The sequence below is a fragment of the Cervus elaphus genome, chromosome 15 (assembly GCF_910594005.1).
Source record: "Cervus elaphus chromosome 15, mCerEla1.1, whole genome shotgun sequence".
Lineage (NCBI taxonomy): Eukaryota > Metazoa > Chordata > Mammalia > Artiodactyla > Cervidae > Cervus > Cervus elaphus.
Genome location: NC_057829.1, coordinates 52,746,570 through 53,034,927, shown reverse-complemented (window position 1 = coordinate 53,034,927; position 288,358 = coordinate 52,746,570). Strand labels below are relative to the sequence as shown.

General features: G+C 38.0%; 4 protein-coding genes, 1 long non-coding RNA gene and 2 pseudogenes across 14 annotated transcripts; 3 read left to right on the top strand and 4 right to left on the bottom strand.

Annotated features, from left to right (window-relative positions):
* Positions 1–5,240: 5,240 nt before the first annotated feature.
* Positions 5,241–104,769, bottom strand: PTEN (phosphatase and tensin homolog). Of its 2 annotated transcripts, XM_043926807.1 has the most exons (9): positions 104,023–104,327; positions 75,740–75,824; positions 41,627–41,671; positions 35,735–35,778; positions 33,788–34,026; positions 18,839–18,980; positions 13,518–13,684; positions 10,950–11,174; positions 5,241–8,722 (listed from the first exon to the last, which is right to left on the bottom strand). In XM_043926807.1, the coding sequence occupies exons 1-9, from the start codon at positions 104,099–104,101 to the stop codon at positions 8,537–8,539; spliced, it is 1,212 nt and encodes a 403-aa protein (XP_043782742.1). In that variant the 5' UTR covers positions 104,102–104,327; the 3' UTR covers positions 5,241–8,536. The 2 variants fall into 2 exon arrangements, with proteins under 2 accessions (XP_043782742.1, XP_043782743.1); XM_043926808.1 differs by lacking the exon at positions 5,241–8,722 and having other exon boundaries at positions 11,115–12,565; positions 104,023–104,769.
* Positions 104,770–105,606: 837 nt separating this feature from the next.
* On the top strand, positions 105,607–106,849 carry KLLN (killin, p53 regulated DNA replication inhibitor). The gene is made up of 3 exons (XM_043924762.1): positions 105,607–105,700; positions 105,898–106,094; positions 106,174–106,849. The coding sequence occupies exons 1-3, from the start codon at positions 105,607–105,609 to the stop codon at positions 106,711–106,713; spliced, it is 831 nt and encodes a 276-aa protein (XP_043780697.1). The 3' UTR covers positions 106,714–106,849.
* Positions 106,850–149,603: 42,754 nt separating this feature from the next.
* On the bottom strand, positions 149,604–150,738 carry LOC122709061. Its single transcript, XR_006345402.1, has 2 exons — positions 150,617–150,738; positions 149,604–150,134 (listed from the first exon to the last, which is right to left on the bottom strand). It is a non-coding gene; the product is annotated as an uncharacterized LOC122709061 (long non-coding RNA).
* An 11-nt stretch (positions 150,739–150,749) lies between these two features.
* Positions 150,750–190,129, top strand: ATAD1 (ATPase family AAA domain containing 1). 2 transcript variants are annotated; one of them, XM_043926132.1, is made up of 10 exons: positions 150,750–150,860; positions 153,955–154,129; positions 164,777–164,875; positions 166,731–166,851; positions 168,713–168,913; positions 172,696–172,802; positions 178,378–178,467; positions 181,283–181,333; positions 186,664–186,797; positions 188,460–190,129. In XM_043926132.1, exons 2-10 carry the CDS (start codon positions 153,968–153,970, stop codon positions 188,578–188,580), a joined length of 1,086 nt encoding a protein of 361 aa, XP_043782067.1. In that variant the 5' UTR covers positions 150,750–150,860; positions 153,955–153,967; the 3' UTR covers positions 188,581–190,129. The 2 variants fall into 2 exon arrangements, with proteins under 2 accessions (XP_043782067.1, XP_043782065.1); XM_043926130.1 differs by lacking the exon at positions 150,750–150,860 and adding an exon at positions 150,878–151,336.
* Positions 157,682–158,501, bottom strand: LOC122709060 (annotated as a pseudogene).
* Positions 190,130–197,530: 7,401 nt separating the features above from the next.
* On the bottom strand, positions 197,531–281,830 carry PAPSS2 (3'-phosphoadenosine 5'-phosphosulfate synthase 2). 8 transcript variants are annotated; one of them, XR_006345240.1, is made up of 13 exons: positions 281,657–281,830; positions 232,546–232,663; positions 228,493–228,728; positions 227,370–227,508; positions 226,726–226,844; positions 226,486–226,599; positions 224,394–224,505; positions 217,214–217,419; positions 203,768–203,903; positions 201,647–201,915; positions 200,008–200,237; positions 199,116–199,379; positions 197,531–199,085 (listed from the first exon to the last, which is right to left on the bottom strand). XR_006345240.1 is itself a non-coding variant. In XM_043924968.1 (12 exons), the coding sequence occupies exons 1-12, from the start codon at positions 281,681–281,683 to the stop codon at positions 199,238–199,240; spliced, it is 1,848 nt and encodes a 615-aa protein (XP_043780903.1). In that variant the 5' UTR covers positions 281,684–281,830; the 3' UTR covers positions 197,531–199,237. The 8 variants fall into 8 exon arrangements, 2 of the variants coding, with proteins under 2 accessions (XP_043780903.1, XP_043780904.1); XR_006345241.1 differs by having other exon boundaries at positions 197,531–199,071; positions 199,121–199,379; XR_006345242.1 differs by having other exon boundaries at positions 197,531–199,082; positions 199,125–199,379.
* LOC122709776 lies at positions 210,046–210,163 on the top strand (annotated as a pseudogene).
* Positions 281,831–288,358: the final 6,528 nt, after the last annotated feature.

Sequence of the window (288,358 nt, the reverse complement as noted above, 5' to 3'; positions counted from 1 at the left end):
GGTCACTAGCAAATACCAGTTAAACAATGTCCTGATAAATAGTTGCAAATTTCTATTGTATCAACTCAATTTAATTATACTATTTCCCTTTGATCACAAAGTTAAACTTCTTGTTTCTGGAATGGAGTAAGAGAAGAGTGTGTGTGTGTGGTGGGGGGGGGGTCCCTCTTTGTGAAAAGACATTTCTTTCACTATTATACAGTCCACAGGCTTTTGCTCATGAGTTAAGAATATAAAGCACTAGGCCATAAATTTCACTTTTTTGTCTTGAGTAACTCAAAATTTACAACTTGTTTCCTATCAATAAATCGTAAGTGACATTTCCTTTCAGCTTTACAGAAGTGTTTAAGGCCATAACAGAACTTTAACGTCTGCTGAAAAATGGTATCAAATATTGCCAAAATACAAACACACATTTAGTAAGACTCCAAGAAATTTAAAAATGAACGCAACTCTGAGAACGAAAAGAAACAGATTATTTATACAGATTTTGCCAAACCAATTTAGAAAATAATATACCTTAGAACATTGTACCTATTTTGAGTGGAAGCCTTAAAAATTCTCCCTATAGATATACCAATGTGAGCACCTGCATCCTCAGTAATGTCCCACTCTTCATGACCCCATGGACTGTAGCCCATTCACGTCCCTCTGTCCATGGGATTTTCCAGGCAAGAATACTGGAGTAGGTTGCCATTTGCTTCTCCAGGGGATCTTCCCGACCCAGGGATCGAACCCATGTCTCTTATGTCTCCTGCATTGCAGGTGAATTTTTTACTGCTTGGGCCAAGGCTCAGATATACCAACAGTAATCCTAAAAACTCAAGCATCAATATAGTTGTAAAAGGCGAGCACAAAATTTTATACAGGATAATGAGTGCATCTCGCTAATTAAAAGGATGAAAATTAGTAATTACTGTTTCAGGGGAGGCCTGTCTGGATTTACCCTATTCAACAGTGCAATCTCTGCTTCTGTGTACTTGGCTCTTCCTTACCCTGTGCACATTCCCCACTCCACTCCCCCCACAGCATTTATTAACTTATAAATGGTATGGTGATCATTCATTATCTATTGATAGTATCCCTTACTAAAATGTAAGATCTATGGACAGGGATCTATTGTTCACTCATTTGTATCCCACATATCTATTTCAGTACCTGATACATATCGAGTACTCGCTCAATAACAACTGAGTGACTTACAATTTAGTTTCTTTATTGCATCATGTTGTTTTGTAGCTTTCTGCTTTGCATTTTTTTTTTTCCAGTTTGCTTTATTCTTAACTCCCTCTTTGCTCAAGAAAGCGTTCCCCATTTTGTTGTTTTTCAGCCGCTGAGTCGTACCCGACTCTTTGCAACCCCATGGACTGCAGCACGCAAGGCTCTCACGTCCCTCACTGTCTCCCAGTTTGCTCAAATTCACGTCCATGAAGTTGGTGATGCTATCTAACCATCTCATCCTCTGCTGCCTGCTTCTCCTTTTGACTTCAGTCTTTCCCAGCATCAGGGTCTTGTCCTTCCAAAGCGTAAGTTAGAATGCAATTAATGATGCAATGTAACAAATTGTCCCCAAATCTCAGTGTAAGCTGATGTTTACTTCTTGCTCATGCTAATACCTAACACATTCAATACAGGGGGAGAATTTGAAGAAGTCTTGCTCCATACAGTCACTCAACAGCCAGGCTGACAGAGTTGCACCATCTGGAACACATCATGTCCTCGGTCACTGTAAGAGAAGCCTAAGGATTGTACAAGGGATTGTATTTTCACTGCTTTTCCTTGGAAGTGTCGTACCACTTTACACTGCTAACTCACTGGAATAAATTAGTCAGAACGGCCCCTTCTAACTTAACGGGGATGGAAATTTAGAGGAGCATATGGAAGGTGTGGTAATCATCACGGAGTCACATATCAATATTATAATTCTGTTAATAAAACCTATTTTCTCTATTAGAATAGAAACTCCTCAGGGCCAGAGGATGTTGGTTGGATCTCTAATATAATCCAAACATCTACGGACTTGACAAACACTTGTTGAATAAAAAGTTTAAAACCAAGTATTAAAAATAATTAACCTTTTTAATTTTTTAAAGAAAACAAATACTGTCCATAAGAAAGCATTTCTGTTTTTATGTCCATCAGTAGCCAAATGGAAGTTTGATATAAACATTGCCAACATACCAACTTTGGATAAATGCACAACTTAGAAAATAATTCAATAATGCACATATCAAGATACTACCAACAAATTCATTAATATCCAAGATTCATTACTGAATGTCAAAGTCAACCAAGGTCAAGATTATTTTCATTGTGATGAACTGTAAAATTCCAGTGAGAACTGGTTGCCTGAATCAAACTATTTAATCTCTACAACTGGAATCTAGCACTCTCAAACATGTAGTTCACCCAGCCACCCAGACCTCACTACACACATACACACACTCTCACACTCTCTTCTAAAAACTGCCCATTAGGGCATTATAATGGAAAAAGAAAATAGAAACTGAAAAAGCATTTGTAAACATGGGATATCACTTAGACAACAGAGTAGGCAGAAAAATCCTAAAAGTGTACATGAAAGCCAATAAATGATAAGCTACAGAAAGCCACATTTAACCATTTTAAGAATTTCACAACAGTAAACAGATTTGACAAACTCAAACACTAGAGCCATGACTATGAGCTTCGCTCCACTTCAGCACAAACAAAATCTCTAACCATTTTAAGAACAGATGAGAATCCACATGCAACAAAAGAGATATAAATATTATTTTTAATTAAAAAAATGAAAAATATAAATCCTTGTTAAACATTTCATTTAAAAATATGCAGCTTTATTTTAAAATGTGGTAATGCTAAAAAATGGCAGTTGACTTCATATATGTAAAAATGTTGGTAAAATATCAATACATTGGTTTATAAGTTATGTATTGCCCTCCAGCTAAATTTTTTTCACCAAAATTCTTAACTGTCAAGAAAAGTTTTATGTCCTAAGCCCACCATTATTAAACATGGTTAAGTTCCAGAGCTAAATGCGAACCATTCAAGAAATAGGTTTTCATGTGATAGAAGTCTCATGGGCACAGATATGGAGACAGCTAAGTGATAAACCAGCAGTAACTTTCTTTTTCGCAGGTGTTTAATTCACTCTAAATTGAGCAACTGTTTGGGAATTATAAAAAGTGAAAAGCTCATCCTTCTTTTCCAACTTGTAAGGGAAATAGAAAGGTGATGATGAAATTAACTACTAATAGTGTTTCATACATTCTGTTTAACACATAATTCCAAAATGCAAATGTTTGAAATAGTTTTTGAAGAGAAATATCTAAAATCTTAAGCCTGTCTATTCTAAATAAATGTAACTGTCTTATTTACCTAGACATGTATTATTCTGATGCCAACAATATTTAAACATCTATGATTGACCCACTGAATTGGAAAGGGCTCTCCAGTACACACATCATCTGCATCTGCAGCACTAGAAAGAATCCAATCAATGTCCATTTTCTGATGTAATTTAACATTCTACAAATCCATAAGAGAAATACTAAGCTTAAAGGCTTTGAGAGTATGCACAGTACAAATTTCACTACTTAAAGAAAATATATACATGAATATACAAGAAAAAAAACATGATTGTATAGTCACTAAAGTATTAATAATGGCTGTTTCTAGGTGGTGGGATTATAAGCGGAGATTTTTTTACGGGAAACTGTTCTCAACACAGCTAACTTAAAAACCAAGGGGTATTACCAACCAATGAAACTACTGTCCTTTACTGACTTCACATTACAAACTTTTAAAGCTACCAACATATGTATTTGTCAGAGTGGCTACATATATTCTGAGACACTTGGAAGATCTCTTAAAAGATGGAAAAATAGCAAGATCATAAAAGAATATATTTACTCTAAAATTAAAAACCATTGATAATCATTAGGTTTCCTACAGATACATCATTCCATAGGAAAATCAGTCTCTTTCATCTCATCTTTAGAAGTTTTTAAGTGTTTTTCTCTATTACCTTTTTTGCTAGTTTACGTATTTATACCAGTTTGGACTGAATATTTACACTATTTCCATTCACAAACATTCCTCTCTGAACTAGTAACAGCACTGCTAATCAAAACTTACACTCAAGCCATTTAAGACTAAGTTTTAGATCTGTGGCTAATTATCTGGCAAGAATAAAAGAATAAGAAAAGTTTCACATTAGCAGCAAATTAACTAATTTAAGGGTCTTGATTTGTTGTGAGCCTTTGGAAGCCTGCATATTAAACACCGGTGAGTTTTAAATTTTCAATGGAAATGGTGATGGCATTCACTTAACCAAGCTAGCTCAAATTAAGGGTAGTGAGAACATGCAAGTAAAAAAAAAAACAAACAGTAAATTCCTATTTTTCAGACATCACCAAGATCATCTTATAAATCAGAATGATTTTAGACTCCCAGTATGGTTTTCATCCATATTTAAGATATCTAAAAAGAAAATGTGTGCACACACACACACTTTTCACACTTCATATTCACTTTTTTTAAAAGAGAAAATGTAAACTTGAAATAACATTAAATTCTGTTACATAAATGATCTGCTTTCTTTTTAAAACATTTGTATAAGCTACACTTTTACTTATTACCTTACTATGCTTTGTCAAAAGGATATGCCTTACTTAGTCTTTGAGCTCTTAAAAATATGAGAAATAATAAGATTAAGTTCAGGAACATAAAGTCTTTAGACTATTGTGGAATATCAATTTTTAAAGAGCGTAAGTCACAATGAACAGATGAAGCTTCCCATGTTGATGGAGTATTACAGAATCAAAGAATGGAAAAGCCACAAAGTTGAAATCTGAGATATCAAATCCATTCTGGGCAATTATCTTCAGACACCCCACTTAGTAAAATATATATATAGATATATGCATGATTTTTCAAAAATCGTGAACATTTTGGGATTAGCATCTTATTTAACATGTGCAATTTAAATTGTGCTTGAAACAATTTACTATTAGACTAAGATCCTAAAAAAGATCCTAAATGCCTCTCAAACATGAGTAGATTGGTACTCTACTCCCAGACTGATAAGGTCCCCAGTAGGCTTTGAAGGACAGCAGGGGGTTAAAAAAAAACCTTACAAAAAAACGTATTAATCACATTTGGCTGCCCATCATTAAAATGTCAATGAACCTAAGCCATTTAAATGACAAATATTCTCATTTAATAAAACACCCACACAGTGACAAGAATGAGACTTTAATCAGCTTTAAGTGGAGTTTATAACACTAGGAGATAAAGGGCTGTTAACAAACACAATAACAAGTGGACATCTGGTTGGAGGAGGCATGTCTTGCACACACGGCATTTTGTGTATCCTCAGTGCATAGCGTTTACACAGAGCCACTGCTGCACGGCACGAGAGTATCTGAAGAGGCTGAGCCGGAGTAAGGCTGCTGAACAGACTCAAGTTTCTTGGTATATATAGTCTACATGGAAACAGATTGAACTTCTCAACTGGCAGGGTAGAAGGCAACTCTGCCCAACGCTGCAGTTAAAGCCCCCGCTTTAGCGCACAGTTCCACCCCTTCCATCTGCATGCATGACACGTTAACAGTATTTAAAGGTAAACGAGGCACTTTGTGGCAACCACAGCCATCGTTATGAACATATTGCACAAATTTTCTAGAACTAAATAGTAACTTGTACCCTACTTTTATTTTTTAAAGCTGAAACATTTGATGCTGCCGGTAAACTCCACTCAAGTTTATAACCTGTGCCACAGTGAAGAATGGTGATGCTATTTACTCAACTACCCTTTAATAATTATGGCAGAAAAATGTTCAAGAGGAGCTACAGAGGACTTGGGATGGTACAGGGCCCAATTGTAAGCTTTCTTAAAAGTGATGCCTTCAAGTAACTTCAAACAAGTAAGCGGCTGCACATCCAAAAAGTCTAAGAAAACATTCCAGAAACTCAAAGAGATTTACCTACAGAATGCATTTCAGGCTAATCATGAATACTGTCATAAATAAAGTTTTAATTAGGACTCGAAAACCTTTCAGTCATAGCAATTCTTGTCAAATTCTATGGGCATGGTAACTGAAATAAAGGAGAGTAGTATGTATAATATATATTTATATATATATATATAATATATATAATGCCATTTTTCCATTTCCAATGACTACACCATAAAATGTAAGCAAGGCTTCTCAAAAACATTGAAACATTCAAAATCAAAACCCTCATTCAGACCTTCACATTCCAAAGGAAAAATAATAACAGTGCAAAAGCCCATTATAATGTCATTATTTATGACCTGGCCCTCCATGTTACATATTGGAACAATACAAGTTATGCTTTAATATACTGTGCCCAAAACTGTAACAAATAACAGTATTAATAACTATCTTCAAAACACAAATAGTTGATTTTCATTTTAGTCAACAGTTTTCAGCTTTTATGAAAGACAAGGTGAGATAAATTTCAATGATGAGAGCTGAGGAATAGGTGTCTCTAACTTTACCAATTTAACTTATGAGCAGTCAATCAATTCTCTACATATCAATGTTGAAATATAAATGTGTAAATACTAACCACTTTGTTAAAAAATTTTAAAACCTTATTTTTTGAATGAAACTGACGAGGTATGGAAAACATGTCAAGATTATTTACTAAAGAATATTTTAGATGAAGTTCTGCCTAATCTATTTACCATCAAACTCTATAAATGCTGCTCTAGTAGGTCCTATGCAATCTGTATTTGTAAATTAACTAGGTCAGACCACAGCTAGTGAACAATTTCAGCACCAATAAGTTATTGAAAATGAGATTTTACACCATTAAGAAATAAATTGGCTGGATAGTCAAACGTTTCAAGGTCAAGATGTAATTTGAAAGATATCAAATTTCTGGGAAAAAAATTATTTTTACTCATATCTTCACATTAACTTTACAATAGTAGTTGTACTCTGCTTAAAATCATATGCAGTCTGGGCATATCAAATATATGATATTTAAGAAGTGAAATTGAAGCCCTAATCCTAACTCTAGCACTATGAAGAAATGATTCAACACTGCACATTTAAAAAAATCTATTCTTTCAATAGCAAATTGATAAAAGCATTATGTGGGACAATTTCTACTGAAAAAGTAAATGACTTATTATTTGTGCAGTGTTGAAAATTTACTGCAACTCTAATTTCCTTTTTAACACAAATAACATCCTTTTAAATATAAACATTATATGTATTCAATATTCAAGTAAAATTCCCTAACAGTTAATGACATTTAAAAAATGTGCAAAACTGCAAAACTCATTGTAATAGAATGTGTAAGGTCAAAAGGGTGGAACGGCTGACATCTATTGGATTGAATAAGTGCATCATAAATCTTTAAAGAAAAAAAACCGCTTACTGTAGAATCTCAAATTGAAATTTCCTGTGCAGCATTACAAAATATTGTATATTTAATGAGAAAAAAGAAGCTTGTAGGCAGCACATGAAGCATCCACAGCAGGTATATGATTGAAAACTAATAACATAAGTTGTTGACTGATGTAGGTACTAATAGCATCTGACTTTTAGCACTGGCCTTGATTACACAGGAGATGGAGCAGTCATTACAACTGAGAAAACATATTTAATAAATCATTGTCGATTTTTATAATGTTTCAAGCCCATTCTTTGTTGATAGCCTCCACATTTGTATGGTTAAGTCATTGTTGCTGTGTTTCTTATCTCTGACCACGTTACTTTTATATCCCTTCATTTGTGGACTCTTAAGATGTTGTGGAAGGTTCATTCCTGTACCCCAATACAGATTCACTCCCTCTAGCTGCCTTTTCTAGCACCAATATGCTTAAAAAAAATAAAATGCACAAATAACAAGCAGTGACAGCGGCCAATTCCTCAAATGTCCAGATTAATAACTGCAGCATGCTAAAGAAAGGTGCGTGTAAATAGCTGGAGATGGTATATGGTCCAGAATCCAGCACACAACAAATGCCTTTCTGAGCATTCCCTCCATTCCCCTAACCTGAATACATGCATTAGAATGTAGCAAAACCTTTTAGAAACTCCTCTTAGCCAACTGCAAACTTATCTGTTGCCACAAGTGCAAAGGGGTAGGATGTGAACCTGTGTATCACAAAGCTCTTTAGCCACTTCAGTTGGTGACAGAACACAAAATGAGAAATTCCTACGTATACACATCAGTCTGTCTCCACTTTTTATAAAACTGGAATAAAATGGGAAAGTGCCATCTTTATTCATCCTAATTGAATTTTAAATGTCCTTTTGACACAAAAAGGTATATACATGACACTACACAATCTTTTTTCAACTGGACAACAAGTGTCAAAACCCTGTGGATGTATAGGGTAAAACAAGATTGGTCAGGAAAAGAGAATTGTTCCTATAACTGGTAATCTGACACAATGTCCTATTGCCATTAAAAAAAAAAAAAAAAAAGGTCCATTTTCAGTTTATTCAAGTTTGTTTTCATGGTGTTTTATCCCTCTTGATAAAAAAAAAAATCAGACTTTTGTAATTTGTGTATGCTGATCTTCATCAAAAGGTTCATTCTCTGGATCAGAGTCAGTGGTGTCAGAATATCTATAATGATCAGGTTCATTGTCACTAACATCTGGTGTTACAGAAGTTGAACTGCTAGCCTCTGGATTTGATGACTCCTCTACTGTTTTTGTGAAGTACAGCTTCACCTAGAGAAAGAAGAGAAAGTGTAAATGAAAAACCCATAAATCTGACCACTCTTAAAGATACATATCTTTATCAGATTCATTTTCAAGTATTATGACATATATAATCCTTAAAAAGCCTTTTAAATGACCTTATCTTCTTAAGATTTCCTACATTTTCTTTCTTGGTGTACACTGAAAAGAAACTGGGATGTTAACATACTATGTGTTTTTTTAAATAAGCATAAACTATAGGCATTAATGAAATAATTCTACAAAAGAAATGTACTGATTTCAATAGTCCACATAATATATTTTCAATCACAGCAACTCACAAAGAGTTGCGTTTCAAAAGAATGTTTCACTTACACTTACAGCCTGTCTGAAATTCAACGTATTTTCTAATACAGATAATATTAACAATGATTTCTAGGATTCCATTCGCCCTAAAAACTTCACTGAAAGGAAGTAATAAAAAAGTTAATATCATCCAGTGCTCTTAAATAGTGAACCAACGACCTTTACAAGCAGAGCTGAAATAACTGTCAAAACAACTCTACAAGATAGGTCTTTCTGTTTTAAAAGAGAAAGCTATAGTTCAGAAAGGCTAGGACACTTGCTAAAGGCTACATATCTAGTAGGCAGTGGATGTGGGATTTAAATTAGATATGACATCAAATTCTTTGATCTGTCTATTATATCTACAGCCCTGCCCACATGATCCAAGAGTCATTATCGATTCTTCTTTTTCTTACATTCAATATCCACTCCATCAATAAAGCCTTTTAGTTCTACCTTCAACTAGTATCCTAGCTTTTATTTTTGACCCCCTCTAGCTTTTATTTTAAAGGAGAGGACAGGGTAAACTTTTAAAGGCAAAAATCACATTACATCTTTCCTATGGAGAACACAGTCAATGTATTCACACTTGGACTGATGTGTTAGTCAAAATGATTTCTTATCTATTGCTCCTAAAATACACTAAGCTTACTCTTGTCTCAGGGCTTATACACCTGCTCTTTCCTCTTTTCCCAGATATTTTATAGCTCACTCATTTCACTTAGGCCTCTAATTAAAGTCAACTTCTTGGAGAGGCCTTCTCTAACCATCCCACTAGAAAATACACCAAGGCCACTCTCACTCCTATCTCTGCTTTATTTTTCCAAAGCACTTACCATTATATGGTATTATATGTGTTTACTGATAACTGCAATAGCTTTTATTTGTAATAACAAATATGAAACCTCTTCTAACATTAAAACAAAAAAATAAAATTAGAGGAAGTCACACTTTAAAAGCTAGTAACTGAGGAAAATGTAGACAGAGAAAAGAAAGTAAACAAACTTGCAAATTCTAAGATACTTCAAAACACTTTAAATGTAAGATCTAAAGGCACTTATTAGCTCCATTTTCACTGGAAACAGGCAGCCCCTCTTTATTTTTATTACTGCTAGCAATATCCTTAAACTTACAAGATATGATTAAGTTTACTACATGTTATAAAAATGGAATAAAGAGAGAATTTTTAAAAAGACAGGACGAGGGTGTGGTGAAAGGGAGAGAGAAAAATCAGGAACAATAAGAAATGAGAAGAAAAAAATGGCAAACCACCATTAGGGAATATTCACAAGTCAGATTTTTAACCTGATTTTAATTCTCATCTAGAAATATAAATAAAAGTACACAAACACATGTGGCATACAGATGAAAGTAAAATGAACCAAACAATTCCATAACAAGAGGAGGTAGGCAGAGTTTAAAAAAAGGAAGAGGAGGAGAGGATGATCAGAAAAGGCCTTTCAGAGTACATGAGATTGAAGCAAAGGTTAGGATGTAAGAAGGACAGCCATGTGAAGGGCAGGGAAAGGCTGAGGGGTGGAGAGCTACGGGGAGAAGGAAACGAATGGGAAAGACCTGAGGCAACTGAAGAACTGACAAGAGACCAGTCTGAGTGAACTGCAGGAAGAGAATGTGGCTAGACTAGATGTAGAAAGTAGTCCCATGCTAAATTATACAGTTCCCTGCAGGTCACATCAAAAAACCACAGATCTTTAAAAAGTATAAACAAGACTGATACAAACAAGTCATTCCTGGATTTCATTAGAAAGTTTTAGGTTACTGCTACATAAACAATGCTTATGAATATACTTAATTTAAAAATTAACCATGCAAGTCTTTCACCAGCTATATACCTAGAATAAAACAAACACACAGAGCCACTCACCAACTTCTCAATATGTTTTTAACTGACCTTAAAATTTGGAGAAAAGTATCGGTTGGCCTTGTCTTTATTTGCTTTGTCGAGATCATTTTTTGTTAAAGTGAGTACTAGATATTCTTTGTCATTATCTGCACGCTCTATACTGCAAATACTATCAATTTCTTGATCACATAGACTTCCATTTTCTACTTTTTCTGAGGTTTCCTCTGGTCCTGGTATGAAGAATGTGTTTACCCAAAAGTGAAACATTTTGTCCTTAAAAAAAAAAAAAAAAAGACATATTTGAATTTTTTTTTTTAAGACAATGTTAATTTATTCAACACTGTCCTAGGAAGTGAACAAATCATGCCATGTGCTATTTAATATTCTGAATAAAGGTAAACACAAAAACTAATACTGGGCAATCCATGGATTATCTATCTATAGCATCTAATTCCCATAGGAAGTTTCCTTTAATTCAAATCTAGACCAAAAATGTAATTCCACAAGTGCTAAAATAAACTTACTTTAATACCTTAAGTAAAATATCTTTTCTAGTCTAATGTTAGTCTTTTAAAGTGTTGAGTTTATATTATATACTAAAAAATTCAGAAATGGATTTAACTTCCTCTGTGTTTCAACAAGCTATTACAAAATTTACTTTAACAAAAGCTCTTGAAATATCAGTACAACTTTCCAATGAAGCACCAAAGGGTGTTACGAACTTCAACTTTTCGTTCTTACAAAATGCCCACTTAAAAAAAAAAAATCACTTCTTACTAATATGAGGTCTTGTAAATAAAAAAAAAAATCACATCAGAAATTCACTACTTCAAAACCTTTCTTGATCAACATAGAAACTGTTCTCTCTCTTAAATAGTGGAACTGGCCTGTAGACATCATTTGACAATTAATGATGTACAATCCTGTGACATTTTATCTGGTACCTTAAACTGCCATTTAAATCTTTTATTCTAATTTATCTTCAAGTTTATTTTCCTGGGAAGATGGTAAGAAACTTAAGGAACTTATGTCTTAAATGTTTTTGTATCTCACAGTACCTAGCCCAGCAGTTTTATGTGGTAGAAGTCTTTTAAAAATGTTTTATTAATTTCAATTATTTTAGCAAAGTTACTAAGTTAGTAACTATACACATACTTCACTTAAGAGTCAGAAGAAAATAAACTAGCAAAACTTAAAACTTCAAAAACTGTGGATTGTGCTAATGCACTGATTATACAAAACTGCTTTGTTTAAAACAGGCCAAACTCTTACAACATGCAAGGAAAATCACATAAAATGGAAATAAATGTAAGGTAACTCAAGATACACAAATTATTATAAATATTTAACTTAACCTTCAATTTTACATGTGTTAATGTAAATTGGAAGAATAAGAATTAGTGCACTCCTAAAAGTATCGAAAAAGTGATACAGGTGCTTATTTTTAAAAGCAAAATATAAAATTTTTATGCATGCTAGTCTTACAATGAATAAAAGAAAAAATTTACCTTAACTGCAAAACATTTATTAATACCACTTGGATTATTGAAAAATACATTTTCAAAGCTATGGAGATATACTTAACTTTTATTTATATAGTACACATAGGGTTTCTGGTGAAAAAAATCAGTTTTACATCTTGTGATTTTCCAGCTACTTGGATTCTGGATAAAGGAAAATATATTTCTTCTGATAAGCAAAACAGAAGTCAAAATTTTTGTAGTAAATGAAGCTTCCTTATTTTCTCTCAACAACAACAATAAAAAGTCAAAATTCAGGAAAATGAAATCAATCTGACTGTGGAGACTGTCTAAAGATTAGTGATCCACTACTACCTGGTATGTTTAGGAGGCAGTAACAATGCACACAGCTAATGTTTCTGCTCATTACTACCTGAATATTTTGCACCTTAGGCTCCCCTTAAATGTTCACACTTAGTATTTTAAACCAAGACAGTTTGTTTTAAAATGAGCTCCTATGTTCTCTAAACATAGCTCAGTGAGATGCAAACCTTAAACGTGTATATTTAAATACCACATTTTTTCATTCTTTATTACTTCCTCTTCATATTTATTCCTCGCCTAGCTAAAAATTGAAATACTCGGTAAATCTGAGGAAGCTAAATATAAAATGACCCAGTCTCAAGAAACATTAACCAAAATGGGGGAAACAGATTTTATTTATACAAACAGACCAAAATTTTTTTTTCAACTTCATGACCCATGCTTACTTCTTGGTTTAATCAATCATCTCTTCTAAAAGGACTGTAACCGATTGAATGAGGTACATATGCAATCTTTAATACTTTTATAGAATTTATTTGCATAACCCAAGTTAAGAAAAATTCATCTCAAATTACAATGTCACATGGCCTTTTCCTTCTCCTAGGACTATTTACCACTATAATGGCTCAATGATGCCATAGTAAGCAAAGCACGTACAGATTTAGTAGGAAACTATTCATCATTTATTAGATGTCGGACACAAAACACATCTTTTAGTCTCTCCTTTCAGAATGATTTCTGCCCAACTAAATGCTTTACGCAAAAGATCTGAGGTTACTATTCAAGGTATGGCTATTTTGGATATTTTTCCCAACAAAAGTAAAGAGCAAACCTTTTTTAGCATCTTGTTCTGTTTGTGGAAGAACTCTACTTTGATGTCACCACACACAGGCAACGGCTGAGGGAACTCAAAGTACATGAACTTGTCTTCCCGTCGTGTGGGTCCTGAATTGGAGGAATATATCTTCACCTTTAGCTGGCAGACCACAAACTGAGGATCTGCATGGTCAAATACACACTAGTATCACTTCACAGGAAATGTCTTTAACTGTCAAAAGCTATTTTGATGATTAGTATTAGCAACAGACACAAAGTAGTAATTTTGCATCTTTAATGCCCCATCTAAAACAAATCAATGGATACAAAATAACAGCTAGATACATAGATAGAAATAAATCAGTGGAAATAAACTACAGCAAAACATAATCAATACCATCAATATGAGGTAATATTACTGATACTAAAGTCACTTCTATTCCATAAATAGTTAAGTACCAAGACTGAACTTGTAGCAGTATACAGTAACATAAAAACTTTAACATTACAATGTTAAAATCTAATATAAATGATTTTAAGAACTGCATAAAAATTAATTTTAAGAACTGCATAAGCAGGAACTTTTAAAACAGGTATTTGCTGCAGTATTTTAAAGTCTGTAACACAGAATAAAAACCACAAAATACCAATCCTTACACATTCACAAGAAGAAAATATAACCTATAACAAAGTTATAATACATTCCATAAACACAAGTTTCAATAATTATAAAAATATTAACCATATTTCATTTACCTATAATTCATATTTTATTTTTAAAGGTATATAAAGCCACCACCACAAGAAACAGGAGGAAAGAGATTTGAAGTGTCTGCAAAGAAATGCAACAGACAAGTACAAATTATAGCACAACCTCCCTCTCTTCAAAACACACTCCATTTTCATTAACAAGTATTTTGACTTTGGTCCATGTCTGTTTTAAAATAAGTGGTAAAAAAAAAAATAATAAAAATAAAATAATCTCAAAATATATTGTGTTTATATTAGCAATGCAACTAAAAGGCAGCTAAGTGTGAAAAGAAAGGCTTATGTGTTTTATTTTTTTAAATCTACTCATAAATACATTTATACTAATGACACTGATGACAGAACGTGGCTTCAAGTTATGAACATTAAGATCCTAGCAGTTAAGAAAGAAAGTAATTAAACTGAGGAGGGAAGAAGTAGGTTTTTGAAGTTTCAAAATATACCAAGATAATTAAGAAATAAAAACATAAGCTTGCATAAAGTGAATGAGAAATATATAAATATATAGACATAAAAGTTCTCAGGACCAAAAGACATCATCCTTAAATATGGGGGAAAAAATGTATCACATTCTTTATCAATGTGACCATAACTCTGGACAAGGCAAAAAGCTTATTCAAGCTAAATAAATTTGCCAGTATAATAAACACCTACTGGCTCATCTATACAATACTTAATGCAGTATCATCAATCACATAATAAATAGTAAGCCTGATAAAAAGCATGAGTGTTTACTGCAATATGGATTTGTGAGACACTGATGAGAAAAAGGAACTCTAAAAAGAGAAACTTTACATTAACAACCCATCAATAATTTTCACTTCCTTGACTAAAGATTCAAAGTACAAAAAGCAATTTTACAAGACTTAATTTGATACTGAAAATTTCACTGAGAAGTCCAGCTTGAAGAAGTGAACAAAGAAAGTATGATTTTAAAACTGTGATAAAAACCAATCAGGATGAAAATGCCTTGTAATCATATTAATTCAAACTCTACTAATTCAGAATCTGATCATCTTAATCTCAGGACTTTAAAAAGCAAATTAACTGTGAAATCTGAATTAACAGATTTTAATTAAACTACATCTAAAATGTGCACCTTCAAGAATTTTAGAATTATATAAATAAATAATGATTCAAAATTAGTGTTACTTAGATATTTCCTCAAAAAACTAAGCTAAGAAGTTTTAATAAGTGAAAAACATTCCCTCAAATCCCTAAAGAAGACAATTTTCTTTATAGTATGAATTTCACATTTTAGATAGATAAGACCAAACTTAACAGAAGTCCAACATTAGTATGGTTCTTTTGACTATGACACAACTGAGATATATATATATATGTATATATATATAGATATATATATACACACACACACATACATATATCTTTGATAGGATCAACTGTGCTCTAAAAAAACAGAAATGAAACAAAACTTAGAATTTTTTTTTGGATGTACATATATTGATATTTATGAGAGAAAAATCACAGTGATTATCTTTTATTAACCTTTTTAACCCTCTTAGATACACAGAAGATAGTAACTTTTTATTTAGAAATATTGACAATAATCAAATAAGAAAAAGGTTGTTAACCCACAACAACTTTGCAGAAAATACTTTATTTTCAAGTTTTGTTGTCTTCACCGATTCCTCTTCCTCGTCCTGAACCCAAATTATTACGAATCCTGTTTGTCACAGCCCTCACACTGTTTCCATCTGAGCCTTCCCATATTCTAGCCCCATACCAAATTTATATGAAAGACTTAACTACCATGTCTCGTTCCTGATGCTTCTCAAAATATCAGACATATCTTTCACGTAAATTCAAATCCATACTTTCAAGTACCAAGTGAATATGTTCATGTAAGCAGCTCACCTTTACCTGATTTAAAACATATGTTTAAAACCAAAATATCAACATTCATGTCTCCAAGTCTCAGATTCCCTTTTCGTTCTTCCCTTTTCTGTGACTTAGTCACCTGATCAGAGTAAAATATTTAGATATAAATGGCAGAAGAAAAACTAATCATCTGACTGCCCTAGCAAAGCATACCTGGCTTAAAGAAAGTCATGCAATGCAACTGTTTAATTTTCCACTGTTTTTTCTTCCCTCATGCAATCACTACTTTCTACAAAACTGTATCTAACTACAGCTTAAGCCTCTAGTATGATCACTAACATCATAGTATTTATCAAATCAAGTCTGATATCCCCACTCAGAGTCTTCTAACAGCCAGCCACACATTTCATTCCTATTCTATTCTCCGTCTCTCTATTTCTTGTCCAGCTCATTTCCTTCTGCTGTGCTTCAATTCAAGCTATTTCCTACTGCCTGTAATTTTCTTTGGTTTAAAGGCCAATCTAAATTGCATGCTTTCTCCAATGTTCAACAAAGAGCTGGACTTCCTTCATGAAACTATTTGACAACCCCCGCTAAACTTGATTTTTCTGAATATACTATTTGTAATTTACACGTACAACCACACATTTAGTAGTATATTACTTATACTACAGCTTTACTAGACAGTACTGAATCATAGTGTGTAAACAAAGAACTAGAAAATTAGTAAAGATTAAACAGATCTGAGTAGTAACTTGCAAAGTTTAAACATAATACTGAGAGATCCAATATACACAGACATACACACACATGGTTTAAAGGTGGAGCACAGCTGCAGAGAAGAAATGATAGATGTTTGCTAGGGAGATCAATATGAAAAAAAGAATTAGAGTAGATGAAATTACTGAACTAAATGTTTATTTCTATAATATTTTATATCTTGCCATCTGAATCTTACACTGAAATCTAACACTATAGGAAAAGCATGAGTTTTGTTTTTTCCTTTCCCTTCTCTGCTATAAATCTAAGTTCCTATGCCAATCACCTCTTGACAGCCTAGTACCTTGTACTAAGCAGTTTTTAAAATTGTACTGAGATGACAAAAACATCAATGAGGTCTCTTTGAAGTCTTCCACGTGCTGTTAATAGACCTTGTGGTCTTTCATAAATAAAGTTAACTTGCCCTAAGAATACAGGAAAGATCTAATGAAGGTGATCACACCTGACAAAAATAAACAACATAAAGAAATTAATTCCCTAGGTATAAATTAATTCAGGGTCAGAAAGCTTTTAAGTTACATAAATACTGTCAAGAAGAAAACTTTAAGCTAAAAAATAAAACCATCAACAAATTGCAAAGTATTACTGAAATACTGTTAGAGGTATTAGAAAAATAATACAGTTACATCTTATCTAGAAACTATAAAATTGTATTCTAAATAAATAAAACATAGTTCTTAAACATGAAATGGAACAGGAAATGGCAACCCACTCCAGTATTCTTGCCAGGAAAATCCCACAGACATGGCGGGCTACAGTCCATGGGGTCACAAAGAGTCAGACACAACTGAGCACACACATACACAAACATGAAAATACAACTAATCACTTCCAAGACAGAAACTAATACAAAAAACGGTAACAGAAAAAAGCAGCACACAGTCTGTTCTTCTACAGGGCTGCATTAATACTTCCACGTGTTCTCTCATGACCACCTGCTCAGGGTCAAGGTTTTAAGGTTACTATCAGTCTAACTTAAAAACTCCGGCAAAGAATAGGAGAGAAGCAGAAAAGGACCAGGAGGACTGAGGTAGGCTTACAGAGGTTAGGATGGGAGAGATAAATTAAAGGCAGACATCAATGACATGATCTTCGTTTAGCACTTTTCTAGGAAGTTTCAGATTTCAAAATATCCTCATACTATTGATAAAGACAAAGAGAGGTGAGGTAGATGATGTGCCCTTGGTTACATAGCTCATTAATGACAACTCTAGCACTGGGGGGAGACGGGGGGTCTCAGTCACTTAGGTCCAACTCTTTGTGACCCCACAGACTGCAGCCCACCAGGCTCCTCTGTCTATGGGGTTCACTGGGCAAGAATACTGGAAAGGGGTGCCATTTCCTCCTCCAAAGGAGTCACCCTGGAGGGCACCCAGGGATCAAACCCATGTCTCCAGTTCTGGTAGGTGAGCCGTTTGAGAAGTCTCTTTAGCACTGGAACTCAGATCTAAATCTAGGTTTTCTCTAGTACTCCACACTCAATCAATATACCTCAGCATGTTGCCATGTCTTAATAATTGTTTTCAACGTCCTCATCACCATTTCTATTAATATCTGGTCTTCCTAGGATACTGAGGAATTGGTTCCTACCCTAACATCACTGAAGTGGTGAATCTCAATGCTACTCATACTGAATCACTGACAGGACAGGCTTTCAGTCACCAAGTCAGAATACAGGCTGCATTTGGGTGCTGTGGCACAGAACACTTCTTTCATAAATATAATGTGGCTTCCAAGACTTTCACACCCAGTGGTCTCGGCTTCCTCAGTGTGTGCCAGTGTGTGCCGAACCGCGGAGTTAAGTGATCAGTTTGGACACCTCAGAAACATACAAACTTGCACAAAGTTTAAATGTGGTAAATTTCTTTCTAGATTTTTTTATAAACTTCTACATATGTTAAGAAAAGTGTTACAGTAAATGAAAGGATGAGAATTTAGAGTACTTACTGCAAGTTCCGCCACTGAACATTGGAATAGTTTCAAACATCATCTTGTGAAACAACAGTGCCACTGGTCTATAATCCAGATGATTCTTTAACAGGTAGCTATAATAATACACATAGCGCCTCTGACTGGGAATAGTTACTCCCTGGTGAACAGACAAAAAATGACAAAAAGGCAAAGTCAAAAGAAAAGTTTCATTGTATCCACTGAAGAACATATATACATTAGAAATCTGACCTTAAATGATCTAACATTTAAATCTAGCTCGGTAATAGAGTAAATCAAAGCAAGGAAATATAATAACTCTTCTCCCTTAAAATGCAATCAAAACACTCCCATCTATTCAATGATCACAACAATCTTTGAACCATGAACCCAATAAGCAAAGGCCAGTGCATATCCAAAATAACTGTCAAAAGCCTTCACACATAGGGTTCCGCACAAGGATTTATAGAACAAAATTCCTCACAAACCTGGATACTTATTTTCTAGGCAAAAGCCTATCGGAATCAGCAAACTAAAGGCATACTGCCTTTATGAGACAGAAATAGCAGCAGCAAAAAAGATGTTGGCTTTAGACACCAACAAAAACAAGAGTATGTAGCTGACACAAATGTATGCTATAATCTGATAACAAAGGTACTTAAAGGTGTCCCTGAGCTACTATGTTACCTTGGAAATACATAACGTTTTAGAAAAGTTAAGTATGTTCTTGTTGTTCAATTGTGAAGTCATGTCTGACTCTTTGAGATCCCGTGAAATGAAGCATGCCAGGCTTCTCTATCTTTCACTATCTCCTGGAGCTTGTTCAAACTCATGTCCACTGAGTTGGTGAGGCCATCTAACCATCTCATCCTCTGTCGTCCCCTTCTCTTGCCCTCAATCTTTCCCAGCATCAGGGTCTTTTCCAATGAGTTAGCTCTTCACATCAGGTGGCCAAAGTATTGGAGCTTCAGCTTTAGCATCTGTCCTTCTAATAAATATTCAGGGTTGATTTCCTTTAGGATTGACTGGTTTGATCTCCTTGCTGTCCAAGGAACTCTCAAATATACAAATGCTAAAAATATATACAATTCATGTGGTGTTTAAATGGAGACCCTGACTTACCTCAAGAAAAAAAAATCTAATGTGTGCAGCAATGCATTCACTAATGGGCTCAATAAATGAGGTATTAGGGAACTTACTGAAGGTTTCTTTTCCTGTTACACAATATGACTTCAGGGAAATTTAAACATTCAGCCTAGAATTTGCAGTATTTCTCTTATAGATGTCGTATCAGCATCTAAATTGCCCAATGTATTAAAACCTCTGGACTTTTATGCTTTCCTTCCCTAATGAATAGTAGAAAGTACATTTATATAAGTTTAAAGATACGTATGTTGAATGGCAGGTATACAGGTATTCATTTCAGTACTTTTATAAAGGTTAGTATTATTTTATTACAATTAAAAAAATACATAAAGTACCAAATAATGGAAAAAGATCTAAGATTATGGGTATAGTACAAAGATCATTCAATCAGGAGACTTGGATGTGAATGCTGATAGTCAAAACACAAATTCTATTTCTTCAGGAAAATGAAGACAATAATACTACCTTCACAAGATTCTCATGGGGATTAAATACTAAATGAAGTTAACACAAAACCATGCTAAAACAACAAAATATTATAGAAATCCAAATCAGTGATTTTAGAAATTCTACCAAATATTTGAGGTATAATTTTTGGAACTGCAGTATTTTTAGTTCTACATATTTTCTTAAACAAACAGAATGAAAGCTGTGTTATTTTAAGAGTTGCTACAAATACCAATGTAAAAACTATCATTAAATTTTAAAAACTGTTAAGCTTAAAATTATTCTCTATATCACATTACTTAATGCCACTTAACCCTGACCCCCAAAAAAACCCTTTTCATGTTCATCAAGGTAAAACATAGAATTGCAAAGCAGGTTTGGGGAAACAGTACACAGAAGATGGATGGGGGGGATCTTTTTTGAACCATGTATATTTATAAAATCTAGTCTAAAAATTAAAATCAAATTAAAATTAAAAAATTAAATCAATGGAAACCTTTAAGACAACCAAGTTGTCAAGTTATTTATTGGGGTTTAGTGGAATGAAAGATGATCTTTTTTCTCCTTATCTTCATTCTTGGTATAAGTGTGCATGAAATAACTAGAAGATTTTCAAAGTTTTAATTTTATTCAAGTAGCAAGTGATTGGTAGTTTATCTGTAATACAGGTTTTAGAAAGCCAGTTAATCCTTAACAAAAAGGCAAATGCATAGAGAAAAAATGCTATGAATCTAATAGCTGCTAGCAATGAATGAGTAATTAATGTGTAATTACAAGAATCAAAATTATTGACACAATTCAAAGAAAAATGCTGGAAAATGTAATTTTAAATGTATTATTTTACTATCAAATTATGTATAATTAGTCTTCTGTATCTTAACTTTGCAATCCTTATCTGTTAGCTCACCAGCATCTCAAATTCAATGTGCCCAAATTAACAGATATTTAAAACTTGTGGAGAAATCAAAAGCTTTACAGATACAGACAAGCAAATGCTAAAAGAGTTCAGCACCACCAAATCAATTTTAGTTTTGTTAGATCTCTATATTTGATAATAAATAAACTCTAGCTTTGTTTAAAAAAAAAAAAAAAAAAAAAGGTTGGAAGGTCCAAATGTGTACTATAAGCCCTTGAAATGTCCTCACTCTATTCTTGTCTCTCACGGCTGTGTGATGCACCTAACTAAAATGTAAATAACAATACAATGAATCACAATGTAATCTAGGATTTGAAATAAAACGAGCAAAACTTCCACACTAAGTTGACAATGTGATTTATAACACTTTAAACATCATATATCCTGAATGCATACACTGAAAACAATGATTCATGTGCATGTTTTACCTACAGCATCTTGAATATTAAGATTAAATTTAAATATATATATCTTTTAAAAAATCTAAGAAATGAACTTACTGATCTTCAAAAATTCTACATATATGAAAAGAGGGCTGACCTTTAAAAGTTCTTGAAGATTAAAAATTACATATTCAAATTTTTCCATTTTTCATTAAATTAAGACTAATAAAAATCAATTCTATTCTTGAATTATTTTTTAAGCTAAACTGGTCTATAACTACATCCCCAAAATATAGTTCTCTCTACCACTAAAATAGTCTCCTAGAAAATTACTTATATTCTTAACTTTTCTTCCTCAAGTAAAACATTAAAACCACTTTAATTTTAGCTAAACTTAGCATTCTACAGGTTGACTTAGGATCACATTCCTGGCCATCATCTCAAAAGGCAGCCACTGCTTCAATTCCCTTTTATTCACAGGCCAGGAGGATGTTTAGTGTTTCTCCCACTATTCCTTCTAGCTTACATTTCTACTGTCTTTACTTAGCCTCACCTATCCAAATCTGAATCACTCAATAACTCTTTCCCCTGGTATACACTTATTAACACCTGACTACAATGTTTTCAGCATTTTGTTTATCCACCTCTCTTTCTGTCCAGTTCCAAACATCACCATCAAAGAACTAAGTTCTCATTTTACTGGGAACCCTGAGGTAACCCAATGTGAGCACCCTCAGAATTATTTTCTCTCACCTTAAAATCTTTTTAGTGCTGATATTTTATAAAAGTGTCTCTTCATGTTCACACTGGTTCCATTTTTGCAAGTGTTCTATGAATTATCGCCTCTCTGGCATCGGCCTTTATTCTCTCCACCTGTCCATCCTAATAGAAAGCTCAGATAACTCATCCTTTATCCAAAATAAGCAAACAACTCTAAGACCAAAAACATATACTCTTCCAAAATCTTGTATCCCTCTCAAACTTGCATCTTGTCTCTCTTCAAACTCTTGAAGAGAAGTCTCCTTAACTCCTGGAAATCTGTCAGCATAAGGCTGATTTCTTAAAGGTTTTTAGTTCTAATGGTCATTAATTGTCATTTTCTACTGTTTTCCTATCATTGTGGCTCATTTTTTGGCTGCCATTTTGAAAACTCCCTGCTTCTTTCACAGGATACACTCTGTAAAGGTTTTCTCTGATCTTTATTGGCTATCTCTTCTCTTCTTGTCCCCCCAAAATCGATCTCAGCTATCCCCTCTTTATATCAATCCTATCTACTTCAGTCTCAGTCTCAGTTCAGTCGCTCAGTCGTGTCTATTTGCGACCCCATGAACCGCAGCACGCCAGGCCTCCCTGTCCATCACCAACTCCCAGAGTTCACCCAAACCATTGAGTTGGTGATGCCATCCAACCATCTCATCCTCTGTCATCCCCTTCTCTTGCCCTCAATCTTTCCCAGCATCAGGGTCTTTTCCAATGAGTCTGCTCCTCACATCAGGTGGCCAAAAGACTGGAGTTTTCAGCTTCAACATCAGTCCTTCCAATGAACACCCAGGACTGATCTCCTTTAGGATGGACTGGTTGGATCTCCTTGCAGTCCAAAGGACTCTCAAGAGTCTTCTCCAACATCACAGTTCAAAAGCATCAATTCTTCAGCGTTCAGTTTTCTTTACAGTCCAACTCTCACATCCATACATGACTACTGGAAAAAACCATAGCCTTAACTAGACGTAGACAGACTTTTGTTGACAAAGTAATGTCTCTGCTTTTTAATATGCTGTTTAGGTTGGTCATAACTTTCCTTCCAAGGAGTAAGCGTCTTTTAATTTCATGGCTGCAATCACCATCTGCAGTGCTTTTGGAGCCCAGAAAAATAAAGTCAGCCACTGTTTCCACTGTTTCCCCATCTACTTCAGTAGTTTAATTATAAACCTTACACATTAACTCCAAAAACTGTGTCTCTCAATATGATTTCACTCCTCACTTCCAGTCCAGAATTCACATGGCTGGACATTTCAAGCTGGAAATCTCACAAGCGTGTAAAAAACAACAATATATCAGAGGTGAAGCTTTCATAGTCTTGCCATGGACCAGCCTCTGTTAATTACTCAACTTACTATTTTCTCCAGCATCTGAGGGCCAAATCTCTTCTAATACCATCACTATCATAGAGCAAAGGAAACACACTTTTAATTTGACAAAAATATAAGATTAATCACATAAACAATTAATTCAAAATGTTAAATGGCTTCCCAGTGTCTCCCCAAATAAGAACAAATTTATCAAACACTATAATTCTTCATGTTTGTTGTTTAGTTACTACGTTGTGTCCGACTCTTCCACAATCCCAGGCTCCTCTGTCCATGGGATTTCCCAGGCAAGGATACTGGAGTGGGTTGCCATTTCCTTGTCCAGGGAATCTTCCTAACCCAGGAATCAAACCTGCGTCTCCTGCTTGGCAGGCAGATTCTTTACCACTGAGCCACCAGGGAAGCCCATAATTTTTTAACAAACATAAAAATACAGTTCAAATTCATTTTCTACTCTTATGTCTCACAACTCCCTTCCACATACTCTTACTTTTGGCCAAACTATTTAACCTCCCCTGTATTATGCTTTCTGGTTTTAACAATGTTATCCTTATCACACTGAGGTAGGAGGGCAATGTGAGCAGTCCTCTGGGAAGTTACATCCCTTCCAATACCTGGACCAATTTAAATAACATAATTATTTGATGCTTCAAGTTATAATAGCAGGCTGAAATACAAATCTGGTACCTACTTCTTAAAGACTCCTACACATTTTCACTCTTAAGAGGGTCTATTCAGACTTTGCATTTCACCTTGAAACATTTATGATAACATGCTTATTAATAAAGCTGTGGTACATATACACAATGGAATATTACTCAGCTATTAAAAAGAACACATTTGAGTCAGCTCTGATGATGTGGATGAAACCAGAGCCTATTATACAGAGGAAGTCAGAAAGAAAAACACGAATACAGTATATTAACGCATCTATATGGAATTTAGAAAGATGGTAATGACGACCCTATAGGCAAGACAGTGAAAGAGACACAGATATAAAGAACAGACTTTTTGGACTCTGTGGGAGAAGGCAAGGGTGGGATGATTTGTGAGAATAGCACTGAAACATGTATATTACCATATGTGAAACAGATGACCAGTGCAAGTTCAAAGCATGAAACAGGGCACTCAAAGCCGGTGCACTGCGACAATCCAGAGGGATGGGATGGGAAGGGAGGTGGGAGGGGGGTTTGGGATGGGGGACACATGTACACCTGTGGCTGACTCATGTCAATGTATGGCAAAAACCACCACAATACTGTAAAGTAATTAGCCTCCAATTAAAATAAATTTTAAAAAACTGTCCATTTTCCACTGACATTTTCAAATTCATTAGCATAGATCTGAATATAATTTTTAATATCACTTTCACACTGTAGTTCTATCTCCTTTCTCAAACCTGTGATTTTTCTGTTTTCTCTTTTCTTTTTCCTTTGATTGGCTTCCAAAAAGATGTATTGATTTTAATGGCATTTTTTAACAATCAGTGTTTGGATTTATTAGTTCAAATGGCTTACTGTTTGCTAACTCATAAATTTACATTTTCATCTTTATTAATCTATCTCTCTCCAATTTGCTATTATCTTAATAACACCTAATATGAATTTCTATTTCCTCAATGACCCAAAATTATTTAAGTGTTTTTAAGTTTCCAAAATAGAACTGCCATATGACCCAGCAATCCCACTGCTGGGCATACACACTGAGGAAACCAGATCTGAAAGAGACACGTGTGCCCCAATGTTCATTGCAGCACTGTTTATAATAGCCAGGACATGGAAGCAACCTAGATGCCCATCAGCAGACGAATGGATAAGGAAGCTGTGGTACATATACACCATGGAATATTACTCAGCCATTAAAAAGAATTCATTTGAATCAGTTCTAATGAGATGGATGAAACTGGAGCCCATTATACACAGTGAAGTAAGCCAGAAAGATAAAGACCAATACAGTATACTAACGCATATATATGGAATTTAAAAAGATGGTAATGATAACCCTATATGCAAAACAGAAAAAGAGACACAGGTGTACAGAACAGACTTTTAGACTCTGTGGGAGAAGGTGAGGGAGGGATGTTCAGAAAGAACAGCATTGAAACAAGTATACTATCAAGGGTGAAACAGATCACCAGCCCAGGTTGGATGCATGAGACGGGTGCTCAGGGCTGGTGCACTGGGAAGACCCAGAGGGATGGGATGGGGAGGGAGGTGGGAGGGGGGATCGGGATGGGGAACACACGTAAATCCATGGCTGATTCATGTCAATGTATGGCAAAAACCACTACAATACTGTAAAGTAATTAGCCTCCAATGAATAAAAATAAATGGAAAAAAATAAAAAATAAAAAAAAGAGTTTTTAAGTTTCCAAATAGTTGATTGAGTTTGATTAAACATTTTAACAAATTTTCTCATTCTACTGAATTATAACAAAGGGATGGGGCTTATATATTTCTACTTGGAGGTGAGATTTTTATGGCTGGCCTAATGAATTATTAGTACTGATAACTTTTTTTAATGAGAAAACAAATATATTTTATGGGATTTTATTATATTATTCAAGGAATCTACATATCTTCTTATTTTGTATTTTCCTGATCTTCAAGTGAGGGCTTCCTAGGTTGCTCAGTGGTAAAGAATCTGCTTGCCAATGCAGGAGACACGGGTTTGATCCCTGGGTCCAGAAGATCCCCTAGAGGAGGAAACAGCAATGGCACTCCAGTATTCTTACCTGGAGTACCCCATGGATAGAGGAGCCTGGTGGGCTGCAGTACCCGGGGTTACAAAGACTCGGACATGACTGAGGAAAGGAGCACACACGTACGATCTTCAAGTACGTTAAGAAGATTTCTACTGGCACTGCTATCAATTTTTCTAATTTCTTACAGTTTTCGCTTAATATATTGTGATGTTATGTTTAACACTCCATCATTGCTAAGTCTGCATTGTGGAGTGTGCTCTGTGTTAATATAAAATGGTATTCTTGGTCCAGTTTTACCCATTTTGCTGTGCATCAACCCTCTTATATCATCTTCTTCAAGATGAATTTACAATCTAGATTCCTCAGTTTAAAAGGTAATTTTCTTCCTCAGTAAACTACTCACTAGCACATCTAAACTCAGAAACAATGTAAATGTTTTAACATGACACTGTTTGCTTAAAAATTTGGAAACCCATGTTTCAGAGTGATCACAGTAAGATTATTACAGGAAAGTAATTCAAAAAAGGGAGAAATATGGCTCTTAAGAATGGTGATTATTACAATGACATCATATAATAGTGTATGTTCAGATGCTCAGTTGTGTCCGACTCTGTGCAACCCCAAGGACACAAGTTATTGTATATTAAGCTACATATATCCCTAAAACTACAACCACTTTACAAGATAGATCTCTTCTATTTTAAGGATAAGAAAACAGTCCTAATGTACATAATCACTTTTGTTTTTGTTTTGTTCAAAAACAAGATCTGAACCTAAGTAAGAGTCTAATTTTTTTCACTCCTATGTCCTGGGTTTTCTAACAGAATGCATACTAGCTATGCAAACTGAAAGACATCACAACCTCTCAGAGCTCTTGTTTTTCCCACTGACAAAAAAACTTCCAAAGTTTAGAGTATTACTGTGCTTCAGTTCTATGAAACTAATTATAAACAGTGTGCTGAACAGTGGTACATTAACCACAGAATCCTTGAGAATAATATGAAACAGAAAACTGCTATTTTTTTCTTTGTGTAGCTCCAGGTTTATATGCTGTCTACTTTGGCAACTGCAATGGGAAGAGAGCAACATTGCTCTCTGTGTAGCATCCTCTCCCCTTTGGGATGCTCTCTCTCTCTTTCCCTGTGACATGGGGGGAGAAAGACGTGGGGCCTAGTCTTCAGCTTTGGATATATGCCCCAAGCCTCTGGCCAGAATGTCTGGTTAAGGATAGATACATACCCGAATTCAGGTAAACTAGAACCTAATCTAGAAATTTTTGCTTGAATTGTAGCTCTCGTCCCACTGCAGTTGCTAAAGTAGACAGCACATTAACCTGGAGCTACTACCTTGCCATTACTTGTGAAGAGTCTGCCTAAAATAAATGTATAGAAAGATGAAAAAAGAGAGTTGAGAGACAGATTTCTGACATATGTTAAACATCTAGATCCAGGTCAGAGTTTCTAGGTTTATAAAAGCCAATAAATGTCTCCTTATGTTTAAGCTATTTTGAGTTGGGTTTCTGTGACTTGAAACTGAAAAGGTTCTAATATATTAAAATACACTTCTTTTTTCCTTTTTAAAAATTTCTATTTTTACTTTGGCTTTGGGGATTAAAATAATAAAACTAACTTGGATAGGAGAACATAGTACAGTAGAAAGAATATTGGATTTGAGGTTAAGAGATATGGTTTTCAGTTATTACATAGACTAAATGACCAGGGGAAAATGATCTTTGCAAATCTGTTTTACCATTTATATTAAATGGGTTCTGAATTACATAATTGCTAAGATTCTTCACGGCTCAGTGGTAAAGAAACCACCTGCCAACGCATGAGACAAGGGTTTGATCCCTGGTCAGCAAGATCCTCTGGAGGAGGAAATGGCAACCCACTCCAGTATTCTTGCCTGGGAAATCCCATAGACAGAGGAGCCTGGGGGTTTCTGGTCCATGAGGTTACAAAAGAGTCAGACATGACTTAGTGACTAAACAACAAAAGATTCTTCAAGGTATAATAATTTTACAACTTTATGCATATATAGATTGGATAACAGGTTTAAATACCATGTATTAGTGAAACACAGTTTAGCCCAGGAGAATTACTGTGTTATAAAAAATAAAAACCTTACAGTCAGAGCTTTATTAAGCCAAAAAAGAGGATAATTATAGCTTACTTTGCTTGAAATGAAAAGATGAGACATTTTCATTAGGTTACCATATGGGGAAACTTAATAAATAAGACTAGAAAAAAATAACCTGATTATACTAGCACACAAATTCATTCCTCAGAGAAACTAGAAAATTTCCTCTTCTTGGGGTCACTCAGAATAAAGTATCTATTACTTCTAGAAGATAGAAGTCTTCATTAAAGATAAGCTAATGAATTCATGTAGAGAGATAACAACACACAAGAACTTTAATAAAACTGCTTTGAAAACAAACCTTCTCCAAAAGAAAATCAAAACCTCAAAATTTTTTCCTAAAAGTTAAAGAAAGTAAGTATTAATGCATACTTAATCTGCCACCACTCTAGAAGGGAGAAGACAAAAGAAAGAGAGGAGTAGCAGAGGTTTTGGTATGTTTGTCATGGAACAGAAGTTTATCTCTCTGAATTCAGAAATGTGGGGCATCTTTCCAAAATATACACTTACCAGTATTGGTAGGGCATTTTAATTCAATTCATAGTTGGTAATAAATATGGTTATCTATTTTAATTCTGAAATGTAAGTACAAATGCAAATAGGGTAAGGCATAGACTAGACGGGAAGCAATCCTAGAAGCTTTATTTGAGTGGGAACCATCAACACCTCATTTTAGACTTTTTGCCATGTGCTCATAAGGTAAAGACCAAATATGCAAAGAAATGATTCCTAGAAAAGTAATAACATGGTTGCTTTCTTATAAATTACTGAATAAAAGAGTCTTCCCTCAAGTAGTTATCCTACTTTCTCTTACTTTTTTTAAGTAACAGGTGATCAGTTGTACTTCGACTTCTCTGCAACAATCAAACCCTCAAGTATTATTTGGGTATTACTAACTGCATACTTTATGGTAAAGAGGCACCCACCACTCTGCCATCTAATTTGTACCAAGTATACCAAGAAAAATGGCAAGACTGCACTAGATTAATCTGAGGAGAGTCTCTGCAAAGTCTATAAATCTTAAAACAAAAACAGGACAACTAGCTCCTCTTTCTTCAAATCAACGGGGAGGAGTTGGGAGGAGCAGCATGGAAGAGAGGGTAGGGAAGATGGAGGGGAAGGGGAAGAGGAGGAGAAGAAATATTTTGCTCCTATAAAAATGTCACAAGGACATAACTTTCTTCAGTATCTTAGTGTTTCTCTGTAGTTAAAATTGGGCTTCCCTGACAGCTCAAGACGGTTAAGGATACAAGCAAAAGAACATTAAAGACAGTTCTAATAAAATTAATCCTACACAAACTGCAAAACTGATAAAATACATATATCTTCTATAATTGTGGTTCACAATTTCAAAAATTCAAATTCATAGACTCAACCTAAAATACTGCTAAGAGGATAAATCTCTTAGCAGATGTTTCAAGAATAAAACCACTTTGGATAATTAATTATATTTATTATAAGATACTTATTTCTCTGGAAAAAAATTCCACAGTTATATAACATCAGCTTTAATATGCTCCACTAAGTTTTCTTATGATAAGAGAAAGTTTATTTTTCTAAGCTCTCTTATTTTTATTTTCCACTAAGTTTTCTTATGATAAAAGACACATTTTTAAAAGTTAAAAATATATTATTATATATATTATTATTTCTAACCATTAGATGAGGTCATACTTGTAGATTGCAACAGAAAAAGTAAGACTGTTGTAGTACCTCTATCAAACAATTTTTCCCATTCCAAAAAAAACCTGAAAAGTATGAAGCAGGTCATGAAAGGACTGGAGATGCCACTTCTCTTCAGCATATGATGTCTCAGCTTAGCCAGCTACTAGTTTTCATCAAATACATGCATAGTGACACAAACAATAACTCCTGATTTGGAGTCCTTTTTGGAAACTTCAGAGGACATTGACATTTTCAAAACGGTGAAGTTTCTTGGCCCAGAAAAAGGCTTCTGAAGCAATCTCATTATTCTGTAGACAGAGAGTACACCTTAATGCCTAGCAAAACATATGGTTTTACAGCTCTGGTAAAATCAGAAGCTCTACCTGTCACTGTGACTCCATCCTGTGTTCACCAGAATGCATTGATGTGTAAGACTCTACCATTAATCCCAAGAGAAAGCTTATCTACTGTTGTGAAAGTATCCTACTGCTTCACAAAAGCCAAGTTTTGAATCACAGACTGTGCAAGAGGATTTGTCACAAAAAAAATCTACTGTTGAGAGAGTTGCCAAATTCAGGAAAGTCAGGACTTTAAATAAAGGATTCTTAAGAGGTTTTTATCAAGAAGTGGTAGCATCTATGCAATTCTTTGCTACACATTAAATAAGTTCACTGGCTTTAGGAAGACAAATACTATAGCTAGACTTTTACCTGCATAATACACAAATTCATTAACACAGTTTAACTCTCCAATATTGAAACAAAACTGTGGAGTCATAATCCTTTCCTTCCTAACAGATGCAGGATCTTGCCAAAAATGATCTCAATAACTAGATGGCAAAGAAAATGACGCAACATGAATTTATCTGAAGAGTTTTAGAGAATTCTTATTTGCTAACACAAGCCTACCTAAAAAAAAAAAAAGATTCCAGTTTACTCTTTCATTCTTTCATGAGATAGGGTTCTGAGCATTTGTTTTCACCAAGAACAAAGTCAAAGCTAACTGGATATCAAAAATGACATAAAAATTGCCAAGTCAAAGACAATGGCATAGTTTCAATGTGTTATTTAAAGACTAAATAGTAGGACTCTTTCACGAAATTTACTACTGAGCAGAAAACCAAAGTTTAATTTTGCTTAATCTGTACCACTCGGATTTATTCATTACTCTCAAGCAGTGGCCACTGATTCTGGCATAAAAAAGTGAAACATAATTCGGGAATATTTAGGTTTTTTTTTTTTTTTTTCATAATTTTAAAAAGGTATATAATGTAAATAGTTTAAAAGTCCCTAACTTAAAGCTAGTTCTATGAAGCACAAGCTGGAATAAAGATTGCCGGGAAAAATATCAATAACCTGATAGGCAGATGACACCACCCTTATGGCAGAAAGTGAAGAAGAACTGAAGAGCCTCTTGATGAAAGTGAAAGAGGAGAGTGAAGAAGTTGGCTTAAAGCTCAACATTCATAAAACTAAGATCATGGCACCTGATCCCATCACTTCATGGCAAATAGATGGGGAAACAGTGACTGACTTTATTTTTTGGGCTCCAAAATCACTGCAGATGGTGACTGCAGCCATGAAATCAAAAGACGCTTGCTCCTTGGAAGAAAAGCTATGACCAACCTAGATAGCATATTAAAAAGCAGAGACATTACTTTGTCAACAAAAGTCCATCTAGTCAAGGTCATGGTTTTTCCAGTAGTCATGTATGGATGTGAGAGTTGGACTATAAAGAAAGCTGAGCGCTGAAGAATTGATGCTTTTGAACTGTGGTGTTGGAGAAGACTCTTGAGAGTCCCTTGGACAGCAAGGAGATCAGTCCTGGGTGTTCACTGGAAGGACTGATGTTGAAGCTAAACTCCAATCCTTTAGCCACCTGGTGCGAAGAGCTGACTCACTGGAAAAGACCCTAATGCTGGGAAAGATTGAGGGTAGGAGAAGAAGGGGACGACAGAGAGATGGCTGGATGGCATCACCGACCCAATGGACATGAGTTTGGGTAAACTCCAGGAGATGGAGATAGACAGGGAAGCCTCGAATGCTGCGATCCACCGGTTTGCGAAGAGTCAGACACGACTGAGTGACTGAACTGACCTGAAAGCTAGTTCTGGCTTCACATTACAAGTTTTCTATTTTTAAATTCTTTTTACCTTCTTTCTTTTCAAAGACCGAAATGTGTGGTGTTCATCAACCCTGTTTTAAATTTCTACCACTGCTTCGGTGACTGTACTTTAATTTGACCCATCTCTCTAGCTTTTCTTCTCCTTCAGTCTCTTTCCCTTGTGCTGTCCTACACTTACTCACTTAAGTACAGAAAAATTTACCTTCTATACTTTCAATCAGTAAAAGCAGCTGTTCCCCTCTACATGAAGAAAGAATGAACCAAAATAAACATCTCAGGTCCTCTGCTCTGGAATTCATTTTAGTGCTATCATTCCACGGTACACGCAGTATACAGAAATGTACAGCAAGTTATTATAATCAATATTCACCAAATCATGCATTAACAGTAAGATTCAATTTTGCAAACTATCATCAATAAACCATGCTTTGGTATCTTTAAATATAATTCAAAAAAGTAACAACAAATAAAACAAGTGAGGAAGAAGTAAAGGAACAAAATCAATGCAACTATCCAGCTGAAAATGATAGGTTATGACCACCTATGTCTCTGTTTTGAAGTTAAATTAAAAAGGAACTAGTTTAAACTTGAAGAAAGCCCTCCTCATTGTAACAATTATTAAAACTATAATAAATTTTCACATAAAGTTCAGAGGTCTTCCTCAATAGAGCTCTCTTTTCCCTATCTATCTGAAGTAGTTTGGTTTTTTTCCTTTCTTGGAGACAGAAATGTACAAACTCCCTTTGAAAGAAATGTAAACATGTTTTGTCATACTTACTATCTAAAGAAATAAATTCCTTGAAAATCACTGTAAAAATTCTCCCAAGAGTTCGCTTTTTGCTTTCATATGTATTACACAAATTTGTCAATGATTTTTAGCAGCCTTTAGTTTTCTGAATAAGAACCTTTGACTAATCTTAATTATAATTTCACTTACAAATATTCAAATCAAAAAATAATCTTTATGTATTATAAAAGAAAAGATCACACTTTACTAAGTAATGGCATCCAAGTTATTATCCAAAAACATTGTATTTTCAAGCAGGTTTCAGAAATATAAATCTTACTTTTGATCAATGTGCTACTTTTTAAAATGCTTTGTAAAGATTTCATGAGACCAAACTTTGCAATCCTGTTAATAGGTAAGATCTGCTAGCATGATATGAAAATGCAGGCATGAACAGAAAAACTGAATGAATCTGCCATTTGCTCGTATGAAAGTTAAGGTATCATACTGACTTAAATGTTTAGAGGAAGGAAAATAAGGGTTACCAACTATCTTTGTAAAAATTTATTTTCCAATAAATTCTCAAATCTAAGAAGACAGAAGGAAAAAAAAAATCAAAGATAACTTACCTTTTTGTCTCTGGTCCTTACTTCCCCGTAGAAATCTAGGGCCTCTTGTGCCTTTAAAAATTTGCCCCGATGTAACAAATATGCACAAATCATTACACCAGTTCGTCCCTTTCCAGCTTTACAGTGAATCGCTGCAACATGATTGTCATCCTCACTTAGCCATTGGTCAAGATCTTCACAAAAGGGCTTGATAAGTTCTAACTGTGGTGGATTATGGTCTTCAAAGGGATACTGTGCAACTGTGATAAAAAAATGACCTCAGAATAAGAAAATAATTTCACTTGAATTGCTTATTACAAGTAGGTTAACTTTAGAAATGTTGCATATAAATAGTTTAAAAATATCCGAACCATAAAGAAAAAGAATTTATTGTCTGGTAATTTTCTAATTTTTGAACAGAAAATAATCTCTCATTAACTCAAATTTATCCATTAGAAAGGTAAGTCAAGTATTGTTTTCCTCACTTCATGATGGAGGCAATGGAGGAGCAACATATCAGAGGTCACAGCATAACAGAGGAAGAGGTAAACTCACAATGAAACATCACATAGCCTCTTATCAGGACTCGCAATACATTTTCTAGCAGAAGGAACTGTAATATCTATAACACTGCATTATCACAAAGTATGTATTCCAAAGAAAGTACATAACACTAATAAATCAGCAGTGCAAAAGACTGCATTTTATGCTTTAACAAAAAGGCCAAGCATGTGGTTTTAAAGATGGTCTTGAAAATGTAACTGTTGCATACACACAACTCTAAAGACATTTACAAAAGACACTAAAAAAAATTTTTTTTTATAATGTATACAACTGTAGCAAAGTTTATCAAGTAAAGTTTCAGGACTTTTCACATAAGTTATAAGAACTCAAAACTTCTCTGTTCCCCATAGTTGGGGTTGAGGTTTTAAAAAAATTTTTTCTTAGAAATAAGACTTTAAATACATCACTTAAATTTTATCTTATTGGTCTCTGCCTAGGTTCCACTCTATAAAAATCCTTACAACATTCAACTAATTATCCTCTGTGTCATTTATATATGTGAAAAGTATGTCTTTTATATCTTCAACCAAATCATTCATAATGTGACACAGATACACTCAATTAAGCCTTTGGTATGACAGAACAGCTCTTCAGACAGTGACTGCTACTACAGGGAGTCTCAGGACAGCTTTGATTTAGTCATCTGCCTAGCTGAGCCACCATTTATCTTCATTTCCCCAGTGGCATACAAAAATATCCAGGAAAACTTGTTAAATGTCTATCCAAAGGTGGATAAGGCTCGATTAAAACACTCTTTGACCAGTAAATAGCAAAAATCCACTAAAAATGAAACATTCTTAGTAATAAATCTACCCTAGCTCTCAGTTATTAGCACTTCTGAATTCTTAAACCAACTGTTTGAAAGTCTGTCCTAAATATTTAGGAAGGAACAATAGCAAATACATTAGCTTCTCAATGTTCCCGGTCTCTAGTCGTTCTAAGAGTGCCACAAACACAAATGAAAGTTTTTGTGGACTCTGAGATAAAATATGCTACACCTGGAGAAAAACTCACTTAAAGCAGTTCTTGCTCTCATCTATCAGGCTCCTTTTATCTACATTTCATTATACCCTTTTTCCACTGTGCAGGTCGTGTTCCATTATAGAATTAAGTCATTCTCCTTTCTCCCTGTAATCTCTTACTATTACGTCAAACGCCTCAAACCACAGATATAACCCTTTCTTTATTCTGTTAGTCTATAAATTTTTCCCAGTTTTCAGTTAATTCAGTTATAGTCTCCCTCATTTACATGACACTTGTTTCCAAAAACACAACAGCAAAATTAGTTTCAAATTTTCTAAGATCATCTTTAAGATAAATATGTCACTTAATACTTGAGATTATTCATTATTGGTATGACAGTAAAATTTAGACTGTTGGCTTCAAAAGTGTACCTATACTTACCTCTGCAATTAAATTTGGCGGTATCATAATGTCTTTCAGCACATCTAAAAGAAAAATTTTAATTTGATTTAAAATTATCCTGTGCACTTGAGGAAAAAAAGTATAACAGTAAAAAAATATTTTCTGAACCTTTATAATGTACCAGGCATTATGTTAAATATCTTAACTACTTCTTTTAATCCTAAGAATCCTATGAAGTAGGTACCATTCTTTAATCCACAGTTTACAATTAAGGAAATCTAGGTTTAAAATGCTAAGTGTACAATCAGAGCTTATACATTTGGTTACAAAACTTGTAATGTCACTAATATAAAACAGGGCAAATTCACCTGCATCCACACCTTCACCATTTCCTTTATGAATATTATACATGCTAAAGGACTTTTTTTTATTTCACATGTATGTGTAAATAACTAACTAGTTTCAATTTTATCTTTGCCTTATAGTTAAGCATACATAGTTTTCTCAAACTATTATAAAAGATGTATGTTAAAACAGTTAAAAAAAAAAAGTAGGGGCAAATTTAAAGCAAAGAATGAAAGTGAATGATGCTAATCTACTCCAACACAACATTTACTCAGTTATTTTAAACCTGATCTTTCCCTTGGTAGATAAGCCAAAGGTCATCTTTTTCAATAATCTCTCAGGTTGTAAATTTTAATTAAAGTCTGAGAGTAATGAAAAGGTAGTAAGTAAAATCAATAGAGAAAAACATTGACTTAGCATATTTACTGCATGCTAAAATTTGTCTTTTTACCAGTAGTCACACATTTGCTATCATGCACTGGCTGACTCATGATTAACAGGCCACACTTACAGGCTCAGAAAGGGATTCCATACATTAAAGTTTGTGGTCAGCAGCATCCTGGTAACTCCAACCACTAGTCAAACCAGGTTAGCACTTTAAAACAAATAAAGCCTTTTAAACCACCACTGCAAAATCCCCAAATAATCCTGCGGGGGTGTTATGTAATACAAAATATATATTTCCATGTTAATTTTCTTAAAAAACTGAAAAACTCTGAATGCTGAAACAAAACTAGTTCAAAGAGTTTCAAATAAGCAGTTATGGACCTGTGTTTTACATTTAAAAATCCTGAGGATATCTGTAAAGTTCTTTTATTTTAAACAGTTTTTAAAATGAAATCCACATGAAGAGAGGGAGTCCCCTGGCAATCACGTGGTTAGGATGGCGCTCTCACTGCCGAGAGCCCAGGTTCAACCCCTCGTCGGGGAACTAATATCCCACAAGCTTTGTGGTTGTGGCAAAAAAAAAAAAAAAAATACACATGAAAGTTGAAATAACTCTAAGCAAACTGCAATCCACTAATTTTTAACTGGTTAGATCTGAAACAAATCAGCTTTTATACTACCACTGAAAACCAAGTTTTCCCATTTTAGGATATTGTAATTCAGTATACTGAGTTTGCTAGAAAGAAAATTTATTTAATAATGATATGCATATATACACATCCTTGCTAAACAATTTCATATTCACTTATATTTTTTTAAAATGACATAAAGAAGAGAACTAACCATGAAAATAGTACCATTTTACACTGTCTTTGGTACAGATTAAAGAGGAGTATGGTCAATAGTGAACAATCCATGAAAAATGAAAGTCAGTGTTAGTTGCTCAGTTGTGTCTGACTCTGCGACCCCATGGACTGCAGCCTGCCAGGCTCCTTCATCCATGGAATCCTCCAGGCAAGAATACTAGAGTGGGTTGCCATTTCCTTCTCCAGGGGATCTTCCCGACCTAGGGATCAAACCCAGGTCTCCTACATTGTAGGCAAATCTTTACCATCTGAGCTACCAGCGAAGCCAAAGAGTCCATAATGGAATATTTTATAAGGAATCATGTAAAGATAGGGCTTAGGAGACAAGGGGAGCACTATATGCCAGGAAACAATTCTAAGAAACTGGTCTCATGACAGCAAAACAAAAATAAACATTTTGAATTTCATACAACTTCAGTTATCTATAAAATTCCCATACTTTTTCAGCAGCTCAAACACTATGACTACCTTCATACTTTGATTCTCAAGTAATATCGTTAACAGGAAAAAAACAGAGGGAAAGTGAAAACCATGAGCTACTAAATGTCTACTAGATGTGCATACCTTACAAACAAGATTCCATGTTTGCAAATTCATCCTCACAATCATATAATAGTTAATATTATCTCTTTTATATATAAGAATGCTAAGATTTAGAAGAGCATTACAAAACTTGCCCCAAACCACAATATATAAATGGAAGAGCCCAGCACTTCTGATTACAAAAGCTGAACTTTTCTCAGTACTGTTTCACACTTTCACATAAAACAAAGAATATAAAACAGTTTAGAAAACAATAACAAATTTTAGTCAAAGTCAGCATTCCTACAAGAGCATTATTTGGCATAACAGAACCAACAAACAGTGATAATGAAAACATGACAAAAAAAATTGCAAAAATCTCTACAAGTATGGATAGGGAGTATGTGAAAACATATACTGGGTCTGGTAGGGATAAAGTGATCTGGGGAGAAGTTAGTAGGGTAAAAAAGAAGACCCTCAATTAAAGCTTCTCTGATAACTGCACAAATACACACACACACTATTCCTTATCAATTTTTTGTGGTATTTTAGTGATAGGACAAGTTTTACAAAACAAACCAAAATTGAACATACATGAATGGGAAATGGGATTTGACCAAGACAAGTGTTAGGAAGATTTAACCCTTTATGCTTCCTTATAAATAGAACTCAAAAGACATCTTTTAAAAATCATCATCTCCTTTGGCTTTTACGAGATAAAAAAATGAAGATACACTGAAAGAGTTTTTATGAAGCAGCAGAAAATGAAGATAGGGATAAGATTAATAGGAGAAGTTTCCAGAGAAGTGAGACTTGCCACAGATTCAGCTAGGCATGTAGGTCTCTTCTTTACTTTCTTCAACAGAGCTATCCCTATCTTACAAAAGAAAACTTAATAGATAAAAATTAGTAACAGCTAAAGGTTTACCACAAAAAGATGGAGAGTTGTATGTTAAAGAGAATATATGATGAAATAGTCAACCTTTTAAAAATTAGTATCTGAGGAACATTTAACTTCCTCAAAGGCAAGAACTATATTATCTCTTTATACCCTATCTTACCCCTCCTCACCTTACCCGCCTCAGAAGATAGATTACAGAGGAACATACAAAGATGAAATACACACACTTGCACAAAATGAATTGATTAATGTACTAATTCACCAAGTATATCTGAATTTGGTTAACGATTTGAGTCTAATTCTGTCCTTTCTTAAAATAACCTTACTGAATGTCTAATAATATAGAAATATAAACAGACAGTCAATTATTAGAAAGTCCATGTTAAGAACTCATCTTCATCCACATATGTCATAGTTGCCATAAAAAAATTTAATATACTATTGAATACAGGTATGTTAAGTGCAAGTATTTTAAGATCTTTCCACTTACAAATGGTTTTAAAGACATATATCACATGTTATTAATATCCTAAAAATAAAAGAAACAAAATAGAAACATCTGCTACTTATCAGACCCACTTACCCAGAGCCAGAAATATAAACAGGGATAGGTAAAGAAGATTGAAAAATGATGTCAGAAATCAAAACATGCTATAACTTGGTAGTTCTAGAAACTTCTGAAGTAAAATTTGGGGAGGTTAAAACAAACAAACAAAAAAACCAGAAAGGGAATATTGGTATCAACAATGGATGGTCTGCTAACATATGTACCTGTGTGACCTTGTTCAACTCACTTAACTTCTCTAGGCCTCAGATTCCCCATCTGCAAAATGAGAAGGTTGAACTAAATGATCTCTTTCAGGTACTTTCCAATTCTATGATTCCATTAAATGGATGGGGGAATAAGGGAGTTAAAATATGTGCACCAAAAGCTACTCTCAACTAATAATGAGACAATTCATTAACTTGAGAGTCCAATGTTTGGATATACAAACAGGCAATCAAGTTTCCAGGCTAGATCCCAATGCCAACTTTAACCAAATAACACAAGTGACCCACAATACTGACAGTACAAACCTAAGTTCTAAATTCTGGAAGCAGGAAGCCACTGCATACAGGAATGAAAAGTATTTCCTTTCTTTTCTTTGGATATAATGTTAAACCCTTCCTTCTGGGGCTCTAGATGCTCAATCCTCAGAGTCTAAATCCAAAATGACTCATTTAGTGAACTCTAGCTTTTGACAGTTCATGACCTCTTTTTTTTTTTAAACTTAAATTCTAAATCCGTTTATTCAAAACCTACAAAACTCTGTGACTTATTTCCCTCCACATAAAAACCTCTGGCACCTGCAACAAAAGTTGTTGCAGAAGAGGTTAATCCAGAAAAGAGAAAGATATATGCACAGATCATTTGTAAACTGGGACCCACCTAAACTAAATTTCTACAGCACCTGTTACTTTCTTTCATTTTATTATTTTAATACCACTGCACCCTCCACACACCATAATCTGACCATAATGGACCAAATCTAGCATAATTACTGCCATATTCCTAGACAGTATTACACCAGCAAGCTTCTCACATGCCATTTTCTAGGCCTACAATACCATTTTCCCTCCTCCTAAGCCTGATCAACCTTCATGATTCTTTTCACCTCAGCTCAAGCATTCTGTTCTTTATGAAATCTTCCCCATAACAGGCAATCACTATTTTGACTGTTGTCCATATAGCTCTCTTCTATACAAGAGTACCTCTTCTGTAATACTTTGTCTACTTTTCACATTAGACTAATTACTTGAGGGCTGGAACAACATCTTATTCACCTCTGCACTAGCTAACGTTTTAGAATGTCCAACATGTAACAGGCACTCAGTAAATGTCTGCTTCTTTGTGGATCTGAGGAAATCATTTTACAACTAAGAGAAACAACACCCACGCCTATGTCACTCTCAGATCTTCTTAAGTCTTATCAGAGCACAAAGATCACTAAATTAAAGATAAAAAAGCAACATGCCATAAGCCAATAAGGCACAGAGATGCTTTAATTTTTTTGGTGAATATTTGAAAGCCCACTCTAGAAAAGAATATTCTTCTTACATCTGATAAACTCTACAGAAATTAAAATAGTGGAGAGTATATATAACTTGGTATTAAAATTTTTTCCAATGCACAATTTATACATATCACACAGGAAAAATAAAAGCCATGTAGAAACATACCACATTTTATATATCATTTTTAGAATTAGAAAATGGTCAATATTTAGGGAAGAAAAAATGGTCAAGGGCAAAAATGGTAAGATATTAATATTTTCCTCACATTTTTCTTTCCTTCTTTTCCTTCTTTTCCACATTTCTACTCACAAAAGTCAAAAGAAAAAAGGAAAAGTTAAAGATAAGGTCAGCTAGCTGAATCAAGAGGCAATCCTTACACCCCTGCCTCAAACAAGAAGAACCAGCCATTTTAACAATTTTAGGTAACTTATTTATCTTATATTACAGTTAGACAATATACTAATAACTTTTTCAGTCAATTGACCTAGAGACACAGAACAAAATTATATTAGAAGCATCCCTCCATAGAAGATGGCATTGACGCTTTAATAGAAGCTCTGTGTGAATTACACTTCCAGTTACCACATGGTTATGGGCGCAAAGACGGGCTAGATGCCAAGTCATTTAAAGCAGATCAAGCAACATGAATCTGTGCTGACACTGTTTTACCTCATCACTATACTTTCTAAATGACCTAACAATGCTCTCAATCAAGACTTCTTGAACTAATTGTAATAGGAATACAATTGTTAAATTTTATCTTTAACTCTACTTCACTCTAACAAGGAAACAACTTTCACTCAATAGTTATTTTAGAAGATATTTGCAAGCATACAAACAAGAAAACATACTTACAGATTGTATATCTTGTAATGGTTTTTATGCTTTGAATCCAAAAACCTTAAAACAAAACAAACAAACAAAAAGCCACCATTAACAAAAATGAGCTAACATTTGAAATTACATTAATACTATGAGAGAAACCAAAGACAGATTCTATTTTTGCTAATCTCAAATGTAATTTAAGAAAAATAAATAAACTCCAGTAAATATTCCCTCCATGGGTTTAAGCTAGTAAGCAGCTCCTTCTTATATAATTATTACATTACACAGATTTATACAATCTGAAGTAAAGCCATAGCTTTTCATAAAATGAATATTTTCATAATCTCTCTTTAGCCTAACATAATGAAGTTGTGTTAAGAAATAACTTCTTTAAAAAGCATTATTAGCATTTAGCTCAAGTTACCTAGCTTATTCATTTTCTTGAGTCACATGCAATCTAGTAATCTTAAAAATAATCCTGGTAATTCAGTCATCATTTCTTTCAAACTAAAAACATTTGATATTTGAAAGATGCAAGTAATAAGTACTAGTTTTGTACAGTGTATTAGACATTTTCACATACATATCCTTATTTGATGCTCACAAAGATCTGAGAGGTAGAGCTTATTCACATTTTACAGATGAAGGAAGCAGGTAAAAGAAATTATAGGACTTGACCGAGGTCATACAGCTACTATGTCAAAAACCAACACCAAAGACCTCACTCTCAACAACTAGTTATGAAACTAAATAACAATTACAGCCAACACTTTATATGCCAGGCACTATTTTAGATACTTTATGCATATAAACTTATCAAATCCTGTGAGGTAAGTAACAGAGGGATTAGAAATTTGTAAGGCTGAGGAAATAGAATAAATAGAAGAACAAATGGAAAACAGAAGAGACGACTTTAAAAGACCTAAAATCTAGGAGATGCAACATATGCATAGGTATCCCAGAGAAAAAAATCCATGAAATAATTCAAGAAAAAGACCACAAACTGAAGATCATGAATTTCCAAACTGAAACGGTATAATGAGTATTAAAAAAAAAAACAAAAAACTAAAACAGACCCAAATAAAGGCATACATATTTTAGCGAAGTTTCGGAATATTGAAGAGATAAACCTAAGATCCTAGAAACTGCCTCAATCAGGTTTCATTAAAAAAAAAATCTGGAATCAGAATAACTTCATTCTTTTAAATGGCAACACCAGCAGCTAGAAAACAATTAGACAAAACTTTCTGGCTTTACATTATTCCTAGTCTAGAATTCCATAGCTAGATACACTATAAAACAAGTGTGAATCTAATAAAGGCATTTTTAAATAAGCAAATGCTCAAATAATTTTGATTTCCACATATTCTCTTGCTCAGGAAATTATGAGAAAATTACAAGAAAATGTGTTCTACCAGGACAAGGGTGGGATACCTATGAAAAAAGATGACAAGTTCCAGAAACTGAAGAATTCAACTCATGAGAAGAAAACAAAAAACAGAGAATCCCTGAATGAATCGTGAAGGAACAACTCAAGTAGTCAGTCATACAACAAGCTCAGAGAACAACTAAGCCAGTTTAGGGACGATCAGAAGGTTCCTGAAGAAGATGAAATTGATATAACGCCAAATGTCCTCAAACATTTCCAGACATTTAAACTCAGGGGTAAGTTCAGGGACAAATTAAAGTTAAGAATGCAGAGACTAAATAAGAGAGAGCAAGAGGAGGAGAAAGGGAGGAAGAAGGGAAAACAAAATGTGTAGAAAAAAACAGCTATAATATACTATATCGTTTATGTTGAGCTCAGTCGCTCAGTCGTGTCCAACTCTTTGTGACTCCATGGACTGCAGCACACCAGGCTTCCCTGTCCATCACCAACTCCCAGAGTCCACCCAAACTCATGTCCATTGAGCCGGTGATGCCATCCAACCATCTCATCCGCTGTTCTCCCCTTCTCCTCCTGCCCTCAATCCCTCCCAGCATCAGGGTCTTTTCCAATGAGTCAGCTCCTCACATCAGGTGGCCAAAAGACTGGAGTTTCAGCTTCAACAACAGTCCTTCCAATGAACACCCAGGACTGATCTCCTTCAGGATGGACTGGCTGGATCTCGTTGCAGTCCAAGGGACTCTCAAGAGTCTTCTCCAACACCAGTTCAAAAGCATCAATTCTTCAGTGCTTAGCTTTCTTTATAGTCCAACTCTCACATCCATACATGACCACTGGAAAAACCGTGACCTTGACTAGATGGACTTTTGTTGACAAAGTAATGTCTCTGCTTTTTAATATGCTATCTAGGTTGGTCATAGCTTTTCTTCCAAGGAGCAAGCGTCTTTTAATTTCATGGCTACAGTCACCATCTGCAGTGATTTTGGAGCTCCAAAAAATAAAGTCAGTCACTGTTTCCCCATCTATTTGCCATGAAGTGATGGGACCAGATGCCATGATCTTAGTTTTTTGAATGTTGAGCTTTAAGCAACTTCTTCACTCTCCTCTTTCACTTTCATCAAGAGGCTCTTCAGTTCTTCTTCACTTTCTGCCATAAGGGTGGTGTCATCTGCATATCTGGGGTTACTGATACATTTCCCGGCAATCTTGATTCCAGCCTGTGCTTCACCTAGCCCAGCGTTTCTCATGATGTACTGTGCATATAAGTTAAACAAACAGGGTGACAATATACAGTCTTGACATACTCCTTTTCCTATTTGGAACCAGTCTGTTGTTCCATGTCCAGTTCTAACTGTTGCTTCCTGACCTGCATACAGATTTCTCAAGACGCAGGTCAGGTGGTATGATATTTCCATCTCTTTCAGAATTTTCCACAGTTTGTTGTGATCCACACAGTCAAACACTTTAATATAGTCAATAAAGCAGAAACAGATGCTTTCTGGAACTCTCTTGCTTTTTTAATCACCCAACGGATGTTGGTAATTTGGTCTCTGGTTCCTCTACCTTTTCTAAAACCATCTTGAACATCTGCAAGTTTACGGTTCACGTATTGCTAAAGCCTGGCTTGGAGAATTTTGAGCACTGCTTTGTTAGTGTGTGAGATAAATGCAATTGTGCAGTAGTTTGAGCATTTCTGGCATTGCCTTTCTTTGGGACTGGAATGAAAACTGACCTTTTCCAGTCCTGTGGCCACTGCTGTGTTTTCCAAATATGCTGGCATAATGACTGCAGCACTTTCACAGCATCATCTTTCAGGATTTGAAATAGCTCAACTGGAATTCCATCACCTCCACTAGCTTTGTTCATAGTGATGCTTCCCATGGCCCACTTGACTTCATATTCCAGGATGTCTGGCTCTAGGTGAGTGATCACACCATCTTGATTATCTGGGTCGTGAATATCTTTTTTGTACAGTTCTTCCGTGTATTCTGGCCACCTCTTCTTAATATCTTCTGCTTCTGTTGGGTCCTTACCATTTTTGTCCTTTATTGAGCCTATCTTTGCATGAAATATTCCCTTGGTATCTCTAATTTTCTTGAAGAGATCTCTAGTCTTTCCAATTTTATTGTTTTCCTCTATTTCTTTGCACTGATCACTGAGGAAGGCTTTCTTATCTCTCCTTGCTATTCTTTGGAACTCTGCATGCAAATGGGTTTAACTATAAATGACATTTATCTAGTTATGACATAAAAACTCAATATTGATAAAATCAAAATTACAATATAACTACTGGAAGTATAGGAGAATGAAGACATGTGGCTGGATTGGGGGGGGGGGGGGGGCGGGGGGAAGAAGAGTCCATAAACTTGAATGTGAAAAAATATGTTTCACAGTCAATCAAGCAGTACTTAAAACTTTATCACTAACTGATGTCACATTATGGTTTTTGAAGATAACAAAATATTATTTACAATCAACACTGCATAATTAACATTAGACCTGTCAATAGATTTAAATGTGTTAATAACTATTATTATATATTTTAAAATATTTTATAACCACTTACAATCAAAACTAATAGGCATATTTATAATCCTATGAATTTAATTTTATCAATTTAAATCATTCTAAGAAACAGTACATAAACTTCAACAGTCTGTCTACAAGATACATGGCATAAGATTATGAACCCTTGCCATGGGGCAGTGGTTGTTAATTAACCCTATAGATCTGATTCTAGTACTTCATATGTAAATATTTAAGGTATGTGTAACTTTTCCTAATTCTTTTTTTTAACCCACTACTTCAACCAACCCAGGAAGCACTGATTCTGCTATGAAGACTTCTACTGAACTATAAATAATATTACAAGAAAAAGTGGTATGTTACAGACCCTTTCACTCCTGTCTCTTTTACCCTGTTTATCTTCTATATTCCTGGACCTTTCTCAATTTGTACTTTTGGATTTTTCTTTAAAATGAGGCAAAATTTACATGTAGTGAAATACATAGATCTCAGGTATACAATTCTATGAATTCTGTAACAACAATTCCAATCAAAATATAGGACACTTTTTCCATCCCAGAAAATTCCCTCATGCCCATTTGCAGCAAAGCCCCACCAAGCTCTCAGGTAGCTACTACTATTACCATATATTAGTTTGGCCTTGTTCTTTAATTTCTTTTCAATGCAATCATGAAGTATGCATTTTTTTTAACTGACTGCCTTCACTTATTTTTTTTTTAAATTTATCCATGGTGTAACATGTATCACTAGTTCATTCTTTTTATTCCAATTATTATTCTGTTGTATGAATATACCATCACTGACCCATTCTTCTTTGATGGATATTTGGGATTTTACAGTTTGGGGTTATTATGAACAAAGTGCATAAACATTCTTGAGCAAGTCTTTTTTGGGGACATATGCGTTCACTCCCTTGAGTAAATAATAGCTAGGAGTAGAACTGCTAGGTCACAGAGTAGATAGGGGTGGGTGGATACTATCTCTGTGAGAAACTACTGAACACCCTCCCAGAGTGGCTGTTCTAGTCCACATCCTACCACATTTTACGAGTTTCAGTTGCTCCACAGTCTGACCAACATTTGGCACTGTCGGGCTTTTTTTAAATTCTAGTCCTTCATTTGTTTATTAGTCATTTTTATACTTTCTTTTGTGAAATGTCTAAGTTACTGGCTCATTTTATCCCCCAACTGGATTGTCTTTTTCATTACTGATCTAAAGGAATCTTTTATATATTCTGGGTATGAGTCCTTTGTCAGATATTTGCTGCCGATGTACAACTTGCCTTTCCATTTCCAATGTGCTTTGATAATCAACAACTTTAAATTTTTATAAAATTCAATATATCATATTTTTCTTTTGTTTAGAACCTTGTAGTTTCTCTGAGAAATCTTTCCATACACAAAAAACAGTTCATAAAGATATTCTCTATTTTTTGTTCTAGAAGCTTTATACATACTTTTAGTCTCTTCTCAGTTTCTATTTTAATTTGGTTGGAAATATAGATAATGCTAAGGACAATTAGAGTATCTAAAACATGGACAAATTATTTCAAGGACAGTGATCATAAAATTTAATAAACAACAACTCATTGCTACCTGCTGTATCTTCCACCATGGGTTGCTTATGAGAGAAAATGAATAAGCAAAAAACAGTCTACAAAATACAATTTTCTCTCAGAAAGCCTACAATGTAAATGTGAGCAGAGGAGGGGAGGGGAGGTATTATGGAGGGTTAACATTTCATTTTTAGTTCATTCTGAGTTTGGTAACTTTATGGTTTGAATCCAAATACATAAACCTACACTATATTAATAGGAATGTACACATCCCATTGCCCAGCTCCAGGGAATACTATTCAAATGCGGTAGTCCTGTGTACACTTAAACTGGAACCCAAAGGAGTGACAGGACACATACCAAAATGATCACAGTGGTTACCCTGGGTTTTCAGGGAAAGATGGGCACTTTCATGACATACTTTCAACACTTCTACAATTCTGTTGTTAAAACATAAGCACATACTACTTTCAAAAGAAAAAAGTTTTCTGTCCTAATGTATTTCCCCAAAAAAGTAAGAATTGATGAAGTTATATCACACTGTTTTACCTCCAAAGAGAGGGCTTCATGAAAGTCTGCTGCTGCTGCTGCTGCTAAGTCGCTTCAGTCATGTCTGACTCTGTGTGACCCCATAGACGGCAGCCCACCAGGTTGCCCCGTCCCTGGGATTCTCCAGGCAAGAACACTGGAGTGGGTTGCCATGAAAGTCTAGGTTCTTGAAACAGTATTTTTTAGAGTTTACATAAAATTATTATTTTTAAATACTGCTTTTGAAGTGCAAAAAACAAGAATCAAAGTTTTTTTTATATGACAACAGTCCTCTTTGAGAAATAATTAGTTTTAATGAGATTCATGCAATCCCTATTTATAAAGACTCGTGAGGTTTTTCTTAATTGTATTTTCATTCATACTGAGCCTGTTCTGAGGATATTAAAAAAAAAAATTTACTAGCACACACTTGGTGCCAAATCACAAATCTGACATCAGTGAGAAATGATGTCAGCAAAACAGAAATGATTCATTAAAATGCTGGTAATGTGTTATTCCTTTAAACCCCTCCTAGAGGTTCCAGCCATGAAAATCTTTTTCTTCAATTTCATCAACACACTTTTTATGTTACTTCAGCTAGTTACTACTTTGTTTATAATGTATATTCAAAGATAACTGTTATCCTTTGTTAATGTTCAAGGATTATTTATTATGGGCACAACTGCTAAGAATTTCTGCTTCCCATTCTTTTATTTTTCTACATTCCATTCAGGAAGGACAAAGGCTTACTGAATAGTCTCATTTGATTCCTTATAACACACACTTAAAAATAAAACCACTAAAAAAAAAAATAAATAAAAAAAATAAAACCACTTCACTTCTAAAAAAGAAAAGTATCTATAAGGGTAAACTTTCATTAAGTTAAATATTCCACAAAATAATAATGATTGAGCTAGTAAAATGAAAATAGATTGGCGATGGCAAATAGGTTCCAAACTGGTGGTGGCTTATTGAAGTGCAATGATAAGGCTATTAAAACAATATCCAGGTTGGAGACTGAGAAAGAATATGATGATTGATGATCAATGTCTGCCATTAGTGAGGGAGAGAGAATAAAATAAAAATGTTCACTCTGCCATCTCTAGAGGACATCAATACAAACTTAAGGGTTGTTGTTATTCAGTCACTAAGTTGTGTCCAACTCTGCGACCCCACAGAATGCAGCACGCCAGGCTTCCCTGTCTTTCACTATCAACTTAGAAAAAGAAAATTTGAAGATTATAAATTATTATACAGTAGGCAAAGTTACTGTAACCAGATAAAAGTTTATAATGAATAAGCCTTAAAAAGCTTTGTTCTAAAAATATTTTTTTACACTGGCATTCAATATAAAGGGGCCATCTCTTAAAATTTCTCTTACAGGAGCATGTATATACTTTTGATCATTATAGAGTACTGGTATAGGAGTTTTTCTCTTGTAAATAACTGCAAAATTGGGGAAAATATATGAGGAACTAAACAAAGGCAGCAGAGACCTATGATCTTCAAGGAAAAAGAAACCTTACCTGCCTCGTGCAAAACCTGAAGTTTACCCTTAGAGATACTTTTCTTTTTTAGAACTAAAGTGATTTTATTTTTAAGTGTGTGTTATAAGGAATCAAATGAGATTATTTATTCAGTAAGCCTTTGTCCTTCCTGAATGGAATGTAGAAAAATAAAAGAATGAGAAGCAGAAATTCTTAGCGGTTGTGCCCATAATAAATAACCCTTGAACATTAAAAAAGGATAACAATTATCTTTGAATATACATTATAAACAAACTAGTCAAGAAGCAACAGTTAGACTAGGACATGGAACAATGGACTGGTTCAAAATTGGGAAAGAAGTACATCAAGGTTGTGTATTGTCACACTGCTTATTTAACTTCTATGTAGAGTACATCATGCGAAATGCCAGGCTAGATGCAGGCACAAGCTGGAATCAAGATCGCCAGGAGAAATATCAATAACTTCAGATATGCAGATGATACCACCAATGGCAGAGAGTGAAGAGAAATTAAAGAGCTCTTGATGAAGTTGAAAGAGAAGAGTAAAAAACTCAACATTCAAAACACTAAGATCATGGCACCTGGTTCCATCACTTCATGGCAAATAGATGGGGCAAAAATGAAAACACTGACAGACTATTTTCTTGAGGATGGTGACTACAGCCGTGAAATTAAAAGATGCTTGCTCCTTGGAAGAAAAACTATGACCAAACTAGACAGCATATTAAAAATCAGAGACATTACTTTGCCAACAAAGATCCATATAGTCAAAGCTATGGTTTTTCCAGCAGTCATGCATGGATTTGAGAGTTGGACCATAAAGAAGGTTGAGTACCAAAGAATTGATGATTTTTAACTGCAGTGTTGCAGAAGACTCTTGAGAGTCCCTTGGACTTCAAGGAGATCAAATCAGTCAATCCCAAAGAAAATCAACCCTGAATATTCACTGGAAGGACTGATGCTGAAACTGAAGCTCCAATACTTTGGCTACCTGATGCAAAGAGCTGACTCACTGAAAAAGACCCAGATGCTGGGAAAGATGGAAGGCAGGAGAAGGGGACAACAGAGGATGAGATGGTCGGGATCGCATCACCGACTCAATGGACATGAGTTTGAGCAAGCAACAGGAGATGGTGAAGGACAGGGAAGCCTGGTGTCTTGCAGTCCATGGGGTCGCAAATGGTCAGATCAACTAAGCGACTGAACAACAACCCCAAGCCTGCCTTGTTTTCAGCTTGAAGACTTTTTTGACAGAGCAGAAGGAAATGGAACAAAGGTTTCACTGAGGTAAACAGACAGAAATGGAGTTCTGGATGGTAAAGCAGCTAGAGTTTGTGGAACAGAATAGCAAAAAAGGAGGATGGACAGACGGAGGGACTTCGAAGTCTGTGTGGAAATTAACCTCAGGGCCTTGGCATGGGTCAGGCTGCATATCTGCAGGTTCTGAAAGCATAATGGAGATAACATCAGATAAAGCACAGTACTGGGAGAAAGAGTTCTGTCCAGCCAGAATGGAGAGACCTCAGGTATTCAGCTGAGACCCTAGAAAGTCACACCTGAGGAATAAGGACCATGACATGAAGCAAAAGACGAAACTGGACCTTAACAAAGAAAACCAAGCCTGATAATTTAAGGAGATTAGACATTAATTTAAATGCCTGCCAAAATGAAACTCAGCACACTTAAAGTAACAATTCAGACTTCCTACAACATATCACCCAAAACATTCATCATACAATTAACACTTATTAGACATGCAAAGCAGGAAAATATGATCTATTACCAAGAAGGGAAAAAAAAGCAGTCAACAGAAACCAATTCCAAGATGAACCAGATGTTGGAATTAGCAGACATGGACTTTGAAGCAGCTATTGCAAAAATATACAAGAATGTAAAAGAAAGGGATTACAGCTTAAGTGAAAAGATGAAAAATCTTAGCAAAGACATGAGAGACTATAAAAGACAGAAATTCTAGGTCTCAAAAGTACAGTATCTGAAAAGAAAAATCTATTTGCATGGTCCTAAGGAAGACTGAGGACTGCAGAAGATGTGGGAGATTGAGTTTTCTAATGGGGAATGACATATTCCCCATTCCACATGCTCCTCATAAACATAACCTTAATAATGGTCTCTTTAAGTGGTGGAGTCTACAGTCCATCCCCCTTGAACTTGGGCACACTTCTGTGATTACCTCAACCAACTGAGTACTGGCAGAAGTGAGATAAAGCTATTTCTAACACTAGGTCATAAAAAATGCCATATACTTCTACCCTGGACTCTGGATCTTCACTTTCAAGAAGCTGCCATGTTATGAGGAAGTTCAAAATAGCCTACATGGAAAGGCCTAGTGGTTCTGACCAATAGCCCAATTAAAGACCCAGATAACAGACAGCCTATACCAGACACATGAGTGAAAACACAAGTAGATGATTCAGCCCTCAATCTGCCAAAACTCATCTCCTATCACTGAGTTATCCCAACTAAGGCCCCAAATATTCTGGAGCAGAAACAAGCCATGCCTTGTCGAGATTTCTGACTCACTTAATCTGTGAGCATAACATAAATAAATGTTCTATGCTATTTATGTTTAGAGATGGTTTGCTACACATAGATATCAGCTGGAAAATAAAGATATGAATTTGATAACACATAGTAGTTAATTATTTAACTGGGAGAACAGAAGAAAGAAATTGAAAAACAAAAATTTAAAGACATCATGGTTAAAAATTTCCCACCCATGGTATACAGAACACTAACTTAGAGACACTACAAGCTCAATAAACTCCAAATAAGACAAATATAAAAAGAACTAAACTATGCCTATCATAATCAAAACCACTGAAAACCAAAGGGAAAAAACAAAAGGAGTCAAGAAAAAGATACATTATGTATCTAGGAGAATACCACCATGAATAATGGCTGACTTCTCATCAGATCTAATGAAGCATTCAAAAACAAAAACAAAGTCATCACAGAAGTCTATATCTAGCAAAATGCCTTTCAAAAACAATCAACAAATACAGAGTATTTGCCACCAGCAAACTTGTTCCTAGGCTGAAGGGAACTAATTCCAGATGAAAACTTTGACTCTAAAGAAAGAAACAAAAAGCATAAAAAACAGTAAATACAGAAGTAAGTATAAAAGGCCATCTTTTTCTCTTGATTTCACTGAAAGATAACTGCTTAAAGCAAATAAAATAACATTGTATTCTGGGGTTTACTACATATGTAGACATAAAATATATGACAAAAATCATACAAAAGAAATGGAGGAAAATAGAATTTTACTGTTGTAGGGCTCTTATATTTTAATGCTTACAATAACAACTCTAAAAGAACTGTAACAAGCTGTGTTCTATAATCCAAGAACAAACTCTAAATATATACAGATACACACACATACACACATACAGCTAAAAAAATAGAAGAATTTAAATGGAATACTTTAAAATATTCTATTAACCCCAAAGAGGACAGAAAAAAAGGAATGAGGGAGAATGAGACTGAAATAGGAATGAATGAACAACTAAACACAAATAGGACGGTTAGACTAAATGAAAACATATTATTCATCATATTAAATATAAATGGACTAAACACTCCAATTAAGAAAGCCAGTACAAAATGACAAAGGCAAGTTCAAAATTAATAAGAAAAGTTCAAAATTACTAATACCTGCTATACAAGTTGGCACACTCTACAAGCAATGAATACACTATGCAATGTTCAAAACCGAAGAAGCCAGATTACATAAATCAAATGCAAAACTAAATCTAGATGTAACTAACTCTAGAGGTTCTATACATTAACACCACGGTACTGAATTCACTCCAACAGAGGAGAAAGACTCTAGGTAGCAAGATAAGCTTTTACTGACTCTTAGAAGGCATCAGAAAATCAGTTATTATTTTGGTGAAGTTACTGGTGGTCCAGAGTCTGATCTTCTATCTTTCAAAATTAGACTTGATCATGTCAACATATTGAGTAGTGTTATTCCCCCCCAGGAAATTAGAACCTATATCGTTTGACTGATGTATAATTATTGTAATGATCATAATGGCAATATGTTAATTTATTTAAAAATCCAATTGCCATAAGAAATAAATTATTCATTTAAGATCGTATCTCACCATAAGGAGATCTGAAAAGTGTAATCAGAATGTTGCTGAATAAGGGTGAACTCAAACAAGAGAAGTTAGTTAAATGAAGCAATTTTTAATAGACTAAGATATTCTGATGTTTCCATCTCCACAAAAGGAATGGTTTTGCCAAAAATATCTGAAGTTCATTGGCTAAGGCTTCCTTTCTCTTGGCAGTGTTTTTCCTATATTTCAATAGCCAACCAATCTTTCTTTACACTGGAAGACTTTATGTAGATGAAGTAAACATATTCCACTGGATTAATCTTAAGTCTTACTTTAAGTCCTAAGAGTCCTTCTGTTTCTTAAAGGTGAACTAGTATACTTCTGCTCTGTGCCAGTATTTATAGATTAGAGCATTCTATCAATTGCAAGTGCTTGGACAACTGATAAAATATCATCCAAAACATATTTCTTGAAAACTTGCAAAGCTGTAGATACACTGGTAACAAAACTCCAAGTATGAACAATCACAAGCATTAATAACAATTGCTTCCAGCAGCTTGACAGAAACCCAGCAAACCCATTTTTAAAAAGGTGTCCTATTCAGAAAACAGTCTAAGGACACTAGACAATTCTTACTAATCCAGGGTAGGCTAAAAAGAAAAATAATTACTTTATATGCTACATTTTTCCATAGGTTAGTAACTATTTGGTAACGATATTTAAGTCATCTGCTGTATCCACGTTGAATCACTATTTGCCCTTACAACCCTAACATACCTACAGCTGCTACTGCTACTACTGAAACGTGAAACTGGATTGCTATTTTTCTTTTTAACACATAAATCATATCATGCTTAATCCCATTAACAAAGGTAAACTTCACACACTCTACTAGGTTGGTGCAAATGTAACTGCTGTTTCAGACTGTGAATTTTAAATCATTATAACTAGGCCCAAGCACATCTTTATTAATCAAAATAGGAACCATTATAATAAACACATTTTTGTCAATGAGAAGTAAGTTTGTTTATTCCTGTAGCATAAAAATCCCTGCTTCAGGAGTCAACAAACTCTCGGAGAACATTTTCTGCCTCCTGCTGGTTGTGGGAAGTGTTTTGCCTGCAAAAAGTTGAGATGCTTGAAGAAATGGTAGTTGGCTGGTGAGAGGTCAGGTGAATATGGTAGATGAGGCAAAACTTTGTGGTACACAGTTCATTCAACTTTTGAAGTGCTGGTTGTCTGATGTGTGGTTGGGTGCTATTGTGGAGGAAAATCGGGCCCTTTCTGTTGACCAACGGCAGCTGCCGGCAATGCAGTATTCAGTGCATCTTACTGATTTGCTGAGCATACTTCTCAGATGAAATGGTTTCACATGGCTTCAGAAAGCTATAGTGGATCAGACTGGCAACAGACCACCAGTGACCATGACTTTTATTTGGTGGAAATCGGTCTTTGGAGAAGTGCTTTGGAGCTTCTTTTCAGTTCAACCACTGAGCTAGTTGTTGCTGCCTGTCATATAAAATCCACTTGTTACAGAAAAGCTATAACAAACCTAGACAGCAAATTAAAAAGCAGAGACATCACTTTACTAACAAAGGTCCATCTAGTCAAAGCTATGGTTTTTCCAGCAGTCATGTACAGATGTGAGAGCTGGACCATGGAAAAGGCTGAGCGCCAAAGAACTGGTGCTTTCGAGTTGTGGTGTTGGAGAAGACTCTTGAGAGTCCCTCAGACAGCAAGGAGACCAAACCAGTCAAATCTAAAGGAAATCAACCCTGAATATTCATTGGGAGGCTTGATGCTGAAGCTGAAGCTCCAATACTTTGGCCACCTGACACAAAGAGTTGACTCACTGTAAAAGACCCTGATGCTGGGAAAGATGGAAGGCAGGAGGAGAAGGGGACAACAGAGGATGAGCTATTTGGATGGTGTCACTGATTCAATGGACTTGAGTTTGAGCAAACTCCGAGACAGTGAAGGATAGGGAAGCCTGGCATGCTACAGTACATGGGGTCGCAGAGCGTCAGACACGACTTAATGACTCAGTTCAGTTCAGTCAATCGGTTGTGCCCGACTCCTTGCGACCCCATGAACCACAGCATGCCACGCCTCCCTGTCCATCACCAACTCCCGGAGTCCACCCAAACCCATGTCCATGGAGTCGGTGATGCCATCCAACCATCCCATCCTCTGTCATCCCCTTCTCTTCCTGCCCTCAGTCTTTCCCAGCAACAGGGTCTTTTCCAGTGAGTCAGCTCTTCACATCAGGTGGCCAAAGGATTGGAGTTTCAGCTTCAGCATCAGTCCTTCCAATGAACACCCAGAATGATCTCCTTTAGGATGGACTGGTTGGATCTCCTTGCAGTCCAAGGGACTCTCAAGAGTCTTCTCCAACACCACAGTTCAAAAGCATCAATTCGTCAGTGCTCAGCTTTCTTTATAGTCCAACTCTCACATCCATACATGACCAACGGAAAAACCACAGCCTTGACTAGACAGACCTTTGTTGACAAAGTAATGTCTCTGCTTTTTAAAATGCTATCTAGGTTGGTCATAACTTTCAAGGAGTAAGCATCCTTTAATTTCATGGCTGCAATCACATTCTGCAGTGATTTTGGAGCCCAGAAAAATAAAGTCAGCCACTGTTTCCCCATCTATTTACCATGAAGAGATGGAACCGAATGCCATGATCTTAGTTTTCTGAATGTTAAGCTTTAAGCCAACTTTTTCACTCTCCTCTTTTACTTTCATCAAGAGGCTCTTTAGTTCTTCACTTTCTGCCATAAGGGAGATGTCACCTGCATATCTGAGGTTATTAATATTTCTCCTGGCAATCTTGATTCCAGCCCAGCGTTTCTCATGATGTACTCTGCATATAAGTTAAATAAGCAGGGTAGGAGAGGGTGGGATGATGTGAGAGAACAGCATCAAAACATGTATATTATCAAGTGTGAAACAGATCGCCAGTCCAGGTTGGATGCATGAGACAAGTGCTCGGGGCTAGTGCACTGGGATGACCCAGAGGGATGGGATGGGGAAGGAGGTGGGAGGGGGATTCAAGATGGGGAACACATGTAAATCCATGGCTGATTCATGTCAATGTATGGCAAAAACCACTACAATATTGTAAAGGAATTAGCCTCCAACTAATAAAAATAATTGGGGGAAAAAAATATATATAAAGCAAAAAAAAAAAAAAAAAGCAGGGTGGCAACATACAGCCTTGACATACCCCTTTTCCTATTTGGAACCAGTCTGTTGTTCCATGTCTAGTTCTAACTGTTGCTTCCTGACCTGCATACAGGTTTCTCAAGAGGCAGGTCAGGTGGTATGATATTTCCATCTCTTTCAGAATTTTCCAGTTTATTGTGATCCGCACAGTCAAAGGCTTTGGCATAGTCAATAAAGCAGAAATAGATGTTTTTCTGGAACTCTCTTGCTTTTTCAATGATCCAAAGGATGTTGGCAATTTGATCTCTGGCTCCTCTGCCTTTTCTAAAACCATCTTGAACATCTGCAAGTTCACAGCTCACGTATTGCTGAAGCCTGGCTTGGAGAATTTTAAGCATCACTTTACTAGCATGTGAGATGAGTGCAATTGTTTGAGCATTTGTGCAGTAGTCTGAGCATTCTTTGGCATTGCCTTTCTTTGGGATTGGAATGAAAACTGACCTTTTCCAGTCCTGTGGCCACTGCTGAGTTTTCCAAATTTGCTGGCATACTGAGTGCAGCACTTTCACAGCATCATCTTTCAGGATTTGAAATAGCTCAACTGGAATTCCATCACCTCCACTAGCTTTGTTAGTAGTGACGCTTCCTAAGGCCCACCTGACGTCACATTCCAGGATGTCTGGCTCTAGGTGAGTGATCACACCATTGTGATTATCTGGGTCATGAAGATTTTTTTTGTACAGTTTTTCTGTGTATTCTGGCCACCTCTTCTTAATATCTTCTGCTTCTCTTAGGTCCCTACTATTTCTGTCCTTAATAAAGGAGCCTATCTTTGCATGAAATGTTCCCTTGATATCTCTAATTTTCTTGAAGTGATCTCTAGTCTTTATAATTTTATTGTTTTCCTCTATTTCTTTGCATTGTTCACTGAGGAAGGCTTTCTTATCTCTCCTTGCTGTTCTTCGGAACTCTGCATTCAAATGGGAATATCTTTCCTTTTCTCCTTTGCTTTTCGCTTCCCTTCTATTCACAGCTATTTGTAAGGCCTGCTCAGACAGCCATTTTGCTTTTTTGCATTTCTTTTTCTTGGGGATGGTCCTGATTCCTATCTCCTGTACAATGTCACAAACCTCCATCCATAGTTCATCCAGCACTCTATCAGATTTAGTCCCTTAAATCTATTTCTCACTTCCACTGTACGGTCACAGGGATTTGATTTAGGTCATACCTGAATGGTCTAGTGGTTTTCTCCACTTTCTTCAATTTCAGTCTGAATTTGGCAATAAGAAGCTCATGATGAGCCACAGTCAGCTCCCAGTCTTGTTTTTGCTGACTATATAGAGCTTCTCCATCTTTGGCTGCAAAGAATATGATCAATCTGATTTCGGTGTCGACCATCTGGTGATGTCCATGTGTAGAGTCTTTTCTTGTGTTGTTGGAAGAGGGTGTTTGCTATGACCAGTGTGTTCTCTTGGCAGAACTCTATTAGCCTTTGCCCTGCTTCCAAGGCCAAATTTGCCTGTTACTCCAGGTGTTTCTCGACTTCCTACTTTTGCATTTCAGTCCCCTATAATGAAAAGGACATCTTTTTTGGGTGTTAGTTCTAGAAGATCTTGTAGGTCTTCATAGAATTGTTCGACTTCAGCTTGTTCAGACTTAACAACTAAACTACAACAAGTAAGTCATTAGCAAGAAAACATAAAGCAAAAATGTGCATTAAAATGATGTATAACATAATTACATTTATTTAACAATGTATTTCTAATAATGGCAAAGTTCAACAATGTAAAACCACAAATACTTTTACACCAACCTTACGGTCCTTAACTATTTTCTCCTAGTCATCTTCAGGTTGCCACAATCAAAATTAGTTATATATCTGATAGATGAATGGATAAGGAAGCTGTGGTACATATACACCATGGAATATTACTCAGCCGTTAAAAAGAATTCATTTGAATCAGTCCTAATGAGATGGATGAAACTGGAGCCCATTATACAGAGTGAAGTAAGCCAGAAAGATAAAGAACATTACAGCATACTGACACATATATATGGAATTTAGAAAGATGGTAACGATAACCCTATATGCAAAACAGAAAAAGAGACACAGAAGTACAGAACAGACTTTTGAACTCTGTGGGAGAAGGTGAGGGTGGGATGTTTCAAAAGAACAGTATCTATACTATCTATGGTGAAACAGATCACCAGCCCAGGTGGGATGCATGAGACAAGTGCTCAGGCCTGGTGCACTGGGAAGACCCAGAGGAATCGGGTGGAGAGGGAGGTGGGAGGGGGGATCGGGATGGGGAATACGTGTAACTCTATGGCTGATTCATATCAATGTATGACAAAACCCACTGAAATGTTGTGAAGTAATTATCCTCCAACTAATAAAAATAAATAAAGAAAGAAAGAAAAGAAAAAAAAAATTAGTTATACATCTGATAAAAGAAAGTATCTTGTTGAAAATGTACTTTTTAACTCTTGCCTTCACAGTAGTACTTTCTCCTACATTCTATCAAGTTAAATAGAAAGGCAAAAATAAGTTTTATATTAAATTCAGGTGAAAAATAGTAATCTCCAGAACTAAAGGAAATCTATTCTATCTAAAGAGGTATAAGATTCGAAGGAAAAGAGGTTTCTGGGGCTTACCGGGTGGTTCAGACAGTAAAGAACCTGCCTGTGATGCAGGAGATCCAGGTTCAATCCCTGGGTCAGGAAGATCCCCTGGAGAAGGGAATGGCAACCCACTCCAGTATTGTTGCCTAGAGAATTCCATGGACAGAGGAGCCTGACAGGCTACAGTCCATGGGGTCACAAAGAGTTTTACGTGACTGAATGACTAACACCTTAGGGTTCTATCTATAACCCATTTTAAGTTAATTTTTGTGCACAGGCATACCTCAGAGGTGTTTTGAGTTCGGCTCCCTGGTGGCTCAGACGGTAAAGAATCTGCCTGGAATGCAGGGGACCCGGGTTCAATCCCTGGCTTAAGAAGATTCCCTGGGGAAGGGAACGGCAACCCACTCCAGTGTTCTTGCCTGGTGAAGTCCATGTACAGAGGAGCCTGGTAGGCTACAGTCCATGGGGTCGCAAGGAGTCGGACACAACTGTGCAACTAACAGACACACTAAACTATGGCAATAAAATGGCTATAGCAACAAAGCAAATCACATGAAATTTCTGGCTTCCCAGTGCATATAAAAGTTATGTTTACACTATACAATAGTCTATTAAGTGTGTTAGGGCATTATATGTCTAAAGAAATAATGTACATACCTTAACTTAAAAATACCTTATTGCTAGAAAATGCTAACCGTCACCTGACAATGAATAGCTGCCATAAACCTTCAATTTGTTTAAAAAAAAAATGCAGTATCTGTGAAGTGCAATAAAGTGAAGCACAATAAAATGAGGTATGCCTATGGTGTAAAAAGGTTCATTTTATTTTTATACTGACTTACAGTTGCTTCTGTAATGTTCTGTTAACAAGAGTATCCCTTCCCCAGTGAATTATCTCGGTACCTTTGTCAATAAACAATATGTTTGTTTTTCTGCAATCTCTATTCTGCTCTACTGATCTATAAACACATGAGCCAGCCATTCCACTCACAGATAGCCAACAGAAATGAAAACACACATCCACAAAAATCTTGTACGTGAATACTTACGGCAGGTTTGTTCATAATAGACCCAAACTGAAAATAAATGCCCACCACAGGTAAATGGATAAATTGTATCATATCTATAAAATGGAATATCACTTAGCAATAAAAAGAACCAAGTTACTAATAAAAGCAACAGTGATGAATTTCAAAAATACCACGCTAAAAGAAAGAAGCCAGACCCAAAAGGGTACATATTACATGACTGCTTTTATGTAAAATTCTAGAACAGGCAAAACTTATCTACAGAGATACACTTACAGACTGACTGCAGGGCAGCTCCAGAAGCAGGGCTGGGGACTGATTTCAGAGGGGCATTAAGAGATTTTTTTATGGTAATAGAAATGTTCTAAATCTTGATTGTGGTAATGTTTTTACATGGGTGTATATATGTTAAAACTCAGTGAACTGTACACTTAAAATAGGTAAATAAGAGAATCAATTTCATGCAAATAAGAGAATCAATTTCATGCAAATTATACCTTTAAAAAGTTGGTTTTTAAGAGTATATGATTATAATCATCAACTTGTAAAATGCAACTCACCTCAAAAAAATCTTCAATTTACTTTGATTAACAGCAGAAACAGCAACAGAAGGAGCACATCATATTCAGGAATTAGAACTTTTTAGAATGAAATGCAAAATGGCACCATCTACAATAGTACTGTCCAACAGAACTTTCCACAATGATGGAAATGTTCTATATCTGTACTATCCAACCCAGTAGACACTAGCCACATGTGGCTACTGAACACTTGAAATGTGACTGTTGCAAATGAAAATGAATGAGTAAATTTATTTTTAATTACTGTAAACTTAATAAATAGCTACATGTAGCTAGTGGCTATCATATTGGTTAGCACAACTCTAAAAGATGTTATCAGTGAAAAAAATCCAATGGAACATACTATGCGTGCTTCTTTAAAGTATATTCTTGGGATAGAGCATAAAATTGAAACAAGAACGATACATTAATAACTAGGGACTTCACAACTGTCAAAATACCTGCTGAAAACAATATTTTCAAGTACATGCAATTTTCTAACAAATTTTTGATATGCTTGATTTTCTTTTATCAGTAGACTAATAAAGAAGGGAACTATAATTTTTGATGTATTTCTAACCAAGAATGAGGAACAAGTTTGAGTGGAAATGCCAGGAAACAGGGAGAAAGTATTCATATAATTTTAGAATTCACGTCAGACAAGGAAGGAAATACTGGCATAGTTAGATATGATACAGATCAGTAAAACGGATTTCAAAAGCTTCATTTAAATAACAGGCTATGAATTCATAACTCAATATCTAAAAGGAAAGACCACAGAGAGGTTTTAAAAACTAAACTTCTGTATGAACAATTACAAATGACCCTAGTTTAAAAAAGACAAAAGAGGAAAAACAAAAATTATTTAAGGCCAATAAATACAGCTACAGAGAATTTACCCAGATTAGATTAAAAAAACATATATCTCCAGAAAAAAAGGGGGGAAATATTTACAGATGAATATAAAACAGTAGCATATATAAAAGAAAATAAAAATGGTAAAGACAAAAGAAAAGGCTTGGAGTGCAAAGCAATGTTTAAACCCAAAAGAACAATAAATAAGACAGAATTCCACAAGTTAGCTAGCTATATAATGCTAGAGGCAGAAAAAAAGCAGGAACTCCTAAATTTCCTTTTCACTTCTATTTTCTCTGTCCAAGAAAATATTGCTCTGAATCAATAACTCAAGAGTGATGAATGCATGATATTTTCCAGATTAAAAGTTTTATTTGCAATTTAAACAAGGCTATTTCTTAAAGAACATTTCTTAACAAATGGCTATGAACAAAAATCTTTTTATATTCCATGATTATACATATTAGTAAAGCAGAGAGCAATCAATAATTCAAGACAGAGATAAACCACCAAGCTTCTTATCACTGCTTTATCTGAATCTTATAAAATTCAAATGGCAAGAGTGGCATAGCATTATAAAAACTGTCTGAAAAAATAGTACCACTAATTTCCAAAGAGTTCATAAAAATCATTAATAATCACAGCAAGGTCAGCACACACAAACAAACCAAGGAAAAATATGTAAACCAATAAAGATCACCAAATTGCTTAAACTCACACAGAAATGCAATCAAAAATCACAACAAACTGCAAAAAGTTTTAAGCTTGGTAATATTTATTTCACCAAGACTGTGAAGACATCTTGAGGGGGAAGACGCATATATGTTGGTGAGAATATAAAATGATAGCTTTTTTGAGTTTAAACCATGGACTCACTGCAAAGAAATGTACCTTAAGGATATAAGTACTTGCAAAAGGACACCAAGACAAATGTGTGAAATTTCTGTTTAGAGCACTGTTTTCAATAGTAATAACTGGAAGCACCCTAAAATATGTATCTGAGTGAGCTATTTATTATGGTATGATCATACAATGGAAGACAGAGAATCAATTTCATCTCCACACCAATATGGAAAATTCCAAAGTATGTTAAATGCAAAAAGAATATGCAGTATGTTCTCATTTGTATTTCTTAAAGGGTGAGTATAACATGAAAACAATTTTTTAAAGAATATATGAAACTTTTAATTGTAGGTATCTTTGGGAAGAGAGTCTGAGAATGTGACGTGTAAAACAGGAGAAATTTGTAAGGGATATTTGCCATCTCTAGGCTGTTTACCAGTCAAAACTATTCCAATCTGGAGAGAATTTCAAGAAATAAACAAATACTCCCTTCCCCATCTTTCTCACATCACATGTGCAAGGTCTAAGATCAATTAGGTCCTCATGTTTTGGACACTGAATCCCAGGTAGTAAGAACAAGGTGCAGATGAGTCAAGGAATTATTCAGAGATCTCCAGCGGAGCTGAAAGTTTATGAACTCAGTCATCAATATTTAGTCATGGTGGCAGTACCTGGGACAGCAAATACCTAAGCAGCAATGTCCTCAGCTGGGGATGCTTTTCTTTATAACCTCTTGACTATGATCTGCTTCTCTTAGCTTCTGACAGTCTTCAAAGCCTGGTTCTCTGTGAGCTAATATTTTCTTTTAGAATTCTCTTCTAATTAAGTTAATAAGAGTTACTTTTTGTCATGTGCAATCAAGAACCCTGACTTCTTTTATTTTCCTATAGTTTTTTTTATAAGTGAGGGTTGGTGAAATCATACTTTTTTTGTGTGTTCCCTTTAATACGTGAACTTTACTGTAATTTCTTATCTAGCACTGTGGGCAACAGTGAGACAAGCAGGAGAATAAACAATCTATTTAAAAGAAAATATCACAGCATTTTTTTTCAAGGAGCAGGGTAAGTTCTCTCAAAGAACTTGAATATTACTTAGGGAAACATTCAGCATGACTGCCCCTCCCACTTCCTCCTCTCTCCTCCCAAGGATTTCATGCCCACAATTGGCTCACTGCCTTCTAAGTTTGATACAATGGCAAGGCGGAAAAAAGCAAGAAAACAGCACTTTCCAAAGGGAAATGGGAAAATTTAACTGTGGATACTTGGAAAGTTGAGACTGAGAACTTGAACGAGAGCACAGAGTAGTACTCTCAAAACTTAAAAATACTAGAATTCAAATCTTCTAATTTCTTACCTTATTTCAAATAATTTCAGATATATATAAAAATCTGAATTAGTTGTGAGAATAAACACTGTCTTATTAAGTCTTTACTTTCCTCATTCCATGCAATAGTCCTAAATAAGCTTCCAACATGCAAAAATGTTGTATTTTACTGGCATAATCTGTCTGGTGTAACTATTTTAGAACTCTGGAGTCTATTCAAAAGTTTGCAGTTTTCAGGAGAGAAGGCCTGGACAGTAAATCACAATTAATTTCAATTTCAACTCCTAGTGTGGTAGTAGTTAGCCACCCACCGTCCCCTCCCAGCAGGCAGCCACACATGTATTCCTAGAGCAGTCTGATGCAGCTTGTGGGAGTCCGTCCTCCAAATAATAGAGATCTGTGTCTTGATCCTTGACGGCTGCTTCTGATTATGATTATGAATGTGCAGACACAAGGAGGCTGCCATTGCTGCAATCCCCAACAACAGAGATGGCTTCCAGGGAATTTAAAGATCCATAGCCTATTTTCTTTTCCCTTTTCTTCTTCCAGGAGCCAGGCATTTAAGAAGTATGACACCCATGCTTAGGATGAATGTAAGTCTTTCTGTGTGAACATTAGTCTTCAACTTCTTTGGGTAAACAGCCAAAGGGGTGTACTGCTTGATTATAGAAATTAGGTGTAGCTTTGTAAGAAACCACAATCTTCCCAAAGTAGCTACATCATACTGTGTGCTGTGGATTTTTCATACACTGCCATACTGAATAGGAACAGAGTTTCTGTGTGCTACATGCTGGATAATTCTGCCTGTGTAACATTCTGGAAAAGCTGAAACTGTGGAGGCCATAAAAACATCAGTGGTTGCCAGAGGCTGGGGACAGAGATGGATGAACAGGCAAAACAGAGACCACTTTTAGGGCAGTGAAACTACTCGGTATGATGCTATAGTAACGGATGTGTACTTACATAATTTCCACAAATCCACAGGCTGCACAATACCAAGAGTGAGCCATAACATAAACTATAGACTCTGCATAATGATGAGTGAATGTTGGTTCATCAATTTAACAAATGTGCCACTCTGGTTGAGGACACTGATAGTGAGGAAGCTATGCACACAGAGTAGGGGGTATACAGGAAATCTCTGTACTTTCCGCTCAATACAGCTGTGAACATGGCTCTTAAGAAAAACCCACTCCACAGCTAATATGACATGCTAAGATAAAAGACCAAGTTTTTTCTTCTGAAGTAAATGACAAGGCAGGAGGCCTACTTTTGCCACTTCTATTCAAACAAAGTACTGAATTCAAACAAAGTATTGAATGTTCAAGCCAGAGTAATTAAGCAAGAAGGAAAAACGCATTCAAATCGGAAAGAAGTACAATTACTTGTTTTCAGATGACATGATCCTATACAAAGAAAATTCTTAAGATGCCACAAACACACATACAAAAAAAAACCTGTCAGAATAAATAAATTCAGCAAAGTAGCAGCATACAAAATTAACATGCAAAAATCAGATGCATTTATATACAATAATAAACAATCCATAAAGGGAAATTAAAAAAAAACAATGCTATTTATGATAGCATCAAAAAGGATAAAATACCTAGTAATTATCTTAACCAAGGAGGTGAAATACTTGTACATAGAAAGCTAAAAAATACTGCTAAAGAAAATCAAAGACCTAAATAAATAGAAAGATATCCCATATTCCTGGATTAGAAGACTTTGTATTATTAAGGTTTCAACATCATACTATGCAATTCCTATCAAAATTGCAACAACTTTTTGTATGAATAAAAACTTCCATCCTAAAACTCAGGGACTCTCACAGGACCCAAGTAGCCAAATTAACCTTGAAACAGAAGAGCAATGTTGTAGGACTCAATTCCCAATTTTAAAAGGTACTTTGTATAATGTTACAATTGGCAACTCCCTCCAGTATTCTTGCCTGGAGAAGTCCATGGACAGAGGAGCCTGGTGAGCTTACAGTCCATGGGGTTGCAGAAGAGTCGGACACAACTGAGCACACATGCAACAATGCATGGCACTGGCACAAAGACAGACATGTACCAATGGAATAGACTGGAGGGCTCAAAAATAAAACTTTGCATATACGGTCAATGTGCTAAAACCATTCATTCAATAGGGAGAGGAGAGTCTTTTCAACAAATGGTGATGGGAAAGGAAAGCTGGATATCCACTTGCCAAAACACTAAGTTGGACCTTTATCTTTTATCATATACAAAAAATAACTCAAAATGGATAAAAGACTACACCAAAGACACAAAACTATAAAACTCTTAAAGGGAAAGACAGGAAAAATTCATGACACTGAATTTAGCAATGATTTCTTGGATTCAACACCAAAGATACAGGCAACAAAAAAAAGGTAATAACTGCATCAAAATAAAACTTTTATGGATCAAAGAACAATATCAACATAGTAAGAAGGCAACCAATAGGATGGAAAGAAATATTTGCAAATCACATTATCCAGTAAATGATTAACACCCATCATATATAGAACTCAAAAACAAACAAACAAAAAATCCAATTCATAAACTAGCAAAGGGCTCAAAGAGACATATCTCCAAAGAAGATATACAAATGGTAACTAAGCACATGAAAAGATGCTCAGCATCGTTTATCATCAGAGAAATGCAAATCAAAACCACAATGGGATATCACTTTATACCCATTAGGACAGCTATTATCCAAAAAACCCCTAATGAAGAAACAAAATAAAAAACCCCGGAAAATATCAAGTGTTGGCAGTGAGGGTTTGGAGAAGTTGGAACACTTGTGCGTTGCTGGTAGGAATGTAAAATGATACAGCCACTGTTGAGAACAGTACAATAGCTCTGCAAAAAAAGCAAGCATAGAATGACCATTTGATCCAGCAATCCCACTTCTGAGTGTACACTTAAATTCAAACTACAGATTCAAACAGCTACTGGTACATCCATGTTCATATTAACATTATCTACAATAGTCAATAGGTGGAAGTAACCGAAGTGTCCATCAACAGATGAATAGATAAACAGAATGTGGTATATACATATAACAGAAAGACACATGCCACAACATGGGTGAAACGAAGTAAAATAAGCCACAAAAAGATAAATATTATATGTTTCCACTTATATAAGGTACCTAGAATGGTCAAATACATAGAAACAGAAAATATAACAGTGGTTCAGGGGCTGGAAGCAGGGGAAATGGGAAGTTACTATTTAAATAGTACAACATTTCAGTATGGATAAAATAGTTTTAGAGATGGACAGTGGTGATAATTATACAAGAATGTGAATATACTTAATGCTACTGAATTGGACAGTTAAAAAAAAGTTGAAATGATAAATTACCCTATATATATATAATATACCATAATAGAAAAAAAATACTCATCTCCCATCACTCTTCATCCTCAAACCCATGTTTTTTCCCCAACAGTAACTACCCTCCAGTATTAGAATTCCTTTTCCTGGTATTTAAGTCATCATTTCTATATAAGATAAACAACAGTGCTTCTTGTAGATTTATCAATTACCTACATATTTTCTGCCTTGGTTGAGAAGGCTAACAAAACCAGTAGTATTCCCAACACACGCTTCACTTCTCTTAATCGCCTTTAAATGGTAACATCACAACTTTGGGTTAAATCAACAGATGTTAAAATTGTTTCCTGTTTCTAATTCACCAAATTTCCTAAGAATCTTATGATATTTTCTCCCAGCTAATATTATTTCATTACCCACCTATACCGTCCTTCCCTGAAAGCCTTCCGTCCTACTGCTCTAATCAGAACTGGTTGCTCTTTATCTTTGTGGTATTGTTGTCACCCTGGGACTTGACTGTGGTTTCTGAGTTGGATTCTCCGTTGGATTCTCAGTTTGTCGAAGCCCTTTTCTTTTCTTTCATGGTTTCTCTCCCTGTTTTCCTAGGGCACATCATCTACTAATCGCCTAAGAGATGTTACAAGGAAAAATTTTTTTGTTCAATCCATTGAGTGTCTTTTTTTCCTACTCTTTCACTTGATTGATGGTTTGGCTGGATATAGAATTCCAGGTTGACTGCAGAACATCTGAAGTGCTGTTCCTCAATATTCTATCTTTAATTCTACTGCTGAGAAGTTAGATGCTACTGACATTCCTCAGTTCAGTTGAGTTCAGTCGCTCAGTCGTGTCCGACTCTTTGCGACCCCATGAACCACAGCACGCCAGGCCTCCCTGTCCATCACCAACTCCCAGAGTCCATTGAGTCGGTGATGCCATCCAACCATCCCATCCTCTGTCATCCCCTTCTCCTGCCCTCAATCTTTCCCAGCATCAGGGTCTTTTCCAACGAGTCAGCTCTTCGCATCAGGTGGCCAAAGTATTGGAGTTTCAGCTTCAACATCAGTCCTTCCAATGAACACCCAGGACTGATCTCCTTTAGGATGGACTGGTTGGATCTTCTTGCAGTCCAAGGGACTCTCAAGAGTCTTCTCCAACACCACAGTTCAAAAGCATTAATTCTTCTGTGCTCAGCTTTCTTCACAGTCCAACTCTCACATCCATACATGACCACTGGAAAAACCAGATTCCTAATCCTTTCTAAATGACCCTGAAAGCTTTTGAGAAATTCTCATTCTTCTTGGTTTTTTTTTTTTTTTAACTTCTTAATAATTTGCCTGGTGTTGACCTGTTTTCACTTACTGTGCTTGGCACTATGTAGGTCTTTTCAATCTAGAGACTCAAATCCTTGAGAAATGTTCTAGTATGATACCAGAAAAGACTTTCCTAGATGATTTCCCACACTGAGTGGGGACCAACACTGTTAGGCCAAACAAGGACATCAACAGGCTAAATGAGCCAGGAGTTTCCAGTGTTTGTCCTCTGATATAGAAGATTTTATGGTTATTAAGGAAATCAGCTTTGGAATCTGAAAGACCTGTCCTCAATCCTCAGCCTATTCTTACCAGCTGTGGCAATTGGGGAAGTTAGCTTCTTTTAAACCATCTAAGAAATGGAGATAGGTTTACTGTAGCAATTTAATATGAGAACACACGCAAACTGCTTATGCAACAGTAACACATATATATAAATAAATGCAAATAAATGTCACCTATTATTAACCTAACAGAAATTGGATTGGTACAGATAATTTAATCATTGTCAAATCCATCATGGCTCTGTGATTTGTAAAGAATAAAAACCAACAAAAGAAGTAAGAGTCGTCTCTGAGGACAGGGTTTTCTTCTGGGGCGATAAAATGTTTCAGAACTTGACAGAGGTGGTGGTCATAAAACATTGTGAAAAAAAAGAAAAAACATTGTGAAGACACTAAATGTCCCTGAACTGTACACTCTGAAGTGGGCGATTTCATGTTATGTGATTTGCATCTGAATAAAGAAAAAAAGGAAGCAAGAAACAGAGAGGCAATGAGGGAAGAAGTCAAAAGTTGTTGGAAAGGGAGAAGGGAATTGATATCCTCCTAAATTATTTTTGAAGCTTTCCTATAAATAATCTTTTTTAAACCTTTTTAAACTGAATAACCAATAATGGTAATGTTGAGAAAACAAATGTGTCCTTTTTTTTATTGAAAATCAACGTAAGGTTGATTGAGAGATCAGTACATGATTAAGAGAAGAATATTTGAAAAGTTTCTTCAGGAAGAAAATGTATAAAACAGGAAAAGGGAAGATGGACTTTTGAATCTGCAATATGGCTGCTTATACACAGGTGAAAAAGCTGATCTTTCCAATAAAAGAGGAGGAAGTAATTTATTTCCTAATGACAGAAAAGAGGAAAATATTGTTACATGCAACTTTTTTCATTTCAACATTTCCAAAATTGTGCTCCATGGAACACTGTTGAGAGAAATGTTATTTATTATACTACAAAGGAAAAGAAAGAGATAAAGGGGAAAGGAAGGAGGGGAAGAAAAGGGGAAAGGAAGGAGGGGAAGAGAAAGGGAAAGAAATGGGAAAAAAAAAAAAAGGAAAGGAACATGTTAGAATTTCATTTTGGGAGAATTACAATGCAGAATAGCACATTAAAGGTTCTGCAGTAAGAAAGCCAGTTCACCTCTATTACACTTACACTTCTATGATTTATTACATACAGAACAATTCTCAAACTATGTCTGCTAAACATATGAAGCATCACCAATTTGTTAAAGATTGCCTAGATTTATACAGGTAACATATAAATTATTAATAGATAACTTCACTATTAACCTGAGAAATAAAATTAATGTACATATCAAAGAATAATAAATCACCCAAATAAAACATTGTTTCATATTACCAACTGGTCAGAGCAAGAATTTTAGAGGCAAGAAAGAAAGGAGAGAGAAGGCAGTATTAAGATGAAAAGAAGAAAAAACGATCTGCGAAGAGCTAGTTTTTCAATTTCCGTTCTATGAAATGACCCTGTCTTGCCCTGTCAATTCTAACTCCTTATTAAAGAAAACACCTGCAGTAAAGATAGTAAAAAAATTTCAACTTGGTTCACTTTTCCTCCGCTCTTATTTTTTACATTAATTCCTGATCCCATGAGGTAACCTCAAAAGGAGAAGTTAAATATTTGAATACCTCAAGTATAAAATCTTACATTGCTGTAACGAATTATATCCATAAACAGTTAAAACTTTAAGCATGAAGGTATCTGGAATATGTGTTTTACTCAAAGCAATAGTGTACAGCAACAACAAAGTCTGAATTCTGCACAATATTTCTTGTTTGGGGGAAAATCATAGGAATCATAGGAGATACACGGGATTAAAGAAGAAAAGGTAATTTTAAATACTCTTTAGATATCCCAGTTTCTAAATCCCAAAGTTTACTGTTAACAGAAAAGATATAAGAAAATAAAGACATTTTTCACTGAGGTGTTACCATCTTTGAACCAAAAAAAAAACAAAAAACAAAAAAAATCACTACTGATTAGTACTAGTGTCTCCAACATCACGAGAAATGCTAGACTGGGTAAAGCACAAGCTGGAATCAAGATTGCTGGGAGAAATATCAATAAATTCAGGTATGCAGATAACACCACTCTTATGGCAGAAAGCAAAGAAGAACTAAAGAGCCTCTTAATGAAAGTGAAAGAGGAGTGAAAAAGCTGGCTTAAAACTCAACATTCAGAAAACTAAGATCATGGCATCTGGTCCCACCACTTCATGGCAAATAGATGGGGAAACAATGGAAACAGTGTCAGACTATTTTTTGGGGCTCCCAAATCACTGCAGATGGTGACTACTGCTATGAAATTAAAAAATTCTCCTTGGAAGAAAAGCTATGACCAATCTAGATAGCATATTAAAAAGCAGAGACATTACTTTGCCAACAAAGGTCCGTCCAGTCAAAGCTATGGTTCTTCCAGTAGTCATGTATGGATGTGAGAGTTGAATTATAAAGAAAGCTGAGCACTGAAGAATTGATGCTTTTGAACTGTGGTGTTGGAGAAGACTCTTGAGAGTCCCTTCAACTGCAAGGAAATCCAACCAGTCAATTCTAAAGGAAATCAGTCCTGGATATTCATTGGAAGGACTGATGCTGAAGCTGAGACTCCAATACGTTGGCCACCTGATACAAAGAACTGACTCATTTGAAAAGACCCTGATGCTGGAAAGATTGAAGGTGGGAGGAGAAGGAGGACAGAGGATAAGACAGTTGGATGGCATCACCAACTCAATGGACGTGAGTTTGAGTAAACTCCAGGAGTTGGTGAGGGACAGAGAGGCCTGGTGTGCTGAGGTCCGTGGGGTCGCAAAGAGTTGGACACAACTGAGTGACTGAACTGAAGTCCAATATCGTGCAAGTCATTCAAGGAAATCAATTATCTAAGTACCAGAGATGGTCATTTCCACGGAGAGGTTAATCCTAACACACAAACTACTTAAGAATTATTCATTTTCATTTTAGCTCATAGGAAAAGATACATCTTCCTTCATGGTCACTGTTCACCCTTTCTCATAAACTAAGGGGGGAGGGGTAAACTGATAACAGCAGAGCATTACTGGCCATTTATCCACTGATCAAAAAAAAAGAAAAAACAAAACAAGTACAGTATAGTTATTATCTTCAGTTGATGATTTTTCATTTTTATGTGCTGTAACCATTATTCACTAGGGTGACAAGACCAGTTGGTGACAAGATCAGTTGGCTAAAGTAACCACTGGATAAACCTTTTTTTAAGAGTGACATCTGAAAACGTCAAAAGCTAGATAAAATAAACTAGATACATTAAAGCAGACAGAATAAACCTCAACCGCTGTTCCTGATTACAAGCCAAATGTCTATGAATCTTAATTCAGAGGCATAACGGTAGAGGTTTCTGAAGTCAGAAGATGACAGATTTTCAAAATACTTCCCAGCACAGTATTTTCTTGATGGAGTTATTATAACTTAACGTTGTATAGGAAGCAGTGACTAAAACCATCCCAAATGAAAAGAAATGCAAGAAGGTTGTCTAAGGAGGTTTTACAAATAGCTCAGGAAAGAGGAGAAGTGAAAAGCAAGGTTGAAAGGTAAAGTTATATCCAACTGAACACAGAGTTTCATAGAATAGCAAAGAGAGATAAGGAGGCTTTCTTAAATGAACACTGCAAAGAAGTAGAGAAAAACAATAGAACGGGAAAGACCAGAGATTTCGTCAAGAAAATGAAAAGATCAAGGGAACATTTCAAAGAAAGATTGGTACAATAAAGGACAGAAATGGCAAGGACAACAGAAGCAGAAGAAATTAAAAAGCAGTGAAAAAGAAAAAAGAAGCGGTGGAAAGAATACACAGAAGAACTATACCAAAAATGTCTTACTGATATGGATAACCATGATGGTATGGACACTCACCCAGAGCCAGATACCCTGGAATGTGAAGTTAAGTGGGCCTAGGAAGCATTACTACAAACATATTCCAGCAGAACTATTTCAAATCCTGAAAGATGATGCTGTTAAAGTGCTGCACTAAATATGACAGCAAATTTGGAAAACTCAGCAGTGGCCCCAGGACTGGAAAAGAACAGTTTTCATTCCAATTCCAATCAAAGGCAATGCCAAAGAATGTTCAAACCATCATACAATTGTGCTCATTTCACATGCTAGTGAGGTTATTCTCAAAATCATTCAAGCTAGGCTTCAGTGGTATGTGAGCTAATAACTTTCAGATGTATAAGCTGTGTTTAGAAAAGGCAGAGGAACCAGAGATCAAATTGCCAACATTCACTGGATCATAGGAAAAGCAAGAGAATTCCAGAAAAACATATACTTCTGATTCATTGACTACATTAAAGCCTTTGGGTGTATCACAACAAATGGCGGAAAATTCTTATAGAGATGGGAATACCAGAACACCTTACCTGTCTCCTGACAGGTTTACCTGTTGTAAACAAGGTAAACCTGTTGTCAAGAAGCAACCATTAGAACCTTACATGGAACAATGGGCTGGTTCAAAATTGGGAAAGGAGTATGACAAGGCTGTATATTGTTAATTTAACTTATATGCAGAATATATCATGCAAAACGCTGGACTGGGTCAATCACAAACTAAAATCAAGATTGCGGGGAGAAATATTAACAACCTCAGATATGCAGATGATACCACCCTAATGGCTGAAAGCGAAGAGGAACTAAAGAGACTCTTGATAAGAGTGAAAGAGAAGAGTGAAAGAGCTGGCTTAAAACTCAACATTCAAAAAACTAAAAGATTATATGAAGATTTATAACTTCTCTATTAACTTTTTGTTTTAGAAATAATAAAGAAACTGGGGCGGGGGGGAGGGAACAACTAAGATCATGGCATCTAGCCCCATCACTTCATGGCAAATAGAAAGGGAAAATGTGGAAGCAGTGACAGATTTTACTTTCTTAGGCTCCAAAATCACTATGGAAGGCAGCCATGAAATTAAAAATGCTTGCTCCTTAGAAGGAAGGCTATGAGAAACCTAGACAGTGTATTCAAAAGCAAAGATCTCACTTTGCCGAGAAAGGTCTGTATAGTCAAAGCTATGGTTTATCCAGTAGTCATGTATGGATGTGAGAGTTGGACCATAAAGAAGGCTGAGTGCCAAAGAACTGATGCTTTTGAACTGTGGTGCTGAAGAAGACTCTTGAGAATCCCTTGGACTGCAAGGAGATCCAACCAGTCCATCCTAAAGGAGATCAAGCCTGAATATTCACTGTAAGTACTGACGCTGAAGCTGAAGCTCCAGTACTTGGCTACCTGAGGTGAAGAGCCGGCTCACTGGAAAAGACCCTGTTACTAGGAAAGATTGAAGGCAGCAGAAGTGGGCAGAGGATGAGATGGTTAAGTAGTATCACTGACTCAATGGACATGAATTAGAACAAACTCTGGGAGACGGTGAAGGACAGGGAAGTCTGGTATGTTGCAGTCCATGGGTCAAACACATTGTAGTGACAAAACAATACACCACCACCACCAAAGATCCGATGATCATGTGTAAATCATACATACAGAGCCAGAAACTGGACTTATCAGTAACCCGAAAGATATCAGTCAGCCTCAGTATTAATCCACAGTCAGAATAAACACATTCACATTCAGAAGAGAACAATGCAGAAATTAGCACATCAAATTAATTTACCACAAGGATACTCTTACAGTGACTGGAAAATGTATCTAGAGGAGAGCTCAAGAGTATTCATACTCTTTTTCTATATGAGTATCAATCTGACTTGTTTGAATTAGTAGTTGGTTGAATATAGAATTACAGTAATGTTAAGTAGATCAACTTTAGAAATGTTTCTTCTAGGCCATAAAGAGGCCTAATAAACACTCCTTCACCGAAGCAGCAAACATATTTCATGACAGCACTGCTCGTTTCCCAGATTCTCCATCTCTTGAGTCAAAATTTACTTCTCTTAATCTTTTTGCTATCAATCATTGTATTTCCGTAGATTGGTATTAACACTGACTAAGCCGCATCAAGCTGTTGCTCCCATTCTTCCATTGTGTCCTGTTCAACTACTAGAAGGCAAATTCATTTCTTAATCGCAAGCTCTTAAATCATTCCTGTGACAGCCTCATGTACCAACTACAAAGTAGTTTGGGAGTTTTTCTGTCAATACTGAAGTTTAATTCTGAACACAATATAAGCACTACAAAAACCCAACTGGATACAACTCAATACTGCAAAAATGTAAACATACTTTGGTTCAAAGCAAATTGCTAAAAACTAACTACTGAAAAAAACTATGGTTGGCTCATATAAGAGTATATAGATAGTTTTAAATACTAAGACAACTATTTAAAAAGAATTCTATATCTGCATAATGCTTTATAAAGTGCTTTCCTGCCCATTATAAAAATTTAGTTCTCATAACCACCACACATTTAAACTGGAAGTCTCCAAAAAGGATACTTTTGAAAGAGAGTACAAGGAATGATAGAAAATTTAAACTTTTAAAAGCCAATTACACCTCCTACTGACATTTTACAGTTTATTTATACACATATTTTTTGCTCTGAAATTAGAAAACATTGACTATTTACAAAGCAGACACAAATTCCTTCTCTCATAAAATATATTACGTACTCTTAGGTCATAAATGTATTTAAGGCTATTTAAATGAGCCTTGAGAAATATTACTCAGATATGAATGATAATTCCTTTTAAAAATGATGAAAAACTGAAAAGCAAACACCCAGGCTTTGGTGTCTAACAAATTCCTTTCCAGATCCCCTGTACTAAATACTTCTCCAGGTCCTTTGTACATTTATGCCTCATTATAAACTGTTCTATGTAAAATTACATCATTTATGTATACCCTAGCATAAATAAATTTAAGTGAATAAATCCACTCAAGGATTTTAAGGCTAATACCCAATTGTGAAATAAAAGACAAAAGTCATAGTGCAATGGAACCCAGATATTAAACTGATGAGGGGCATTTTACAGAGTCCATGAAATCATAACACATATACCTGATTATGCAAAAAGTCAGTTCTTATCTAATGAGTTTTATCCCACTGACGCCCAGTAGGTACATGAAGCAAAATAAACAAAGCAGTTATAGATCAACATAATAAAAATAAACTTAACATCAAAAAGTACATGTTTTTCTGTGGTTTAGAAATTTTCCTAAATGAAAATACAACATGAATATATACCAATATTTGAAACAGAAAATTAAAAAGTTCTTACCTTACTACATCATCAATATTGTTCCTGTATACGCCTTCAAGTCTTTCTGCAGGAAACCCCATAGCAATAATGTTTGGATAAATATCTGCGTGCTTAAGTTAAGGAAATATGCAACAGTGCAAACCACATGCACACATTTTAAAACATTACCTCACTGAAATATACAATGCAAACTGCATGTAAATGTTTTAAAACATTAGCTGATTATGAAAAGTTTTCCCCACTACAAACCATGTTAATAATAACACTGTCGTATGTATTTACTTATAAGCCATCATGTGTAATGAAGAAATACAGGTAAATACACTGACCCCAAAAAATATCAATAGCAACCCACTCCAGTATTCTGGCCTGGAAAATCCCATGGATGGAGGAGGCTGGTGGGCTACGGTCCATGGGGTCACAAAGAGTCGGACATGATTGAGCAACTAACACACAATCAATCATATGACAGTGATTTTTAAATTCTACTCAGTATGTTTAGAATGCATCTAAGATAAAAGGTAACTTTCATATTTACAATACTAAAATATCCAGACAAAATCCAAAAATCAAAATAAAAACGAAACAAGAAACAGCTGCACAATTTCTCATTTTTCAGAGAAAAGTAGATACAGTTAAGAGTTAGAAAATTAGATTTAAGAACAGGTTATTCCTCTAATCAGATACGTAAACTGGACAACTCACCTAGACTTCAATTTCCTATTCTACCTGGTGAGGAGGTTGAGAAAACCACAATGATGTATCTTAACCCTTGGTATTGATGATGATAATACTGAACTGAGGTAGAAATTTAATCTCATATCCAAACAAGGTAATCAATACTTAGCGTGGCCATTCTATTAACTTATATACAACAGCTGCATAAAACAAACTTGTATACTCAAGAAAAATTTATATAAAACTATAAAGCAGCACAGATTATCCACATATCTGAGTATTTTGCCCATCAAACTGGCTCTCATTTCTTGAGTGCCATCAAATCTCATGATTTTCTGACACAGATGTTTCAAACCAGCCAATCTTAACTGCTTTAAACCACTCAAGACTATCTCCAAAGCTATATGCTCACATATTGGACCCATTTATCTTCCAAATACAATACAAAATTCATCAAATCCAGTGCCTTTCTAGAGATCTTTTTAATTTCTGCTGGATTCACATTAGTGAGCTTATTTCAGTGTTATTTTCAATCCAAAATAACTACTTAAATTACTAAAACCTTTCATTTTGATACTGTAATTTAAGAAAAGATTACCTATTTACTATATGTTCTACATAATTATTAGTACTGCTTGGACAGATCTACAAAATATTTTAAAGAAAAAAAATGTGCATAACGGTATATAGTATGCTACCTTTGTATAAAGAAATACTTTATAAACTAATTTTTTACACATATATTTGCCTGAATTGGAATGCTCCAACACACATACAGATAATTGAGAGACTAATAAAAATGGTTGCTTCATAGAGAAGAGGAGGGCAAGGAGGCAAGCACACACTGAAACAAATCTGATTAAATATCAAATTGGTAACCAGGAGAAAGGATTTATTTCAAGGGTTATCTAGACACTGTAATTTTACTGTACTTCTGGGCAGGAAGTTTTCTAAGAAAAAAGAGCTACAAAGAAATTTTAAACTTTTCCAGTAATTTCTAATGACATCAGTATTAGTATCTTCAAACTTTTCCTTTAATATTATAGGAAAAATCAATGAAGTTATGTTAATAACTTGAAGGTTTGTAATTATTACTGTAAGAGAAAAGAGATAACATTATAAAATCAAGAAATCAAGTAATAACTGAAAATATTAGTATGAACTCATGCTTGCAGACATGTATGTTGTTTAGGTCTTTCCAAAGAAACAGCCTAAGAGTATGTCACCTGAGCAGCAGTAAACACCTCTAGAACCCTGATTTCATCTTTAATATCATACTACACTGCTGCCGCTGCTGCTAAGTCACGTCAGTCGTGTCCAACTCTGTGTGACCCCACAGACAGCAGCCCACCAGGCTCCCGTCCCTGGGACTCTCCAGGCAAGAATACCGGAGTGGGCTGCCATTTCCTTCTCTAGTGCATGAAAGCGAAAAGTGAAAGTGAAGTTGCTCAGTCATGTCGACTCTTCGTGACCCCATGGACTGTAGCCTACCAGGCTCCTCCGTCCACGGGACTTTCCAGGCAAGAGTACTGGAGTGGGGTGCCATTGCCTTCTCTGATCATACTACACTGCTGCTGCTGCTAAGTCACTTCAGTCGTGTCCGACTCTATGTGACCCCAAAGACGGCAGCCCACCAGGCTCCTCCGTCCATGGGATTTTCCAGGCAAGAGTACTGGAGTGGGGTGCCATTGCCTTCTCCTCATACTACACTAAAAGGTATCAACTCCTTGAAAAAACAGTTGATGTCAGATCTGGGGCAGGGAAGGTACAGGTAATATCTTTCTGTGCCAGAAAGCAAGGAAAGCATACATACATTAGTGGCCTATATCAAACATACATAGAAGCTAGCATGAAGAATGGCTAAATTCGTGACAAACTGATCATCAGAGAAAAAATGTAAGTGGTAGTAAATCAAAGAATCCTGAATAAAATGGAAATAAATCCCCGAGTCTATAAAGATACTCAATACAGAAAAAGTTATAACAAAACAAAAAATTATTTTCACTTTTAAGCTTTGGTAAGTGTCTACTGGAAGTTATTTTCTTTACTTTGAAATTGGTAAAGGGAGAGATAAAGAATTTCTCCTACTTTTCCTGTAGGAACTCTATTTCAGGGCAACTCAATAGCTCCATTTCATAAAGCAAACACAACAGAAAACAGCAGTTAATAAAAATTAAAATTTTAGAAAATCAATTAGAATCAGAAAAATCAAACTTTGAAAGCCCTAATAAAATTACTGACTTAGGCAAGGATCAACAAATGGTACTAAATCAATAGGTGAGTGGATAATAAGGAACTGAACTTTCTAACAGAGCCAAAGTAATACCACACAATATATCTTCTAATGTAAGAAAACACCACATAATGTATCTTCTAATGTAAGAAGACAAACATAATTGAATAACACACAGAAAAGACTGTCATCACCCAATTTCAGTGGTCAATCTCAGCATTACCAAGCAAGTTAAGTAGAGATCACATAACTTTCGATGTGATGCAATAGGAAGGACACAGCATCATCTATGAGAGCCAAATTATCTTCAATCTGAGAATCCATGAAGCACTTATATATAAATTTTAATTTACCAGATATGAGATAGAACAAGCTAAATGACATTATGTGTATAAACTGGACAATTCAGAAAGTCTGTAGGACATGACCCAGTATCTTTCAAATTATCTTTTTAAAAAAAATCCAAGTATGATTTCAAAGCTGAAGAGGGGAGAAATGGGTAGCTGTCCTTGATTTATAGAGACTTAGGGTTTTAAAAGCCAAGTTCACTGGTACAATCAACCCTGTTCTGGTTACTGTTTCAGACCAACCAGCCACTAAGGATATTTTTGAACCAACTAGAGAAATTCTAAATATGATCTAAGTATTGGCTGAGATGAAAATTTACAAAAATGGATAAGTAGACATTACTGACTGGGAAAAAAAAAAGGTTTCAAAAGAGAAAGTACAATGTGATACTATTTTAATAAAAGAAAACATATACACCATACCAGTATAATTAAAATATGTAGACAGAAAGATTACAAAGTACTAAAGTACTAAAAATTGAAGTACAAAGTACAAAGATTAAAGTACTAAAGGTAATAATATCTAAGTAGTAGGAATATAATTTTTCCTCATTTTTGCTTGTTTTAATATGATCACCTATACTGTTTGTATAACAGGTTTAAAAAAACTGTTTTATAATCTAATTATCTCCAAATCTATTTCCTAAGTGTCGTCACAAAATATTGTCTTACCCTGTATGACTTACAATCAGCTTTGTATGTAGCTTTTTAAAAAGCTGAATTTCTTTAATAAATAATAATAATAAAAGTATATAGGCCATGAATAATTTTTGTCACTTTAAGAATACATAAATTCACCCTCAACCTCAAAGGGTTCCATTAGGATCATCATTTTTAACATCACAAATATTAGCTATCATCTATTATTCTCACATAAGAAAACAGCCCCACCTAAAAATCTAATTCCTAATTACCAAAATGTTTTAGGTATCCACTCACCAAAAAAAAAAAAAAGGAAGGAGACAAGAGGCTCAAATCAAGCCTCAAGCACTACAACTCCTGAATATGAATAATCTTTATTTTTTAACTGTCTTATAGAATACAAACGTAAGAAAATGGAAATTAAGAGAAAAAAAATGAGGCAGCAGTAGGGAACCCAAAGCAGTGGCAACTACCACAAATCTGGAATTTCTAACTAAATAATTATAAATACATTTTACTGAAAAATATAAACTGAAATTATGCCAAGGTTTTCTGAGCAAAACAACAGAAATTTTTTATGTAAAAAAATTTTATTACTACTAACAAACTTACCTAACCATTAATTTCAGTGGGAATGCTAGTAAGATTCCAGCCTTACAGGAAAGCATATAAGTGGGAGAAGGGATAAATTAGGAATTTCAGATTTATACATACACACTACTATATACAAAATAGATAACCAACAAGGACCTACTGTACAGCACAGGGAGTCATATTCAGTATCTTGAATAACCTATAATGGAAAAGAACCTGAAAAAGAATACATATATGTACATACATACATAACTGAATTACTCTGCTGTACTCCTGAAACACTGTAAACCAATTGCATGTCAATAAATTTTTTTAAAAGCACAGAAATATAAAGCCCCTTGAAATGCAGTCATTTTAACAAAGACTAAATTTAGATTTATCCTTGTACTATGAATATTAACAAATAAAGTAAATAATGTTGCAAAGGGCTTGGTTAACTTACTTAAGAAAAATACTTGTCAGTAACTACACATGAATGGGGATACTCATCAGCTCCTCCTTTACTCAATTATCCAAACACGCACTCAACATTCACATACTGAACATTGTACACAGGAAACTGAGAACATAAGTCTAAGTAAGCAAAGACTACCGCACTCTAGGAGTTCCTATTCTATCAAGGAAGACAGACACACAAACCTACAACTACGCCAAAGTCCCCATTATATATACCTAAGATCAAGATGTTTTAAGAGCAAGAAAAAGGATTAATTCTGCAGAGGTAGAGAGAAAGTAGCTGATATGTTAGAAATTACAAAGTAGGTAGGTGATGTTAGAAATCCTCAAGAAATAAGTCATACATCAGAAAAAAAGAAGAAACAAAAGCAATTACAACATTCTAAACGGACAGTAGAACAGATACATGGAAATACTGGGTTGGCCAAAAAGTTCTTTTGAGTTTTTCCATAGGTGGTATGGAAAAACGTGAATGAACTTTTTGACCAACCCAACACGTAAAATATTCAGAAAAAGCGAGCAGTCCAGTACAGCTCACACACAAAGCTTTATGCAGAAGGTGGCAGGACTGACATTAGGTCTAGGTTTAAGGATGCTGTGACAGGAAGTTCAAGTCAATCAGACAGATAAGGAGTCAAAGGCCAGGATCAACATGGGAGTTTCTAGCAGAGCAACAACCCATGGCTCTGCAATCTCTTACTGAGCAACAATCCAATTCTTCCTTTAAACACAATTGAGGAATTTAGCCTTCTTAAACTTTCATTTTCCTCAGACTTACACCTTCCTTATTCATACAGTTTGAAATTTTACTCAACACTTTGGCATCCATCATAAATTAGATAAACAGAGACCATGTCCCAGACAGTATACCAAATACATTCTCATTTAATCCTAACAATCCTTTGCAGTAACATTACCACTTCACAGATGATGAAAGTGAAAGTCACTCAGTTGTGTCTGACTCTTTGCACCCCAAGTACTATACAGTCCATGGAATTCTCCAGGCCAGAACTTTCCCTTCTCCAGGGGATCTTCCCAACCCAGGAATCGAACCCAGATCTCCCGCATTGCAGGCAGATTCTTTACCAGCTGAGCCACAAAGGAAGCCCACAGATGATGAAACTGTGGATCAAAAAGAATGGTACCAAAGCCATCAGTAGTTAAGTTACAGTTCAAACTCATTATGTATGTAACTCCAAATGGAAGTAATTTACTAATCAAATATTAAAAAACTTCTAAAAAGACAACAGAAAAATCTACTGGTATTTCCAAAACTGATGTCAGCAACTAATGAGTCCTCAATTTTCAGGCAAACATTTCTCAAGCCAAGAATTGTATCAATAAATAAAATCTTTCTTACATACAACTTTTTGCTTTAAAATTTTTATGACATATTTTAAGATAATTTCAACCAAACAGGAATAACCGAGGGAGGAAATATTAGAATAGGCTTAACTTGCACTTACTGGATATTATTTTGAATAATAAGTAGAAGAGGCTAATAAAAGTACCCATCATATAGGGTTGTTTTAAGGATTAAATGATTTAATATATGAACAATGCCTAGAACATAATGATGTTTGTCATCAATTGAACACATGGTATAAAACTAGATCTTAAGAGCCCACTGTAACTGTTCAGCTGTTTTTCAATGACACTGACTTGCTGAATAACCTAAGCCTTCTAAAGAACATCAAAGCCGAACAGAAACTTTAACTCTTTCAAATCTTTAGCATATTGCTTTTTTATTTAACTTAAGAACATATGCAAAATGTAACTCCAAGGGGGGTGGGGCGGGAAACCTTTATTCCCCACAGCAGTGGCTGCTGCACATGAAATAAGGAGACAGGTAAGAAATGCATACATGGTCCTCTCCTGCCCAGGATGAACACCACCACAGTTACAGGAGATCCAATATACACTGGTAGTTCTTCCCCCCACTCCCCCTCCCTCAAGCAAACATGTTAAATTTGTTTTGTTTTGTTTTAATAGAGGTATAACTTAATACAACTAAATACACAGATCTTAAGTTGCTGGCTTATGAGTTCTGATAATTATACACAGTATATCGTATTTGAGTCAAGTGCTACAACAATCCTTCTCACATCACAGAATACTGTCCCAAAGAGAAAAACTTAATAATAATTAAGTTTTAAAATATAATAATTTTTAAAATACATCCACAGAAGTTGATTCAACCCATAACTGACCTATTATTCTTATAATGTGGCTATGATAAAAGCTAAACAATTTTTTATTGGCTGTTCTAAGCATCCAAGCCTAACTTAAAAAACTAAAAATATGTTCCAAGTTACCCCTGATTAACAAAACGTCTTTTAAAAAAAACTTGTGGGGGCTACCCTGGTGGCTCAGCGGTAAAGAATCCACTTGCCAATGCAGGAGACACAGGTTCGACCCCCGGTCCGGGAAGACCCCACATGCTGTACAGCAGCTAAGCCCGTGTGCCACAACTACTGAGCCTGTGCGCCCGAGAGACTGTGTCCCACAACAAGAGAAGCCACCGCCACGAGACGCTCCCACGGCAATGAAGACCCAGCACTGCCAAAAATAAATAATAACAAATTATAAAAAGCTTAAAAAAAAATGTGGGTTGAGATCTCATGAGTCTACCTTACCTCAGAAGTTTATTTGAGCCTAAGTTAATAGGGTTCATATGATAAATTTACCTTGAATTTTCAAATAGAGGATAACAACCAAATATAGCCCCCTAAGATATTTTGTTTTACTACTTTCCATTCTATTGCATATTTTATTAAAATGGTAAGGGAGGGAAAATAGGCCCCCTGAGCCTTATTTTATAACAATGTGTTCCTGACACAAAAGCTGAATCTTATTTTAAGCATAATTACTAACAGCAAAGCAGTTCTGAAAAGTTTCTCTGTAGCACTCCATATAGTATATATTAACAGAGATGCTTATCCCTTTACAACTTACAAACCGAAATGCAGTGTTAAACTACAAACCATTAACTATGTATTTTTCCTGCTATAATTATTTTTAGGAAAATTATTTCCATAAGTCACATAAAAGTTATTTTTAGAATTCTAGTTAGCTGAAAGGCGTGCAATATGAAGTTAGAAGCTATCCCATACATGGAACATGACAGGTCAAATAAAAGTGACATATAGACTTAGAGAGTATCAAAAAGTATCCAGAGCAAATCTGAAGTTGCCCCGCTCACAAAAGGAACATTGAGCTGAACTGGCAGCAGGAGTAAAGGAATCTTTTTAGTCAGACTAAAAAGAGAAGACAACAATCAAAAACAAGTTAGCAAATACCAGAACTTCACCATTTAATTTCATTTTCTAGGAATATCTGGAGCTTTTCTCGGCTTTCTGGGAGTGCTTTCAACTCACAGGCACTTAAGGCTCAGGTGAGAAGAAAAATTCAGCCATTGATTCATTAGTTACATCAGCTTCACATTCCTTTCAACAAATTTTAACAGGTTTAAATTTAACAAATACTTTCCAAATATGTCACAGTTATATCCACATTATCAACTTTTATAATCAAATTATGCTTTAAATACCAGCTATCCTCATAGACTTCTATGACTTTCTCATTTAATAAAAGATTTTTTATTTCTTACTAGATTTTTTTTTTTCCCTTAAAAAGTGTGTTAAATGTTTGGATCTGGTTTCTAAACTGATGATTCACACTGGGAGGAAGGCAGAAATAGAAGTTGCTTGAATTTCCCAGTTGACAAACTGTTAATTATTTATTATTTAAGAACATCTGCCCTAATACATGTCATATAATTGTCCCTCTACAAACCAAATTAATGCAGCCTAAAATTTTATTTTCTAAAGTGAAAAGGGCACAGAGGTACAAAAGCATGAACTACAGAAATAATGAGAAAGAATGCTCAAAAAGATGGGAATTTTAAGAATAAAGGAGAAATGAACAGGGACACTGGAAATATTTTCTAGGTGAAAGCCCCTGTTCTAAGTACTTAATGTATATACTGTTTTTTAATACAGAATACCAGAATTCTATCCTTAGTTTTGCAACTTTAAAGCCTAGACTTCAGGTTAAGTTACTGAATCTCTGAACCTCAAATACTGTTGTTTTTCTATAAAATAATAAGACTTGCTGCAATTTCTTCACTGGTTGTTTCAAAGATCAAATGAGATATGAGGAAATATCTTTAAATTATAAAACTGCAAAGGGGTCTACAGTTGTAAATAAGGGGCTATAATTATTTGAAGCTGCATAAGTTAGAAATGTCCTGGTTTTTTTTAGTTTAAATGTCTCATTACAAGGCAACTCAATACAGTGTCTTCATAAACAAATTATAAGAGGAATTTCAATATATTAACTTAAATTCACTTTAGCATAAATTTTAGGTTCCATTTAACACTTCTAAATTTTCTGCTAGTACTGCCAAACCAGAAAGCCAAATAACTGAGGAACTACTAAAGTTTTCTACTTCTCCAAGCAATTTAAACCTCTCAACTTTCTTTGATGTTTTTATACTATACCAACTCTTCTTGACAGAAAAGTTTACATAAATTTATATCTCACTTTGTAAATGAAAGCATCACATTCTTCAAAGGTAGTATTAAGAACTGCTAGTAATTCTTCCACTTAGAAGCAACTCTATAAGTTGGCTCACTTGGCAAGAAACTCACCAGCTGTAAGAGAGAGCTGTGAAGCTGCTGCACCTTTCTCTCTGGCAGTCCTGCTCTAACACCACCTTCTAAAAGCACAAAGCGAAGGAAAAAACTGTGCAAAGATCCTTGCAGTGGTGCTGCTTAGCAAATCATGATATTTAGCCTGATGAAATATTACCTGTACAGCTTTTAAAATAAGTACCCAATGACATAAAAAATGTTTATAAGAGAGATCACAGAACACTATGGAAACACTGATTCATAAGATCTAATTATGTTCACATGTACATTAACAGGGAAAGATAAATTCCAGTTGACAGATAAAACAGAAGTAACTTTTTTCTATTAAACCATTCAAATTTAAGAATAATTCTGAAAATATTTCAAGCCAGATACATTAAGATTCCACTGAGTTTTTAAAAAAAAAAATCTTTTTAAAGGAACAATGAAGGCACCATGAACTTTTAACTATTTAAATTTAAGCAAATAAGAACCACAGAAAAATATGTTCTCAAGTCACTGATGTGTGTATGCTTAGTGGCTCAGTCGTGTGTCCAAGTCTTTGAGATCCCATGAACTAATAACACAGAAAAATATCTTATCAAGTCACTGACAGTATGAGCAATACTCTTAAAATCCAAAGCATAATTTATTAGTGCATTGAGCTGAGGTGTTTAGTGTATTAGTACCCTCAACTAACTGAATCAGTTTTTCTCCAGAGTAGTTGTTAATTATGAAGTAATATATCCAACAACTGTTCAAGCCTGCATCTGTGAACCTCTAAAAATTTAAGTTGCTCAACTAGCTGGTTTTAACGAGTACACCGAACAATTACCTTCTTCCTAGGGCTCTGGATGAATACGATAAGACTGACTTCCTGTTTCAGAACTCTGCTGTTAAAATACACACACACACACACCCCTTCCCTACAGTGCTGCTCCCACTAAACAACATCTAAGACTGACTACTGATGACAAACAAATAATAACGCTCAAAGAGATTATCAGTTCAACAACATGCATTAGACACTGATCAATATTATAAGCTTGAACTAAGCCAAATACTAATTTTCTACCACAAAAGCTTAATAAAGCATATTAAGACTGTAAAAGTTTAAATTATTTCAATCCATTATTACACTAAAGTACATAAGAGGGTGTCTTTTATGCTCTAATATTCATACTCAATGTTAAGATTTATGCATTACTTCTGTAATATCATTCTATGATAAAAGCCATTCTTTTAGCCTTTATTTTAATAGAAGTAACTACCTAAAACATTAGTTTTGGCTACTCTATGGCTATGCAAAAAGATAAAAGGCCATTAATTTTTACAGAAAAAAAAAAGACATTCAAAGATGGCACAGGGTACCGAAGATGGCAAGGGATTTGTCAGTAGTATGACAATAAAAGCCTAGTAACATTCAGTGCCAATTCACTCAATATTAGCAAATTGCATTCTGGAAGAAAAAAAGATTCCAAGATTTGTAAGTGAATTGACCTTTTAGATACAATCATGAATAAATTTTCTAACATTCAAAACTACCACACACAAGCTAAGAAAAAAAAAGTTCTAATACAAATGTGTCTTCAACAAATGCATTTTCCTTCTCCTATTAATTCAGCCAAAACTGCAAAATTTTTAAATTTACTTCTAACAATCAAATCTACCTTTTAAAGAAAGTCATTAATTTGATCCATTTTAAAGGAGAAAAACTCCAAACAAGTGTGTACTTACTGCTTCATTTTATATTTGGCTTTAATATTATAAAATCTAATCTATTTCATAGCTTAAGTCAGAAAATCATTTAGAAATTACTTACTTTTTTCCTCAATCAGCAAAAATAGTGTTGCCTCAGTGCAGTATTTTAATCTGGGTAAGAACAATATGAACTAGAAATTCAGGCAGATTTTAAAATATGGAGGCAAACACACTGGCATTCGTTCCTCTACTGGTAAGAATCATGTTACTGACCTTATGGTAAGTGCCTTGTTCTAATACTGTATGATTCATATTCCCACTGGTGGTATTTTAACCATACCAATTTAAAACTGCTTGAATAAGTGTATTATCCAAAAGATCTTAAATTACATATTTGCTAAAATACTAGCAAAAATTCATCCTAAGATTTAATAAGATAGTTTTAGAATATACTAACAGCTACAAGAATAAGTCTACATACCTGGCTTTGAACTGTTATCACTCTTAATTCTAGACAGCATGTTCCATTTTAGTATGAACCCAATTATTGCAACTAGGGGAGGAGACACAATGACTGACCATGATTAATTATGAAATCTTCATATCCAAAGGAGAACACAGTAAAAAATCTTGGAAAATAATTAACCTGAAACATTAAAAAAAACTTAGTAACTTTTTCATCCAGTAAATAAACTTTTAAAAACACGTTTAACACAGAGAAAGACAAAAATACCAACAGTTAGATGGAAAGGAGAGAGATGAAGAGGGGAAAAGCTCTTATTAATACCTCACACCCTTTAAATACTATTAAGTAAACAGAACAGGTGAAGACTTTTAAACCTCGAGTATTTAGATAAAAAATCTCACCTACACATGCACCACACTCCAGGTAAGAGCTATAATTTACATATGTACTATCTATCCGTCCCCCCAAAAAAGGGCATCATTCTTTTCATGGACTAAATTTAATAATGAACAAATTCTATAAACTGATACTAGTAAAACAATTTACTTTAATCAGACATTAACTTTAAACTGGCAAGACATTTCTTACACAAACTAGAAGCCCCAGACACAAAGCTGCATTTGAGAACATAAATTCACAATCATATCTAAATATTACATCTGATCTTATTAATCACACTTGGCATGGCAGGTAATAAACTTCTCAGTAAAAAGCAATGTCAACATAATAAAGTAGATTAAAATTAATCAGATCCTATTAAGCCCAATATGCAATTTTAAAGATGTCTAAGAAATTCTAAGGGATGATAAGACATTAACAACTACTGCTGTGGTTGAAAATGTAACCCCAAGATTTTAAAGGAAACTCATTTACTAGCATACAGACAAGAAGTGAGCTACAGAAGAAAGCAAAGCACTTGAAAAATATTTAAGCAAATTTTTAAGAAATATTTATTCTATCCAATAACTGGTTGAGTTCTAGAATAATGAATTTCTATAAATCAACTCTTAGGAAAACTAAAGCTTAAAAACCTTATACAACCACAGTACCAAAATCCTGTATAACATAATATCTCAAGTTAAAACATTACGTTTCCACTTACATATCCAAACAATCTTAAGAAAATAAATGATGAAAGTCAGACTTTTAATATGTAATATTTAGTTCCCAACCACTATCTTCAAATTTTAGTAGAAAAGTATCAACACTGTCACAACCATTGTTTTATTTTTGCAAAAGCTTAAAATTTGATATTTCTTTTTAAAAATTGTAATTAATAGATGATTCCAAAAGGAGAAGTCTCAAAACCACTTACATCACTAGATTATCTTAACTTTTTCCTATATTTGTGTAACAGATGGCAAGCCTTACTTCTTGGACACTATACAATAATCACAATCTGTGTGACCTTTTCAGCACCAAAAGGAATCCAAATAGCCTTAATAACCAGTAACAGTATGGAGGTTCCTTAAAAAACTAAAAATAGAGTTACCATATGATCATTCAACCCCATTCCTGGTCACACATCTGGAGAAAAACAGGATCCAAAAGGATACATGCACCTCAAAGTTCACTGAAGCACTGTTTACGTTAGCCAAGACATGGAAGGAACCTAAATGTCCATCAACACAGGACTGGATAAAGAAGATGTGGCACATATACACAATGGAGTATTACTCAGCTGTTAAAAAGAATGAAATACTGCCATTTGCAGCAACATGGACGTACCGAGAAACTGTCACACTGAGGAAAGCCAGAAAAAGAGAAATCTCATATGCCATTCCTTATATTCAGAGTCTAAAAAGAAATGATACAAATGGATCTATTTATAAACCAGAATCTGTCTCACAGACTAAAGAGAACAAACTTATGGCTTAGGTGGGGCGGGAAAGCAAGGAAAAGGGACAGTAGTTAGGGAGTTTCAGATCACCATGTACACATCACTAAGTTTAAAATGAATAATCAACATGAACATATTCTATAGCACAGGAAACTCTGCTCAATGTTATGTGGCAGCCTGGAGGGGAGGGGAGTTTGGGGGAAAATGGATACATATATACCTATTGAGTCCCTCTGCTGCCACCTGCAACTATCACAATATTGTTAACTAGCTAAATTCCAATATAAAATAACAACTCTTAAAAATTTTAAAGAAAAAAAGAGGGTGAGGACTCAAATCAATAAAGCTAGACATGAAACAGAGAAATAACAACTGACACTGCAGAAATACAATGGATGTAAAGAGATTACTTCAAGCCCATATGCCAATAAAATGAACAACCTGGAAGAAATGAACAAATTCTTAGAAATGCATAACTTTCCAAGAACCAGGAAGAAACAGAAAATATTAACAGACCAATCAGAAGTAATGAAATTGAAACTGTGATTAAAAATCTTCCAAAGTCCAGGACCATATGGCTACACAAAAAATTCTATCAAACATTTAGAAAAGAGCTAATACCCATCCTTCTCAAACTCTTCCAAAAAACTGCAGAGGGAAAAACACTGTTGAACTCTTTCTATGAGGCCACCATCACCCTGATACCAAAACCAGACAAAGATAACAAAAAGAAAATTACAGGCCAACATCACTGATGAACATAGATGCAAAAATCCTCAATATTGGATTGGCCAAAAGGTTCCTTTGTGTGTCTCCATAAAACGATACAAAAAATCTGAACACTTTGGCCAACCCAATACTAGCAAACTGAATTCAGATCCACTTTAAAAGGATCATATACCATGATCAAGTGGAATTTATCTCAAGGATGCAAGGATTCTTCAATATATGCAAATCAATCAATGTGACATATCACATTAACAAATTTAATAATAAAAACCACATGGGGCAGTCGCTGGCAGTCCAGTGGTTAAGAACACACCTTGCAATGCAAAGGACACCAGTTTAATACCACATGCCATGGTGCAACCAAGCCTGTGCACCCAACGACTGAGCCCATGCTCCAGAGCCCATGAGCTGCAATTACTAAGCCCACACACTGCAATTTTGAAGACTACACACCTAGAGCCTGTGCTCCACAACCAGAGAAGCCACTGCAATGGGAAGCCCACACATAGCAACGAAGAGTAGCCCCCACTTGCTACAACTACAGTAAGCCCATGTGCAGCAATGAAGACCCATCACAGCAAAAAATTTTTTAAATATATTTTTAAAAAATGGTCATAGATGCAGAAAAACTTTTGACAAAATTCAACACCCATTTATGATAAAGAAAAAAAAAAAAGGCTCTCTAGAAAGTGGGCATAGATGGAACCTATCTTAACATATTAAAGGTCATACATGGCAAACCCAGAGCAAACATTATTTTCAATGGTGAAAAACTTAAAGCATTTCCTCTAAGATCAGAAACAAGACAAAGGTGCCCACTCTCATCACGATTACTCAACACAGTCTTGGAAGTCCAAGCCACAGCAATCAGAGAAGAAGAAGAAAATAAAGGAATTCAAATTGGAAAAGAAGTAAAACTGTCACTGTTTACAGATGACATAATACTATACTTACAAAATCCTAAAGAGTCTATCAGAAAACTATTAGAGCTCATCAATAAATTTAGTAAAGTTGTAGGATACTAAACACAGAGAAATCTCTTGCATTCCTATACAGTAACAATGAAAGATCAGAAAGAGAAATTAAGGAAACAATTCCATTTACCACTGTAACAGAAAAAGAAATAAAATCCAATCCTAAGGAGGCAAAAGACTGTACACAGAAAACTGTAAAATACTGATTAAAGAAATCAAAGACAACATAAACACATGGAGAGATATACCATGTTCTTGGACTGGAAGAATCAATATTGTGAAGATGACTATACTACTCAAAGCAATCTACATATTCAATGCAATCCCTATCAAATTACCAATAGCATTGTTCACAGAACTAGAATAGAAAATCTTACAATTTGTATGGAAACACAAAAGACCCTGAACAGACACAGCAATCTTGAGAAAGAAAAACAGAGCTGGAGGAATCAGGCTCCCTAACTTCAGACCATACTACAAAGCTACAGAAATCAACACAGTATGGCACTGGCACAAAAACAGAAATAAAGATTAATGCTATAGGACAGAAAGCCCAGAAATAAACCCATGCACCCATGGTCAATTAATCTATGACAAAAAAAAATGACGAGAATATACAACGAAGAAAAGACAGTCTCAATAGGTGATGCTGGGAAAACTAGATGGCTAAATGAAATTAGAATACTCTCAAACACCATACACAAAAGTAAACTCAAATGGATTAAAGATCAAAATGTAAGGCCAGGCACTACAGAACTCTTAAAGGAAAAAACAGGCAGAGCACTCTTTAACATAAATCACAACAAAATCTTTTTTGACCAACCCCCTAAAGTAATGAAAATAAAAACAAAAATAAACAAGTGGGACCTAATGAAACTTAAAAGCTTTTGCAAAGGAAATCATAATTAAGATGAAAAGACAGTCCTCAAAATGGGAGAAAATATTTGCAAACAAAGCAACTGACAACAGATTAGTCTCCAAAATATACAAACAGCTCATGCAGCTCAATATCAAAAAGATAAACAACCCAACAGAAAAATGGGAAGAAGGCCTAAACAGGAATTTTTCCAAAGACATACAGATGGCCAATAAACACACGAAAAGATGCTTAACACTGCTAATACAAATCAAAACTACAGTGAGGTATCACCTCACACTGGTCAGAAGAGCCAACATCAAAAATTCTACAAATAATAAATGCTGAAGAGGGTGTGGAGAAAAGGGAATCCTCCTACACTGTTGGTGGGAGTGTAAATTGGTACAGCCACTATGGAGAACAGTATGGAAGTTCCTTCAAAAACTAAAAATGAAACCACCATAATACACAGCAATCCCACTACTGGGCATATAACCTGAGAAAATAGTAATTCAAAAAGACACATATAGCCCAGTGTTCACTGCCACACTATTCACAATAACCAGGACATGGACGCGACCTGTATGTCCATCAACAGATGAACGGATAAAGAAGATATGATACATACAAACAAGGAAATATTACTCAGTCACAAAAAGGAATGAAATTGTGCCATTTGCAGATAAGTGGATGGACCCAGAGACTGTCATACAGAGTGAAGTAAGTCAGAAAAACACATACTGTACATTAATGCATATATGTGGAATTTATAAAAATGGTATAGATGAACTTATCTGCAAAGCACAAATAGACACAGAGGCAGAGAAAGAGGACAAACATAAGAATACCAAAGGGGAAGTGGAGGTGGGATGGATTGGGACACTGGGATTGGCATATATACACTACTATGTATAACACAGAGAACTAATGAGAACTGACTGTATAGCATAGCAGAGAATTCTACTCCGTGTGCCGTGGTGACCTAGACAGGAAGGAAGTCCAAGAAAACAGGGATACATGGATATGTGTGGCTGATTCACTTTAATGTACAGCAGAAACACAACACTGTACAGCAACTAGACACAACCCCCCCCAAAAAGGAACGGAAACAATTATATCTCATTTGGAAAATGTTACACTAACAAGTAATTTTGTTTAAAAAAAAGAAAGTCTGTTTCTTTTGCAATATTTTTGTTCTAACTACACGAATTAATAAATTTACTGAGAATTATCATTTATCTAATAAGGTTAGACTCATTTCCATGTTTTAGTAACTGATACTTAAAAATAAAATTTGATATAGACTATCACAAAAATTAATATTGATTATTAATGCAAATGCACAGCAAACCTGCATCAATTACTATCACCAATTACTATGACCAAGGCAACCAAGTAAATATAAATGGCTATCATTCAAAATATGCTCTAGAGCAGGGGCCCCTAACCTCAGGGATACAATGCCTGATGATCTGAGGTGGAACTGATGTAATAAATAACAGAAATAAACTGCACGATAAATGTAATGTGATTCAACCATCCCAAAATCATCTCCCCTATGCTGGTCCATACAAAAATTGTCTTCCATGGAATCAGTCCCTGGTGCTAAAAAGGTTGGGGACCACCACTCTAGGGAACAGTAACATCTCAACAAGTCAAACCCTTTCTAACTAAAGAAAGGAAAGCAACAGGGTTATAATAACTTTAACACAAAATGATGTGATAGTTTAATCAAATGACTTCTATATCCACTTTCAACACAACAGAAGTACTTACTCCTACCATAGCAAAAGAAAATTTGACAGATCAAAAGTAGCTAAATTCTATTTTGCCACACTTCAATATTATTAAAATATGCTTAAATTTTAAACATGCAATAGTTATCATATAGTAAGGGGGAAAAAGCTGCTAGACATCAAACTTCAGCTACTTTTGTGTAACAGATTATGATCTTGTGAATCAAAATAATGACAGCCTTTTCGAATACTTAGGTCATCTTAAATTCATAGTAAGGAAAATCAGAAAAGAACAGGAAAAAAAACTGGCCAAATACTAGAAAAATGTTTAATGTGTAACTACAGAGAAACAAATATTTCTGGTGACTCTGCCATTTAAAATAATTAACGAAATTATGAGGTGCTTTGGAAACTGTTAAAACACACACACACCTTTAAGTTCAAACATACACACACACCTTTCAGCTCAAACATACACACACCTTTAAGTTCAAACACATACACCTTTAAGTTCACTATGATGAATAATGTTTTAAAACAGAATGATATCAACAAAAACTAAAAGCTTACATGAAAACATGAAGTTTCAGAGAAGTAGAACAATGAGCACTTTTTTCAAAATTCTTTAAGCAGTTTTTATAAAATTTTCTTAAGAAAATGGAGCTTTTTATTCATATACTGAAATAAACACCATATTTATTCAATTAAATTATAGCAACAAGTGCTATTTTTCTTAAAATGTGAAGTTACCACATGATTAGCAGCGCTAGTTTTAAAATATTCATCAGTATCTCTAACTAGCTCCTATAATTTCCCAAAGAATCAAAACAGTCAAAACTTAAATCTCATAAGGATTTTTAAAAGAGACCTTGACATCTGCCTGTGCAAAGCTGAGAAGCAAAGCAAACTGTAATATCAAGCGAACAGAAAAAAATCATAGCAAACAATCAATTCCTAGAACACTTTCGTAATTATGTTTGTCCTAAAAACAAAACAAAACTCAGAATCCACTAAGCTACTCCCTTGGCATCTTTTCCTCTCTGGACTAAACTAAAACTCTGTCCCAATTTTTTCTAAAAACTTCACACATTAATGCAAGTTTTTAAATGTAGATAAGTAAAGCACTTATTCAATGGGCTGAGAGCAAATTTAGGGTCTCGGAAAGAATGTAACACATGCATCAGAGAACCTTAGATGGCCCTACTTTCTTCATCTGGAAAGAAACAAGACATTTTTATAACTTGTCAGAAATTTGCCATTTTACATCAGCATATTTAACTTCACCACATCTGACTATAACAAAAGCAGCTTTAGAATTAAAAAAGTGTAAGATTAAAGAATGCATTAAACACCACAAAACAAGTATCCTATAAGTAAAGTATCTCCTAATTATGTAACTAAAGGAAGCAAGCTAAGAACTACTTTTAAAACTACTGGCAATATAAAAATGGAAAAAAAAAAAGCTTTAATAAAGCATATCAATCCTGTTAAGAGATGTTTTTATGTAACATTCTTCTGAATACCTCATATAGTGCAATATACTTAAGTTGAAAACATCTTCAGCCTTTTCTGACAGAAGTTCAAAGCAGCACTTTCACAATCAGCCAAGTTAACACATGAGCCTTCTTCAAATAAACCCTTTTTTGTTACCAGGGAACTTTTGTGGAAAAAGTTCTTATAAAGAACACTAGCCTAGCAGCTGTCAAAAAATACAGATGCTAAAAGCTCTATCATTTATTAGCAATTTGACCTTCTTAAATACCACAACCTTAGGGCAAAGGTACTGACTTGTATAAAACATCATACTTACTATATACCAAACACTTAAACCTCTAAATCAGAGTTTCTCAACCTCAGCAGTGTTGGCAACTTGGGCTAGACTATTATTTGTTGCGGATGAGGCTATTCTGTTTTGTAGGATGTTTAGCAGCATTCCTTGACTCTATGCTGAGACAGATGCCAACAGCTTCCACCCTCTGCCCCTCCTCCCCAAGCTGTGACCACTAAAAATGTCTCTAGACATTGCCAAATACCAGACAAGGCAGGAGGGAATCAGCCCCAAGTTGGCAATCAATATTTTGAAAATATATTCTTCCAACAAACCTAAAAAAGCACACACAGGGGTTTTTACCACGTTAGAGATGTGAAAACCAAGGTTCACCAAGGTTAAGTACTTTGTCTTTTATTACATAACTGATAAATAGCTGAGCAAGGACTTAAGCTAGACTTTAAGTCTAGCTAACTCCCAAATCTATACTCCTTCCATTCCACTATGCTTTTGTAAAACTCATTGTGTCGTCTGCAAAAATTAGGATAACAATTGCCATCTGAGCTATTTAGGATTTACAAATAAAATGATATGTACATGTAAATTCTATTAAACTAAAGGAGATAACATATTAAGGATTTGGTTGACAGGAGATTCCCCTGATGCTGGGAAAGACTGAAAGCAGGAGAATGGGACAACAAAGGATGAGATGGTTGGGTGGCATCACCGACTCAATGGACATGAGTTTGAGTAAACTCTGGGAGCACAGAAAGGCCTGGCGTGCTGCAGTCCATGGGGTCACAAAGAGTCGGACACGACGAAGGAACTGAACTGAACTGAACTGACAGGAGATAATGTAATACAGTGGTTCACAAAGTGTGATCCCCAGGCTACCATCATCAGTACCGTCTGGGAACTTAATAAAATACAAATCCTCAGGCCCCAACTCAGATGTTAACGAATCTGAAACTCTGGAGGTGGGGCAAGTAATCTATGACTTAAGTCTTGCAAGTTTTTTACATGCCCATCTAAGTTTGAGAACCACTGATGTACATAATGGGAAAAATACTGCAGCAGGTGCCTAAAAACCGAGCACCCTCTTTGGACTCAATCTTCTGGTAGCCTTTAACAAGTTACTGGCGTTTTTTTTTGGAGCTACCATTTCTGTATAAAAAAATAAGGAAAGTAATGCTTGTACCATCTTTTAGGCTGCTCCTTTTAACTTGCAAAATCAAATGCATTAATAATTATTAAAGGCTTTGTTAATGAAAAATGCTAAACAAATATAAGACACAGGGTATATGCTAGCTAATTCCATTTCATTTTTCAAAAAAAATCCCTTCTGGCTTAAGTCCTCATTTCTTCATCTTTCATACTTTATAAATGAATAAGTGAAAATGTTAAATAAATTTTACAACAAAGCTAAGTTAAGCCTGGCAAAGTACTGTTTTCACATTACAAAAGAAAAGTCTACACATTTCACTTCAACTCTGATAGATTCAAAGTCACTGATAAATACATATTTAAAAAATAAACACCTAAAAAATATCAAGCTTGGTAACATTCCCCAAACTTCATTTTAAAAGTAGAATAAAGATTGCCATTCTATTTATTTAATCTCCAGTAAGTTCCAAGTAAATAGAACACTCAAACAGAAGTGTCTCACTAAATTCATGACAGCAAAAGAATTTAAATTGAAAAAAAAAAAAAAAAACCTGTATATATTTAAAACAAGGACTTGTTTGCAACTCAACATGTATGCTGTACTTATAAATCACTTTAAGAATATATCTGATTCGGGACTTCTCTGGTGGTCCAATAGTTAAGAATTCATCTTCCAAGGCAGGAGACAAAGGCTTAATTCCTGGCCAGGAAATTAAGGGCATACGTGCCGCAGGGCGACCAAGCCTGCGTGCCACGACGAGAGCCCACGTGCTCTAGAGCCTGGGCTCCACAGCAAGGGAAGCCCGTGGGCCACAACTGGAGAAAGCCTGATCACTGCAACAAAGACCCAGAACAGTCAAGGTTTTTTTTAAATTCAGGAAAAAAAACATATACATCTGATGTAAGGACTATATGCTCTAAATCACAACCCATTTCATAACACCTTAAATAACTACATCTTCCTTAAAAGATCAAAAATACTAAATACACAGAATTAGCAGAACGCAATTAACACTAGTTAATATTTAGCTTATTTAGTCATTAAATTATTAATGATTTGGTAATTTAGTTGATTAATTAGTAATTAATAGTAAAGAAGAGAGAACCTTATTATATTCAGCCTAAAAACCCACAAAAAGCAAAAGAAATAAAATTGAAAGCTATTCTGAAGGGCTTTAATAACACTAAATCAACTGTAAGTTTGGGGTAGTGATATAGAACAAAATTTAGGTGCATGTAACATAAAATAGAAGAAGAAAGTGAGGGAATTTAGGCAATTAAGTTTTCCTAGAAGCTGTCAAAATGCACAGTTCAATTCTGCAACCTAGACTTGGACCAAAAATACAGCTAGTTTATCCAACATATAACAGAACATGTAAAAACCATGTAATCAGACAGTTGCATACATAATTAAACAACACAATTCATTCTGTAATACAAGACAAATAAGAAAAAAACAAAAACCTCCCTAGAAATCAAGTGCTTCACTCCTGAGGGCACTGTGACACAGCAAGGAGACCAGAACAGGGAAAGGAAAAAAAACGACTGATCCCTATACACAAGAAACGGCCTTTAATAGGCAGGTCTCAGGCTTACTCCATCTTTCCCCATACCTGGTAAGAATAAATGAAGAAAAAAATCTTTTAGCTCTTTTTCCCATTTCTAGGGCCTAAAACTGGATCAAAAGTGAAAATGGGAAATATCACAAAGGTTTAACCTAAATAAAACTCCCATATTAATGCACTGCCAGATTATTTTAAGTGCAAATGATAACGTAATGAATGTAACTTGGCGTTCAAAGCTGCCTGACTCCTTCAAAAATCTGAACTTAAAAAGAAATACTACAGTACCTTCACTGATAGTTTATGTAACTGTTATATCATATAATAAATGTTCTGAGACAAAGATTACTCTGTGAATAAAATATATATTTTAGTTGACCTGTTTAACTCTAAAGAAAATTTAATATTTTAACAAATTTTCATTTTAATATTATAACAAAATTTTATTTTTCTACTTCATATAGAGGAAGTTTTCATCATATCTTAGTATTTAAACCAAATAGTCTTTGATTAGTATGATTAACGCTTCCACAGTATGAGGGAGCAGAGCTTCAAATTATTTGTGATGAAACAGCAAAATCACAGACATTTTTTACTCAGAGCTCCTAAAGGAATACCCCTATTTTAAAAAATACTCATAGCATGAACCAATTAATATGGCAATATATCCAAAACTGAGGAAATTCAGTTAAAATCACTGCTCCTCCCATACATGAAAAGACAAATAATTTCTCATACATGAATAACCTGGAACTATAATTTTTAAGAGCAGCAGTGTCCATTTAAATACTTACAAGGTGGCAAGTGCTATGTCATTACTTATCTCATTTATTCTTCAAAATAAACATTATATGGGTGGGTACCATTATCCCCATTTCACAGATAATATAGATTGAGAAAAGTTAAGCAACCTACACAAAGTCATCCAGCTACTAAATGTCAGAGTCAGGGTTCCAACACAGGCAGTACTGGTTCCAGAGCCTACACTTGCCACCTTAAAATCTAAAATGAAACAATGTACAATGTGCAGAAAAAACTCATACTCAATATTTGAATGTAATTTAAAACAGATTTAACCTTATTTAAAACTTATAAAACCATACCCACCAGGTGAACTCTTTTTTAAAGAGAAATTCAATTTTTAGAAATATTACTATAATTGCCTGACTTTGTCTTTATTTACATACATATAAGTATTCAAACACTTTTAAGTTAGATCCACTGTCCATAGCTGAAGTGATGACTACTATAATAACTAAGTGTGTAACAACTTAAAATATGACACATAGTCTTTTTTCCCACACTACATACAGGTTAAGAATAATTTTTTGCTGCAAGGTACTGCCATAGTATCCAAATCTGCCAAAAGGACCAACAGGTACACGCCTAATACCCTGAAGATGTCCACTCATCTCTGAATGCAAACTGTTGCAAATGAAGTGAATCTGCCTTAACCACATAGAACTAAATGAAGACTTTCCATACGAAATTAATTCACCCCTAAGTTATGTTTATTCTTCTTAAATCAGTATTTTTCCAACAGTATTTTTAATTCCACTGCAAATTTTAAAAGAACCAAATTGCTAATAGCTTTTCTGTAGCCAATGAAAAAATTCCAAAAATTAGGGAATAGTAGGTGGATAGTCAAATCCAATATACTAATTTCACCTTTCTTGACAAATGAAAGTATTTTACATTAGTAAGTGCATATATATAGTCTACAAACCAAAATATTCTGACCACCCAGCAAAATATGCATGTGGAAGTAAGACAGCCTATGTAAAAGAATTAAGGTCATCAGTTAAGGGTTGTTCAGACAAATAACATCGATATTTCTGATAGCAACTGTGTTAATTTTAGAGTTACCAATTAGAAAGCAATTGTAAAACTGAATATTTACTAAAATAATTTCTGACCCCAATCTCACAGTCTGATACATCTTAAGTCACTATCTTTAGAATAAATCCTAACACTTTTTCTTAGTGAAATCAGACCACAAAAGAATACTGACTTTACTTAAAATCCTGTTTATCTAACAGAAAAAGAGAGGAGAAAAGAGTGACAGTTCTATGAAATACAAATAGAACTTCGGAACAAACAGTATCTACAGAAAAAAAAAAGTATACCAAGTAAATTTCTTTCATTATCAACATTTTTCTGGAAGCTAACTTCTTATAATACAGCCAAGGCCTAACATTTCAAGTAAGTGAAAAACTGTCATAAACGTGCAAACTTATAAATTTCTTTTTACAAACTCCAATTTCACATACAATATTAATATAAAAATGTATCCTACGCTGCTGTCTTACTAGAAAAGTTGAGGTAAAAATTTAAAAATAGAATGTCTGAGAGTGATTTAATGTCGAAATTTTGTGAACTGATTTTCCCATAATAAATACTCTTACATTAAAAGTCACTGAAGTGATTACTTAAATGGCTTAAAAATTATTAAAAAGTATTAAGCTATCACCACATGAACAAATAGCAAATGGGGCAAATCTCGAAATGAGGACATCTGAAAATCAGACTTTCAAAAAGTATTTTGTGACATTAAGAGGTCTGTATTTTTTTTTCGTGGTTTATGGGAAAAAGCAGATACTATACTGTACCACACAAGAATTAAAATATCACCAGCTACCTTCAATGTTAAGATTCTAAAAGGTAATACATACAAATGCATCTTTCTCTACTATCTCTCTAAAACTATATTTAAAATAACGTGGTTACGTCTCATCATATTTTATATTTACTATTTCTTTAGTGTATCATAAGCAATGTTAAATCTGCACTGATGACTATACTATAGTGAAAACTTTTACAATGAACAGCAATAAATTCTTTTGCTTATATTTAGAACTACATAAACCGTAAATTTCTCCAATGTGCTTTATTCTTTAATACGCTTTATGAAAATGAAGTTTGTGGATCATCCTGTAACAATTAGGTGGCCCAGTCATTTTGCACAGGAAAGAAATACAACTTAACTGATACAAAAAGTGTAAAATAAAAACTGAGTAGAATTAAAAAAAAAATCTTCACTATACAGTCATTTCAGTAATCACTAATCTTAAAAGATAACAGCTAACTTCAACAGTCACTATACTCTCTATGAATTAAAGTTTCCCCTATGAAGGTTAATTATTTGAAAAGATGCAAACTTATCAAACAATTAAAATTCAATAGAAGCCTGAAGTGTCCATGAAATCTAAAACAATGAACTTTTTATAGTCTCGTGTTCAGTACTACTTTCCAGACTAATATTAAGGATAAGCCCCCACCAAAAAATGATTTTTAGAATAAATCAATTTTGCAAAAAAAAAACAAACCCATAGTCCTCAATTTTCCTTTAAGGAAGTCACTTCATTACTGACATTTATAAAAATACTCCAATCACTACTTTCATTAAAGAATTAACTTTGAGAAGGCTAACTGCTGAAACAGACACTACAACTTGCCAGGGAAAAAGCCGTCAATGGCCATTTTAATTTCCCCCCACCACTAAACCCAAAACACTGAAGTGAAACCAAGCAAGCCCAAGGGCCCTGGTGGATCAAAATTATTGGAAGTGCAACTACCAAAAAGAAAACCCTTTACTGACTTTCCTAACATGATTTTTTTTTCATATCAACATTTGGCTCAATAAAACCACAACTCTAGAAATTAAGTGTTATTAGTCATTTGATGCAATATATGATAATGCTTTCTATGCATACCATAACTAAAAGGACAGTTTTAGAGAAAGCTGTAATTCACATAAATTTCACACACAGAGGCACACACCTTGAAATCAAAGGAGAAATGGCTAATCACCGCACTGCTCACATATAAAAACCTGGTAGAATGATATTAGTCTCATAACTCTGATAATTTAAAATCAAATGGGTAAAGCAAAAATAGCATAAACATACTCTGAATACTAAAAGCAATCTGCCTAACAAACAGCATTCTAGAAAATTTTTTGAATGTGGGTTTACTTTAAAAAGTTAAACATTTAATTAATTTGATCCTATACATCTAGATGACTATCAAGTCATACCAATAGACTACTTCTGAAATAGGTTACAAATCAGAAAAACCAAGTTAAGTATTTTTCATGATTATCTTCTGGGCAAACAGGTCAAGTTCAGCTTTAGTACTTTTTCAATCAATGCAACTCCAAAATTTCCAAATATTCTTTTAAAATATTATTTTTAAACTTAACAGAAAACTTAAGTTGTGTGCGTGGTAAAGCTACTTCTTCAGTAACTTTTATCTTCACTTCATATCAAAACCTTGGGCAAAATCAACTGCAAATACTATGTATGTATGTGCAGATACATAATCCAAAGGAATAAAAACTCTTCATATATGCAACATTTTTCTTCAAAAGTATCTTCCCCACAGTTTTTAGCTAGAGATACAGACACCTGCTAAATAACCACTTTTTTGAGTATACTCTATTATAAACACCTACACAACTGCTTAAAGTATTGTCCACTGCTACAATTGACATCACCAAATTTTTTATCTTAATAGAAACCTTAATAAAATGCTTCAGTCACCTCAGACCAATAACTTAATCCTATTTTTCATGCCTTATACACTGGCCTACCAGTGACTCTCAATTCCTAACATATTTCCCATTCTGCTAAAAAAGAGGGCTCTATCCCCCTTCCTTGACCAAAATTTGTTCATTATACCTGAAACTGTGAAGATTCATGCCTTTCCAATAACCACTATCTTCTGAAATACAAAAGCCTAACTTTCAGACAACCAATTGTACCCCACTGAAATTCTTGGGTTTCTGTCTTATTCAACAAGCTGACTCAGTAAATTTAATACACCATATGAAAAAAGCAAACACACCTACAATCCAAAGATGGAGTAATCCACTCTTGCCAGCATTTCTGATTATCAGCTGGTAAATTATACTTGACGTTCTACACAAGTCAGAGTAAAATTAACGGATACCCAAAGGTGTCACAAGACCTGAAACCTAAATAAAGTTGAGTGTCAATTCAAGTATATACTTCAATCAATAATTAAATTTCAAGTGAAACTTAAGTTTAATCTCTGCAATCACCATTTGCTACACACAATACCCTTGAACCTACATAACATTATCATCTGAGATCAAAAACCACTCAATCTCCCTTCTATTAGGTGTCAGAAGAGCACTGAATCTACAATGCTACTGAACTGTAAATTTCAAGTCCTATCCTCCATCATCTCAAAGAGATTTTTTTTAAAAAAGCAAATTTAACAAAATCTAATAAGATTGTCTTTGAGAAGTATCATGGTACTATCGATTTCAAACTGCAAAACTTCTAAACGCGGTTCAAAGTTGTAATTAACTTAGTTTTAACGCATAAACCTACTGTTGCCTTCAAATGAGCACCATATATGCTGAAATGATTCTCTCTAAAGTTATGCAAATCAGTTCACAACTCACATTTTAAAAGAATCTATCAATGCAACCCAGGAAACTAAAAACAATCACTGCAAGATTCTGATGCAATAAGCTGTACGTGCAACACTAATTTTCCTTTTAATCTGATCTATACCCTTGATCTAGGGCCTAAAGCCAAGATTTAATCGAAATATGCTCAAGCTCAAAGCGTCTACTTTTCTGTTCATTTAGTAGACCGGATTACCGAGCTCACTAATCCACTAACAGTGTTCTGGATTCTGCGGACAATAGCCCTTAGAAAGAGACCCATCGGTGCCTTGACACTTGCAAACAGGCAAGAGTTTCGTCTAGCCGAACACACCCTAGGCTGAATGCATTCAAAAGAGACACAAAATATACATCTAGAAATCCGACCAGGGTTAAACGTTATAGTCACCCACACTATGGACATTTTTTCGCATCCGTCTATTCCCACGTTATCAGAGAGAGTGACAGAAAGGCAAAGGGGAGCAGCAGCCACAGAAATGGATACAGGTCAAGTCTAAGTCGAATCCATCCTCTTGATATCTCCTTTTGTTTCTGCTAACGATCTCTTTGATGATGGCTGTCATGTCTGGGAGCCTGTGGCTGAAGAAAAAGGAGGAGAGAGATGGCAGAAGCTGCTGGTGGCGGGGCTTCTTCTGCAGGATGGAAATGGCTCTGGACTTGGCGGTAGCTGATGCCCCTCGCTCTGCTGCCGCTTGGCTCTGGACCGCAGCCGGGTAATGGCTGCTGCGGCGGCTGCTGGATGGTTGCAGCGACTGGGCCTGCTTCTCCTCAGCAGCCAGGGGTCTGGCAGCGGCGGCAGCGGAATGGGGAGAAGAATAATCCTCGGAACGGCTGCCTCCTCCGGCGGCCTCCGGAGCCCGGGCCAGGGGGGGTGCGGCGGCGGCGGAGGGGAGGTTTAAAACCGGCCCGGGTCCCTGGATGTGCCGCCGCCGCCGCCGCCGTGTTGGAGGCAGTAGAAGGGGAGAGACCAACTCTCCGGCGTTCCCAGCCCTGGAAATGGTGACAGGCGACTCCGACCCCCTCCCCGGAGCTGCGGCCGCCGCCGCCGCCGCCGCCGCTTCTCCCCCCCGCTCCAGGAGCGGGAGGTGCCGCCGCCGCGCCTCAGCCGGCTCCCGCCCGAGCCCACGGCTTCCACCTTCCCTTTCAGGAGAAGCCGAGAAAGAGGCTGCACGGTTAGAAAAGACGAAGAGGGGGCGAGAAACGCCGCCGCTGCCGCCGCCGCCGGCCGGCCGGCTCCCCGAGGGCGCTGCCCCCGCGGCTGCTCACAGGCGCTGAGAGGGGCTCTGGGCTGCGGCCGCCGCCGTCTCTCATCTCCCTCGCCTGAGCCCGGCCTCGCCTCGCAGCGGCTCAACTCTCAAACTTCCATCATGGCTGCAGCTTCCGAGAGGAGAGATCTGAGCGCAGCCGCGTCCCGGCGCCCGAGCGCGTATCCTGCCGCAGTGCACAAAGAGTCCCGCCACATCACCGCCCGCCGGCCTGCCCGCCCCCTCCGCCGCCGCCGCCGCGCCGGGAGTCCGGGCGCCTCGGGAGCCCGAGGGGAGGAGGGAGGCGTACCCGACCACGCTAGGGGAGGGGTGGGGAGGGAAGGGCAGGGCAGAGGCTGTGAGGAGGCGGCAGAAGGTGCAGCTCCGGGTGCAAGCGCCGAGTCCCCAACCTGCAGGCGCACTGAGCATGCCCAGTATGACTGCTAGTGCTAGATCGGGCTTGTTGCGAGGCGCCCGCCTGTAACTGCACTTGCCGCGGCTTCTTCTGCAGCAGCGCAGGGTGGGGGTAACGAGCTGAGCCACGGCCGGTGCCCAGCCGGAGGCAGAGTAAACTATTGCGAAGGTGGGCAGGCGGGGGCGGGGAGCGAGGGGAGGGAAGGGGCGCGGTGAAGGTTGAAGCAGGTTTGTTCATCTGTGTCACTGACTTGAGTGTGAGGCTACCTGCGCACAGGTGGAAAAGACCAGGTGACCGCGCTGGTCAGTGTTCAAGGAAACGCAGGGACGGCTCGTGCAGCAAGGACACCCCTCCCCCCATCCCTAGACTTCCCCGGCACGGCCTGCAGCCTCCCTCTGCTTTTGCACCGATGTCGGATCATAAGCGTTCGCGGCGACTTGACTGCATGAGCCTTCGCCGAGAAATCCCACCTCTCCACCCACCCCCGCCCGTGTCCTCAAGGTGTCAGTCTTAGTACAAAGAACAACCCCCTATTGTGTCTCCAGTGTGTATCACCTCAACCGGCTCCCTTTCACCGCCCCACCTCCCGCTCCACCGGCTACTCGATTCATTTGTCCTAAAAATGAAAGCTCCTAGCAGAGCGCGCTGAGTGTGAGCACATTGCCCATGAATATCTAGATCCTCAAAGGCAACTGTCCAGGTGAGCTGAAAGCGGATCTCCGAAGATGGAATGCATCCTGCAGCCCCTGCATTCCCCCCGGAGAGCCGAGAATCTCTCTCCTCGGGGTTCCAGTTGGGTTCACCGCTTCCAATTCAAGCTCGATCCTTAGAAGCTGCTCGACCCGCCCCTTTTGGACCGCTGTGAAAACCTCGCTGGGTGAATCGCCCCGGAGCCAGGTTCCGCGCTCCCCCTAGCCGGGGAGTGCGCGCCGCAGACCCCGGTTGCAGCGCGGGAGGGCGAAGTACGTGATTGTAGGAAGCTGCAGCCCCTGTGAGTGGGCGGAGCCGAGGAGGGTTCAAAAGGAGGTGGAGGGATACGCGGGCCACAGTCGGAACTACTTTCAGGAGGAGGTCACGTGTACTTCTAGTTGGGGAACTTTCCAAATTCCCACTCCCATATGATAGCTGTAGAGGCAAGTGCTTCGCTTCCTTTGCCCGGAGTGCTCCCGCCTTGTACGGGCAGCGGGACCCCAGAGCCTCCCGCGTCTCGATGGAAGAACAGGCTCAGACGAGCCTCCCACTGGAGCGCTGTCGGGGCTGGCGCCGGAGGAGCTGGTTACACAAGCACCCACATCCAAGCACGTGCCCCCGCCTTCCCTCACCTTGGCTGCTGCCGCTGATTCTTACAGATCTCGGAGCGAGGGTTCCCAAGCTGGTCGCACCCTTTGCCCGCTACCCACAGAGCAAGCTAGAGGACCGAAACCTGGGACTCCGAGCTCTGGAATCACTAGCTCTGCCTTCCCAACCGTGGGAGAAGGGGCTAGATTTCAGGGGTCTGGCGCATCTTTCTCTCTAGCGCCCTGCCCCTTAGGGCGTAACTTTCCTGGTGCTGTACTTGCGGGGCAAAAGGGTATCTCCTGCAGCAACCCGCTGCGTGAATTCAACGTCGTTGCGACAAGCTTTCAGTCAATACTTTCGAGCTGATGAGCGCGCCCCACCTACTGTAGACTCAGCCAAGTGACTTATCTGGTCGGAGAACCTAGTCCATGGCCTTCTGCCCAGAACAAACTTGTCAAGTCTGCTTACAGTTCGGATTGGTTGACCTAAACCGCGAAAGAGCTGGTTCAGAAATGCTGAGAACTGGAGTGCATTTACCCCAACATCGATCAGCCTGTAAAGTGAGTTGTCCACTGTCTACTTGGAGAGAAAGAGGGCATCAATACCAACCTAGGAATTCTTTCTTTCCGCTGGGAAGCAAAACTCAAGAATTTGAGTCCAAAAGAATTTAAGTTGATACCTAGGTTGAGGCACTAGTCGTTTTTTCATATCTTGAGAATGGGATGAGTTTGCATGTGTATTGCAGTAATTGTGAATATGTGGCTAGGGAAGGTCTAAAGAGAATTTACTCAATGTATGAGAAAGAAAATGATACATGAGCACATCATAGTTGCAGACAGCCCCTGAAGACTAGAAACCTCAAGAGAGCTTGCTTAGACGCCACAGACCATTACCTAACTCCAGCACTACTAATTAAACCAGGGATACTTACACTGCTCTTAGGAGATCTCTGAGGCTTCGTGAAACTTCGAATTTACATGCAACATCCTTTTAAGATAGCACTACAGGAGTTAGCCACCTGCTGAATCTTCAGTGTTGATATTTACTGAAGCTTGGTTTTGTGCATAGTCCTGGTCAGCTTGGGGGAAGGAGGGGCCACAAGTGAAAAAAGAACAGGAGAAGGGCCTCCATTTGGTTTCCAAAGATGAAAGCCCTGTCCACACAGCCTAATGTAAGCCAGAGATTTGTCTATTTTATAAATAGAAATAAGCCCCTGATTTTTAGATGTTCCACTAGATTGCATGGCAAGATCCTGAGAGTGGCTTTCAATTGATTATCAACTATTGCTTGGTGAGGAAAGGGAAAATGAAGATAAAGTTAAATGAAGGCAAGTGATTGCAGAGGGGTACAGTGTCCCATGTTTGTTTTTCCAGTTTCTGATCTTGTCTCCAGAGTTCCGGTTATTAGCACTGCTCTTCCTTACCCCACTCCCCATGTGAAGATGAGTCTCACAGCGTCTGAGAAATCCTGAAATCCACTCCCTGGGAAGAATGTGGATTCAGTCCTACCCTGTTGGGTGTTAGGTCTGAGGAGAGAATCCTTTTCCTTGCTGTGGCACAGAGCTATTCTGGAGCAGACAGGGTGTACATCACCAGCACGAATGTGCTGGAATATGAGAATGGCCCACAAGTACTTCTATCTGCTGATAGAAGAAACTGGAAAATGAGTTTTGCTGCTACTCAGGTCCCTCTACTCATCTTCATGGTGAGTTAAAGGACCACCAATGTTGGCAGATATTTGACCAACCTGACGGCAATATCAGGTGGTTATTAGAAGCTGCTGAGTAAAAATTTCTTACCTTTCCCAGTATTAAGTGGGTTCCTGGAGGAAATCCTTTTTTTTTTTTTTTGGTTTGTTTTTCTTCACTCTGTCCTGCTACCCCCAGATATCTCCTTACCCAGGTGGTAGAGCTGAAACCTCTAAATAGCTGACCCTATCTAATATACAGAAAGTTGTTTTTTGTTTTTTTTTTTTCCAAGTTCAATTGCCAAGTATCTCTTTGGCTGTACAGGTATTACAATAGGTTGGTTTCTAAACACTTCAGTTCTCTACGTGACTGGATTCAGACTGCCCTGGGAGAAACAGAAGCTTGTAACAAAAGGAGAATTATTTGCTTCAGGGAAAGTAACCATATAGAATAATTAGTGAACATGATAAACTAGCTTTAATTATAGTTTTTAACAGTTGATTCCAAAACTGTATTGTTACTGCATCCAGAGAATATCTGAAGAAAGTTCTTTTCTTATTTTCTTTGATAAGTGAAATGACCAGCAACTTGATGGGGATGATATAAATAGTTGATGTGCTCTTTGTAGGTCCTGCTGCTAAAATGTCTTTTGTTGAACACTGATTGCTATAGTGCCTTTCTCATCTCCCACACACTGACCTTTCAAATAGAGATCTAAATCAATGGCTTTAATTTTTAAGCAATCTTCTCTATTTTTATCTACTTAACCACTATTTTCTAACTAATACAGACTAAAACATATAGAATAATTACAGATTTTCATTTAAACCATCCCATTCTTCCAACAGTCTGAAGACTTTCCCCTTATTTCATTTATCCTAATTACAAATATTCCTGTTGTTTTAAATAAAGATATTTTGCTTACCACATTTCTCCAGAAGGTATCCGTATGGATGATACAAGCAACCACATCCTAAAAGAGAATGCTCCATTATCTCTACAAGTTCTTCATGCCATAGTCTCCTGGATCTATTTTAGATGGCACTTGTGTCTCTTTCACATCTCAGTAGAGAGATGTGCTGTATGAAATTATCACTCTCGGAGAAATAAGGGTTGGGCTGGGTGCTTCTGGGAGAGCTATAGGGGAGACTGGGCACTCACTGTGTCCAAGTAGCATTTAGAAATTGTGACTTGGACTAGAGAGCGATAGAAAGGAAAGACCTAACATCACAAGACAGCTTTGATTGTTTTAGTCTCTTTATCTAACACCGGCTCTGGGACATTCCATTTTGGTGCCCTTAATACTAACACTAGCCCTATGGAACACATTTTTTGTCTTTCGGCTCTTTCAGTAATAGAAGAAGATAACTTCTATGTTACCAGTAGATATTTGGGCATTTACCAAGTGCTTCACAGAGTAGGCCTCATTTGTCTAGGTATAGGAGGGACACTGAGAAGGAGTCAAGTTTAACTATTACCTCATTCCTACAAAACGTTCCCTCAGAACAGCCTTCTGGCTTCTGAGGTATCACTTTTTCTGATAATAAAGTAACAGAAAACCTTTTTGAAAGAGAAAATGCATGGTTAAAACTCTATTTAAAGTATAGGGTCTTAACTCCATTCAGTCATATATATGATTCAGTCAACAAATATGTGGAAGTCTTTTCTGTTCCAGTACTAATCGTGTGAAGCTCTGTGGACACCACAATGACTATGGTATGTAGGGTCCAGCCTTTATGGGATTTAGTCTCCTTGAAAACTTGGCTTCTTTGTCTGACATTGTTGCAACCTCTTTACAGTCTAGGAGTAAAGTTAAAGCTGTAGAAAATACCCTAACATTTGATAACTGTTTCAACTATCTATTGCTGCATAACAAACCACCATAAATGTGGTGACTTAACAACCGCCATTTGTTTTCTCACAATTTTGCAATTTGGGAAGGTCATAGCCAGACAGTTTTTCAGCTCTCCCTTGATGTCAGCTGGGTCAGACATGTGGTTACATCCAGCTATGAGTCTGGCTAGAACTGGAATGTCTCTGACATTCCCCACACGTCTGGCACCTCAGCTGGAGCACCTAAAATGTTGGCGCCCGCCCCCCGCCCCCCACTTCTCTTCATGTGATTGCTCATCATTCTGAGGTCCAGCCCAAGCATCTCTGCACAGTGACTGAATCTCAAGCAGAAGAAAGCAGAGGCTTCAAGGCCTCTCAAAGCCATGGTTCAGAAGACCCAGAATATCACTTTCATTGTATTCTCTCGGCCAAAGTGAGTCACATGGCTAGCCCAGATCCAAGGGGAAAGGACTCTCCACTTCTTAATGGAAGGAGTGGCAGGGACAGTTGGAATTATGGGCAGTCATATTTGGAAACACTCTACCATAATCCATCCTTTGGCCCCAACAGTTCACACATACACGCCCACACACAGACATGCAAAAGACACTTCCTCCCCCCAGATTATCATTCTGTATAGCACTGGCTCTAAGGTCTATGATCTAGTAATAATACACCAGACCCAGATGGGAATGAGGCATTTCAGATGCTGCTCCTCTTCATCAGGAGATCCATGAACTAAAAAGACAAGTTATGATACACGACATACAGTGCTGAACCAGGGACAGGATAAGTGCAATAGACACGTCTGTTCAAAAGGGGGGAAACGGAAGGCACACAGCAGTCACCAACCTGTAGCAGTTCTGAAAGTCAGCCAGGTACTGTCATCCTGACTCTGAGGATCTAGTTCTCCACCAGGTCCTGGTTTTTCTCCCTGGAGTAGGTTCCTAATCCACTGACTTGGCTCCCTGCTCTAGGGTCTAGTTGACCTCTGAGTCAGTCTTCTTTTTTCATGAGAAACTGTCTGGCTTTACAGTTGAATAGCGCCCCCAGCCTGCTTCTTGCCCATAGAAAGTTGGAGACCAAGAGGCTCTTTTTCTTTTTTTTTTCCATTTTGAACTGTCTCCTACCTTTTTGGTCCAAGCTTCTGGTGCTTTTGCCAATGAAATTCTCTTTAAAACTGTGTGGGTTTTCTATGATTCTAATTGGAGTTCACTCCTTGACCACAAAGCAACATCTACAATTCTTTCAAAAACAAACCTCTCTATGTTGGGCCTTATCTAGGTGGCTGTGGTTGGACCTTAAGATTCTTAGAAGCCTTTTTTGTCTAGCTGTGAGGATCTTTCAAGCAGGTCTTACATTTTTTAGAGTTCTTAACAGAATTTTGATTAAATCTTTTCCTTGAGGTCATATTTTACAGGCAGTCCCTGAGGCCATTTCTTAATTGAGAACTTTTGCTGACTGTAAAGACTCTTCTAGGCCCTGTATAGTTCTTCTACATCTGCTTAAAAACTGAATAGTTCTTGTTTTTAAAAAAAAAACAACAACAACAAACAAACACATTTCTCTCTTGTGATATATCATATATCAGTAAAAGAAGGCAACTGACACTTTAAACATTCATATTGAAAATCTCCTTTGCCAGGTCTATAAGTTCATTAGGTACATTTTCTGTGTTTTACTGTGCACAAGTGCAAATGTTGCCAAACATTTTCCACTACATAACACCACTTAGCCAGCCTCTAATAGCGGTTTCCTCACTACTCTCATAGCCTCCATTGAAAGCTCTCAACAAGACATTAGCAAACAAATTCAACAATACATTAAAAGGATCATACACCATGATCAAGAAGGATTTATGCTAGGGATGCAAGGATGGTAAACATCTACAAATAAATTAACATGATATACCACATTAACAAAATGAAGGATAAAAATCATATAATCATCTCAATGCATGCAGTAAAAGCATTTGACAAAATTCAACATCCACTTATGTTTAAAAAAAAAACCACAAAGTTTGTAAAATGGGAACATACATCAACATAATAAAGGCCATGCATCATAAGCCCACAGCTAACCATACTTAACAGCAAAAAAACTGAAACCTTTTCTTCTAAGAGCAGGAAGTAGAAAAGGATGCTCACTTTCACCACTTTTATTCAACACAGTATTGGAAGTCCTAGCCAAAGCATTTATGCAAGCAAGAGAACTAGAAGGCATTCAAATTTAAAAGGAAGAATTAAACTGTCACTATTTGCAAATGACATAAGATTATACATAGAAAACCTAAAGATGCCACCAAAAAATAAATTCAGTAAAGTTGTAAGATATAAAATCAACATATGAAAATCAGTTGCATTTCTTACACTAAAAATGAACTATCAGAAAAAGAAATTAAGAAAACAATTCCACTTACAATTGCATTGAAAAGAATAAAACAATTAGGAAAAAATGTAATAAATAAAGAGGTAAAAGACCTGTACACTGAAAACTGTAAAACACTGATGAGAGAAATCAAAGAAGACACAAACAAAAGGAAAGATAATCTGTGTTCTTGGATTAGAAGAATTAATATTGTTTAAATGTCCATACTACCCAAAACAATCTACAGATTTGATGAAATTTCTATCAAAATCCCAAAGGCATTTTTCACAGAAATAGAACATATAATCCTAAAAATTGTATGGAACCACAAAAGACCCTAAGTAGTGAAGCAATCTGAGAAAGAAGAACAAAGCTAGAGTCATCATTTCAAGATACCTTACAAAGTTATAGTAATCAAAACAGTATGATCTTGGCATAAAAACATACACATAGACCAATGGAACAGGATATAGAGCCCACACACAACTATGCATATGTGGTCAATTAACTCACTACAAAAGAGGTAACAATACACAATGGGAAAAGGACAATCTCTTCAACAAATGTTGTTGGGAAAACTGGACAGTCACATGCAAAAAACTGAAACTAGACTACCATCCTACACCTACACAAAAATTAACTTGAAATGAATTAAAGACTTGTAAAACCTAAAACAATAAAAATCCTAGAATAAAATGTAGATGGTAAGCTCCTTGACATTGGTCTTGGCAATTTCTTTGCATCTGACTCCAAAAGCAAAGGCAACAGGAGCAAAACTGAACAAGCAGGACTATGTCAAACTAAAAAGGAAAGAACAGCAAAGGAAGTCATCAACACAATGAAGAGTCAACCTACTGAATGGGAGAAAATATTTGGAAATCATATATCTGATAGAAGATTAATATAAAAATATTATATATAAAGAATTTATACAACTCAATAGCAAAAAAAAATATTCCATTTAAAAAAATGGGTAGAACATTTTTCCAAAGAAGACATACAGATGGCAACAGGCACATGAAAAGATGCTCAGTGTCATTAACCACGCTGAGCAAAGCCAAAGCCAAAGAAAGCCAAAACACTAATTTGAAAGGATATATGCACCCCTAGGTACACTTCAGTATTACTTCAAAGTCAAGATATGCAAACAATCTAAATGTTTGTTGGTAAATGAATGGATAAAGATGGTGTGATATAGGTATTTAAATACACATACACACACACAGTGGAATACTATTCAGCCATAAAAAGAATGAAATTTTACCATTGGCAGCAACAGGAATGGATGGACCTTGAGGGCATTATGTTAAGTGAAGTAAGTCAGATAGAGAAAGACAAACACTGTATGACTCACTTATATGTAGAATCTAAAAAGGAAAACAGACAAACAAATAAGCTAATATATACGGAGAACAGATTAACAGATTGGTAGTTACTGGAGGGAAGGGAAGAAGTCAGGTGGGTAAAATAGATGAAGAGGTTAAAAGGTACAAACTTTCAGCTATAAAATAAATAAATCCTGGGGATATAATGTGACTATATGGTGACTATAGTTAATAATACAGTACTGCATATTTGAAAGTTGCTAAGAGAATAATCTTACATGGCAATTATTTTCTAAGAGAGTCTAGGCCCAGAACTGTAGTGGCATCATTTTTGCCTCTTTCCATTGACCAAAGCAACTAACAGGCCCATCAAGATTCAAGAGAGGGAAAAAAGACTCCACCTCCTCGTAGCAAGCTTGTAGAGAGATGGAAGAATTATTGATGGTCATCTACCACCATATGCCTCACTCTCTTCCTTATAAATGAGTCTTCAAAACAGACAATTTTCCATGGTCAATTCTGCCTAGAATCTTACCATTTAAGAATCACCACCATCAGCTGACAATTTGATTAGCAACTGAATGTTTTCAGTTTGTTAGCTATTTTGTTTCTTAACCATGTAATCTTTTCATTTGCTCACTCATCTATTTCACATGCATAAATCTACTCTAGGATCAATATACTTCACAAAAGCATTTATTAAAATTCAGTAAAATAAAACAAAAGGGATAATACATGTATACATATATATTTACATAAATACATCGAAAATATTGATATACGGAAGAATAAACCAGAGAGAAGACAACAGTTATTTCTGAGGTTAGGATGGGGAGGGAGGGCTTCAGAGGGAAAGGAGCTTCTTTTTTCACATATTGCTTTTTGCATAGTTTGAAGGTTCTTTACAGCGATCATGTATCATTCTGAAAAAAGTTATTTCATCAAATAGAATTAAGACTAAAATTCCTATCATCAAAAGACTATCAAATAAACCAAGGTAAAGAGCTCAACTCTAATTTCATTTTTAAATAAATGAGCTCACAAAGGAATTTCCAGCATTTAAGCCTACAGGTCTGTTTGATGGCTGCTGCACAACAGAAATACACGAGAATACCTGCTATAAATGCTGTCTAGTGGGAGACGCTGTATAATAGACAGGTGTGTCTTACTCCGAGTACCCTCTCTCCCTAGATCAACCATCTCTACAAGATCCACTCTTCAGTCTTTGTACTGTCTAATGACCTGTTGCCCAAAGAAGGTATGCTCCGGAAATAATCATCTGATGCCACAGCATTGCCACCATTCAAAGCAGTGGCAGACCATGATCCAAGGAATCTCAAAGATCCCTTAGTTCACCAATCCCACTTTACAGATGAAGAAACGGAAGCCCAGGGAGTTCATATGCCCAGATTACATAGCAGCTCAATGAAGGATCCTGGGTTGGAGTTTGGGGAATTTCTTGATATCCTATTAGTGAATAATAAAGATGGGAAGAAAACCTCACTTTTAGAGACTTAAACAAGTTACTTAGAAATTTCACTGGAGAAGGCTTTGAATGGTATTTTCAAGCTCAGACAAGGGGAGAATGAGGGCAGCAAGAAGACTAATCAGAAACAGTAAATAGAGTTTGGAATAAAGAAAGATGGTGACTGATGCTCACTCTCTGCCCTAAAGTATCCTGAAATTTGACCATGAGAATTAGAACCTTAAAGATCAGACATGAAAACATGAACTGTTGCACGTTACAACTTTGTTTTCCTCCTCAGTTCCTAAGATCATTGGCTAAATATCTTCCAAACAAGGACGGAAATGAGGAAACTGTTATAAGCAGATTGAGAAAAAGAAAGGGGACCATGCTCTTTTGAAAGGAAGGAAACACCAAAAGCTTCCGGTAACAGAGGGAAACACTGCCACCTGCTGAAGAGTTGAAGTCAATGAAAATCGTGCCAGACATGGTTAGAGGCCACATCTCCTATAGGGTTCAAAAATTAATTAATCAATCTATTTGCAGTCTGAGCTGGTCAGTGCCGAGAGAAAGTTTAGTTTTGGATTTCATCAGGCCAATCTGTGGTAGAGAAAGGTCAGTTTGTCTCTAGTGTGAGGACGGTAGAGGACTGCATTCCTGCTTCCCTTTCTTTATTGAACTCTTATGCTCTGAATTTTTTCTTAAAACCTAAGTCTCAAAATAGTTAAACAGGGATTCCTGGTTGGCTCAGTGATGAAGAATCTGCCTGTCAGTGCAGGAGACACAGGTTTGATCCCCAGTCTGGGAAGATCCCACATGCCATGGAGCAGCTAATCCCGTGAGCCACAACTACCGAGCCTGTGCTTTGGAGCCTGGGAACCACAACTATTGAGCTCCTGTGCTGCAACTACTAAAGCCTGCACGCCCGAGAGCCTGTGCTCTGCAACAAGAGAGACCACCTCAATGAGAAGCCCGCACACGGCAACTATGGCAACAGCTCCCGCTCATGGAAACTCGAGAAAAAAATGCAAAGCAATGAAGACCCAGCACAGCCAAAAAATATATAAGTAATTTTTTAAAGATAATAAATATACTTGGTTGAGACAAGATAAAAGTGATCTGTGAGTAAAAAACAATACAAAGAAGTTTATTCATATAACACACGTATAAGGCTAAAAATCCTCAGTGGCTCAACACAACCCTTCCTGAGACTTTTTTTTTTCTTTTTACTCTTCCTTTTCTATTCATATACAAATATACACACAAAGGACAACTGCAAGAGAGGGCAGGGAGAAAGTTGCTTATCCTTTGTATAAAGACTCAGTCTTTCTCTTTGCTGTGGTCTTAATGTGTCTTCTCTAAATTTTTACATTGAAACCCAACCCCATGGTGAGGGTATTAGGAGGCAGGGCCTTTGGGAGGTGATGAGATCACAAAAGCAGAGCCCTCTTGAATGGGATTAGTGCCCTTAGAAAAGAGGTCCGACAGCTCCCTTCCCCTCTGCTGCGCCAGGTGAGGTTACGTCCTAAAGACAGCATTTATGAAGCAGGCCCTTGCTAGACACAGACCTGATCATGTGGGCACTCTGATCTTGGACATTCAGCGTCCAAAACTAAGAAACGAATTTCTGTTGTTTCTATGGCATTTTGCTATAGCAGCCTGAACAGACTCTTTCCACCACCCTTCCATTCTCTCCTCCTGCCCTCTTTCTTGCCATTCTCTTTCTTCCTAGCCCATTCCCCCCACCCCAACTTCCATGTTCCAAGATTCTCTTTATTAATGTACAAGAAACTGATATAGCTAGGAGACCAAATGGGAAGGTGACATTTGCAGGACTGCCAAGTGACACAGCTCCAAGACCCCCAATCCACACTGTATGTGATGCTATTATTTCATGCTTTTTGGTTTTCCAACCACATGAAAGTAGAATTTTAGTTTATATTTAATTTTTTAAGACCTAACCTTAGTGGTTCAATGTTAGGTCACTGCTTAATTCCATTGTTTCATTAAATGATAAAGCAAAGCACTTCTGGATCTTATCCAGTTATAGTTTTTTTTTTTAATTAACAATTTCTTAGGATTAATAAAATAAGTTCTAAAGATATTCACTGTGATTTAGATTTTTTTTTTTTATCTTGCAGAACTTCAGAAAGAATACCACAGAAAAGTCTAATGTTGTCAGACCTAACCTAGCTGGAAAATATTCTCTTTCCTAAATACAAAGATGATCAATTCTCTTTTTGTGAATTTTTGCTAATTAATTGTACTTGAATGTATTGCATTTTTTAAAGGATGTGCAGGTTTTAAATTTCATGAAACTCTAGAGGAAAAGGAGGTCTGTAAGCAAAGGTCATGGTACTTATAAGTTAATTTGGGAATATTTCAAATCCTTAACATAAATTTCATGAAGTTGAGAAACTGAGAGAAAGTTAACGGATAGAAACAGTCTACGTTCTGAGAAAAACAAAACTCCAATTTACTTAGCTCTAAGCCCTAGGTCTTATCTGAAATTTTCCTGGACATGTATCTTTGTGTTGGATGTCTCCCAAGGTGCACAACCAGGCCATTGGCTGCTAGAGCCCAAGAGACCACCTTTTTCCCGTATACCTGAGAAGCAAATAGAAAGGAACCCTTAACTGAGATATGTATTATTATTAATGTGTTCCTGTGGACTTGTTGATTATAAAATATTTTATTACAGTCTTTATAATGATTTTTACAATAACTTGTAACTGTAAAATAAGACTGTCTGCATTTCATATTCTGTTTATTTTATAATTTTGAGACATTTGTCCTATTAACTGGTGAACTTTTTATTATGAATAGAACTTAGCACAGTAAGTCTTCTCAGTCTTTAAAGTAGAATTAAACTGGTTCCTGCCTGAGAATGGCCATTATTCTATTTTTGAAATGTATAGTCATTTTCACCTATATCTAGGAATTTGTAAACCAGAAAAATTTTGCCCAAAGAGTAAGCTACTTTGGTAGTATAATTGCCTTGGTAGTTTACTTGTGCTGGGTTTGCTATTTGGAAGCTAGATCAAGCAATCCCAACTTCTTGTTCTCCCAAAATGCACAAAATATTTCTAATAACCTTCTCTACTAGATCTCTCTATTTTGCAGTAAACAAAGGGTAAGAGGAGTCTTAGAAACATTTCTGCTTCAGGGCACAGAATATATAACTACAGTGCTTTCTTTGTACACATCCTTATTAACAAAGACTAAGGATGCCCTTTAAAGAAAGAAAATCATGAATAAAAATACTTCCAGAGGTAGTCACAAAGCAAATTATAGAAATAAAGTGTCTCATAGAACCCTGGTTACTATACTTTGGTCACCAGTTATTTAAAAAAATTGACCATGGGATTTTCCCCAAATTAGAATAGTATGACTCATACGTAGGGAACTTTGGAGGGACTTCTCTCAAGTCCTTAAGAGGCACAGCAATGTCCTCAGTGCTGTGGGTTTGGTGAAAGTCATACAGCGTAGAAGACTTCAACAGTAGTCATTTCACTTCTGGGTATAATCCAGACAAACTGGAGAACTGAGACACTCAGATAGTTTTAAGATCAATTCCAGATCTTTAACTTTTATTTATGGGCTTCCCTTGTAGCTCAGCTGGTAAAGAATCCGCCTGCAATGCAGGAGACCCTGGTTCGATTCCTGGGTCGGGAAGATCCCCTGGAGAAGAGATAGTCTACCCACTCCAGTATTCTTGGGCTTCTCTGGTGGCTCAGCTGGTAAAGAATCCTGCTGCAATGTGGGAGATCTGGGTTGGGAAGATTCCCCTGGAAAACGGAACAGCTACCCACTCCAGTATTCTGGCCTGGAGAATCCCAGGTGGTTTTAAGGAGCTCAATTCCAGATCTTTAACTTTTATATATACTTCCTCCTAAATCTGATCTACCTGAGAACCAGTGTAGTCAAGCAGCCTTGTGGTTCCCAGCCCCACCTCTCTTTTCTCATTAGCCCTTTCTCCCACTTGAAAAGAGAAAGGCATATGTCTACCGAAATGCTCAAATGGTAAAGTGTAATGCTCAAGTGTAAAAAACTGCAAGGAGCTAAAAAGACATTCTGAAATAATGATACTGGTATTGAGAGCTAAACAATTTTACTGGGTAACAAACCCTTTTGAAAGTTAGATTATTTAACATTACTTGTTTTCTAGTAAATTGAAGGAAGACCTATTTATAGTGTCCACTGATAAATCACTAAAAATAAGATCACTATGTGATGAGTGGCATATAACTTGGAAAGCTTTCCAATAAATGTGACATCACTAAAACAATTCCTTCCAGTCACATACTTAGGTGAACAATATTCCTCAGTGTTAATTATATAAAAGCAAACACTAGAAGTAAACCAGTGGGGTTTCCCTGATTAGGCAGTTCAGTCACTCAATCGAGCCTGACTCTTTGTGACTCCATGGACTGCAACATGCCAGGCTTCCCCGTCCATCACCAACTCCCAGAGTTTCCTCAAACTCATGTCCATAGAGTCGGTGATGCTATCCAACCATCTTATCCTCTGTCGTCCCCTTCTCCTCCTGTCTTCAATCTTTGGCTCGGCGTAAAAATCTACCTGCCAATGCAGGAGACATGAGTTCGATCCCTGATCCAGGAAGATCCCACATGACTCAGAGCAACTAAGTCCACATAGTTGCTACTATGTGGCAACAGAGTCTACTCTGCACAACTGGAGAGTAGCCCTCACTGCAAAGAAGACCCAGCACAGCCAAAACTAAGTAAATAAATAAAAGTACAAAAAAAAGAAATAAACCAACATGTGAACCTGTATCCTTCTGAAAAGTAAAATTCATTTATGATATATAAACTAATTTTTAAAGCCCTATTGAGTTTGTTTTTATGTTTAACAATTATAACATTTAAAAATATGTAATTGATGAATTATGAACTAAAAAGAATTAATGATAATTCAGGATAATTTTTAACACTTAAGAGTATTATGGTCAAAGGAATTTAACATAATTTAAATTTATGTATAAAGTTTGCTACAGGGAAGTATGACGGACTGATAATTAAAGATATTTACACACAATGTATATTACATTCAGATAAAAATCTGTGGCAGAAGTGGAAAGAAAATTCACATGCAAAGAGAAAAAGAAGTGATGTAACCTTTCCCACTATAAGAGGAGAGCTTATTCATGTTGTTAATGTTTTGATGGATAATGATGAATATATCAAATCCCTATGGCATTGCTATTCCATTGGATACACTTAAGAATTCTACTTTTAAATGTTAATGTTTACATTACAAATTACTTCCTTTGTAACTACTTAAACTCAAGATGAAACGTTTCATTCCAGTTCTAAGAAAGAAAAGTTTGTCCAAATCATTTGTGGGATAAGCTAACAAAATAAAGATTCCTTACTCTAGAATAATTTTCATATATGTGCATAAGAAAACAGATAGAGATTTTCATGGCAATATTATTTGAAACAGAAAAAAGTTAGGAAGATCCTAAATAAATATCCATCAATATAGATAAATAAAATGTGATATTTTCAGATGATAGAATCTTATACACTAAAAGGAATAAATTAGATAAATTTATCTATATGGAAATAGCTCAAGATTTACCTGACCCTAGTTAAATCTGATCCTCAGAATTACTGTAGACTCATCCTTCTCTCATTTCCTATCCTCACAATAGTGAAACCATTCCAGGAAGAAGGAAATCCACAGGCTATGTGATATCACCCAAACCTTGGCCCTGAGGCAGAGAACTTTGAATGGGTGTGTAACATGATCATATCACAGTTATGATCATGAAGGCTCCACAGTTGTCTGAGGCATTTTAATGACTAGTCCTTGCTGGGAGTGGTGGTGGTTTAGTCACTAAGTCGTGTCCAAGCTCTTGCGAACCCATGAACTGTACCTGCCAGGCTCCTCTGTCCATGGGATTCTCCCGGTGAGAATACTGGAGTGGGTTGCCATTTCCTTCTCCACTGTTGGGAGTGGAGGGAAGATTAAAATGGCCAAAGAACCAATTAGAAAGAAAAGAATTTCATCATCTTTTTGAAATTTTTACTTGCCTGGAAAGAGGAAGTAAAGTATTTATTTATTTAGGAAGGATGGAAAGAAGAAATATTAGTGGTCTAGAAAAAAGGTGAGATAAGGAGAAAGCACCTCTTAGCAAGACATTAATTAATCTATGAAGAAAATCATAGTTCAATAGTTCATTTCTGTAGGAAAGCAAAATCCATAAGACCCAGGAGTGACAATTAAGTTCCTTGTCTATATATATGTATTCTGTCCCTCTCTTTCTTTTTAGAGAAATCTACTAAAATATTTGAATATTTTGAAAATTAAATCCTATTTTCTCACCACCCTAAGGTAAAATTACTGATAACATAAAGTGGGGACATAATAAGAGTAATAATGATAATAACTACCAATAGTCTATTATTACTGACAACTTGTTGATAACAATGAGAAGTGTATAAGGTCATTAAAGGGTATATGTAACTGGAGAATGCCATGCACAAAGGGGCCTGGCAGTCCATAGGTTAGCAAAGAGTCAGACACAACTGAAGCAACCTAGCACACACAAGCTGTTAAGAGGGCTTCCCAGATGGCACTAATGGTAAGGAATGTGCTGGCCAATGCAGGAGATGCAGGTTCAATCCCTGGGTCGGGAAGATTCCCTGGAGTAGGAAATGGCAACCCGCTCCAATACTCTTGCCTGGAAAATTCCATGGACAGAGAGGTCCATGGGGCTACACGGATACAGAGAGTCAGACACAGCTGAGTGAACAACAACAAAAGGTCTTAAGAAGCTCCCTGGCATCTTTACATTTTCTCTTCTATGTCTCTGCAAATATGTTTCTATAAGGAGAGCCTGGGGTGAGCATTGTGATACAAATAAAAATGAGTATTTATTGATTCAGTTCGGTTCAGTTCAGTCACTCAGTTGTGTCTGACTCTAGAGACCCCATGGAATGCAGCACGCCAGGCCTCCCTGTCCATCACCAACTCCCAGAGTTTACTAAACTCATGTCCATCAAGTCGGTGATGCTGACCAGCCATTTCATCTTGTTATCCCCTTCTCCTCCTGCCCCCAATCCTCCCAGCATCAGGGTCTTTTCCAATGAGTCAACTCTTTGCATGAGGTGGCCAAAGTATTGGAGTTTCACCTTCAGCATCAGTCCTTCCAATGAACATCCAGGACTGATCTCCTTTAGGATAGACTGATTGGATCTCTTTGCAGTCCAAGGGACTCTCAAGAGTCTTCTCCAACACCACAGTTCAAAAGCATCAATTCTTTGGCGCTTTTTATAGGCTAGCTCTCACATCTATACATGACCACTGGAAAAACCATAGCCTTGACTAGATGGACTTTTGTTGGCAAAGTAATGTCTCTGCTTTTTAATATGCTATCTAGGTTGGTCATAACTTTCCTTCCAAGGAGTAAGCGTCTTTTAATTTCATGGCTGCAATCACTATCTGCAGTGATTTTGGAGCCCAGAAAAATAAAGTCTGAAACTGTTTCCACTGTTTTCCCATCTATTTCCCATGAAGTGATGGGACCAGATGCTATGATCTTAGTTTTCTGAATGTTGAGCTTTAAGCCAACTTTTTCACTCTCCTCTTTCACGTTCATCAAGAGGCTCTTTAGTTCCTCTTCACTTTCTGCCATAAGGGTGGTGCCATCTGCATATCTGAGGTTATTGATATTTCTCCCGGCAATCTTGATTCCAGCTTGTGCTTCTTCCAGCCCAGCTTTTCTCATGATGTACTCTGCATATAAGTTAAATAAGCAGGGTGACAATATACAGCCTTGACATACTCCTTTTCCTCTTTGGAACCAGTCTGTTGTTCCATGTCCAGTTCTAACTGTTGCTTCCTGACCTGCATATAGATTTCTCAAGAGGGTCGCAGAGTCGGACATGACTGAGCAACTGAACTGAACTGATGGGACCGGATGCCATGATCTTAGTTTTCTGAATGTTGAGTTTTAAGCCAACTTTTTCACTCTCCTCTTTCCCTTTCACCAAGCGGTTCCTTAGTTTTCCTTTGCTTTCTGCCATAAGGGTAGTGTCATCTGCATATCTGAAGTTATTGATATTTCTCCTGGCAATATTTATTGACTACATATTACTATTAAATGGTCTACAGGTATGATCTGCAGAAATATATCTCATGGTTTTCTTATCATTTGACCTTATATTGTTTCTGTATCACAAGTACTGAAATCATCCCTCTCCTGAAATAACTGAAGCTTTATTATCATTTCTGCAATTGTCAATGCCCAGGAATTTTCTCCCTAAGGTTTCTGGTACTCTGTAAATACTCTCTCAGCAGACCCCATTCCATCAGTTTCCCAGGCATGCCCATACAGATCACACCTCCCTAGTGAAGCAGCCTTCATACAAGTACCTCTACCAAAGGACACAGAAAGGGAGAAAAGAAAATATTATCAGGTTGATTGTAACCATTAATCCTTATAATGCATATATGAAAGGAAGATACAGGATTGTAGCTATGGACATAAAATGAAACTAAATGGATATCCACTGGTAAACATATCCAACATTCTGCTCCATCTAATACTCTCTTATTACTCCATTCTCTCTGGAGCACAAACTACAAAACACTTCTTGAGTCAGACACCCTTGGTGTTAATTTACAGGAAACACGTAATCTGAGTCTATTTTGCTTCCCTATACACCATTCCTCACTGCCTTACCCTGAAAGGGGAGGTACTGAACTCTGTATACTGAGATTATAAATTTCTTGAGAGGTTATTTAGCATGGAGGCTAAAAGCACCATTTCTGGAGCCAGACTGTCTGGTCTCAAAGAGTTGTGGGATCTTTGGGGAGCTACATGGTCTCTCATATGCCCATGTCCTCATCTGTAAAATGGGGATAATAATAGTACCTATCTCAGGGCCTCTCTGGTGGCTCAGTGGTAGAGACCCCATCTGCCAATGCAGGAGACATGGGTCTGATCGCTGGTCCAGGAAGATCCCACATGCTGCGGAACAACAAAGCCAATGGGCTCTAACTTCTGAGGCTGTGCTCTAGAGCCTGGGAACCGCAACTATTGAGCCCGAGTGCCACAATTACACCTGGGCTTCCCAGGGGGCGCTAATGGTAAAGAACCCAGTGCAGGAGACATAAGAGGTGCGGGTTCAATCCCTGGGTCAGGAAGATCCCCTGGAGGAGGAGGGCACGGCAACCCACTCCAGTATTCTTGCCTGGAGAATCCCCATGGACAGAGGAGCCTGGCAGGCTCCAGTGTATGGGGTTGCAAAGAGTCAGACACGATGGGGCAAGCACAGTACAGCCACAACTACTGAAGCCCACGTGCCCTAAATCCAGTGCTCCTCAATAGGAGAAGCCACCACAGTGAGGAGCCCTGGCACTGCAATGAAGAGTAGTCCTCGCTCGTCACAACTAGAGAAAAGCCCGTGCATCAGGAAGACCCAGCACAGACAAATAACCCTATATGCAGGACAGAAAAAGAGACACAGATGAATAGAACAGACTTTTGGACTCTGTGGGAGAAGGCAAGGGTGGGATGATCTGAGAGAATAGCACTGAAACATGTATATTATCAAGTGTGAAACAGATCGCCAGCCCAGGTTGGATGCATGAGACAGGTGCTCAGGGCTGGTGCACTGGGAAGACCCAGAGCGATGGGAAGGGGAGGGAGGTGGGAGGGGGGATCAGGATGGGGAACACATGTAAATCCATGGCTGATTCATGTCAATGTATAGAAAAAATCACTACAATATTATAAAGTAATTAGCCTCCAACTAATAAAAATAAATGAAAAAAATTTTTTTAATCTTTTTTTTTAAAAAGTACCTACTTCACAAGGTTGTTATGAGAATTAGGTGAGGATATATACATATATTACCTAGAACAAGTCTGACACATAATAAACACTATATAAGTGATCACTGTTGGCTGTTTTTATTGAGTGCAGATCCTGTATGTTATTTGCTTGTATTCTCCTTGTTGCTACCTCTGACACCTTACCTGTTATTTGAGATATGGTAAACTTTATAATGAATGATGCCAAATGAATGATGAATTATATCAACAACTGCAAGATGAGAGATGATAAGAAAATAAGGATCTCCCTGGTCCTTCAGGATGTCCCCAGTAAGTAGTCATTTTATGTCTTTTATTGCTATAATCTTACATCATACCAATGCTTCGGTGAAGAGTTTAAATAAGCTGCATTTGCCTCTGAGTCAGTCTGAAGTGCGGTAATGATATGGTCCAATCACACTGACCTGACACATTCTTAAGTCATGTGTCCAACATTATGACATAAGCAAGAATACATACAATCTCCTTTTCCTCCCATTCAAAATTCTCTGTGGGGACCAGGTTCAGGAGATATCACCTCCTCCATGGACTAGAATAGCTTCCTGAAAAATGTCTTCTACCAAGACAGGCCCAGTTGAACTATACGAAGAGCAAAGTCACACAGGCTTCTCAAGAATCAGCCTCATTTGACAGCTGTCAGAAGGTACAGTATACCTGTAGTCTCTCTAGTTTAAGCCCTGTCCACTCCTAACTACATCTCAGTCTTTGGTTCAGTATGGCTAGTCCCACTTCCCACTGGGGTTTCTTGTAGGTTAAAAAAACAATTCTGTACTTCTCACAATGCCTAGCATAGTTTTTTTTAATGTATCAGATAGACACTCAGTTAAGTATTTATAAACTGAGTGACTAAAAGACTGCACATGGTTTCAAATATATAAACATACAAATATAACTTATCAGCTGGATATAACATAATCCTCAGATAATAATATCATCCATATATTTTGTTACCATGTCACGTTATATAAACCTTTCTTTCTATACTTTGGTGTGGAACATTATCAGCAAAGACCTTAATCACTATTTCCATTTTGTTCCCCAAAGGGAACATCAACAGAGCAGATGTCAGACTTAGTTAATAATCTGTGCCCTGAAGCAGAGAAAAAAAGGTCTCTGAGGCCTTTTTAATCATAAAGCAAACATAGTAATGTACCTTTTCCTCAGTTACAGCATAAAAATAACTAAATTCCCCAGAATCTGGACTCCTAATTTTATTCAAGAGGCTAATTTTTCTTCCAACCAAGTTCTGACAAAATTATCACTTTCTAACATTTCTCTTTTAAAATAAATTATTTATTTACTTTTGGCTGCGCTGGGTCTTCGTTGCTGCACGTGGGCTTTCTCTAGTTATGGTGAGGAGGGCTTACTCTCTAGCTGTGGTGTGCAGGCTTCTCATTGTAGTGGCTTCTCCTGTTGCAGGGCACTAGCTCTAGGCGCATGGAATTCAGTAGTTGTGGTGCATGGGCTTAGTTGCCCCACAGCATGTGGGGCAATTTTACCGGACCAAAGATCGAACCTGTGTTCCCTGCATTGGCATGCAGGTTCCTAATCACCGGACCACCAGGGAAGCCTTAACATTTGTCTTTTATTTGTCTCTAAAATGGAAGTGGCCCAATCACAACTGAGATTTGACTTCACAAATTATCCTTATTAACTCTGGAACAATGTAATGCTTTAATAAATCTGTAGTGTAGAAGAGGAAAACTGCAATATTATTCTAGAATAAGTAATAACCTTTTTAATTCCAAGTAATCCAAGCAGAATTAAGCCATGTCTTCTAGCCAACAGTGGCAGAACTAAACCACAACCATGGGGGGAAGGACAATATGGAAAGGTAGGTGAGGAATGGGAATGAAATAAGAGGACAAGGAAAAAATGGGGGATGAAGGTGGATAAAGGAAAGGCCCTCCCTTCAAGGATCAGCTGCTTCTTTAAACCCTGTTCTACTGATTAACCAAGTTCATAGATGGAAAAAAATTATGAAGAAGAGGAAAAGAAAAGGGAACAGATGAGATGGAAAAGATTAAAAGGGGACTAAAAGAAAAGAAAGAAGTCCATCTGGTGAGGAGCTATGGAGCATAACATTAAATTGCCTTAGGTACCAAAGCTCACTGATCTATTCTAGAGTCTTCAGCCCATTTGAGACAACAGCCTAGTTCTAGCCTAGTTCCTCTCCAATTATATGGCCTTGTTCTTTTTTATGGGTAAGAATTATTAGTGATTTATTTTATTTTCTTACATGAATTTATTTAAAACTAGTATCTGTAAAAGATAACCAAATTACCTTTATCTTCCTTCTACTCAGTTACATATATTTATTCAGCATTACTCTGATTTCTCAAATTTTCCTATGCTGTAAGTGAAAGAAATGAACTTTAGGCTTCTAATCATATGTCTTTGAAGTAAGCTTCTCAAAGACCTAAAAATTGGCCCAAACAGGACCTAGGTCACTAAGCCTTAAGGTTATTTACAGTGAAACATTAAGCAAATTTAGTCAAGGAGATTAGGAACCAAATAATCAAGCAGTATATTAAACCAAAATACAGACATATCAAAGTTATAAAAATACATATATTTATAGTATAACTAAACAATAAAAAATTGGATCTTTAAAGCTATCAGTCTAGTTTTTGGAAAAGCTCTCTAGTTCTGGCTTAAAGAGCAGGAAAAGCATCTCCTAATGCTCAGAAAGATTAGGAGAAGTCGAAGTCTGCCATTTTTTGTTCTCATCTCTATTGATGCTTTCGAACTATGGTGTTGGAGAAGACTCTTGAGAGTCCCTTGGACAGCAAGGATATCAAACTGGTCAATCCTAAAGGAAATCAACTCTGAATATTCATTGGAAGGAATGATGCTGAAGCTGAAGCTCCAATACTGTAGCTACCTGATGGGAAGAGCCAACTCATTGGAAAAGACTCTGATGCTGGGAAAGATTGAGGGCAAGAGGAGAACGGGACAACAGAAGATGAGATGGTTGGATGGTATCACTTACTCAGTGGACATGAGTTTCAGCAAACTCTGGGAAGATAGTGAAGGACAGGGAAGACTGACATGCTGCAGTCCTTTGAGTCTCAAAGAGTTGGACACAACTTAGCAGCTGAACAACAACTTTCTCTAGTGCCCTAGGGCTCAGGAAATTCTGCCAGCCCAGCAGTGGCAATGACTACAATGGGCACCAAAATCTCAGAGAGAGGAACTTTCCTCTGTGGAGAAACTGTGGTCTCAGGAGAATGGGCAGAATGCCAGTTGCTTTTTGCCCTCGCTGTCCATCTACTGATGGCCCCGGACACGGCACAGTTTCAGAGTAGGCAGCAGAGCAGGATCACTGAATCACTGTCTGTCTGGCTGCAGGGCTAAATGAGAAAGTCTAGGAAACCAGAAAACACCAGACATCATGGAGAGGGAGAAGCTCAGGAAAGTAAATGAAGGTGATTGTAAACACCTAGGCTCACTTCAAGCTGCAGAGGTGGATCTGATCTTAAACAGCATACCAAAGACTTTGAGATTAAACTAAAGGATCTACCACTGCACATGGTCCAAAATGATCACTGGGTGTGGCACACATAGGAGATAGATCCTAATAGTACTGCAAATATTTTGAAAACAAAATTGACATTGAAACTGCAACCTATAGAAGTTTGGTTGAAATTTGTGGCCTGAACACAACCAGCTCTATTGCCTGCTAAAACAAAAAAATATCAATATTCTCCACAGGATTTAAACAAAACTCAGAGTCTTATAATATTTTAAATGTCTAGGATACAATTAAAAATTATTCATGGGACTTCCCTGGTGGTACAGCAGTTAAGAATCTACCTGCCAATGCAGGAACACAGGTTCGGTCACTGCTCCAGGAGAATTCCACATGCCACAGGGCAACTAAGCCCATGTACCCACAGCTACTGAAGCCCATGATATAGAGCCTGCAGGCCACAACAAGAGATGTCACTGCAGTGAGACGCCTGCACACCACAACTAGAGAGTAGCCTCTGCTCACCACAACTAGAGAAAGTCCATGTACAGCAATGACCCAGTGCAGCCAAAAATAATTTAGTTAATACATTAATTAAAAAGATTATTCAGCATACAAACAACCAGGAAAATCTAAACTCACATGGGGAAAGACAATTCAGGGGCCAACACTTAGATAACACAGATGCTAAAATCAGCTAATGAAGGCTTTAGTGCAGTTATTATTAAAGCATACTAGGAAATAAGAGAAAACACTCCTGAAAGGAATGCAAAGAAGTAGAAGATATGAAGAACTAAACTAACATTTCAGAACTGAAAAGTGTTTAGGAAAATTTGATGTTCCCTTGGGGAAACAAAATGGAATAATTTTAATTTAATAAATAAGAACTTCCTTAGTTGTCCAGTGGTTGGGAATTTGCCTTGCAATGTGGGGGCATGGGTTTGATACCAGGTCAGGAAATTAGGATCCCACATGCTGCAGAGCAATGAAACCTGTGTGCCAGCTGGCAACTGGATCTCTAGTTCCTCTTGTCTTTTCTAAACCTAGCTTGTACACCTGGAAGTTCTCAGTTCACATATGGCTGAAGGCTAGCTTGAAGGATTTTGAGCATAACCTACCAGCAAGCAAAATGAGCAGAACTGTGTGGTAGAGTCCATGTGCCACAATGAAAGATCCCACATGACACGGCAAAGATCTCCTGTGTCACAACCAAGACCCAACGCAACCATATAAATAAGTAAAATTTTTAAAATACAATAAGTAAAATAAAGAAGCCACTGAATGGGTTCAATCACAGAATGGAGATGACACAGGAAAGAGTGAATTTGAAGATAACAGAAATTATTCAATTTGAACAAAGAAAAAACACAGGGTGGGAAAAAGAATGAACAGCACCTCAAAGATGAGTGGGACAAAACCAAAAGATCTAGTATTTGCCACTGGAGGTCAGAAAAAAAGGAGAAAAAATACAATGCAGTAAAAAATATTTGATAAAAATGACTGAAAAGTTCCCAAGTTTGGTGAAAAACATAAACTTACAGATTCAAGAAAGCTCAGTGAACCCTAGACAGGATAAATCCAAAAAAACTCATCCCCAAATATATCATAATCAAACTGATGAAAATTGAAGACAAAAAAAAAATCTTGAAAGCAGCTAGAAAAAAATGACACATTACTTATAGGGAAACAACAATTCAAATGACTGCAAAATTCTTATCAGGAATCCTGAAGGGTAGAATTAAGTGGGACAACTTCAGGTGCTAGGGAAATAAAAACAACAACCCTGTCAACCTGGAATTTCTAAATCCAGAAAAGATTCCTTCATGAAGTTCAATAAATACATTCTCAGCGAAGGAAATCAAAGATAATTCATTGCCAGAAGACCTGCTCTAAAGAATTAGTAAAGGAGTATCTTTAGATAGAAGGGAAAGTATACCAGAAGGAAACTTGGAACATGAAGAGGAGAAATGGTAAATATCTAGGTAAATATAATACACTATTTTCGAGTTCCAGTGTATGTTTCCAATGTATGCAAATGAAATCTACAAGACAACTATAACATAAAGAAGGGAGTGTAAAGGTATCTAAACGATGCAAAGACTTATACATCCACTTAAAGTGCTAAAATATATTGATTCTAAGGAAATTGTGAGTAATAAACATTTATATTTTAATAAAGACATATTGCCAAATCAGACTTCCCATGTAGCACTATGGTAAAGAACCTGCCTGCCAATGCAGGTAAACATAAAGAGTCGTGGATCCCTGTATTGGGAAGATCCCTTGGAGGAGGGCATGGCAACCCACTCCAGTATTCTTGCCTGAAAAACTCCATAGACAGAGGAGCCTGGCGGGCTACGGTCCATGGGGTCGCAAATACAACTGAAGCAACTTAGCACACATGCATGCATGCATAGAAAACCACAACAGATAAAATTGAACACTGTTAACCCTTAAACAATTCAAGTTCGAACTGCACACGTCCACTAACTCACAGATTTTTTTTTTTACAGTAGTAAATACTACTATAGTATGTTCAGACCATGTACTATACAGTACATTATCATAATGAGGTACCTTTTAGAATACCTCAAATTTTAAATATTGATAATAACAAGTTCTGGTGAGGATGCAAAACAAATGGAATGCTCATACATTCTCATGGAAATGCAAAATAGTATAGTGATTGGGGAAAACAGTTTGGCAGTCTCTGATAAAGTTAAAAATACTCTTGAACACATGAGTCTCTCATAAAAACAATGACCTAGCAAACCCACTACTGGGTATTTACTTTAAGGAAATAAAAACTTCTGTTCACACAAGAACCTACACACAAATGTTTATAGCAGGTCTATTCACAATTACCAAAAACTGGAAACAACTTAAATATCCTTCAACAAATGAGTGGACAAGCTGCAGTACATCTCTACAATGGAATACTGCTCAGCAATGAAAATGAATAAACCATCAACATATGCAACATCTCAGATGAATCTCAAAGGCATGCTAAGTAAAGAAGTCAGTCTCAAAAAGTTACATACTATATTACTGAATTTACATATAACATTCTCAAAAAGAAAAACCTAATAGTGATGGAGATTAGATCCATGGCTGCCAAGAGTTGAGGAGGTAACTACAAAGGGGTAATACAATGGAATTTCTTAGGATAATGGAACCGTTACATATCTTGATTTTGGCAGTGGTTATATGAATCTATTATATTAAATTAAAGAACTATACACTCATGCAAATATGTACACATAATCAACTTTATGTTAATTTAAAAATAAAACTATACCATGATGTATTGCTGTCTTAATATTTGAAAACAACATTCAGCAGAATAAGTATATAAGAGAAGACCAAAATTCAGAGGCATTCATCAATTCCCTCTTTATTATATAGCTAAAATAGAAAATCATCATTAGAAGCATAGTCCAAATTAGAATGAATGAGGCTAGATATTGTTTCCAGACAATGTTTTGTATTCTCATAAATCAAATCCATATCACTCAAAAATTATACTCTAATAGTGCTTCTATAAAGTAGGTTGTAAATCCAGCAGTTTTTCTTGCTTTTAAGGAGTCTGAACAATCCACGTAATATAATTTTTCTAAATTTTGACAAATTTGGGAACAGGGCATTTGTATGAACACAGGCTCTGGAACCAGACAACCTGGTTCAAATTCTAGCTCTTACTAGCTAGAATTCAGATTCAAATTCTGCTACTTACTAACTATTCAACCTGGATAAGTTACTTAATCTTTCTGTGCCTCAATTTCCTTTTCTGAAGATAATAATACTTAATGCATAGGGTTATTATTTAATATGTGAAAAGCATTTATAACAGTGCTTGACACATATTAAATACCATTTTGGTGCTTGTTCAATAAAGAGCACTATGTTCTTTTCCACTTATGGCTATGTGACCTTACAGGTATGCCACATTGCTGCTGCTGCTGCTGCTAAGTCACATCAGTCGTGTCCGACTCTGTGCGACCCCATAGACGGCAGCCCACCAGGCTCCCCTGTCCCTGGGATTCTCCAGGCAAGAACACTGGAGTGGGTTGCATTTCCTTCTCCAATGCATGAAAGTGAAAAGTGAAAGTGAAGTCACTCAGTCGTGTCCGACTCTTAGCAACCCCATGGACTGCAGCCTACCAGACCCTTCCATCCATGGGATTTTCCAGGCAAGAGTACTGGAGTGGGTTGCCATTGCCTTCTCCGATGCCATATTACATACGATTAAATACTCAAATTCTATTTGTCTCAAATGGAATTTTGTCAATTTGTTAATCAATACGATAAAGAATTAATTGTAAGTTTCTGGACTTGAGTCTCTCCCTCAAAACTCTGACAGGTACAGCATGCAGGACTCAAGCTATGGCTACAGCTCTATCTAGTGCAAAAGACAAATATACCTTAATTAACAGATATTAAAAGAGTGGGTTTCAGGAAAAAAGAAGCTAGTTTGATCCTAAATTGTGTTGACAAACCTCTAGTGTCCACACTGGTCACATCTTTCTTAAAGCATATATTCCATTCTAGATCATATGCTTAATTGAAATACAGGGATAAGGCTGAACAGATTAAGTTCAGCCTTACAGGCAAGATGGAGAAACATAGATAAAAATTATAGGGGAAAAGATTTAGGCTCAGCAAAAGGAAGGACTAACTCTGAAGACTAACTAAGAGATGGGCTACCTGAACAATTAGTGAATTCCTTGTCACTGGGAACACTCAAATAAGCTTAAAGACCAGCTGGTGGGACATTTATGTTCACAACAACCACAGTCATTTACTAAATGCTTATTATGTCTGTTTTTTACATACATTATCTTCAATCCTTTCACCAACTCTATAATGTAGTCACTATTCCCATTTTATAGGTGAGGAAACAAAGGCTCAAAGATGTTAAGTAAATTTCCTCAAACATACAGTTAAGTTGCAAAGCTGTGATTCAATCCAGGTCCTCTGATTCCAGAGCATACAGTCTTTCTACAGTTCCACACTGTCTTTGGTTGAAGATGCAATGACTTTAATATTCCTTTTGATCCTGAAAGAGTGTGATTCCTTAAAATTCCATCTTTCTAGATGATATAACTAGATCTTCCTCACTATTTCTATAACACTATCTTCATCAAGGTAAATGATGTGTCTTACGTGTGTGAATGCTGGTTTGTTATCTGTGAGAGAGATGTGTTCCAGATTAACATAACTCCCAGTATGTCAACAGACAACAAAATTAACAATAAATTGGACTATGCAGAACAAGTGTGGAGTTACTTACTCCTGAGTTCACTTCCTAGAGAATGAGATTTTTAAAAAAAAAGAAGTAAAATGTTTTTTCTCTTAATAAAACTACAAATAAACACACAAGTAAAAGAAATCTATGTCTTCCTTTTTGGCTAGTGGAGAAGGCAATGGCACCCCACTTCAGTACTCTTGCCTGGAAAATCCCATGGACGGAGGGGCCTGGTAGGCTGCAGTCCATGGGGTCGCTAAGAGTCGGACACGACTGAGTGACTTCACTTTCACTTTTCACTTTCATGCATTGGAGAAGGAAATGCAACCCACTCCAGTGTTCTTGCCTGGAGAATCCCAGGGACTGGGGGAGCCTGGTGGGCTGCCATCTATGGGGTCGCACAGAGTCAGACACGACTGAAGTGACTTAGCAGCAGCAGCAAAAACATTATTCATGAGGATCTATGTGAGTGTTTTCAGTATTTGTTATGGTAATCTCTCACCAACTAGGGGTGGTGATGATTACATTCCAGGGAAGTGCTATGTAGATAAAACCTTGATTGGTGAGTCCAAGGGTAGGGAATTTTCAAGAGAATAAAACAACAAAATTGGTTATAAAAGCAGAAAAGAATCTTTTTCCTTAGTTGTTCATGAGCTAATATTCTGAAAGCCATGATCTTCTGTGGAAGACAGAGTTTATGTTAACCACACTTCTTTTTTTAAAGTTCCTGATATAGCCTTTATTGATATTCAACACTTTCCTGTATTTGCTTTTCCCACTGGTATCATTTTTGCAAGCTTGGCAACATTCTTAGTAACCATCTGGTCTTTCCAGAAAAGAAGGACATGGTTTTTCTAGGCCTGGCCTCCTCCTGTTATTCTCCACTCATCATATACAGTGGGGATGGAGAATGGCAGACTGCCTCTCTCTTTGCCATCTGACTTTAAGATTGCGGTAGGAATGGAGATGAGGGTAGGGATAACTGTAATTAAGTTCTTTGGTTTCAAGGAACTAAACTCAACCGTACATACATACACAAAGATCACAGATTGTAAAATTTAGGCATACAAAGAGAAAACCAAACTGTGACAAAATTATGACTGGCGAAATGGTAATTGACAAGAGATTACTACACAAGGTCTTCTTAGACAGTTCTCTCATATAGGTCAGAATGAACAAATCATGGAATCATGAAGCTTGTAGAACTAGTTCAGTTTCAGAGGAGGAAACCCAGAAAGGCTACCTAACATGAGACAGGTCACAGAGCTGTCATTTAGGACATAATAATTTCCAATAACTTAGAATTTCCTCAGTACTGACCTCAATAATCTACTTTTTACATGCTTCAAACTACTTTGCAGAGGCTGTTTGTTCTTCACCTATCTGACACTCTGTCCTTGGAAACGCTTTATTGTGTTGGGCACAGAAACAGAATTTGGGGATGATTATTAAAAAGGAGTATCATAGATCCCCACCTTCCTAGGGAATGAGGAGGAAATGTTGTGCCTCTGCAGAGGTTTTTTTACTTGTCTTCTGTTCTTGGTCTATGAATGTGAGTTCATGTCCTGGAAATCCTTGTGATACTCTCAACTGAAGACACATGATTATTTACTCTCCCCTTCCTGCCCCCAATCCCTCCCACCGAGAATAATCACTGTATTTCATAGGTTTTTAACCAGTCATTTAAACTGTTTTTATGTTTACTTCCAAGAGTCCCAAGGAAGTGGTCAGGGAAGGCTCCTTGAATACCAGCTTGTGAGGACAACACAATAATAAACTATGGCAAGCCTATTTATCTAGCGTAAGTAGGATTTCCAGGTGGCGCTAGTGGTAAAGAACCCACCTGCCGAAACAGGAGATGGCTTTGATCTCTGGGTCAGGAATATCATCTGGAGGATCACATGCCAATCCACTCCAGTATTCTTGCCTGAACAATCTCATGGACAGAAGAGCCTGGCAGGCTACAGTCCATACTGTTGCAAAGAGTCAGGCACAACTGAGGCAATTTAGCACACACGCAGTATTGAATGAAGGATGGACTGGAGTGTGGAAGGTGGAACACTGCCTAGTCAGGGGTGTAAGAATACCTAGACAGCATTCTAACGCTGCTTTCAGTTGGTTAAGAATCATTAGCATCTCTTCAACTTTTCTGCAAAACACCAAGGTGAAGAAAACACTGTTGGGGAGTTGACTTCTTTGTCTCCTTTCCTTTACTGTCCCTTCTTCTGACCTTGGGAACTCAGAAAATGCATGCCTCTGGCTCTACACCTTATATGGGCATTCAAAGCTCTCAGAATGGTTTTGGTATTTAAACTTAATAAAGAGCAGGCTAGAAAAGAGAAAGGTTTGTGAAACTCTATCAGGTATACTATTTTGAAGTTGAATGGGGCTTTGAGCACTGCCAACTTGGTATATTTGTTCCTGTACTTCTCTAACTCAAGTTACATACAGACTTTGCTTTCTTTCTTTTTTTACCCCTTTGTTTTGTTTTTCTGGTTTCAGAAACACTAGCAATAAACAAGAGGGGCGGGCAAATCTAACTTTAGCTTGCTAGTCCACTACTGTTTGACCTAAGATGAAAGAAGGCCTAGTAGATATTTTACCCCTAAACATCTAAAATTAGCAAGTTTTCCCTTGCTTTTGCCTTTGAAAGCCATTTACTCAGTCTCTAAGCAGGATATACCATTGTATTTGCTCAGTAAATTCCCTCAACTTTAGGAGCATTTCCAAGAGTTGCACATAGTACATATTTTTTAAAAAACATATTATGCTCAAATTAATTCAATTTTACATGAAAAATAGCAGCTCTCATGTTATGACAGTCCTCAAGGGTAATAAAAATGTTGCCATTTGCAAAATGATAAGAGATGGGAGGGTAATAAAAATGTTGCCATTTGCAAAATGATAAGAGATGGGAAAGCATTGACCTCTAAAATCTCAAATCTGGTTCAGCTTCTCATTTTCATCCACTGAACTAATTTCTTTCTTCAGGACAAAACTCGCTAGGCAATCCAGGTAAGGATGTTTTTCCCAAAACAAATAATGAATGGGAATAAAAGACAGGTTAAACCTCTAGCTTAAAAAAAATCAACAGTTCTATGAAGATTTGCATTTTTACAAGATACTTGAGTCTTCAGAAAAATATGAGAGTAAGAACTGTAAGCTCAATAAATGGCTGTTATTAGACAGGTGGGAATGACAGTCAATATTAATGATAGTCTTCAGTGAACTGAGAAATATCCAGATAGTCATTTTCATGGACTGATCAATATTTTAAACTTAGTTGTCTGGGGCGGCCACAAGGATGAAATCTTACAGGTTTTCCATAACTATCACTAATACTTTATAGAATACTAATCTGTAAGACTCACCCAGAGGGGTGTATTAAAACTGAGAATGAGGGAACTAAGAGGTCAAAGGGACAGAGGCAGGGCCTCTTCACAAGCCAGAGAAGATAAACATTCCCAGACAATATGCCACAGTTGACAAGTGCTCACACAAATACTTAAGAGATACGAAAGAATCTCTGTTCATATAAACTTCTGGAAATGAGAGGATATCACTTCACAGTATAATCAAAATAACATCTGAGCTAGTTCAGTGGCATGTTTATTGAGCACTTGCTAAGTGTCAAGAATAGTATGCAGCACTTTCCAGGCACTGTCTGCTTTAATTCTCAGTGTAACTCCATTTTGTCCCTGTATGAGAGGTGAGGAACTTGAGGCTTAGAGATCTTAATAATTTGCCCAGAGTCACAGAGCTAGTAAAGAACAGACCTTACATCCAAAGCCAACTCTGTTGGGCTGCAGCGTCCATGTTCTTAAACCTCTGTATACCTGATGGGACTGGTCTCTGGTGGACATATCAGGAACAGATTTGTCATGACAGGACAATAATATAATCAAGGTCAGTAAAATGGTTTGATTGCACATGTCCTTTTCTTTGTTGCTGTTGTTGTTTTATAAATTTGAACTTTGTCAAGATTGTATTCATTTATTTATTTATTTTTGGTTGTGCTGGGTTTTCGTTGCTGTATATGAACTTTCTCTAGCGGCAGGGAGTAGGGGGCTATTCTCTTAATTGCAGGGCATGTGTTTCTCACTGCAGTGTCTTCTCTTTTGCTGAGAACAGGCTCTAGACTGGGGCTCAGTAGTTGCGGCTCACAGGCTGTTAACCCGTGGCATGTCGAATCTTTCCAGACCAGGGATCGAACTTATGTCCCCTACACTGTAAGGCAGATTCTTAATCACTGGACCACCAGGGAAGTCCAGCACATGTCCTTTTCTTTGGACTATTTGCCTTTCTTTCCTCTTTTTCCCTTCCCAGTAACCGTAAATCTATTAGAATGGTGTCTGAAAAGCCCCATTCAAAATGTCAGACTGAGGGGTGGTGGTGGTAAATTAGCTAATTAAAACATTCGTTAATTTCCTCCTATGTCCTAGGTATCCCCTTTTCTCAAGAAGTTCACAACTGATAGAAGAATAGAGAAACTTAAACCTCAATTATAATTCTGTGAGATGACTACTATGCCAGTACTATGGACATAAATTTAAGTCCTTAGAAAATAAAAGATCTTGAATTTTTCTTGTCGATTTCAGTTTTACTTATGCTTCAAGGTTACAGGTTATTCTGACTAATAGAGAAATGAGGTTGGGAGAGGTTTCATGCAATCTTAGCTTTTAAAATGTTAAGCAAAAGCTTAATGAAAGTCTTATTTTTCAAATACTTTCAAGGGCATTTTCCTAGAATCAGGTAAATGAGAGCAAGCAAATGACCTACTTACAGCAAAAAATGCTCCAGGTTATAAAGGATGGGAAGCCAAGTGCATCCTGGAAACCACAGCATCTGGTCTTGTTTTATGCTTCATCTATCAATCTGCTGTTACAGGAATTGAGAATTAATGTTTCAACTACAGTTTCTTCTATTTTGGCTAATGAATTCATATCTTTGTTATTCTTATCCAAGCCCTCCCTTCTCCTCTCCCATTTAAAAAAAATTATATGGAAAGGCATTTAGGAAGGGCCCAAATAAATTCTAGGGAGTTTACCCTTTCATTTGTGCCTTAAAACTCTTGCTAATAAGGCTACAGCAAGGTTAGACACCTTCCCAACCAATTCCCTGGTTTGATCAATTCTGACCTTTCACAGATGGTATCACTTGAACACAACTCAGTGACAGAACAACAATCACTTAAACAGTCTATTTTCAGTACTGCATTAAAGATAAACAACAAAATACTGCAAATTTTAAAGAGGTAAGCTCTAGAAAATATTTTCTGGTAGCATAAACTGTAAAAAAGAAATGCATAATTGGAAGCAGTCCTTGACAAAAATGATTATAAAGCAATGTAAGAATGTGGATTAGTGCTACCCTGATGATATGAGAAAATTACATATACACTAATTACTGTATACACTCATTTTAAATTATATACAAAGTTTAAAAACATTAAAGCATGAAAGGTACATTTACAATATTCTTTGCACTTTACTGTTGAGTCTTTTGGTTCTCTGTGCTTTTTTTTTTTTTTGCTTTTTTTTTTTTTTTTATTTTATTTTTTTTTTCCAGTGGGTTTTGTCATACATTGATATGAATCAGCCATAGATTTACACTTATTCCCCATCCCGATCCCCCCTCCCATCTCCCTCTCCACCCGATTCCTCTGGGTCTTCCCAGTGCACCAGGCCGGAGAACTTGTCTCATGCATTCCACCTGGGCTGGTGATCTGTTTCACCATAGATAGTATACATGCTGTTCTTTTGAAACATCCCACCCTCACCTTCTCCCACAGAGTTCAAAAGTCTGTTCTGTATTTCTGTGTCTCTTTTTCTGTTTTGCATATAGGGTTATCGTTACCATCTTTCTAAATTCCATATATATGTGTTAGTATGCTGTAATGTTCTTTATCTTTCTGGCTTACTTCACTCTGTATAAGGGGCTCCAGTTTCATCCATCTCATTAGGACTGGTTCAAATGAATTCTTTTTGACGGCTGAGTAAAATTCCATGGTGTATATGTACCACAGCTTCCTTATCCATTCATCTGCTGATGGGCATCTAGGTTGCTTCCATGTCCTGGCTATTATAAACAGTGCTGCGATGAACATTGGGGTGCACGTGTCTCTTTCAGATCTGGTTTCCTCAGTGTGTATGCCCAGAAGTGGGATTGCTGGGTCATATGGCAGTTCTATTTCCAGTTTTTTAAGGAATCTCCACACTGTTTTCCATAGTGGCTGTACTAGTTTGCATTCCCACCAACAGTGTAAGAGGGTTCCCTTTTCTCCACACCCTCTCCAGCATTTATTGCTTGTAGACTTTCGGATAGCAGCCATCCTGACTGGTGTGTAATGGTACCTCATTGTGGTTTTGATTTGCATTTCTCTAATAATGAGTGATGTTGAGCACCTTTTCATGTGTTTGTTAGCCATCTGTATGTCTTCTTTGGAGAAATGTCTGTTTAGTTCTCTGGCCCATTTTTTGATTGGGTCATTTATTTTTCTGGAATTGAGCTGCAGGAGTTGCTTGTATATTTTTGAGATTAATCCTTTGTCTGTTTCTTCATTTGCTATTATTTTCTCCCAATCTGAGGGCTGTCTTTTCACCTTACTTATAGTTTCTTTTGTAGTGCAAAAGCTTTTAAGTTTCATTAGATCCCATTTGTTTAGTTTTGCTTTTATTTCCAATATTCTGGGAGGTGGGTCATAGAGGATCTTGCTGTGATTTATGTCGGAGAGTGTTTTGCCTATGTTCTCCTCTAGGAGTTTTATAGTTTCTGGTCTTACATTTAGATCTTTAATCCATTTTGAGTTTATTTTTGTGTATGGTGTTAGAAAGTGTTCTAGTTTCATTCTTTTGCAAGTGGTTGACCAGTTTTCCCAGCACCACTTGTTAAAGAGGTTGTCTTTTTTCCATTGTATATCCTTGCCTCCTTTGTCAAAGATAAGGTGTCCATAGGTTCGTGGATTTATCTCTGGGCTTTCTATTCTGTTCCATTGGTCTATATTTCTGTCTTTGTGCCAGTACCACACTGTCTTGATGACTGTGGCTTTGTAGTAGAGTCTGAAGTCAGGCAGGTTGATTCCTCCAGTTCCATTCTTCTTTTTCAAGATTACTTTGGCTATTCGAGGTTTTTTGTATTTCCATACAAATTGTGAAATTCTTTGGTCTAGTTCTGTGAAAAATACCGTTGGTAGCTTGATAGGGATTGCATTGAATCTATAGATTGCTTTCGGTAGAATAGCCATTTTGACAATATTGATTCTTCCAATCCATGAACACGGTATGTTTCTCCATCTGTTTGTGTCCTCTTTGATTTCTTTCATCAGTGTTTTATAGTTTTCTATGTATAGGTCTTTTGTTTCTTTAGGTAGATATACTCCTAAGTATTTTATTCTTTTTGTTGCAATGGTGAATGGTATTGTTTCTTTAATTTCTCTTTCTGTTTTTTCATTGTTAGTATATAGGAATGCAAGGGATTTCTGTGTGTTAATTTTATATCCTGCAACTTTACTATATTCATTGATTAGTTCTAGTAATTTTCTGGTAGAGTCTTTAGGGTTTTCTATATAGAGGATCATGTCATCTGCAAACAGTGAGAGTTTCACTTCTTCTTTTCCTATCTGGATTCCTTTTACTTCTTTTTCTGCTCTGATTGCTGTGGCCAAAACTTCCAACACTATGTTGAACAGTAGTGGTGAGAGTGGGCACCCTTGTCTTGTTCCTGATTTCAGGGGAAATGCTTTCAATTTTTCACCATTGAGGGTGATACTTGCTGTGGGTTTGTCATATATAGCTTTTATTATGTTGAGGTATGTTCCTTCTATTCCTGCTTTTTGGAGAGTTTTAATCATAAATGAGTGTTGAATTTTGTCAAAGGCTTTCTCTGCATCTATTGAGATAATCATATGGTTTTTATCTTTCAATTTGTTAATGTGGTGTATTACATTGATTGATTTGCGGATATTGAAGAATCCTTGCATTCCTGGGATAAAGCCCACTTGGTCGTGGTGTATGATTTTTTTAATATGTTGTTGGATTCTGTTTGCTAGAATTTTGTTAAGGATTTTTGCATCTATGTTCATCAGTGATATTGGCCTGTAGTTTTCTTTTTTTGTGGCATCTTTGTCAGGTTTTGGAATTAGGGTGATGGTGGCCTCATAGAATGAGTTTGGAAGTTTACCTTCTTCTGCAATTTTCTGGAAGAGTTTGAGTAAGGTAGGTGTTAGCTCTTCTCTAAATTTTTGGTAGAATTCAGCTGTGAAGCCATCTGGTCCTGGGCTTTTGTTTGCTGGAAGATTTTTGATTACAGTTTCGATTTCCTTGCCTGTGATGGGTCTGTTAAGATCTTCTATTTCTTCCTGGTTCAGTTTTGGAAAGTTATACTTTTCTAAGAATTTGTCCATTTCATCCAAGTTGTCCATTTTATTGGCATAGAGCTGCTGGTAGTAGTCTCTTATGATCCTTTGTATTTCAGTGTTGTCTGTTGTGATCTCTCCATTTTCATTTCTAATTTTGTTAATTTGGTTCTTCTCTCTTTGTTTCTTAATGAGTCTTGCTAATGGTTTGTCAATTTTGTTTATTTTTTCAAAAAACCAGCTTTTAGCTTTGTTGATTTTTGCTATGGTCTCTTTAGTTTCTATTGCATTTATTTCTGCCTTAATTTTTAAGATTTCTTTCCTTCTGCTAACCCTGAGGTTCTTCATTTCTTCCTTCTCTAATTGCTTTAGGTGTAGAGTTAGGTTATTTATTTGGCTTTTTTCTTGTTTCTTGATGTAAGCCTGTAATGCTATGAACCTTCCCCTTAGCACTGCTTTTACAGTGTCCCATAGGTTTTGGGTTGTTGTGTTTTCATTTTCATTCATTTCTATACATATTTTGATTTCTTTTTTGATTTCTTCTATGATTTGTTGGTTATTCAAAAGCGTGTTATTTAGCCTCCATATGTTTGAATTTTTAACAATTTTTTTCCTGTAATTGAGATCTAATCTTACTGCACTGTGGTCAGAAAAGATGACTGGAATGATTTCAATTTTTTTGAATTTTCCAAGACTAGATTTATGGCCCAGGATGTGATCTATTCTGGAGAAGGTTCCGTGTGCACTTGAGAAAAAGGTGAAGTTGCTTGTTTTGGGGTGAAATGTCCTATAGATATCAATTAGGTCTAGCTGGTCCATTGTGTCATTTAAAGTTTGTGTTTCCTTGTTAATTTTCTGTTTAGTTGATCTATCCATAGTTGTGAGTGGGGTATTAAAGTCTCCCACTATTATTGTGTTACTATTAATTTCCTCTTTCATACTCGTTAGTGTTTGCCGTACATATTGCGGTGCTCCTATGTTGGGTGCATATATATTTATAATTGTTATATCTTCTTCTTGGATTGATCCTTTGATCATTATGTAGTGTCCTTCTTTGTCTCTTTTCACAGCTTTTATTTGAAAGTCTATTTTATCTGATATGAGTATTGCGACTCCTGCTTTCTTTTGGTCTCCATTTGCATGAAATATTTTTTTCCAGCCCTTCACTTTTAGTCTGTATGTGTCTCTTGTTTTGAGGTGGGTCTCTTGTAGACAGCATATATGGGGGTCTTGTTTTTGTATCCATTCAGCCAATCTTTGTCTTTTGGTTGGGGCATTCAACCCATTTACATTTAAGGTAATTATTGATAGGTGTGGTCCCGTTGCCATTTACTTTGTTGTTTTGGGTTCACGTTTATACAACCTTTCTGCATTTCCTGTCTAGAGAAGATCCTTTAGCATTTGTTGAAGAGCTGGTTTGGTGGTGCTGAATTCTCTCAGCTTTTGCTTATCTGTAAAGCTTTTGAGTTCTCCTTCATATCTGAATGAGATCCTTGCTGGATACAGTAATCTAGGTTGTAGGTTATTCTCTTTCATTACTTTCAGGACGTCCTGCCATTCCCTTCTGGCCTGGAGGGTTTCTATTGATAGGTCAGCTGTTATCCTTATGGGAATCCCTTTGTGTGTTATTTGTTGTTTTTCCCTTGCTGCTTTTAATATTTGTTCTTTGTGTTTGATCTTTGTTAGTTTGATTAATATGTGTCTTGGGGTGTTTCGCCTTGGGTTTATCCTGTTTGGGACTCTCTGGGTTTCTTGGACTTGAGTGGCTATTTCCTTCCCCATTTTAGGGAAGTTTTCAGCTATTATCTCCTCGAGTATTTTCTCATGGCCTTTCTTTTTGTCTTCTTCTTCTGGGACTCCTATGATTCGGATGTTGGGGCGTTTCACAGTGTCCCAGAGGTCCCTGAGGTTGTCCTCATTTCTTTTGATCCTTTTTTCTTTTTTCCTCTCTGCTTCATTTATTTCCACCATTTTATCTTCTACCTCACTTATCCTATCTTCTGCCTCCGTTATTCTACTCTTGGTTCCCTCCAAAGTGTTTTTGATCTCATTCATTGCATTGTTCATTTTTAATTGACTCTTTTTTATTTCTTCTAGGTCTTTATTAAACAATTCTTGTATCTTTTCAATCTTTGTCTCCAGGCTATTTATCTGTAACTCCATTTTGTTTTCAAGATTTTGGATCATTTTTATTATCATTATTCTAAATTCTTTTTCAGGTAGATTCCCTATCTCCTCCTCTTTTGTTTGACTTGGTGGGCATTTTTCATGTTCCTTTACCTGTTGGGTATTTCTTTGCCTTTTCATCTTGTTTAGCTTGCTGTGTCTGGAGTGGACTTTCTGTATTCTGGAGGTCTGTGGTTCCTTTTTATTGTGGAGGATTTACCCAGTGGGTGGGGTTAGACGATTGGCTTGTCAAGGTTTCCCGGTTAGGGAAGCTTGCGTCAGTGTACTGGCGCGTGGAACTTGATTTCTTCTTTTTGGAGAGCAATGGAGTGCCCAGTAATGAGTTTTGAGATGGGTCTATGTGTTAGGTGTCACCTTGGGCAGCCTGTATGTTGACATTCGGGGCTATGTTCCTGTGTTGCTGGAGGATTTGCGTGGTATGTCTTGCTCTAAAACTTACTGGCTCTTGGGTGGTGGTTGGTTTCAGTGTAGGTATGGAGGCTTTTGGACGGTCACTTATTGCTTAAAGTTCCATGTAGTCAGGAGTTTTCTGGTGTTCTCAGGTTTTGGGCTTAAGTTTCCTGCCTCTGAGGGAGCTTCTGTGAGGTGCCAACTTGAACTGTTCCTGGGAATTCCCAGTGGTTGGGACTCTCTGCTTTCACTGTCAAAGGTGCTAAAGGCACAGGTTCAATTCCTTTCTGGAGGCCAGAAGTCTAAAATCAATTTCACTGAGCCAAAGTGAAGGTTTTGGCAAAGGCCGCACGCCCTTCCAGGGCTGTATGGGCGAATCAGTTCTTTTTCTTGCAGTCTCTGGTGGGCTGGTGGCAGTTCTTAGCTTGTGACTCTTATCATCGGTTCTCTGTGCTTTTTATAGAATGAAGCTATCAATTCATCTTTCCACTTCATACAATCTGTTGAAATTTTGATTTTCCATTATTTCTGCCTTGATGCCCTCTTATTCTTTCTCCTAGAATTTCAAGCACCCAAAATTAGTCTTTCTCAGTGCTTTCATGGCTTCAGATACAGTTTCATATTTTTGCTTTACTTTTCTTCCTCCACCCATTCTATTATTTAATGTGTCAAAGTAATAATCAAGATTATTATTTTTCAATGAAATATTTTTAAAAGAACCAAGGTTACCAAGTGACTCTTACACTGGCAGAACTATTGCTATATAATTTTATCTATTTCTTGAAGTTCTATTCTTTCTAAATCACTGTCAAGTGAATCATTTCTAATGAGCAATGAATACAGTCATGTTTACCATGTTTATTTATCCAATATTTCAGATTTGTTTTTCTTTCCAAAGACTGTTTTATTCTGCATCTTGTCATGAGGCTTCCTGGCCTTGATTTCTTAATGTATCCCAGCTAGCTTAATGGTTCAGTGAATCAAATAAGCTTTTGGGTCTGAGACAGAAAAGATTTGTACAAAAATATATACAAAATTATCACTAATAATTTTACATATGAGTTTGTATATACTAAGATTTTTTTAAAGTTTATGTACTATATATAAGACTTTTATATACTAAGAGTTTGTCAAGGTGTGGTCCCAAACTACCTATATCCAAATAATTGCAAATGCTTATTCAGAATACAAAGACTTGGACCAAAACCTAGAGCAGTTAAATAGGAGCCTTTTAAGACCGGGACCTGGGAATATGCACTTTGCCAAGTTGTTCAAGTGAATAGACTCACAGAGAAATTCTACAGTTCCTAATCGAAGGAATCCCTTCCCCCTTCAAGGGTCTAGTGCATTGATTTACCTTGGCTGCAGAGAAAACTACCCACACCTCCATCCAACCAACAAAAACAAAGGAAAATTTAGTTTCCTGAGGAGAGAACTGCCATGAACTGTCTTAAGAGGCATCAGTTTAAAAACAAACAACATCAGCTCTGCAGGCCAGAAGAGAGTGGCAGATTTACTTAAAGCAATGAAAGGGGAAAAGCTACAACCAAAGTTACTCTATCCAGCAAGGATCTCACTCAGATTTGAAGGAGAAATCAAAAGCTTTTCAGAAAAGCAACAGTTAAGAGAATTCAGCACCACCAAATCAGCTATATAACAAATATTAAGGAACTGCTTGAGACAGGAAACACAAGAGAAAGAAAAGGCCTATAAAAACAAATCCAAAACAATAGGATCGTATATATCAATAATTACCTTAAACGTAAATGGATTAAATGCTCCAACCAAAAGATACAGATCTGCTGAATGGATACAAAAATAAGACCCTTAATATATGGTATTTACAAGAGACACACTTCAGACCTAGGGACACATACAGACTGAAAGTGAGGGGCTGGAAAAAGATATTCCATGCAAATGGAAGTCAAAAGAAAGCAAGAGTAGCAATATCATGTCAGATAAAATAGACTTTAAAATAAAGACCATTACAAGAGACAAGGACACTACACAATGATCAAAGGATCAATCCAAGAAGAAGATATAACAATTATAAATATATATATGCACCCAACATAGGAGCGTCTCAATACATAAGGCAAATGCCAAAGGGGAAGTCAGCAGTAACACAATAATAGTGGAGGATTTAACACCCTACTCACACCAACAGACAGATCATCCAGATAGAAAATTAATAAGGAAACACAAGCGTTAAATGATACAATGGACAAGTTGGACCTAATTGATAATGGATCTACAGGGCATTTCATACAAAAACAGATTTTACTTTTTTATCAGTGCACATGGAACATTCTCCAGCACAGATCACATCTGGGGTCACAGATCAAGCCTTTATAAATTTTAAAAAATTGAAATCATTTCATATATCTTCTGACCACAACAATGTAAGATTAGATATCACTACAGGGGAAAAAACTATTAAAAAAAACACAAACACATGAAGGCTAAACAATATGTTTCTGAATAACCAAGAGACCACTGAAGAAATCAAAGAGGAAATCAAAATATACCTAGAAATAAATGACAATGAAAATATGACAGCTCAAAACCTGTGGGATGTGAGCTAAGAGGGATGTTTATAGCAACACAAGACTACCTCAACAAACAAGAGAAACATCACACAAACAACCTAACCTTACAGCTAAAGCAACTAGAAAAAGAACAAAAGTCCCCCAAAGTTAGTAGAAGCAAAGAAATCATAGAGATCATGGAAGAAATAAATGAAAAAGAAATGAAGGAGATAATAGCAAAGATACATAAAACTAAAGGCTGTTTCTTTGAGAAGATACACAAAATTGATGAGACATTAGCCAGACTCATCAAGAAAAAATGGAGAAGACTCAAATCAATAAAATTAAAAGGAAAAGTTACAATAGACGATGCAGAAACACAAAGGATCATGAGACTACTACCAGCAACTATATGCCAATAAAATGAACAACCTGGAAGAAATGGAGAAATTCTTAGAAAAGTATAACTTTTCAAAACTAAAACAGAAAGAAATAGAAAATATGAACCAAAAAAAAAAAAAGAAAATATGAACGACTAATCACAAAAGATAAAAATAAACAAAAACTTTTTACAGTAAATATAATAACTATTTTTAATATCTTGATTCTGACAATCACGGAGGGAAGGCTCAGAAGGTCTACCAAAAATCTGTTGTTATAATTTCCTGATTAATATTACACATAGTGAATTATTTATTGAGCCCCTACTGAGGGCCAAATATGGTGCTTTGTGCTGCCAGGGATTATATAAAGCTATCCTGGGATGAAAAGCATATGTTCACTCAGTTCTATTCTGGAAGAATATAGCTGATTTAGTGATTGCTGGAAATGAATGTTCATGGTATAAGGGAAGGCAGTAATTTGATGTCTTAGGGCCCAAACATAGAAGGCTTCCTAAGGATTTGCTAAATAAAAATCAGATCCAAAAAAGGAGAGATGTAGGTACTCAATTTATAGTTAAACCACTGGAAAAAGGCATGAGCGGCAATATTTATTTGGGGGCAGGTAGACTCTTGATGCTTCCCAGGTGGCTCAGTGGTAAAGAATCTGTCTGTGATCAGGAGACCTGGGTTTGATCCCTGGGTTGGGAAGATCCCCTGGAGAAGGGAATGGCAACCCACTCCAGTGTTCTTGCCTGGAGAAACCCATGGACAGAGAAGCCTGGTGGGCTACAGTCCAGGGGCTCTCAAAGAGTTGGACTCAACTGAAGTGACTAGACTCTTTACAGTCAGCCTTAATTAATTTATCCAACAATTACCTTTCCTGTGCAACTGAACCCCAGATATTAAGCAGATGAATTGAGTACAGATGCAACCATACTGATAGCTCCACCTGGTTCTAGATTTCATTTAGGATGATCCGAGTAGGGTGACCAACTCCCCATGGCTTGCCTGAGACTTCCCCGATACTAGCATTTAAAGATCTATGTCCTAGAAACCCCCTTAATGTCAGACAAACTGGGTAGGCTGGTTATCCTGGTTCTCAGAGTAAGGCAAGTGGGGGCCTTAGTTGACCCAGTTTCATTCAGTGAATGATGGAAATCTATCACCACCTTGAATGTCTCAGCTCATTTTCCTTACCAGTGGGTATGATTATCGTCACCAGCCACAAAACCTAAAGTTCTTTCCTTTGATAACTTCTACCTTTTAGCTCTGTCAAGGCATGCTCCTATGAGCATCATAAGCAATGACTCACATTGAGGATAATCCCAGGGACCCAGTGGAGAATCTCTTCCAAGACTGCTGAACACATGGCTTGTGTTTTTTGGTAAATATTATCCTGGTCTCATAACCATTCTGTAGTTCTCCAAATCTTATTACCCTCTCTGAATAATCATGGCTCAGACGGTAAGGCGTCTGCCTACAACGTGGGAGACCTGGGTTGGATCCCTGGGTCGGGAAGATCCTCTGGAGAAGGAAATGGCAACCCACTCCAGTACTCTTGCCTGGAAAATCCCATGGATGGAGGAGCGTGGTAGGCTACAGTCCACGGGGTGGCAAAGAGTCGGACAAAACTGAGTGACTTCACTTTCACTTTCACAGCACTGCCAAACCCAGCTTCATATCATTTTTTTAAAATAATTTATTTATGGTTGTAAGCAAAAATATAGGCAAAAAGGCATCAATGTAAAGCATGAACCACTTACAGTATTAGATTCCATTCTGATTTTTGTCAATAAATTCAATCATAGTTTTAAAATATTCATCATATTGCTGTCATCCCTTCCTTACTCTTTAAAGTCTTAATTAAGATTTCATCATGTCATGGTCTTAGCTCTTTCGCCTTGATTTTAAAATTTAACTGATATTAAATTACTACTTCAAAGAGAGAATGTAAAGTGTAGGATTTGAATCAGATCTAGGTCCCAATGAAATTTTGTCAGTTATTGGGTGCATGAACTTGGGAAAATTTATCTAAGCTTTAAAATATGCTCATCTATAAATAATAAATAAAAATAAAATAATGGCTATTTTAGAAGATTGGGGATTTTGAGGAATTTAGGTTAAGGGTGTGAAGCATAGAAATCTCACTGAGTTCAGTCCTTTCGGATTCTTTGCGACCCCATGGACTGTAGCCCTCGAGGCTCCCATAGATACATATAGCCTGCCAATATGCCTGCCAATAAGCAGACATTCAGTAAACTGTAGTTATTATCCTCACAATATCACAAGCTTGCGTTCACTAGATTCAACAATCAGGCTGTAGAATTTTAGCCATCAAGGATGCTGTCTAAAGTCGAGAGGCACACACTGCCTTCCGAGGAGGGTAGGAAGAGGAACTGTCCCATTACTTCTTAGTCTCACCGCCTCAGTCTGAAGGAAGTGATGCTGGTATACTTGGGGACAAAGTCTAATGTCGTCTCGCCCCATGGTAGTCTGTGTTTTGGAGGAGTCGGCTTTCAGATTTGCTCCCTGGGGACCTTGTTCACCACGTCTCATTCTGGAAAGGGGAAGGGGAAAAGAAAAAGGGAAGTCACCGAAATGCAAAACCTGTTACAGTGCCCTATTTTGTCCCTGCTATCAGGCCTGCCCCCGTAGGCTACAGAATCCTTTCGCAGATTTTAGGCACCACCCCCAGGTGTTTGTCTGCGCAGACGATGAGGAGGTGGGTGAGCTCACCCTAAAACTGAAAGACAGATGGTGAAGGGTGGGGGTTGGCCATGCGCGTTAGAGCTTTGGCTAAAGGACAGAACAGCAGCGTGTGGGTTTGCACCGGGGCTCGGGGGCAGGGGGACGGTGAAGGGCCGAGGTAAGGGTCAAGCAGAAGTCAAGAAAGAACTTCTTTGAATACTCAGAATACTGAGCATTTCTTTGCACTCTCAAGAAGGCTCCCGGATTTGTCAGTGTTGCGACAGGAGCTGGGAGCAGGGCAGGGACTTTACGTGACAAGCGCCTGCCCCAGTCCTATCTCTGATACTCAACTCAACTCAGAGGTTCGCTTCAGCGGAGAGCAGGTTACACATCTGATGAGTGACCTCGCACCCACCGAATCCCCCCACCACTTCTGAAAGCCGGAAACACGCCCCCAAGCACTCGGCCACGGCCGCGCATGCTCCGTGCGAGGGGGCGGGCCGCTACTCCCGCCGGAAGCGTTCTTTCCCAGGCGGCGTTTCCTTCCTGTGTAAGGCTGGTAAGGGCTCCTGCGGCCGCTGTTTCAACCCCGGGGGTGAGTAGCGGCTTCCCGCGGGGCTTCGTGGGGCGGGAGATGGATCCAGCTGAGCTCCTTCAGGGACCCGCGCGGGCCTGGGAAGCCGATCTCTGGTCACCTCGCCGTCCTTCCACGCCCTACCTCATTGTCGCCTCTCAGCTTCCCGCAGCCCTTCGTATCCACCGGATTAACCTCCAAGGGCGTCCCGGGCTTCGCATTGGCGCCCGGCCCGGCCTAGGCCCTTAAGTCTCCGTTAGCGCTGCCCCCAGGACGTAGGCCCTTTCCAGGGAATCTCTAGGCAGCCTGGTCGCTGCGGTGACTTGAGGATCGTTCCGGGCGACCTCAGAACTGGGGTCCTAGGGAAAGGCGGCCAGAACGAGCCGGGTCTGATTGTCGCCCAGGCACTACCACCTCGTGCAAAAGTGGAGGTGGTTCTTCAAGCCTGGGCACGCTTTCGCAGAGGATGGTGCTGTTAATAATAACCCGTCCTTTATGTGAGTGTTGGCAGGCTTTCTTTGTCACAGGCAGTGTTCATAGGGCCTTGATGTCTGCGAAACTGGGACTTCTGGGGTTGAGAAAAACTTTGTAGAACACTGCAGTGAATTAGAGAGGTGCTGTAGCATGAATACTATACTCTTGGACCTTAACCTGCCAGTAAACTGCTTATTGAGGAGGTGGTACGATTTTAAAGTTTACTACACTGAAATGGAGAACTCTTTATAATGGAGCTATATGTTGTTATATTTGCCTAACAACTGAGTTAACGGTGTTTTGCCATATTTCTTAGTTGTACATGGCATCATCCATGTTTATGTGTATATTTGTGTATTGATCCTAATGTTCATACAAAATTGAAATATAGCCCATAGTGTATGCATGTGCAAATTTTATATATTCTGCTGTAATGGTATTGTTACCGTAACAGCCTTACATTGCAAGCATATCAATGTCATATGAATGATAGATGAGTGTATAATCAAGTACTCAGTTACAACCTACAAGTAGAAGTTTCACTTTCATTTCTGGATTTTGAAGTCATTTTAGAAGAAGGATCCCTTTTAGAAGTGACCAGGTCCAGAGTACTCTATTGCAGTTAATAGTTTAATTATAGGAAAATATATGGTTTGCAAAGACTTTGTCTTGATTTTTCTAACAGGTTTAAAAATTGTTATCTCGTTGAATGGGGTATACTGATAGTTGTCCTAGTTCGTGTATTTCAGTGACCATCCAGTAGATGGCAGTTTTATCACTACTAACTCAAAACTTTTGAAAACATTTTATTTGACTACCACTAGTTTAAGTTATGGAGAAGGAAATGGCAACCCACTCCAGTATTCTTGCCTGGAGAATCCCAGGGATGGGGGAGCCTGGTGGGCTGCCGTCTATGGGGTCACACAGAGTCGGACTCGACTGAAGTGACTTAACAGCAGCAGCAGCAGTTTAAGCTAATAAATCTTTATTTTGCCTGTTGTTTTATTTTCAGTTGTGAATAATGCTCCCACATAATGATACCACATGTTCCAACTGAATTTTCAAATTTACTGTGTTGGAATAAAGACTAGAGAAGACAGTTTTCCACTTACTATAAGAAGGAGAGTATTGTTAACCCATTTTTAGAAATCCATGATGATGATAGAAAGCACACTTTGATTTGTTCCATAAGAGATTTTTAACTATATGGCTTTTCTCTAGCTTTTTTTGTTGTTGTTGGAGAGGGGGTTGGTTATTCAAGCTTAATTTTTAATAAGATAATAATGGACTGTGCATTCCTGAAGTAAAGTAATTGTGTCTTAGCCATTATTGTATACTCGATACAGTAGGCAATATATACACATGCTTGATAAGTGCTTTATTGTATGAATTAAGTCATTTAATATCCCTAGGCCAAAATGTCTTTATCCAAAATAAAGGTTTTTCAGTTATTTAATTTAAACCTGATTGTTAAGTTTAAATTAAATAGTGTATTGTTGTGAAGTGAATGTCTCCTAGTGATGCAGAAGGTTGGAATCCTTGACTTTTCTTTTGGAAATCGTTCAATAGTCTGACACCAATTCTGTTGGAATGACTGAAGAAAATCTTTAACTAAATAGTACTAGTGAGAATAGAAACAATAATTTTAGAGCTGGAATGACCATAAATTAGCCTATGAAGAACCTAATTTTCACCTGTTGTTCTGAGTACAGATTTTGGATTCCTTTTCACACAAATGCAAAATATACATTCCCCACCCCCGCCAAATCACATAGTACTCAGCACACTCCTTGTGGAGAGAGTATAATGGCGTTATTTGAGGCCAAGATTCTCTCTCAACATGTGACAGTCACATCATCCCTAAAGCTTATTCTACTGGATGGTCATTGCCTTTGACAGGTGTGCATGCCTCCTGTAAGCCAAGCTGTGGTTGCTGTAACTGCTTAGGTATATGTGTCAAAATAGGCATGTTGCCTCCTTTTTTCCTCTTTATCTTGGGTGAGAGCTATATTTTTGTGGCTCAAACATTTTGAAGATTCTGCTTGTTTCATACATAGCTAGGTTGTTGGAAATAGTAAGATGGCTCCAAAAATTTCATGTCACGTGTGAATTGAGAAATGGCATGTATAAATTTTAGCAAGCTTTGGAAACCTTTAAAAGTAAGTATGAGGGAACAGCGAGTCTGTTCACAGTTTGAATTTTACTCAGAAATTACCTCGTGTACCATTACATTAGTAAAGTATTTCATTGTTTGGTTGCCTTTTTTCAGTTGTGTAAGTATTATAGTCATTATTTTTCTAGATTCCCTGAAATAGTTATTGAAAAGTTCTTTAAGAGAGTAAATGCCTTAAGACATTTACTGCATTTTTGAATAGAATTATTCTGTACTTAAAATTATTTGAACTTTTAAGAAAGTTTATTAAAAAATTTAATAAATAAGCCTGTTTCCAAGAGGAGCTTAAAATGTGTTTGTTTACTTAATATTTAAAAATCCATTTCTCCTTAACTAAAACAATTACAAGGTAGGTAATGTTGACTTTGACTAAAAGTCAGTTTTTCTTGTTTGTTTATGCTACCTATCAGCCTCCCAGTTTTAATGAATCTAGTTATTATCTGCTGACATTTCTATTTGTTTTTTAAGGTTAACAATCAAGATGGTACATGCTGAAACCTTTTCTCGTCCCTTGAGTCGGAATGAAGTTGTTGGTTTAATTTTCCGTTTGACAATATTTGGTGCAGTAACATACTTTACAATTAAATGGATGGTAGATGCAATTGATCCAACCAGAAAGCAAAAGGTAGAAGCCCAGAAACAGGTATGAATAAAATGTTTGAGGATCATTTTTCTTGTAGCTAACAAATACTTTTTCACAAAACTAAGGATATAGAATTATAAATTAATGACAAATTCTATAAGACCCATGTGGAAATATGTTTTTATGTAATATTTCATTATTCCTAAAAGAGTATTTTTTGTTAAATCCTTTTCAACCGTATAGGCAACTTAGGAGAAAAAGTGAAGAATAAAAATATTACAGTATTTTTAATGAACATCCTAGTTAGAATAATTTTTCAGCTTATAAATGAAGGAATCTAGGTAAAATTTTTCAACACACTAAATAAAAAATTTTATCTTCAGTAATGGTATACATTTTACTTTGTGTAACATGTGAAATGTTCCTGTTATGTAAATAAGTTCATTTGTATTGTATTTTAGACTCCACATTTAAGTGATATCATGTGATATTTGTCTTTCTCTGTTTGATTTATTTCACTTAGTACAATAAGCCCTGGGTCCATCCATGTTGCTGCAGATGGCACTGTTTCATTTCTTTTTTATGGCTGAGTAGTATTGCACTGTTAATATGCACTGCACCCATCTTCTTTCTGCATTCATCTGTCTGAGGACTTTTAGGTTGCTTCCAGGTCTTGGCTGTTGTAAATAGTGCTACTGTAAACATTGGGGTGCATGTATCTCTTTGAATCATAGTTTTCTCTTGATAGAGCCCCAGAACTGGGCTTGCTGGATCCTATGATAGTTTTATTTTCAGTGTTTTAAGGAACCTCCATACTGTCCTCCATAGTGGTTGCACCAGTTTACATTCCCACCAACAGTGTTGGAAGGTTCCCTTTTCTCCACACCCTCTCCAACATTTACTCTCTGTAGACTTTTTAGATGATGGCCGTTCTGACTGGTGTGAAGTGATACCTCATTGTAGTTTTGATTTGCATTTCTCTAATAATTAGCAGTGTTGAATGTCCTTTCATCTGCTTATTGGCCATCTGTATGTCTTTGAGGAGATGTCTGTTTAGGACTTCTGCCCATTTTTGGATTGGATTGTTTGGTTTCTGTTGTTGTTACTGAATCGCATAAGCTGTTTGTATATTTTAGAAATTAGGCCCTTGTCAGTAGCATTGTTTGCAAATGTTTTCTCCCAGTCCATAAGTTGTCTTTTCATTTTGTTTATCGTTTCCTTTGGTGTGCAAAAACTTGTAAGTTTGATTGTGGAAGTTGTGTTCGACTCTTTGCAACCCCACGGACTGTACAGTCCATGGAATTCTCCAGGCCAGAATACTGGAGTGGGTAGCCGTTCCCTTCTCCAGGGTATCTTCCCAACCCAGGGATCAAACCCAGGTCTCCTGCATTGCAGGCAGGTTCTTTACCAGCTGAGCCACAAGGGAAGCCCAACAATACTGGAGTGGGTAGCCTATCCCTTCTCCAGCGGACCTTACCAACCCAGAAATCAAAGTGGGATCTCATACTCCAGGGAGATTCTTTACCAACTGAGCTATCAGGGAAGCCCTGATAAGTTTGACTAGGTCCCATTTATTTCCTTAGAAAACATTGCTGTTATTTATGTCAGAGAATCTTTTGCCTATGCTTTCTTCTAGGCATTTTATGGTATCATGTCTCGTATTTAGGTCTTCAAGCCATTTTAAGTTTATTTTTTGTATGGTGTGATCATCTTTTCTAACTTGATTGATCTGCATGCAGCTGTCCAGCTTTCTCAACACCACTTGCTAAAGAGACTGTTTTTTTTCCTCAGTCGTATATTAAAGATTTTAGGTGATGTTCACAGCAATGTTTTATGAATAATTCACCTTACTGTAGCATATAACAGGAATTGGAATCAGTGTCAACTTAAAAAAGATGTACTATAAGAGTTGTGAGTTAAGTTTTATTGGGGGCAGAATGAGGACTACAGGCTGGCAGATAGCACCTCAGATAGTTCTGAGAAACTGCTCCAAAGAGGTGGGGGCAAGGTCAGTGTTCGTGATTTTGGTGAAGGGGGAGTTCATGCAATCAAGCACTTATCTTACAAAAAGGTTTTCTGCTGGTCACAAGGAGCTGATGTCTGAATTACGAGGGTTGTGCTAAACTATCGTGATGGAAATTATTGAATAGCTAGGTCATTTTCAAATAAAATAAAGATTCAGGAAGGAGAAGGCTGCAGCTGCCACTACGGCATATGTTATAACCCCTGCATTCATAGCTGCTCCCACAACCACATCAGCACAGGAAAACCAGAAGCAGAGCCAGAGCCTAGAAAGGAGCCTGAAAATGAGGCTGAAGGCAGCCTTGATGACTTAGAAAGGCACCTGCATGAAAAGGCCCTGAGATCAGTGCGGAAGGCTCAAGTGTCCCCACAGTCCTAGGTGGAAATGCTTGTTATAATGTACATTTTATTTGGTTTGTATGCAATTCAGTTTCAAAATTGCTAAAATGTGTTTGAGCTTTAGACTATAATATTTGTCGTAATAATTGCTAGGTTGAAGTTCACCACATGACAAAGAAAAAGGGCATGGATATACTTTGCAAAAGATGTCCACAGTGTATTAGTGATATTTTTTCATTGACAGATGACATAAAGGTGTTTAGAGTGAAATATTTTAAGTCAAAAAAGAAAAATCCCCTTTTTAAAAAAGGGGGTTTAAATATTTTTGGCATTCTTATGGTTCATTTAAATACCCCTGGCTATTCCCAGAGGTTTTTCTTTCTACTTTTTCTCTTTTTTCCCTTTTTCTCATTTGAGTCTTAGCACCCACTTATGATGCTTTCAATCTTGTATGGTTTGCAAGTTTGCCCAGAACTACTGTTGAACTACCACAAAAGTGTAAATGAATATTTTAATGCCACAATCTTTCCTGTCACCTGTGGATTCTCTGCTGAAATAAATCAGGATTCTAGCTCTATGATGAGAAAGAAAATGAAAGCATGTTGTGCCAGGGCACTGTGGGTTTATATAGATGTGTAACAAGCTGATTTGAAACACTGGAATTTCATTCTTTTCTGTTTTTTTGTAAAGGCAATTAACTAGTCCCAGGAAGGATCCTTCAGTTATATAAAATTTTGTTTTATGAAAAAAAATTAAGATTCAGAAATATTAATTACTGAACACTAATTTTTTCTTACAGAGAAACTAGAGATTTTGGACTATTAATAAATAATGTCTGATGCCATCCTGAGATGTCCTCTATAAGAAAGCAATTGTTTTTAGAAATGATCACTGGTATTTATGTTTACCAATCTACAGAATACTAATATAAAGGACAATTAGTTCATGATTGCTTAAGGAAAGTGCAATGTGATTTTCTATTAAAGAAAGTATGAGGAATGGAATTGATTTTGCTAAGGGGACAGGAAATTGTCTCATTTACCCGGGGAGGTGGATGGCTACAAGGGGCCACTGCTGGTACCAAGGCTCCATTCCTCAGAGAGTTCAGGCAAAGGAAGGAAGTCCACTCTGGGTCTTTTCTTTTTTTTTTTTTTTCCCCAAAAGCACTGGTTTTATTTATACAGAGTCCTGACCATTTCAGTGGCAGCAAGAGTGGGAGAAGTAGTGGGAGAAGTTCCTTTTTGAATCGAGGGACCCCCAAAATGTTGGTCTGTTGTTACCAAACACACAGGCAAGTGGTGTCACGGATTTGGTAAACTAACTACAGTGTCTAGTCTCTCTCTGCTAGAGCAACAAGGTGAGCGTCAATCTCTGCTTCTGTAAGAATCCTGAATTTAGGATTTTCAACTGTAACTACTCCAACTTCTATTTCTGAAGGTTTGAAATCAATTGATAGAACAGTAGACAGGCATGTAATCGCAGTTTCCACTGTTTGTTCAAAGGTCCAATCAAATTTCTTCTTTACTTTTTTTTCAAGGAAGCTGGTTGACTCAGTTTGTTTAACTCCTGCAGCAGTTGCTTTAAACCCACAATAGTAGCCTGCAGGATCACACTTGTACACCTGAGGGCCTTATTCTTCATCTATACCAATTAAAATCATACAACAACCAAGAGGCCTCATTTCAGCATTCTGTGTGTAGACCTGAGAAATATCAGCAGTTCTTTTACACGGCATGTCCACGGGAATTTCGTAACCATACTTGTATTTCCAATTGGCTGCCTCATAGCGTGCCCTCTGTACCTGGGATCTACTGTCAGCTGTCATTCCCGTCATCACACAGCCAATGTTTTCAGTTATCTTGAATAAGTGAGTCACTGTGCTGGAATCCAGTAATTTGTCAGGTACTTTCTTCTGTGTGACAATTACTGCACAGTCTTTCCCTCTGACAGCTACTGATGTAAGGCCACCCTGGTTAATAGCCTTAAAAGCATATTCTACTTGGTAGAGCCGTCCCTCGGGAGAAAAAATGGTAATGTGTCAGTCAGAACCAGCGCTGGAACCCCGGGACATGGTGCACCACTATTCCAAGCACAATCTCCCACTCTGGGTCTTTTCATCAGTCGTCATAACTTTCAACTTAAAAGATGCACAACGTGAGAGTTGCCAGTTAAGTTTTATTTGGGGCAAAGTGAGGACTGCAGCCTGGGAGACAGCACCTCAGATAGCTCTGAGAAACTGCTGTTTATGAAGGTGTCAGGCAGGGAGCAAGTAGGTCAATATACATGATTTTGGTGAAGGAATGTTCATGCAATCAAGCACTTTTTGTACAAAAAGGTTTTTCTACTGGTTCCAAGGAGGTGATGTCACCATGAGGAGACTTACTTAGTGCTTTTCTAAATATGAGGAGATCCAAGGATGGGTTCAGGTCAGTTCAGTTGCTCAGTTGTGTTGGACTCTTTGTGACACCATGGACTGCAGCTCGCTAGGCTTCCCTGTCCATCACCAACTCCTGGAGCTTGCTCAAACTCATGTCCATCGAGTTGGTGATGCCATCCAGCCATCTCATCCTCTTTCGTCCCCCTCTTCTGCCTTGAATCTTTCCCAGCATCAGGATCTTTTCCAAGGAGTCAGTTCTTTGCATCAGATGGCCAAAGTATTGGAGCTTCAGCTTCAGTTCCACCAATGAAATTCAGGACTGATTTCCTTTGGGATTGACTGGTGTGATGATCGTGGAGTCCAAAGGACTCTCAAGAGTCTTGTCCACCACCACAGTTCAAAAGCATCAATTCTTCGGCACTCAGCTTTCTTTATAATCCAACTCTCACATCCATACATGACAACTGGAAAAACCATAGCTTTGACTAGGTGGACCTTTGTTGGCAAAGTAATGTCTCTGCTTTTTAATATGCTGTCTAGGTTGGTCATAGCTTTTTTTCCAAGGAGCAAGCGTCTTTTAATTTCATGGCTGCAGTCAGCATCTGCAGTGATTTTGGAGCCCAAGAAGATATCAGTTCCTGAAAGTAATATCTGTAGACCTGTTCCCAGCAGTTTCTCTGGAGCACAAAATGCCTCATTCTCAACCCTGGACTCCCTTCAGAGTATGTCTAGGGTCAACAGCTGTGGCAGCACAGGATTCAGTCCTCTCAGGGACAGAAGACAAATGCCCTTGGCAAATGCCAATATGTCACTGACAAAGGAGACTAGAAGGAAAATCTTTCTGTTGGTTATAGACAAGTAGTGCTGGCAAAGACCTAGAATAAAGGAGTGACAAAAGGAGTTAGTGGGTAAAGTAGGTAAATGTTCGAAGGATTTTGTGATGATGAGAAAAGGGACATCTTACAGATGAATCTGAGATTTGTCTGGAATCCTCAGACTCATAGTATCTTTTATAGAGTTTTAGAATCTGTAGATGGGGCAAATACTTGAGAAGGTGACGTTTGATTTGGGCATATTCAGTTTGTGTTGGTGGTAGGAATCCAAGGGAAAATATTCATGGAGCTGTTGAAATTGTAGGTCTTAATGGCAGGGGAAGGATCAGTCTTTGTGTTAATCACTCAGTCGTGTCCATCTCTTTGTGATCCCATGGACTATAGTACACAAGAATGCTCTGTCCATGGGATTCTCCAGGCAAGAATACTGGAGTGGTTGCCATTTCCTGCTCCAGTGGCTCTGCCTGAGCCAGGGACCGAACCCGGGTCTCCCACCTTGCAGGCAGACTCTTTACCAACTGAACCACCTGGGAAGCCAAAAAGAAAGTGAAAGTTGCTTAGTCATTTCTGACTCTTTGCAACCCCATGGACTGGAGTCTGCCAGGCTCCTCTGTCCATGGAATTCTCCAGCAAGAATATTGGAATGGGAAGCTATTCCCTTCTCCAGGGGATCTTCCCTTCTCCAGGGGATCTTCCCAACCCAGGGATCGAACCCAGGTCTCCCACATGGCAGGCAGATTCTTTATTATCTGAGCCATCAGAGAATCCCAACAGTCTTTGGAGATTGCTTATCAGATGCCTTTAAGTAATTGGACTCATTAGAGCAGTGAGTCTTGGTAAGACAGGGTACGCCCCAGGGCTATTGGTGTGTGTTGTTGTTGTTGAGTCCCTAAGTTGTGTCCTACTCTTTGTGACCCCATGGACTGTAGCACACATGGCTTCCCTGTCTTCCTAGAGTTAATTCAAATTCATGTCCTTTTACCTTTGATCTTTCCCAGCATCAGGATCTTTTTCAGTGAGTTGGCTCTTTGCATCAGCTGGCCATAGTATTGCAGTGTCAGCTTCAGCATAGTCCTTCCAATGAATATTCAGGGTTGGTTTCCTTCAGTATTGACTGGTTTGATATCCTTGCTGTCCAAGGGATTCTCAACAGTCTTCTCAAGCACCACAGTTTGAAAGCATCAATTCTTTAGCTCTCAGCCTTCTTTAGAGTCCAGTTCTTAGATCTGTCCGTGACTGCTGGAAAAACCATACCTTTGATATACATACAGACTTTTGTCAGCAAAGTGATGTCTCTGCTTCTTAATACACTGTCTAGGTTTGTCATAGCTTGTCTTCCGAGGAGCAAGTGTCTTAATTTCATCACTGCAGTCACCATCCACAGTGATTTTGGAGTCCAAGATAAGAGAATCTGTCGCTGGTTCCACTTTTTGCCCTTCTATTTGCCACAGTGATGGAACTGGATGCCATGATCTTAGTTTTTTTAATGTTGAGTTTAAAGCCATCTTTTTCGCTCTCCTCTTCACCCTCATCAAGAGGCTGTTTAGTTCCTCTTTGCTTTCTGCTATTAGAGTAGTATCATCTGCATATATGATGTTGTTATTTCTTCTGGCAGTCTTGATTTCAGCTTGTGATTCATCCAGCCTGACATTTCACATGATGTACTCTGCATATAAGTTAAATAAGCAGGGTGACAACACAGCCTTGTCTTATTGCTTTCCCGATTCTGAACCAGTCCCTTTTTCCATGTCTGGTTGTAGCTGTTGCTTCTTGATCTGTATACAGGTTTCTCAGGAGGCAGGTAAGGTGATATGTTATTCCCATTTCTTTAAGAATTTTCCACAGTAAAATTTGAGGGTTTTTTTCACCACATTACTATTCCACTTTGCTCCTTCAGCCATTAGGATTTATACATTCAAATATCTGTTGAGAGCATATGTAATATGTCACTACAATAGATACTAGTGACTGGGAGGTCTCTAGAGGAGATGTTATGTAATATAAATAATAGGCTGAAGAGTAAACCTTCATTTAGGGGATAGGAAAATGGTGCAGACCAAGTGGAGCATGAATAGGTCAGTATGGTAAGTACCTGGACTGACTTTCCTGCTGAAAATAACTAAACAATCTACATATTTTAAATCATAAAGTCATTCATGAGCTTGCAAGAAAGTAAAGTATGCAGATAAAAAATGTAAAGCAAAAATTCAGAAAGGTAAATTGAATTCGATGGCTAACTTTTACAATTGGTGGAATTTGCTAAACCTACAAAATTTGAGCTTCTATTTTTATGATCCAGAGGAGGTCAGAGTACAAAGCACAGTACCAATCCAAGATGTAGAGAGCCTCAGAGATGATATTCTTTGACCCCCAAAGACTGTATGTATTTAACTAAAGACACAGATGTAGTTATGGTTTAGAAAAAGAAATTTAAGTTGTATTTAACATAAGTTGAAAAATGCACATAAAGCATCAAGAAAGCTGGTTGAACAAAAATTAACTTTAAGGCAAAAATATTAATAGAGAAAATGAGGTTCAGTACAGGATGATTAAAAATTCAATTCACCAAGAAATATAACATTTCTGTATTTGTGTGCATCTATTAATATAGCATTAAAATACATAAAACAAAAATACATGGAATTACAGAGAGAAATAACATTCATCATCATGGTGGAAGGTTTTAAACATTTCTTTCAATAATTGGTAGATGAAACATTTTTAGAGAATGTAGATCTAAACAAATAACAAGCTTTATCTGTGCCTGTATGTTGTACATTGTACCCAAAACATGTTGAGTGCATCTCCCAAGCATGCATATAAGATTTGTGACATTAAACCAAATGCTGGCTTATAAAGCAAAATCTGAAGTTTCATTTTACTGGTAGCATACTTATTACAGGACTTCCCCTGATGGCTCAGTGGGTAAAGAATCTGCCTGCAATGCAGGAGACACAGGAGACACGGGTTCAATCCCTGAGTCAGGAAGATCCCCTGGAGTAGGAAATGGCAAGCCACTTAAGTATTCTTGCTTAGAAAATTCCATGGACAGAGGAGCCTGGCGGGTTACAGTCCTTGAGGTTGCAGAGAGTCAGACACGGCTCAGCAACAAAGCGCACACACACACACTGGCTACGTTGCAGCACATTACGATCATTAGATCCAGTACGTTTGGAGAGTAGGGAACATTTCTAAATAACTCTTAGATAAAAGAACACATAGAAATGATATTGTAATTTAATTAAACTTAAAATGTTAGCTAGTATTTAGGGAGAATTTGGGGCTTCCCTGGTAACTCAGCTGGTAAAGAATCCGGCCGTAATGCAGGAGACCCGGTTCCATTCCTGGGTCAGGAATATCCTCTGGAGAAGGGATAGGCTACCCACTCTAATATTTTTGGGCTTCCCTGGTGGCTCAGTCAGTAAAGAATTTGCCTGCAATGTAGGAGACCTGGGTTTGATCCCTGGGAAGGGAAGATACCCTGGGGAAGGGCATGGCAACCCACTCCAGTATCAGACCTGGAGAATGCCCATGGACAGGAGGCTGGCGGGCTACAGTCCATGGAGTTGCAAAGTGCTGGACTCAACTGAGCAACTAAGCATAGCACAGGGAGAATTTATGCTCTTAAGTATTTTTATTTGAAAAGAAGGTAGAAAATTGATAAAATATCCAGCTTGGGCTGAGGAAAATGTTTTTAACGAAGTAAACCCATGGATAGTGAACGAATGTAGATAATAAAGATAGAATGAATTAATAAAAAGTAGAATAATGAGAGAATGAATAGAAATATAGAAAATGAATATATAATAGAAAAACTCAGTACTACCAAAAGTTGGTTATTTGAAAAGACTGATAAAATTGACACTTCTGTAAGACCAATCAAGAAAAAAGTGATGCTACCAATAACTATTACTAGAATGATAAAAGACAATGCAATGGCAGATGCTGTAGGCATTACAAATTAAGACAGTTAATAATTATATCGGTAAATTTGAAAACCTAAATGACATAGACAAACTTAGAAAATTGTAAATTACCATAGCTGACTTAGGACTTAGAATATATGAATAGTTCCATAACTATGAAATAAATTGATATTGGAAAAAAATATTTCCATAAAGAAAACTACAAGCTCATAGGATTGTACTGGCAAACTCTAGCAAGATTTAAGAAACAATAATAACAATTTTATATGAACTTTTCTAGACAGTAGGAAAAGAGGAAACACCAAACCTTTCTAAGAGGGTAGCATAATGACAATTCCAAAACTTTAAAATGAATGTAAAAATTTTTAATGAAATACTAGCACCTAAGTTGTGATAACCAAAGGTATTTTCAGACATTGCTGAATGTCCCCTGGGGATACAAAGTCACCCCTGATTGAGAACCACTGTTTTAGAGCGTGGCCTAAAAAGAACACGTGTGGGATGGTTTCACATGTGGGATTTATAGAAGTACAGTGAAAAAGAAGAGTTAAATGCTGTTATGGTTATAGGCAGAAAATAGGATACCTTTTACAGCCAACACATTTGAAGTCAGTGAAAGAGAAGTTATTTGTAAGAAAGAGATAGAAGAATCTGGAAAAGGCCTTAAGAATTGACTTTAACTAAAAAGGGTAGCATCAGAGAACAATCTGAAATTAGGTAGGTCAGAACACCTGTTGTAGATATATAGGTAATTTCAGGAAAGTTAGACACCTGTTTTCAGATACTCTACAAATTTAAGGACAGACACTTCAATGGTCCATTTCTTAATACCCTGAACTCCTTGATCTCTCGTCTTAAAGCTTCATCTGCATCTGTCATAATAATCTTCCTAGGAAAGAGAAATCTGATTGTACCTTAGAGTCTCATTGTAGCGTTGAGAGGCTGTGTATTATATTTCTTCAGTCATGTGCTCTATTTTCTCATTTCCCAAGAGCTGATTTAAACTGCCCTGGTTTTTGTAGAGTAGACCTTCAAATTTTTTTTTTTAACCTAAGGACTTAACAGTGGGGAAGGATGAAATCAGATGGTGTAGAATATCTGGAAAATCTTGCATGTCTATTCATTGCTCTATAGACTTCACAGATACATGTTTTGAAGTGCTAGTGTCTAAATAACAAACTAAAGGAGATTGCTTGTTTTTTCTTTCTAGGCAGAAAAATTAATGAAACAAATTGGTGTGAAAAATGTGAAGCTTTCAGAATATGAAATGAGTATTGCTGCTCATCTAGTAGACCCTCTTAACATGCATGTATGTATCCTTAATCTTATTGTTTTTTTGCTCTAATGTTTTCTGTCAAGAGTCCCAAAGACCATAACTAGGTTTAATGATTCTCTAGGAGGAATCACAGAATTGAGTGCAGTCATATTTATGAATATAAGGTACTACAGCAAAAGGATTTAAGACAAAATCAGCAAAGAAAGAGGGGACATGTAGTGAAGTCTACATGTAGGAAATCAGACAAGCTCCCAGGAGTTCTCCCAGTGAAGTCACACAGAATGCACTTAATTCTTTCATCAGAAGTTTGTGAGAATGCATATCAAATGCTTTCCATGAAAGAAGCTCATTAGAGACTTAGGGCCCAGAGTTTTAATTGGGATTGGTCCCATTTTCCTAACATGTATCAAAATTCTAGACTCACAAGAAAACAGGTGTCCACCATAAACCATATTGTTTACAGTTTAGACACAGCAAGCTGTTCTTATCTGGAGAATGGAGGAAGCTCCTGAAATCTTTAGTATCTCCCATACTCCAGCCAAGGGCTAGCTGTGCATGCAAGCCTCTCTAAGGATAATAGTCTCAGGCCCAGTTGTAGTAACCTTTTCAGCACACATTTGTTTTGTTAAACTTGTACTTTTATATATTCACCTTTGTGGCATGTAAAATTACTGCCATAAGTTGATGTTTGACTTGGAGTTGAAATCTAAATTTTTATGATCAAGTATGATAGCACAAGATTCTGAATCTCAGTTTTTCCATTTATGGCCTTGGCAAATTATTTCCTTTTTTTTTTTTTTTTTTATTATTTCCTTTTTTGAGTTATAATTTCCTCATATGTAATCCAGGGACAATGTAATTTCTGCTCTTCTTACTTCTAAAGGATTATTTTGAGCATCAGATTTATAAATTCTGAAATCCTAGGTGAATATTTTGTAACATAGGTATAAATAAATAAATAAAATGAAATATGATATCCTTATCTCCAAATTTAGGAAATAAAAATGTACAGTGTCTATTAATATTTTTGTGCACAGAGACATACATGCCCTTCCAGAATTAATCCTCCATTTGAAATGAGGATCCTTTGTTATAGTTACAATGAAAATAAATGATGATTTTTTTCAGTTCTGGCTATGATTTTTCCCTTTTTTTTTTTTATGGTGGAGAATAAATAAATCTGTTGTAAACATTGCTTTTGACCAGCCCCACCTCCAGCCCCTTTACTCTTCTAAATCAAAGCTAGGTTGTTTTTGTTTGTTTCTCAGATAATTTTCAGTTAGTTTATAGACTGCCCTCCCCTGACTCCCTCCAGTTTTTTTTTTTTTTTTAAAGCTGAGTCAGAAGGCTTTAAAATACACAAGCCATATCTATTTTGAACACATATATCCCCTGTTACTCTATAAATATAGAAATTTTTGACACAGTTTCCTTTTGATCAGTAAAGTTCCAAAGCCCAGTTTGGTGGGTTTAGGCCTTGTTTCTAAACTCCTTCCTATGTGGTTAGACAGCATCATGTATGAATTAGGCACACTCCTGGTGAACTCTTCCTATTAACTAGTGCTAAATTATCTGTCTCAGCTAGCTCTCAATCATCTTGGCGTGGAGTATTTCTTCCTCTTAATAGAGTGACTTCAGCTTATTAGATCCCTGCCAGACCTAGTTCATTTTTTTTTTAAATAATAGGTAGTTGACTATTAAATTTCTTTTTGCAGCTCACAGTAGTTTAATAATTTCAGTATTGCTTAAGAATACTTACATTAATATATCATTTTAAACTTGTTTAGGTATAATCAAGTCTTATCATTTGGGGTTTGTTTGTTTGTTTTTTTACTTCAGAGAATATACATTAGTTGTAAAATTTCATGCTGACTTTATCTTTTACCAGGTTACTTGGAGTGATATAGCAGGTTTGGATGATGTCATTACAGATCTGAAAGACACAGTCATCTTACCTATCAAAAAGAAGCATTTGTTTGAAAATTCCAGGCTTCTACAGCCTCCAAAGGGTATGTTAAAAGTTTATATTTGTGAAAATATTAAAAATCTGGAGAACACGGAAATTTTCTGCCTTTATAGAACTGACATTTTTGAAGTTGGATTTTCAAGAGATTGCTGAGATCCAGTGAATGATTTTATAAGTAATAATTCTAAGATAATTGCTCATTCTTCAGCTTTCCAAATTTAGATAATTTTTCCCCTGTATAGATATTACATGTCAAAATAATCCCTTTATTTCAAATTCATATTTATTTCGAGAAAATGAGATTAGGGAAATCAATGATAAAAAAGATACAAAGTAAAAATATGGGTCTTTGTCAAAAAGAAGATAAGACTTCTTTTTGTTTTTTCACTATTCTAGTGATTTTTTTTCCCCCTTTTGGTATTTCTGTTTACTTTTAGATTACAATAGGTTTTTTTGTTTTTGTTTTTTTAGAAGAAATAGTGAACGGATGAACTAGAAATTAAGAAATTAAATGTTACTTATTTTTTGTTGTTGTTTTGTTTTTTTAAATGTTATTTATTTAAAAAATAATACGGGAGCATTTTCTTATTCCTAGTTAGTAATAACTGCAGAAGCCTTGTAACTCAATAACAGTATTTATAAATGCATCCTTAAATGCAGTACATCTATTATTAATCATTCACATATTGATCATGTTTAAGGTTTATTAAAGGCAATTCAAATGTAGCTTTCTTGATAATTGACAGTGAGATCTATAGAGGTGTGTTGCCATGGCTTTCAGATACAAATTCTGTAGTGTAGCTTATTTATTGCCATCTAGTAGAAGCTTCTCTTTATTGTATTGTCAAAGCTAGCGAGGTTGCTAGTCAAGACTGAAATCAAATTATTAGATAAATACATTTCTCAAAAAAGTAGGATCTTTAAAAATATCAAAATAACATGTATAAATTGTAGTTGTTTATAATCAACTAATTTTACAGCTATGTCAAAAAGTGCATTAAATTATATTTCAAAGGTAATTGAAACCATAGCTGTACATTTTTATGAAGTAGAAAAGTTTTGTTTCTGGTAAATAAAGGGTGACAGTTAACAAAAATTGTATACTTTTTCATTAACTAAAACAGCAAATCTGATTTTTATTGTATTTATTTTATTTTCTGAAACAGCAAAACTGCTTTTTTTCCCCCTAACAAAATGCATTTAGTTTATTGTGATTAAGAGAAAGTTTTCCCCAAAGAAGATTTCAAATGATTGATCTGTGCCTAGATCAAAAGAGTAAGATAGCAATTGGATTATTAAGTTCTTCGCTACGTTCTTGCAGATTGTTTATAGTGTGAAGAATGAACTTTTGTGAATTTTTATGTCTCAGTTTCACAATGCTAATGAATGTAGGAAATTTTCTCTTCAGTGATGTTTTAGGTTAGGTAATTGGGTGACTTAACCAATTGGACTTGGTTTAAAACCCCAATTAGCATAGCAGATGCCAAATTAGGGGGTACTTTAACAGCCTTATGGTTTTTATTTAAATGCATCATCTGAAACTAAGGGTGGTTCCAAATTTTTCTAAGTTACGTAAGTATTTCCTTATTATGTGATCTAAAGCAGCAGTCCTCAACCTTTTGGCAGCAGGGACCAGTTTAGTGGAAGACAAAGATCATTACCCCGAACTGGACTGTTTGATGAAGGGAGGAATCATGGGGGTGCTGTAACCCCAAGTAGATGTCATCACTGACACAAACTTAGGATGTAGCACCTTCCTTTCTACTGTAAGAAAAGAGTAATAAAAATAGAAATGAATATTGTGAAGCATTTTAGTATGAACAGAATTAATATTGTGTTGATTATCCCATAAACTTGCAAATCTCATTCTCTTAAAGGAGATAATAAAATATGTTAATTTCCAGGTGTGCTTCTCTACGGGCCTCCAGGCTGTGGTAAAACGTTGATTGCCAAGGCCACAGCCAAAGAAGCAGGTTGTCGATTTATCAACCTTCAGCCTTCAACACTGACGGATAAGTGGTATGGAGAGTCTCAGAAACTGGCTGCTGCTGTTTTCTCCCTTGCCATAAAGCTACAGCCGTCCATCATCTTTATAGATGAGATAGGTATGCTATGTTTTCTAAACAGAGTGCAGTGGACTTACATGCACACTTCCTTCTGCTTATATGTTTGTCCAGGGTAGGTACCTAGAAGTTGAACCATCAGATTGTGTGATGTGTCCATCTTCAACTTCATTAGGATCACTAGTGTTAATTACTGTGTTACACCAGTTCTTCAAAGTGGTTATACCCATTTTCACTCTCATCAGTATATAGTTTGTTTCCTTACATCCTCCTCCCCAAAACTTCTCTTTTCAGGCAGTAACATTAATTTATGTCAATTTAAAGAGCAAGAATCATTTCATTGTTTTGTGTTTGCTGCTTACTAGTACAAGTTTGTGCATTTTTTGGCAAGTGGATTAGTGATTTAGGTTTCCTTGCTTGTTTACAAGCAATTTATTGTTTACTGGCAATTTATTGCCAGTTTTTTCTTTGGGATTATTTGCTGTTTTTCTTAGTAATTCTTTGATAATGTTTTAATATGATTACAAATATTTTCTAGACTGGCTTGTCTTTTCACTTTATGATAGTTTGTTTTATGAATATTTAAATGTAGTTTCATTTGTTAGTCTTTTTCTTTTATGATTTATATTTTGTGTGTCTGGTTTACAAATCCCTCACTACCTCCTTAAATGCTCTCGTTTTTAAAATATATAATGTGAACTAGGAATCTAGTTTAATTCCTTGCCATATGGACTGTCAACATAAATAGATCATCTTTCTCTGTCATGACTTTTATATTAGTGAACTTCTCTCTATTTAACATTTTATGGATCATCTACATTTTTGTTACATTAAGTTAAATAAAGCTACATTAGTTAAATAAAGCTACATTAGTTAAAACTGGCTTTGAATTAATTTTACTATTATATGTAATAAGCTGTATAGAATTATACATAGAGAGGTATAGATATGAAGTATTTTGGTTACGTTTGCCTTCTGTATCTTAGCAATTTATTCTTTTTTTTTCCTTTAAATTTTGCATAAGAGAACATATTGCTAGATTTTTAAAAAATTTAATATGAGACTCTTTAATAAGGAGTGTGGTCAGTTTGCTTTTCTTTTGACAGCTGACAGATTTATTTTTACCACGTAACTGTGTGCCTTTTATTTACCAATCTAGTGGACTTTTGTGCTTTTTCTTTTTATTCCCTTTTCCCTGTTGTAGTAGCCTTTCCGTTCTCCAGGGGATCATCCTATCCCAGGGATCAAACCCGGGTCTCCTGCATTGCAGGCAGATTCTTTACCGCCTGAACCACCAGGGAAGCCCCTTAGCATAGCTACTCGTCTTAAAAGTCTAGGCTAATTATTTCTCCCCTCTTACCAAATAATACAGGGATCTTAGAGCTCTTGAATACCAGTCACTCCTCTCATCTCTTACATGTTTCTGATAACAGTTTCTCTTATTTTTTACTTTATATATTAGTTGTTATTTTTATATTGGCATTGCTTGTTTAGAGGTCCACTTTGCCACTTTTTTTGTTCACTATTACTTCTTGAACCTGCCTTTTCTGGATTTAAGTTCCTTCTTTCTGAAGTCAAAATTCTTTCAGCAGAGATTGTGAGTACAGCCGCTTGTCTTTGTGTGAAATGTGTTCACTCTGTGTTTTTATTTTTAAATGATAACAGAATTATATTTCCTTTCAATATTTTAAAGTTAGAAGTCCTTTGTCTATCAATCTTTTTGTTGCTTTTGAGAAATCTGCTTATGACCCAATATTTCTTTGTAAGTTAATCTATATTTTCTGTCTACTTGCTATTCAAATTATGATTTCTACTTTATTATATATACATATATATGTATACACACACACACACAGAGTTCTTCAACTCTACTTAATTTTGAGTCATTTCCATAGTTTTAGCATCTAGGTCTCTACCATATCTCATCAGTTCTAAAACACACTATTTTAGTTTTTTATATTTTAATATCTCTGAAATTGGGATAGCATGTTATAATTTAATTGGCAGAATTTTTTCCTTTTTTTTAAAAAATAATTTTATTTATTTGTTTTTGGCTGTGCTGGGTCTTCATTGCTGCATGGGCTTTTCTTTCATTGCAGTGAGGCAGAGGCGACTCTCTGTGGTGTGCAGGCTTCTTACTGTGGTGGTTTCAGTTGTTGTGGGGCCCGGGCTCTAGGGCTCGGGAGCTTCAGGAGGTGTGACACCTGTCTTCAGTAGTCGCAGCTCCCAGGCTGTAGAGCGCAGACTCAATAGTTGGGGCACATGGGCTTAGCTACTCCACGGCATGTGGGATCTTCCCAAATTAGGGATCGAACCCATGTCTCCTGTATTGACAGGCGAATTCTTTACTACTGAGCCACCAGGGAAGCCCCAGGCTTTTTCTTCTTTTAGTATTATAATTTACTTGGCAATATTTTAAAATTTTTGTTGATGCATAAAATGATATCAGTCATTGAGTAAGTTATAAAAAGCAATTCTTTGCTTGGCTATATTTAGTCTCATAACCATTGGGTTTGTATTCTATTAAAAGTTAACCTTTGAAGTTCTATTTATTTTTCAGATTTAGCTGTTTTCACTATGGCTTGCTCTTCTGTTAGAATTTCAGTCCCTTTTATGTCTTCAGAATTTGAAGCATACTATTATAATACAGTTTTTTGGATTGTTCTGTTTTCTGAAATTCTACTTCTCCTTTATATTGTTAACTGTTTCACAGTAATTTGTTTCCATGTGTCATTTTTCACTTTAGATTGCTTATGACTTGGTTTTGTATGAGAATTCTGTGTTGCCTAAAATGATCCAGAGTTGTTTTGTGTCTTCTACTTAGAGCTTTTAAGATCTAATTTCTTAATATGGATGTTCTTAGACTGAAAGATGGTTCGAAATTAGACTTCAAACCTGAGAGAGAGCCCCTGTGATCTTGGTTTTTTAATTTTTCAGGGGGTACGTAGTTTCCTCCAGAGCCCAGGCATAGAAGGACAAGCTTCCTTAACTCCCTATAGTGATGAGCAGAATTGTTTTCATGTCTATACTTTCTGTGAGTGTACATCCTTTTGGGCCTCTTTTTCTCTCTTTCTTGCAATCTCATATATTATAATACACTTTTTAAAAAAATTTAATTAAAAGACTATTTTTAGAGCAGTTTCAAGTTTAAAGTTGAGCAGAAAGTACAGTGCCCATATACCCCCCCATAAACAGTTCTCTATTAGTATTTTGTGTTAGTGTGATGTATTTGTTATAATTAATGAACCATTATTATTATTAATAACTGAAGTCCATAGTCTATATTAAGGTTCATTGTTTTCTGTTGTACAGTTCCATGGTCTGATAAAGTATATCATGTATCTTCCCAATATCAGAATACTTTCACCACCCTAAAAATCCCCAGTGCTGTACATGTTTATCCCTCTCAAACTCCTCCCAAACTCCTGGCTACATCTTTTCACATGCTTATTTGCCGTCTGTGTATCTTCATTGGTAGGGTCTTTATCCGTATCTTTTGTTCATTTTTTTAACTGGGTTGTTTTCTTGTTGAATTTTAAGAGTCCTTCATATGTTTTGGATACAAGTCTTTCGTCAAATATGTGTTTTATAAATTTTTTTTTCCCATTCTGAGGCTTGTCTTCTCTTAAACCATGTCTTTCCCAGGACAGGAAGTTCATTTTGAATAAAATCCAACTTATACTTTTTTCTTGGATGGACTGTGCTTATGATGTTATATGTAAAAACTCATTACCAAACCCAGGGTTTGATTAATTATTTGAGATTATATAAAGAATAAATAATTTATTGTCAATTTCTAAGGTTAACAATTTTTTTTCTTCTAGACTCCTTTCTACGAAACCGTTCCAGTTCTGACCATGAGGCTACAGCCATGATGAAAGCTCAGTTTATGAGTCTCTGGGATGGATTGGATACTGATCATAGCTGCCAGGTATTAGAAATCTGCCTTACTTTGTGTTATTGTTGATGGTGGTAGAAAATGTGTCCAGTTGTTTGTTAGGCTTTTTTACAGTTTTTTTCCATAAATTGTACTTAACAATAAATGGTGAGAATCTGAAAGAATATGATTTGTGTATGTCTTCATCCATTCTGAGGGCTTCATAATTAATAAAATGTTAAAAAAGATTGACCAAATGCCCAAAACAATACAGCAGAAGAGAGAAAAGCCAGGTATTAGAACCTTCTATGTCATAGAAAAGGAAGTGACTAGCTCTGAGTATTCTGTACATTTCTTTTGACTCTTACCCTAAGTCCTTTAGTCTTGACTCTCAGTTCTTATGTCACTTAATTTTTTTGTGTAGTAGTGTAGTTAACCCCAAACGCTTTTATCCCTCTCCCACACCTTTCCCTTTTGGTATCTATGGTTTGCTTTCTATGTTCTGTCAGCCGGTTTCTATTGTAGATTCCACATATAAGTGATATCATGTGATGTTTGTCATTCTGTCTGAAATATTTCACTTAGTATGATAATCTCTAGATCCATATTGCTGCAGTTGTCATTATTTTATTCCTTTTTATGGCTGAGTAATAGTCCATTGTATGTATGTACCACATCTTCTTTATCCATTCCTCTGTTGTTGTTGTTAAGTTGCTCAGTCATGTCCGACTTTTTGTGACCCCATGGACTGCAACACGCCAGGCTTCCCTGTCCATCACTATGTCTCAGAGTTTCCTCAAACTCATGTCCACTGAGTCAGTGATATTATCTAACCATCTCTTCCTCTGCTGCCCCCTTCTCCTCTTGCCCTCAGTCTTTCCCAGCATCAGGGTGCTTTCCAGCGAATCAGCTCTTTGCATCAGGTGGCTAAAGTATTGAAGCTTCAACTCCAGCATCAGTCTGTCCAATGAATATTCAGGGCTGATCTTCTCTAGGATTGACTGGTTTGATCTCCTTGCAGTCCAAGGGACTTGCAAGAGTCTTCTCCAGCACCATAATTCAAAGGCATCAGTTCTTTGGTGCTCAGCCTTCTTTGTGGTCCACCTCTCACATCCATACATGACTACTGGAAAAACCATAGCTTTGACTATCTGGACTTTTGTTGGCAAAGTGATGTCTCTGCTTTTTAATATGTTGTCTAGGTTTGTTATGGCTTTTCTTCCAAGGAGCAAGTGTCTTTTAATTTCATGGCTGCTGTCACTGTCCACAGTGATTTTGGAGCCCAAGAAAAGAAAACCTGTCACTGGTTCCACTTTTTCCCCATCTATTTGAAATGAAGTCATGTGACCAGGTACCATGATCTTAGTTTTTCACTCTCCTCTTTCACCCTCATGAAAAGACTCTCTAGTTCCTCTTTGCTTTCTGCCATTAGAGTGATATTATCTGCGTATCTGAGGTGGTTATTTCTCCTGGCAGTCTTGATTCCAGCTTGTGATTCACGCAGCCTGACATTTCACATTATGTACTCTGCATATAACTTAAATAACCAGGGTAACAATGTAACAGGCTTGACATACTTCTTTCCCAAGTTTGAATCAGTCTGTTGTTGTATCATTGGGCATTTAAGTTGCTTCCATGTCTTGGCTATTGTAAATAGTCCTCCTGTGATCATTGGGGTTAATGTATCTTGTGAAATTATGGTTTTCTCCAGATATATGCCTACTAGTGGGATTGCTGGATCATATGTTAGCTCTATTTTTAGTTTTTAAGGAACCTGTATACTGCTCTCCTTAGTGGCTGCACCGAATTACATTCCCACCAACAGTGTAGGAGTGTTCCCTTTTCTGTACACCCTCTCCAGCATTGATTGATTGTAGATTTTTTGATGATGGCCATTCTGACCCGTGTGAGTGATAGATACCTCACTGTAGTTTTGATTGCCATTTCTTAAATAATTAGCAATCTTGAGCATCTTTTTATGTGCTTATTGGCCATTATTATGTCTTATGTCTTATTGTCTTCTTTAGAGAAATGTCTATTTAGGTCTTCTGCCTATTTTTTTTTATTAGGTTGTTTATTATTTTGATATTGAACTACATAAGCTGTTTGTTTATTTTGGAAATTAATAATTAGGTCCCATGTGTTTATTTTTGTTTTTATTTTCATTACTCTTGGAGGTGAATCCAAAAACTGCTGCAGTTTATGTCAGTGTTCTGCCTGTGTTTTTCTCTAAGAGTTTTATGCATCTGGTTCTTTAATCCATTTTGAGTTTATTTTTGTGTATAGTGTTAGAGAATGTTCTCATTTCATTCTTCTACATGAAGCTGTCCAGTTTTCCCAGCACCACTTATTGAAGAGACTGTCTTCTCTCCATTGTATATTCTTGCTTCCTTTGTTGTAGATTAATTGATCATAGGTGTGTGGATTTATTTCTGAGCTTTCTATCCTGTTCCATTGATCTATAAATCTGTCTTTGTGCCAGTAACATACTGTTTTGATTACTGTAGCTGTTTATGTTTATATGTTTATATGTGTAAGTTTTTATGTCTTTCCAAGAACCGAGGCTTGATTCTGCTGAATAGGTTTCCTAATTTTTCACCATTTTTCTCAGGCCATAGTGCTTTATGAGCCCCAGCTTTATGTAGGATGCTCTCTTATCAGGCCCTCTGGCCTGTCAGATGTCCAGCACACCCCACTGTCTCAGGTCTGTTCCTGTCCATATGGTATGCAGTCAACTTCTGCCCTTGCTCACCTCCACTATTATGAATAGGCTCTACTGATAAATAAACCTGTCAGTTTAATTCCTTTACTTTTTTGCAGACTTATTGTTTAATTTGAGGTGTTTTTTTAAAATACTTTATTATTAATTTTTGTATGTTTTGTAGCCAGAGAGTTTAAGGATCTCCTTTGTCACATTACCACAGTTCAAAAGTCCTGAGATACATAATTCTCAGGAAGAAAATTAAGCCCCATATCCTCCTTCTACATCACTTTGGTTAGTCACTCGGTCGTGTCCGACTCTTTGCGACCCTATGGACCATAGCCCCCCAGGCTCCTCTTTCCATGGAATTCTGCAGGCAAGAATACTGGAGTGGGTTGCCAGCTTCTCCTCCAGGAGATCTGCCCAATCCAGGGTTTGAACCTGGGTCTCCTGCATTGTAGGCAGATTCTTTACCATCTGAGCCACCAGGGAAGTCCCTTTTATGAAAATATAATTTCATTTTGAGGGAAAATTGCCTTTAGTGTTGGATGATTAGAGAAGAAAGCACAACAGAGATAAATGTAGGTGAATTAATAGAAATAATATTTATTAATGATTGGTTCTGGTAAATCTATTCAATGAGATTGGTGTGCAGGTTTCCAAAAACTAATTATCCTCCTAAGCAATAGTATTTATAGTATGCAGAGAATTGAATAGTTAGCCCCTGTAAGAGAAAATAGTTTAATGTTATATGTTATCAGAGTATAGTTTTAAAACCAAGGAAATAATAGTATTTGGATGAAGTATACTTCAGAGCCGCTTCATCCAGAGCCCCACGGTGTGATTTTTGCCACAAAGGAAACAAAAATAGTTGCATGACCCCATTAAACCTGTCACTACTACTGGAAATCCAAGTTGGTTGATGACATATTCTTCATCTTGAAATACATGAGACACAAAAGATAACATTGTTTTTAGCGGATTAATTGACATAGTTCAACTTTTGAGACATATATTTATATTTGATTGTTTTAAATGTGAAATGATAAAAAAAATTTTCTTAACATTTTCTTTTAAAGATTTTTTAAAGTCTTAACTAATACCTAAAATGTGCATTAATTTTGCTACATAAATGCTAAAAAATTACTGTTGCTTCCCATTTTAAATTTTAGCTTATCTGCACTAGAATTAATATACATGTAAATGTTATCAGTTGTGCCCCTTAAAATTTGCTTCTTTAAGTAATGTCAGTCATTCTTGCTTTGCTTATTCATCATGAGTATCTGTTATTACTTTACATGTATTCGTTAGACCATGTTGTGCTAGATTTATCTGTATTCCTTGATCCTAATTTTTAAGGTTTCATCTTTCATAGTGGGTTTTTGTTTTAGGCTGTTTGTTTACCGAGAATATTTCTCAAATGTCAGCCCCCTTTTGAGTTTTTTCTGGTTACTTCCTCAACCACAATGGTTTTTGTGATTCCCAACTTAATAAGGGTCCATCTTCAACAAGCTTCCATGTCGCTTTGAGTCTCTCTTTTAATATCTTATGAATACTTTATCTCAAAATGTACTTAATGTTGATCTTTGCTCATATACAAAACAAACTCATTTGATCACTTCTAAAGATAAATTCTGTTTTACATTTGGTAGAAATTTTCCTTATTAATTTTAGAGTTGTAGAAAGTCAATAAAGAGAAACAGGTAAGAGCATTAATATTTTGACTTGAGGACCAGTTAAACCAACTATAAAATTGTATTATGTTTTGGGACTTTTTCTCAAATTTGTATTTATATTTTTTCCCTGTAGATGGCAGTCTCTCCTGGTTAATTGAAAGTAATTCGGCTGTTGAGTGACATGAAATGTAAAGAGTAGAAGTAGAATATAAAGCTTAGTGGATTTTTCAACAGGTTCTGGAGTTAGATTTCAGACTGTTTCAAAAACCTAAGACATCCTCAATTCAGTTCAGTTCAGTTGCTCAGTCGTGTCCAACAAGAATCTTTGCGACCCCATGAATCGCAGCACGCCAGGCCTCTCTGTCCATCACCAACATCTTAGGCTGAAATAAAAGTTTTCATTAGAATACCAATAAATTGCATTTTAGAAAGCAGATGTATGTGTTTATTGTATTATACAGAAATATCAATAATAGCAGTAATATTTGCTCTTGAGAAATTAAATTGTTTCGTATATCTTTGTCTTTATTAGTGTTGATTTTTCATCTCTATATCCTTTATAAATAAGTGGGATAGACTCAGAGGCTGGCAGGGTGCCAGCAATTTTTTTTCCTTTTCTTTTTTTTTTTTAATATTCTACCCAGCATTTTGATGTCTGCTTTTATTTTGTTGCCTTGTGTAAAGTTGGATTGCTTGAGGTTCTAGTATTATTAAGAAGATTCTCCCTGCAGTGCTGGTAGTGCCGTGAAATGATGGTATGAACCCTAGAGGGAAAAACACAGGGCACATCTGTTACTGTTACTGGGATCCTCAGACTCTGGTGGGGAAATGATTCTCTCCTTAATATTATTAAAGGGCTTGAATTATTCTGTCACATATACTGCCAAGCTGTTAACATAAATAGCTTTCAGTTATTCAACATGTAGCGATCAAGTAACCATATTTTACAAAATACAGGAGGTTTTTTAAAATTTTTATAATCCCTTCATAACTGAATAAGTACATTATTTTAGTTACTAGAAGTCTGGTGAAATGCAATAGTCTTACCAGCTTTGCTATCATTTGATCTATTTAGGATTAACTTTGATTTGTATCTATAAATATTTGAGTAATACTGGATTAAAACAGATTTCTTATAGAAGATTTAGTATAAGCCCCACTTAATTTTCTATATCTTCTAAGCCCTAGTAGTAACAACCTAAAAGGAGTATTATTGGTATATTTAATAGCTTTGTTTTCTTTATATATTTAGGTCATAGTGATGGGAGCTACTAATCGTCCTCAAGATTTGGACTCAGCTATAATGAGGAGAATGCCCACGAGATTCCATATCAACCAGCCTGTAAGTGGGTTTGATTGTTATGAACAGTTAAATATTCTTTTTTTTTTTTTTGCAGATCTTTATCTGTGATTTTAGGAAGGGAATGATTAAAAAAATAAGACTTATTATTTATCACAGGCAGGGAAGGAATAGAGCAAGAACCCCATAATTACTGTTGTCCTTTCTATTCCTTTTCTTGCTTTTTTACTGTCTTTGAAGATCAGTGTTGTTTACGTCTGTATACATTTGCGTCTCTTTGATGTATAGAATTACCTCGTTTCCCTAGACATGTTAGTGATTTTCTTTAGGATGTAGCAAGTTATCCGTGGAAAATACTTAAGAAAATGTAAATTATAGATTTGTTTTAGGATAGGATATAATTAGGGGTTTTAGGGTTAAAGAACTGTTCTGTTCAGAAGGCTGGACAGGGAGAACATCTGCTATTTATTTGATTAATTATTAGCAGTTGTAATTGGTGCTTTCCTCTGACAGGATTAATGATTAACCAGTAAGTACGATATTGCACTTTAATATAAGAATGAAAATCTGAGATTGGTATTGATCCAGTTGTAACTTCTAGCACTTGTTTTTGCTACTCTGTTACACAGAATCCCCAAATCTTGAATTTTGTTTGCTTTTAGATTAAAAAAAGAAAAAACAAGCAGGGTTAGTACTAGACTGTATGCAGCATACAATTAGTATGTCACGTGTATATATTGCTGTTTAGAACTTCCACTGTCATTCCTTTCAAATTGAAAATCTCTGGCCTGAAAATTTTGCCCTATTTTATATTCTTCAACTTAACAGTTTGTCGCAGTAAACTTGGTTATCTAAAATTGGTAGCTGTGGTCTCTGTAAAATCACTCTGGTCGACCCTTTGCTGCAGCTACAACCTCTGATTCCTCTAGAGGGTATGCATTTACTTAGGCAGTCTATTAGAGAATTTACCTGATAATTCAGTGGAGAGATTTTTTAATGTGATACAGGAGACTGGAAAATTTGATTAATATTTATTGAGCTTGTATGTCAGTTACCCACTAGGTTCTGATGAATAAGAATGTGGCCCCTGTCCTAAAAGAACTCTGTATTGCAGGGGGGTGCCAGACACAAAAATAAATAATGTAATATGTACTTTACAAAGGTATGTGTAACCAACTGCAAGGACCTGAGGTGATGATGAAAACTAATAATTCTGTCTGAGGAGTTAGTGAAACTTACAGAATCCAGCTGGGCTTGAAGGATGAAGGATGGTAGGAATTGACTCATTTGAAAAGACCCTGATGCTGGGAAAGATTGAAGGCAGGAGGAGAAGGGGGCGACAGGATGAGATGGTTTGGATGGCATCACCGACTCGATGGACGTGGGTTTGGGTGAACTCCGGGAGTTGGTGATGGACAGGGAGGCCTGGCGTGCTGCGGTTCATGGGGTCGCAAAGAGTTGGACGTGACTGAACTGAACTGAAGCGAGGAAATGCTTTTCTGCCAAAGTGAACAAAGGCAGGGAGGTGTGGAAGCACGTATTTAATGGAGACTTCTGGGGATAGTTCAGTTAGAAGGTGCCAAGGAAAACCAGTGGTTATGAGGCGGAAAGAGTTGACTGCTGAAGGTTTAGATGACCTTTATATGCTTCCTACAAGATATGTGATCTTATTTTATTACCAGAACATCAGAATATTTTTAGATATAATTAGTTCACTTCAGTGGTTCTGAAAGTGAAGATTACATTGATAGAATCTCTGCTTGTAGTCTAATAGCAAGCAAAGGGTTTTGATGTACAGTAGTAGACTAGAACATAGGGTACAACAGCCTGTAAAGTAGCCTTTGCTAAAGTTGTAAGTTTAATATATTTACTGTGTGACTTCAGAATGGGTTGTGTAACACATTTTATCAAGTTTGACATAAATTTGTATACTGTTAATGCAGAAACTGGGATTTTCTAATCTCCCTTTCATTCTGTTTTTAGTGAACACACACACACATTTCATAGGGTAATTTTTTTTCTTATGTATAACTGTGATATCAAAGTATATGATTAACCTTACCTTAAAATTCCTTTCCAAGTTAAATGTTGATTAACAGATTATTGGTGATCACATAACATACCAAACTAACCTTCATACTTAACACAGTTGAGTTACGGAAACAGGAGTTTGGTTTTTATTTTCACATCCTTTAATTTGATACTCCTGGTAACTGGCTCTCCTTTTTTTTTTTTTTTTTTTAGCAGTTGTGGGAATAGGCAGGAGTTCAGCCATAGTAATTTTTAAAAGCACTTGTATTTACTATATATGTAAGGTATTCTTTTAAAACCTCCTGTTCCTAGTACAGTATTAGGCAGCATCACTGGAGGCAGAAGCGTACAAGCGTATAAACACATCACTGTCAACACTAAAGAAAATTCACTAACACAAATCAGTGGTCATGGAAGTTACATGTTGAATGGAAGAACCAAGCAGATATTCTTGCCATCTCTTCCAGTTACTGGTAAAAATCTTATGGCAGTAATGAGTTTTCAGAAGTTTCCTAAATGAAGAAAAGGAGATTTGCAGAACTATAGAGGAAAGACATTGGTCATTTACTCGGTTGAAAAACATTTCAAGGCATGTGCTAGGCACTGGGGATTCAGAATAAGAAGTTACAGTTCAGTACAAGAACCACAAATGATTACTCTAGAGTCTAGAATTAGACCTTGCTTTAGTCAAAAGTTTCCATGACCTGTCAGAGTTTCTGTCATTTCCGGTAGGTATTGGGTAGTTTACAAGGAAAGGAAGAAATATTAGGAAAATTAGTTGATCCTTATTTTTTTTCATGCTAATTGAAAATTATCCTGTTTTTAGGCTCTGAAACAAAGAGAAGCAATCCTGAAACTCATCTTGAAAAATGAAAATGTAAGTAGCAAATTACAGTTTTTCCCCACCCTATAAATAAAGAAAAAATTATGTTCATAAAATCATTTTAGAAATGAAAAAGGAACCTGAGAATAATGTAGTTTTGAACTTGTAAATTACTGTAGAACTCTTGGCTGCTCATATAACTCAATCACCATGGCATATTTGAACTAATTAAAGGTAATTAAAGGCTTTTTAAATAGCCATGTGTTTTCATATCTGTAGATTAAAATCCTCTGATATTTTTCAGACCAGTTTCAAGTTTTATACATTTGTTTTTACAGAGAAGTATAGGGAGGTTTTGTTTTTCATTTAATTGCAATACTTTTTTTTTTTTTTTTTTTGGGTTTTGTCATACATTGATATGAATCAGCCATAGATTTACACGTATAATTGCAATACTTTTTGAAGTTGAAAATTAGAATTAAAAATATATGATAATCATAACCTTTAATAATTTGTATTTAAGGTTTTTAAAAATAGTACAGTCACATGTTTCAAAAGTTAAAATACATGTATTAAATGATATACAGGGAAAAGTCATTTCTCTTTTAATGTTTCTTATGTATTCTTTCAGATGGCATTATGCCTATACAAGCATAGAATATACTATTACTCCTCTCCCCTTTTCTACATAAGCCATATTAATAAAACATATACAGTGTTCTATGTATTGCTTTTTTTCACTTAATCTTTGAGATTCCATAGTAGCATATGGTTTCCTCATTCTGTTCTCTTTTTTCCTTTGCACTGCATAGGGTTCCATTGTATGGGTATACCATAGTTTATTTAATCAGTGCCACACTGAAGGACATTTGGGTTGATTCTGGTCTTTCACTATTACTAAAATGCTGCGTCAAATAACCTTGTACATGCATCATTTGACACTTGTGCCAGAAGCATTAGTGGGGTGAATTTCCCAGAAGAAAATTACTAGACCAAAGAGTATGATATTTATAATTTTGGTGTGTCTATGCTAAGTCGGTTCAGTCATGTCCAGCTCTTTGTGACGCTATGGACCATAGCCTGCCAGGCTCCTCTGTCCATGGGATTCTCTAGGCATGGGCACTACCATGCCCTCCTGCAGGGAATCTTCATGACCCAGGGATTGAACCCACATCTCTTAGGTCTCCTGCATTGGCAAGTGGGTTCTTTACCACTAGCACCACCTGGGAAGCACTTAAAATTTTGGTAGTGGTTGCCAAATTTGTTCATGCCAATTTACTCTTTTTTTTTTTTTTTTTTTTCATTTATTTCTAATAGTTGGAGGCTAATTACTTGACAGTATTGTAGTGGTTTTTGCCATACATTGACATGAATCAGCCATGGATTTACATGTGTTCCCCATCCTGATCCCCGCTCCCAGCTCCCTCCCCACAGTTTACTCTTTTATACCAGCAGTGTTAGAGTGCCTCTTGCCCTGTAGCCTTGCCAGCAAATGTTATGGAACTTTGTGCCAACATGATAGGTATTCTGCCTGTTTTAACTGTAGTATCTTTGGAAATTCTTTTAGAATTAGGTTTGTCATTGGTACAGGAAATTTTTAGCATTCTGTTTCTTACTCATGCAAGTACAGAAGATGAGTCTTTAGTCAGTTTTATGATGCAGAATATGAATGCTCTCTGGATAATTGCTGACATTGGAATGTCTGATTTCCTACTAGCTGCTATTTCTATGCTGAAGGCATATTGTTTAATAGAATATGAAAAAAAATTCATTGTGCTAAAAGATGCTTCAAATCAGTAGCATACAAATTTATTTAATAAGATGAGCACTATCATGCTTATTCATTCCTGAGCAGAATTAGAGTTTTTGATGCAAACATACGAATAGACTTATATTTTGAGTTTTTTCTTCTCTGAAGAAAAAAATGACGCTTTTGAAATGATACCGTTTTCTAGTCTTTCACATTCCTTATTGATATAGATCCTTAATACAGCTCACTCTTTTAAAAAAGATATACTGGTTCTGGCTTAATGTTAAGTATGAAAGAATTAGAACGAATAACATTTATACCTAATAAAGTATCACATCGACACTACAGTAAGAATGTTTTTTTTTCCCCCTATACGGACTAACCTGAATGTATATATTTTCTGTAACAGTGGAGATTTAACAATCATGGGTTTAGAAGAGACACTTGAGGATTCCATTCTGGCTTAACCATTTCCTACTGTGTGACCTTGGGCAAATACCATTAGCATCTCTATGCCTCATTTTCTCACTCAGAAATTGAAGATGTCAACAATCTCATAGAATTGGTTTGATAATTTATATTAAATGTATATTTATATAAGATGCTTGGATTACCATTCAGTGGACAGCCAATGCTAGATATAGTGAATAACTGTACACAGATAAGTGCTATTCTTTCAAGCTGTTTTGGCAGTTCGTTAATTTATTCCTGTTTTGCTCCTGTTATTCAAAACCTTTTTTAACTTGGGGATTTCTTTCATACTTGCCTAATGAAAATAATTCTCACTGCTTCATGGTTTGTCTAGAGCCATGATCTTAAAATAAAAAGGGCTACTTTTACAGTGCTTACTGTGTGCCACGTATTGTGGTGATACATAGTTTGATTTAATCCTCAGGTTATCTAAGCAGAGCATATTAATACTATTTTATACTTGAGGAAACCAAAATACAGAGAAGTTACATAAAATAAGTTACACAGGTTTACATAGCAAAGTAGTGATAGAACCATTCTTTTAATCTTTATGGAAGGCCATCTTAGTAATCTTGCTCCCTCAGTGAATGGAATCTTCTTTTTATTATTTTCTTATACTTGTTTTGCTCATCTTTGTGACATTTTAACCCTGCCGTGAACAAGATTTGTGAGTGGTTAGAGCATAGTGTGAATCAGCAAATGAGTGGGCAAAGGATAGGGTGGAGGTATTGATTGTTTGAAGGAGGAAGATGACTAATATTTAACATCTCGAAGAATAATTTGGAAGGTCCTTTGCTGTAAACACATACACAGATAACTTTAAATCTAGCACCTGGACCTAAAAGGTGATCTCAACATATTTTGCTTCATACCCACCCCTCCCCTGTCTCCCCTCCCTACACCATCATTGGTAGCACGCTGTAGAGAGCTCTCAGCACTGTCCTGAAGTTGGTAGTGTGTATCGTCCGTAAATATGTGTGGACAGATACATAGTACATGTACAGGTATAGTTGTATAGTTTTTTTTTCCTTTCTCACTTTTACAAACTATAGAGAAATTACATCCTAATATGTCTGATTTCTTAAGTACACATGTAAAAAAGAGTTCCTGAGACACAAAAAAAAGTTAAACTACAAAGAGAATAGAAAAGTCTGTCTGTAATCAGAGTTGAGACTTCTAGAAGTATGACAAGATAAAAGGAACAAAGTGAAAGAACAGGCCACTGGGAAAATATTTGCAACCCTGTAACCAACCGAAGACTAATATCCAAAGTACATGGAATTCTTGTAATCAGTTTGTCAACTTTTGCATTTGTATAGTGTATCATGGATTCTAACGATCACTATAACTAGTCCTAGGAACTGACTCTCTGATGTATCAGTACATAAGATGTCAAGTGACAGACCTCCCAGTATTGTTGTAGATTTGTCCGTTTGTTATATTTTTCTGGTGAATTATTTTTTATCATTATGTAATGATTTGTGTTTGTGGTGATTGTTGATAAATTTGGGTTCATTCTTTCCTATTTTAGTGCTTTCCATTTATTAAGCTTTTTTTCCTCCTTGGACTCCCCCCACTCTCACCCCACCCATACCTTCCGCTCCCACCTTCCAGTTCCCCTACCTCTGCCGCAGTCCTTCATTCTTCAGTATTGCTCTTGTGTTCTTCATTCTTTTTCGCCTCTTCCTCTAGTCATTTGGAAGTTACATGTTCTTTTTTAGTGTTACTTAGTTCTCTAGGTGCCTGCGTACTAAGTCTCTTCATTCATGTCCGACTCTGTGTGACCCTGTGGAACATAGCTTGCCAGGCTTCTCTGTCCATGGGATTCTCCAGGCAAGAATACTGGAATGGGTTTCCTTGCCCTTGTCCAGGGAATCCTCCCAACTCGAGGATCAAACCGACGTCTCTTATGGCTCCTGCATTGGCAGGCAGGTTCTTTACCACTAGCACCACCAAATTTATGATTATTATTACTGTTTATATATTAACTTATTTACATTTATCTGTACATAGTTTACCATTTTCTTTACTTACTTCACACCTCCCTTCTGGGTTCAGTTTTCTTTTTATCAGAGAGTATATGAGCATGTGATTTCTTTTTATTTAATCTCCACATTTAGGAATGAGAACACTGCCATGTGAAGTCACAGTTGCAGAATTAACAGTAGACTCCATGTCATCTTACCTCCAAGTCTCTTCTCGTCCTTGTGCAGAGTTGCTACTCTTGACTTACACTGAGTTTTCCACAAAGACAAGTGGGAATTTAGTAACAGATAAAGATGGCATTTCATATCAACTTGGGGAAAGTAAATGTTAAGAGAAATGGTTAGGTAGGTGGGGGGAGAAATATATCTGGGTCTCTCTGCACAGTGTTCAAATGCTGGCTGTGTCTGTGGTGTGACCTTGGGCAATTTATTTAACCTCTACAGGTTTTACTATTATCTGAAATTAAAAATGAGAATGCTTCCCTGACAGGGTTAAATGAGCATAATCCATGTAAAGTACTTAGTACAGCAAATGACACATAAGAATCATTTATTACATGTTTTACTATAATTAACTATTTACTTTCTCTTCTTAATCTTCGTATAAGCTTAATTATAAGTCTGTTATATGCCCCGGAGGATCACTTTATTAGCTTCACTATATAAGCTTAGTTGGGGAGCAAAACCATAGGTGCTGAATGAGTGTTGAGGAAGTAGAATAGAATACCACAGCATGACAGTTCAAATGAGGGTTAGAATGTGTCAGTGGAATATGATTTTTGTAATGGACTCAGGACTTAATGATCCGGGCTGTTTGCCATGTATGTTGACTATATTATAGAAAAGTGCCCCACCTCTTAGGAACGTGGGACCTTCCTAAGAGGTACCAAAATCAACCCAACAGTATTTGAATGCCTGTTCTTCCCCATCACTCTGTGAAGTATCTCGTGAGACTTATTTCAGTTTTGGTCATAGTGACAATTATTGAAAAGTAGATTTCAAATCTTAAACTTTTATGGTTAAAAGAAGAAAACTTCTAGAACTGAAAATTTCTAATGATTCTCCTCCCCTGCTGTTCCAGTATGCTTTAACTTTCTTTAATTCTAAGAAGTGTTTGGATATATCTTTTGTCATGTATTTTATATTTGTTTTTAAAGTATGTTTTATGTTTGTTTAAGGTGGATAGGCATGTGGACCTGCTAGAAGTTGCCCAGGAAACTGATGGGTTTTCAGGCAGTGACCTAAAAGAAATGTGTCGAGATGCTGCTCTCCTCTGTGTCAGAGAATATGTTAATTCTACATCGGAAGAAAGGTATGTGTATTTAGAGTTCATCTCTTAATATTTGTCAGACTCTTTTAGAGCTTTTAGGTTATTAAAAGGTTAGGTTAGGTCTTCTGTTTTGCTTTATAATACCAGCTCTGTTTACAAAATGAAAAGATAAATTGAAATAAAAAATTGACCAACTTTATTTATTGCCTTTTTTCTGAAAGGGATTCTGGAAATGAATTGCAAGGGAGGGTGGTTATGGGGAGCATCTGGAATGAAGAGAAAGCAGTAAAAACTGAATTTCTCTGAACATCCATGAACTAGGTTACATCAAGCTCACAGAAATGTGGGCTTGCCCATCTCTACCATGAAAACTGTTACTCTAATATCCCTAGATTGCTTTTGTTTTTTAAATTTTTAAATTTCATTTCATGTGGAATGAGTACCTTGTCTTCCAGAAATTTCACATTTATGGGGACGTTGCTGCTGACTAGACTTCAACTTGTTAATAATGTATTTAGTAAAAAAAGAAGTCATTTGTGACAGCAGCAAACTTTACTTGAAACCAGTTTCAAAGTATCTTGAGTTTCAGAAACCAATTTTGTACCAGCTTTGTTAGTGAACTGGAATAGCTCAGCTCTGATAAACCAGTGTCCTGTGTTTCCCATAAGGTCATTCACCCTAGACTGGTGTAACACTGAACATTTCTAAACCCCTGTGCAAAACATCAACCTTCTAAGGAAGAATTTCTGTGACTCAGCAAACCAGTGTGCGCTGGGGCTGGTGTGGGTGAGCTCTGTAGCTCTTGCCCTATTGTTTCTCAGTCTCTCTGTCCATCCCCTGAGGCTGTCGCTCCAAGTGACCTGGATTTGCCGGTCTCATTCATGGATTTACTGACACGGTATTGCCATAGCAAGCTTTGCCACAGAAGGTTTCTTGGTGTAGCAAGGTTCACATGAAAGCCACCCTTTTAACTGTAGTTTTTCCTGGACCTGTCTTCAGGGTTCCCTTGGGCCCCTTCGTGGAGAGGGTCACTGCATCTGTTTATTGCCTAAATTACATGAATGAAAATGGTTTCTCTGCTGTCCTTAATGCCCTGAAGATGTTACATTTCAGTATGAAAAATGTGGGTAATGCACTTAGGTTATCATAACTTTTTCCCTCAATTTTTTTTTCCTAAGTGTTTGTAAATGACAGAGGAGACATAATATATTGGATTGTGTTTCCTTCTTACTGAAGTGGGGAGAACTTACAGTAGTTGGTTTTTATTAATAGCAGTGAATTTTATTTTCAGTTCGTCAAAGGTAAACACATATATGAATAATAGATACGTACAACTGCTACTTTTTAATTTCAGTTTTCATGGGAATAATTTTTTATTCATTCATTAGAATTATAATCCTATTTAGATCAAATTTCACACTTATATATTCTTAGTGTAAAGTGTTTGATTTTAACCAAGCTATAATGTTTATAGTCAGCCATTTAAGCTTCCTACCTCTTGGCAGTCAGTGTTTCTAAAAATTTTTTTAGATACTTATCTGTGGATTAATTCCTTAAGCTGTTAATTGTGGTTGTTTTGGGGGTTTTGGATGGGAAAGAGACTTCATTTTTTAATCTTGGTAAAATATTTTAGTGAGATGTATTTTAAAGCTATTTGAATATTGGTGGGTTGTTTTGTTTTTGCTTTTTTTTTTTACATTTTAGCCATGATGAAGATGAAATTCGACCTGTGCAACAACAGGACCTGCATCGGGCAATTGAAAAGATGAAGAAGTCAAAGGATGCAGCATTTCAGAATGTTTTAACACACGTTTGTTTAGATTAAGAGTAAAGATCGTTTGTACAGTTCAACATGACTAGTTTGGTGTACCCTCTTATCATTAGTGGAAATAACTGAAGGAGGAGTGTTCTTTCAACAGTGAGAGAGTTTTATGTTCATGACACTGGTTTTATACTCTGAATTCTAAGTTATTGAGACATAGTTGTTATATAAATGGTATTACTACTTGTGAAAAATCATGAGGAGGAACAATTTAATCAGCCTGACTGTGGGTGCTTGTGTTTGACCTCTTTAGCCATATGTTGCAGCCTTATAGCGTCTAAGCTGGTCTTAAGGTAACAAATGATTTACTGAGTCATTAGTGAGAATTGGAGATGTGGTTAAGTGCTGGATATGTGATTTCTAGATATGTGAGAGTGTGTGTATGTGTGTGTGCGTGTGTGTGTATATTAAATGTATATATTCACACATTTTATATTGACATTCTGTAGATAGGTTTGAATACAGAAACTTTTTTTTTATCCCAACTACTGAATCAAAAAGTACCAAATAGCATATAGCAAAACTAAGATTAATGGTTGTGTCTAAAAGGTACAATGATTCAGCCATTTCTAGTTGTCACTTATTTCAGGTTTTTTTTTATTTTAAGTTGAGTGTTTCTCTGGAGTTGTATAGTTGAAGTCAGTGACATCAGAAACTTAGATGTGGCTCTATTATGGTTGTCGGGATAATTAAATAAAAATGCTTGTTCAGTGATCAGCACTGAATAGTTATCAGGCAGTTGTGTGATCAACACCAATTTCACCGCTTGCTGCAAGCATGCTGAGTAGAGACGTTTTTTTATTGATACATGTAAAGGTGGGCTGAAAGCCTCACAAAAGAATGGCTTTGAAAACCCTCAGCGCCATTCAGCCCATGTATGTGACTTTTCTTTTCTTTGTTTAATGTAACAGTTCTGTTATAACCATGGGTTATCAATATTTTAAAAATATATGTCCCTTAATTATGTCAAATATAATTTGGTCATCAAAAACGAAATGATAGTTTAAAACTAGCTGTTACTAAATGTGCTAAAAATACCCGTTTTGTAATCCTGACTTTTTGTTTTCTTAGCAGATTATTAATTATGCCCTGCTTAGTACAGATATACACATCAGAATCCCCCTATTGTATCTGTAGTCGTTTGATGCTGTGTGCACAAAAGATGACAGGTTTTGTCCAAAATGTCACTAACCAGAATTCTGTTATAGGCACTTAAAACACAAGCATGAGGAAAATGGCACGGTATGATCTTGAGGTGCCTTCTGAATTTTTGTTTTTATTGTATTTCTTTGAAAACTCTGTTGTTATTTATGAGTTATTCATTAATTTCTTTGATAATAAGTCTCTCACAAGAACCCATTGGATAGTTTGTTCATCATTTGTTCTTTGAATGATGGGTGGGGCAGAGGTTCAAGTTTTGAAAAATTGTGAAGATGATTGAAAAATTGATGCAAAACACAAAATACCAAAAATAAAATATTTCATCCTCATTTTTAATAACTATTATACTATTATTTTATAAATATGCAATAAAGAGGTCCCTCTTAATTGAGTTTTCTGTACTTACTCCTTTATTTCAGTTACATAAAATTTTCTGGTGTTGCTTTTGTTTATAAAACTTACCCTTAGACTATTTTCATCTTGCTGTGTAATTTTTACAGCATACATTCTAGTATCTAACTTATTTGTTTTAGTATTTTATTTTAGTAGTCATTTTAATTTTGATGGCATATTGATCAAAAATAGAGGTAATATACCTCTCTTCATGTTCTTTCTTTTATCTTCTTTTAAATTCAGAGTAACCGATAGTAGTAGTTAAATTTGTCATAGTTTTAATCATTGGATGAAGTTAGAGAAATATAGTAACCAACACCACAAAGCCGACACCACATGACTCATCTAGGTATCTTTTTTCTTAAAGTAACTGAGGAAACCTTATTATATGCTTTCAAAGAATGTTTGGTGTTACGTAATAGATCCTTCTGCTATAGACATATTTGACATAAGCTTTTGGCATGCATTGGATTCTAAGTTCTAAGGTATATTTCACTTTGGGTAACAGAAGTACTAGATCTAGAGTTAGATTGCCTGAGTTTAAATGCAGACTCTGCATTAATTAACTGTATCCTTGGACTAATCATCTAACTGTTGCTCATTTATAAAATGGTGTTACAGTGGCACTCATGGGGTGTGTAATGAGATGATGCCTTTAAGACACTTAGCATAGAGCCTGGCATAGTATTGTTCAAATGTTCATTATCACATTTTATTACTTTTACACACTGATGTCCATATCTATTGGCTAGGCTCAGTTTTTGAGCATTCTTCATGCTTAACCTATTTCCATGATATCCCTAGATCTCTGTTCTAGGGATTGAGATGAAATGATCAGCTGTGATGTTTCTCTAAAAGCCTAATTGGTGGAAGACTTCTGGTAAGTCTGGTGTATCTCAAACTTTTCCTTGGCCTTTATAAAACAGTTTAGAAACTCAATATTTGAATCAATTCAGTGTCTCCTGTTCAATTTATCTCCTTTCTCATTCAGTCCCCCACTTAAAGAGTGATCCAGAACTCGCCATGTGATCAGTAGCTGGATTGGAGTAATTTAAATAGCCTACATGATCACAGTAACCTAACGTTGCTGCTGCTGCTAAGTCGCTTCAGTCATGTCCGACTCTGTGTGACCCCATAGACGGCAGCCCACCAGACTCCCCCGTCCCTGGGATTCTCCAGGCAAGAACACTGGAGTGGTTTGCCATTTCCTTCTCCAGTGCACAAAAGTGAAGGTGAAAGGGAAGTCGCTCAGTCGTGTCCGACTCTTCGGGACCCATGGACTGCAGCCTACCAGGCTCCTCCATCCGTGGGATTTCTCAGGCAAGAATACTGGTGTGGGCTGCCATTGCCTTCTCCAAACCTAACGTGACTTAGTAGCTATAACTGGAAGGTTTGGTGTTGCGGATGTCTCAAGCGTTGAGTGTGCCTGAATAAACACATTCCTCAGCAGGAATTTGTTTTTCAGCTGGTATTGTTTTATTTGTAGACAAATGTTACAGCTTCTGGATAAGGGAAAGGAATTGGATTATGTATATATTTTGTAATTCCTTTTTTAGTTTGTCTTAAGGTCAGTGTCAGAATATTGACTAGAATTCTAATATGCTAAGCATGTAACTTGCAAGACTAAAACCCCAGCACCAATTAGAAGCCTCAGATACAGCCACAGAATCATTCCATTTAAAGCTGATAGAATGATTAGAGAGCTTTCATTACCAAAATCATTATCAACTTAATTACCAAAGATAGTTTACTAATCATCTCAAAGTTTACAGCACTCACTCTCTTTCTCTCTCAATTGAAATATAGTTGATTTACATTCTTGTTAGTTTCAGATGTGCAGCAAAGTGATACAGATATACACATATGATTTTATATATATAAATATATATATACTTACATATATGTATGTATCTTATATACGTAAGTGTATATAGGTATATAAAATCTTTCTCAGATTCTTTCCCATTATATGTTATTATTAGATTTTGAATATAATTCCCTATGGTATACAGTAGGTTCTTGTATTGAGAAGAAGATAAAAGTACATGCCTTGTTTTATTTTGCTTCACAGATAGTGCTTTTATTTGTTTTGCAAACTGAAGATTTGTGGCAACCCCACATTGTCAGATGATGGTTAGCAATTTTTAGCAACAAAGTACTTTTAAAGGTATGTACATTGCTTTTTTAGATATAATGCTATTATATACTCAGTAGACTACAGTATGGTGTAAACATAACTTTTTTTATGCACTAGGAAACCAAAAAATTTGTGTGACTTTATTGAGATTTGCTTTATTGCCATGGTCTGCAGCAAAACCCACAATAAAGTCCTAGGTATGCCTGCATAGCACAGATGCCAAATGCAGACAAGATCAAACCTAAAAGAAACCATTTAGCCTGTGAGTAAAAACAAAACATCCTTTCTCAACACTGGTGTACACACTGTTAATACTAACACAGCATAAGGGTCTCATTACCAAAAGACTAAACTGGGAGTATATTTTTGTGATTGTCTACATTTACTGTTATCAATCTGCTTGAGAACAATTTTAGCTAAAAGCTTGTGTGCTTTGGGATATAGTTTCAGTGAATGTTAGAGTTAGTATGGAATGTGTTCAGGCTACAGGTTTGCACATCATAACAGTTTGGTAAAACTAGAGCCAAACATTGAAATAATTACTGACATGCAAGATTTGGAGCTGAGAGTAGAACATAGTGGCATATGCCTCACTGTCCTGAGGATACACAGCTTCCAGAATTCTAAGAATGACCAAGATACTCAAACAGGGGTTGGTAGAATATCATCCAGTAAGCAAAGTCCTTTGCAGACATGTCTGGGGAGATGAGCATTGTCCACTAGGCCACAGTCACAGTCTTATAAAGAGTACCAGTTAGGGTTCTGTTGCAGGCAATCAACTGTAGCTGACCTAAGCAATAAAGGATTTATTTGAAGGATATGAGGAGCCTCTTAATCAGCAGAGGCTAAGAAAGTAGACTTAGGTTAGGAACTCTGAAAGCTCCAGAAGGTTTTTTTTTAAAACAGGAATTTCTTAAGAAAGTTGCTTTTATTCCTCTACTAGATTAAATGAACTCCAAATGTTTAAATTGCCCCACACAAGTTTCAGAATCCTAGAAGTGTGCAAACCCAGATAAAAAGTCACTCCTGGCAGTCCTGGAGCTTTAAGACCTCTAATGACCTTTCAGGAACTCCTTTGACTTAAATGGTTGGAGAACAAATAGAGTTGACTCTTCAGTGACACAGGTTTGAATTGCATTGGTCCATTTATCCTCAGATTTTTTTCAACAGTTAAAACTACAGTATTACACAATCTACCTGCATTTGGTTGAATGCAGGTTTAGAACAGTAGATATAGGGGAACTGTAGATAGACAGTGTTAGCACTCCTATCCCCTACTTTGTTCAAGGGTCAACTGTATCTGGATTTACTGGTCAGCTACAAAAGGAGAGGTGTTTCATTGAAAGGAATTTTGTGAAGAATGTGGCTAGACACAAAAGGTAAATGACCAGCTGGTCACACAAGACCTGTACTGCTAAGTGAAGGGCAGCATTGTTATGACTCAGGTGGGCATGCTGGACATACGAGCAACACACATCCCAGTTTGTGTGGACAGGCCTTCAGATACTTCGTGGTGCAATCCCATAGGTTTTACCACTTGATGAGGGATGGATTGCTACTTGGCATGCCAAACTCTTCAGCAAGATGATTGTTTTTCTAACTTGTAATATATTTTTTTCAAGATAGTAGGTGTAAAGAAAGAACAGTGGAGACTGAAGTATAACATGGATTTTTGTTTTATTTCCAGGAAGTACAAGTCCGTTCCTCTGATGGTCGGTTAGCCTGAAGGACTGATCATTCCGTTTCTCTTACAGTCTAGTCAGGCTGAGTCTGGGCTGTAGCTTTAATAAGACTGAGCAGACCAGGCTTAGCCCAACCCCTACCTTCTCAGGGAGTTCTTGGTGATATTTGAGGTGGGAGGGGTTGCCGGTTCAGATGTTTGCGTTCTTTGTATTCAGTTCTGACAGGGTTCTGGCATCCAGTCACCACGAGAATGTATAAGACTTCCAGCCCCTCTTCTGCCATTTTCTCTATACAATCCAGAGAAGGGGACTTGTCTAGCTTAGGAGTTTGTTTTAAAATGTTTTTTCCTGATTTCAATCACTACTGTCTTGAGTGTTGACTGAACTTTACTCATGCCTGCAAAGTCCCCCATCTAAGGCAGGCCTGCTCTTCCAAACAGTATATCCAGACTCAGGAGTCTACCCTGGTATAAAAAAGGACCAAGGCACTCTGCTCCCTCTGAAGGGCTTATTTCTCCCGGGAAGTCAGTTCATGAAGAAGACTTTGCATCCCCTGTTCTTTGCTAGTTTCATAGAAAAGTATTATTTTTCTTTTGTGTGGATTTTATTACTATGGAAGTGAAAGTCTTTTGCATCCTTCTACATTCTAGCAAAAGAAGTTGTGCAGATATTTATTATAAGTCATGTAAAGCTCACTTGCAGCTTTATAGCTTCCAGTCGCAGTTGTGAAACTCTTATTAACAGAGAGAGTGTGCTCGAGAGCACACCCATAGTGTAGCCTTGGGCAAAATCGCTTTACGTTTGTGGGCATCTGTTCCCTTATCTGTAAATAGAAATCATAATGTGTACCTTCTGTGGTTGTTTTAGGCATCATATGAAAACACTTTGGGAACTAGGAAGTCTGTAGGTTGTCATGTCCTTAGGGAAGTCATCTCACATTTCTGGGCCTCCATTTCCTTATCTGTTCAATAATGGAGATGCTGAAATAGATGCGCTGTAAGTTCCCATCCCGATTTTCACTAAACAGCACACTGATGCACCAGTGCCCATGTTGATAGACATTTTGGGCCCTTAGCAATACTGACTTAATAATTGGAACTTTAAACTGGCGACTCTCTTAGCTACTGACGGGTGTCAGCCTTATAAATAGACTTGTTTTAATAGACATATAAATTATAAAACATGGCATTAGGTAGACAAGTCATAGACACTTCCATGTATTTGGTGTTTCTGCTTATTAAACGTGTTTCTTTGGCTCTTTTGAAGCTGTAAGCTCTTCCTTGGCTGTTTACTTTGAATATCCAAAGATCTGGTACTTTATATAATTTTTTTTAATATAATTTGAGGATAAGATGTGGGGTACAACCTCTTTAGTAGTTGATGGAATTATCTTCCGTAAATGTAGGTTCTTCTCAGGGAATACATTTATAGAGGCCATTCTTTTAACTAGCTTAAAAGACCAGATCAGCATTGGAGTTGTTTACATGAAAGTAGGCCATTACTGGGGCTTCCATGGTGGCTCAGATGGTAAAGAATCTGCCTGCAATGCAGGAAACCCAGGTTCAATCCCTGGGTCATCCACTCCAGTATTCTTGCCTGGAAAATTCCATGGACAGAGGAGCCTAGAGATCCACAATCCATGGGCTGCAGAGAGAAGTGACTGAGCACAGACACACAGGCCATTATTATTTCAACCTGTGCTGATCTGAACTGTACCTTTGAACTATTTATGGAAAGCATGCTTATGCAATAAATCAAGGTTTTTCTTTACCTCGCATAAATGTGTATAATATGTTTTATGGTATAGAAGAACTTTAACAAATGTTATTTAGTAAAATAAGTGCAGAGCAGGTTTGAGTTTCTGAAACAAGCCAACCATATGGAAGAACTTTACCAAATAAAGTTTGTATTACTGATGCCAGCAATTACAAATATATGTTATGACATTTAAAAAGCTGTGCCCATTTGTGGCTTATATATTTGAAGGTAATAAAATTGTATTATTTTTTAAAAACATTCTGTAATTTAGATTTCTAATTGAAACTGGTCTTCCCTACAGTTAATCCAAATTAGTAAATCTATGGATACGGTAATAGCTTGGCAGGGAGGGGTGAGTACATGAGTAACAAAAGATAAGGCATCGAAAAACCATTTAATAGAAGACTCACCTGTAAAAGATTCGTTTCTCAGTTTGTCAAGACTTCTTTACATTATCACTCTTTCCTAGCTCCATTAAAAAAAGTATTTATTTTGTCTGGGTTTTCTTTATCAAATTAAAATGTCCAAACTCTAGACAGTGGCCCATTTATTTTAGTAATAATTTCAATAAAATTAAAATATAAGCAAAAAAAAATTAAGCCCCTTTGGAGTGAATTGCTTATGTATGTCACTTTAATCATTGGTAATATGTATAATGAATGGCCCAATAATAGTTAATATTGGTTAAAGAATTAAATGCATGCCATGGGGAAGGAAAAATTAGTGGTTTACTCTTTCAGCACTATATAGTTAATTCTTGATGATTTATGCATTATTGGTAATGGGAATATGCATATATAATAGAAACCTGTATCATTCAAAATCTCAAAGACAAAAGCTGCACTGTGTTCCATCAAACATAAAAACAATTGATTGTTCTTATGCTCACCTGATTTCCTGATTACCTTCCTATTAGGAAAGTATGTTGAAGATCTATACTAGACCTAAAAGGTAATAGGAAGAAGATGAGGAAAAAACAAAAGTGAACTTACTGTTCTCAAATCACTAAGATGTGTTTCTTCTTGCAAGAAAGATGGGTTGGAAAGGAATCTTGTAGGCTTGATACAAATGCTGATTGGTGTAAGTCCACCATGATCTGAGCAAATGAGTGATTCACATGTGCCTTCCACACAGCCCTGTACAATCTGGCCTACTCCCTCAACACCACTTCTGTCTTTATCTACTTACACATTCCCTGCTCTACTTTGTCCAGGAGCCAGCAAATAAAGATCTGGAGAGAAAGAGGAAGTGGTAACAAAGGCACATTTTTGATTTGGCTATTATTCCAGTTTTTTTTAGAGTGAGTTCAGGAACAAAAATTGGCATGAAACCTTCGAGACAGAGACGGAAGAGACAAAGGGACTCTAGGAGGGAAAGAACCCCAAATCTGCAGGCCTGTGTCAAGGCCACTGAAAGTCGGGGTGGAAAACAGCTAAGCTTTCTGCCTACACCAGCAGCAACTGCTGAGGTGAGTGGAGCAGTGGGTGCTGTGGAAAAGCATAGCTACTTCTGACCCTGCTGGAACTGCTTAAGCTCATTGGAGGCACTTTGAAGAAAAGGGAACAAATTAAGGAAAACTAAAAGGTCACCAGATCCCGCTGCATTGAAATCCCAGGGTGAGGTCCCTGAGGAACTGCAGTGTTGGCTGAGATCCTGTGCCTTCACGTCAAGAGCACAGTTTACAAAGGACACAAACAGAGGCAAACAGCCTCTTAATTATGGTCTGAAAGAGCTGCTGTTTCTCTCCAATTACACCAATTCACAGGGGCTTCGACCAACACATATCAACCAATCCTTGAAAAGATAGGCAGGAAAGACAGCCTTTATCTTGGAAATTTATTAAGAATAAGCATCAGTTGTACATAGAAATAGTCATTTGCACTAAGTACTACTCAAGCAGAAGAGCAGTTTTAAATATATTAAAAACTCACAAAATATATTGATTAAGGCACTACATTGTCTCATGTTTTCAATAAATATGCTGTTTTTAAAAAGGCAGTAGGACCTCTGATTACATGAATATAGGCACTATAATACTATTAAAGACAGTCATACTTTGCTGTGGCCATTGTGATTTATTTCTCAAAAGAAGTTTCATTAGCTTGGATTAGCATTTTCTTTAAAAAAAAAAAAATGAAAAAAAAATCACAGTTTTCTCTTTCCAGAGTCTCTTCCAGAGAGACCTATGTACAAAAGGTACTATTTCTTCATATATTCCTAAGCAACAAGGAATTACACAAAAGGGGCCAGATTGCCTCCCAGAGAGTAAAGCCATCAGAGGTTGGATGTCTCTGAACAGCATGCTGAGTCTTTAGAAAAAAAATTTTTTTTCCCAACTGTAATAAAATCAGCTGGGTTTTAAAAACTCTGGACCTTTCAGCATCCAAGAAGACTTCTTGGTTAAGTGCCCCCTTAAGGAGTTTTGTTGAGCAGTTGACAGGAACCAGACCCAGCCCCTGTGTTGTACAGTGTAGACAGTATCCGCCTGAGTCAGGAGAGCTGGGTGCTCCTTCAGCGCCACCAGCACTTCCAAAATGCCAACTTGGCACTTTAGTTACAGTGCTCTCAGCAAGCCTGTGCTTGTGGATCATCTTAGTCTGGTCACCTGTAAGATGAAAAGGTTGGACTTTCCCTATGTTTTTGTCCGGTTCCAGCAGCTCAATAGTCTGATGGGTCTGAATCGTGTCTGGTCACAGCCGATGCCACTGCAGTTAATAGGCCCAGCATCTCCATAGAAAACAATGACCACAGCAAAGAGGAGAAAAGTCTCCACAACATTGCCAGATTGAGGCCTGAGTGCAAATCTTTTCATCAAAGCCCTGTATGTTATTTAATTAAAAGTCACCATTTAATTAAAAGTCAGTGTTTAACTGGAGTTCTGTTATTCACAGAAAAAAGACTTCTCTTATTAGACAAATGTAATTTTCGTGGCAGAACTAGGTTGCATATCTCTCTGAGATTAACTTCACATTTTCACTCATTGGGTTTCTCCAGTCGGGTCATACATCAGCACAGAAGAGACTCAGCATTAAGGCTGGATTTGGGCATGAGGGAAACAAAGGAGAATCTTGACATGAGCAACCACTCATTTAGGGTGAGATTTTCTTTTTTTTTTTCATTGACAGCTATATAGGAAGCTGCCCATCTGATTTCTTCTACTGGTATATGACATTGGAGAGTGCAAGTTGGCAAGACTTCAGCTGGAAAATATGCTTTACTTTTTGGCAAGTAAAGGAGACACATGGTCAAAGCTTTAAGAAATCTAGGAGCTACTGCTCAGATGCAGTAGAAAAGTAATTTCATTCCAAAATGATAACAATATTTATTTTACCTGCTAAAGTTTGGTCTTCAGTTTTACTATATATACTGTATATATACCACACATACTGTGTGTGGTATATATACAGTATATATATATATATAAACTAAATGAAATCAATCATTGAGAAGCAATTGAAAAGTATCTAATCACAAAAATAGAAAAAGAAATCAAAGAGCAATTCAAAAAGAAACTGGCTCTGAAGGGCATTTAGTTGTTCTTCTCCAGGGACGCATAATAATCTGTCAGGATTTTCCATGCTTTGGGGGCCATGAAGCCATCTGGAGGATTTTCACCTTCCCGGGCCAGCTTCCTCATACGAGTTCCTGAGATGAAGTCAAACTCGTTGTGCCTGTCACAGGGTAGTAACAAAGAACTCAGCATAGGTAAATAACATCTACCTCAAAGACCGCAGGAGGACGTTATGGGTTCTGAGAGTATATTTTTTTCTTTCTGTAAGATGCTGCATCTTTCTAAGTTAAGCGGTTCAGTAAATCTTCAGTAAAGGAACTTGCAGAAGACCTGGAAATCGGAGCAGCTGTGCAGTCGGCGCTCACTGCACCTCAGTTCACGGGGCACATCATCTATAGCTCTGACTACTTGGTGAGCTCCGAGCGTGGTTGAGTGCTCTATTAACACATGAAATCTTTTTCCATGTATACAATCCTTTCATGTAATGTGCCAGGCACTCAAAGCCTGCCCAAGGAATGTGTGTTGGGAAGGAAATACTTAAGGACCGTCTACCACAAATGGGGCTGTGCTACAACATTGGAGCACACACAATGTGCAAGACCAGGTCTGAGCTTACAAGGGACTGTCAGCCCAGCCAGGAGCTTTCCCAGAATTTTCTCTCATCATTCCAGCTGTACAAATGTTGATTAAAGAATTTTCCTTTATTACCTCATGATACAAAGATTTTAGAAAATAAAGGCATTTTAAAGTTAAAAAAAAGAAAAAAGAATTTTCCTCAGAAAACCTACCTTTCTGGATCATAGAAGTCCATGGCTTTCTTGGCCTTGTTGTAGGCAGCCACTCGGAATGGAATGATTTCTACAGAGGTGAGGCCAGGGGCCATGGTCAAGACCTTTCCCCCATGAGTGGGTTCATACAGGTCTTTCTTGGTCTCAGGATGGGGCATTCCTGCAGGGTCCCGGCCCACAATGTAGAAATTGGCCCCTGCAACCATCCGGGCCCTGCAGTGCCACTGGACCTAGGAAATATCACATCAAGGACATGCTGATCATCACTGGCCAATCCTTTGGGCCCAGGTTTATGGAGACATCCCTTTATTCTGCTTCAAAAGTAATTCAGCAATGTGGGTCAATTAATAATTTTGCAAGAAAGTCAGTGAGGTGTCCAAGACTGCTCTTATCTCATCTGTATTGTCCTACTGGGAAGAATATAGGAGTTTTTGGAAAAGGAAATGGCAACCCACTCCAGTATTCTTGCCTAGAGTATTCCATGGAAACAGGAGCCTGACAGGCTACATACAGTCCATGGGGTCACAAAGGGTCAGACATGACTGAGCAATTAACATAGGAGCTTTAAAGATAAGAACCTTCCCTCTTAGAACCTGGGGTTATATTTTCATAATCTCTCCAGACTAACAGATGACAAACACTCAGATCTTACTATTCCACAGAACTATGTGAATTTTACTTTTCAGTTCCTTCCTATTCAAAATAAATCACAATTTAAGGGAAATTACAAACTCCAATCACTTACCATGGAATTCCATGTGACTGCCAGTAATGAGCTAATTAAACTTCATATGCAGACATTGATTCCATTTCAACACAGCATTGGGATTTAAAAACAAGTTCTCTTTCAAGCTCAGAGCAGACAGGGAAGAGAGCTAGCGGCCTGGAAATTTGATCTGGTTGAAGATATTTCGTTAAACTCACCTTGGAGCATTCCAAAGTGTTATGACCTTTTCAGTTCATCATTCTTACCGCAAACTTGTTCATATCCACTACACTGGTGGTGCTGTGCAACAAAGAAAGTCTGTTTGACAGGCCCAATGTGTTACGGTGAAAGGGAGACATTAAGCTTTTAAAGATACCGTCTCCCTTCTAATGTAGCTCACTGAGCATGGTGAATCACTTAGGAGTAAGTGGTAACTGCTGAAATATTAGGCTAGATACATCTTGCCCTATAACCCAGGTAAGCTGTATTATCCACCTCGTTCACATACCAACTTTCAGAGTCTCAGAGGCAGTGTATGATAGGTTTGATTTGATGTTGCTAGTATTTTCACAGATGAAAAGTGAAAAGCGTTAGTGGCTCAGTCGGGTCTGACTTTGCAACCCCGTGGACTGTAGCCTGCCAGACTCCTCTGTCCATGGAATTCTCCAGGCAAGAATACTGGAGTGGATTGCCATTCCCTTCTCCAGGGGATCTTCCTGACCCAGGAACATGGGTCTCTTGCATTGCAGGCAGACTCTGAGCCACCAGGGAAGCCCCACAAGTTCTATATGGAAACAATCAGATCAGATAAAGAAAAGAGACCAAAAGGTGTCAGAATCTGCTCATAAAGAAGAATCCCAGAAGTGCTCTTGCTTTTCTGAGACTTGACCCTGCACTTGTGAGTCCCAGAGCCCAGCTCAGGGAACTGCTTACCTCTGTGGGGCCAGCATATAACATGGGAGATGGGAAGATGGCAACAATAGTTGACTTGGGATCAAGAACCTCTTCTTCGAGCACAGCTGCATGTTGTTTCATCCGCCAGTCCAGGGGCACGTCATCATCCTTGGTCCAGCCACCCAGGGGGTGGAGCAGCAGGACTGGGTGCTTGTAGCCTCTCTCCAGGAGCCTGCGGCGGGTGTCCTGCATCAACAGAGCATGGCCATTGTGGACAGGATTGCGCAACTGAAATGCAAACACTGCATCTGGGAAATGAAAACAGAACACCAAGATCAAAGACATGCAATACCTTCAAGAACAGAAAAGGACTCAGCTGTGTTTATTCAGTGCACTTGTTATATCCACTTGCTTTTTCTTCTATTTTTTAATTTAAATTAAAAAAATTTTTTTACAATGTTGTGTTGGTTTCTGCCAAACAACAATAAAATCAGTCATAATTATACATTTGCCCCCTCCACCACCCCCACCCAACCCCTCCAGGTCCATCACAGAGTGCCAGACTGGGCTCCCGGTCCTCCACAACCACTTCTCACCAGATATCCATCTTACACCCGATTGTGTATATATGTAATGCTACTTTCTCCATTCATCCCACTTTCTCCTTCCTCTACTGTGTACACAAGTTTGTTCTCTACATCCACATATCCATCCATTCCTTTCCTGCAAATAGGTTCATTGATACTATTTTTCTAGATTCCATATACATGCATTAATGTACTATATTTGTTTTTCTGACTTCACTCTGTATAGCAGGCTCTAGGTTCATCCACCTCACTAGAGCTGACTGAAACCCTGGAGAGGATGTGGGGAAAAGGGAACCCTGCTACACTGTTGGTGGGAATGTAAACTGATAGAACCATAATGGAGAACGGTATGGAGATTCCTTAAAAAAAACTAGGAATAAATCTACCGTATATGACCCAGCAACTCCACTGCTTGGCATATACCCCGAGAAAAATCATAATCAAAAAAGACACATGTACCCCAATTTTCATAGCAGCACTGTTTACAACAGCCAGGACATGGAAGCAACCTACATGTCCACTGACTCATGAATGGATAAAGAAGATATGGTACCTATATATAATGGAATATTACTCAGCCATAAAAAAGAACGAATTTGAGTATATCCACTTGCTTTTAAGAACCAGCTGGAGAAGCGCCTGGATCTTTAGGGGTGTTACTCCAAAGGTACTAACCAGTACCAGACTTTTTAGACAGGGATAGGACACAGGAAGCCCTAAACAGAGAGCCTGACTCAGAAATGAACACATTAGTTGCCAAGACCTTTCTTACAAACCACAGCTCAGGCAGGGGCTGGTATTGATCCGTCCCCTTGTGCCCTGCTCCAGCCTCATTTCCCTGGGGTGTGAATATTGATGAGGAATATTTTCTGGAATCAGCAAAATCTTAACAACTTAAAGATATAAAAACACTTCTTCACTTTATGGAAATCTTCAAAACATAGTGGTGAAGTCCTGGGAGGCTTAATTTTTCTTTTTGGTTATGAAATGGATTAATGTACATCCATTATACAAAACTTAGGAAATACAGAAAAGCCAAAAATAGAATATGAAAATCATCCATCATCCTATTATTACTTTTTTCTTTCTTTTTCAAAATACATAAAGTGAAAATCTTCCCTCCCCCTTGGCCCCACTTTATCCTTAGAGGTAGCTGCTGTCATTGGCAGGTTGGGTCACATGTTGCCAGACATTTCGACTGCTACACACAGAAGTAGGTTTGGATTTTAAAAGCAATTATCCCATTTTGCTTTGTTTTCCAAGATTATTCTATACATACTGTTCTGAAATTTGTTTTTTCACTTAACAAATATACTTTGGGTATCTTTCTGTGTCAGTGTATATTTTTTTTAATAGCTGCATAATATTTTAGTAGTTCAACTTTATAAGCTTTCCATATCTTTATGATTGGAAGCTTTAAGCTTTATGATTTCCATATCAATAGACATATCAATAGACGATGAAGGTTTTCAACTTTTCAAACCTATAAACATGCTGTTTCCTGATATCCTTAATTCTGTAAGCAGAGGATGGTTAGGAGTATTAACAAATGCAGGAGAGTCAGCTTACATACCAGCATCCATTTCTTTACACTTTTGTTTGAGCTCCAGAGGTGTCAGGCGGTATTGATCCAACCCATCATTCCACTGTATTCTTTCCAGCACCTGAAGGTCACCACCAACCAGCCAATCCCCACTTTCCATCACCATCTAGAAAGAATTTATTAAAATTCTTAGTGATCCATATTGTTTTCTATTTTATCTAAGAAAGTGTCTTCTTCTGAACCAATCTTGGGCTACTTGAACTAACTGCTTTCAGTTCTTCAACATTTCTAGCAGAGTATATATCAAACTTTTTAATTTCTCAAATCCTTTATACTCTTAAAAATTACTGAGGATAAATGAACTTTTTAAAAAATACTGATTATATCTATCATTATTTTCTGTTTTAGAGATTAAAAGTGAGAACACTTAGGGCTTCCCTGGTAGCCCAGTGGTAAAGAATCCACCTACCAATGCAGAAGACATGGGTTCCACCCTTGATCAGGGAAGATGCCACATGCCCTGGAGCAGCCAAGCCCATGCATGCACCTGTGCTCTGGAGCAAACGAGCCGCAACTATTGAGCCCTAGAGCCTGTTCTCCACAACAAGAGACATGAAGTGAGGTGAAGTCGCTCAGTCGTGTCCGACTCTTTGCGACCCCGTGGACTGTAGCCTACCAGGCTCCTCCGTCCATGGGATTTTCCAGGCAAGAATACTGGAGTGGGTTGCCATTTCCTTCACCACCACCACAAGAGAAGCCACTGCAATGAGAAGCCTGGCACTGTAACTAGAGAGTAGCCCCCACTTGCTGCAACTAGAGAAAGCCTGCACACAGCAATGAAGACCCAGCACAGCCAAAAATAAAATTATTTTTAAACAAACTGAGAACCCTTAAAAATATTTACTGACCTAAAACTAACAATAGTAAAGTCATTAAATATTAGCATAAAATTTTATTATTTGGTGAAAAATATTTTACAAAAATATAAGTGAAAAGTAGCATTGTTTTATACATTTGCAAATCTCTTCATTATCTGACTTAATAGAAGGCAGCTGGATTCTCATATCTACTTTTTCACTTATTCTATGGTAATATGTTATTTTGGCTGAAACAGGTAAAGAAAATTCAACTTCAGGTAGGTGGTTGGAAAAGGGAAGAGTACTTGAATAGCCATTTTGTATCATTGTGGATATTCTTCGTTGATATAAAAAATTAAAGAACCAAATTTAAAAATCAGCAAAGAACTTGAACAGACATTTATCCCAAATATGATGTACAGATGGCCAACAGGGATATGAAAAGATGCCCAACATCACTAGTTATTGGAGAAATGCAGCCTCACTCCTATTAGGGTGGCTACTATCACAAACAGAAAGTAACAAGGGTGGCAAGGATGTGGAGAACTCCCTCATGTACTGTTGGTGAGATTATAAAATGGTGTATCAGTATGGAGTTTCTTCAAAAAATTAAAAATGCAGCTGACACATGATCTGATAATCCCATTTCTGGATATATATCCAAAAGAATTAAAAGCAATATCTCACAGAGATTTGCACATCCATATTCATAGTAGCGCTATTCACAATAGCTAAAAGGTGGATGCAACCCAGATCTCTCTCAAAAGATGAACCAGTGATAAACATGAATGTCATGCATATGATGGAATATTATTCAGACTTCACAGCAAAGGAAATCCTGTCACAGGCTACAACATGGATGAAACTTGAAGACATTAAGCTAAGTGAAAAAGCAATTCACAAAAGGGTAAATACTGTATTTTTTCACTTACATGAGGTATCTAGTCAAATTCATAGAAAATAGAATGGTTGATACCAGGGGCTGGGGAGAGAAAAGGAGACTTGTTATTTAATAGGTACAGAGTTTCAGATTTTCAAGATGAAAAAAGTTTTGAAGATCTGTTTTAAAAGGTGAATTGCTTAATACTACTGAATTGTTTAGTCTCTATACGTTATATCTGACTCTTGCAACTCCATGGCCTGTATGTAGCCCGCCAGGCTCCTCTGTCCATAGGATTTTCCAGGCAAGAATACAGGATTCTTTTCTGGAATATAGGTTGCCATTTCCACCAGGGAATCTTCCTGACCCAGATGGAATCTGCGTCCCCTGCATCTCCTGCATTGTCAGGCAGATTCCTGACTAACGAGCCACGTGGGAAGCCCAAAATAGATAGATGGTGGGTAAATAGCACAGTGGCTGTGACGGTGCAGGAGCGTGGCCGAGAGGAGCTGCCCCGCGTCCAAGGTAAGGAGCAGCGGCTGCGTTTGCTGGAGCCGTCGTCAAGAGATACCCCACATCCAAGGTAAGAGAAACCCAAGTAAGACAGTAGCACTGAGAGAGGGCATCAGAGGGCATACAGACTGAAACCACAATCACAGACAACTAGCCAATCTGATCACACGGACCACAGCCTTGCCTAACTCAGTGAAACTTATCCATGCCGTGTGGGGCCACTCAAGACAGACGGGTCATGGTGGAGAGTTCTGACAGAATGTGGTCCACTGGAGAAGGGAATGGCAAACCACTTCAGTATTCTTGCCTTGAGAACCCTATGAACAGTATGAAAAGGCAAAAAGATAGGATACTTAAAGAGGAACTCCCCAGGTCGGTAGGTGCCCAATATGCTACTGGAGATCAGTGGAGAAATAACTCCAGAAAGAATGAAGGGATGGAGCCAAAAACAATACCCAGTTGTGGATGGGACTGGTGATAGAAGCAAGGTTCGATGCTGTAAAGAGCAATATTGCATAGGAACGTGGAATATTAGGTCCATGAATCGAGGCAAATTGGAAGTGGTCAAACAGGAGATGGCAAGAGTGAACATCAACATTCTAGGAATCAGTGAACTAAGATGGACTGGAATGGGTGAATTTAACTCAGATGACAATTATATTTACTACTGTGGGCAGGAATCCCTTAGAAGAAATGGAGTAGCCATCATAGTCAACAAGAGAGTCCGAAATGCAGTACTTGAATGCAATATCACAAACGACAGAATGATCTCTGTTCATTTCCAAGGCAAACCATTCAATATCACGGTAATCCAAGTCTATGCCCCAACCAGTAATGCTAAAGAAGCTGAAGTTGAATGGTTCAGAAGACCTACAAGACCTTTTAGAACTAACACCCAAAATAGATGCCCTTCATGCCTTAGAAGATACTAAGAAGAGGTGCCCACATAGGGGACTGGAATGCAAAAGTAGGAAGTCAAGAAACACCTGAAGTAACAGGCAAATTTGACCTTTGAGTACAGAATGAAGCAGGGCAAAGGCTAATAGAGTTTTGCCAAGAGAACGCACTGGTCATAGCAAACACCCTCTTCCAACAACACAAGAGAAGACTCTACACGTGGACATCACCAGATAGTTGACAGTGAAATCAGATTAATTATATTCTTTGCAGCCAAAGACGGAGAAGCTCTATACAGTCAGCAAAAACAAGACCAGGAGCTGACTGTGGCTCAGATCATGAACTCCTTATTGCCAAATTCAGACTTAAATTGAAGACAGTAGGGAAAACCACTAGACCATTCAGGTATGACCTAAATCAAATCCCTCATGACTATACAGTGGAAGTGAGAAATAGATTTAAGGGACTAGATCTAATAGACAGAGTGTCTGATGAACTATGGATGGAGGTTCATGACACTGTACAGGAGACAGGGATCAAGATCATCCCCATGGAAAAGAAATGCAAAAAAGCAAAATGGCTGTCTGAGGAGGCCTTACAAATAGCTGTGAAAACAAGAAAAGCAAAAAGCAAAGGAGAAAAGGAAAGATATTCCCATTTGAATGCAGAGTTCCAAAGAAAAGCAAGGAGAGATAAGAAAGCCTGCCTCAGCAATCAATGCAAAGAAATAGAGGAAAACAATAGAATGGAAAAGACTAGAGATCTCTTCAAGAAAATTAAAGATACCAAGGGAACATTTCATGCAAAGATGGGCTCAATACAGAACAGAAATGGTATGGACCTAACAGAAGCAGAGGATGCTAAGAGGTGGCAAGAATAGACAGAAGAACTGTACAAAAAAGATCTTCATGACCCAGATAATCATGATGGTATGATCACTCACCCTCAGCTAGAGCCAGACATCCTGGAATGTGAAGTCAAGTGGGCCTTAGGAAGCATCACTATGAACAAAGCTAGTGGAGGTGATGGAATTCCAGTTGACCTATTTCAAATCCTGAAAGATCCTGTGAAAGTGCTGTCATCAATATGTCAGCAAATTTGGAAAACTCAGCAAGGGCCACAGGACTGGAAAAGGTCAGTTTTCATTCCAATCCCAAGAAAAGGCAATGCCAAAAAATGCTCAAACTACTGCACAAATGCTCAAACAATTGCACTCATCTCACACGCTAGTAAAGTAATGCTCAAAATTCTCCATGCCAGGCTTCAGCAATACATGAACTGTGAACTTGCAGATGTTCAACCTGAATTTAGAAAAGGCAGAGGAGCCAGAGATCAAATTGCCAACATCCACTGGATCATCAAAAAAGCAAGAGAGTTCCAGAAAAACATCTATTTCTGCTTTATTGACTATGCCAAAGCCTTTGACTGTGTGGATCACAATAAACTGTGGAAAATTCTTCAAGAGATGGGAATACCAGACCACCTGACCTGCCTCTTGAGAAACCTGTATGCAGGTCAGGAAGCAACAGTTAGAACTGGACATGGAACAGACTGGTTCCAAATAGGTAAAGGAGTACGTCAAGGCTGTATATTGTCACCCTGCTTATTTAACTTATATGCAGAGTACATCATGTGAAACGCTGGGCTGGAGGAAGCACAAGCTGGAATCAAGATTGCTGGGAGAAATATCAATAACCTCAGATATGCAGATGACACCACCCTTATGGCAGAAAGTGAAGAAGAACTAAAGAGCCTCTTGATGAAAGTGAAAGAGAAGAGTGAAAAAGTTGGCTTAAAGCTCAACATTCAGAAAACTAAGATCATGGCATCCAGTCCCATCACTTCATGGCAAATAGATGGGGAAACAGTGGAAACAGTGTCAGACTTTATTTTTCTGGGCTCCAAAATCACTGCAGATGGTGAATACAGCCATGAAATTAAAAGACACTTACTCCTTGGAAGGAAAGTTATGACCAACCTAGACAGCATATTAAAAAGCAGAGACATTATTTTGTCAACAAAGGTCCATCTAGTCAAGACTATGGTTTTTCCAGTGGTCATGTATGGATGTGAGAGTTGGACTATAAAGAAAGCTGAGCACTGAAGAACTGATGCTTTTGAATTGTGGTGTTGGAGAAGACTCTTGAGAGTCCCTTGGACTGCAAGGAGATCCAACCAGTCCATCTTAAAGGAGATCAGTCCTGGGTGTTCATTGGAAGGACTGATAGGTTGTTGAAGCTGAAACTCCAATACTTTGGCCACCTGATGCGAAGAGCTGACTCATTTGAAAAGACCCTGATGCTGGGAAAGATTGAGGGCAGGAGGAGAAGGGGACTACAGAGGATGAGATGGTTGGATGGCATCACCAACTCGATGGACATGGGTTTGGGTGGATTCCGGGAGTTGGTGATGGACAGGGAGGCCTGGTGTGCTGCAGTTCATGGGGTTGCAAAGAGTCGGACATGACTAAGCGACTGAACTAAAGTGAACTGAGATAAATAGATGATAGATAACAAAACTCATTTTTCATTGAAGTTTCCTCTAAAATTAGTATCAATACTCTCACTTTTCTATACCCAGTCTCAGTTGAAAAAGTGACTTCAGGAAAGGGTGGGTGACGAACAGAACAAGGAGACTTTTGAAAAGAACCCTCTGTATACTGTCCCATACTTTAGATGGCCCAACTCTGGTCCTCTTCAACTGTGCCTCTTCTGTCAGGGCAAGGAACCTCTTGTGAGCAGGCCCACCTGAAGTCTGTATTTACTCTCTAGCCCATGACCTGTGTACCTGGAACATTCTGCCTGGGGTGCCCACAAGCAGACCCAGAGGGTCCTTGTGGCATGCAGCAAGGCCAAGCATAGGAAGAGGAGGGGGCGGCTGCAGACAAAGAGCCAGCTCTCCACACACGACCTTATCCTGATGCAGAACCAAGAAGTCTAAAACTGAGCCTGGCCTTCCAGGGTGTGATCAAGGCATACTGTCAAGTAGAAAGATAAAACATTTTATTTAAATTTATCAGTTAAGTAACTTATTTATTTTTTAGATAAGTAACTTCTAAATATGATACTGGGTGTCAACTCATTCTTACCCTGAATTCCACAAATATTAGGTGTGAATGTGGCATAAAGAATGGTCAAGTAATGAAAAGGCAAAGCGTGACAGTGTTTGATGAGAGGATTAGCACTTTCCTTGACAAAGATGGAAGAGGCCCCAGTCCTGACAGCACACATACGGTTAATGCCTTGCCATCTACTTTGTGGCATCTAACCGTGGTTTTTACATTGTACACCTTAAACATTGTTATATGTTCATCATATCTCAGTTAACCCAAAAACAGAATAACATGACAACCTTTGTTTTTCCCATGAACTTAAATATGTTCCATTGTTTTCCCCATCTATTTGCCATGAAGTGATGGGACTGGATGCCATGATCTTAGTTTTCTGAATGTTGAGTTTTAAACCAACTTTTCACTCTCCTCTTTCACTTTCATCAAGAGGCTCTTTAGTTCTTCTTTGCTTTCTGCCATAAGGGTGGTGTCATCTGCATATCTGAGGTTATTGATATTTCTCCCAGCAACCTTGATTCCAGCTTGTGCTTCATTCAGCCTGGCATTTTGCATGATATACTCTGCATATAAGTTAAATAAGCAGGGTGACAATATATAGCCTTGATGTACTCCTTTACCTATTTGGAACCAGTCTGCTGTTCCATGTCCAGTTCTAATTGTTGCTTCTTGACCAGCATACAGATTTCTCAGGAGGCAGGTAAGGTGGTCTGGTAGTCCTACCTATTTAAGAATTTTCCACAGTTTATTGTGATCCACACAGTCAAAGGCTTTGGCATAGTCAATAAAGCAGAAATAGGTGTTTTCTGGAACTCTCTTGCTTTCTCGATGATCCAGTGGATGCTGGCACTTTGATCTCTGGCTCCTCTGCCTTTTCTAAATCCAGCTTGAACATCTGGAAGTTCACGATTCATGTATTGCTGAAGCCTGGCATGGAGAATTTTGAGCATTACTTGACTAGCATGTGAGATGCATGCAACTGTCCAGTAGTTTGAACATTCTTTGGAATCACCTTTCTTTGGGATTGGAATGAATACTGACCTTTTCTAGTCCTGTGGCCACTTCTGAGTTTTCCAAATTTGCTGGCACATTGAGTGCAGCACTGTCACAGCATCATCTTTCAGGATTTGAAATAGCTCAACTGGAATTCCATCACCTCACTAGCTTTGTTCATAGTGATGCTTCCTAAGGCCCACTTGACTTCGCATTCCAGGATGTCTGGCTCTAGGTGAGTGATCACACCATCGTGATTATCTGGGTCATGAAGACTTTTTTTGTATAGTTTTTCTGTGTATTCTTGCCACCTCTTCTTAATCTCCTCTGCTTCTGTTAGGTCCATGCCATTTCTGTCCTATATTGAGCCTATCTTTGCATGAAATGTTCCCTTAATATCTCTAATTTTCTTGAAGAGATCTCTAGTCTTTCCCATTCTATTATTTTCCTGTATTTCTTTGCATTGATCTTTTATTTTGGGGGGGCTCCAAAATCACTGTAGATGGCGACTGCAGCCATGAAATTAAAAGACGCTTGCTCCTTGGAAGAAAAGCTATGACCAACCTAGACAGCATATTAAAAAGCAGAGACATTACTTTGACAACAAAGGTCCATCTAGTCAAAGCTATGGTTTTCCCAGTGGTCATGTATGGATGTGAGAGTTGGACCATAAAGAAAGCTGAGTGCTGAAGAATTGATGCTTTTGAACTGTGGTGTTGGAGAAGACTCTTGAGAGTCCCTTGGACTGCAAAGAGATCCAACCAGTCCATCCTAAAGGAGATCAGCCCTGGGTATTTAGTGGAAAGACTGATGCTGAAGCTGAAACTCCAATACTTTGGCCACCTGATGCAAAGAACTGACTCACTGGAAAAGACCCTGATGCTGGGAAAGATTGAAGGCTGGAGGAGAAAGGGACTACAGAGGATGAGATGGTTGGATAGCATCATCGACTCATGCACATGAGTTTGAGTAAACTCTAGGAGTTGGTGATGGACAGGGTGCCTGGCATGCTAAAGTCCATGGGGTCACAAAGAGTCAGACACAACTGAGCGACTGAACTGAACCAAATACGTTCCATATGACGCTGCAATGCGATACATCACACCTGAGAATAGATGTCTTTCGTCAGTCGTGAAGACAAACATTACAGAAGGTCTTACTCCTCAACCACATCATAGTTGTGCAACCATTCCCCTGATCAGATTCCAGAACTGCCTTTTGCACTGTCCAAAGATAGTGTGGTCAGCCTGTATTTTAGCAGAAAAGAGAGATGCAAGAAAAAGGGAGAGAAAGCTGATTAATTTTTAACACCCAGCCAGAAGACATCAAGGTGGTGATGGTGCACCTGGTTCAATTTCCTGTCATGGTCAGATGTTGGGGTTTACAATGACTTGCATTTCATAGCTCTTCAGGGAATGGGAGATTAGAGCCATCCATGGTTCTCAACAGAGGGCGATTTTGCCTCTACTGGTGACATCAGACAATATCTGAAGACAATTTTGATCATCACAGCTGGAGTGCGGAAGGGTGTCCTGTTGGCATCCAGTGTATAGAGGCCAGGAATGCTATTAAATACCCTATGTTGAACAGGACAGCCCCACAACAAAGAACTACCCAGCCCCATGGTTAATAGTGCTGTGGTTGAGAAACTCTGAGTAGAGAAGGAGTGATTGCAAGGAATTTGGTTTTCTTATGGCCCGCCTCCTAAATTCCATGCTCAGGAAAATGACTTAAGAATATTGTCAAATACCCAAACCTCTACATTTACTTTCTCCTCTTTGCTTAAACTACAAATAAAATTTTGAGAGACCTCAAATCCTTGGGCATGGCAGTAACTCATTCTGGACACCAGGGGTCCACCCTACATTGTTCTATTAGTGAAGGCAATACTGAACCTGTTTCATGCACCACCCAGCCTAAAAATATATATGGAGAGTGATGCTGAAACCAAGCTTTTGGCATATCTTGGATCAGGAAGGACAAAGGGCATCTCTCTCAAAGGTAATCCCAGAACTGTGGTCCAGCTATTAGGAAGGGAGGTCCAGTGGCTCCGCCCCATTTCCAAGGACTTTCTGGCCAGAAGTCCCCACTTCTTTCCAAGCCTCCTACCAAAGGCAGGTGTAGGAACACAGTTAGACAGTCTTCAGAACTGGACACACAGGGGTATGAGTAACAGGCTTTAAGGGAGTCTAGTGAAACAGTGAAAGAGGAACCGGGCTCAGAGTCACAGACAGCAGGAAAGTGAAAAGGATAAGAGGAGGAGCCCAAGCACTTGGATGAGAACTAAGAAAGCTATGGTGAACAAGAGGGCAAGGTGAGGAAGAGGAGAAAGAAACAACCTAGAGAGGGAGAGGGGATGTGCCCATAAGAAGGAAAGGAGCAGCTAAGGGTGGGAAGGCGTAACACAGTGAGGAGGCAGGAATGGAAGGAACAGTGTCCTAGGTTGGGGGACTAGCATATGCAAAAGTATGAGAGAGATGCTACAATGACCAGCTGAGAATGAATGAAAGAATATTTTCAGTGGTGGCAGTAATGAGTAGTAAGATAGAGTTATATCTCTGTATGAGTTCCAAATAAAGCTTGAACAGTTGCTCCAGCTGAAGAATAGAGAAAGTATTTGAGGGGAGTAGGGCAAGAGATAGGGAAGAAATTCAGTGTCCTGGCCCAAGTCGGAACAGAAAAGAACAACTTCAAGCAATACTTTGGAAGCAGAACTGTTAGGACTGGTGATTGAATGGACAAGGGAGAAGAAAGAAGCAAGAATGACATCCAGTGTGGTATATATATACGATGGAATATTACTCAGCCATAAAAAATGAAATGATGCCATGTGCAGCAACATGGATCAACCTAAAGATTATTGTAGTGAGTGAAGTAAGAGAAAGACAAATATACCACTTATATGTGGAATCTTTAAAAAATGATACACATGAACTTACTTTTGAAACAGATTTATAGACATAGAAAGCAAACATGGTTATCACAGTGAGAGAGATAAAGTAGGATGTTGGGATTAATATATAGACACCACTATATATAATATAGATCATCACAGGGACCTACTATATAACACAGGGAACTCTACCCCATACTCTGTAATAAGCTATATGGGAAAAGAGTCTGAGAAAGGAGATATATATGTATATATGTATGTGTGTGTGTGTGTCTATGTGTATATACACATATAACTGAATCAGTTTGCTATACACCTGAAGCTACCATAATATTGTAAATCAACTATACTTCAACTTAAATAAAAATAATACTTTGAAAATAACACAGAGAGTTAGGAATATATTTTTTCAAAATGCCAGAAGATGTACACTAAAAACAGAAAATTCATTATGGAAAACAAATGTTGTTGATCTTATGTCTTAAAAAATTAAAGGAAAAAAAGAATGATATCCAGGATTGGGACACGGACCACAGTTTGGATGGGGGAGCTGTTCATGGAACTGGGGGGGGGACACAGGTGCGGGCCAGGCTGGGGTGAAGTTGTCCATGTTGAATGTGAGGTGCTTGCAGGATATATCCTGGTGGAGCCCCATGAGAAACAGCTCCGGATAATTATCTAGTGCCATGGTTCTCAACCTTCACAGTACATTAGAATCACAAGAAGCTTCAAAACCCATGACATGCAGAACTGAGCCCAGGCCAATGAAATCAAAGTCTGTGAGGGAGGGCTCTGGTCATGGGTAATTTTTAAACAGGTGATGCTGTTGGGCAAACTAACGATAATGGTCTTCACTGCAAGGCTAAAGGATATGAAAGTCTTCCCTCCTATCCTTCACTCTTGGTTTCTACATCATAAAACAGGAATAGTGATTCTTAGGTGCTTCACCAGAGTGTCGTGAGAAACAATTACCATTTGGAAAAGCTTTGAGAGCCACAGATAAAAGACAACAGGATTCCTTTAAGTATTACTTTTACAAGTTTCACTTGCTTTTCCTCATGATCTCATCTGTGGTTCCGTATTAGTGAGAGGGAGGGTTAGGAGGATTGGGATGGAAGGTCAGGGTAAACTGCAGTGAGGGGTTGTGTAACAGAGGCAGATGGTCTCCTTGGTGACTGACCACTTTCTATGCAAATATAACTCCCAGGGCCACATGGAAATACAAGGAAGCCTATGAATACTTTTGGAAGGAATTACTGTTGGAAAAGTTTGGGGTTCTGAAAATTAAAAAATAAAAATATTTAATTACTGTGAATTTCAAGGTGCTAAAAGATTTGCAGTGGGACTTCCCTGGTGGTCCAGTGGTTGAGAATCCACCTGCCAATGCAGGGGACACGGGTTCAATCCCCAGTCTGGGAAGATCCCACATGCTTCAGAGAAACTAAGCTCATGCAGTAGAACTACGGAGCCCATGCACCTGTAGCCCGGGCCCCACAACAAGAGAGGCCATCGCAATGAGAAGCCGGCGCACCACACCTAGAGAGTAGCCCCCCATTCGCTGCGAATAGAGAAAGCTTGTGAGCTGAAGACCCAGTGCAGGCAAAAATAAAGAGGAATTAAAAATGTTTAAAAGAACCTTAACAGAAAAAAGTGAAAATTAAAAATGTGCAATGAGGAGAGTTCCTTTCCCATAAACACACCTTCAACACTCAGCGTGTCGCTTATACAGGGTGAGTGGTTCTCTGTCTCGGGTGATCCGTGGCCCATTTCTCACCATGAGCTCCCTGGGGATGCTGACAGAGTCCCTCTGTGATCTAATGGTACTGAGTCACTGACTAGATTGTCAAGCCCATGAGTCACACCACCGCTCTCCCCAGCATCCAAGAACTTCTGACCTCCAACTGCCAACACCGGATGCAAGACAAGATAAAAAGAAGTAACTGCTTAAGAAATCCTTTAGGTTTTTTTTTTTTCTTTTTAGTGCTAACGATGTGTATGTGAATGTTAGGCCCCCAAAGTGAAAGTATCTGAACGGGCATGAAGCAAGATCACGGCTCTTTAGGTTACTGAGCGCAGGTAAGATCCTAAACCTATAGGAGTATGATACGAGAAGGAAAGAAATAAAGGCATAATTAAGGCTTGGAACATAATTCCTCAAATAGCTGTTGTCCAGTTATTTTAAGGACTGTCTGACAGCCTCTTGGAGAGAAAATGTTCAGATGGCTCTGAGCCTATCAGCAGGGTGAACAGTTGTGTCCAATAAATGAAAAGCTGCTTTGCTCACCCACTGACCTCTGTGTTCCACCGAGGCCTTGAAAAAGCTCTCTCTACCTTGCAACAGTTCACAACCAAAAAAAAAAGATTTATCTAACAGATTTGGACAGGTTTCTTCACACATCCATTGTGTGCGGTCATGGGACTGGAAGACATCTCGGATCTCAGAGTTATTCTGAATCTGGTCCACTCCTTTTATAAATGAAGAAACAAAGAACCAGAGAGAGGACTGCCTTGTTTAATCACAAGGCTTTCTAGAGTCTCCTGGGTTGCAAATGGTTCTTTATTCCTGTGAACTTTCTGAAATCACTAGTATGTGTCTTTTCTTATTTCAGCTCTAATGCTCTAATCTTGGATGAAGGATGGCTCTTGAATTCAATTTCACATATTTTTCTTAATGGAAGATGAACCACATCCAGCAATTCCACTCCTTGCCATCCCACCCCATCACTGCCAACAGTTAGAAGCTGTAAAGGAATCTGAAAACTTTTAGTCTATTTTGCCTTTAGGCAGATTGACACCAAAACAATCCTAATCAGATAAACACATTTTTCAATCTTAAAAATATCCACTGATGAAAATGTGGCATTTTCCCTCTGGAAACTGCCGCTATTTGTGCTTTTGTTTACTGAAAGAATGTCACTGACCACCACCCTCCTCCCCCACAATGACCACAGAGCATGAACTTCAAGTCTCTTTTCAGAGGTCAGTTGGATCCAGTCTGTATGAAGAAATTGACTTCCCTTGTGAATTTCAAGATAAACAGGGCTGCAAGCTCTGACTGTGGTTTTTCGCATAGCACAGCTATGATTTTGGTCCTCTTCTCAGGATGCTAGACAAAATTATCTCTCCGGTCCACTTGTTCCCCATTTAGCTGAGGGGACTGGCCATCACAAGAGACCATTCAGACCAACCCTCGAACAGAAAGTCATTTCTTTTCCCTAACGAAAAAGATCTCCCCAGGCAAAGCTTGCAAGATCTCCCTTAGAAACACATTTTTCCATCTCACCCCAGTTTTTCTAAGTCCTTCATGAAGGAATTAAAAAGAATTTTTTTTTACCCCAAGTTGAAAGAAAGCCCTTCTGAAGGTTTTGCCACTTACTTTGATATAGGGGTGTTTTTCACACGTTGTGCCCCACACATGGGAACAACGTTCCTCTTTTCTATGTTCGTAGAATTCAGGATCTTGTAAGATAGCAACCCTCCGTCCTCCGTGTGTTAAGACAAACTCACTGCAGCCTTCCAGCCGTGTCTTATCATCCGCAGAGACGGGCAGTACTATAGGGATGCTCATGTTGATCACTCCATCTGTGGAAAGAGCCATGTGATGTGTAAATGTGGGGTACGAGGCATGTGCTCCTTTAAAGGGAATGCCCATGTGTGCCATTTCCTGCAAGAGGCATCAAGACCCAACTCTAACATAGCTGTGCTGCTGCACTAGTTTTTCTAGAATCTGTGATCAATCCTTTGAGAAGAGGCTTCTCAAAGCAAGAGATGGAGCATTTGTGAAAAGAGGGCTGTTTCAATTTGTGGAGATGGCTTCAGTAAGTGACTCGGAGGCCCAGGAGGGATTATCTCCCTTCTGAGTTCCCTTTGGAAAGTTCCGTCCTGACTTCCACACACTAGGTTGCTTAGTCTTTAAAAATCCAATTAGACCAAATAAAGGCAATGCCCGGCGTCTCTGTGAGTCCTGCACCTGCAGATTAACCACCTTGCAGATAGCAAGGCTTATACAGGATCCACCTTTGGTTGAATTGTGGATGAGGAATCCACAGATACAAAGGCTGGACCATGGGGCTAGAGCATGCACAACGTTTGGTAAATGCACTGGATCCTGGAACCAACCCCCTGAAGATGGGAAAGGAGGACTGTGATTCCTTAATGAAGCCAGAGAACATAAGAGAGATTACACAGCTGTTTCCCCCCTTTTGTAATGGTGCCCCAACACTCCAGCAAGTATGTCAGACTTTCTGTTGTACTTACAGTGAGAAAATGGGGGCACAGAATTAAGGGTGTAACACTAAAGAATATTTGGGCAATTTGGGGGGTGTTGCAGCAGCAGCCAAGTTCAAGACTCAGAAGGGAATGAAAGAAAGGTGAGTAAAGAAAACATTCAACTTGCTACCAGTTTAAGCTTAACTGCTCACTGCTCCTCAGACCAGTCTATGAGAAATGAATTGTTGGGGCAAGGAATAGCAACTTTCTTTGGGAAGTCAGCAGACCAGGAATTTGGTAGACTCGTGTGCATCCAAAAGAACCATCTTTCCTGAATTCAGTCTTTTTTTTATACCCAAAGGGGAGGGGATAAAGGCAAACATTTCCTAATGCCAGTCAGACTCCCGAGGGGAGATGTTAATATCTTCCTCACTGCAGCCATTCTCAGGTGGGCCTAGTCAGGATGTTTCCTGTGAGCTAAACAAAGGTATTTTAGCTAAACAAAGGTTTTTCAGCTAAACAAAGGTATTTTAGCTAAACAAAGGTATTTCATGTGAGCAGGGTTTCCAGAGATGGGGCATTATGTATAATGTAAGCTTATGGGCAACATCCTCTTATTGATTAACTTGGAAAAAAGCTATATATATATATACATATATATATATGGAATTTAGAAAGATGGTAACGATAACCCTATATGCAAGACAGAAAAAGAGACATAAATGTATAGAACAGTCTTTTGGACTCTGTGGGAGAAGGCAAGGGTGGGATGATCTGAGAGAATAGCATTGAAACATGTATATTATCATATGTGAAACAGATCACCAGTCCAGGTTCAATGCATGAGACAGGGTGCTCAGGGCTGGTGCACTGGGATGACTCAGAGGAATGGGATGGGGAGGGAGGTGGGGGGGTGGTTCAGGATGGGGAACACATGTAAACCCATGGCTGATTCATGTCAATGTATGGCAAAAACCACTACAATATTGTAAAGTAATTAGCCTCCAACTAAAATAAATACATTTTAAAAAAAGCAATAGAATACAAAAGTTAAAGAAACAGATAAAATATGGAGATATGGAGTAAGATGTGTTCTTCCCCATATTCAAAACAGGAAGCAAATACTGTTACTTATGGATTGGAGGCAATGTACCATAGATTAATGAAGTCTTGTAAATCTACCTGTCAAAATCCAATTTTAGACCATCTCTGATAAAGATCTGAGGTCTGAATTCTATCCCCTTGGGACATAATACTCTCCTGCTAGCTATGAAACAAAAGTTTGCACATTTAAAATACTCTCTAAAAGTTACTAGGACATAAGGAATGTCAACAGATATAGATGGTAACTTCCGGCAATAAAGAAATTCTGTCCATCATAAAATCCTGCAATCTGCTCTGGGAGCCTTCTAAACAAGGAAGATAACTGTGCACAGAAAGTAATGATTTTGGTCACTCAAACAACTCTGTTTCAAAGTTCAGAGACAATAAAAGTAGTCCGAGCAAGCCCTCTACAGAGAGCACTAAACTCTAAGCCAAGTCATCTCCTATTTACTGTGTCACTCACCTTCTCTGTAATCCCTGGGTTACTGGGAAGAACCATACTGTAAAGCACTCTATTCATTTATGACCAAAGACCATTAAGCCCACCGCATAGTATAGTTGATAAAAAGAGGAGGCCTGCAAAGAAACACCTTCGAGGACGCTGATGATCTCATTAGAAATCATGCTTTCTGTGGATTGTGGATTACTGACCACACTGCTTATGAAGAGTAGCTTGACTAAAATAAAGTAAAACAAAATGCAGAGCCAAAGGTTGGCAGGATGCTAGAGGAAGCCCAGCTTTGCCTGCAACATGCTTGCAGTGCTGCCTTCCAGCAAAGATTCTGGGTTGAATTCCAAAGAATGCTCCACACTTCTGTTGCCATTGCCTCGTCTGGTCCACTAGATTCCAGCCTGGAGTAGCCTCTGATCCACCTTCATCTTGGCCTTGATTGAAAATCCCAACCAAGGACACAGCACTCCCTGATGGGTTGTCAAGACAGCTAATGTGTGGGATGTTGTGGAAGGGGGTTCTACCAAGGAAAAATGCCAACTGATCTCATACACCTGTGGCTACAACTCCACACAGGTAAAAAATCTACTGTTGTTTCCCTAGCTTAATCAACTTTTCCATTGATAACACATAAAATTATCCTACCATTTAACTCTGTGCTGAAATACCCTCTATAGCTTTAGACACTGACTCGGGCTTCCAGCCCTTTTCCATGATGTGCTTCAACTCTGGTGGAAACCACCCTGATTATTTTACTGTGGTATAACTCACTGTGAAAAAGAGTATCGTGGTTTTTTAGCTATAGTTAGTCCAGCACTTACTTCATGTTTAATTGAATAATTTTGCTTTTGCTTTAAATAATTGTCAAGCCTCTTGTTTTAACCTTGCAGATATGCTTATCATTTGTTTTGGACAGTTTCTAGGCAAAAACTAAAATACTTTTTATTGACTAATCTTTTTTCAAGGAAAAGCAACGATGAAAATAATACTCAAGATAAATGATATCTTCAGATTTTTACCTTTCTCTTCTGGCACAGCACAGACATTTACAATCACAGTGGGTATGTATTTATTCCCAGTTTTATAACTATCAATCATCATAGCTTGAAATTAAATTCATGCATAATCACTTATCACAAACAAACGAAGTACAATCATCCACAATCCAACCAGGTGCATCCACTTTAAATTGCATCTAAAACTGACTTATCTTTCATCAATTAAAAATGTTTTATAAATGCAATGGGAAAATAATTCCAGATTTGTGAAACTAAATGAGGACAAACACTCAGTAGAAGTAATTAGCAGAAAGGCTAATAAATTTTTTAAATCTCAAGAACAAAATATGTGATAAAAATTTAGAAACAACTTTACTTTTGTCAGCTGAATACATTATAAACAACAGCTACATCTGATCCAGAAATTTCCTGTTACTTGGACTCCTATCAACAGAAGGCAGTATTATTCTCTTATAACTGGTTGGATCATGAACTGTTAGCAATTCCAACTGTTTCATTTAGATTTTTTTTTTAAGTTATGTCCTTACCATTTCTAGTTAATATAACACATCTAATTATAATAATTTAACTATTTAGGAAGTTAAAGTACATACCAGGAAGGAACATGCCTAGAGAAATATAAACACAGTTAAGAAAAATATTGTTTTCAACTTTCCATCAAAATAATAGTAAAGCAACAATGTTGAAGAATAAATTCCTATTATGAAACTTTATACATACAACATACAAATTACTGAGATTTTTGCTACAGCCATTTCTAAAAATAGAGAATATAAGACAGCAAAAAGCTGGAGAAAACAGAATTTGTATTCAATACTAACCAATACAATCCAAAAGTATTGTTTAAATGATTATGTTTTTAAATAATTATATGTCAAAAGCCCCTCCAACTTCAGCAAGAAGTTGCCTCTTATAAATAAGGGATGTTATAACTACTGCCACCCTTTGGGAGGTGTGGAGGCAAGCTGCTCTAGAACATCCTAGAATTCCAGATGTTTGGAGGACATGAAAGTATGTCCAGTAGAAAAAGTGCAGATATAGAACCAGGATAACTTGGATTTGAATCCAGACTTCAAGTGAGTTATTTAACCTTTCCAATACTATTCTCTCATATGGACAAAACACCTTCACAGTGGTGTTAATCCAGATTAAATGTGATGTCCAATGTCAAGCACCAGGGTCAGAACACTTTATGTGCTGAATAAATGCTGGCAATATGTAGGAAAGCTCTCAAGCCCTGCCTTAGAGTGTCAAAGCCACAGAAGACTTGCCATTAAATGATCAGGTCACACAAGGCTGCCATGTCTTAACCCTACTTGGATGCCACCAGGCAAGAATACAAGCTTAAGTTTCCATTTGTAAATTTAGATGTGACATTTATCATTGGAGAATCTGTGACAACCTCGAAACTATATATCCAGTGAGAAATAAAGTGATAATAATACACTGACATGAAAATAGATCCTTGAATAATATAAGGAGTAACTCATATAATCATCAAAACACTAAAAAGTGATTTTTTATTTTGCTTTTGGACTGAATACACTGAACTAATTTTTTTTTATGCCAAACTAATTTTTTTTTAACTATGGGAGAAATTGTGAACACTTGAGAAAATTAAACCAAAAAATAGTTTGGGGAGACAGAGTCAGAATAGAAACCTTATTTGCAGACTGTTAGGTGATCAAGATGTGCAATTGTTTAATGGTGGATGAAAATGGCCACATCTGTGACTACAAAAGTTATTTCAAATTTTCAGTGGTGATGACTCAAACTTTCATAAACTGGTAAAATAAAATGATATCCATATAATAATATCTTGCCCAACTTTCTGATATAGAGATACATCATTTTTGAAATTTAACCCTGTCTACTCAGTCCAATGGCTTCCTTGGTGGCTCAGATGGTAAAGCGTCTGCCTGCAATGTGGGAGACCCGGGTTCGATCCCTGGGTTGGGAAGATCCCCTGGAGAAGGAAGGAGCCTGGTAGGCTACAGTCCATGGGGTGGCAAAGAGTCGGACACGACTGAGGGACTTCCCTTTTCCCTCAGTTCAAAATCCATTGAGCCAAGCTCTTCCATGAGACTAACATGGTATGGTAGAGGACAGAGTGTTTCAACTGCCTTACGCTATTAGAAAATGCCCCCAGGGCTGCTGATGGGTAGGAGAAAGGCTGAGTCCACCCCTTCTACAGGAGCAGTTCCATTTTAATCTGTTCTATACGTGGCCTCAAGTTTCACTGAAACAGCTATGACTTAAAAAAACAAAAAGCTTGACAACCACTAATGTGGTTGGAAAACCCCTCCACAGAGTTCAGAAGATGAACTGCACTGCCTGTCCCAGCAAGCTCATATCTGTCTTCGTTATCTATCTCCAGCAGCTAGAATAAAACCTGACATCCAAGGACACTCAATGAATATTTGTTGGCTAGCTGATGAACATCTTAACTGTGCTACTTCCAAACGGATGTGACTAGAGATAAGCCTCTTAGTCTGTTCAAGACTTTCGTGTCCTTTTAACTGTACATGGGGGTGGCGGGGAGGTGTTACTATATGGCAAATATTTTATGGAATATAATATATGGAATATATTGGACAAGGTATCCTTTTAAATGCTCAGCATCCCAGTGAGAAGGTTAAGTCTTTTAAGTCCCAATGAGGTAGGTACTTTTATTAACATCCCCATTTTACAGATGAGAAAACTGAGGCCCAGGGTGTTTAAGTAATGTGCTCCAACTTCATAGCTAGTCACTGGCAAATGAACCCAGAGTCTGGCTCCATGGCTCACTCTTATCCACTATAATATTCTGCCTCTACTTAGGCAGAGGTGGGTTACCTACTATATCCCTGGTAATTATTTTTATTAATTATGTAGGAATTAAGGAGACTTCTGGAGAGTATGGGGAGGTTTGAAGCCTAACTACAACTGGGGTTGCTTTATGTCCCATTCCCTGGGCACAAGCCTAGAACACAAACATCTTTCTCAAGAAAGAACACCTCACTTTTCTTCCTAAAAGGTTTGGAGCCCTGCTCAGTATTATAAATTCAGTGTGCATCTATCACCATCCCTTCCCCATATGTCAATAATACCCCAAAATCTAGAAATAGATAAGTGCTAATTGATAAGGTCAAGACAGTTCTAGGAAGGAAATGATCATAGAAGGATCCGGAAGTGTTCTGAATAACACATCCTTCCAACTTCGACAAGAACAGTTCTCTAAAAGCCATTCAGCTTCTGCCCAGAAAGCTGCCTTAAAATCCCCTACCAGAGTTTAGTGGATGAAGTCATCCTAATATATTTCATGTATGGACATGAATAGCCACACTTTATGCACCAAGGAAGGCAGCTGCCGCAGTAATGTTTGCTGGAGGATGGGAGGCATCCCACAAGTCAGCAGTGATGCGGAGTTCACCCTGGCTCCCCCTGGATGGTCCAGGCACCTGGCAATGGTGCTTCTCACTGTCCACTGCCTTCTGATATCAGGGCCAGCAAAGGGCAAGTGGAGGTGAAAAGACTTAACCTTCTCTTGACTGTGTGGAAGTTAAACCTTCATTTTTCGGTTTCTTAGCTTTTGGTAATCAATAATCCTTTGAGGATACCAAAAAAAAAAAAAAATCCTAAAAATGGAAGCTTATACATAATTGTACACATCATAAATACATATTTTCACAATATGTTTTACAAACCAACGATTAGCATTTCTTGTTCCTGTGAAGACTTTTGAGAAATATTTTTCTAATGATAAAGAGTAAGAAACAAACAAAAACTCATACCGTCTAGCAGGGTGCCAAAGTGTATAACCTGCAAGTACTCCTTTTCTCTCATAAAACCTTTGAGGGGAGTGGCCCAGCCTTCACTCAAAACTTGGACCCACTGAAGATCCAGCTGCAAAACACAAAAAAAGCAGGTGAACCTTTGCATGAGCTCTGTGTTCCAGCCATCTGGCCCCAGGGCAGTCCGTTCTTACTCAGTTGAGAGGAGAATGAAGGCAGAACGTTTTATGTTTTAAGTGTTCCCAGATGTAATGCTGGTTCATGATCTAGGGGCTGGAGAAGTGTGAGTCTAGAACCTTCTATTGGGAAGGTGGCAAAAGGATTCCAAATTGGGATGATTTCTTTAAGCACTTTGGGCTGTATCTATTCTTACAACTTGCGACTGTGTTGAAGATTCACTGTACATTCTTTGTTCCATAATAATTATGGCTTGGCTACATTGTTTTCACCGATATGCTAGCTATTTGATTGAACTGGGCAAACCATTGACTCTAAGATAAATGTCCAAAATTCTTAGCATGATACTAGCTCTGGCCCTAGGGGCTCCTGTAGGAATGTTCACCTGCCACCACTCCCCACCCAGGAGCCTAGTCACCAACAGTGCCAGGCCATGTGTAGTCTGAACACACACATGGTTTCAATCCCATCCCCCCTTTACCTGAAAACCCTATTCATCATTTAAAACCCAACTCAAAAATTAAGAAAATAAAACCCAGCTTGTGGACCATTGCTTTGAAATCTTCCCTGTCATCCCTAGGATCAAAAGAATTAATCATTAGATTCTCTGAAGTTCCTCTGTACCTTGCAGGCCATTCTGTTATTGGAACTCAAATTCCACAATTATAATTATGTGTTTCTCATCTGCCTGAAGCATTGGAGAACTCAAAATTTATTGTGTAGAGTCAGGGAGCTCTGTTTATAAATTTGTCATGAATTACTACAGCCTGGGGTGTTCATGAGCTGAAGCACGTTCCCAATGTACTCTGCCTCATAAAAATGTCCAGGGTTTTAATGGACCAAGAGGTTACCAATGAAGGCTTGATCACCTTGTATGAACCAACTAACCATAATCTACAGAGCGTGCATGCCAAGTTGCTTCAGTCATATCCAACTCCTTGCAACTCGATGGACTGTAGTCCACCAGGCTCCTATGTCCATGGGATTCTCCAGGCAAGAATACTGAGGCGGGTTGCCATTTCCTCTTCCAGGGCATCTTCCCAACCCAAGGATCAAACCCATGTCCCTTCTGTCTCCTGCACTGGCAGGCGGGTTCTTTACCACTAGCGCTGGGAAGTCCTAAAGAGGCCAAGGTATTCGCAGGGCTGTTTTCTGGGATTGCATCTTAATATCGTCCAGGTGGTGAATCCATGTAACTAAAACTCCCTCTACTTAGACTGGACTCTCCCTGATAAAGGAAAAGTGGAATGCACAGTGTAGAAAAAGATCACGGCATTCATATCACTTTAGATTAGGGTTGCTTTTTGTTTTAGTAAAACTCCTTCTCAGTGGTCCAAGAAACACTTATATTCTGGACAAACTATTTTCTTAGAAACTGTCAACAAATAATTACTGCCCAGTGCTTCCCATGTGACGCTAGTGGTAAAGAACTCACCTGCTAATGCAGGAGACACAAGAGACACTGGTTCAATCCCTGGGTCAGAAAGATCCCCAGGAGTAAAAATGGCAACCCACTCCAGTATTCTTGCCTGGAGAATCCCATGGACAGAGGAGCCTGGCGGGCTATAGTCAGAGGGTCACAAAGAGTTGGACACGACTGAAGCGACTTAGCACACAATGCCTGTATGTTGGCTAAACTGAAAGTATAACAACAACTATATGAAACTGTCCTCTGCAAGTATAGAAGTTATCTTCCTGAACACAAAATTGATCAGCTGCTTTGTAGCACCTCTTGGTGAGAGATATTCTTAGAAAAGCAGTTAAAAAAAAAAAAAGTTGGTGAAAGCAACTGTTTTCTTTATAGGAATTGAATTTTCCTTATGCATACCTACCTTATTGTTGAGGGTAACTGTAAATAGATTATAATGACTGATATTAAGTCAAATTTTCTGTCAGCCAGTTTGCATCCTCTTACCTTGGTAATTGATAACGAAGGGAGTGCTTTGGCCTCAGCTCGGACTTGGTCGAGTTTGTTTTCTGGTACAAAGAGTTCGTGGATGCCTTTGACTACAGTGTGGGGTACAATGTTCTGAAAGGAAGCAGACTTGGTAATCATTTGGAATGAAAACTATATAAAGGACACTTCAGTAAATAGATGATCTCTCATGACTTTGTAAAATCATTATTATTTTTTTTTAAAGTTCAGTCCACCCACCTGCTCCTGTAGAAGCTCTACCACCTGCTGTACACAGTCGCTCACGGAGGACAAATTGGTTTTAAGCACAAGCTCAGGAGTTTCAGGTTTTTCATAATCAGAATCAATACCCGTAAACCCTGCAAAGTAGAATGCTGAAAGTAACATCTGCACCAACAGAACAATGTTTTGACTCAATAAGACATTGCATGTGTTGGAATAAATGTTTTCAACCATTGTGTTCAGATTAAAACAGAAAAGGTCAAACAGCCTTCCTTGACCTCCAGCCATAGGTAAGAACATTTACACGTGTGTTTTCAACAAAACCTGAGCCCAAGCCCTCTGCAGTTAATTAGAATGGAAAAGGAAGACAAGGGGGAGGAAAACTCTGAAAGATTCCTCCTACACACACAGTCACATACATACATCTGTTATAGTTCTCTGAACTTGATTGCTTATGGCTGGGGTGACAGTTCTCAAGAAATAGAAGCCCACATTTTCATAAGCCCATGGAGACATTGAAGATCCTACGGTTTGATAAAAAAGTGTGTGCTATATGTAGTTTTGGAAAACAGTCTTTGAAACCTCAGACAGATTTCTGGGGACAGACATATGAATTGGTGGCATAAGTAAGGGGCAAAGGGCTACTGAGCTGGCCGTCTTACCTTTGATCTCCCCAGCTCGGGCCCGTTTGTAGAGGCCTTTTACGTCTCTCCTTTCACAAATGTTTAGAGGCGCATCTACAAAGATCTCAAAGAAGGGCAGTCCTGCTGATTCATGGATTTTGCGGGCATTCTCACGATCCTGGGAAAAAATTACAGCTTAAGAACGTGAGAAGAGGGACTTCCCTGGTGTTCCAAAGGCTAAGAATTAGCATTCCAATGCAGGGGACACAGGTTTGACCCCTGGCTGGGGAACTAAGATCCCATATGCTGCAACTACTAAGCGCCACAACTAGAGAGCCCACACACCACAACTAGAGAAGTCCATATACTACAACAAAGATACCGCGTGGGACAACTAAGACCTGACATAGCCAAATAAGTGAAGAGTAAAAAAAGAAAGTAAGAAGAGGTTTCACAATGAAATTCATTACAAACACTGTACTCTGGTCTTCCATGGCCTTAAGATAACACTAGGGTTTGAGCTGTGCATAGGCGGCAGGAAATTAGCCCTTTAGAGAAGTTTCACTCTAGCAAACAACTCTCCCAAGGACTTTAAAAAGAAAAAGAAAAAAAAAAAAACACGGAAAAGAATCCCAACTAAAAGACAGGGCTGGCAGCAGGACAGTATTTCATTCGAAGGATGTGTTCAAAGTCATTGTATCTTATTTGTATCTCCAAGCAATTTTGTGCTTTAAAACAAGAGCACACACTCCACCTCGTTGATTGCAACATTAAACACACAAAACCTGATGCCTTGTCAATGAACTGCTGTTTTCTTCAGTCAAGCAAGCCCTCTAACTTTTTGGAGAAATAAAAATTACTGAGCTTTAGGAGTTTTCTTGTTTAACTTTTTCTTCCTTTCAACTCTGGCCAAGTGTACTTACCATTGTGAAAGTGGAAGGGTTTATGTCAACTGGTGCCCTGGTATCTGGAAATGAAGGGACTCTCTTTATATAATCAATATTAAAGAGAGGAAATGAGGGAGCAAGTGAGCGATGAGAGAAGGTGGGGGAAACAAAGTATGACTTTGCTCTGTCGTTCCCCTCCGCCAGCTCCTCACCCTGGCAGTTGGAGAGCTCTGGCGCTGTGTGTGGGAATCGTGCATGTTGCCAAGTCATTTTACCTTTGCAAAAGGAGAAATGAAGCTGGTAATGCAGACCAGACCAGCGTCGGCAAACAGCTTGGCCACCTCTGCAATCCGGCGGATATTTTCCTCTCTGTCCCAAGGAGAGAATCCAAGGTTTTTGTTGAGGCCACGACGGACGTTGTCCCCGTCGAGGGAGTAGCAAGGGATGGCGTGGGAGACGAGATACTCTTCCAGAGCAAAACTGATGGTTGTTTTTCCAGCACCAGAGAGACCTGTTGAGAACAGTCAAGACAAGACTGGAGATGGCTCTGTTTAAGATGATAAATTGTGATTGATTCTAAGTTTTACCTAGTTCAAGAGTAATTAAAACCCTCATGACAATCATTTGATTGACCTCGAATTCAAACCATTCAAATCTAGAAAAAGTGAAATTTACTGAAAGTTAAGTACTAGCATTTCTTTCAAATCTTGAAATAACTATCTGTCCTTTATTAGGATTATACCCACTCCAGTGTTCTTGCCTGGAGAATCCCAGGGACGGAGGAGCCTGGTGGGCTGCCGTCTATGGGGTCGCATAGAGTCGGACACGACTGAAGTGACTTAGCAGCAGCAGCAGCAGCCTTTCAAAGCAGAAGAGGTTTGTCAATAGGGAGACCTTGGCAGGCTCCATACAGTCCCCAGGGGTTCTGCTTGTGAGACAGGCTGGGACCTGGGACACTTTACTAGAGTGCCTGCACCTGAACAAAGGTCTCCTGGAGCAACAGATATAAAGAAACTATAAGAGACTCAAAATAACTATACCCTGGCACAGTTGGAGCAAATTATAAGCAAAAAGATACAAAAACCCCACAAGCCAAGTGTCATTTCTGAGGTGCCTGGGAGCAAAAGCAGGGTACTGCGGCATGATCCCCGCACACAGCACTGCTAAGAGGGTCAGCTGATCACCTAAGCCATACCCCCAGGCCGTCCTGCCCCTCCTTCCCTGTCCCCTCCCCTGGAGGAGGACATGGTAACTCACTCCAGAATTATCGCCTGGAGAATCCCATGGACAGAGGAACCTGGTGGGCTACCGTTCACAGGGTTGCAAAAAGTGCAACACTACTGAAGCGACTTAGCACGCAATGTGATAAATTCCGCTTAGAACATGTCCAGTTGTAGGACAGGAGAAATGAGATTCCCGAATCTCTGGTACATTCTTTTGTATCAGAAAATGAGAGAAATAGTAGAAATTTCCAAACACAGTTAACTGTATGAATATAGATCATTGGAATATTTATTTTAATACATTGAAGTAACACCAGTTATATTTACTGAGAGTTTTTCTAGGGACCAGGACCTCTGCTAAGCACATACATGCTTTATTTCATTCAGTTCTACCTATATCTCTATGAGGAGGCACTATCTTCATTCTTATTTTACAAATAAGAGGCTTAGCGAGCTTGATCCGAAATCACACAACTAATGTAGGTGAAGCTGAGGCCCAACTTCAGTTCCCTAGATTTGAAGAATCTGGTTTCTCCTGATTTGCCTGGTCAGTATCCAACATCTGTAATATGAGAATAAAAAATAAATGAAGACAAGACTTTTTTTGAAAGTAAGAAAAGATGGGGGAAGTATACTTTTGAGATTTTGTTTTTCTCTTCATCTACCAGTTCTTTTTTTTTTTTTTCTTTTCAAGGGTGTTTCAAATTAGGAAAAATGGACTCGGTGTATATGGTTTTTTAAAAAATATGTATTATTTATTTGGCTGTGCCAGGTCTTACTTGCGGCACGTGCGATCTTCAATCTTCCTTTAGCTGTGGCATGAGAACTCACTTGCGGCATGTGGGATCTAGCTCCCTGACCAGGAGGGGAACCCAGGCCCCTTGCACCGGGAGCACGAAGTCTTAGCCACTGGACCACTAGGGAAGTCCCTGTATATATGTTTTGATTCAAAATTTACATGAACACATGAAGGCAAAACATCCCATGAAGGCAAACACATTGCAAGAAGGAAACGTCTGGAGTGTAGCTGTTTTATCCACTGCTGCACAACACGCCTCTCAGAGGGAACCTGGGGAAACAGATCAGGCATTGAGCCCAGTGAACCTGCCTTCTGGAACAAAGCAGGCTCCATGCTCACTATGTGGCCTCACCCTGGAAAGTGGGAAAGTTGCTGTTCCAGGGATGGATGAAGCCAGGAAACCAAGGACAAGTGCTGCAGGCGCTAGGAAATAACTTGAAAAAGAAGAATGAGGCTGCTTTAGACAGAAACAGGAAAGACTCAGAAGAGCAAGAAAAGATGCAAGGCAGGTCCTTGCTTGTTGTGTTTTTTAGAATTATCTTCAGGTTAGAATAAATCCACATTTGTGAGCAGACAGTAACACATAAGTTCATTTCATAACCCGGATAAACATATCTTTGCATCTAAGCTCATCTCCATGTGAAATATTACGTCTACAAAATGAACCTGGTTTTTTTTTTTCTTTTGAGTCCAGCCTATGTCAGACCTGCATTTCCAGGCATCAGCTTCCTCTACCTATGCTCAGAGAATAAGGTAACAGCCCAGGACTAATTCCAGTTCTGTCACTAACCCTTAACTTTGATATTCTGGGGCTATAAAAACACAAGTAAAAGAAGATTCATTTGGTCTCCTTGGTGGGAATGAGTTAATTTTATACAAAGGAACCATCCTCAGCTACATAGAAAACATAGAGTTTTTCTTCTTGCCTGGATTTTAATTGTTTTAAATAAGTAAAATAGCCTCCTAGAATGTGAAAACATCTGAAATCAATAAAGAACATCTCTAATGGACAGCCAAATGCTTGATGTAAAATTAGGAAAGCCTCATTTTTAACTGCCAGTGGACATGGAACAACAGACTGGTTCCAAATAGGAAAAGGAGTACGTCAAGGCTGTATATTGCCACCCTGCTTTTTTAACTTATATGCAGAGTACATCATGAGAAACGCTGGACTGGATGAAGCACAAGCTGGAATCAAGATTGCCGGGAGAAATATCAATAACCTCAGATATGCAGATGATACCACTCTTATGGCAGAAAGTGAAGAAGAACTAAAGAGCCTCTTGATGAAGGTGAAAGAGGAGAGTGAAAAAGTTGGCTTAAAGCTCAACATTCAGAAAGCTAAGATTATGGCATCCGGTCCCACCACTTCATGGCAAATAGATGGGGAAACAGTGGAAACAGTGGCTGACTTTATTTTGGGGGGGCTTCAAAATCACTGCAGATGGTGATTGCAGCCATGAAATTAAAAGACACTTACTCCTTGGAAGGAAAGTTATGACCAACCTAGACAGCATATTAAAAAGCAGAGACATTACTTTGTCAACAAAGGTCCGTCTAGTCAAGACTATGGTTTTTCCAGTAGTCATGTATGGATGTGAGAATTGGACTATAAAGAAAGCTGAGCACTGAAGAATTGATGCTTTTGAACTGTGGTGTTGGAGAAGACTCTTGAGAGTCCCTTGGACTGTGAGGAGATCCAACCAGTCCATCCTAAAGGAGATCAGTCCTGGGTGTTCATTGGAAGGACTGATGTTGAAGCTGAAACTCCAATATTTTGGCCACCTGATGAGAAGAGCCAACTCATTTGAAAAGACCCTGATGTTGGGAAAGATTGAAGGAAGGAGGAGAAGGGGACAACAGAGGATGAGAGGGTTGGATGGCATCACCGACTCAATGGACATGAGTTTGGGTAAACTCTGGGAGTTGGTGATGGACAGGGAGGCCTGGCCTGCTGTGGTTCGTGGGGTCGCAAAGAGTCAGACACGACTGAGTGACTGAACTGAACTGAAATGTGTTTAGGCATGAAATTGAGGATTACAGAATTCCTTAGAGCTGATAGGGAATGTCATAATCAACTTATCCATCCTTTCCTGTTAAAGAGGTGGAAACAGAGACCTGTTCTATGACCTGATGACTGACACCCAAGCTTTCTACTACAGCTCTCGGCCTCCTTCTAATGTTAAAATACACATGGACTATGTATATATGACACATAAAATATGCCACATTATTTTCCTTAAAGTTGTGTGTTACCACCAATTTTTAGTCAAAATAAAATACATTTAGATCTCAACACAGCATACCTGTCAGCCATACGGTACATCCTCGGAAACCACCCCGTGTTCCAACCACCTGCCCTCTCTTATTCCTGCTCACGTGATGGGCTTGATACACGACATTGGTGGATTTCTGCTGGTTCTCCTATGAAACAAGAGAAAGCACAATATTCAATTAATAAAATAATAAATCGCATATGTATACATATAATAAAATAACAGACTACATAGTCTTCCCTAACTAAAACTCCTTTATAACTGGCATACAGAAAGACATTAATTAATTCTACTGATTTAGAAACAGACACTGCCTTTAGAAGACCCATCACAGCCCTTGGAAAGCATAATTTGAATGAGACAACTATTGATACAATGTAAAACTTCTGGTCCCACGACCATTTTAAAATGTCTACCTTTAGCCAATAGTTAGCAGAATATCTTTGTCTCTATAAATGCAAGTTCTTCCCAAGTCCTCTGGGCATGAACAGCCCAAATACACCAGCCGCTGAGAAGTACTAGGGTGAGGCTGCCTGAGCTTCACTCTCTAGAGAGCCATGGAGAAGGGTTAAAGGCCCTTATACCCATTCCTCTCCCACCCAGACATAGACATCAGTGACTAGAAAGTTTCTCCCTGAAATAGGACTCGGTTTTCACAAGCACTAAAATCTGCTTCCACTTTCCCAAGGGTCAGTGCATGAACTTTTTAATCTATAAAAAGCCTTGTAGAAATGGAAATGTACCAGTTATTAGTCTTGGAGGCTAACTCAAATCTCAAATGTCTTTATTTTGGCTCTAATAAAATCAGCCCCATTGAGGGCACAGATTATCTGATCCTGACCCTAAACTTTGGAAGGTATACATGTCTGATGAATAAAAAAGGTAAAATGTGTCAGTAAATACATTTTGTAGTGGACATTTTAAAAAGTAATATGTGAATATGTGATCCAAGGAGGGAAAAGGAGGTGGGCCAGGGAAATTCATAATGATGGTCACATAAAAATTAAAAAGTTGAGAACCACCCATATGTGTCCTTGATATGGTAATTACATTTCTAATGACATTGGAAAAGATCCAATGCTGGGAAGGATTGAAGGCAAAAGGAGAAGGGGGTGGCAGAGGATAAGATGGTTAGATAGCATCACCAACTCAGTGGATGTGAATTTGAGCAAACTCGGGGAGATAGTGAAGGACAGCAAAGGCTAGTGTGCTGTAGTTGTAGTCCATTGAGTCAGAGTTGGGCACAACTTAATGACTAAACAACAATGATAGATGTAATCCAAGTTGCCGAACTATAAAAATCTATGAAGCCTTTTAAACACTGAACATGTACACCCATCAGAGCTAAAAAAAAAAAAAAAAAAAAGCTCCACTATTCTTTGAGCAAGACCCAGAGAGTCTTAGAAAACTCTGGGTCGCATAAGCAACTTTTATATTCTGGAGCAAATTAAATCACCTCTTTATGGTTTTCCTTGGGTGGGGGAGGGGGGAAATCAAGGAAAATACAAATAGGGCTATTTGGAGTTTCCTATAGATAATAGGCTTCCCTGGTGGCTCGGATGGTAAAGAATCTGCCTGCAATTCAGGAAACCGAGATTTGATCCCTGGGTCAGGAAGATCCCCTGCTGAAGAGAATGGCAACCCACTCCAGTATTCTTGCCTGGAGACTTCTATCGACAGATGAGTCCAACAGGTTACAGACTATGGGGTCACACAGAGTCAGACATGACTAAGCAACTAACGCACACACATAGATAATGGATGGGAACATACTTTGTAAATGGCCAAGTTCCCTACAGATGTGGATTCTGACACGATCATTCAGGGGATAGCCCCAGCAGGAGAGTCTGGAGACAGGTGGATTAGGACCAGGAAAACCACTTCAAGACCAAGGAGGAAGGAGCCCCCTGCTGACCCTCAGGGGCCCAGAAAGACAGTGCACATCTGGAGAGGTGGGCATACTAGTGAGGCACAGAGCCCGGCAGAGGGAACAGTTGGCAGGAAACGGCATTATCAGTGTCAGCAGCAGCCAAGGGGAAAGTGTTGAAAGCCGGGATCAGCTGGCTTAAGTTACCTAAAACTCTCCAAGGCGAGAGGTTCTGATCATCCGTCACACAAGCCCAGTTGGAATCCAAGACTTGGAAGGGTTGGGACACAGTCGCAGAATGCAGCACACTAGGCAGCAGGGCTGGCTTGCACGAGAGGCTTCAGAACGGGGACAAATGAGCTTACTCCATGAGATATTCTAGCCGTCTTTTCCCTGGGTGAACAAATTCCCTGAAGGTATCCTGAGTCTTTTGTGTCAAGTACACTTTATGACTCAAGGATAACGTTAAGATTTTCTCTCCCTCCATTTCCTTATTAATCACTGTCATTACATTTAAGAACACTGTGTCTGGATATTGGGCCCAAAAGTCCATTCATCTGTTCATTCGCTGATTTTTTTCCCCAGTAAATGTTCATGTAAATGAACTCCTACTAAGTGCCAGAGGCCATACTGGGAATACAGTAAAAAAAAACGAAGCAGAATTCCTGGCAACGTGGGGCTTCCTAGTTGGCACTACTGGTAAAGAACCTGCCTGCCAAATGCAGGAGACCCAGAGATGTGGGTTCGATCCCTGAGTTGGGAAGATCCCCTGGAGAAGGGAATGGGTACCCAGTCCAGTATTCTTGCCTAGAGAATCCCATGGACAGACAGTCTGGTGGGCTACAGTCCATGGGGTCGAAAAGAGTCAGACACGACTGATGTAACTTAGCATGCACACAGACACAGACAAAAAAATTCACGTAACTGGGCCCATCAGAGGAGGAGGGGCAGTCTGAGACATATATATTTCTCTACTATATGAAGTGTATGACTGTTAGCATAACTGAAGACATCTTGAGCCCTTATGGTATCTCCTGTTCTTCTGCTGACCCTGCCCAGGACTATACTGTAGTGTATGGATTCTTTATCCTCAGGGCTTTACTGTAGTTAACAGATATTGTTTAAGAATCATTAGAACCAGGTGACCTCTATGCTTTATTAGTCCCCAAACAATGATGAAAACCTTCACTGATGTATTCCTGATGTCCATAAAGTTACCTATTCAAAAATCTTACCATAGAAATGCATGTCCTATTTCCAAGTGCCCACCTCCACATTCTAGGTTAACTATAAAACTGACCCAATAGCCCCTCAATGGCACAGAGTACAGCTGTGAATGCCTCTGGATCATTGTTGACTCAATCCTGATTCCACCCTGTAAGTTGCTGTATAATAAACTGATCCATTGATTATTTGGAGTTGCCTGCCTCATTCTTTTGGTCTCAAGATGCGTTCTCAGTTCAGTGGGCACTTCATGGTCCCTCCGTTCTCTGACATGAGGATACATAAAGAATATTTGCAACTCAATAATAAAGAGACAACCCACTTTTTGGAAAATGGGCAAAAGATTTGAACAGTCTCTTCACAAAGGAAGATACACAGATGAACCATAAGCACATGAAAAGGTGCTCAATGCTATTAGTCATGAGAGAAATGCAAATTAAAATCAAAATGAGGTACTACTGATAACATCTAATGTCAGCAAGGATATGTTCTCATATGTTGGTAGTGGAGGTGTAAAGTGATCCAACCATCTCAGAAAAAAGAAAAAAAAACACCTTTAAGTTCCTTATAAAACTAAATATTTACCATCCCCTATAACTCAGCAGTTGCATTCACAGCTATTAAATACTCAAGAGAAATGAAAACTTCTACCCACAAAAAGACTTATACAAAGAATAAGATTAGTGACTTTTTGGGACAAAAACTGGAAATAACCTAATGTCCATCCACAGGAAAATAGGTAACAATAAAAAAACAAAACTCCCAAATTGTAGAATACTCTTCTAATGGAATACTAGTCAGCAATAAAAAGATGATAATAAATGAAAATATTTTGCTGAGTCAAATAAATCTCACAAAACAACATTACATGTGATTCTATTTATATGACATCCCCCATCAGTGAAAACTAATTCGTCAAAATCAGAACAAGAGTTGCCTCTGGGTGATGGCCATGATGTACATCTTAATAAGGGTTTGAGGTACACAGGTGTTTGCATTTGCCAGAACTCACAGAATGTACCCTTAAGATGGGTATTTCGTTACATGTAAATTTTACCACATGCAAAAAAGAGCCATTTTAAAGATTTTTTTTTTAAATGTGAACCTTTTTTAAAGCCTTAATTGAATTTGCTACAGTATTGCTTCTGTTTTTTTTTTTTTTTTCTGTTTTGGTTATTTGGCCATGACGCATGGATCCTAGCTCCCAGTCCAGGTGTCGAGCCCACACCCCCTGTACCGGAAGACGAAGTCTCACCACTGGACCGCCAGGGACGTCCCAAAAAAGAGCTTTTTTTTTTTTTTTAAAGTAACCAAATAAGAAAATACCTAATAAGAGTCAGATGGTGGAATAATATTGTTCAACTCTGCTGCATTTGTAGAAAAGGGCTCTGATCCCATCACAGTATGTTTGACCTAAAGGGCTTCTGTCCACCTGTGCATGTGAATGCCCACCAGACCTTAATTTGTCCACAGAGATTTTTTAAAAAATTTCTGTCTTTTAGTTGTTCCCTCTGCCTACAGGCTGAGATCCAGAATAAACTCCAGGCTATGTTAGTCTTTTATGGAAACTTTGTTATGATCTTATTAATTGCTTCGCCAAGTGCTTCGTTTTCAAAACCATCAGAGTCCACTGGAAGGACCTGTTCTCTTATGGTATATAATAGTTAACCTCTGAACTTATGGTTCTTAATAACTGCATTTTAATCATGGGTGTTTGTCCAGATTTTCTATTGCTCCAACAATGTTTCGAACAAAGATTTTCTATTACTCCAACAATGTTTCAAACAAACAAACAAAATCTTTTCAGATTGCCAGGTACCGGGAGTGGGGGGGGTGGGTGGGTGTTTGTTTCGGGAAGATATCTTGCTTCTTATTAACCTCAAATTTACTCTTGATTTTCTCCAAAAGACAAACAAATAAAATAGAAACAGATGTTTTGAAGACTATTTGAACTGCAGAGGGGCAGGGCAGCTGAAAATTTTTCCTTGTTGAATGAAACGTTTCCTCCCTTCTTGAGAGCATATGGTGTTCTAAGCTTTGGAAAGAAAGTGGCTGCCAGAAAAAGGATTCTGTCTATGGAAAGCAAAGCACATGTTAAAGAAAAAAATGCTTGCTTCCCTCTGCCCCGCAACTCGCCTAACACTGTCACTTAGCAGGAAGTGGCCCAGAAACCACAAAGTTGGTGGCATACTTCTATTCTGGATTCCTAAGGCGGGGAAAAAAAGGCAAAAATCCCTACCTTCTTCCAGGTCACTGAAACAGAAAAACACCCTCTGGCATGCACAGGAGTCACAGAGAATGGATTTTGGAGTCAAGCAAATATGGGTTTGAAACCCTCTTCATAGCCTACTTGCTCAGTGACCCTGGGCAACTGATGAACATTGTTGAACCTCCGTTTCCTGTACTGTAAAATGGGATTCAGAATAGCTTCTTTGTAGGGCTGCTGAAAGGATTAAATAATTGTCCATATAAAGTACCAAAGAAAACATAGGACACGGTGATATGTTGAGGCTGGTGAGGCAACGGTAGCATTAATCTACTCTGGACACAGCACAGTAGTTTGAGGCTGAAGTCACCCAGATTTAGGAGTGTTCTAAGGCTTAGTCCCACTCTAAGTCAAGTCTAGAGGTTGTGGAGCTCATGATCAAGTCAGACAATGGCTAGGAGAACACTTTGTAGGGCTGAAACATCACACACAGACATACACACATGCACACGAGGATGTTGCTGCTATTCCAGGTACCATTTTCTCTCGCCCAAAGCCCAGCCAGTAATATGCCACTTTGACATGCATCGGTTTGATGCCTCCTCATTCTCCCCCAAACTGACTGCTCTTCTGGTGGCTGTCTCTGTCATGAAATCTTCGTCATCAGCACAAAAATGGCCTTTGCCCCAGTCAGCCTCATGAGCTATTGAGTTGGGACTTTATCTCCCAGCCCAGGGTTGCAGAGCGTGTCTCTGCCAGGTCCACCCCTCACTCCCATTGGCAATGCTGAAAGAGGAGTAAGTAGGAAGGAGTGTCTGGAATTCGGGGTTCCGGGTCATGGCAGACTGCGTCAGCCTTGGTTTTTCACGACTGGAAGAAAAGTAGATACACAGGGAAAGGACTTCAGATGATTTGATGGAGGGCAGGGCATCCCAGGAGCCAAGTTCCAGCCTGTGTCACAGTGAGCAGGATTATGCAAGAGAGGACGCTGGAGGAATGAGGAAGCTGGAAACCACATGCCAGGTTGTGAGTTTCTCAATGCTCAAAGGTTTTTTGGCATGTGCATAATGTCTTCAGTCAAAAACAAGTAAGTGGATTTGAATTCCCTCTACACCCTACTGCCTCCCACAAAGCTCACGCAAATCCACTTTACTTCTCTAAAGACAACACCACTGTCGCCTTTGAACTTGGCCCTCACAGCTACTGAGCTATGGTTTCATTGCTCTCTTGCTGATTAAAAGTGCTCCAAACCTCTCTGACTTCAATGTGCAGTCTGAAGATTCATTTAAAGATTCAGTTGCAGAAAGCAGTGATCTCAGTAAGTGCCCTCTCAGGCTCATGGTAGGAGCATTCCCAGGCATTATTTCACTTATTGCTCAAAGCCTGGGAGCTGCGGAGGCTGTGCGTTGTGACCCATTGATAGATCCTCAAACTACTAGCTGAAATCCCACACCTGGAAGGCGTAGGATGCGAGGCCAGGCTTTCCAACTCTCAGTGTAGGTCTTACTCTGCCCTGACAGAACTCCCTAGTTTCCAGGTCCCAGCTGTGTGACCCCCATGTCACAGCTTCCTCTGCTGCTGCTAAGTCACTTCAGTCGTGTCTGACTTTGTGTGACCCCACAGACGGCAGCCCACCAGGCTCCTCTGTCCCTGGGATTCTCCAGCAAGAATACTGGAGTGGGTTGCCATTTCCTTCTCCAATGCATGCTAAGTCGCTTCAGTCATGTCTGACTCTGTGTGACCCTATGGACTGCAGCCCACCAGGCTCCTCTCTCCACGGGATTCCCCGGGCAAGAATACTGGAGTGGGTTGCCATTTCCTTCTCTGCACAGCTTCCTCACTGAGGACTAAATGAGATCATGTCCATTATGGCTTTTGATACTACATAAAAAATGTAAACAATCAAAAGATTATTCTTACACCATTTTCATCACTTAACCTGAGTAGCTTCAAATGATTTACAATTACAGATATTTATTTATGTTTCTTTCCTTTCAGAGTATTTCCTTTGGGTCTATAGCCCAAAGTGAAACAACTGAGTATGAAGGGTTGTGAACTATTTCATAAGTCTCATTATGTACTGCCAGTTCGTTTTCTAGTAAGATAAAGTCAAGTTGTCAGGCTACATGGTATACCTGTTTTTAAATATTCCAACTGATTTGTTATGTTTTTAATTTTAATATTCCCCCCCCCCAGATTACTTTGTACCTATTTAGTTACTAGTAAGAATACGTATTTTTTCACGTTGTAAGTTACTTACCATATTTGTGTGTTTGTCTCTTTTGGATAAAAGTTTTAAAAAATAAATATGAACATTTTAAGGAAAAAATAAAATATATGTATCTATATGTAGAGGGCTACAAAGAAAAAAATCTGGAAATGCTAAGCATAATTGTCAAATTCTGTTGTGCTCAGTCATGTCCAACTCTTTGTGACTCCATGGTCTATAGCCTTCCAGGCTTCTCTGTCCATGGAATTTTTCCAGGCAAAAATATTGGAGTGGGTTGCCAGTTCCTACTCCAGGGGATCTACCCAATCTAGGGATTGAACTCACGTCTCTTCTGTCTCTTTCATTGAGGGTCAGGTAATTCTAAGTAATTATATTTCTTCTTATCTCTACATTCTGGTTTCTCCACATTGAACTTGGAAATAAATATATTTTTAAATATAAGGGATTTCTCAACCAGAAAATGGTTGATGCTCAAAGGTTAACAGACCTGTGTAACTGAGTTACAAGGTACATTACAACCAACAATAACCAGACAAAATCAAAATTAAGAAACTAAATGTTTGAAACAAGTCTCCCTAAAATACATAATAAAGTACACTGCACTCTAACAGATAAACTTTAAAGTACCATCTATTTCACTTGATCAGGAGTGATGGTTGTTTTTGGCATACCGTTATTTCATGCAGAGGAAAAATGCCCATAGAGAAGATAACTGTGGCTTTTAGAAGTTCATATCACAAGTGGGAATCTCTGTTCACTCTTTTATACATTCTATTTACAAGGCAGAGTCTAGGTCAGCTGACTCCCTGTGGGAAGCTCCCAGAAAAAGGTGCCCCAACAATCTTGGTCTAAGATCTGTAAACAGCTGAAAATCATGAAGGCCATCTAACTCAACTTCAGTGCAATCACTACCCATACGACATTTAAGGTTCAGCTCCAGTCCTGTGGTTATTGGTAGATAAGGAAGTTTTAACTGAAAAAATGTCACTAAATTCAAAGCTGAAAACATGTTTTCAAGAGGAGTTTATATTAAAGACTGTTGTTAAGTTGTTAAGTCGCTCAGTTGTGCCCAACTCTTTTGTGAACCCATAGACTGTAGCCCTGCTATGCTCCTTTGTCCATAGGAGTTCCCAGGCAAGAATACTGGAGTGGGTTGCCATTTCCTTCTCCAATATTGAAGATAATATTGTTCTAAATTATTCTGTCTAAAGAGAGATCATGGATGATAGGATTAGACATCTGAGCACATTAAATCCAATTCTAGGAATACAGTTTTTCCACAATTCATACCATCCTGAAGTGAAGTGAAGTCACTCAGTCATGTCCAATTCTTGCAACCCCATGGACAGTAGCCTGCAGCAGGGTCCTCCGTCCATGGGATTTTCTAGGCAAGAGTATTGGAGTGGGTTGCCATTTCCTTCTTACCATCCTGAGATGATATGAAATCACTAACTCCATAGGGTTATACTTTGTGTTAAACTACTCTTGAATTACAAGGGAAATATCCATATCACATAGCCAATGACAAACGACCAGTTGTGAAAATGAAGGCAAATGAGTTAGCAAATTTCTGAAAAGACCAAACTAAATCATTTGTCATAAACAGTCACTGGGCAATATAGAAATGATCCAAATCTGAAATTTATAAATTAAAATTTGGCCCCATAAAAGAAGAATGTATATCAAATTCCTTTAAGATCCAAAATGATCACTTTTCACCAGTTCCCACTACTGAAGGATTTATTGAATAAGTTAATGCTGTGAATGAGAAAACAACTTAAGGGGAAGATAAACCTGCAACTAGGTTGGTTTGACTTTTAGAAGCCATCATTGTGAAATAAAACCACAGACTGAGGTCAAATGACAAGAATCTGTATACAAAAAAAAAAAAAAAAAAAAGACAACCAAAAGTTGTTGTACAAAAAAGTACAAGGAGAGGGTATAGTTCAAGTTTCTTAAAAAAAAAAAAAAAAACCACACATGGCTTTGCTTATTAAAAGATTTTACATAATTTTTTCAAATCATCTGAGAAACTCGCTGTTTTTTTTTTTTTTTGGAAATTCTGGATGGCAAGTTCAGACAATCTGCAAGCATCATTCGATGTTTGTAAAAGAAAAGAAACCCCTCCCCTTGGGAGATGGTATGGTGAAGATAGAGGTCCTCTTGATTCAGGGCATCTAACAGCAAGATGGGCTTCCCTAGCTCCTGCAGTAAAGAATCTGCCTGCAATGCAAGAGATTCGGGTTCCATCCCTGGGTGGGGAAGATCCCCTGGAGAAGGGAATGGCAACCCACTCAGGTATGCTTGCCTGGGAAATCCCATGAACAGAGAAGCCTGGAAGGCTACAGCTAGATGGAAACCCAGAGTCTGTGCAGCAGTTAAGAGGTGGTGTCTCATCTGGTAGGGAAGGAAAGAGACTATGAGCTTCCAGTGGTTGGGGAACAGCTCAGCTTTGGCTTTTCTAGATACTCTGCAGGCACAAGTTTATGATCCTGGAGAACTCTGACACCATCTTCCACTTTTTGAACCAGCTCTCTGTGTATAGTCACAGAATCTTTCCACTCCTCTAATACACCAGTGACTGCAAGAACGTAACATGCTCTGTGCTTTAGGTCTTACTTCTGCTCACGTGCCCCTGAGTCAGCCTGATTTTCCTTTGACTGCAGCCCCTAAAGGCGCTCGCTTGCAGGGCCATCTGGCTCTGCCTCAGACTCCCGTCTCCACCCGCCTCCCTGTGTCACACTCGCTCCCAGTTCAGTTCAGTCGCTCAGTCGTGTCGGACTCTTTGTGACCCCATGAATCGCAGCACGCCAGGCCTCCCTGTCCATCACAAACTCCGGGACTTTACTCAAACTCATGTCCATCGAGTCGGTGATGCCATCCAGCCATCTCATCCTCTGTCGTCCCCTTCTCCTCCTGCCCCCAATCCCTCCCAGCATCAGGGTCTTTTCCAATGAGTCAACTCTTCGCATGAGGTGGCCAAAGTATTGCAGTTTCAGCTTCAGCATCAGTCCTTCCAGTGAACACCAAGGACTGATCTCCTTCAGGATGGACTGGTTGGATCTCCTTGCAGTCCAAGGGACTCTCAAGAGTCTTCTCCAACACCACAGTTCAAAAGCATCAATTTTTCGGGGCTCAGCTTTCTTCACAGTCCAACTCTCACATCCATACGTGACCACTGGAAAAACCATAGCCTTGACCAGACGGACCTTTGTTGGCAAAGTAATGTCTCTGCTTTTTAATATGCTGTCTAGGTTGGTCATAACTTTCCTTCCAAGGAGTAAGCGTCTGTTAATTTCATGGCTGCAGTCCCCATCTGCAGGTCCCAGCCTCTTCCGCAGCTCGGAAACACTGGCGCCCAGCTCCCTGGCGCCCTCTGGGTCTGGGGTCCATGCTGTGCAGGACTAGACTTCACTACCCGCGATGGGAAGAGGGGCTCCTTTGGAGTCCGGGAGCTGGCAGCGCGCCCACCGCGGTGCAATGAACCCAGTGAACCCACGTGCCAGGATGCCAGCTCCGTCCCCTTGCCGGCCTCTCCACGCCCTCTCGACGCCGCGAGGCCCGGCCCGCGCCACTACAGGTTCAATAGCTTGCGTGCGTGCTCAGTTGTGTCCGACTCTTTGCGATCCTATGGACTATGGCCCGCCACTGTGGCCCTCTGTCCTTGGAATTTCCCGGGCAAGAATACTGGAGTGGGTTGCCATTCCCTTCTCCAGGGGCTCTTCCCGACCGGGGATTGAACCCGTGTCTCCTGCACTGGCAGGCGGATATCACTCCGCCATCTGGGAAGGCCTGGGTCCAACTGTTAGAAGTTGTCAAGCGCACACTGGGCAGACCAGCAGGATCCCTGCCATGGCCTGACATTCACGTTTGACAGAACAACCAGGTGGGGTCACTTCCCCTTCACATGAGAAAAACACTGGGCAAAATCCAAGCATTCTACCAAATACCTGATCAGCACTCCTGAAGACTGTGATGGTTATCAGAAACAAGGACAGTTTGAGAAGCTGTCACTGTCAAGGGGAGCTTATGGAGACTTCACAACTAAATTTAATGTGGGATGGGATCCTGGAACAGAAAAATTATTTGGTAAAAATTAAGGAAGTCTGAAAAAAGAAAAAAAGCATGGACTTCAGTTAATGATAATGTGTTTTCAGTCCCTTAACTGTAACAAACGTACCACACTAAAGTAAAAGTTAATAGTAGGGTAACCTAAGGGCAGGGTATTTGGGAACTCTATCATCTTCTCAATTTTTTCTGTAAATCTAAAATTGTTCTTTAAAAAGAAATCTATTTCTTAAAAGAGTGCATTTTTACAAGATGTGGCAATAAAAAACTGTGAAAACCTGTACATTTCATAATCACCTTAGCCTCTGCATTGCTGGATTCTTTATCTGTCCTGATCGTATTTCTGAAAAAATCACTGATTCTTAGTATTTTACTTCTAATTTAAGTATTAAAATTACTTGGAGTTTTTGAGAAATCCTTTTATAAGCACATCGAGGAGTAAAGAGGAAGGACAGAAAGAAAAATAGATAAGACATTGATGAGTTAAATACATAGATAACAAGTTGTGACATACACACATGGTTTATGGGGAAATTCTAAAATATTACAAGTGAGATTTTGGTTTTAGAGGAAACTTATGAAATCTAGCAGTTCTCTCTCTTCTGAACTCCTTTTGTCCCTCCAAAATGGAGGCGAATTAATTTTCTTTCAGCCCTCCTTATGTCTCCAAACCTCCTGTTATGACACACATAGCCCTTCGTTTTCCATATGGAGGGAGGAGAATAAATAAAGAAAAAGGAGGAGAAAAAAGGAGATCTGAAACTCCTTAGGGGAGGGGAAAAAAAACCAAAAACCTTCAAAAGGCTACGTTTTTTGCTTCAGAAACAGGAAAGTGGAAGAGAAGCTATTAGATGAAGTTTATTGCAATGTAAGAGTTAATATTTTTGGATCGAAGAATCCTGAAATTGCATACAGTCCTAGAGTGTACCCAGGTTGGAAAAATACGAGGCTGAAATTTGGAGATGTATGTGTGTGGAGTTCCTTTTCAGGACCTCCATGTTAGGGGAGTCCCACACCCATAGATGCTCACAAATCTTCACATGTGGACCAAAAAGCCTCCTTCAGCTAGTTGGAGGGGAACAGCTTACACCGGTAGTGAGAAGCAAGTTGAAAGATGGTGCATGAGGCCAGGAGATGTTTAGATCCCATGGTTATACTAGGGGTAGCAGTATTAGACTAATACATTAGACTGATATAAAAAAAAAATTCATGATGAAGAAAGGTTCTTAAGGATGAAACTTTTCTAAGGCCTACATAACTCATCTCCAAGTTAATCTTTGGAACGTGACTTGTTCTTAAAATGACTCAAGGCTTAAAGGAGCCACTGCTCTCATTCCTCTCTAATTAAGCACCATCCATCCACAAGTCCTGTTTTTCTTCATAGTATCTCTCATATAAGGATGTTTCTTCCAGTTTCTACTGTTAACACCCTGACTTAGACTCTTAGCATGACTCAGCATGACCACTTTAGTGCTCAGGCCTATTTCCATATTACGTGGTGAGTAGGTCTCCATATGGTCTTCAGTTTTGGTCCAGAACCAATGGCCTCATTGGTGTCATTCTCTCCAATAGAACTTGTTCTGGGTCCTCCTGGCTCATTGCTCAAATAGAATCACATTTCAGTCCCCAGACCTCCAGATGCTATGACCTCCTTCTCCAGATCTGACCTTTGCTTGTCTTCTTGACCATGATCTGGAGTCCCCTCTTTGCTGAACTACCCTCCACTGCTGTGAATAAATCTCTCTGTGAATAAATGGCCCTGCTTTTCAGACCTTACTCCTTGCCACAGTTGCTTGTGAATCTTGCTCTTTCTGATCTCCCCAGGGTTGTAAAGAATCTGATCTCCCCAGGGTCATAAAGCATCCATCACATCCACCCCTTGGCTCAGAACTCCTTTAATAATTTTTAGTTCTCTCACTTCCTCTTCCAATAGACAATCAGATGATTTTCTAAAATATCCTTTAATCATGTTACTTTTATATTCAGAGCTTTCAATGGCTCCACATTGAATAAAATCCTTCCACAGAATAAAGTCCTGATTCTTAGATTGGAATTTAGGCCCCCATTTGCAGGCTTCAGTGACCTTTTCAATCATGGTTGCTACTCTGAGCTGCAGAACTTCTGCTCTGAACAGGAGGTCTCACGGTTTCCTGAACATACAGCTCGTTCTGGCTTCGCACCTTTTCTCATTCAGCCCATCCTACATGGAACAATGTCTCCATACCCTCAACACGCTGCCTATTCTTCAAGCAGCAATACAAAACACCCAGCCAGTTACATACTCAATTCTTAGATTAGAGATCCATGTAGAAGCTGCACAAAAGCTGCCAACTCAAGGCATTGGGAACAGAAACAGAGCAGCCAAGAATTCCTAAAACAATGTTTCCCTTTTGTTTTACCCCCATGACCACTCTTTTCTGGAAAATTCTCTCTTTCCTTAACTTTCAGGATATCATTCTATTCCTGTGACTTTCTGCCTTCTCACTTCTCCTCCACAGGCTCCTTCACACAATCCTCATGTCCTTTTAAATGTTGGGGTTCTGCTCTTCCCCTGTACATTCCTCAGTGACTCTTATCTGTTCCCAAGGCTTTGTTTACTATCAAAATGCTATGCAAAATCTCTATCTTCAAATATTAAGTGCTTAGCAGGTATGGTCCCCCAGAGCCACTGAAACTCAGCATCATCAAGAATTCATTTTCTTGTCATTGCCCCCTTACTCCTTTTCCCATATTTATCATCACTTGTAATGGCCCACACTTCTATTATTTAAGCTAGGAGACATCCTACTACTCCCTCCCTCATTTAAAAAATAAATCAACATATCACTGAGTCCTGTCAACTTTAGTTAAGAAATACCTCTCAAATCACCTCACTATGGTTGGGCTTCCCTGGTGGCAAAGACAGTAAAGAATCTGCCTGCAGTGCAGGAGATCCAGGTTTGATCCCTGGATCAGGCAGATGCCCTGGAGAAGGGAATGGGTAAACACTCCAGTATTCTTGCCTGGAGAATCCCACGGACAGGGGAGCCTGACAGGTTACAGTTCATGGGGTCTCAAAGAGTTGGACACGACTGAATGACTAAGTACTTACCGCCTGTTATTAGCTAATCACTCATGAGAACCTTCCTGACAGTCTTCAAACTGGACCCCTCACCTCTTTCCTCATCAAGTTATCCTCTCCTTTGCCTCCACAGTAAAATTCTCTTGCTTAAATCCTTTGGCTTCTATGTTAAAGTACACTGGCCTCACTTTGGGCCATGACCTGCTTTTACCTACTGCCCTCTGTGGCCTTGACCTCCATGAACTCCAGTCACACAAACTCCAGAACAACCATTTTTTCCCCTGTGCTTCTGCGCTTTCACCCATATTCTCCACGTTTGGAGTGCCCTTCTCTCAACCTGTCTGCTTACTTACTCATGAAGGTGTGGCATAAACATTGCTCTGAGGCTTTGACTAATCTCCCCACCCACAGACAGACTTAGCTTCTTCCTCTGACCCCACAGTATCCTGTTTCTACTGATGGCTCATTTCCCAAACTTACTCAAGACTCTGACATAAGACTCTGTGAGAGGGCATTTGTTAAACGCACAGGATTTTTTAAAAACAAATCCCAGGACTCTCTACAAGAGATTCTGATTCATTTTGTCTGGGTTACCCAGACCCAGGAACCTGTAGTTTGTTTTTAAAGTGCCTCGGGTGATTTTAATGCTCAGGCACATCTAGGAAACACTAGTGACATTAGAGAACTCATGTTAATTGTGGTCATAGTAGTTTCCCCTTATCTGCGGGGAATACATTCCAAGACCCGCAGCAGATGCCTGACACGTCACATAATACTGAACCCGGTACAGACTACGCTTTTTCCTCCTAACAGGCAGGTAGCTTATATACAGCGTGGACATGCTGGATGAAGGAATAATTCATGTCTCGTACAGGATGGAACAGGACAATGTGAGAATTCCCTGTGCTACTCTACAATACTGTAGTCGCTCAGTTGTATCTGACTCTTTGTGACCCCACGCACTGTAGCCCACCAGGCTCCCCTGTCCATAGAATTTTCCAGGCAAGAATATTGAAGTGGGTTGCCATTTCCTTTTTCAGGGGATTTTCCCAACCTAGGGATTGAACCTGAGTCTCCTGCATTGCAGGCAGATTCCTTATCGTCTGAGGCACCAGGGAAGGCTGTACTCAGAACAGCACACAATTTAAAACTTATAACTTGTTTATTTCTGGGATTTTGCATTTAATATTTTCACACTATGCTTCACTTCGGGAAACTAAAACTGCAGAAAGGAAAAGAGCAGGTAAGGGGTGGGGGGGGGGGGGATGGCAAATAAGCAAAGTATCTTTGCTGCCATGTCCATCTACTTCACTGATTGGGAACTTGGTAGCCTGCTCTACCTGCATGTATCATGGAGGAGTTTAGAATTTACTGAAGGAATGTTCAGTATTTTTATGTAAACTAATTTTTCATTCCCATGATATTTGATAAAATTTGATTCATTATTCAGATTCTATTATGGGCAAAGGTAGAGGGCTAGGGGCTGTGATAATCTTGGAAGAACATGCACGCCCAAGTGGTAGGATTGGGTGATAAAGATGTCACACATTTTTTCAAAATCTTGGCTGAGTTACAGATTTGGAGGCAGCCAAACCTGTTAGTACTGTCTGACAAATTAACAACATGAATTAAAACTCACCATGCAGAAAGACGGATGCTCTTGCCCCCACCCCACCTTCCTCCACTGCATTGCTTTAAAGAAACAGATAGTGTAAAGGTTAAGAGTGCGGGCTTCACGTCAGGGTGACTGGTACTGCATCCTGGTTCTTAAGGCTGCCAGCTGTGTGCCCTTGAGCAAATTCCTTAAACTCTCCATTCCTTTTGTAGAATAGTTTTCATAACACTTGTTGCCATAGGGAAGTCATATGAGGATGAAATAAGAAAATGTACATAAAACAGCATGGGGGCCTGGCCAGTAGTCAAGGCCTCACTAAATGTTAGCTAAAATGAGACAAATAGTTGTTACTCATGGTAATGAATGATTACAATAATAATGATGAAGTGGATGATGATAGTTAAAATTCTGAAGACTGCTTCCCTCTGTTCAGTCTTCCCTGAAACAGGTAGGGTAGAAGGAAATCTGATTTCCCGCAAAAGTCCTTTATTGTTTAAAGGAGTTAAGCAATATTGTTAAAGGCATTCTCCTTTATTGTCCAGCTGTGAAAGCTCCTTGTACCCTGCTATTTCTAAGTCAGCACTGAGCAAACAGTGTGTGGCCATCCCATTTACGTGCAGAATGAGCAGCTGTGTCTACTAAGTAAGCAGAGACAAAAATAGCACCAGTGTTCACTCCCTCACCTGTCCTAGCAACTTCAGAATTTCTAAAGCTGCAGTGAGCTTCACAAAACACAGCAGTGTATGGTTTGTTTCATGTCTATTTCACAGACAGCAAAACTGAGGTTCAAAGATGTTAAGTGTTTTACCCAAGGTCATAGATCTGGTCGTTTAGGGTCTCAAATCCAAGTCTTCTTACTCCAAATTGAGCGGTCTTTGGGGATTGTAAAAGCTCAGTTTAGAAATAAGACCATAGCAGGCAAATAAGCTGTCAGAAGTTACCATAGCTTCTTGATAAAGATGTGTTTGGGGCTGACTGACAGAACAATAAAACACACAAATGCTGCCTAACAGAAGCCTTCCCTGCCCCTACACACACAGACACACACACACACAGACACACACACACACACACACACCCTAGAGTGTATAGTCTGGACTCTAGATAATGTGTATCTTGCTTATCTCACGACATACTTTCCTGACCCTGACTCCTTTCTACTTAGATCTGGCTCCTAGAGATCACCTGGGCCCTTGCCCAAATCCATTCCTTGGCTCCCTCCTCTGAAGAGAGTCTATTTGTTCTAAAACTTCTCAGAAATCACCTTTGCTCGCCTGATTTGACTCCTTGCCTCCTGCCAGCTCTGACCTATGACCTAGTTCAGTGTCAGGCCGGCTCCCAGGTTTCCTCTCATCTCTCACACTCTTTACTTTCATATTCTACACACCTGTCAGTCTGAATCCCTGAAGTTCCCCTCAGAGTTTAAGCTGTCTTCTGCTTCTGGGCTGATTCACAAACCATTCTCTTTTTTACTATCTAGTTGTTGAATAATTAATATCTATATGACTCACAAACCTTAAATATTAACATACATGTATACACAAAAGATATATGGAAGAGTCTTGCTTTCACGCCCATCACTCATGTGCCCCATCTCCACTTTCCCTACCTCTGCAAATAGGTATCCACTTTTATTAGTTTCTTATATATACAGTCAGTTTCTTGAAATTTTTTTTTTTTTTTGACTGCATCATGCCACATACAGGATCTTAGTTCCAGGACCAGGGATCAAACCCACACCCCTTGCAGTGAAAGGTCAAAGTCTCAACCACTGGACCACCAGGCAAGACCTCCTGTCAGTTTCCGTATGCAAGTAGAAGTAAATTTTAAAATGTGTATATACTATTTGTTTAACCCACCTTTCCACACTATGACACATAGACCTTGCTGGTCTATGTTGGCAAATGTTTCCACATCAATACAGAGAGATTTCTTATTCATTTTATTCCTGGAAATTGTTTTACTGTATGGATATACCATAGTTTATTTAACTAGTTCCCTTTTGACAGACATTTCAAAGGCTTCCAAACTTTTACTACTGCAAACAACGCAACAATTAATTACCTTGATTTCTCACATGTGAACATATGTCTATGAGATTAATTCTTAGAAGTGAGATTACTAGGTCAATCAGTATGGGCATTTTTTATATTGATCCACAAAATCAAATTGCTATCCACAGAAGATTTTACCAGTACTTTCACCAGCAATACATGGGAGTTTCAGGTTCCCCATGGCATTGCCACAGAGTGCATTATCAAAACTTTTGTATTTCTTCCAATTTGATAAGACAAAAATGGTATTTCAATATGATTTTAGTTTGAATTTCAATGATTACACGTGATTGTAGACCTTTTACTATGTTTAGGGCTTTTTGGATCTTCTTTATTCTTCAAATTTTACCCTTTCTCCATTTTTCTAGTGCATTGTTGGTCTTTTTCTCATTGATTTATAGAAATTCTTTATATATTAGGTAATCTTCCCATTGGTTCTTTGTACTTTGACTTTATAAATCATGTTACTTATAATTTTGTTTATGGTGTTGCTTATCATACTTTTTTTTTTTTTTTAGTGTAGATAAATTTCTCAATCTTTCAGTTGGAACTTCAACTTTTCTCCCATTTTACTGCTTGGATGCAACTGGTGCAATTGAATGTAAGTATAACTTCAAGCAAGGGAGAAAACAAAGGGTTGTTTCAGTAATATGCCAATAGAGTGGCTTTAAATCAGATAATTAAGATTGCATCAAATTCAGATAAGACTATTGTTCAATATCCTGTTCAGTTATCACTTCTTTTTGAAGTAGAATTAAACCTTTATATATTCAGAATCTGGGTGGAGCCTGGGTTGCTGCAGTTCATGGGGTCACAAGGAGCTGGACAAGTCTTAACCACAACAAGACTGAACCACAACAACAAAGTCATATTATCTTGTTATATGTGTGTTTGTATTCCTACCTAGGTTATGTGTGTCATAAATTCATCATATTCTAGAGTTTATGTTATTCTTTTGATTAATTTTTTAAAAAAATGTTCACTGAGCACCAGCTATATGCCAAAAGCTGTGCTAGGAGCTGTGGGTACAATGGTAAAAGACACACACAAGACCTGCCTCAGGCTGCCTCTGAACTTAACCATCATGCAGAAAGCACTCAGAAAATATTAATTGATTGAAATTGTGCTGAAACCATATTGAAAACCTTGTGTGAGTTGCCAGGTTTGACAAATAAAAACATAGCATGCAATATTTTGGCTATGGCTGTACTAAAAATTATGTGTTGTTTATCTAAAGTTCAAATTTAACTGGACATCTTGTATTTTATCTGCCACACTACTAGCAGTTTACATCTCAGAAAAAAGTTCTAACCTTGCCTTTATTATATACATAAGCCATCTGAACACTGAAGATATTTATCTCTGTGTCTCATTCTTTTTTCAATACTCCATTTTAAAATTCTCTCTTTATAAAGTATTTCCAAAGGAATGCCCTTCTTCTTTGGTGTCAACCAGTAGGAAAGGATGGCTTAAAAGTCTGGATTCCCAGTTCTAATGAGATGGATGAAAGTGGAGCCCATTATACAGAGTGAAGTAAGCCAGAAAGATAAAGACCAATACAGTATACCAACACATATATATGGAATTTAGAAAGATGGTAACGATAACCCTATATGCAAAACAGAAAAAGAGACACAGATGTACAGAACAGAATTTTGGACTCTGTGGGAGAAGGCGAGGGTGGGATGTTTCGAGAGAACAGCATCGAAACATGTATATTATCTAGGGTGAAAAAAATTACCAGCCCAGGCTGGATGCATGAGACAAGTGCTCGGGCCTGGTGCACTGGGAAGACCCAGAGGGATCAGGTGGAGAGGGAGGTGGGAGGGGGGATCGGGATGGGAATACATGTAAATCCATGGCTGATTCATGTCAACGTATGGCAAAAACCACTACAATATTGTAAAGTAATTAGCCTCCAACTAATAAAAATAAATGGAAATAAAAAAAGTCTGGATTCCAAACTGTTAGCTACTAAAGACAAGTACATTATAGGAGAACAGTTTGTGTTGTGTCAAGAGACTAGAGTTTTTTACAACCAGTTCTGAAATGTCAGACATAATATTTTTCAAAGTTTAGATAATTTTTTCCAGCAAGACCTAATACCCTATATTAAGAAATAACAGCTTTCCACATTGCCTTAAATTAGTTGTGAGTAGGTTCATTGGCTAAGAAGGTGGTTGAGATGGAATACAGAATCCTGGTGCGGCAAGGGAATGTGTGGCAGGGCAAGAGGATGACCATATGAAGACACTGGGGAGAAGAGAATGCAGTTTCACAAATGGAGAAAGACTGAGTTCAGACATGCTTAAAGAGTTTTCCCCTCCCCCTCTACCCACCAATGAGTTCAACTACCCTTTTCAAAAAAAAACCAAAAAACAAAAACCTGCTGCTCTTCTGGCTAGCACAGCTCACAGATTCCACAGTGGAAAGAAGGGTCTGAAAGAAAACGATGAAATTCTACAAAGGACGGACTGCACATTTAACTTTTATTAAATGCCTTTAAACGTTTTTCTAAAACCTATCTATACATACATGCACAATTAAATTTGTTATTTAAAAAGAAAACTTCCATCAAGATTTGAAGGCTCTCAAAATTACCCCTTCCATTCCAGAGCAGGAAACAAAATGGATGAGTTGCCTTTCTGGGTGGGATTATCTGTCCCCTGCGAGAAGATGCAGGCTTCCTCTGACTCTATCCTGTCATCACAGCAAAGATATAGCAAACTTCTGCATTGTTCTAAGATGGTAGGGAAGAGATGCATGATGGAATTTGGGAGTGAGGAGTCCTGCCTATGCCCCTCCATTTCCATCCTATAAACATACTGAGTTCCTGACCCCAGGACTAGAAAATTGGTCTTTCTTTCCAGTGTTAATCTGTAGCCTTCCCTTGAATGTCTCCCAGGAAGCAACAGGAAGAAAAAGGCATTTGTGAAATGTTTCTAAAAAAATAAAACATGAACTGACATTTCTTTCCCTACAAACATCCAGGGAAGGCTCAATACAGGGGGAAAAATCGTCAATATAGAAAAATACAAACAAAACCTCCCCACAGTCCTCAGGCTTCTTCATATATCATGGAACCGAAACAATTAAAGCCAGAGATATACAAACAAAATAGATGTGCTAAACTCTCCTCTCCATAGTCGATTCAGCTTTTAAATATAATTTTGAAGTGGGAAGCCCAGCTTGAGTCCACATACAGGATTTATAGGGATTTGGACACATCAGGTGAACTCTTGGAACCACCTGGGAGAGCCTTTACTCTAAGCTCAGTAAAGCTGACCCAGGAACAAAGCTTTATTTATTCTTAGGGGAAGGGATGAGTCCATATGTAGCTTGGTGACAGAGATTTGTCTCCTGCTCCAGTCTTACAGGTGCTTCCCAGGTGACACTAGTGGTAAAAAAAATCTGCCTGCTAATGCAGGAGATGAAGGTTTGATCCCTGGGTCTGGAAGATCCTCTGGAATACATCATGGCAACATACTCCAGAATTCTTGCCTGGGAAATCCCATGGAGAGAGGAGCCTGGAGGGCTACAGTCCATGGGGTTGCAAAAAAATACATGATTTAGCAACTAAACAACAACCAGTCCTACAGGTTCACAATCGAATCAGTTTAAAGGACAGAAGAAAGCCAAAAAGCAGATCAAAGAATTGCTTTACTAAAGAAACAGAATGAGAGTGGAGATAACAGGTAAAGTGACCTGGCCTCAGGTCTGGGAGACCACAGAGGCCTGTGTAACCTGAGATAAATGAATTCCAAAGCTGCTCAAAGCCTTAGTCTCCCCCTCCCCCAAAAGGACAGAATAATAGCACCTACCTCACAAGTTGTTATAAATATTGAAAGACACCCAATTACCATTCAACAGCAGTCTGGTAAGTAAATCATGGCGTTTCACTAGAATGGAACTCTATACGACAACGAGACTGAACAATGTACAATGACACAACAATAAGGAAGCGTCTTGCAAACACAATGCTGAAAGAAATCAGACACCAAAGCAGTGCATACTGAATGATTTCATTTATCTAGAGCTCAAAAGCAGGCAAAACAAATAATCTGTAGTGTTCAAAGACAAGGCAGACCTGAGACAGATGACTATGCAACCCACATGTCATGCCATGAATCAGACCTGTGATGAGCACAGCTGAACTGTCCCTTGAGGACTCACACAGAGCATGGCTTACCTTTGCAACTACAACTTGAATGACATATGATCCACATGCAACTACATTCCCCATGGCTGCTTTCACATAAATGGACAGATAAAGACTCTTGCAACAATGATCCAGCTAAGTCAAGGCAAAAATCTAGGTCTGGAGGGGAAAGACCAAGATTTTTTTTTTAAAAAACAGGATTAACTTGATGGGTGGGCTTCAGTCTTCATTGATCATAGGTTAAAATCACCCCACAACTCTATTTTGCTGCGGTTTTAGACTGTATGGATACAATGTAGCTATAAATGGATTCAAGTTGGCTAGGCAGGCAGCATATCAACTGTTACTTTCTTGCTACAAGCAAGATGTCTCTGAATAAGTAGAAGTGAAAAGTAGCTCTTACTGCAAGCTGGGTTGCCTAACTCGGTCTTTTTTTTTTTTCCCCCCCGTATGGTGTATCACGTGATCTTGAATATAGTTCCCTGTGCTATACAGTAGTACCTTGCTGTTTATCCATCCTATCTATACTAGTTCACTGCTAATCCCAAACTCCCAATCCCTCTCCCACTCTTTTCCCCACTCAGCAACCATAAGTCTGTTCTCTATGCCTGACCATGTCTAGAAACCTTCATGAATCCACAGCAAGACAAAATGTTTCCAACCACAGTTCTGCAGGATCCAGGCAGGAACTTTGCAAACTCACACAGATTCACACCACAGAGTTCTGTTTGGTTCCTGCCAGGTGATGGAAACAGAGCAGATGAAAGGCAGAAGGCATTATTCTTGTGGGACAGAAGACCCACACTGTTGAACTACCACGCTTCTGGGCCTAATTTGCATGTAGGAACTACACAATTAGGAATAATCTGCACCACCCTCAGAATCTGTTGAAGAAGCACAAACTGCATCTCAGGGCTCAAAAACCTCCTTACCCTCTAAGCCCATTCCTTGGATGAATGAGTGAGGCTTCCAGATGCTTTGTCCACACACTGGGCTTGGTCAATTGGCTCAGCTCAACCTCTCAACCTGACTGTGTTTTTCCTCTATGCTTCTCCTCCTTCTGACTCAGTCCCCTGCATTTACCTGTGTCGCCCAGGCTAAAAGGGAGCCCTGTAGTCACCCCCACTTACACACCCTGCACATCTTCTATAGCAACACTGTCCACAGTAGCTTCATTTGGGGCAACTGGCTTGATGTTGATGGTGGGACTATTTTTTTTTTTTTTTTTATCATTTCATGCTTGTTTTTCTAGGTATTTTCTTTCTTTTCCCAACATATTTTTAAATTCCATGCTTTATAACTTTTGTCTATTATAAATATTCTGAGTGATTATCATGTATGTAACTTTCCATCTTAAGGACTTCATCTTAAAACCCCAGTGCAAAAATAGAGAACAACTTTCATTGAGTTAAGGTGGTTTTATAGCCTAGGGAAATCCTCTCAGGATGTAAATTATAAAGATGCCCTGTTTGAATACTAGTTATTAAATCTGCCACAGAAATAAGGGTCTTCTTGGATCAACTGGGAAAACAACCTCCAGGCTGTTCCAACTGGATTCTGTGTATTTACCTTACAAGCGGTCCCTTTGTTGATTTGTACCAGCAAGACTGGGGGTGGACTGCTAGGTGTTAAGCTTTGCTCTTCTGCAAGACCCACAGGAACAAACTAACTCAGCAAAACTTAAGCAAACACAGAGCTTTTACAGACGTAACTATCAAGACAGAAACATGGGTCATTTAAGTTTTGCATTTCCTTTCCTCCCCCATCCCTTGCTTCACTCCTTCACTCCCTCCCTTTCTTCCTTCTCTCTGACCCTGCCCCCTTCTCTCTTTCCTTTCTTTCTTGTATAAGACATTTGCTGAACCTGGACAGAAATGTACATTTGAATTTCTTCAAATTGACATGATTAAAACATGATTTAAAAAGCATGAATGTCATTTACAATTTCCAATATTAGACTTTAATCTTGTTTTCTCTGTTATTTACAAAGGTTGCATGCTTTCTGGCAGCCAGAGTGTACATACACTAAGCCTGAATGTAAACATGCTAAAGACAAAAAATATTTATTCAGCTTAGATTGGGTGATTAGAACACTGAGGATAAGATTTCATGACAAATAACTCATTTGGGTGCAGCAATGCAGTTGACTGATGGGTGGTGCTGGATATCATATTATTTATGGTCAGTAAGAATAGAGCCAATACACCTCATTGAAAGTGGAGGCACTAGAAAAATCTGGTAGTTTATTGAATGGGGATGAAGGACTACTCAATTTCTCATCTAAACTAGACTCATTTGAGAGTTCAATCTGTAATGTAAATAAGGTCCTCGCCATAAATAATGAAGTCTGGCCACATCAACATTTCACAATCTGTATTCTTCAGATTGTCCCTTGGGATACTACGGTCTTCTGTGGGGGGGGGGGGGGGGGAAAGTGGGCATTGGCCAAATAAGCTTGGAAAACACTAACAGGTTCACCAAAAGTACGAGCTTGAATTTGTGATATAGCTTAACTACCTTTCTAGTAAAATGAGGGGAAAAAACCTACAAGATTTATTTTATCTTAGTTGTTTAAACAGTTCAGCTTCATTTGCCTTTTGGAATATATAACGCTGTATATGTAAGCTGTATAAACAAATTCTTGAGAAGGATGTCTTTTTGTAATGTGAAAAGTCCCTTATCTTGTTTATTCTATTGCAAAAAAAGAGATTGAGTTGCTATGTTAAGAATTTTGTGTATTATTTTTAAAAGGTTATCCCCTGGAAGGAATGAGGGAGGAGAAGGGGAGGAAAGGAGAAGGAACCCACCAGCAAGTGTTCTGACCCTCTTCGTTCTCATCTGATACCTCACGAGCACAGCTACTGTGTAATTATGCAGGTCTAATAAAATGAACCAGAGAAGGGAAAGGCAACCCACTCCAGTACTCTTGCCTGGAAAATTCCATGGATGGAGGAGCCTGGTGGGCTGCAGTCCATGGGGTCGCTAAGAGTCAGACACGACTGAGCAGACTTCACTTTTCACTTTTCACTTTCATGCATTGGAGAAGGAAATGGCAACCCACTCCAGTGTTCTTGCCTGGAGAATCCCAGGGATGGCGGAGCCTGGTGGGCTGCTGTCTATGGGGTCACACAGAGTCAGACACGACTGAAGTGACTTAGCAGCAGCAGCAATAAAATGAACAACTTTCATTCCATGAAGCCACATGATCCCATGTGCCTAGAGAATAGGTTCCTACTGTTTGAACACCCTCAGTGAAGGTGATGGGGTTGGGCTGCGGGTTCATTACTTTGGGAGCTCTCCATTCCATTGGTATTTGGGAGGCAATTCTACCTCTAGGAAATCCCTTTGACTCTCAACGACCAATTTCCATATGTTTGGCCTCAGGAGTCTTACTGTGTTTAGTAAGTGATTGAAGTTCACTCAGCCGTGTCCAGCTCTTTGCGACCCCACTGACTATACAGTCCATGGAATTCTCCAGGCTAGAATACTGGAGTGGGTAGCCTTTCCCTTCTCCAGGGGATCTTCCCAACCCAGAGATTGAACCCAGGTCTCCCGCATTGCACGTGGATTCTTTAGTAAGGGGTAAGCCTTAATAGGACTTCCCTGGTGGCTCAGATGATTAAGAATCTGTCTACAATGCAGGAAACCCAGGTTTGATCCCTGGATGGGGAAGATCTGCTAGAGAAGGAAATGGCTACCCACTCCAGTATTCTTGCCTGGGAAATCCCATGGACAGAGGAGCCTGGCAGACTACAATCCATGGGGTCTCAAAGAGTCAGACACGACTGAGCAACTAACACACAAGCCTTAACATCTGTTAAAGATTGCCTTATGATTTAAAGAATACTTTCCTGCTGCTTTTGTCTGTGATCTTCACAATCCTATGAAGTATAAGCCTGACTTCACCTGAGTGCCCCTTTCTCTACACCATTCTTTATTAATGGATACGGTGGTCCCTTGTATATCCATTCTGGTAGTAGTCTATCTTTTCAAGCTATGCTTTATTTTATCACAGAATACTAAAATGAGGCATGTTTAATGACTTCTCTGAGTACAACTAATTATTCATATCCTTCTCTTTAAGGCAGAGCTTTGCTGCCCTGTCGTTTAGCCTATTTGTTTATAAAATTCCTCCAAAAATGCTAGCATCTATATGGTTAAATGTCAGGTGTTTCCTTTAAGTCTAATACTCCTTATGCCATTCTCCTGTCTTTTTTCCTCCCTATTTTCTTTTAATTAGTCAAATTATCCTTGAAAATGATACAGATTATCTGACCCAGAATCATGTCCTTCCTTCAAAAGCCTACTTGTGTTTGCCACTTACCTAGCTATGCTTCAAAATTCTTCATGTGAAAGGGAACCCTTCTACACTGTTGGTGAGAATGTAACTCGGTGCAGCCACTGTGGAAAGCAGTACAGAGGTTCCTCAGAAAACTAAAATTAGAATTACTATATGATCTAGGAATCCCACTCTTGGGCTCATATCAGAACAAAACTATAATTCAAAAAGATACATGTATTCCTATGTTCATAGCAGCACTAGTTACAATAGCCAAGACATGCAAACAACCTAAATATCCATCAACAGATGAATGGATAAAGAAGATGTGGTACATTTATATGATAGAGTACTAATCAGCCATTAAAAAAAAGAACAAAATAATATCATTTGAAGCAACATGGATGCACCTAGAAATGATCATACTAAGTGAAGTAAGTCAGAAAGAGAAAGACAAATACCATATGCTAAATGAACTTATCTATGAAACAGAAAAAGAATCACAAACATAGAGAATGGAGAGGTGGTTGCCAAGGTGAGGAAGTTGGGGGAAAGGATGGAGAGGGAGGTTGGGGTTAGCTGATGTAAGCTTTAACATATAGAACGGATAAACAACAAGGTCCCACTGTTTAACACAGAAAGCTATATTCAATATCCTATGATAAACCATAATGGAAAACAATATAAAAGAACATATATAACTGAATCACTTTTCTGTACAGCAGTCATTAACACAACATTGTAGATCAAGTATAATTCAATTTAAAGAACCTTCATGTTCATTTTTTATAATAGCCACAACTGGAAACAGCCCAACTGTCCATCAATTTGTGAATAGATAAACAAAATGTGACATATCCATACAATGGAATACTGTGCAGTCATAAAAAAGAATGCAGTAATGATGTCAGGGTAGAAACAGGAGTGACTACAAATGGGCACAAGGGGTATTTTGGGTGTGATGAAAATGTTCCAAAATTGGATTGTGGTGAGGGTTGCACAATTCTGTAAATCTACTCAGAATCTTTGCCTTGTATACTTATTTAATAAATTCTATGAATTTTATGATATGTAAATTTATTCCAATAAAGATGTTTTTAACAACAGTCCTTCAGATCTTTATTCTTTGGTAAAAACCTGGATTTAGCACATTTCATTCTCTCATTCAGAATCTCTTCAAATTCTTGTAGTGATTGCAAAATACACAATTTTTGTCTACAACTAAGACTGTACATAGTAATTCATTTTGACTTTAACACTTATTCTAAGTATAAAAACCATATCCTATTTGGCAATTTTTTTATTTTTATGAGACTGTGGTAAGCATGGTTTCAAGAATTTTGAAGCCAGGCCTGAGTTGTATAACGTTCATGAATACTGTAGTTGAGGCTCTAAGAAATATGTAGGTAAATAAACTGTGGTATATTCACATGATGGGATATTATTATTATACAGCAGGTTTTACAACCTCAACACTATTGACATTTTGGGCCTTTGCTGTGGGAGGCTGTCTTGTGCATTACAAGATGGTTAGCAGTAACTTCCCTCCTTCTCTGGTTGTAACAACGAGAATATATCTCTAAACGATGCCAAATGTCCCGAGGAGAAAATCACCCTGACTGAGAATGACTGCTTTGCAGCAATAAGGATGAACAAATTCCAACCCCACACAAACAGTACAGCAATATGGAGGAGTCTCAGAAACATAACTTGGGGCAAAAGAAGCCATATACAGAGTGTATGGCATATCATTCTATTTGTACTCCATGGTTCAGAACAGGCAAAAAGAATCAGATGATTGCCTGTGGAGGGAGAGTTAGCAATTGGAAGGGGCTTCTGGGATTCGGATAGTATTCTGTTTCTTAATCCAGGTGCTGGTTACACAAGTATATTCACTTTATGAAAATTTATCGGGCAGAACACTTAAGATTTATATATTTTCATATGCATATACTACACTTCAATAAAAAGTTTAAAAATATGGGCCACTGCTATGGCTGCTGCAAAAAGAGGGCATTCAAGGTGACTGAGAAGGGGCACCTTTCTAACAGGATGCTAATTCATCCCTTCACAGACCCACCGTGACTCCTCCGGGCCCACCCCGAACCCCAAGACATAAATCCAGTGTGTCCCACGGATGAATGAAAGCTTGTTCCTGGGCTACTTTGTTATCCAGGTGCCAAAGCCAAGGAAGTCTCTCCCTCCTCGTCACCCATTTTCAATTCATACTTTGCAAAGGAAAGGCCTAAAACTGATTTCAGTGTGAAATTGAGCTAAATGAAGCCAAATAAAGGAAGCACTTTCTTTAGCATTCACTCCAATGCTAAAGAAAAGGATGGGTCTAGTCCCCCAAACTGAGGGTACTACAAATGCCCGAAGGGGCAGCTCCTGTTGTCTGTTGCAGTAGGGGAGAAGCAGTTGTGTGATTCATGCATGCTCTTACTCTCGGTTGGGGCTCCTTACAGTAGGGGACCAGGTGCATGGCATTCTTTGATCGAGGCAGTTAAGTGACACCAGATCTGGGCCTAGTAATGTGACCAATGACCAATGAGTTCACACTCCACACAAGTTGTCGGAGAGGCTCAAATGATCAAGAGTTACTGTTAGCCTTCAAACCTCATATATGGGAACTTCCCTGGCGGTCCAGTGGTTAAGACTTAATGGCACGGGTTCCATTCCTGGCTAAGGAACTAAGAGTCTGCATGCCACATTGAGTGGCCAAATATATATATATAAAATATCCAACCCCCCAAAATAAGCCCATAAATGTATATGAATGCACAATATTACAAATAAATAAGAGATTCAGATAATTCTGCATTGTTCTCTTGTGTCTCTGCCCATCTTTTGCTGTGCAGAGTGTTAATTGCTTTTTATTTCAGATTATCTTTTCAAGGATGTTTGTATAGTGAATAGTCTTGGTTGAGAGAGAGAATATCTTCTCCAGAACAAAGGGCGAGGGTTGTGTGTGTGTGCGCTCAGTCGCGTCCAACTCTTTGCAGCCCGTGGACTGTAGCCCACCAGGCTCCCCTGTCCATGATCTCATGGTAAGAATACTGGAATTGGTTGCCACTTCCTACTTCAGGGGATCTTCCCGACCCAGGGATTGAACCGAGTCTCTTGTGTCTCCTGCATTGGCAGGCATATTCTTTACCACTGAGCCACCTGGGAAGCCCAGCCTCCCTACTGCCCATCATAAAAACATTCAGGTTCCCTTCACTTACAGTTTCTTTCTTGTAATACAACTTGCTGCTTGTGCAGGTATCCATCTAAATGCATGCCCCTTTTGGGAGATGGGGGCAAGAAAAACCAACACAAAAGCTGATGTTCATGATTGCTGTGCTGTAAGTAATAATGCCCTTTTTCTCTGACTCAGGAGCTATTTTCTGCTACTATCCATGAAACTATGGCAAGCTATTTAGACTGCAAGTGGGATAAAATCACAGACCCTTCACAGTTCCTGACTATATATACATTATTTAGAAAGATAGATAAATACAGCTTTCTTGTTCTGAAAAGTAAATTTCCTACCCAGCCACTCAGTTCTCTTTGCTGCAGGCAGTAATACTATTAATTTACTATGTATCCTTCCAGGTATATTCTATGTGCTTATAACTATATACATATTTTTTCCTTTTTCTCTCAAATGTAACCATACACTGTTTTATATCAGGCCTTTTTTACTTAATAAAATGCTTGGAAATCTTTCCAGATTGGTATAATTCAGGGATACCTCATTCTTTTTAAACAGTGGCAAATTAATTTGTACTGTGTATATATTGTAATAATACCAGAAGAGTACATTGTATGTACTTAAATAATCCTATTGATTGATATTTAGGTTGTTTCCAACCTTTTGTTACAAAACACTGCCAAGAATATCCTTATATATGTCATCTCACTCATCAGCAAGATCTCTATAGAAAAAAGTACTAGAATTTGAATTGCTAGCTCAAAGAATATGCTCAAAGAAAAGTTTTAATTTTAATAAATATTTCTAAACATCTCTATGGAAATTGTACTTATATCTATATCTCACTAGCAATGTATGAGAATTTTTTTTCTCTCACACATTTGCCAATGTAACATGTTAAGTTTTTACCTGTGCCAATCTGATAGGTGAAAAATTAAATCTCATACTTTTAATTTGTATTTCTTATAATGAATGAGATTCAGCATCTTATCATATATTTAAGTCATTTGCACTTCCTCTTCTGTGAACTTCATATTCTTTTCCCACAATTTTTTTGGATTGTTGATAATTTAAAATATTGAATTGTAGGAATGCTGTCTACTTTGAAAAGCAGAACTATGTCTTCTCTGGGTTATAAAATTTCCCACAGGTTGTTGTTTGTCTTTTGATTTTAATTTTTTAAAAATTTTGTAAGTGTATTTGTGTGTGTGTGGTATCTGAATTTGTGTCACACTTAGAAAGGTCTTCCCCGCTATGAGATCATAAAACTCATATTTTTTCCTTGTAGCTTTTTGGTTTTATTTTTTTATGTTTAAACCTTTGCTCCATCAAAGCTTGTTAAACTTAATTCATTAAAATGCTTATCTATATTCACAAGGCTAAGCATAGCTTTTAAAAAAAGACTGCTTTCTCATCTCTGTGATAACATTTTTAAAAAGTTCATCCTTTGGCAGGTACAGATCTAGAATCAGCCCTAGATACGGAGTGGTTCAAAGTGCAATCCACATGCATGTGTTTAACATAAACCTTATACACGACATAGATAAAGTTGTTGTCCCATAAAGAGATAGCAGATAGCTCTCCCAGAGTAACTTGATAAAGGGATTCTACTCTACAAAACTTTGAAATTATATTGCCTGCAAAAATGAAGATAATCTAGAAGAGAAACATAGCTCGTCCTTGGGGAGGCAATTCTCTGTCTGATTCTACACAGGGATGGTGAGAGGGCTTAGTGCAGAATTCCCTTTTCTTCTCTATCCTGGTTACTAGAGGCCAAACCATTTGATCTATGTCATTTTTTATTCTAAGATATTCTGACCTGCTATAGGTGAAGTTTATTTTCTGTCTTAATAGTTTTAAAGAGAATCATAGGAAAAGGAGAATTTGAATTTTGTTATGCTTAAAATATATGGACACATTGTTTTCAAAATTGTTGTTCAGTCACTAAGTTGTGTCCAACTCTTTGCACCCCCATGGACTGCAGCACGCCAGGCTGCCCTGTCCCTTACCATCTCCTGGAGTTTGCTCAAAGTCAGTTGGTAATGCCATCCAACCATCTAATCCTCTGTCACCCTCTTCTCCTCCTGCCCTCAATCTTTCCCAGTATCAGGGTTTTTTTCAAAATAGTTATAACCAAACTCACTTCAAAATGAGATGGAAGGAAAAAGAAGGTAAATGGAAGCTCTTGTCCTAAAGAAACCAACTGTAAACCAGAAAACCTGCCATTGATTTAAGAATTGTCATTAGCAGGGGAAGGGATAAATTAAGAATTTGGGATTAAAATATACATTTCCTCTATAGCTCAGCAGGTAAAGAATCCACGTGCAATGCAGGAGACACAGGAGATGTGGGTTCAATCCCTGGGTCAGGAAGAGCCCCTGGAGGAGGAAATGGCAACTCACTCCAGTAATCTTTCCTGGACAATTCCATGGGCAGAGAATCCTGGTGGGCTACAGTCCATGGGGTCTCAAAGAGCCGAACATGACTGAATGATAGTATTAGAATATACACACTGCCATATATAAAATAGATAACCAACAAGAACCTACTGTATAGCACAGGGGAACTATACTCAATATTTTGTAATAATCTATATGGGAAAAGAACCTAAAAAAGAAAAAAAAAATATATATATATATATATATATACATATAGGCTTCCCTGGTGGCGCTCTCTCTCTCTCTCTCTCACTATATATCTATATATATATACATAAAACTGATTCAGTTTGTTGCACACTTGAAACTAACACAACATTGTCAATCAACTATACTGCAATAAAAAATAAATTAGAAAATAAAGAATTGCACTAGCTTGAGTCATATAATCTTTTTAAGCCTATTATCTATATTAAATCTGTTTTTTCTTCTCATTTACTGCATTAAGAAAGAATAATCTCTATGAAGATGTGTTATATAAGGCAAAGCATTATTAATTTTTAAGTTCAATGAGATATATAAAGTTGATCAAAATCCTTGATCAGCTAAAACAAGGCAAGAAGTTTATTAGTGTGGGTGAAAAAGTCAGAATGGTTATAAATTAATTTGATTCATTTTAGTAAGTTCAGATGATAGGCATGAAATATATAAATGAACAGCATTTCTAATGATGAGGTACTTATATGTATATCCCAGAAATGTTGGATTTATGCTGACAAATCACATGGAAAGGCAGGCTTATTTTTGGAGAGTTCTTTCAACATGGATCTTTAATATTCAAAGCCATCAAATGTGACAAGGGACTCTTTTTATATTTATTCCCATTGGGACACATTAGGTTCAACAGTAAGGTCTGGAGACTTATATTATTAAGAATTATAAGCTACTTACAAAAATAAGCCACTCTCTTAATTGTGATTCAGGAATGGGACAAATGTCCAGGGATAAATTGTTACCACAGCCAGGAACAACTGACTAAGAAAGAATGATCTCCAGGTTTTTCCAGAAAGCTGTCTGTTAATTAGGAAATGTTAAAATAGGACAAGGATGGCAAGTTTTTAAACATTGCAGCTGTACTATTTAATTTTATATATTCCATGAGGAATGTGGCCATCACAAAAGTCTGAGTTAGCTGGTAAATGGCCTAGAATTTTTTGGGGGGGAGGGGGGAATCTTTAAAGAGCAAAGAGCATTCTGAAGTAGAGAAAACCCATCTGTTACTAGCTAGCTGGAGGACCTCGGGCATGTTGCCATGCTCCACATTTGTACGGGGCAGGAAGTAAGCTAGGTGACGGTTCTCTAGCCATGCCAGACCAAAGAACCTCTTACCCAAATTTTAAAGAACCCCACACAGACCAATTCAATCCAGTTCTCTGGGAGTGGTGTCCAGGCATCAGTATTTTGTAAAGTTTAGCAGCGTTGAGAAACTCCAGACTAGATAATCTCTAAGGTCCCACTCAGATTTCAATAAAATAAGGAGAGAATTCAGAATTCCAGTACAATAAAAGGAACAGAAGAAAACATAAAAGTCATGCAAGTGTAAAGCAACTCCTAACCAGGGATGTCCAACACACAAATATTAGCAGAGAATGATACTTTCAAATGAACTGTGGCTTCGTGAACAAAAAAATATGCTTGATTAGTACAGACACTATCAACAAAAACATTCAGAACAGAACAATAGGAAAAGTATGATGTACTTAACATTTGGGGGCATTTGTACTTTTTATCCAATTCCAAATTTATGAAATATGTACATATCCACCTCTGACCATTCAAAGACTCACAGCTCTCTCGAATACAAACTAAAAATCAAAGAGTGCGAAGTGGTAGATTTTTTTTAATACTTATTTATTTGTTTGGCTGCATCAGGTCTTAGTTGTGACATGTGGGATCTTTTCGTGTGGCATGCAGGCTTAGTTGCCCCTTTGCATGTGGGATCTTAATTTCCCAACCAGGGATCAAACTTCAATCCTCCGCATTGGAAGGCAAATTCTTAGCCACTAGACCACCAGGGAAGTCCCCAAAGTAGCAGATATGTAATTCATTACTGAAAAATGTCAAGAGTTGATATGGCAAAAGCCAAGAGATTATTTTTATGAAGATTTGTACATTCCTTGCTTAATGGATGAAAGAAATAATTCTAAATGATGACAGCCAGAATCAATACTATGTCTAAGATTATGACTAAGCACTGTAGGTTGATTCCTAGAAGTGATTCATTTGAACTGGGCCTCAAAAAAACAAAAAACAAAATAAATCCCCTCCTTCATGTGGATCTTCTATCACGGATTTTAGCTAACAGGGCCTGAGTTTCTAAACTGCTTATTAGATATGAACCTTGTCTGGACTTCTGTGAACCCTCTGGAACTGCTTGTAAAAACTGTGTGTGTGGGCCTACGTGGGTGTACCCATGTACAGAACTTTCTTATCCTTTTAGAAGAATTCTTTTGGTGGTCTATTGACCCTTCTCAGAAAAATGTTTTTAAATGCATAAAATAAAACACAAAGGATTGCAAAGGAAAAAATGAATTACAGTTATCAATTTTTTAAAAAAGTTACAGCATGGTAATAAATACACTTCTTTATCAGGATATTAAATATAAAGATCCTCATGTTTAGATGGGCAGCTATAATAATTATCTTATTTTCAGAGAAATAAAGAACACAGAAATTTTCATGACATCAGCAACATAAGCAGCAACCTATGGCATCTGAAAATATCTGTGCCTTCTATTGCTGACATAATCACAAGCACTATTAATAATGTGATGATTTGTTGTCTGTGATCATCATTGAAGGAAGTGATAAACTTCTATTATAGGTTATAAAAATAACATCTCCATCCAAGTTCACAACCCTCCTAAGTCCTCTGGACTCTAGATGAAGAACATCTGATCTATGTCTTTTTTTTTTTTTTTGATCTATGTCTTTATGCAACTTCAGGGGGTTTGCCGATAAGCCTGCAGCAAGGACAGATTATTAGACCACAAAGCACTTAATAAGCATTTTCAGGATTGGTTTCCATAAGGTTCTACAGACACAGAACCCTGGAAAGTCATAGAACAGTAGGGAAAAGGTGAAGGGTTCTCTGGGTTGAGACCATAAGGAATGCTCTGTGAGTTTCTGGAGCTAAAGTTTCAATACATCTTATTTTTAATTATATTTTTTAAAAGATTTTTTTTTACAGTTTTTATTGAATTTGTGACAATATTGCTTCTGCTTTATGTTTTGGATTTTTTGTCCACGAGGCATATATGATCTTAGCTCCCTGACCAGAGATCGAACCCAAACCCACTGTATCGGAAGGTGAAGTCTTACCCACTGGACTGCTAGGTAAGTCCCTTTAATATATGTTTTAATGTTCTTAATATATGTGTCATGTTTAATATATGTTTATGACTTACTAGGTCCAAAACCTCACTTCTGAGTGGATGTGAAAAAGAAAAGAGAAAACAACATAGGGGCATAAAGTGAGTGATACCAAGTATGAAACTGGTACAAAAATAGAAAATGAGCCACAAACCCACTTCCGAGCTTTCTGGCAGGCATCTTGAAGTGGACTGACCTGGACAGTCATGGAATGTACAGTTCCCAAAGGACTATACCAAAAAAAAAAAAAAAAATCCTCAGAAAAAATACAACCTTTCTGCTATTGATACTAAAGCTGAATAGAAATTTCTTCCACAGATCCTTATAAAGAGTACATCATGTGTTGTAATTAATGAACAATATTTTCAATGATATCATTAAAGGAGATATAACAATGAGTTCCCCAGAACTTTTTAAAAACCATTCTTAGCTTACAGGTCATACCAAAATTGTGTGGGCTGGATTTGGTCACAGGACTGAATTTCTTAACTCCTGGTCTACAGGATCAAGTTAGATATCTCCTTGACTCTTGTATCCTTCACTTTCCTCAAGCCCCTGTCTATATCAGCTTTTTTAAGGTAGTAACTTTTTCTGTACTTTATAGCAACTATACACAGATCCAAGCAGGGTGCTATCATGTAAACATACTTCAAATTTTTTATGTCTCATGGAAATAAGATGGTAATACAGCATGAATTAGCAGCAAAGAGATGGTTTAGTTTCCAGTCTCATTAAAATAAACATATACACCACCAAAACAAAGGTAGAAAAATTTTAATGTATAACCTTCTCTATTTCAGGGATCACACGCTAGTTTTGTAGGCAAATATAAAAAAAAAATGGGTATAATTAGCTGAATAACTTAATTCATCTATTATAGTGTTTACAGCACCAGCTCTCAAAATGAAAATGAGGCCATATCATGTTTCACAGCACACAATTATCTTGGTCCCAATAAGAAAGACTTCATTCCAAATATCATTCAGGTGGCTCTGAGCTTCTGTCTGTTCTGAGACAAAATGAAGTACTAGGCCAACTAAAGTTGGCAAACTTGGGTTATCTCTATTATTATATGGGCTCACAAGAAGGCCTTTAGGGAATTTTTAACATTGCTTTATTTTAGTAAAGATATATAATACGTATACCCACCTATTCCAGAGAGTTGCTAGGATAATTAAGAAGAATTTATGAAAAAGCCTTGATGAGCATGATGAAAGAAAGGTATCATGAATACCCAGAGGAACCTAGCTGTAATTCTGGGAGGTGGCAATTACCCTCAGGGAAACACAACACATATCAAATGGAGCCCCCGAGAAATGTTTAACTACTTTCAGAAGACGCTCTGAACCACACAAGTATAGTGTTCAGCACAGGTCTTAGCTGCCCTTCTAAACACCAGCCCTGTAAGTGTTCCGCTGAAGGCTACGGTTCATTACCTCAGTGTATTTTCTTCATATTCTTTTGCAATTGGTTCTGGTAATGAGGCTGTGTATATTGACACAGGCTCCTTGAACCATGAAAGATTAAAATTCTGTGCTGAGCTGGGGAAATGTCAGTGAAACCTCTAGTACATCCAGAGAACAAGCCTGTAGCTTGTGGGGCTTTGGGAACTTGTAACTCATGAATGTTCAACTGTGCAGCTCCCACATAATGAACAAGGCCAGGTCTAGAGTTACATGTAAGTTACTGTGATTATTTCTAAGGACACTTATTCCTGAGTGCATGCATTCACCCGCTAGAACACTGAAGCTTTGTATTATTGAGGTGAAATGCTGGGTCCAGTTCCAAACACTACCATTCTAAAAATGGCTGCAGAGCCTCCTCCAGACTAACATTTATTGCCTTTTAACAGCATTTGCTCAAATCCACATCTTCTAAAGCTTACACACAACATTCCAAAAGCCCCTGAGGAAAATCACTTTCAAAGCAAGCACCTCATCTTCTCGGTTTCTTCACTGAGTTCATCTGCATCCACAAAGACAGTTTACACGTATGTTTCAGTCATCAGAATAATCTTCATTTTGACAGTTGTAGCGTACATGACATCTGTTACATTAACAGATGAAAGAGAAAAGAGTGATTGAAAACAGGGCATTAGAATTAGGAGGGTGTCAGCCCTGCCTCTTGCACTGGTACATCCTAAGGCAAGTAATTTCATATCAGTAAGCTTTACTGCTCTCAACTATAAAATGTGTATAAGAACATCAACTACTCCATAGGTTACTCTGAGGAGGACATGAGGGACTGCATCGAAAGTTCCTGAATAAATGCTTGTTCCCTCCTCCTATTTAGAAACCTAGCTGGACCAACAAGTTTCCTTCCTCAGCCTCAAGGGATCTAGCTGCCATATGACCCTGCAATCCCACTCCTGGGCATATACCCAGAGAAAAATATGATCTGAAAGGATACGTGCGGTCCAATGTTCATTGCAGCACTGTTTACAATAGCCAAGACATGGAAGCAACATAAATGTCCATTGACAGAGGAATGGATAAAGAAGATGTGGTACACATATACAGTGGAATATTATTCAGCTATTAAAAAGGGTGAAATAATGCCATTTGCAGAAACATGGATGGGCCTAGAGACTGTCATGTTGAGTGAAGTAAGTCAGGCAGAGAAGGAGAAATATTGTATGACATCCCCTATATATAGAGTCTAAAAAGAAACGCTACAAACAAACTTCTCTACAAAACAGACTCACAGACTTAGAGAACGGATTTATGATTGCTGGGGGAAAGGGTGGGAGGAAGGGATAGTTAGGGAATTGGGGATGGACATGTATATACTGCTATATTTAAAATGGATAACCAACTCCACTCAGGGTTTTGTGGCAGCCTGGATGGGAGGGAAGTTTGGGGGAGAATGGATACCTGTATATGTATGGCTGAGTCTCTGCTGTCCACCTGAGACTACCACGATATTGTTAATTGGCTATATTCCAACATAAGATACTTTAAAAACTTTATCTTTGAATAAAAGAATTTCAAAACTGCAAAGAAAGGGGGAGATAAGACATATTCGCTATTCTTTCTTCAAAGAGACTTTAAAATGTTTGGTGTATTTGAGAGCTAAGTAAAATACTTGTATAAAGGGAAATCTCTGAAGTTTTATCTTTTTAGCATGTTCATGTTGTTGTCAATAAAATGGAGATTTGAGTGAAAAAAAAAAGGAATACATATCATAGTGTGGAGTGTAAAGGACTTATTAAATCAAAGCCTCAACACTGAGAAGAAAATAAAAGAAATCAGGTGTTTATTATGACCAGATTTTTCCATCCACTGAATAGCTAAGCAGAGATAACACATCCTTTAGACAGAATTTTGTACCCAAGGTGTCTCACGCTGTGAAACAATGGGTTTTGTGGTTTAATTTCTATGTTGTCACGACTACTCCTGTTATATAAATAAGGTTGTTTACTCACTAAGTTGTCTCCATCTTTTTTGAGACCCCATGGACTGTAAGCCCATTGGGCTCCTCTATCCATGGGATTTCCCAGGCAGGAATACTGGAATGGGTTACCATTTCCTTCTCTAGGGGATGTTCCTAAGCCAGGGATCAAACCCGAGTCTCCTGCTTGGCAGGCAGTTTCTTTACCACTGGACCACCTGGGAGTCCCCTTTAAATGAAGTCCTTGAGTTGTGAAGTCATGTCTGACTCTTTTGCGATCTAAAGGACCATAGCCCACTAGGCTCCTCTGTCAATAGAATTCTCCAGGCAAGAATACTGGAGTGGGTTGCCATTTCCTTCTCCTTTAAATGAGGTAACCTCTCTCTGTTAAAGGACTTCCATTTCAGCCCCTACAATCACGTGCACCCAATGCAGCTCTCTTCCCTATGAGTGTGGGCTCTGGTCTCTTAACATAATGGTCTTCTGACAATCAGAATCCAGGCCCTCCTAGAAGCGGTCACTGAGGCTATGGCCCAGGATTGCTGAAATCTTAAACTTTTCCAACCTATGATGACAGAATGAGACAAACTCCCCAAAACATTTCTTCCAAACATCTTGGAAACTGTCATTCACGATCTCACAATTTCCAGGCACTCCTCACTGGTCCCCAGTGAAAATAGAAGCATTATCTGGTTTGCCAACATCCTTAAGCCTTGACTTCCAGCTAGGTCAAATTTTTGTTTTGTGAAAAACACATGGGTGGCCTGGTTTCCTTTTATCATCGACAAATCACAGTTACAACTTGGCTCAGGTATTAGGAGCTTTAGTGGAAACAAATCATTCCATTCACATTTGTTGAATACTGACCCAGTGGTAAAACTAGGCAATAAAAACTATTACCCCTACTTGTTGAGTCTGAGCACAAAGAAAATTTACTTTCCAATTATTCGCTTTATGTCACCATAAGGAAAGAAATGTGTGTGATGGCAAGGGTAACACGTGTTTGTGAATATGTGCCATTTCCTCTTTTTACAAAAGTGCTGAGGAATGTCTCTTAATAGAATTCATTATTACTATCTTGAGATATTAGCAGTAGGCAGCTGCCAAAATATTTTACAAATGAAACAGTAGTATACCTAATCCTACTTCGTTTGCTATTTGGCGTTTGTCTCATTCCCTCTATGAAATAAACAACTTATTAACTACAGAGCAGCTAATAAGATTTTAGCTTCTCCTGTGGGGAACTCTCTAAAGCCTATTTCAGTTAAATGAGTTCCCTCCTGACTATTTGCTCACCAACTTCCTTCAGGAGATCGTGAGGATTACATGAGTTAATGCACAGGCAAAGCTGTGAAACAGTGCCTGCCACATCAGAAGGGCTCAATGCAGATGATAAACAAGTCACAACAGAGTAGGAATTTTCTAACAAAACATGTTAAAAAAAATCAAAACTCCTGGTAAATATGCAAATCCCATAGACAGAATTTTAATACCTATGTTTTATTAGTTCTCAGTCACATGGTGAATTTAAACACAATAGATGAATGCAAGTTTTTTTATTTTTTATTTTTTTAGTCACTACTTAAGCCATTGTTTTATTAGTGACACGGCCCAACAGCTGTACTTATTCATACTATTTAGGAAAAGAATATTGGAACTCACCAATTTAGGTAGCTTTAGTTGGCTGGACCACACAGTTACGTGTAACCAACTTCATGGTACTTCATGAACTTAGGAAACAATGGAAATGAATGGATTTAGAGATAAAACTGGAAATTCTACAAGAACTGAGGATTCAGTGTACAACTGAATTTGCCTCAAATTTTGCCTAATATAAATTTATCTGTATTGCACACTATGCAATCATTATTATCTTTTTTCTCTTTTTTTGATAAAATGGTTAAACTGTTTGAGAAGGCTTAAGAAAGAGTGAGTGAGGTTGAGGAGTGTAGGAGGGTATAAGTTGAATTTTCTAAAGAGAGACTGGACCATCACACATATTCCAAAATGGTCATTTACATTTTTTTCTCTCTTTTTAAAAAATTTATTTATTCATTCATTTTGACCATGCCTCACAGCATGTGGGATCCTAGGTTTCCTGTCTAGGGATCAAACCTGTGTTCCCTGCAGTGGAAGCATGGAATCTTAACCACTGGACCAACAGGGGAGTCCTTCATTTTTCAAACACTGCTCTCTGGTCCATACTTTCTATCTTCAGGATATCAGAACAAGATGCTAAAGCTAAATTAAAGTGTAACTGTGATTCACTGATAACCAACTTGGAAGTTGGTTTTTTTTTTTAATTTATGGAAAATATTTCCCAGTATGTAAAAGAAAAGACAGAGCTACAGAAAATGGGTAGGGCCTCTTTTGAAGGGCATGCAAAAAAGAGAAAAGTGCTAGGCCTGTAGTTATGTGAGCCGAGTTCCAGCTCAGTGGTGGGATCACCACCAGCTGGCCAGGAAGACAGTCATGTGCCTCAGCCAATCTCTGTGTATCAACCTGTATGGCTTGAAGAAGAGCTCTTCATTTTCCTCCCAGAAGGAAAATGCTAGGGGTCTTGGGGAAAAAATACATTTTTTAAAGTAGGAACAACTTGATTAAAAAGTAAATAATTTAAAATTTTAACTTGGGGGAGAAAAAGATTTTTAAAAATGAATGAAAAATCAGTTGAGAATTTTATTGCTTTTGGCTCAAGGTCACTGTAATACTGACTGGGCAGAAGGTTGAAAGAATATAAAGTTTGTGGGTGGGGTGTTGCAATTAGAAAAGAGTAAATGCTATGTTTAGAGTAATTTAAAGACAGTATTTGAACGATCTAAAAAACTATAATTAACAAATATAAGGTTTTGGTAGCTCTGGTAAATTATGGCAAGCACGGGTCCTGGTTGGGTCATTTAAAAAATATTTGTTGAGTAAATGAAGTGAACAAATTCATAAATGAGGATCAGACAGGAAATAAAAAGAAAGGTTTTCAGAGTCCTTGAAGGAAAACAAAATGGGATCATAGTAGAGGACCAAAGAGTTAATTCAGGTTTCTAACAGTAGGAAAGATATAAAAATAAAAATCATCACTGGGAAGACCCAGAGGAATCAGGTGGAGAGGGAGGTGGGAGGGGGGATCGGGATGGGGAATACATGTAACTCCATGGCTGATTCTTGTCAATGTATGACAAAACCCACTGCAATGTTGTGAAGTAATTAGCCTCCAACTAATAAAAATAAATGAAAAAAAAATTTTTTTAAAAAAGAAAATAGTTCAATACTAAAAAAAAAAAAATCATCACCAACATCTTAGTTGCTTATTTTGCTAAAAGTTGAGAAAGCATGAATTATCCACAAATAAATGTTTGGGGAAGGTATAGATGAATGAAGTAATGGGGATAAAATCTTCACTGTAGGTGGTATAAGTCTCCAAACGAAGTCTGCAAATAATTTTTCAAGCCCACACTTGGCACATATTAAAAAGAAAAGAAAAAGTAATTGTACTATTAGACTGGACATAGATGCTTGGTAGATAAAAATCTGTATTTTTATAACAAAACATACAAAGATGTTAACTCTATATTTAAAACAAATACTAACCTATCATAGAAATGATCACTTTTCATGATTAGCATTTGATATATTTAATGTAACTGTTTTAGGGAAGTTTTATAACAGTTTTATAACTTTTTTTTTTGCCAAAATTTAATATTTGGTGCTAGACAGATTGAGCTTGCCACGTTTATGCTGCAGTCATGTTTTCACAATGCCAGTAATAGCAAAATCCACTTCAGGAGTAAAAGTAAAGTGCAGAAAGAGTTGCGATTAGATTTTAAAGGAAGTCACATCAGCCAACTGATGAAAGTCAGTTTACACACCATGTGTTATCAGAGGCAAATTAGAGGTCAGGTTTTAATACAATGGTTCTTTTGCAGAGAGAAAAAGATATTTCCATCTTGTGTGCCAATTTATTCTAAATTGAAAAAAAAATTTAATGATCAAAAGGCAGGAAAGAGGAACAAGAAGACCACATTTATAAGGAATCCAATGTTAATGTTAAATAACCTTTCTGGAAAAGCTCTATTTAATATTTATTGGAAGCAGAAGGAGCTCAGATGCCAGTATGAGTCTGAGAAGGGGAGTGAGTGATGTTCTGGGCCTCGTGCTGGGCTTGGGGTAACAGGAGTCAACCAGCTTTGGGGACTCTGAAAGGAGGGGGCACTGATTGTGCTTCTGATCCTCGAGAGACCCCCTAGGGAGAGGAAGCAGGGATAGACTCCAGCAGCCCCTAGAGCTGCTCCAAGTCCCAGCATGGTCACACCAGAGTAGGAGCATAGCTCTCACCCTTCTGGAAGTCAGGGGGCAGCGTCAAATATCTCAGATAGCCTCACCGAGTTACCCCAAGAGTTGCAGTGTAGTGACCTCAGGGTGCCCACAAGGGCATGGGAGAAGCAAAGAGAGGTGTTGAACTGAAGGGGCTTTCAGACAGGAATGCACTTGACCTGGACTAACAGCTGAGGGTGAGACAGGACAATGCATAGCTCTAAGGATGCCCATATAGGCAGAAACTTTAAGATAAGGTGAGTACCACCCTCCTCTCCCCCAGCCCAGACGTTAGCACTTTGTAGGGGAAAAAGGGATTCAATTAAATATTTCTGACTAGCAATCCGTCTTAAGTTTACTTGTTCTGAAAGTACTCTTTTTGTAAGTGCTATAGGTATAAGGGAAAGGTATGATATACACATCATAAGTTAATGATAATCAGGAATTGAGAAAAGGCAGAGATTTTTGTTTCCACCAATGCTGGTCTAGGTTAAGCCATCCAATCTTTTCATAAAAATAAATTTAAAATGCAAGTTATGGGGACTTCCCTAATAGTCCAGTGGTTAAAACTTCCCCTTCCAATGCAGGGGCTGCAGGTTCAATCCCTGGTTAGAGAGCTAAGATCTCATATGCCTTGTGGCCAAAAAAATCAACACATAAAACAGAAGCAATATTGTTACAAATTCAATTAAGGCTTCAGAAAAATTAAAAAATAAAATTCAGGTTACAATATAAAATAACCTAATTAGAAACATCAAATAGCCAACAAGATAGTAAGGAACTACCTGGCCAAAATCTGCAGGAAAGCAAGAACCTCAGATGTAAGCAAGCACAAGGGGCTTCTGTCCTGACAGAGGCAGATCTGCACTGATTTTGACAACCTCACAGGGGAGGTGAAAGAGACAACAAAGCCCCGAACATACCCAAGTGGGGAGAATAAAAAGGTTTTTGTCTACAGTAAGCTGAGGTTCCTAAGAGTCACCCCTTAAAAATAAGAGTGAACTGGAATTAACTCACTTACCACTCCAAGAGACTGCAGGGACACTGCCTTGACACCCCTTGATAAGGGGTGGGGTGGGGGGTAGGTGGTCCATGAGAACTTGCCTGCACAAGTTGGTCCCTGTGTGTAAAAGTGCAACTCAAATTCTCATCACCTGGGTGGTCTAAGAAACTTTAAGTGGTACATTTAGGTTAAAGGGGGCTTCCCAGGTGGCTCAGTGGGTAAAGAATCTGCCTGCATTGTAGGAGATACAGGGGAGGCGGATTTGATCCCCAGAGTTGGGAAGATCCCCTGGAGAAGAGCAGGGCAAACCCACTCCAATATTCTTTCCTGGAGAATCCCAAAAGTGGTGCCAGACTAGTAGTGCCACCAGGCATCTGGCAGAAACAAAAGTAACTCCTCTGGGGTGGGGTGGGGAGGTAATTCATTCTAAGCCTCAAGAATCCCTACAGGTAAGTTTTCAGTGGTAATTAATCAGGCAAAAATGAGCCAGTGTATGAGAGCAGACAGATATGAGAGCTGGGAGAAATCTAACGAAAACAGAGATGTCCAAAACCAAATTCATCCGCTAAGCAATTCCAGAGCCTAATATGGAAAATCTATTTATTGAGCACCTACTCTGTGCCAGGCTGTATGTAGGATTGCTGAGATACATGCCATTTCACTTGTCATGAGCAAAGCATCCAAGTGATGAAAGGTTGAAATGGTATTATATGTATGTTTATTTACTTTCACTTTCTGTGTTTTCTGAAGACTTCCAAACACAAAGACAGTGCCCATTATTATTTAGTGACAGGTTTTGAAATAAACAGTAATCATCTAAGGCCAAGATTGACATCACTGATTCCTTTCTCAGACTCTCATTCCCTCAGGTTTCCATGTTTGAGTTCAGTCTAACTATCCCCTAGGCAAACCAGAATAACCAGGCACATTAACAGGAAGACAAAGGGCCGAAAGATAAAGATAACTATCTCAGAGATATAAAACTCATCATTAGCTACATTTATCTTTAACGGCAAAAGTCCAAAGAGATGATCGTGGAATAACAGTATAAATCAGACAACATTAATTTTAAGATAAATCTGGAAATAGCTGAAGGTGCAGGAAGGGTGGAGAGAAGTTAGTCTAGTATTTACTTATATATATAGATTGCCTTTCTTGGCCAAGGTTGTTGACAAAATCTTGCTGATTATTTGCATTTCTCTGGTAAGTCTGCACTAATTATCGACCTTTATCTTCTATTCAGCATTTTACAATTAGAATTCAAATCATCACCTCTCTACTTCTGTATTGTTTGCTTTCATTAGATATTCTGATGGTTGTCATTTACTGAGCCTTTAGAGTGGTCTGACCTGTGCTTTCTTCTCCTTGCTGGGTAAACCAAGACAGTATGGGGCAATAAAAAATAGTAACAGTAGCGACTGCATATGAGTATAGGACTGAGCAAGACAGTTTTAGGAGCTGTTTACTCCGCACAACAACTGTAAGGGGCAAGTCATTATGGATGAGAAAATTTATGGGCCAGAGAAATAGAGGGACTAAAAGGAGCAGGAGCTTCAAAGTTGGACAACCTGGAATTTAGTTCCCCAACCAGGGATCGAACATGTGCCCCTTGCAATGGAAGCATGGAGTCTTAACCACTGGACCACTGTTGAAGTCCCTGGACAAACTCAAATTTAAATCCTAAACTGCTGCTGGTATTTTTTCTCTCCTAGAGGTGAGGCTCCATTTTCTGGGTAAAGGCTGCTGTAAGGATGAGGCAAAGGGCCTGGCCTCTGGGAAGTACTTGTTTCTCCTTCCTTCCAATTGGAAATTCATATCTTGCCTTACACAGCTTCTTCAAATAGTTTTAAAAGTAGCCACTTCCAGGAAAATAATGTGATTTTGTACAGAATCTTTAAAATAATAAAAGGTGAATAATGGCTTACATTTATGGGGAGGTTTAACTTTTCAAAAGCTCTTCACTCCCTCCCAAACACTGGCTTCTTTGGCCCCTTGGGAAATACTTTAATATCTCAGTTGACTTTCTCAGAATTTTCAGATTGGTTGTCTCCAGGACATAATAACATTGTGGACCTTGAAAAATACTAATCCAGGAAATGATGCAAGAAGAAAGGACCAGGCCTTTGCATCTCTTTCCATCTTCTGGCTGCTGTCTGCCTCCTTCCTTCTCCTGGGATTCATGTGTGTGTCAAGGGGATCGGAGGTGGCCAAGTTTGGAGGGAAGTCAAGGGTAGCGGGGAGGGCTGTGACACCTAGCTGTCTTTGGTTTCCATGGTAAGGATGCCTAACACAGCAGGAATGTACTACCTTCCCTCATAACAGAACTTTCCTTTTTTATTTTTTTCAGGCTTCTAAGAAAATCATCTAACATTCTCACATTTAAACCAGAACTACTTACTCTTCTTAGAGTGGTCTGAACTGAAAGGCTATATTCATCCAGAGAGTGAGGCAAAAAAAAAACCAAAACCAAACATCCTGGAACAATGTGTTCACCCCAGTAGACTGTCTGGCACACAGTAGGGGCTCAACAAATATTTAGAGTAACTGCAGTCACTGGGGTGTGAATTGACATCCTCAGTTGACAATACAGAAAATAAGGTAATGATTTCTGTGAGTTTCTGAAAAAGATCAGCACAGACTCACTTCCAGGAAAGCTTCCTAGATCAGCAAGACTCATTTTTCAAATAATTGATTAGTTCAGAGGTCGCACATGTGGGCAGATTTTGTTCTGGCCTGCAAAGTTTCAAAACACAGTTTGAGTTAACATTTAAAGCTTGAGAAATTTCAGATGCATTTACAGCTGCCTCGCTTTACCCAATAGTATCTATCTGGCGCTTTGGGGGACTTGTACTGGTCCCCTGGATTATAACTGTGTCAGCTATATAAAAGTTGCCAAGTCGTGCTAGCTGTTTCAGGTGTTAATTTAATCCTATGCAGAACACATACACACCTCAAATAAAAAAAAAAAAAAAAAAACACAGAGGGTTCTAAATGCGTAACTACAAAAAACAAATCCTTTGGTCCTCAAGTTTCTCACTCTCTCTGTGCATTTGCCATGATTCGTGTGTAAAGCCCCTGTTTTCAAGCCTTTCACTTCACAGGCTCTTGCTGACTGGAGGTAAGAAAGGGAGAGACCACCTGCCCCTTCATTACTAATGCTTGAGAAAGCAATCTCATTGGGAAGGAATTCTTGATGCTAGCCGGGAGGTAAGAACTGAAACCTCACTGCTATAAAAGGCTACCAAGTGCCTCAGCAGCTTGTGGCTTAGAAGACACCATTTAGAATGTTATAGAAATTAATACAATTAAATAGGAATAAAACACAAATGATTTGCACTTAAGTGTTTTCAGATATAATACCAAGAGTCTCCCCACTTTAAAATCGATCCTATAAAGGGCAACAGAATCCTGACCATTCTCCCTTCTCAAATAGAGGCCTCCTTCCTCTTGGACCTTCCTGAAGGCTCAGTGTGGTCCCTGAAACCAGAGCCCCCATCTCCTTCCCCTTGCTGCTCAAGCCCCACACTCCTAGCCCGTGTGCCCCCTCCACTCCCCTTCCCCAATTTATGTTTTTTCATCTCTCCTGCCACAAAAACACCCCAAAGATATTTCAGTGTTAAGTATTACATAATAGTAATAAAACACTTATTGACCACCTACTATGTGCCAAGCACAAATCTGTTTGAGAGAGGTCAGCCCCTTCCCTGACCTCCATAATCATCTGAGGCTTTCAGTCTGGTAGTGAAAAAAGATGAGTGTTCAGCCATCAGACTGGCTGGCTTGCACACCGGCCCTGGTGTGGCCCCAATGCTGTCTCCACAAGGCTCTTTCCAACTCCAAAAGAGTCTGTGATCATCGCTGCCATTTTTAAGGATGCAGAATTTACGGGAGCCCCTGTCACTAAGTCGGAATGGAACTTTTCAACAACCTTCTATTTCCTACCATGGGGATGGCCTGGATTCATTGTGGATAAAATTGAGCCTCCTCAAAACAGTCTGCTCATTTCACTCCACCAAGCTGAGGAGCCCCCCGCGCCCCCCCCCCCCCCCGCAATGGCTGAACTTAGGGTGACATCCGATCCCATCAAGGAGCTAGATCCTGCCAGTGTAGAAAGGCAATTTCCCTCCCTCGTCTAGATAGTCGTAGTTTTCCCTTTATGAACGTCTGTCACTTAAGTCCACTCCGAGGACGTTCCGTGGACAAAACGCCAGTGACTGTCCCTGACGTGTCGCCAGCGACCAGACCTGGCAAGACCGGGGTGCCCCAGACCCTGCCACCCCGCACCCCACGCCCCACCCCCACCGCTTGGACCCGTGCGGAGTTCATTCAAAAGAAAAGACGTGTCCAGAAAAAGTTCTCGGGGGAAGAAAGGAAATTTCCCACCTCTGGATCTTTCTCTGGATGGGGACCCACGCCTCCGGCTCTGGAGGTCTAGCCCGGCCGTGACGACCCCACCGGGCGCAGGTTCCCCGCGGCGCGGGACGGGGAGGGACCTCCCCGCGAGGGCTGCCCAGGGAATCCCGGCTGAGCCTCGCCCTCCTGCTTCCCTCCACCCCTTCCTCCTCCCCGCGCCCCAGCCTCCGCGCCCCGGCTGCTCGCCCCCTCCCGGGGAGGATGGGCTCCGAGAGTCCGGGGCCGACAGCGGTGGAGGAAGGCAGGCGACTGGCAGCCTACCGTCTTCTGCTTCTTGACCTCGGACATGCTGGCTGGCTACGGCGGTGCCCGGCGCGCTGGAACTCGGAGCCCAGCCCCTGGAGCGGAGGCGCTAGGACGCTCGGGTGGCGGCGGCGGCGGCGGCGGCGGCTGCTGCCGGACTCCGGGGAAGGAGGTATAAAAAGGCTCCACAGACACGTCGCACTTCCCTTGACCAGCCCCCTCCTCCTCCTCCCGCCGCGCTCCTCTCCGCCCCGTCGGCTCGGCCACAGCGCCCAGCCCAGGGTACCCTGCCGCCGCCTGGGCGGGGTCCCGGGCCCGGCCCCCGACTCCCGGGAGCGGCTCCGCTGGGCCCGCCGAGGTTGGAGGCAGGACCTTGCAGCCGAAGGCGCGGACAGACACGCCCCGCGCGCAGCCGGAGGTCAAGTTCGCTTCTCCCAGTTCCCACTGCCGGCGGGTGCCTGAGCGTCCGCTCACCTCTCACCCCACCCGTGCGCCTCTTAGGGAAGGCTTCCTGCCTCTGGGACCTGCTTGAAACCGTCAAGATGGTCGGCAGGGCCCTCCGTGGGCACCGTTGCCCCAGCTCGTCTTCATGGGCAGTAATCACAGCGAGAGTTAACGTTTTCTGGGCCTCACTCTGCGCTCCGCTGACCTTTGCCTTAAGCCTCCTGCTCCCCTCGCCCCAGGCATCGAATCCTGCCTTCTCCCTTGAAGCAGTGGAGGCTTTCAGACTTTCTCAAGATGATATTCCAAGTGAGGGGACTCACGCCCAGGCCCAGGTCGGCCTCCACTGTTCAGTCTTTCTTCACCATCATCATCATGGATGATGCTGATGAAGAAATGCCGATGGGCAAGGCCGGCCTGTACCTTCTGCGCCAGGCCTGGGACTGAGGGGTCTAATGCATTCACTCCTTTGGAGCCCACAGTATTTTCCTCCTGCTACAGAAGGGCCAGCTGAAGCACTGCTCCTATTCACCAAGTTGAGTAAGCAAGCCCAGTGCCTGAAAATGGTCAATGGTAGCCCAGCCCCTTGTTTCAATCCATGTTCCAAACCTTTTCTATAGTACTTCCCTGTGGTCAGCAACCAGGATGGGCCCTGAGGAGGAAAAGTAAGAGGAGGCCCAGTTGGCTTATGAACTGTATCTTAGGGCTTCAAAGTTTTATCAGAGGGCCGCTCTTTTAACTCAGATGTCTGGGACAATCAAAAGGAAGGAAGGAGAAGCTATGGTTAGGGACAACACCTTGAGGGCAGCCCCAAGGCTTCACACCCCTTCGTACCTAAATTCTGTGCACCATGTGACCAACAGATCAATGGGACTGAAGGGATGAAGGCACCATGAAGATGTGCAAGGGCCACACTGCCCATTCCAACTTTGTCTTTCTTCTGTGAAAAGGTTGAAGTGATAGCCTGAGGAGGTGAGGACTGGAACTGTGCTTTCATATCCAGTTGTAGTTCTGGAAGACTGCCAGCTTTCCAGACAGACACCGAAGATCTGAGTATTCATTCATTGACCGCCCTTCTCCATGGGGAAGTGGGAAAATAAAACAGGAGTCAGAAACCTAAATGGGAGCTCATATGTTTGTCCAGTCTTGAAATATCAGTATATTTATTTTCTTACTCATTTAGAGTAAGTTGCCACCACTCCCTTCAACTGTGAGCAACTGGAGGGCAAATGCCGGCTTTGAGTTTCTGTTCTGCACACGAACTAGCATGTTTTGATTTTATGGGGTTTAAACTGTAACATCTCATTCTAATTTTATTGAAAAAATCCTTTGGTATCAGTTCCAACTGTATTTTGAACCCTGCCAGATCCTGCCCTAAGAGAAAACTAAGTTTGGATACAGAGATAGCAATTTTCATGTTTGGTTTATTTCGTATTGCATCTTTAAAAGCTGAAACAGCACTTCCATGGTGGTCCAGTGGTTAAAAATCCACCTGCCAATGCAGGGGACACGGGTTCGATCCATGGTCTGGGAAGATTCTGTGTGCCGAGGGGCAACTAAGCCTGTGCATCATGACTGCTGAGCCCACTCTCTAGAGCTAAAGCCCATGGGCTCTAGAGCCTGCGTTCTGCAACAAGAGCTGCCATGCATTGAGAATCCCTGGCACCACAACTAGGGAATAACTCCTGCTCGCTACAACTAGAGAAAGTCTGCGCAGCAGTGAAGACCCAGTGCAGCCAATAAATAAATAATTTTTTTTAAGCTGCAACAGAAGGAAGTCAAGTGTAACTGTAAGGGTAACTTCCTGGAAAAGGAATATATGATTGTTTAGACCTGGGGGAGGTTTTGAGATCATTTGTCCAGTTTCCCTCGCCATGTATTTCACAGATGGGCCATGTGGTGCTGAGAGAGGAAAGGTAAACTGACTGGTCACTTTTAGGGGCAGTGCTCAGTCTCAAACCCAAGTCAGCTGGCTCCCCAGATGCAGTGAATCACTCAGCCTCTAGGTCAGTTCTTTCAAAGTGCCCATGATTATTGTAAACTGGACCATTTTATCTTGTTTTAGATTTATTTAATTCTCAAACAGAGTACTTCGGAACAGATATTCTTTCATTGCTTCCAAAGACTTGTGGAAATAGGATGTCTCAGCTCCCTTGGACCCAAATTGCGTTAAGATCCTTTAACTTCATAGATCATCAGTATAGTTGTAATTCAGCCTGGCAGCCCATTGAAAAGTAAAATAATCATTCTCTTTTATTTTTCCAAGGTGTTTCTTTTAATGGTGGTGTTTGGAATTCTTTTTCATCTTACTATGCTCTTTCTTCTGGGAGAGGACACTCCTTTGCAAAGATAGGAGCAACGAGCACTTAAGTTTTGAAATCTGTGACTCTAGCACATCAGAACTGGAGAAGACTCATTCAGAGAAGGAAGGCAGGGTTGAGACCTGTCTAGTCATCTGGACACACTCTCCGTAACTTTCTCAGTAGGGTTGCTTTTGAGACTCCACTGTAGGACACTGTGGCCTGCCTGGTACCAATTTACAATCCTTGATGCTAGCCACAACATTTGCATGAGGGTATTAAGCTTTTCTTCCTATTTTCTTTTTTCCCCTTCCAGGAATTGGCTTGGCTTTAATAACTACCTTAATGAGGTAGTGATAACTACTTGGGCTTTTCATTGTTTAGAAAAAATGGAGTCAACTTCCCCAAGTAAACAAGGGAAACACAGATACAAAGTGAGATGTTTATGCCACAGATTCTCCAATACACTTTGAGGAAGCTCATCACATTTTTGGGGATCTAGCTTGGAGGCATCTTCTATGGGTTGGCCGTTCCAAAGGAATGCAGCTGCACTGCCGCCTAGTGGCTGTAATGCGTAAAAGAGACCTAATTGTTGAACCCTCCGTGGTGGATCAGATGGTAAAAGAATCTGCCTGCAGGAAACCCGTGTTCCATTCCTGGGTCGGGAAGATCCCCTGGAGAAGGAAATGGCAACCCACTCCAGTATTCTTTCCTGGAGAATTCCATGACAGAGGAGCCTGGCGGGGCTACAGTCTTTGGGTTGCAAAGAATCAGACATGGCTGAGCGACTAAACACTTCCTAAGCCTTTCGGGGAGGGATGATGGTAGAGAATCTGCTTGCAATGCAGGAGACCTGGGTTCGATCCCTGGGTCAGGAAGATCCCCTGGAGAAGGAAATGGCAAGCCACTCCAGTATTCTTGCCTGGAGAATTCCATGGACAGAGGAGCCTGGTATGCAACATACCATGGGGTCATCAAGAGCTGGGCACAGCTGAACACACACAAACACCTATACAATAAGAAGTACAGCAATTCCCTTGGGTCAAGAAATCCTTACAGAAAGTTCTCTAGGATTCAAATATTCTTCCCAGTCTTAGGCACAGATAATACAAGACAAGCAAGACACGGGCCCTGTCTTCAAGAAACAATCAGAAGGAGACAGTCTCTGCCTCCCAGCTCCACCCCAATACACTGCAATAGACTACTGCATAGGAACGTGCTAAGTCACTGCAATCATGTCTGACTCTTTGGGACTCTATGGACTGTAGCCCTCCAGGTTCCTCTGTCCATGGGATTCTCCAGGCAAGAATACTAGAGTGGGTTGCCCTGCCTTCCTCCAGGGAATCTTCCTGACCCAGAGCTTGATCCCGCGTTTCTTAACATCTCCTGCCTTGGCAGGTGGGTTCTTTACCACTAGTGCCACCTGGGAAGCCCACAATATATTACTGGGACGTAAAAATGATACATGGGTAACTCAGAGATTTTATTTTAACTTAAAAACACTTGCACTTCACTAATCATTGAGGTAGGGCTAACGTCTTCTCTTGTGGCATGGGTACACTGATGGGAATTCCAAAAACCACTCACCAAAGGCATCTTCAACAAGTTCCAGCTTGGGATTTTCAGTTCAGTTCAGTTCAGTCGCTCAGTCGTGTCCAACTCTGCAACCCCATGAATGGCAGCACGCCAGGCCTCCCTGTCCATCACCAACTCCCAGACTTTACTCAAACCCTTGTCCATTGAGTCGGTGATGCCATCCAGCCATCTCATCCTCTGTCATCCCCTTCTCCTCCTGCCCCCAATCCCTCCCAGCATCAGGGTCTTTTCCAATGAGTCAGCTCTTCACATGAGGTGGCCAAAGTATTGGAGTTTCAGCTTCAGCATCAGTCCTTTCAATGAACACCCAGGACTGATCTCCTTTAGGATGGACTGGTTGGATCTCCTCACAGTCCAAGGGACTCTCAAGAGTATTCTCCAACACCACAGTTCAAAAGCATCAATTTTTCGGCGCTCAGCTTTCTTCACAGTCCAACTCTCACATCCACACATGACCACTGGAAAAACCATAGCCTTGACTAGACGGGCCTTTGTTGACAAAGTAATGTCTCTGCTTTTCAATATGCTATCTAGGTTGGTCATAACTTTCCTTCCAAGGAGTAAGCGTCTTTTAATTTCATGGCTGCAATCACCATCTTCAGTGGTTTTGGAGCCTAAAAAATTAAAGTCTGACACTGTTTCCAATGTTTCCCCATCTATTTCCCATGAAGTGATGGGACCAGATGCCATGATCTTGGGATTTTATAGAGTTAAATATTAAGGGAGGAAACAATTTGAAAGAAGATTTCTTCAAGATTTCTATATACTCCTCCCCCATCTTTATCTGTTCTCTTGCCTATCCCTAATTCAGCAGTACACATTTTTAGCAGCTTGTCTTTCCAAAGCATCCATCTGTTCTCATGGAAAACACAACTCTTTTTTTCCCACTCATATACTATTCACTTAAGTCACATCTAAGCAAATTACTTAGTTGCACTAACAGGTACAAGTGGCATAAATGAGTTTGGGAAAGAAGACAGTGGATCTCAGCAAGCACCCAGCCCCTAGGGAGTGCAAGTGCTAAAGTGTGTGGGTGTCCCATTGTCAAAGAACTACAGTCAAAGAAGACGGAGTGTGCTGTGGGCATCATTCATTATCTTTTCCAGAAGAAATGGAGAGCACAGACTAAACTGGCCAGTGAGTCAAAAGGAAGGATCTTGTGGGAGCATAGAGCAGGGATATCCAGTTCAACTTTGAAAGGAGGGAGAGTGGAGAGAGATGCTAGGTTTTTACTTGGCAAAAATGATACATAAACTGAGACTTGAAAGAAGGGTAGGGCTTGTCAGCCCTCCCCTCCCCAAAGTAGGGGCATGTGTAAATTTGAAAATTTAAAGGCAGAGAGCTGCATGAAATAACATGGTATGTTCAGGAAATTATAAGTATCTGTATCGCTGACTTTAGGAGAAACAGTAGAGAAGCTAGGGGGAGGGCTGAAGGCTGTAATAGAGGACTTGCCATGTACCATCAGGGAGCAACTTCGCATGTTCTCTTTATGCCCATCAGGGTGCATTAGCCGTGTATCTATTCATTAGTCAGAGACACTTGCTGTGCCCAAGGATGAGAAGGAGGTGAAGGAGATGGATATGTACACAAATAATTCCAAGGGAATGCCTGAATAAAGATCAGGAAGCAATAGTTAGGAGTGGACATGGAACAAAAGACTGGTTCCAAATCGGGAAAGGAGTACATCAAGGCCTATATTGTCACCGTGTTTTTTATTTTATATGCAGAGTATATGAGATATAAGTTCAGTATATAAGTTCTATAACTGAACTGAAGTTATAGGGAAAGTGTGCGCGTGCACACACACACACACACACACAAAGACAAAGACGATGCCTATGAAGAGATATCAGTGGGTTGTGGTAATTTAACCTGCATTTCAAGGCTAAGAGAAAGCCAGATAGGAGGGTGATCTGTCACCCCACCAACGGTCCAGGCTGCCTGGACTGATGTCCCCAGCTGCATGAAGCTCTCACTTCCTAGCCCACTATACCCTATGCCTCCTTCAAGTGCCCCAGCCTATCACTAATACCCAGGTAGAGCAGAGAAAAGCCACTGACACCCAGACTGCACAACAACTCTGACTCAGTCACCAAAAGGCTGCTCACAGAACTTAGGGAACCAGAGGAAAAGCCCACACACTTCCAGGCAGAAGTAGTGCTCTTCTGCCATTTCTTGGGTAGAATCTAGGACATAGATTTTTGTCTCCTCTTTGTATTATTTTTTAAAGAAATATGTTATTTAATATTTGTACACATTTTTCAAACTAGAAACATTTAGGGTATTTAGGGAAATTCACTCCAAAATTCAACAAACCTCAGTGAAAACAAGTTGCGTTTGTTTAATGGTTTGAGCCTATTAATTGGCTGCATTTTCTGCC

What these genes read in the sequence shown, in the direction of transcription:
- KLLN (XM_043924762.1), top strand. Translation starts at nt 105,607, where the DNA reads ATGTCGGATCATAAGCGTTCGCGGCGACTTGACTGCATGAGCCTTCGC. An exon ending in CCCGCCCGTGTCCTCAAGGT is followed by an intron (nt 105,701 to 105,897) that starts GTCAGTCTTAGT and finishes GCAACTGTCCAG; the next exon opens with GTGAGCTGAAAGCGGATCTC. An exon ending in GTGAATCGCCCCGGAGCCAG is followed by an intron (nt 106,095 to 106,173) that starts GTTCCGCGCTCC and finishes ACGTGATTGTAG; the next exon opens with GAAGCTGCAGCCCCTGTGAG.
- ATAD1 (XM_043926130.1), top strand. An exon ending in CATCTTTATAGATGAGATAG is followed by an intron (nt 168,914 to 172,695) that starts GTATGCTATGTT and finishes TTTTTCTTCTAG; the next exon opens with ACTCCTTTCTACGAAACCGT. An exon ending in ATACTGATCATAGCTGCCAG is followed by an intron (nt 172,803 to 178,377) that starts GTATTAGAAATC and finishes TTATATATTTAG; the next exon opens with GTCATAGTGATGGGAGCTAC.
- PAPSS2 (XM_043924968.1), bottom strand. Translation starts at nt 281,683, where the DNA reads ATGTCCGAGGTCAAGAAGCAGAAGACG. An exon ending in ATGTACCGTATGGCTGACAG is followed by an intron (nt 228,729 to 232,545) that starts GTATGCTGTGTT and finishes TGTTCTCAACAG; the next exon opens with GTCTCTCTGGTGCTGGAAAA. An exon ending in TCATTTCTCCTTTTGCAAAG is followed by an intron (nt 227,509 to 228,492) that starts GTAAAATGACTT and finishes ATTTTTTCCCAG; the next exon opens with GATCGTGAGAATGCCCGCAA.
- PTEN (XM_043926807.1), bottom strand. Translation starts at nt 104,101, where the DNA reads ATGACAGCCATCATCAAAGAGATCGTTAGCAGAAACAAAAGGAGATAT. An exon ending in CATTACAAGATATACAATCT is followed by an intron (nt 35,779 to 41,626) that starts GTAAGTATGTTT and finishes TTTTTCTTTTAG; the next exon opens with ATGTGCTGAAAGACATTATG. An exon ending in AGAACAAGATGCTAAAAAAG is followed by an intron (nt 11,175 to 13,517) that starts GTTTGCTCTTTA and finishes TTTTTTTTTAAG; the next exon opens with GACAAAATGTTTCACTTTTG.